The 232,585-nt window shown below is 41.6% G+C and overlaps 1 long non-coding RNA gene, 1 other non-coding gene and 2 pseudogenes across 3 annotated transcripts; 2 read left to right on the top strand and 2 right to left on the bottom strand.

Annotated features, from left to right (window-relative positions):
- Positions 1-53,870: 53,870 nt before the first annotated feature.
- LOC112135215 (uncharacterized) lies at positions 53,871-148,830 on the bottom strand. 2 transcript variants are annotated; one of them, XR_010141543.1, is made up of 8 exons: positions 148,446-148,824; positions 141,178-142,815; positions 130,353-130,578; positions 77,539-77,617; positions 74,254-74,433; positions 73,306-73,354; positions 70,681-70,828; positions 53,871-54,111 (listed from the first exon to the last, which is right to left on the bottom strand). It is a non-coding gene; the product is annotated as an uncharacterized LOC112135215 (transcript). The 2 variants fall into 2 exon arrangements; XR_010141542.1 differs by having other exon boundaries at positions 73,306-74,433; positions 148,446-148,830.
- LOC100434436 (phenylalanine--tRNA ligase beta subunit-like) lies at positions 100,810-108,864 on the top strand (annotated as a pseudogene).
- A 1,725-nt stretch (positions 148,831-150,555) lies between the features above and the next one.
- Positions 150,556-218,958, bottom strand: LOC134762048 (uncharacterized). Its single transcript, XR_010141544.1, has 3 exons — positions 218,777-218,958; positions 167,282-167,351; positions 150,556-152,334 (listed from the first exon to the last, which is right to left on the bottom strand). It is a non-coding gene; the product is annotated as an uncharacterized LOC134762048 (long non-coding RNA).
- On the top strand, positions 164,865-165,448 carry LOC100434806 (small ribosomal subunit protein eS7-like; annotated as a pseudogene).
- Positions 218,959-232,585: the final 13,627 nt, after the last annotated feature.

The following is a 232,585-nucleotide window of genomic DNA, read 5'->3' on the forward strand; positions in this document are numbered from 1 at the left end:
TGATTTTGATAACTGGACTATAATTATAATCTCCATCTGCAGTGCTGGAGATGGAAATGGAGCCCAGTGCCTTGGAGAGTACCTGTTTGGATTGACTCTATCTGGGGTTCTTTGCAATTCCTGTATCTGCAGGTCCATCTCACCCATAAAACGGGAATTTTCCAGCTATTGTTTCATTAAATGTTTTTTTTTAGAACTTTCCTTTCTCCTCTTCCTCAGGAGTGCCCCCAATGTGAACATTTGTTTGTATAATTGTGTTCCATAAATCTCATAGGCTTTCTTAATTCTTTTTTATACATTTTTATTTATCTGTGTTACTTCAAAAGACTTGTCTTCAAGTTTAGAAATTCCATCTTTGCTTTGTCTACTCCATTGTTGAAGCTCTCAATTTTATATTTTATTTCCTTAATTTAATTATTCAACTCTAGGATTTCTGTTTAGTTTTTTGTGACTTGTGACCTTTATCTCTTTGTTAAATTTCTCATTCAAATTAGGAAATATTTTCCTGATTTCATTGAATTGCCTATCTATATTCTCTTACATACCATTGAGTCTCCTTAAGGTTATTATTTTGAATTCCTTTTCTAGCATTTGGTATATTTCCTTATGATAAATGTCTATTACTGGAGAATTATTATGTTTATTTGGAGGTGTAATGTTTCTTTGCTTTTTTATGTTTGATGTGTCCCTACATTGATTTCTACACATCTAATGGCACAGTTATTTTTTCCAATTTTATGAAGTAGGTTTCATGGGAAAGAATTATTTATACAGGTGAGTCTTGGGGTGTCCATTCAGTGGGGTGCATTGGCTTGCTTCTAGATAAACACAGTAGTATAGTCTCCTTGTAATTTCTTCAGCTGCGGTTCATGTTAGTGACGTTTGTGAGTGTCTTAGTGGCCTAGGCTGAGTTTGTGATGGTGGTGGCATGGCTTTGCCAGAAGTAGGCACACAAAGATGGTTTCTCAGGTTGTAAACATAGGTTTGCAGAATGTGGATCAGTCAACTTGGGGTCTGGCTCGCTGGGGTTGGGGCCATGGGGCTGTTACTCTGAATGGGTGGGGGAAGAAGGGTACGTGCCCACTCGGGGCAGCCCAGAGGGCTGTTTCTCAGGCTCAGAATATGGGCACAAGACTACTCAGTTGGCCTGAGGGTATGTCTGCTGGGGGCAACTCACAGCCATGTTTCCAGACCCTGATTACAGGTGTAGGGCCTTTGCACAGCAAGGGGTATGTCTGGGTGGGTGAAAGTACCATAGGGCTGTTTCTCAGGGACCTCTTCCACTTGGGAGAGCGTGCAGAGTGGTTTGTCTAGCTCAAGAGCAGGGTTGCCCTGGGCAGGACTGATAGACTGTTCCACTGGCTAGAAGTTTAGGCAGTGGGGTTTTTTCTTCTCTGCTGTGCAGGACCAGAGTCACAGTGAATCCTGGTCTCAGGTTCCATGCAGCTGGAATTGTGGCATTCAGCCACAGGGCTGAATGGAATGAAGATGGAGCCCAGCGCTAGAGAGGTACAGTAGCTACTGGTTCCCAGAGAAAGGTACATTCCAGAGATGGCTCTGGTCTCAGGATGGTGCCATGCTGCAGCAGCTTGGCTCACAGAAAGTATATGATGGGTGGGGAGTGCATATCTTGTGTTCCTGATCTAGGGCAATGCAGTTGTGTGAATTCCTGGCAGCTCCCCAAACTGGACTCAGGGCTTGCAAGACTGTGAGGTTTTTCTGTAGTAAGGACTGTAGGTGTTTATGGTGGCAGTGGGGGCTGGTGAGGATCTGCTAACATTTTCCCCACAAGGGGAAGTCCCTCCTGACTCTGGGCCAATCTGAGACAGGGCTGCAGAGACTGGATATCCCCATGCTGTCCTCCTCAGCTTGTAATAGCCACAGGTGTCTCTCTACTCCCCCACTACACTCAGTGCTCTCCCTTTTGCTCTGCAGGCAAATCTTAGCTATTTATTCATTGTGTTGGTCTTTTCTTGTGGAAGAAATGAACACTAGACATCTCTGGTCAGCTCCCCTTGACTCTTTATGCCTCCTTTTTTGAACAGGGATACCTTCAGAGGTTGCCCTGTGCCTGTGACATCTTGATTGTCAGGTATGTAGGGGATGAACAGCTGGTCTCTTTAATTTCACAGATCAAGAACTGCACTCAGGAGTTGTACTTAAAGGACTCTATCCAGGAAGCTTCACACTCACCTGGACCTGACTTAGATTATGAGAATCTGGACTTTAAGCTGATACTCAGATAATACCAAGCAGTAACAAAAATTTGGATAAATAAGAACGTTGATGCAGTTTTGTTAAAGATGACTTTTATTTTTTGTGCTTACTTGACATGTAATAATTGTATATATTTTGGGATACAGAGTAATATTCAATACATATATAATGTATAATAATCAAATCATGGCAATTAGCATATCGATCACCTCAAACATTTATCATTTCTGTGTGTTGGGAACATTCCCTTCTTCTACTATTTAAAAATATACAGTAAGTTATTGTTAATTATAGTTACCCTGTGTGCTATAACACACCAGAGCTTCTTCCTCCCATCTAGCTGTAATTTTGTATTCATTAACCAAACTCTCCATATCCTTCCCTCCACCCTAACCTACCAAGCCTCTAATAACCACAATTCTGTCTACTTCTATACTCTCAGCTTTTATAGCACCCAAGTATGAGTAAGAATATGCAGTATTTATTTGTCTGTGCCTGATTTATTTCATTTAACAAAATGTCCACTGGACTCACCCATTTTGCTATGAATGACAGGAATTCATATTTTATGGCTGAATAGTATGCCTTTGTGTGTATATCTGCTCCTCTGTTGATGGACACTTAGGCTGATTTCATATCTTAGCTGTTGTGAATAGTGCTGCAATACACATGGGGGTGCAGATATCACTTAAGACATTTTTGAGGAAAAACGCCAAAACTTGGCAAAATTAGAAGTATTCATACCTTACAACCTTAGCCATTTTACTCATTCATAGGGAAACTCACATAGGAACATAAGTAAACACGTATAATGATATTCATTACAATGTTGTTTATGTTACTAAAGTCAGCAACCTAGAGGCCATCACTAAAATAATGAATAACTAAAATGTAGCATAGACATTTAATAGATGATGAATATAGCAGTGAGAAGAAGCTAGAGGTTTACAAACAACAATATTATTAAATCTTTTTAAAAGTAGGGTTGAGTAACCAAAAAAAATCCAGGACCAGACAGATTCACAGCCAAATTCTACCAGAGGTACAAAGAGGAGCTGGTACCGTTCCTTCTGAAACTATTCCAATCAATAGAAAAAGAGGGAATCCTCCTTAACTCATTTTATGAGGACAGCATCATCCTGATACCAAAGCCTGACAGAGACACAACAAAAAAGAATTTTAGACCAATATCCCTGATGAACATCAATGCAAAAATCCTCAATAAAATACCGGCAAACCCAATCCAGCAGCACATCAAAAAGCTTATCTGCCACGATCAAGTCGGCTTCATCCCTGGGATGCAAAGCTGGTTCAACATATGCAAATCAATAAATGTAATCCGTCACATAAACAGACCCAACGACAAAAACCACATGATTATCTCAATAGATGCAGAAAAGGTCTTCGACAAAATTCAACAGCCCTTCATGCTAAAAACTCTCAATAAACTAGGTATTGATGGAAAGTATCTCAAAATAATAGCAGCTATTTATGACAAACCCACAGCCAATATCATACTGAATGGGCAAAAACTGGAAGCATTCCCTTTGAAAACTGGCACAAGACAAGGAGGCCCTCTCTCACCACTCCTATTCAACATAGTGTCAGAAGTTCTGGCCAGGGCAATCCAGCAAGAGAAATAAATAAAGGATATTCAATTAGGAAAAGAAGAAGTAAAATTGTCCCTGTTTGCAGATGACATGATTGTATATTTAGAAAACCCCATTGTCTCAGCCCCAAATCTCCTTAATCTGATAAGCAACTTCAGCAAAGTCTCAGGATACAAAATCAATATGCAAAAATCACAAGCATTCCTACACACCAATAACAGACAGAGAGCCAAATCATAAGTGAACTCCCATTCACCATTGCTACAAAGAGAATAAAATACCTAGGAATACAACTTACAAGGGATGTGAAGAACCACTTCAAGGAGAACTACAAACCACTGCTCAATGAAATAAAAGAGGATACAGACAAATGGAAGAACATTCCATGGTCATGGATAGGAAGAATCAATATCGTGAAAATGGCCATACTGCCCAAGGTAATTTATAGATTCAATGCCATCCCCATCAAGCTCCCATTGACTTTCTTCACAGAATTGGAAAAAACTACTTTAAAGTTCATATGAAACCAAAAAAGAGCCCACATTGCCAAGAAAATCCTAAGCAAAAAGGACAAAGCTGGAGGCATCATGCTACCTGACTTCAAACTATACTACAAGGTTATAGTAACCAAAACAGCATGGTACTGGTACCAAAACAGAGATATAGACCAATGGAACAGAACAGAGCCATCAGAAATAATGCTGCATATCTACAACCATCTGATCTTTGACAAATTTGACAAAAACAAGAAATGGGGAAGGGATTCCCTACTTAATAAATGGTGCTGGGAAAACTGGTGAGCCATATGTAGAAAGCTGAAACTGGATCCCTTCCTTACACCTTATACAAAAATTAATTCAAGATGGATTAAAGACTTAAATGTAAGACCTAAAAACCCTAGAAGAAAACTTAGGCAATACCATTCAGGACATAGGCATGGGCAAAGACTTCATGACTGAAACACCAAAAGCAATGGCAACAAAAGCCAAAATAGACAAATGGGATCTAATTAAACTAAAGAGCTTCTGCACAGCAAAAGAAACTACCATCAGAGTAAGCAGGCAACCTACAGAATGGGAGAAAATTTTTGCAATCTACCCATCTGACAAAGGGCTAATATCCAGAATCTACAAAAAACTAAACAAATTTACAAGAGAAAACCCCATCAAAAAAGGGGACAAAGGATATGATCAGACACTTCTCAAAAGAAGACATTTATGCAGCCAACAGACACATAAAAAATGCTCATCATCACTGGTCATCAGAGTAATGCAAATCAAAACCACAATGAGATACCATCTCACACCAGTTAGAATGGCAGTCATTAAAGTCAGGAAACAACAGATGCTGGAGAGGATGTGGAGGGGAGAAATAGGAAGGCTTTTACACTGTTGGTGGGAGTGTACATTAGTTCAACCATTGTGGAAGACAGTGTGGTGATTCCTCAAGGATCTAGAACTAGAAATACCACTTGACCCAGCAATCCTATGACCGGGTATATACCTAAAGGATTATAAATCATGCTACTATAAAGACACGTGCACATGTATGTGTATTGCAGCACTATTCACAATAGCAAAGACTTGGAACCAACCCAAATGTCCATGAATGATAGACTGGATTAAGAAAATGTGGCACATATACACCATGGAATACTATGCAGCCATAAAAAAAGGATGAGTTCATGTCCTTTGCAGGGACATGGATGAAGCTGGAAACCATTCCCAGCAAGCTATCACAAGGACAGAAAACCAAACACCACATGTTTTCACTCATAGATGGGAAATGAATAATGAGAACACTAGGACACAGGGCGGGGAACATCACACACCGGGCCTGCCATAGGGTGGGAGGCTGGGGGAGGAATAGAATTAGGAGAAGTATCTAATTGACGAGCTGATGAGTACAGCAAACCAACATGGCACATATATACCTATGTAACAAACCTGCACGTTGTGCACATGTACCCTAGAACTTAAAATATAATAAAAAAAGGGTTGAGTAAATAAATAAATTCTGTAACAAAATACAATTTATATAAATTTAAAAGATGCATTTGCCAAATAAAACTTTGTTTTTCACTGGTACCTATCTAAGTATAGGCATTAAATGATCTATAGTGGGTGCCTATAAAAGGTAGAAAAATGAATATTTTATAGGTAATAAAGGATAAAAAGATAAGACAATTTATGCTAATAAATTATGAACTGAGGGATGATTACCTCACCTCTCGATATCTGAGGCCCATGAGAAATAAAACAAGCATATGGAAAGGAAGAAATAGACTATCAAAATACATACGGAGAGCAGAGACAGGAGGGAGGAAGGCAAAATGGCTAAGTGATGTATACTATTTTTGGCTAAAGAGCTTGAGTGGTCACTGTGAGCCATTAGAAACTCCAGCCTCTAGCTAACCTCCGTCATAACTGACACCATTCGTGGCTCTCTTTCAGGCTTTTTCATATGTTGTACTATGAGAAAAGTATCAGATATTATGAGTCCCTTAAGTTGGAGAAAAACTTCAGGTGATGTGTATTGTTTTTCTAGCTAATGGATGGAAGGGAATGATGATAGAAGGGGTCTGAGGTACTGTTCTACTGGGGTAAAAAATACTTGAGAACTTTTATACTCAAATTTCCCAAATAGGGGTATCTGAAACATCTTGAGAAATTAAGTAATTCCAGGTCTCTGCCTCCTAATTCTCTTTTCAGTACATCAAATTCCCCTTAAAAACAGGTTTGAGGGCATTTTAAAAGTGACTAATTAGGTAAGATTCATATCATATTCAGAAATTGTGTTGCATTAACACAATATGAAAATGCTGCTATTAGCCACATTTATGTCTTATTAACAGTATAAAGCATTAAGATGACTTGCTTGGGCAGCCAGTGGTACTGCTAGCCTCTCTGGCACCCATATTAATTACAAAGCCATCCTTGAAAGGGCAGTGTGATAAGGTTGGCTGAAGATGAATAGAAATATGGGACTGTGTTCTTCTATTTCTCTCAGCTCCTTCTCCACTGAAACCTTAATGGTACTTGGGTAAATGATATTCAAGAGCTCCCAATTCCGAGACCCTTAAACCATTAAAACCAGGGAGTGAAAAAGTGTTGTGTGTTACAAAAAGCAGGCCAGGAGAGATGGCTCATGCCCAGTAAAAAATCAAAAACTCATTGCTTGCTCGGGAAACCAGGTGTGAGGAAGGAATTTGATAGCTATCTGGATGCTTAAATCTTAAAATAATATGGAGGAGGAAATTCATAGAATTGAAAATGAAGAGGGGAGCAACAGATCCTAAGCTGGAGAGGGAAACTGGGTAAGACTGACTTTCCTAGCCTACCGAATAATGAAAATATCACCAGGCTCAGCTATCCTGGAGAAAATAAAGGCAGAGATTCATCGAGTGTCATGTTTTCACATATGTGTTAATTGTGCTGATTTTTATTGTTCATGAAACTTTTCCATAAGTGCATGTCAGAAAATCTGATATTTTGTATATTGACCGTCTTTAGATTGTGCTTTTATGTACAGAGTGCTATTAACCAAATCTGCTGAAATGCTAAAATTCTCTAAAATGAGAAATGCACATGCAACTTAGCAATGATCATCTTGGTGGCTTTTCTAAAAAGAGGGAAAGCATGCATTTGCAGAGCAGATAATAAGGCATATTCATCTAAATTCAATTCTTCAAAGTAAAAGTCAACCATCATAAAAAGCCAACCCCTTATGTGAAGGTACAATTATATCTTTCTAAATTATCTATTCATACAAAAATGCTGAGCTTCCAGGGCAGTAAAGGGAATGACCAGAGAGAGATTTCTTACCTACACTTTTGAAGACTAGATTTCAGATGGCCCATGCCCTATTATAAGTAAATTCAAAGAAAATATTACAATAAGCACAAATAATATAACAGCCCTTTAGAAAAGCAAAGTAATATTATTGTAACATATATTATTTGCCTTGCCGAAAATCATAGCCTTAGTCCTTCCTGGAGGAATTAGTTTCTTAACCATCTGTGTAAGGAGAGGCCAGAAATCACCAGAGTAAATGGGATGGGTAAGGATGGGAACATTCAGTCCAGGAAATTAAATGCAAGAGGACAGTGAAGGATAGTCCATGACCACTGACAGAGGGCAACTTCCCTTGCAGCCAGAAAGGGTAGATGTTGCTAAAAACCCTCCAGTGAATTCTCTGCCTTGGAGTTTACCTACCTGGAGGAATGGGGTGAGCAGATGCTTTAACAATATGCATTCCCCATGGGGGCAGGGACAAAATACTTAAGGAGTCAGAATCACATTGCCAGAGGTGATTAAGAAATTTACTGTGAACAGATGGATGTATCAGTGACTGTAAAGGAAAAAGAAGCAGATTTTCACAGATATTAGGAAGAAGATTCCACCGTGTTCTGATGCCCTGATCCTGTATGCACGCAGTCTCCAAAAAAAAGGGCTGTTGGATCCTTAATGAATTATAACATCCTTAGGAGGCAGTCAGGAGCAGAGGATAAAGCGTGGACTTTTGAGTGCCTGAACCTAAATTCCTTCAATTGTTTTTCTGCAGTTTACTTAGTTTATGAGAACCTCAGTCTTCTCTACAGAGTAAGGACAGTAAAATCCTTTGAGGATGCCTGTGGTAATACAGAACCCAGTGCCTGGCATATAATGTAGCCTCAATGAATTGTCTGGAATCTTATAATTATTATTACCATTAACCTTTAGTACTTACTTGTTGACATTCTTATACAATTTTGGACAGAGCTTTCAGAGGTCACTCCTTGGGATCAATGGTAATGTTATTTGGACCTGTGATCTGTATAATGAACACTTCTCTAAAAGGCAAACATCACAGTATTTTTAGAGGATTGTCTATATTTGGGGATAATATCATTTGTATTTGAGATTATCATAACAAGGAAAAGGAAATTTCCAAAATCAAGTTAAAGGAAAAGAGAAGTCTGAGAAGTAGATCTAGAGAAGGAAAAATGAGCTGTGGAAATTATTGACATGCCCAAAACTACCAAAATTAACCTATGGATCTAGTAAACCACTATCAAATAAAGAGCATATAAAGTTCCTCTAAACAGCATTTCTTTTAAAGCGTACGTGTGTGCCTTATCTGGTCTGCACAGCAGAGGGTATCAATGTTCTGTGCACTTTGAGCTTCTGCCTGCTATACAGCAATTGAAAACTGAAAAAGATGCAAAAGAGCAGTAGAGATGATGGAGGTTACAAAATTTGTTTTGAAGCCAGAAAAGCAAAGGGTAAAGATGCCTGGGACTCAATAATAAAAATGTTTCTAAATTGAAGAAAAGACACTCTCTCCTCATAGAACTTTTTTAGTGAAATTGCCCTGACACCTTCCTCTACATACTCTCAACTTTTGTCTCACAAAAACTCTGGCAGCAAGTGAGCAACTCTCAGGTGCATTTCACAGGTGAGGAAATGGAGAGTTAGCAACTTGGGGTGATTGTGGGAGACTCAGGTTTGAAGCTGGGCTCCGTTTCCAATATCTCACTCTCTCTACACACAGAGACTCAATGGAATCTCTTTCTCTTGAGAACTCCAACAATTGATTTCATCTTTGAGAGATGCAATTCTCTCTTGGAGAGAGAATTAATGATATCTTTCCCCATCAAGATTCTTTCCAACTTTTAATGTCTCTGCATTTTTCTTCTCTGAGCCTGGGCTACTGGTTGACCTACTTTGGAAGCAGAAGAAAAAGAACCTATAATAGAAGAAGGAGTCAGCACTAAAATGTCATAAGTACCTCTGAGTTTTAATGAGGTGGCTATAAAATAAAAATATTGTATGTGATGACACATCACATTGCATTGCCTAGGGTGTTATGAAACATATAAGCTGATTGACAGTATTGTCAAAAACAAAAATAGAAAGTATATACCTATATGTCAATAACAGTTTTGAAATAGGCTGGATGTCAGTACACAGCAGCAGCCTGCGAAAGTTTGACCCATATGAATTCTTAATATTTTTGGGAACTGAGTAACTGTATACAAACTGGCATTTTCTAGGATGTCTTTTCCTGCCATCTATCCTTGCCTGTGTTCAAATAAAGGCCTTGCCATTTCTTAACCTCACTGATTTCCAGTTTCTTCATCTATAAAATAAGGATAATAGAATCTAACTCATGAGATATCCCCAGGGATAAATAAAATAATGCAAGTATAGTGTTTACATGATGTTGGTATATGTAACTACCATTAAGTAGTAACTGTTAGCTTTCCCCATGAGTGTCTTTTCTCAGGCTCTGCCAAGAGCAAACATGACCTTGAGCACCACTGCCCTTCAACCTAGAAGTCAGTGCCACTGCTGCTGGTTCTATTGTGCTCTTCAGCACTAGCTCTGACGACCAGAGGTATTCATTTTCTAGGGCTGTCCTAACAGAGTATTTTAAACTGGGTAGCTTTAAACAACAATCACTTACTCTCTCACAGCTCTAAAGGCTAGAGGGCTGAAATCAAGATGTGAGCAGGGCCATGCTCCCTTTAAGACTCACTAGAATCCTTCCTTTCCTCTTCCTAGCTTCTGGTGGAGGCTATCAATCCATGGTGTTCTTGGCTTATAGAAGCATCACCCCAGCCTCTGCTTCTGTCACCCTATGCAGTTTCTTGCATGTGTCTCTGTCTTCCTGTGGCATTTTCCTCCTATAAGGACACCAGTCATATTGGATTAAGGCCTACCATAATCGCCTCACTTTAACTTGATTATATCTGTAAAGACCCTATTTCCAAGTAAGGACACATCCACAGGTACTGGGGATTAATGACTTCAACATATGGTCTTTTTTGGTGAGGGGGCACACAAACCCAGAATAACAAGTTTCTGCCTTGTTCATTTATTCATCCAATTAACTTTTTTTCTTCTGTGCCATGCAACGTGCTTAAGCAAGACAGATAATGGTCCCTACTCATGGAAATACCAGTCTAAAGAGGGAGACCGACATTAAAGAAATAACAAAGTAGTAACGGACTACAATGCTAGTGACAGAGGGTGTTATGAGAGCATATAACAAGAATCCCTAACTTAGTCCTTGGAAAGGGAAGCCTTCCCTGCAGAACTGGAAACCCAGCAGGAGCAAGTGAGCTCAAGGAATTAGGTGCGTTGAGGCAGCAAGTTATGTGCAGAGTTCTGAGGAGCAGAAAGAAGATAGATACTTGAAAGAAATTAAAACAATGTGGCGGGAGAGGAAGAGGCCAGGGCAAAAAAAGGAACCAAACTTCCAAGGCCAAAAAATGCCTAAAGAACTTGATCATAAAAGCAGTGGCGTCGTGGGAGAATTTTGAGTAGAGAAGTATTCTTATCAGGCTGTTGCCTGCTACCATTTATGCTGAATAAACCACTAACAAATTTTCATAGCTTCACAAACTCCATGTAGAAGCCAATTCTGTGCCTCTTAGCTAAAGCTCTTCCAAATTCTGATCGTTTTCTTTTCTATTTCATGGTCATTAATATCATAGTTAATATCTGCATCATTTCCACTCTGCATTCATTTATTCTCTGTAGAATTATATTCTGTATTACATTCCTATCACCAGAACACTATCTGGACCTCCAGTAAGAGAAGACATGGAACACTTGATTCAAAAGCCTTTATTATATACACATATATGTATGTGTATATATATATATATATAAATAAAACATGTATACATACACACAAATCAACTTGGAGTTAGCCCTTTGACAGAGTGTAAATTAAAAATGCAAAGCACTAGAGAAAGTATGTTAAGCTTTGTGATTGAAAAAGATAAGCCCTTTTCACCTGATTGGAAATGTCATGGAAATCTCTTTATAAATTCTGCAAAACTGATTTTGTTAAGTTTTTATAGTTTGATAACATTAAGTATACATTCATGTCTTGATGCTCTTTTTCCTTAAATGTTCCTTTATATTGGCTTGGAAAACCAACAAAATCAAATCATACTTCATTTGCAATTGTCAAGCAAATGAAAGATAAACTGCAGTGGTTTATCCAACATTTGATTCATTCTAGATCTGTTAAATGTTTCAAGTGCAATGGGATCATATCAAACTCTAGGCTCTAAAGAAAAAAGCTACTTTATTCGACTCTGCTGTCTGATGCACAGTATTGTTTAACCAGGAATCATAAACTATAATCATACCAGGATTTTAGTTTGAGTTTGAGACCACCCAGTGACTCAGGGATTAATGCCCCCTGGCATTAGGCAGGAATATTAAATAAAGGGAAATGCTCATCTTGTACCTTTACTAAATGTAATTTATGGTTTAACTATCATATTAAATCCTTTAATTGAAATTTGTAAAACAAATGGCAGTGTTAGTAATTCCTTTATCAGCTTCCAATTCTCTTTCTACTTAACACACACCTCTAACCCAGGGGAAATATAGTTCCCAAATGCAATCCCTGAACTTGGGAAAACGTCATTGAATCTTCACATTGCCTAACCTTCGTGTTCACTATTCTGCAAGATAACACATTTTCGTTTGTCATACAAATGTGTTCATTACTTTTTGTGGTACAAATGCATATTAATAGGGGCTTTCTAGCTTAACGTTATCTGGACTTCTGGCTTACACTGTAATTATACATAAAAAAGAACAATAGTTCAAACAGAACAAGGAACAGAAAAACAGAAACAAAATGGCAACTAAAGAGGTGGAAAGTCAAAAAGCAAATGAAAAACAATAGCAAAGCTACAGAATAAGAAGTACAGTGACTAAAACAATTGGAAAAAGCTAGAATTAGCAGAATATCATTATCATTTTTCCCCACTAGGTTGCTCTCTGCAAAGGCAGTTTTTCGTTTTTTATAATTGGTGCTTTCCAAATATTAATTGGTGCTTTCCAAATATAAGTGTACAGTGGGCTTTTTCTCCTACTATGTGCCTAAATATTTGACAATTTCTCCCTATCCAGAACAGAGAAAAGTGTAAGGGAGGCAAAACCCATTTAAATATTTAAAGGTAAACATATACTCCTACAGCCTTAAACCACAAGCCAGAAATGTCTGTTAGTTCCACTAGATCACAGGTAGGATCAGATTGAGGGAAGGGTTGGCCAGCCCACCGTGTGGGAAGTGCATAAGAGATAAAGAAAAGATCCCAGGAGAACCCATTTGCTTGAAGGAGCCAAAGCTAATGGGACAGCAAGGTGGCAGAGGAGGCCAATGAGACAGCTCCAATCAAATAAAGGGAGCGTGCCCCCAGGCATGAGGCATTTAAGCTATCTGAGGAAGATGCCTGGGGCTTTCCACTCCTCTTAGCTGGCCCATGAGTATCCATGTTAAACTATTTCCTTCTTACTCTGAGGGCAGGTACCTTTCTTCACTGTACAAATACAGCTTTTCCCCCGGCAGACTTCCCAGGAGCTTTGGTACCAGTTTGCTATCAGTTACTATTTCTGCCATGTAAAAGCAGATTCTGGCCAAGTTTTCTCCTCTCTTTTATCATCATTAACATCACGGTCAATGTCTGTTCATTCTCTCCACTCTGCCTTCATGTCCCCTGTGGTATTCTCATCCACGTTTGCCAGATTCCAACCCCGGGACACAATCTAGACCTCAGGACAGAAGACATGGAACATTTGATACAAGTGTATGAAGAATCAACTCAAAAGCCCCACAGCTATTGCTAGAAAACTAGAGAACACTTTTGAACATTCTCCTGAAACCAGAGGGATGCTTCCCCAAAGGGATGGTCATGGGGTCATGGGTACCCCCAACCCCCACCCCACTGGTCATCACCCTCACCCCAGCAACTCCTGTGCCTCTCTTGAGTATGCACTGATGCTTATAGGAAGGTGCCAGAGCCAGTAGGGCCAGACTCTTCCCAGTGCAACTGTACCTGCCTGTGGCCTCTTTCCACCTCATGATGTGGTGGGGCAGCACCCCAGATCTATGTACTTCATTGTGGGCTTTCTGTAAATCCCATTCATGGTTGTGCCTCTGTTCAATGCTGAGAGAGAAACCTGGAATCTGCAGCAGTCCCTCATTTCTGCCATCTGCTTTCATCTGCCAGGGAATCTGTGAGCCAACCCCTCCCTCCCCAGCCTCCTAGTCAAGACCCCTGGGAATTCTCAAGCTTCCTTTAAGGTTCTTCCACCCTCATTTGCAGAGAAACTCTTGAAATCAGTAAAAATGCCTCTGCTGCTGCTACCTTACCTGACATATTGCTTCCAGACTATAATCTGAGGGACACCTACTCCCCATAGTTCATGGCCTGAACCCTCTCTCCTTCCTGGAATGTCTTGAGGTTTTGCCACTTTCTTCAGAGAAGGGTTTGGAGTAAGTGCTGTGGGTCCTTTCTAGCATCGGGTCCCACAACAGTGCCACTAGTTCAGGCAGCTTCTCTAAATCAAAGTCCCCTTCTCTAAATGAAAGCATATTTACATTTCCTTCACATTTCTATCAGGGTCACAGGAATAGAGATGGAGGCATAAGTCTTTGTTTCTGTTACTTTGTTTCATATTGATTTTCTAGCTTGGTTTCTCACAGCCCTTCAGTCAAGGATTGAGACTATTTTCTCCAAATGTGAGAATGTAGCTTGTATATCCTTGACTCCCAAACAGCTAGTAGAGGGCAGGTTTAAACATGGTATTGAACCTCCAGAAGCTGGGATCAATCAGGGGGCATTTTGATGTCCCCAGCAAGTAGCACATGAAAAAACCCCACCTCTATACCCACAACAAATAATCACCCTTGGGGAAAACACAATAACTTTTTTTCTGCATTTTCAAAATGAGTTTCCTGTGCACTGAGGGCAGTTCCTAAGAAATCAGAGATGACCTTTACCTTCTCTCCCACTGAATCCCTGAATCTAAGTGATTCAGGGCCCAAAAACAAGTTCTAGAGCTTTCTTCACCATTTCTTGGGTCATTGTATAAAATTAGACCCCTTGCAGCCTTCCCTGGCAAGCCAAAGTTCCCAAGGTCACTTTGCAGATGAGGCACAACTGGAGTTATTGGTGGTGACTTCAATTAGTAGATTAGGAAAGGAAGAAAAAAAGGAGAAAAATATAGATATCCCAAGATCAGAGATATTTCCAATAAGAATTGAAGTCATATGTCACTTAATGATAGGAATATGTTCTGAGAAACATGATTAGGTGATTTTTCATTACATGAACTTCATAGGGTGAACTTAACACAGACATAAATGGTATAGCCTGCTGCATCCTTAGGCTATATGGTATGACCTGTTGCTCCTAGGCTATAAACTTGTACAGCATGTTACTATACTGAATACTGTAGGCAATTATAACACAATAGTTAAGTATTTGTGTATCTAAACATAGAAAAGGTCCAATTAAAAATGGTATTATAATCTTATGGGACCACTGTCCTATATGCAGTCCTGTCACTGAACAAATTGTCACTATGCTGCACATGACTATATTTCTAGGTTTCATTTTTTTTCTGTTCCTTTATTTCTTCCCTTTTGACATCTTTTTAAACAGAGAAGATGGAAACTAGTTTTTCAAGAGCCTTCAATGTGCTGGGCTCTGTGTTGGCACTTTCCTGGAGTTTTATTTAGTTCTCCCAAGACCCCTGCAAGATAAGATTTCAGGTAGTCAAACTAAGGTTGGCCAGTAAAGGAATTTACCTACAGTCACAGGTGACAGATTCACAATTCAAATTCAAGCGTCTAATCCCATAACTAATGTCCCTTCCTCTACCCCATACCATCTCTCAAAAGCTTCATTCTATGGAAATTCTTCAATCAATACATGGATCGATACATGGCCAAATTAAGGAGGCAACACACTGCAGAGAGCGCCCATTGCACCCATCTCAGTTCAGGAAGCCTGGATTTTTCTTGTTCTTTCCACGAACCAGCTGTGTGACCTTGGACTGTTCATGTAGTCTGTCTGCCTCTCTCATTATCTCCATAAAATTTGTTTCAATAGCAGGATTATTTCTAATGTCTTTTTGAATCTAATATTCTGCGATTCCTATATATAAGTAGATGAAGCTCTTTGAATAAATTAATATATTGGAAATCAAGACACAATTCTTTCTAACTCTTCCCATGATATCCCTCCCTTGAAGAACTCAATTTCCAGGCACTAGTGTTCCCATCATCATAGACATTACCACTTTGACAATGCCATTTCATTCACCTTTAGAATTTAAAAATCGTCCACTATGAGTGCATTACAAAAATCACTCACAGGCAAAGGTTAAAAAGTGGCTGCTGAATATAATGAATTTCTGAAGAGTATTCAGTCCCTGATCCTTCTAATACAGACACTGCTTCTCAACAATAAAGAAATAAGAATAATTGGAAGCAGAGTCCTTAAAAGACACACCTCATATTCATCCCTCATCTTTGCAGCAGTCCTATCGCAATGGAACAAGAGCCTTTTCATGCTTAAAGGAAACTCATTTAGCCTCTTCATTCAGATTTTATCTTAAGGAGAGGAAACAATAGCCATTTTGATGCCAACCAGAGCCCTCGCTTGCACTCCTTGTTGCTAAGATGTGTGGGTGTCCTGTGGGAATTGGGCAAGGATGGATGAAATTCAGGGCAGCTGTTTTTCTTTTCTCTGCCACGCAGTTCCCACTATAAATTAAGCCTTTTTCAATTTTCTTAGTCTTGAGTTTCAATGGCATTAGCATCTTCCACCTCCATGTTCATTATCATCCCTGACAAACGTTTCCAGAGAAAAGTGTTTCACTGTGGTTCTTGCAACATTTTCCCTAAAAATACCTTTTGAGGAAACTGACACTCCAAAAGGTAAACAGGGAAAATGTAACTTTAATGTGATAGTATTAAACACACACACACAATAACACTGTATATTTTCTGTAGTCATATGAGTACAAATCCACTGAAACATCTGGAAGGAGATACAACAAACTAATGATTGTGGTTTTGTGGTTTCCTCTGAGGAGGAGAGTGAGAGGAGAAAGGATCAGGGAGGATGTGTCAGGGATTTTAGCCTTGTCTAAAATGTCTTAACATCTTACAAGAAAATAAAAACAAAAACATATTCTAAAACTCTAAAACAAAATAGGTCTAAAGAAAATGAAAGGCATGTACTAGTCTCCTTTACACCCAATGGTTAGAATGGTTCTTGGATCTCTGAAACCCTTTTGCCCATGGAGAAGTGTGCTCAGCTGTTTACAATTTGGGGTGTGCGGTCATCTACCTCCTACTATCTGCCAGGAAAGCCAGCCTGGCAACCCCAAAGAAAGTTCAATGATTATTTCGCGTTTGGTATAATTGAAGATAAACAGGACAGATTCAGAATCTGATGCGGGCAGAAATGAGGAATGGCCCCTTGTGCTAATCATCCTATCTCTGTATCCTCTGCAGAGGTGTAGGAACTCCTGTCCAGACATTGAGGTTTCCTGCAAAGACCAATTCTGGGATTGGTGAGAGTGACCCGACAGTCCCTGTCCCTGCCTCTCACTGCCCGCTTCCCTTCTATCATCTTTCAACATCTTATCAACACCCCCACTGACCCATTTACTCTAATGTCAGGCTTTTTCGTTCTTCCTGACCCCATGGAAGCGCCCATCACCACTCAATCCTGGGTAGCAGCCATACTGCTAGCCTCCTCTTCTAGTTCTGGGACCCTGCAGACCCTTCCATCTCAGAATGTCAATAGGTTGAACAATTATAAGGTAAACATTTTACGGCACACATCATACTTTGTGGGGAAATATTGAACATGTTTCCCCCAAGGTCAGGAAGAAGACCAAGTTGTCTATTACCACCAATTCAACATTGTTCTGAAGTCATAGCCAGCAAGACAAGAATAAAAATTAAACCATGCAGGTAGAAAAAGAAAACAAATCTGTGATTCTCATAGGTGACATGATATATAGAGATAATTTATACTAATCTACAGACAAATTAATTGAACTGGAATTTAGCAGATATAATACCAGGCAAAAAATCTATTGCGTTTCAGCACAGCAATGAAAAAGAGGCTACAAAAAAAAAAGTACCATTTATGTTAGCATCCAAAACTATGAAGCACCTAGGGAAAATAATTTAACAAAATCTTAATGTAAAGGAGAAAAATGACAAACAGAAAATATAGAACATTTATTATTTTTAAGTGGTCTAAAGTGTAGTGCAGGTATTAAAATGTTTAAATAAATTATGTTTAAATGAAAGTTTTCAGAGGTTATTATGTAAACAGTATTTTTATAATAACAATATTCTTCAAATAATAGAAATCTCACTGAAATCATCTACCTGCTGGATTTGATACATTTTTTGCATGAGCACCTGCAAAATGCCAAATGAACAGGCATAATTTATCTAAAACAGTTTATAGGCTGGGCATGGCACCTCACACCTGTAATCACAGCACTTTGGGAGGCCCAGGTGGATGGATTACTTGAGGTCAGCAGCTTGAGACCGGCCTGGCCAACATGGTGAAACCCTGTCTCTACTAAAAATACAAAAATTAGCCAGGCATGGTGGCACACACCTGTAGTCCCAGCTACTTAGGAGGCCGAGGCAGGAGAATCACTTTAACCCGGCAGGCAGAGGTTACAGTGAGCTGAGATTGCATCACTGCACTCCAGCCTGGGCAACAGAGCAAGACTCTGTCTCAAAAATAAATAAAACCATTTATGAACACTTAGTAAAAATAATATAAATGTATATAAAATAAAGTTGTATTTCCATAACTTTATATTATAAATAAACCAGACAGCAAATACTATTACATTGTTGTAGATTTGTCACCATATAGGACAAACACTAATAAGTGGGGAATTAAACTCTATTTAAGGATAAAGAACATAGCAAAAAAACTCAGCATGCTTTATAACTTTTATGTCAACTGAAAATTTTCTTTTAGTTTATTTAATAACCTGAAACAAGTTTTATAGATGTATAACCTGCTGTTGAATAATAACCACAGACAAATACATGGGAACACTGGGTGCAGGGCTGAAGCACCTTAATACGTCTACCAGCAACATTCCCTTAGTCTTATCTGATAAAAAGCTGCCTCCCATAGTTCCTAAAATCACTGACTGCTTTGGTATTTTGAAACGGTTACACTTTTTCTTTTTAAGTTGTCCTTTAGGTGGAGTATTTTAACTATAAGTGCTAATGTGGAGTTTTTTATTTTTCATTTAGTTATTTTTATGTATTTTTATTGATATATCATAGTTGTACATATTTTGAGGGTACATGTAATTTTCTGATACATGTATACAACATGTAATGATCAAATCAGGGTAAATAGTATATCCATCACTTTAAACGTTTCTCTTTTCTTTGTGTTGGAAACCTAATTCTTCCATCTCTTTTGAAATATACAAAAAAATTAGTGTTAACTACAGTTTCTCTACTATCAAATATTATACCTTACTCCTTCTGTCTAACAATATTTTTGTATTCATCAACCAACTTCTCTTGATCCCCCCACTCCCTTCCCAGCTTCTAGTAACCACCAGTCCACTCTCCACCTCCATAAAATCCACTTTTTTAGCTCCACATATGAGTGAGAAAAAGTACTATTTGTCTTTCTGTGCCTGACGTATTTCACTTAACATAATTTCCTCCAGTTCCCACAATGTTGCCACAAATGATGGGATTTCATTATTTCTATGGCTAATATTCCACTGTGTATATGTACCACATTTTTAATACATCCATCTGTTGATGGACACAGGCAGATTTCACATCTTAGCTGTTGTGAATAGTGCTGCAATAAGCATGGGAGTGCAGATATCTCTTCAGTATATTCATTTCCTTTCTTTTGGACATATACCCAGCAGTGGGAATGCTGGATCATAAGGTAGTTCTATTTTTAATTTTTTGAGTAACCTCCCTACTGTTTTTCATAATGACTGTACTACTTTACATTCTCACCTGACCGTTCCTTTCTCCTCATCCTCATCAGCATTTAATATTTTTTGTCTTTTGGATAATCATTCTAAATAGGATGAGGTGATATCTTGTTGTGGTTTTGATTTACATTTCCCTAATGATTAGTGATGATGAACATTTTTGTATATACCTGTCAGCAATTTCTATGTCTTCTTTTAAGAAACATCTATTCAGGTCTTTTGCCCATTTTTTAAATTGAATCATTTGGTTTTTTTTGCTATTGACTTGAGTCCCTTATATATTTTGATGATTAATCCCTTGTCAGATGGATGCTTTGCAAATATTTTCTCCCAGTCTTTAGGTCCCTTCACTTTTTGTTTCCTTCACTGTGCAGAAACTTTTTAGCTTGATTTAATCATATTTGTCTATTTCTGCTTTTTGTTGTCTGTGCCTTTGAGGTCTTAAAAAAAAAAATTGGCCAGACCAATGTCTTATAGCATTTCCCCAATGTTTCCTTCTAGTAGTTTCATAGTTTCAGGTCTTACCAAGTATTTAATCGATTTTGAGTTGATTTTTGTATATGGGGAAAGATAGGGATCTAGTTTCACTCTTCTTTATGTCGCTATCCAGTTTTCCAGCAACATTTACTAAAACGACTGTCCTTTTCCCAATGTATGTTCTAGGCACCTTCATAAAAAATGAATTGGCTGTAAGTGCATGGATGTATTTCTAGGTTCTCTATTCTGTTCCATTGGTCTGTTTCTGTTTTTATGCCAGTGTCATGCTGTTTTGGTTATAACAGCTTTATAGTATAATTTGAAATCAGAGTGTGATTCCTCCAGCTTTATTCTTTTTACACAGGTTTACTTTAGCTACTCAAGATCTTTTGTAATTTCTTTTGAATTTTACGATTTTTTCCTATTTTCATGAAGATGTCATTGATATTTTGATAGGGATTGAATTGAATATGTTGATTGCTTTGGGTAGTGTAGACATTTTAACAATATTCTTTCAACCCATGGGCATGGGATATCTTTCCAGTTTTTGTGTTATCTTCAATTTCTTTCATAAGTGTTTTATAGTTTCCCTTCAAGGGATCTTTCATCTCTTTGGTTAAATTTATTCCTAGGTAAATTTTTTCTTTCATAGCTACTGTAAGTGAGATTGCTTTCTTGATTTATTTTTCAGATTGATCATTGTTAGCATATAGAAATGCTACTGATTTTTATGTTGATTTTGTATCCTGCAATGTTAATGAATTCATTTATCTGTTCTAAGAGTTTTTTTGGTGGAGCCTTTAGGTTTTTCTAAATACAAGATCACGTCACCTGGAATAATAATAATTTGACTTCTTTCTTTACAACTTGGATGCCCTTTATTTCTTTCTCTTGCCTAATTGCTCTACCTGTGACTTCTGGTACTATGTTGAATAAAAGTGGTGAATGTGGGAATTCTTGTTTTGTTCCAGATTTTAGCAGGAAAGTGTTTCATTGTGAGCAGGTATATGCAAGCCTACCCCCAAAGTCTGAGGTAGCTGAGAGGCTAAAGAAAGAGGCTGACAAATCCAGTTCCTCAGAAAGAAACATTGCTTAGGTACTTATAAAAAACAGCAATGTCTTTGGTGGCCGAGAGATGGTGGGTCCAGCACCTGTCCCTTAGAAACTATCCTTTTATAGCCAGCTTTTAGGGTAAAATCATGTGCAGCTATTCACGCCTCAGAATTTTTAAAAGAACCTATTCTGTTAGGGAGCCAACTGAAAATATCATGAAGAAAATTAAAGCTTTATGATTTTTTCTTCGTATAGCCAGGAAATAACTCAGGAGTCAGTCTAAATTGTAGGAAAACAATAAAAACTCAAAAATAATGGTTAGGGCTGAAATCTAATAACTGGTATGCTATAATTTTATTCTGAAAAATAATTTTTCCTTCTCCAGTCCCCCTTTTCTACCAAAGAGAAATTATAGACCAATTTTTTTCCAAAATAATTTGGCCTGATTACAGGTGGATCCATGAGGTCAGGAGATCGAGACCATCCTGGCCAATATGGTGAAACCCCAGCTCTACTAAAAATACAAAAATTAGCTGGGGGTGGTGGGTGTCTGTAATCCCAGCTACTCAGGAGGCTGAGGGAGGAGAATCACTTGAACCAGGGGGTCAGACGTTGCAGTGAGCTGAGATCGCCACTGCACTCCAGCCTGGCAACAGAGGGAGACTCCATCTCAAAAGAAAATGATAATAATAATAATAATTTGGCCTGATTATTTGCATAAAGTTCAGCAAGAATAGTGATTGACCATATCAAACTTTTTTGTGTTGGCTTTGCTGAAACTTTCTTTTTAATAATTATTATTATTATACTTTAAGTTTTAGGGTACATATGCACAATGTGCAGGTTTGTTACATATGTATACATGTGCCATGTTGGTGTGCTGCACCCATTAGCTAGTCATTTGGCATTAGGTATATCTCCTAATGCTATCCCTCCTCCTTCTCCCCACACCACAACAGTCCACAGTGTGTGATGTTCCCCTTCCTGTGTCCATGTGTTCTCATTGTTCAATTCCCACCTATGAGTGAGAACATGTGGTGTCTGTTTTGTGTCCTTGCGACAGTTTGCTGAGAGTGATGGTTTCCAGCTTCATCCATGTCCCTACAAAGGACATGAACTCATCATTTTTTATGGCTGCATAATATTCCATGGTGTATATGTGCCACATTTTCTTAATCCAGTCTATCATTGTTGGACATTTGGGTTGGTTCCAAGTCTTTGCTATTGTGAATAGTGCCGAAATGAACATATGTGTGCATGTGTCTTTATAGCAGCATGATTTATAATCCTTTGGGTATATACCCAGTAATGGGATGGCTGGGTCAAATGGTATTTCTAGTTCTAGATCCCTGAGGAATTGCCACACCGACTTCCACAACGGTTGAACTGGTTTACAGTCCCACCAACAGTGTAAAAGTGTTCCTATTTCTCCACATCCTCTCCAGCACCTGTTGTTTCTTGACTTTTTAATGATCACCATTCTAACTGGTGTGAGATGGTATCTCACTGTGGTTTTGATTTGCATTTCTATGATGGCCAGTGATTATGAGCATTTTTTCATGTGTTTTTTGGCGGCATAAATGTCTTCTTTTGAGAAGTGTTTGTTCATATCCTTCACCCACTTTTTGATGTGGTTGTTTGCTTTTTTCTTGTAAATTTGTTTGAGTTCATTGTAGATTCTGGATATTAGCCCTTTGTCAGATGAGTAGGTTGCAAAAATTTTCTCCCATTCTGTAGGTTGCCTGTTCACTCTGATGGTGGCTTCTTTTGCTGTGCAGAAGCTCTTTAGTTTAATTAGATCCCATTTGTCAATTTTGGCTTTTGTTGCCATTGCTTTTGGTGTTTTAGACATGAAGTCCTTGCCCATGCCTATGTCCTGAATGGTATTGCCTAGGTTTTCTTCTAGGGTTCTTATGGTTTTAGGTCTAATGTTTAAGTCTTTAATCCATCTTGAATTAATTTTTGTATAAGATGTAAGGAAGGGATCCAGTTTCAGCTTTCTACATATGGCTCACCAGTTTTCCCAGCACCATTTATTAAATAGAGAATCGTTTCCCCATTTCTTGTTTTTATCAGGTTTGTCAAATATCAGATGGTTGTAGATATGCAGCATTATTTCTGATGGCTCTGTTCTGTTCCATTGGTCTATATCTCTGTTTTGGTACCAGTACCATGCTGTTTTGGATACTATAGCCTTGTAGTATAGTTTGAAGTCAGGTAGCATGATGCCTCCAGCTTTGTTATTCTGGCTTAGGATTGACTTGGCAATGCGGGCTCTTCTTAGGTTCCACATGAACTTTAAAGTAGTTTTTTCCAATTCTGTGAAGAAAGTCATTGGTAGCTTGATGGGGATGGCATTGAATGTATAAATTACCTTGGGCAGTATGGCCATTTTCACGATATTGATTCTTCCTACCCATGAGCATGGAAAGTTCTTCCATTTGTTTGTATCCTCTTTTATTTCATTGAGCAGTGGTTTGTAGCTCTCCTTGAAGAGATCCTTCATAACCCTTGTAAGCTGGATTCCTAGGTATTTTATTCTTTTGAAGCAATTGTGAATGGGAGTTCACCCATGATTTGGCTCTCTGTCTGTTATTGGTGTATAAGAATGCTTGTGATTTTTGTACATTGATTTTGTATCCTGAGAGTTTGCTGATGTTGCTTATCAGCTTAAGGAGATTTTGGCCTGAGACGATGGGGTTTTCTAAATAAACAATCATGTCATCTGCAAACAGAGACAATTTGACTTCCTCTTTTCCTAATTGAATGCCCTTTATTTCCTTCTCCTGCCTGATTGCCCTGGCCAGAACTTCCAACACTATGTTGAATAGGAGTGGTGAGAGAGGGCATCCCTGTCTTGTGCCAGTTTTCAAAGGGAATGCTTCCAGTTTTTGTCCATTTAGTATGATATTGGCTGTGGGTCTGTCATAGATAGCTCTTATTATTTTGAGATATGCCCCATCAATACCTAATTTATTGAGAGTTTTTAGCATGAATGGTTGTTGAGTTTTGTCAAAGGCCTTTTCTGCATCTATTGAGATAATCATGTGGTTTTTGTCGTTGGTTCTCTTTATATGCTGGATTATGTTTATTGATTTTCATATGTTGAACCAGCCTTGCATCCCAGGGATGAAGCCCACTTGATCATGGTGGATAAGCTTTTTGATGTGTTGCTGGATTCAGTTTGCCAGTATCTTATTGAGGATTTTTGCATCAATGTTCATCAAGGATATTAGTCTAAAATTCTCTTTTTTCATTGTGTCTCTGACAGGCTTTGGTATCAGGATGATCCTGGCCTCATAAAATGAGTTAGGGAGGATTCCCTCTTTTTCTATTGATTGGAATAGTGTTAGAAGGAATGGTACCAGCTCCTCTTGTACCTCTACTAGAATTCAGCTGTGAATCCATCTGGTCCTGGACTTTTTTTGGTTGGTAAGCTATTGATTATTGCCTCAATTTCAGAGCCTGTTATTGGTCTATTCAGAGAGTCAACTTCTTCCTGGTTTAGTCTTGGGAGAGTGTATGTGACGAGGAATTTATCCATTTCTTCTAGATTTTCTAGTTTATTTGCGTAGAGGTGTTTATAGTATTCTCTGATGGTAGTCTGTATTTCTGTGGGATCAGTGGTGATATCCCCTTTGTCATTTTTTATTGCGTCTATTTGATCCTTCTCTCTTTTCTTCTTTATTAGTCTTGCTAGCAGTCTATCAATTTTGTTGATCTTTTCAAAAAACCAGCTCCTGGATTCATTAATTTTTTGAAGGGTTTTCTGTGTCTCTATTTCCTTCAGTTATGCTCTGAAAGATCAGAGTTGTTTCTTGCCTTCTGCTAGCTTTTGAATGTGTTTGCTCTTGCTTCTCTAGTTCTTTTAATTGTGATGTTAGGGTGTCAATTTTAGATCTTTCCTGCTTTCTCTTGTGGGCATTTAGTGCTACAAATTTCCCTCTACACACTGCTTGCAATGTGTCCCAGAGATTCTGGTATGTTGTGTCTTTGTTCTCATTGGTTTCAAAAAAACATCTTTATTTCTGCCTTCATTTCGTTATGTACCCAGTAGTCATTCAGGAGCGGGTTGTTCAGTTTCCTTGTAGTTTGACCGGTGTTGAGTGAGTTTCTTGATCCTGAGTTCTAGTTTGATTGTACTGTGGTCTGAGAGACGGTTTGTTATAATTTCTGTTCTTTTATATTTGCTGAGGAGTGCTTCACTTCCAACTATGTGGTCAATTTTGGAAAAGGTGTGGTGTGGTGCTGAAAAGAATGTATATTCTGTTGATTTGGGGTGGAGAATTCTGTAGATGTCTATTAGGTCCGCTTGGTGCAGAGCTGAGTTCAATTCCTGGATATCCTTGTTGACTTTCTGTCTCGTTGATCTGTCTAATGTTGACAGTGGGGTGTTAAAGTCTCCCATTATTATTGTGTGGGAGTCTAACTCTCTTTGTAGGTCACTAAGGACTTGCTTTATGAATCTGGGTGCTCCTGTATTGGATGCATATATATTTATGATAGTTCTTCTTGTTGAATTGATGCCTTTACCATTATGTAATGGCCTTCTTTGTCTCTTTTGATCTTTGTTGGTTTAAAGTCTGTTTTATCAGAGACTAGGATTGCAACCCCTGCCTTTTTTTGTTTTCCATTTGCTTGGTAGATCTTCCTCCATCCCTTTATTTTGAGCCTATGTGTGTCTCTGCACATGAGATGGGTTTCCTGAATACAGCACACTGATGGGTCTTGACTCTTTATCCAATTTGCCAGTCTGTGTCTTTTAATTGGAGCATTTAGTCCATTTACATTTAAGGTTAATATTGTTATGTGTGAATTTGATCCTGTCATTATGATGTTCACTGGTTATTTTGCTCGTTGATGCAGTTTCTTCCTAGCCTTGATGGTCTTTACAATTTGGCATGTCTTTGCAGTGGCTGGTATTGGTTGTTCCTTTCCATGTTTAGTGCTTCCTTCAGGAGCTCTTTGAGGGCAGGCCTGGTGGTGACAAAATCTCTCAGCATTTGCTTGTCTGTCAAGGATTTTCTTTCTCCTTCATTTATGAAGCTTAGTTTGGCTGGATATGCAATTCTGGTTTGAAAATTCTTTTCTTTAAGAATGTTGAATATTGGCCCCCACTGTCTTCTGGCTTGTTTCTGCTGAGAGATCAGCTGTTAGTCTGATGGGCTTCCCTTTATGGGTAACCCGACCTTTCTCTCTGGCTGCCCTTAACATTTTTTCCTTCATTTCAACTTTGGTGAATCTGACAATTATGTGTCTTGGAGTTGCTCTTCTGGAGGAGTATCTTTGTGGCATTCTCTGTATTTCCTGAATTTGAATGTTGGCCTGCCTTGCTAGATTGGGGAAGTTCTCCTGGATAATATCCTGCAGAGTGTTTTCCAACTTGGTTCCATTCTCCCCGTCACTTTCAGGTATACCAGTCAGGTGTAGATTTGGTCTTTCCACATAGTCCCATATTTCTTGGAGGATTTGTTCGTTTCTTTTTCTTCTTTTTTCTCTAAACTTCTCTTCTTGCTTCATTTCATCCATTTCGTCTTCCATCACTGATACCCTTTCTTCCAGTTGATCGCATTGGTTACTGAGGCTTGTGCATTTGTCACGTAGTTCTCGTGCGTTGGTTTTCAGCTCCATCAGGTCCTTTGAGGACTTCTCTGCATTGGTTATTCTAGTTATCCATTCATTTAATTTTTTTTCAAAGTTTTTAACTTCTTTGCCATTGGTTAGAAATTCCTCCTTTAGCTCAGAGTAGTTTGATCTTCTGAAGCCTTCCTCTCTCAACTCATCAAAGTCATTCTCTGTCCAGCTCTGTTCCATTGCTGGTGAGGAGCTGCGTTCCTTTGGAGGAGGAGAGGTGCTCTGATTTTTAGAGTTTCCGGTTTTTGTGCTCTGTTTTTTTCCCATCTTTGTGGTTTTATCTACCTTTGGTCTTTGATGATGGTGACGTACAGATGGGTTTTTGGTGTGGATGTCCTTTCTGTTTGTTAGTTTGCCTTCTAACAGTCAGGACCCTCAGCTGAAGGTTTGTTGGAGTTTGCTGGAGGTCCACTCCAGACCCTGTTTGCCTGGGTATCTGCAGCAGTGGCTGCAGAACAGTGGGATATTGGTGAACCACAAATGGTGCTGCCTGATCGTTCCTCTGGAAGTTTTTTCTCAGAGGAGTACCCGGCCATGTGAGGTGTCAGTCCACCCCTACTGGGGGATGCCTCCAAGTTAGTCTACTCGGGGGTCAGGGACCCACTTGAGGAGGCAGTCTGCCCATTCTCAGATCTCAAGCTGCATGCTGGGAGAACCACTACTCTCTTCAATGCTGTCAGACAGCGACATTAAAGTCTGCAGAAGTTATTGGTGTCTTTTGTCTGTGCCCTGCCCATAGAGGTGGAGCCTACAGAGGCAGGCAGGCCTCCTTGAGCTGTGGTGGGCTCCACCCAGTTCGAGCTTCCTGTCGGCTTTGTTTACCTATTCAAGCCTGGGCAATGGCGGGCGCCCCTCCCCCAGCCTTGCTGCTGCCTTGCAGTTTGATCTCAGACTGCTCTGCTAGCAATGAGCGAGGCTCCATGGGCATAGGACCCTCTGAGCCAGGTGAGGCATATAATCTCCTGGTGTGCCATTTGTTAAGCCCGTTGGAAAAGTGCAGTATTAGGGTGGGAGTGACCCAATTTTCCAGGTGCCATCTCTCACCCCTTTCTTTGACTAGGAAAGGGAATTCCCTGACCCCTTGCACTTCCCAGGTGAGGCAATGCCTTGCCCTGCTTCAGCTCACGCACGGTGCTCTGCACCCACTGTCCTGCACCCACTGTCTGGCACTCCCCAGTGAGATGAACCCAGTACCTCAGTTGGAAATGCAGAAATCACCCGTCTTCTGTGTCATTCACACTGGGAGCTGTAGACTGGAGCTGTTCCTATTCAGCCATCTTGGCTCCACTGCTGAAACTTTCATAAGGATTTTAGATTAGACTTTCAAAAGCCTTGAGACTAGGAAGCCAAGCCAAGGATGTATCATCAGACCATGCTTATAATTGTATGAACTGAGTGAATTCCTCTCCTCTTGAGGTCCAAAAATATCTTGAGTTTCCTGGGCCTGTCAGAAAGTGACATTCTTTGTTTATACAGATTTGGGGGATATGAATGCAGTTTATTGCATTGATATACAGTGTATTGGTGAAATCTAAGCTTTTAACATAATCATCATTTGAATAGTGTACAGTGTATCCATTAGGTAATTTCTCATTCCTCACTCCCCTCTCACCCTCCCAGTCTTCCAAGTCTCTGGTGTCTATTATCCCACTCTCTATGTCCATGTGTATGCATTATTTAGCTCTCATTTATAAGTGAGAACATGTGGTATTTGAGTATTTTTAAGTTATTTCACTGAGGATAATGGCCTCCAGTTTCATCCATGTTGTTGCAAAAGACGTTATTTCATTCTTTTTATGGCTAAGTAGTATAATGTGTGTGGTGTGTGTGTGTATATATATTTTATATATATATATAATATTTTCTTCAGTCCTCCACTGATGGACACATAGGTTGACTCCATATCTTTGCTATTGTGTATAGTGCTGTGATAAATATATGAGTGCAGGCATCTTTTTGATATAATGATTTCTTTTTCTTTAGGTAGACATGCAGTAGTGAGATTGCTGGATTGAATGGTAGTTCTATTTTTAATTCTTTGAGAAATCTCCATACTGCTTTCCACAGAGGCTGGACTAATTTACATTCCCACCAGCAGGGTGTAAACATTCCCTTTTCTCCACATCTTCACCAACATTTGTTGTTTTTTGACTTTTTAATAATAGCCATTCTGACTGATATGACATGGCATCTTACTGTGGTTTTCATTTGTGTTTCTCTGATGATTAGTGATGTTGAACATTTTTTTGTATACTTCTTGGCCATTTGTATGTCCTCTTTTGAAAATATCTGTTCATGTCCTTTGCCCCCTTTTTAATGGGGTTAACTTGTTTGTTGTTTTTTTCCTGTTGAGTTGTTTGAGTTCCTTGTAGATCCTGGACACTAGTCTTTTGTTGAAAGTTGTCTTTATATTCTGTTAATTATTTTATTTGCTACACAGAAGCTTTTTAGTTTAATGACGTTCCATTTGTTTATTTTTGTTTTTGTTGCATTTGCTTTTCAGGTTTTAGTCATGAATTATTTGCCTAGGCCAATATCCAAAAGACTTTTTCCTATGTTTTCTTCTAAAATTTTTAGTTTGAGGACTCACATTTAAGTCTGTAATGCATGTTGAGTTAACTATTGTATATAGTAAGAGATGGATATATACTATATTGTATATAGTAAGAGATGGATCCAGTTTCATTCTTCCACATATGGCAAGCTAATTTTCCCAGCACCATTTATTGAATAGGATGTCCTTTCCCCGGTGTATGTTTCTGTCAACTTTGCAAAAGATCAACTGGTTATAAGTATGTGGCTTTATTTCTGGGTTCTCTATTCTGTTTCATTGATCTATATGTCTATTTTTATACCACTACCATGTCGTTTTGGTTACTATAGACATGTTGTATAATTTCAAGTCAGGTAATGTGATGCTTCCAGTTTATTATTTTTGTTTAGAATTGCTTTGGTTATTCAGGCTCCTTTTTGGTTCAGAAAGTGAAATTCTTTACTTAACTGCAAGGTCAAAAACCTTGTAAGAGACTCATATAAACAAGCTGCCAGGCCTTTATTTAAAAAATTTACATAAAGGAGACATAGCTACCATATATAGAGCCTATTGAAACATTCCAACTTTTATAATCCTGTCAACCCTTACATTTTTATGTTCTAGTCTCAAAAACTTCTCTCCACCCCCAGATCATTTTACTCTCTCTTGTGCAAAAGGCTTTGGGCCCACAGCAGAGGGTTAAGCCAAGTAACTGCGGCCCTTTTGTCAATCTTTATCTTGACTAACCTGGCTCAGCACTGACGTAAGAAATTCTGGGTCAGCTTTCTCATTATAATCTTGGTCTTACAGCTTTTAAAATTTCTCCAGCCTAGGAGAAATGCAGCAAACTGGTTTGGGGCCTTTTAACATTGGGGAACCAGGATGGGCTTCCTTTGGTTCACCCAAACTTCAACAGTGTTGTATTAAGACTATTGTTTTAACTCCTTCAATTTCTATTTTATTCATTCCATTTTTTAACAACCATCTAAATATTCTCACCCTGTTGGGATGAGTCCCATAGCTTTTCCATTTCTTTTTACCTATTCTCTTTTTATCCATTTACTTTTATGTATAAGATTTTCTTTATCATTATGAAGCAACCTTTAATTAACCTCTACACTATACAAAATTACTTTTCCTTTAGCAAAAACCACATCCTCATGTCTTTTTGATAAACTTCTTCACCAAAAACACATCTTGCTTTCTCACACTCTGTATATAGAATTGTCACTCTTATATCTGATAGTTTTAATTACAAATATTAACTAGGAGGAAGTAATTTTGAACTGTTTTATACCAATATTTATATTTAGCTTTTCCATACCATATTTAGCTTTTCCATACCATACAAATGACTCTGACATTTAATGATTTTCTATTACTTAATTTAACATAAAATGACTTTAATATTTTTAATTAATAAAAAGAATTTTGAAACTGTGACACAGGTACCCTCCCTAATCTCTTCCCTAGTCACCATGGGTCCCAAGTACACATGTCGCACGCAAGGATGACTGTAAAGGTCAGGACTTATCTGAGTCCTAAATTTATACACCAAGTGCAGAGCTCAGAACAGAGAAAACAGTTGTGAAGATAACGTCTAATCTTTCCCAGCATAGCCAGGAGGCACAGGTGGGCCAGAGAGAACTCCATATACGTCCCCATGCCTTACCATGGCCATTTGTTTAAAGCCTTGAAACTAATGACTCTAAGACATTAAGTCACAGACAAGGCCGGGTGCGGTGGCTCATGCCTGTAATCCCAGCTCTTAGGGAGGCCGAAGTGGGCAGATCACGAGGTGAGGAGATGGAGACCATCCTGGCTAACATGGTGAAACCCCGTCTCTACTAAAAATACAAAAAAATTAGCCGGTCAAGGTGGTGGGCACCTGTAGTCCCAGCTACTCGGGAGGCTGAGGCAGGAGAATGGCGTGAACCCGAGAGGCGGAGCTTGCAGTGAGCCGAGATCGCGCCACTGCATTCCAGCCTGGGCAACAGATTGAGACTCCATCTCAAAAAAAAATAAAATAAAAAAGTCACAGACAAGTCTGACAAGTATCAAAAATCACAGAAGCAACAGTTTTATGACCTTGAGAAAATCCAGCAGAGATAGCCTAAACCTGTCCAACAAGTAGATCCAAGTGAAAATATCTGAGTTATATTTAATTCTGACAATTCTGAAGACATTTCTATTTTATTTTACTAACAACTTAAAAATTAGTTATATTTACCAAAGATTACTAAAGTCACATGAACTAAAAGGCATTTCAGTGAGTTTCTATTTTTCCTGATAAAACATTTTATTTAATTGCTTACCTTTAAGCCAATTATTAGAGCTTCTTTCCATATTTTGGTAGTGAAATATCATATACACATGACACATATAAACATATAGACACACAGACACATGGAAGCAGATCATAATAACTTTATAAGATTCTTCATTTACCTGTGTTCAAATAGTATCTCCCCACCCCTTAGAGTATCCATCTTTTAATTACCTGTTCAGTTGCTCTAAACAATTGTTAACTAGGCAGTCCTAAGTTTATACTTCCCAAGACATGACTCTTGGGTAAAAATTTACATCATAAAGGCACAGAACTTAGCTCTAAACACCACAATCTGCTGAGACAAAGAAGGGCACAGACAAAAGTCCAGTCAAGACATGATTGCCAGGAAACATATCTTAAACAAAAACAAGATTTGTTACGTAAACTTTAAGCCAATGTCTTCTGTCTTCCCCACTGTAATAGTTTCTAGTGCTTTAGGTGTGGGGAGGGAGATGCCCGTACAAATGAAGATTTCCTTTATAGGTGTGAATTCCTTTTACAAAGAGTTTCAAAATAGCCAGCTAAATGCCAGAAAGTTGTATTTTAGAGACTGATTTAGTTTTATACATGGTTTTTCTTTCAATTTAGCTTGCTTCTTAATTAGATTACTGACTTAAGCCCTGTCTTAGTCAATTTGTGTTGCCATAAAGGAATACCTGAGGCTGGGTAATTTATAAAGAAAAGAGGATTATCTGACACATGATTTTGCAGACTGTACAAAAAGCATGGTGCCAGCATTTGCCTCTGGTAAGGGCTTCAGCCTGCTTCTACTCATGATGGACGGTGAAGGGCAGCTGGTGTGCAGAGATCACATGGAAAGAGAAGAAGCAGGAAAGAAGAAAGGGAGGTGCCAGGCTCTTTTTTTTTTTTTTTTTTTGAGACAGAGTCTTGCTCTGTCGCCCAGGCTGCAGTGAAGTAGCACAGTCTCTGCTCACTGCAAGCTCTGCCTCCCAGGTTCATGCCATTCTCCTGCCTCAGTCTCCCAAGTAGCTGGGACTACAGGCGCCCACCACCATGCCTGGCTAATTTTTTTGTATTTTTAGTAGAGATGGGGTTTCACTGTGTGAGCCAGGATGGTCTCTACCTCCTGACCTGACCTCGTGATCCACCCGTCTCAGCCTCCCAAAGTGCTGGGATTACAGGCATGAGCCACGCGCCTGTGCCAGGCTCTTTTTAACAACTAGATTTTGTGGGAACTAATAGAGTGAGGACTCTCTCATTACCACAAAACACACTAAGCCATTCATGAGGGATCCACCCCCATGACCCAAAAGTGTCCCATTAGGCCCCACCTCCAAAAGGGGGATCAATTTTTAAAATATTTTTCACCTTTATTTTTATTTTTTGTAAATACAGGATCTCACTTTTTATCCTAGGCTGGTCTTGCACTCCTGACCTCAAGAGATCCTCCCCACCTTGGCTTCCCAAAGTGCTGGGATTACAGATATGAGCCACCATACCCGTTCTGGGAATAAAGTTTCAACACGAAGTTTGAAAGGTCATATATTCAAACTGTAGCAAGGCCTTTAATAAATAGAGCAAAGAAAGCATTCAGCTTTCAATTATTTAATTATATGAATAGCAGGCATAGCTGGAAGGTAGAACACTTAAAAGGATAATCTATGCTACAGGAATGCTTTGGTAAGCAGGAGTCAAACACCAGTCATGGTTGTGCTGGCAAGGTGGCCGAATAGGAACAGCTCTGGTCTGCAGCTCCCAGTGAGACCAACACAGAAGGGGGGTTATTTCTGCATTTCCAACTGAGGTACCTGGGTTATCTCACTGGGACTGGTTAGACAGTGAGTGCAGCCCTCAGAGGGCAAGCAGAAGCGGTGTGGGTCATTGCCTCACCTGGGAAGTGCAAGGGGTCAGAGAACTCTCTCCCCTAGCCAAGGGAAGCTGTGAGAGACTGTGCTGTGAGGGACGGAGCTATCTGGCCCAGATACTATGCTTTTCCCACTGTCTTTGCAACCCACAGACCAGGAGAATCCCTCGGGCACCTACACAACCTGGGCCCTGGGTTTCAAGCACAAAGCTGGGAGGCCGTTTGGGCAGACACTGAGCTAGCTGCAGGAGTTTTTTTTTTCATACCCCAGTGGTGCCTGGAACACCAGCAAGACAGAACCATTCACTCCCCTGGAAAGGGGGCTGAAGCCAGGGAGCCAAGTGGTCTTGCTCAGTGGATCCCACCCCCACAGAGCCCAACAAGCTAAGATCCACTGGCTTGAAATTCAAGCTGCCAGCACAGCAGTCTGAAGTTGACCTGGGACACTTGAGCTTGGTGGGGGAGGGTCGTCTGCCATTACTGAGGCTTGAGTAGCCAGTTATCTTCTCATAGGATAAACAAAGCTGTCGAGAAGTTCAGACTGGGCAGAGCCCACTGCAGCACCACAAAGCCACTGTAGCCAGACTGCCTCTCTAGATTCCTCCTCTCTGGGCAGGGCATCTCTGAAAGAAAGGCAGTAACCCCAGTCAGGGACTTACACATAAAACTCTCATTTCCCTGGGACAGAGCACCTGGGGAAAGGAGCATCTGTGGGCACAGCTTCAGGAGACTTAAACATTCCTGCCTGCCAGCTCTGAAGAGAGCAGAAGATCTCCTAGCACAGCACTTGAGCTCTGCTAATGGACAGACTGCCTCCTCAAGTGTGTCCCTGAGCCCCATGCCTCTGATGGAGAGACACCTCCCAGCAGGGGACTACAGGCATTTCATACAGGAAAGTTCTGGGTGGCATGTGACAGGTGCCCCTCTGGGACGAAGCTTCCAGAGGAAGGAGCAGACAGCAATCTTTGCTGTTCTGCAGCCTCCCCTGGTGATACCCAGGCAAACAGAGTCTGGAGTGGACCACCAGCAAACTCCAGCATACCTGCAGAAGAGGTGCCTGACTGTTAGAAGAAAAACTAACAAACAAAAGCAATAGCATCAACATCAACAAAAAGGACAACCACTCAAAAAACCCATCTGAATTCACCAACATCAAAGACCAAAGGTAGACAAATCGATGAAGATGAGGAAAAACCAGCACAAAAAGGCTGAAAATTTGAAAAACCAGAATTCCTCTTCTCTTCCAAAGGATCAAAACTCCTTGCCAACAAGGGAAAAAAACTGGACAGAGAATGAGTTTGAGGAATTGACAGAAGTAGGCTTCAGAAAGTGGGTAAGAACAAACTCCTCCAAGCTAAAGGAGCATGTTCTAACCCAACACAAGGAAGCTAAGAAATGTTAAAAGGTTACAAGAACTGCTAACTAGAATAACCAGTTTAGAGAAGAACACAAATGTCCTGATGGAGCTGAAAAACACAGCACAAGAACTTCATGAGGCATACACAAGTGTCAATAGCTGAATCAATCAAGCAGAAGAAAAGATAGAGATTGAAGATCAAGTTAGTGAAATAGGCATGAAGACAAGATGAGAGAAAAATGAATGGAAAGGAACGATCAAAGCCTCCAGGAAATATGGGACAATGCGAAACGACCAAACCTACGAATGATTGGGGTCCCTGAAAGTGACAGGAAGAATGGAACCAAGTAGGAAAACACACTTCAGGATATTATCCAGGAGAACTGCCACAACCTGGCAAGACAGGCCAACATTCAAATTCAGGAAATAGAGAGAACACCACTAAAATACTCCTCGAGAGGAGAAACCCCAAGACACATAATCATCAGATTCACCAAGATTGAAATGAAGGAAAAAATATTAAGGGTAACCAGAGAGAGAGAAAAGTTGGGTTACCCACAAAGGGAAGCCCATCAGACTAACAGCAGATCTATCTGCAGAAACCCTACAAACCAGAAGAGAGAGAGAGCCAATATTCAACATTCTCAAAGAAAAGAATTTTCAACCCAGAATTTCATATCCAGCCAAAATCAGCTTCATATGTGAAGGAGAAATAAAATCCTTTACAAACAAGCAAATGCTGAGGGACTTGGTCACCACCAGGCATGCCTTACAAGAGCTCCTGAAGGAAGCACTAAACATGGAAAGGAAAAACCAGTACCAGCCACTGCAAAAACATACCAAAATGTAAAGACCATCAAAACAATCAAGAAACTGCATCAACTAATGAGCAAAATAAACAGCTAGCATCAAAATGACAGGATCAACTTCACACATAACAATATTAACCTTAAATGTAAATGGGATGAATGCCCCAATTAAAAGACACAGACTGGCAAATTGCAAAAAGAGTCAAGACCCATCAGTGTGCTATATTCAGGAGACCCAGCTCATGGGCAGAGACACAAATAGTCTCAAAATAAAGGGATGGAGGAAGATTTACCAAACAAATGGAAAGCAAAAAGAAGCAGGGACTGCAATCCTTGTCTATGATAAAACAGACGTTAAACCAACAAAGATCAAAACGACAAAGAAGGGCATTACATAATAGTAAAGGGATCAGTGCAACTTGAAGAGCTAAACATCCTACATATATATGCACCCAATACAGGGGCACTCAGATTCATAAAACAAATTCTTAAGAGACCTACAAAGAGACTTAGACTCCCACACAATAATAGTGGGAGACTTTAACACCCCACTGTCAATATTAGACAGATCAGGAAGACAGAAAATTAACAAGGATATTCAGGACTTGAACTTAGCTCAGGAACAAGCAGACTTAATAGATAGCTACAGAACTCTCCACCCCAAATAAACAAAATATACATTCTTTTCAGCACCACATAGCACTTATTCTAAAATTGACCACATAATTGGAAGTAAAACACTCTTCAGCAAATGCAAAAAGATGGAAATCATAACAGTCTCTCAGACCACATTGCAATCAAATTAGAACTCAGGATTAAGAAACTCACTCAAAACCACACAGCTACATGGAAACTGAACAACCAGCTCCAGAATGACTACTGGGTAAATAACGAAATTAAGGCAGAAATAAATAAGTTCTTGGAAACCAAGGAGAACAAGGATACAATGCACCAGAATCTCTAGGACACAGCTAAAGCAGTGTTAAAAGGAAAATTTATATCACTAAATGCCCACAGAAGAAAGGAGGAAAGATCTCAAATCCACACCCTAACATCACAATTAAAACAACTAGAGTAGCAAGCGCAAACAAATTCAAAAACTAGCAGAAGACAAGAAATAACTAAGATCAGAGAAGAACTGAAGGAGATAGAGACACAAAAAAACCTTTTAAAAAACAATCCAGGAGCTGGTTTTTTGAAAAGATTAACAAAATAGATAGAACACTAGCCAGACTAATAAAGAAGAAAAGAGAGAAGAATCAAATAGACACAATAAAAAATGATAAAAGGGATATCACTACTGATCCCACAGAAATGAAAACTAACATCAGAGAATGCTATAAACACCTCTATGCAAATAAACTAGAAAATCTAGAAGAAATGGATAAATTCCTGGACATATACACCCTCCCAAGAGTAACGAGGAAGAAGTCGAATCCCGGAAGAGACCAATAACAAGTTCTGAAATTAAGGCAGTAGTTAATAGCCTGCCAACCAAAAAAAGCCCAGGGCCAGACAGATTCACAGCCAAATTCTACCAGAGGTACAAAGAGGAGCTGGTACCATTCCTTCTAAAACTTTTCCAAACAATAGAAAAAGAAGGACTCCTCCCTAACTCTTTTTATGAGGCCAGCATCATCCTGATACCAAAATCTGGCAGAGATACAACAAAAAAAAAATTTCAGGCCAATACACCTCATGAACATCTATGCAAGAATCCTCAATACAATACTGGCAAACCAAATCCAGCAGCACACTAAAAAGCTTATCCACCATGATCAATTTGGCTTCATCCCTGGGATGCAAGGCTGGTTCAACATCAAATCAATAAACATAATCTATCAAAGAACCAGTAACAAAAACCACATGATTATCTCAATAGATGCAGAAAAGGCCATCAATAAAATTCAACACCACTTCATGCTAAAAACAGTCAATAAACTAGCTATTAATGAACATATTTCAAAATAATAGCTATTCATGACAAACCCATAGCCAATATCACACTGAATGGGCAAAAGCTTTCCCTTTGAAAACCAGCACAAGGAAAGGATGCCCTCTCTTGCCACTCCTATTCAACATAGTATTGGAAATTCTGGCTGGCGCAATCAGGCAAGAGAAAGAAATAAAGGGTATTTAAATAAAAAGAGAGGGGAAGTCTAATTATCTCTGTTTGCAGGTGACATGATTGTATATTTAGAAAACCCCACCATCTCAGCCCAAAAACTCCTTAAGCTGATAAGCAACTTCAGCAAAGTCTCAGGATACAAAATGAAAGTGCAAAAATCACAAGCATTCCTATACACCAATAACAGACAAACAGAGAGCCAAATCATGAGTAAACTCCCACTCACAATTGCTACAAAGAGAATAAAATATCTAGGAATCCAACTTACAAGGAACATGAAGGACCTCTTCAAGGAGAACGACAAACCACTGCTCAAGGAAATAAGAGAGGACAAAACAAATGGAAACAAAAATCCATGCTTATGGATAGGAAGAATCAATATTATGAAAATGGCCATACTGTCCAAAGTAATTTATAGATTCAATGCTATTCCCATCAAGCTACCATTGACTTTTTTCACAGAACTGGAAAAAACTACTTTAAATTTCATATGGAACCAAAAAAGAGCCCATATAGCCAAGACAATCCTGAGCAAAAAGAACAAATGTGGAGGCATTGTGCTACCTGACTTCAAACTATACTACAAAGCTACAGTAAGCAAAACAGCTTGTTACTGCTACATAGATACATAGACCAATGGAACAGAACAGAGGCCTCAGAATTAATGCCGCATATCTACAACCATCTGATCTTTGACAAACCTGATGAAAACAAGCAATGGGGAAAGGATTCCCTATTTAATAAATGGTGTTGGGAAAACTGGCTAGCCATATGCAGAAAACTGAATCTAGACCCCTTCCTTATGCCTTATACAAAAATTAACTCAGGATGGATTAAAGACTTAAATGTAAAACCTAAAACCATAAAAACCCTAGAAGAAAACCTAGGCAATACCATTCAGGACATAGACATGGGCAAAGACTTCATGACTAAAACACCAAAAACAATTGCAACAAAAGCCAAAGTTGACAAATGGGATCTAATTAAACTAAAGAGCTTCTGTTCAGCAAAGGAAACTATCAGAGTGAATAGGCAGCCTACAGAATGGGAGAACATTTTTGCAATCTATCCATCTGACAAAGGGCTAATATCCAGAATCTACAAGAAACTTAAACAAATTAACAAGAAGAAAACAAACCCATCAAAAAGTGGGCAAATGATATGAACAGACACTTTTCAAAAGAAGACATTTATGTGGCCAAGAAACATGAAAAAAAGCTCATCATCACTGGTCACTAGAGAAACACAAATCAAAACTGCAATGAGATACCATCTCACACCAGTTAGAATGATGATCGTTAAAAAGTCAGGAAACAACAGATGCTGGAGAGGTTGTGGAGAAATAGGAAGGCTTTTACACTGTTGGTGGGAGTATAAATTAGTTCAACCATTGTGGAAGACAGTGTGGTGATTCCTCAAGGATATAGAACTAGAAATACCATTTGACCCAGCAATCCCATTACTGAGTATATTCCCAAAGGACTATAAATCATTCTGCTATAAAGACACATGCACACGTATGTTTATTGCAGCACTATTCACAATAGCAAAGACTTGGAACCAACCCAAATGCCCATTAATGATAGATTGGATAAAGAAAATGTGGCATATATACACCATGGAATGCTGTGCAGTCATAAAAAAGAATGAGTTAATGTCTTTTTCAGGGACATGGACAAAGCTGGAAACTAACACCGGAACAGAAAACCAAACACTGCATGTTCTCACTCATAAGTGGGAGTTGAACAATGAGAACATATGGGCACAGAAACGGGAACATCACACACTGGGGCCTGTTGGGGGGTAGGGGGTAAGGGGAGGGATAGCATTAGGAGAAATACCTAATGTAGATGATGGGTCGATGGGTACAGCAAACTACCATGGCACATGTATACCTATGTAACAAACCTGCACGTGCTGCATATATATCCCAGAGCTTAAGTATAATTAAGAAGAAAAATCAGTCCTGATGGCATCACTCTTTGCCATATAACAGGCTGTTTTCCTACAAAAGGCTTTCAATTTTTCCCCATTTAGTATGATATTAGCTGTGGGCTTATCATATATGTCCTTTGTCATGTTGTTGAAGTATGCTTTTTCCATACCAAATTTATTGAGGGTTCTTATAAAAGGAAGTTGAATTTTATTGAATGCTTTTTCAATATGATTGAAATGACCATATGATTTCTGTTTTTGATTATGTTGATAATGTATCATGTTTATTTGTTTGCTTATGTTGAACCGTCTTTGCATCTATGGGATAATTTCCTCTTGATCATGGTGAATGATCTTTTTAATGTGTTGTTGAATTCAGTTTGCTGGTGTTTTCTTGAGGAACATGTATGTTCATCAGAGATATTAGTCTGAAAATTGTTGTTGTTGTGTTCTTTTCTGGCTTTGGCATCAGGGAAATGCTGATACATGTAACAAGTTTGGAAGTAGTTCACCTCTTCAATTTTCTGAAGAATTCAGTAGAATTGGTATTCATCCTTCTTTAAATGTCTCATAGAATTCAGCAGTGAAGCCATAGGGTTCTGGGCTTTCCTTTGATGGAAGATTTTTATTACTACTTTTATCTTGTTACTCATATCTGTTAAGGTTTTTAATTATTTCATGATTCAATCTTGGTAGGTGGTATGTATCCAGGAATTTATCCATTTCTTCTAGGTTTTCCAATGTGTTGGCATGTAATTGTTCATAGTAGTCTCTAATGATCTTTGTATTTCTGTAACATCAGTTACAATGTTTCTGTTTGTCTCTGATTTTATTTATTTTGTGCCTACTCTCTTTCATATTAATCAGTCTAGGTAAAAGTATGTCAATGTCGTTTATATTTTCAAAAAACACACTTTACATTTTGTTAATCTTCTGTATTTTTTGTCTCAAATTTACTTATTTCTGTTCTGATATTTATTATTACTTTTTGTCTACTAATTTGGGATTTGGTTTGTTCTTTTCCAGTTCCTTGAGGTGCATCATTAGGTTGTTTATTTGGAGTCTTCCTTTTTTTTGATGTGGGCATTTATTGCTATACACTTCATCTTAGTACCAATTTTACTTTATCTCATAGATTCTGGTATGTTGTGCTTCCATTTCCATTTAATTCAATAAATTTTTTAAATTTTCTTCTTAATTTCTTCATTGACCTATTGGTTGTTTAGAAGCATGTTGTTTAATTTCCATGTATTTGTAAGTTTCCAACATTCTTCTTGTTACTGATTTCTAGGTTTATTCTGTTGTGACAAGAAAAGATACTTGGTATGATTTCTACTTTTGTGAATTTGCTGAGACTTGTTTTGTGTCCTAGCATATGGCTAATCCTAGAAAATGTTGCATGTGCTGACAAGAAGAAATTGTATTCTGCATCAGTTGAATGAATGTTCTGTAAATGTCTTCTTAGATCAATGCAGTCTATTAATAGAATGTAGTTTAACTCCCATGCTTCTTTGTTGGTCCTCTGCCTGGATAATCTGTTCACTGTCAAAAGTGGGGTATTGAAGTTCCCTACAATTAGTGTGTTGCAGTCTATATCTTCATTTAGACCCATTAATATTTGGTTTATATATTTGACTGCTCCAGTGTTGGGTGCATATATATTGATTATGGTTATATCCTGTTGCTAAATTGACCTTGTTATCATTCTACAATAACCTTGTTTTTCTCTTCTTACAGTTCTTTACTTAAAGTCTATTTTACATAAGGATAGCTACTCCTGTTCTTTTTTGGTTTCCACTTACATGGAATAGTCTTATCCATCCCTTCACTTTCAATTCCTGTGTGTCTTCATAGAAGTGAGTTTGTTCTTGGCAGCGTATCATTGGGTCTTGTTTTTTTTTCAATCCATGCAGCCACTCTATGTCTTTTAATTGAAGAATTCCATTTACTTTCAGTGTTATTGACAGGTAAGGACTTACTGCTGACATTTTGTTACTTGTTTTCTGGTTGTCTAATTCCTTCTTTCCTTTATTTCATCTTCCTTTGTGGTTGAATGATTTTCTTTGGTAGTATGTTTTATTTCATTGCTTTTCATTTGGTGAATTCATTATAGTTTTTTGCTTTGTAGTTACCACGGGGCTTACAAAAAACACATCCCATAGTTGTAACATGTGTTTTTTTTTTTTTAGTGTACTTTAAGTTTTAGGGTACAGGTGCACAATGTGCAGGTTAGTTACATATGTATACATTTGCCATGTTTATTTGCTGCACCCATTTACCCATCATTTAACAATAGGTATATCTCCTAATGCTATCCTTCCCCTCTTCCCCCACCCCTCAACAGGCCCCAGTGTGTGATGTTCCCCTTCCTGTGTCCATGTGTTCTCATTGTTCAATTCCCACCTATGAGTGAGAACATGTGGTGTTTGGTTTTTTGTCCTTGCGATACTTTGCTGAGCATGATGGTTTCCAGCTTCATCCATGTCCCTACGAAGGACACGAACTCATCATTTTTTATGGCTGCATAGTATTCTATGGTGCATATATGCCACATTTTCTTAATCCTGTCTGTCATTGTTGGACATTAGGGTTGGTTCCAAGTCTTTGCTATTGTGAATAGTGCTGCAATAAACATACATGTGCATGTGTCTTTATACTAGCATGATTTATAATCCTTTGGGTATATACACAGTAATGGGATGCCTGGGTCAAATGGTATTTCTAGTTCTAGATCCCTGAGGAATTGCCACACTGACTTCCACAATGGTTGAACTAGTTTACAGTCCCACCAACCGTGTAAAAGTGTTCCTGTTTCTCCACATCCTCTCCAGCACCTGTTGTTTCCTGACTTTTAAATGATTGCCATCCTAGCTGGTGTGAGATGGTATCTCATTGTGGTTTGGATTTGCATTTCTCTGATGGCCAGTGACAATGAGCATTTTTTCATGTGTCTGTTGGCTGTATAAGTGTCTTCTTTTGAGAAGTGTCTGTTCATATCCTTCACCCACTTGTTGATGGGGTTGTTTTATTCTTGTAAATTTGTTTGAGTTCATTGCAGATTCTGGACATTAGCCCTTTGTCAGATGAGTAGGTTGCAAAAATTTTCTCCCATTCTGTATGTTGCCTGTTCACTCTGATAGTAGTTTTTTTTGCTGTGCAGAAGCTTTCTAGTTTAATTGGATCTGATTTGTCAATTTTGGCTTTTGTTTCCATTGCTTTTGGTGTTTTAGACATGAAGTCCTTGCCCATGCCTATGTCCTGTATTGCCTAGGTTTTCTTCTAGGGTTCTTATGGTTTTAGGTCTAACATTTAAATCTTTAATCCATCTTGAATTAATTTTTGTATAAGGTGTAAGGAAGGGATCCAGTTTCAGCTTTCTACATATGGCTAGCCAGTTTTCCCAGCACCATTTATTAAATAGGGAATCATTTCCCCATTTCTTGTTTTTGTCAGGTTTGTCAAAGATCAGATGGTTGTAGATATGCGGCATTATTTCTGAGGGCTCTGTTCTGTTCCATTGGTCTATATCTCTGTTTTGGTACCAGTACCATGCTGTTTTGGTTACTGTAGCCTTGTAGTATAGTTTGAAGTCAGGTAGTGTGATGCCTCCAGCTTTGTTCTTTTGCCTTAGGATTGACTTGGTGATGCGGGCTCTTTTTTGGTTCCATATGAACTTTAAAGTAGTTTTTTCCAATTCTGTGAAGAAAGTCATTGGTAGCTTGATGGGGATGGCACTGAATCTATAAATTACCTTGGGCAGTATGGCCATTTTCACAATATTGATTCTTCCTACCCATGAGCATGGAATGTTCTTCCATTTGTTTGTATCCTCTTTTATTTCATTGAGCAGTGGTTTGTAGTTCTCCTTGAAGAGGTCCTTCACATCCCTTGTAAGTTGGATTCCTAGGTATTTTATTCTCTTTGAAGCAGTTGTGAATGGGAGTTCACTCAAGATTTGGCTCTCTGTTTGTCTGTTATTAGTGTATAAGAATGCTTGTGATTTTTGCACATTGATTTTGTATCCTGAGACTTTGCTGAAGTTGCCTATCAGCTTAAGGAGATTTTGGGCTGAGACCATGAGGTTTTCTAGATATACAATCATGTCATCTGCAAACAGGGACAATTCGACTTCCTCTTTTCCTAATTGAATACTCTTTATTTCCTTCTCCTGCCTGATTGCCCTGGCCAGAACTTCCAACACTATGTTGAATAGGAGTGGTGAGAGAGGGCATCCCTGTCTTGTGCCAGTTTTCAAAGGGAATGCTTCCAGTTTTTGTCCATTCAGTATGATATTAGCAGTGGGTTTGTCATAAATAGCTCTTATTATTTTGAGATATGTCCCATCAATACCTAATTTCTTGAGAGTTTTTAGCATGAAGGTTGTTGAATTTTGTCAAAGGCCTTTTCTGCATCTATTGAGATAATCATATGGTTTTTGTCATTGGTTCTGTTTATGTGCTGGATTATGTTTATTGATTTGCGTATGTTGAACCAGCCTTGCATCCCAGGGATGAAGCCCACTTGATCATAGTGAATAAGCTTTTTGATGTGCTGCTGGATTCAGTTTGCCAGTATTGAGGATTTTTGCATCGATGTTCATCAGGGATATTGGTCTAAAATTCTCTTTTTTTGTTGTGTCTCTGACAGGCTTTGGTATCAGGATGATGCTGGCCTCATAAAATGAGTTAGAGAGGATTCCCTCTTTTTCTATTGATTGGAATAGTTTTAGAAGGAATGGTACCAGCTCCTCTTGTACCTCTACTAGAATTCAGCTGTGAATCCATTTGGTCCTGGACTTTTTTTGGTTGGTAAGCTATTAATTATTGCCTCAATTTCAGAGACTGTTATTGGTCTATTCAGAGATTCAACTTCTTCCTGGTTTAGTCTTGGGAGGGTGTATGTGTCGAGGAATTTATGCATTTCTTCTAGATTTTCTAGTTTATTTGCGTAGAGGTGTTTATAGTATTCTCTGATGGTAGTCTGTATTTCTGTGGGATTGGTTGTGATATCCCCTTTATCATTTTATATTGGATCTATTTGATTCTTCTCTCTTTTCTTCTTTATTAGTCTTGCTAGCGGTCTGTCAATTTTGTTGATATTTTCAAAAAACCAGCTCCTGGATATATTGATTTTTTGAAGGGTTTTTTGTGTCTCTATTTCCTTCAGTTCTGCTCTGATCTTAGTTATTTCTTGCCTTCTGCTAGCTTTTGAATGTGTTTGCTCTTGCTTCTCTAGTTCTTTTAATTGTGATGTTAGGGTGTCAATTTTAGATCTTTCCTGCTTTCTCTTGTGGGTATTTAGTGCTATAAATTTCCCTCTACACACTGCTTTGAATGTGTCCCAGAGATTCTGGTATGTTGTATCTTTGTTCTCATTGGTTTCAAAGAACATCTTCATTTCTGCCTTCATTTCATTATGTACCCAGTAGTCATTCAGGAGCAGGTTGTTCAGTGTCCATGTAGTTGAGCAATTTTGAGTGAGTTTCTTAATCCTGAGTTCTAGTTTGATTGCACTGTGGTCTGAGAGACAGTTTGTTATAATTTCTGTTCTTTTACATTTGCTGAGGAATGCTTTACTTCCAACTGTGTGGGCAATTTTGGAATAAGTGCAGTGTGGTGCTGAGAAGAATGTATATTCTGTTGATTTGGGGTGGAGAGTTCTGTAGATGTCTATTAGGTCCACTTGGTGCAGAGCTGCATTCAATTCCTGGATATCCTTATTAACTTTCTGTCTTATTGATCTGTCTAATGTTGAGAGTGGGGTGTTAAATTCTCCCATTATTATTGTGTGGGAGTCTAAGTCTCTTTGTAGTTCTCTAAGGACTTACTTTATGAATCTGGGTGCTCCTGTATTGGATGCATATATATTTATGATAGTTCTTCTTGTTGAATTGATCCCTTTACCATTATGTAATGGCCTTCTTTGTCTCTTTTGATCTTTGTTGGTTTAAAGTCTGTTTTATCAGAGACTAGGATTGCAACCCCTGCCTTTTTTTGTTTTCCATTTGCTTGGTAGATCTTCCTCCATCTCTTTATTTTGAGCCTATGTGTGTCTCTGCATGTGAGATGGGTTTCCTGAATACAGCACACTGATGGGTCTTGACTCTTTATCCAATTTGCCAGTCTGCGTCTTTTAATTGGAGCATTTAGTCCATATACCTTTAAGGTTAATATTGTTATGTGTGAATTTGATCCTGTCATTATGATATTAGCTGGTTATTTTGCTCGTTAGTTGATGCAGTTTCTTCCTAGCCTTGATGGTCTTTACAATTTGGCATGTTTTTGCAGTGGCTGGTACTGGTGGTTCCTTTCCATGTTTAGTGCTTCCTTCAGGAGCTCTTTTAGGGCAGGCCTGGTGGTGACAAAATCTCTCAGCATTTGCTTGTCTGTCAAGGATTTTATTTCTCCTTCACTTATGAAGCTTAGTTTGGCTGGATATGCAATTCTGGTTTGAAAATTCTTTTCTTTAAGAATGTTGAATATTGGCCCCCCACTGTCTTCCGGCTTGTAGAGTTTCTGCTGAGAGATCAGCTGTTAGTCTGATGGGCTTCCCTTTGTGGGTAACCCGACCTTTCTCTCTGGCTTCCCTTAACATTTTTTCCTTCATTTCAACTTTGGTGAATCTGACAATTATGTGTCTTGGAGTTGCTCTTCTTGAGGAATATCTTTGTGGCGTTCTCTGTATTTCCTGAATTTGAATGTTGGCCTGCCTTGTTAGCTTGGGGAAGTTCTCCTGGATAATATCCTGCAGAGTGTTTTCCAACTTGGTTCCATTCTCCCCATCACTTTCAGGTACACTAATCAGAGGTAGATTTGGTCGTTTCACATTGTCCCATATTTCTTGGAGGCTTTGTTCATTTCTTTTGATTCTTTTTTCTCTAAAGTTCTCTTCTCTCTTCATTTCATTCATTTAATCTTCCATTGCTGATACCCTTTCTTCCAGTTGATCGAATTGGCTACTGAGGCTTGTGCATTTGTCATGTAGTTCTCGAGCCTTGGTTTTCAGCTCCATCAGGTCCTTTAAGGACTTCTCTGCATTGGTTATTCTAGTTATCCATTCATCTAATTTTTTTCAAGGTTTTTAACTTATTTGCCATGGGATCGAACTTCCTCCTTTAGCTCAGAGTAGTTTGATCATCTGAAGCCTTCTCTCAACTCGTCAAAGTCATTCTCCATCCAGTTTTGTTTCATTGCTGGTGAGGAGCTGTGTTCCTTTGGAGGAGGAGAGGCTGTCTGATTTTTAGAGTTTCCAGTTTTTCTGCTCTGTTTTTCCTCCATCTTTGTGGTTTTATCTACCTTTGGTCTTTGATGATGGTGATGTACAGATGGGGTTTTGGTGTGGATGTCCTTTCTGTTTGTTAGTTTTCCTTCTAACAGTCAGGACGTTCAGCTGCAGTTTTGTTGGAGTTTGCTGGAGGTCCACTCCAGACCCTGTTTGCCTGGGTATCAGCATCGGAGGCTGCAGAACAGTAGATATTGGTGAGCAGCAAATATTGCTGCCTGATCTTTCCTCTGGAAGTTTTTTCTCAGAGGAGTACCCAGCCTTGTGAGGTGTCAGTCTGCCCCTACTGGGGGGTGCCTCCCAATTAGGCTTCTCGGGGGTCCAGGACCCACTAGAGGAGGCAGTCTGTCCGTTCTCAGATCTCCAGCTGCATGCTGGGAGAACCACTACTCTCTTCAAAGCTGTCAGACAGGGACTTTTAAGTCTGAAGAGGATTCTGCTGCCTTTTGTTTGGCTATGCCCTGCCCCCAGAGGTGGAGTCTACAGAGGCAGGCAGGCCTCCTTGAGCTGTGGTGGGCTCCACCCAGTTCGAGCTTCTCTGCCACTTTGTTTACCTAATCAAGCCTCCACAATGGCTGGCACCCCTCCCCCAGCCTCACTGCCGTCTTGCAGTTTGATCTCAGACTGCTGTGCTAGCAATGAGCAAGGCTCCATGGGTGTAGGACCCTCCGAGCCAGGCATGCGATATAATCTCCTGGTGTGCCATTTGCTAAGACCACTGGAAAAGCACAGCATTAGGGTGGGAATGACCCGATTTTCCAGGTGCCGTCTGTCACCCCTTTCTTTTACTAGGAAAGGGAATTCCCTGACCCCTTGCACTTCCCAGGTGAGACGATGCCTCACCCTGCTTCGGCTCATGCTCAGTGTGCTGCACCCACTGTCCTGTACCCACTTTCTGACACTCCCCAGTGAGAGGAACCCGGTACCTCAGTTGGAAATGCAGAAATCACCTGTCTTCTGTGTCACTCACACTGGGAGCTGTAGACTGGAGCTGTTCCTATTTGGCAATCTTGGCTCCACCCCCTGTATTTAAACCTGATACCAACTTAACTTTGATCACAAAAAGAAAAGAAAGGAACCAAAAAAAGTACATATTAATTCCCTTCTCCCCACACATCATGAATTTTTGAGGTCACAATTTAAATTTTTTTATATTGCCTATCTCTTAAATTTTTTAAATAGTTTTGTCTTTTAGTATTCTTACTTAAGATATAAGTGGTTTATACACCATCTTTATAATATTAGTATAACAATCACATTATTGTCCTTTCCTTTCAGTTTGAAGAGCTCCCTTTAGCATTTCTTGTTCAACAAGTCAGGTAGCAATAAATTACCTCAGCTTTTGTTTGTCTGGGAAAGTCTTTATCTCTTCATTGCTGAACAATACCTTGCTAGGTACAGTACTGTTGGTTGATTTATTTCCCACTTCAACACTCAGAATATATCATGCCCTCTCCTGGCCTGTAGGGTTTCTGCTGACAAGTATACTGCCAGGTGTATCTGATCTCTATTATATGTAATTTTTTTTTTCCTCTTGCCACTTTCAAGATCTTCTCTTTGTCTTTGACCTTTGAGAGTTTGATTATATCTTGGGGGTATTCTTATTAGAGTTGAATCTGATAGTGACCTTTGACTTCCCTATACCTAGATATTTATACTGTTGGCTTTGGAAAGTTTTCTCTTATTTTTTTGAATAATCTTTCTACCCCTTTGTCTTTCTCAGTTCCTTCTTCAATTCCAATAACCCAAATATTTACTCTTTTGATATTGTTTTATTTTGTAACCTTTCTTCATTCCTTTTCATTCTTTTTCCTCCTCTGACTGTATTTTCAAATAGTCTATCTTTGAGCTCACTTATTCTTTCTTCTGCCTGATCAATTCTGCTACTGATGCCCTCTATCACATTTTACATTTTATTCATTGTATTTTTTACCTCCAGGATTTCTCTTTGAGTTTTTAAATTTCAACCTCTCTTAAATTTCTCTGATAAATTTCTGAATTGATTCTCTGCATTTTCTTGAAGTTCATTGACCTTCCTTAAAACAGCTATTTTGAATTCCTTGTCTGTGGGATCACACACACCCATTACTTCAGGGCTGGTCTCTGGCACCTTATTTTGTCCATTCGGTGAGGTCATATTTCCCTAAATAATCTTGATGCTTGTGGAAGTGTGAGAATGTCTATGCATTGAGGGATTCAGTGGTTATTTCAGTCTTTGAACTCTGGCATTGTTTGTGCTTGTCCTCCTGCAGAGGCTCTTCCAGGGATTCTAAGCCAACTGACTGTTGTATTCCCTGGGCTTGTGACTCCTGCAGCCATCTCAGCTCTAGAAAACACTCTATACCTGCACTTGCTGCAAGAGTCACAAGGGCTCTAAAGTTAATGCAGCTTTCCAGCCCAGATAGACCTGAGAAAGATGCAAGGAGGGTACTGGGGCTATGTGGGAATGCTGATCAGGGACCTAAGTCCAGAAGATTGTTCCAGTGGCCCAGATGTATGTGCCTCCCAGCAAATCTCTGCACGGGTAAGATAGGTCCCCAACAGCAGCAAGAGGGGCTACAATTGCAACAGGGCCCCTATGGGATCTGCTGTGGGGAGGAGGCTGGTGGGTTCATCTTGTTGGCTCAGACAGGTATGTGTCACCCATTAGATCCCTGTACTTGTGTGTAGTTGAGGAACTACAACAAAAAGGACTCAAGCTAACACTTGGCCCCCTTGAGATCTGGTATGGGATGGAGGCTGGCCTGCCCTATCATATTACCTCATATGGACATCTATCTTCCAGTAGATTCCTACACAGATGTGATAGTTTCCTGACTGTAGCAAGTGGGGCTGGCACTGAGGCTGAGCTCCCTTATGATCTACTGTGGGACAGAGGCTGGAAAGCCTATCTTATTCATCCAGCAGGGCATGTATCTCCCAGCAGGTCTCAGCACAGACAGGATAGTTCCCCAGCTGAATTGGGATGGGGTGGGGCTGAGACTGGGCCTCCTAGGGATCTGCTGTGGGGCCAAACTGAGACTAGAAAGCCCAGTCTCATTGGCTTAGAGGGGCACATGTCTCCTATCAAGTCCCCATACAGATGATGGGATAGTGCCCTGATTGTAGTAGTGGGGAGCCAGAGCTGAGACTAGGCCCCCTTAAAATCTGCTGTGGGATGAAGGCTGGAGAGCCCATCTCCTTGGCACAGACAGATACGCATATTCCAGCAGGTGTCAGCACAGATGGGATAGTTATATAACTGTAATGAAAGGGGCTGCAGCCGAGACTCTCTCAGGCCCCTTCAGGATCTGCTGTGGGACAGAGGTTGGCAAGACCATCAGGGAGGTCCAGAGTCCCAGTGGTGAAATATGGGCAAGTGTTCCTCTGGATTCTTGTGCAAGCAGCTCTGAGGTGGGACTCCAGCTTGGAAAAGCTAGAGCAGCACCTCAGGACAACTTGCAGGTTCACTTCCTAAGATTGATGTCAGCAGGCATAATAGCCTTTCCATCAAGGTCCCACTGTGTGTAATTCTTTCTGAATCCCTTAACAGATGGTTTTGGTTGCAGACTCAAGACCAGACAGGGCTGTAGCCCAAACCCTTGAGGGACTAGGCTGTTTTCAGGCTTGAACCCAGAAGCAAGCTCAGCAGGGTACATCAGCCACATGGGTGTCAGTCTACACTCTCAAAATGACCCTCCTATGTCTTGGGTTCCACTGGGGTTTCACAAGCTCCCACCTGAGTCTTGGGGCTTCTGCAGGATGACTAACTGTGGATAGGTGCAGAATTCTTGTTGTTGGGGGATATCAATGGGTTACCTTCTATTTTACCATCTTGGTGATGTCACTCCAATATAGAGTTTTCTTTAAATAATCTAAGAAATGAGACCCCTTGCCCATATAAAACGTTCAATCTTGGATCAGAAATAGAGCAACATTTTAAGGATTCAAACACACATTTTCAAAGACTCAGAAGATAAAACACAAATGAGGTACAAAAAAGTTTATTTAAAAAGTTTAAATGTGCCATTTTAACTGAAATTTGGAAAAATATTTTGGAATGTTTCAGTAAAACAAGTGATAAATTACAGTCCTGAATTAGATCCATGTAATGGGTAGCTCTTGTCATCTTTAAATTTATTTCAAAAGAACTGGAAGGGAATTTTGATAAAACATTAATGAAATATACAACAAAGGCGATAAAGATGAGTGACGAAATCAATAAAAATTATTCTGACATCAAGAAAAATAGCAAAAAATTCCAGCAAAAATTGTAGCTAAAAAATGTTTAGACTATACCAAGAGCAGTTAATAATAGAGAGAAAGACATAAATTTCAGATAAAATTAAGAAATGAATTCTTGGGCAGCTTGAAATGCAATTAATGAAGGACTGAAATATCTAAACACATTTAAAAAGACTTAAATTTCTTGCCAATTTGAAACAAAATACTGGCACCAACTAAAATAACATAAAACTGATAATACGTCACTACAAACCAGATGTCATCAACAAACTGGTTAATGGGGGAGGGGTCATTAAGAGTATTTAAGATGAGTCACTATCCTCAAAAACTTGAGGTGACCTGAAATTTTATAGCTCATATATGAAAGAAACTTAGAAAAGAACTTCCCAAATTTGGCAATAATCCTAAAAATGTGCATGACATTACCAGTAATGAGTTATGAATCTTAAAGAAATTTTTCTAAGCCATCAATAACAAAATAAATTTCTATCACCCACGCTAGACACCAAATCATCTTTATGTTCTCTGTATAGAAAGCTATATTACAAAATCATTGTCATATAAAGCGGCTATCAAAGTAGCCAAAAAAGGAAGAAAAAGGGGTTCTATTGCTGTCAAGCCACTAATAAAATATGTTACTTTTCTGGAGTTCGTGATGTTTGTGATATTTTTGAGCTTTTAAAATTTGGAATGTGTTGTGGCTTCTCTTCCAAATGAATGTTCATATTTGTACTTAATTATTTTATTTTAATTGTATATTATTCCTTTAATGAGGTCCCCACCCCCAAATCATATAAGCATCAATTCCTACAAAATCTAAATCCATCTGGCACCCAGGTTAGGTGAAAGTTGTAACTGGAATCCCAGTAAAGGTAGACATATGATTACAATTTCTTGTTTTCCTTTTTTTTTTTTTTTTTTTTTTTTGAGACAGAGTCTCACTCTGTTGCTCTAGGCACTAGACTAGAGTGCAGGGGCATGATCATGGCTCACTGCAACTTCTGCCTCCTGGGTTCAAGCGATTCTCCCACCTCAGCTGCCTGAGTAGCTGGGACTACAGGCACACACCACCACATCCAGATAATATTTTTCTTTTTTTTTGTGACAAGAGTCTGGCTCTGTCGCCCAGGTTGGAGTGCAGTGGTATGATCTTGGCTCACTGCAGGCTCTGCCTCCCAGGTTCACACCATTCTCCTGCTTCAGCCTCTCAAGTAGCTGGGACTACAGGCGCCCACCACCATGCCCGGCTAATTTTTTTTTTGTATTTTTAGTAGAGACAGGGTTTCACCGTGTTAGCCAGGATGGTCTCGATCTCCTGACCTCGTGATCCGCCCGCCTCAGCCTCCCAAAATGCTGGGATTACAGGCGTGAGCCACCACTCCTGGCCAATTTTTGTATTTTTAATAGAGATGAGGTTTTGCTATATTGGCCAGGCTGGTCTCGAACTCCTGACCTCAGGTGATCCGCCCACCTCGGCCTCCCAAAGTGCTGGGATACAGGCATGAGCCACCGAGCCTAGCCCTGTGGTTATAATTTTTTAGGGATATTTTTAATCCCTTCCCAGCTGAAAACAAAGATAAGTCTTTGCAGTCCCCTAGCGAGTATGGGATTCTATGGTCCTGGTTTTCTACGAAATGTTCTCCTCTTAGCCTCTCCAACCTGGATAGATATTGGGTTTCTCTCTCCCTTACCTAGCAAATCTCAAAAACTGCCAGTCAGTTTGGCAAGTTCAGCAAAGCTGTCAGGGCAAGAGCCAGAGGCTTTGGTGTTCACTGACCTCCCAAAGTGCCACCTTCACTGAAATTTGACCTGTCAATTCCTTACTATCTTGGCAACTTTACATGCTTTTAAGATGTTTTTAACTTTTTTATCCAGTATTTCTAGTTATTTTCAGTGGCATGGTCAGTCTGAATTATTAGCCAGCCATAGCCCTAGGCATATACCCTTATTCATTTCATACCAGATTTAGAGAAGCCCTATATATCCTGTCACACATATTCTTGCCTTAAAAAAAAAGGTTTATTTAAATCACACAGAAGAATTTTTAAAATTAAAAAATCCTCAATCCTACTAAGCAAATAAAATTAGTGTTTTCACGCACCATTCTGTTCTATGCTTTTTCACGTTCTTGAAATCATAGGCTAGCTAAGATTTTGAATGATGCTTGCTTTGTTGCTTTCATTCTCAATGTTTTAACATAAGCATTTTCTCACATCATTAAAAACGCTTAATGAACATTTTAGTTGGCTGTGCAATAAAAATATATATGCTCCTCTAAATTACACAGTAATAATGTGTGCAGTTCAGTTAATTAAAGAATAAGGGCCAGGCACGGTGGCTCACGCCTGTAATCCCAGCACTTTGGGAGGCCAAGGCGGGCGGATTATGAGGTCAGGAGATCGAGACCATCCTCACTAACACGGTGAAACCCCGTCTCTACTAAAAATACAAAATATTAGCTGGGCGAGGTGGCGGGCTCCTGTAGTCCCAGCTACTCGGGAGGCTGAGGCAGGAGAATGGCGTGAAACCTGGGGGGCGGAGCCTTCAGTGAGCCGAGATTGCGCCACTGCACTCCAGCCGGGGCGACAGTGAGACTCCGTCTCAAAAAAAAACAACAAAGAATAAGATCTGAGAATAAATATACATATGCTTCACCTAGACTTTCCATTCCATGAAGTTCAACTCTGTGGGGGCAGATTCACTGCCTGGACTGAAAGCCTTGTTAAGGAACTTGGTTTGGTGACAGCTTCTTCTCTCCATCTCCTTCTCCCTCTCCACTCTCTCTCCCCTTTCCCCAACCAGAAGAGGCAGCTTTCGACTGAGTTTGCATTTTCAAAGCCTGGTTAGCTGGACCCAGCTTGTTCCAAGGGTGCATCTGAACAGGAGGCAAAGGAGGGGATTCTAGAATGACCAAAACTCAATGTTTCCTCACACATAACTTCCTTTTTCTTTTTTTTTACTTTTTTTTAAGTTCTGGGATACATGTGCTGAAAGTGCAGGTTTGTTACATAAGTAGACATGTGCCAAGCGGTTTCCTGCACCTATCAACCCATCATATGGGTTTTAAGAACTGCATGCATTAGGTATCTGGCCTAATGCTCTCCCTCCGCTTGCCCCCCAGCCCCTGACATTCCCCAGTGTGTGATGTTCCCCTGTCTGTGTCCATGTGTTCCCATTGTTCAACTCCCACTTATGAGTGAGAACATACGGTGTTTGGTTTTCTGTTCCTGTGTTAGCTTGCTGAGGATGATGGTTCCAAGCTTCATCCATGTCCCTGTAAAGGGACAAACTCATTCTTTTTTATGGCTGAATAGTATTCCACAGTGTATATGTGCCACATTTTCTTTATCCAGTATATGGTATCAGGATGATGCTGGCCTCATAAAAAGAGTTAGGAGTCCCTCTTTTTCTATTGTTTGCAACAGTTTCAGAAGGAATGGTACCAGCTCTCTTTGTATCTCTGGTAGAATTTGGCTGTGAATCTGTCTAGTCCTGGGCTTTTTTTGGTTGGTAGGCTATTAATTGATGGGCATTTGAGTTGGTTCCAAGTCACTGGTACTGTAAATAGTGCTGCAATAAGCATATGTGTGCATGTGTCTTTATAGTAGAATGATTTATAATCCTTTGGGTATATATACCAGTAATGGGATTGCTGGGTCAAATGGTATTTCTAGTTTTAGATCCTTGAGGAATTGCTGCATTGTCTTCCACAATGGTTGAACTAATTCACACTCCCACCAACAGTGTAAAAGCCTTCCTATTTCTCCACATCCTCTCCAGCATCTGTTGTTTCCTGACTTTTTAATGATCACCATTCTAACTGGTGTGAGATGGAATCTCATTGCGGTTTTGATTTGCATTTCTCTAATGACCAGTGATGATGAGCTTTTTTTCATATGTTTATTGATCACATAAATGTCTTCTTTTGCAAAGTGTCTGTTCATATCCTTCACCCACTTTTTGATGGGGTTGTTTTTTTCTTGTAAATTTCTTTACGTTCCTTATAGATTCTGGATATTAGCCCTTTGTCAGATGGATAGATTGCAAAAATATTCTCCCATTCTGTAGGCTGCCTATTCACTCTGATGATAGTTTCCTTTGCTGAGCAGAAGCTCTTTAGTTTAATTAGAACCCATTTGTCAATTTTGGCTTTTGTTGCAATTGTTTTTGGTGTTTTTGTCAGAATCCTTTGCACAGGCCTATGTCCTAATGGTATTGCCTAGGTTTTCTTCTAGGGTTTTTATGGTTTTAGGTTTTATGTTTAAGTCTTTAATCCATCTTAATTTTGTAAAAGGTGTAAGTAAGGGGTCCAGTTTCAGTTTTCTGCATATGGCTAGCCAGTTTTACCAGCACCATTTATTAAATAGGGAATCCTTTCCCCATTGCTTGTTTTTGTCAGGTTTGTCAGGTTTGTCAAAGATGGTTGTAGATGTGTGGTATTTCTGAGGCCTCTGTTCTGTCCCATTGGTCTATATATCTGTTTTGGTACCAGTGCCATGCTGTTTTGCTTACTGTAGCCTTGTAGTATAGTTTTAAGTCAGGTAGCATGATGCCTCCAGCTTTGTTCTTTTTGCTTAGGATTGTCTTGGCTATATGGACTCTTTTTTGGTTCCATATGAAATTTAAAGTAGTTTTTTCTAGTTCTGTGAAGAAAGTCAATGGTAGCTTGATGGGAATAGCATTGAATCTATAAGTTACTTTGGGTAGTATGGCCATTTTCACAATATTGATTCTTCCTATCCATAAGCATGGATTTTTTTTTCCATTTGTTTGTGTCATCTCTTATTTCCTTGAGCAATGGTTTATACTTCTCCTTAAAGAGGTCCCTCACATCCCCTGTAAGTTGTGTTCCCAGGTATTTTATTCTCTTTGTAGTAATTGTGAATGGGAGTTCACTCATGATTTGGCTGGCTGTTTATCTATTATTGGTGTATAGGAATGCTTGTGATTTTTGCACATTGATTTTGTATCCTTAGACCTTGCTGAAGTTATCAGCTTAAGGAGTTTTGGGGCTGAGACGATGGGGTTTTCTAAATATACAATCATGTCATCTGCAAACAGAGACAATTTGACTTCCTCTCCTCCTGTTTGAATACGCTTTATTTCTTTCTCTTGCCTGATTGCGCCAGCCAGAACTTCCAATTCTATGTTGAATAGGAGTGGTGAGAAAGGACATGATTGTCTTGTGCCAGTTTTCAAATAAAATGCTTCCAGCTTTTGCCCATTCAGTATGATATTGGCTGTGGGTTTGTCAAAAAATAGCTCTTATTATTTTGAGATATGTTCCATCCATACCTAGTTTGAGAGTTTTTAGCATGAAGCCTTGTTGAATTTTATTGAAGCCCTTTTCTGCATCTACTGAGATAATTTTTTATCTCAATAGATTTTTGTCATTGGTTTTGTCATTGGTTCTGTTTATGTAATGGATTACATCTATTGATTTGCGTATGTTGAACCAGCCTTGCATCCCAGGGATGAAGCCAACTTTATCATGGTGGATAAGCTTGTTAATGTGCTGCTGGAATTGGTTTGCCAGTATTTTATTGAGGATTCTTGCATCGATGTTCATCAGGGATGGGCCTGAATTTTTTTTGTGGTTGTGTCTCTGCCAGGTTTTGGTATCAGGATGATGCTGGCCTCATAAAAAGAGTTAGGAGTCCCTCTTTTTCTATTGTTTGCAACAGTTTCAGCAGGAATGGTACCAGCTCTCTTTGTATCTCTGGTAGAATTTGGCTGTGAATCTGTCTAGTCCTGGGCTGTTTTTGGTTGGTAGGGTATTAATTGCCACCTCAATTGCAGAACTTGTTATTGGTCTATTCAGGGATTCGACTTCTTCCTGGTTACTCTTGAGAGGGTGTATGTGTCCAGGAAGTTATCCATTTCTTCTAGAGTTTCTAGTTTATTTGCATAGAAGTGTTTATAGTATTCTCTGATGGCAGTTTGTATTTCTGTGGGATCAGTGGTGATATCCCCTTTATCATTTTTTATTGTGTCTATTTGATTCTTCTCTCTTTTCTTCTTTGTTAGTCTGGCTAGTGGTCTAATTTGTTAATCTTTTCACAAAACCAGCTCCTGGATTCATTAATTTCTTTAAGGGTTTTTTGTGTTTCTATCTCCTTCAGTTCTTCTCTGATCTTAGTTATTTCTTGTATTCTGCTAGCTTTTGAATTTGCTTGCTCTTGCTTCTCTAGTTCTTTTAATTGTGATGTTAGGGTATGGATTTTAGATCTTTCCTGCTTTCTAATGTAGGCATTTAAGTGCTATTAATTTGCCTCTTAACACTGCTTTAGCTGTGTCCAAGATTCCGGTACATTGTCTCTTTGTTCTCATTGGTTTCAAAGAACTTTGTTATTTCTGCCCTAATTTCATTATTTACCCAGTAGTCATTCTGGAGCAGGTTGTTCAGTTTCCATGTAGTTGTACAGTTTTGAGTGAGTTTCTTAATCCTGAGTTCTAATTTGATTGCACTGTGGTCTCAGAAATTGTTTGTTATGATTTCCATTCTTTTTCATTTGCTAAGGAGTGTTTTACTTCCAATTATGTGGTCAATTTTAGAGTAAGTGCTTTGAGGTGCTGAGAAGAATGTATATTTGTTGATTTGGGGTGGAGAGTTCTGTAGATGTCTATTAGGTCCACTTGTCCAGAACTGAGTTCAAGTCCTAAACACCCTTGTTAATTTTCTGTCTCGTTGATCTAATATTGACAGTGGGTATTAAAGTCTCCCACTATTACTGTATGGGAGTTTGTCTCTTTGTAGGTCTCTAAGAACTTGCTTTATAAATCTGGGTGCTCCTGTATTGGGTGCATATATATTTAGGATAGTTAGCTCTTCTTGTTGAATTGATCCCTTTACCATTATGTAATGCCCTTCTTTGTCTTTTTTTATCTCTGTTGGTTTAAAGTCTGTTTTATCAGAGACTAGGATTGGAACCCCTGCTTCTTTTTTGTTTGTTTGTTTGGCTTGGTAATCTTCCTCCATCCCTTTATTTTGAGCCTATTTGTGTCTTTGCATGTGAGATGGGTCTCCTGAATACCGAACACCAATGGGTCTTGACTCCTTTATGCAATTTGCCAGTCTGTGTCTTTTAATTGGGGCATCTAGCCATTTACATCTAAGGTTAATATTGTTATGTGTTAATTTGATCCTGTCATCATGATATTAGCTGGTTATTTTGCACATTAGTTATACAGTTTCTTCATTTTATCCTTGGTCTTTATATTTTGGTGTGTTTTTGCAGTGGCTGGATTGGTTTTTCTTTTCCATATTTAGTGCTTCCTTTGGGAGCTCTTGTAACGCAGGCCTGGTGGTGTCAAAATCCCTCAGCATTTGCTTTTCTGTAAAGGATTTTATTTCTCTTTCATTTGTGAAGCTTAGTTTGGCTGGATATGAAATTCTGGGTTGAAAATTCTTTTCTTTGTGAATGTTGAATATTGGTCCCCACTCTCTTCTGGCTTGCTTATAGGGTTTCTGCAGAGAGATGTGCTGTTAGTCTGATGGGCTTCCCTTTGTAGGTATCCTGACCTTTCTCTCTGGTTGCCCTTAACATTTTTTCCTCCGTTTCAAACTTGGAGATCTGACAATTATGTGTCTTTGGGTTGCTCTTCTCGAGGAGTATCTTTGTGGTGGTCTCTGGATATCCTGAATTTGAATGTTGGCCTGTCTTGCTAGGCTGTGGCAGTTCTCCTGGATAATATCCTGAAGTGTGTTTTCCAATTTGGTTCCAATCTCCCTGTCACTTTCAGGGATGCCAATCAATCATAGTTTTGGCTTTTTCACATAAGTTTGGCCTACTTCAGTTAAGTTAATCCTCAATATCTGATATGCTTTCTTCTGCTTGTTTGATTCGGCTGTTGACACTTGTGTACGCTTCATGAAGTTCTCGTGCTGTGTTATTCAGCTCCAACTGGTCATTTATGTTTTTCTGTAAACTGGTTATTCTAGTTAGCAGTTCCTATAACCTTTTGTCAAGGTTCTAACTTCCTTGCACTGGGTTAGACCATGCTCCTTTAGCTCAGAGGAGTTTGTTATTACCCACCTTCTGAAGCCTACTTCTGTCAATTCCTCAAACTCATTCTCTGACCAGTTTTGTACCCTTGCTGGAGACGAGTTGTGATCATTTGGAGGAGAAGAGACATCCTGGTTTTTGGAATTTTTCAGCATTTTTGCACTGGCTTTTCCTCATCTTCATGGATTTATCTACCTTTGATCTTTGAGGCTGATGACCTCTGGGTGGGGTTTCTGTGTGGGGGTCCTTTTTGTTGATGTTGGTATTATTGCTTTCCGTTTGTTAGTTTTTCTTCTAATAGTCAGGCCCCTCTTCTGCATGGCTGCTGCAGTTTGCTGGAGGTTCACTCCAGACCCTGTTTGCCTGGTATCACCAGCGGATGCTGCAGAACAGCAAAGATTGCTGCCTGCTCATTCCTCTGGAAGCTTGTCCCAGAGGGGCACCAGCCTGATGCCAGTTGGAGCTCTCCTGTATGAGGTGTCTGTCAACCCCCTTTGGAAGGTCTCTCCCTGTTAGGAGGCACGGGGGTCAGGGACTCGCTTGAGGAGGAAGTCTGTCCCTTAGCAGAGCTCAAGTGCTGTGCTGGGAGAACTCTCCTTGTCAGGATCCTCTATTATCTTCAGAGCTGGCAGGCAGGAATGTTTAAGTCTGCTGAAGCTGCACACACAACTGCCCCTTCCCCCAGGTGCTCTGTCCCAGGGAAATGGGAGTTTTATATATAGGCCTTGACTGGATCTGCTGCCTTTCTTTCAGAGATGCCCTGCCCAGTGAAGAGGAATCTAGAGAGGCAGTCTGGCCGCAGCCGCTTTGGCGCACTGTGTTGAGTTCTGCCCAGTCTGAACTTCCCAGCCTCTTTAACACTGTCAGGGGAAAGCTACCTACTCAAGCCTCAGTAATGTTGAAGCCCCTCTCCCCACCAAGCTCAATCATCCCAGGTCAACTTCAGACTGCTGTGCTGGAAGCAAGAATTTCAAGCCAGTGGTTCTTAGCTTGCTGAGCTCCATGGTAGTGGAACCCTCAGAGTGAGACCACTTGGCTCCCTGCCTTCAGCCTGCTTTCCAGGGAAGTGAACAGTTCTGTCTCACTGGGGTTCCAGGCACCAATGGGGTATGAAAAAAAAAAAAAAAAAACTACTGCAGCTAGCTTGGTGTCTGCCCAAACACCAGCCCAGTTTTGTGCTTCAAACCTGGTGGTGTAGGCACACGAGGGGATCTCCTGGTCTGCGGATTGCAAAAACCATGGGAAAAGCATAGCATCTGGACTGGGTAGGACAGTCCCTCATAGCCTGCCTTGGCTGTGAAAGGGAGACCCCCACTCCTTGCACTTCCCAGGTAAGGTGACACCCCACCCTGCTTCTGCTCGCCCTCTGTGGGCTGTACCCACTGCCTAACCAGTCCCAATGAGATGAACAGTGTACCTCAGTTGGAAATGCAGGACTCACCTGCCTTCTGTGCTGGTCTCGCTGGGAGCTGCAGACTGGAGCTGTTCCTGTTTGGCCATATTGCCCGATCCCCACATGCTTCTTTATTTTGAGACGGAGTTTCATTCTTGTTGCCCAGGCTGGAGTGCAATGGCGAGACCTCAGCTCACTGCAACCTCCACCTCCTGGGTTCAAGTGATTCTCCTGCCTTGGCCTCCCGAGTAGCTGGAATTACAGGTGCCCGCCACCAAGCCCAGCTAATTTTTGTATTTTTAAAGTAGAGATGGGGTTTCGCCATGTTGTTCAGATTGGTCTTGAACTCCTGACCTCAGGTGATCCACCCACCTCAGCCTCCCAAAGTGCTGGGAATACAGGCATGAGCCACCACACTTGGACACACATGCTTCTTTGAAGGCCCTTTCATTCAAAGAATTCCGTCCATATATTTTTTAATGTAGAAATATATATTTGGGTGTAAGAGGGACAATGAAACTCATGTCTTTCCCTCCTCTCACTCCCAAATCCCACTGAAATGACAGCAAAGATGCACAGAAAGGAATAAACCTGCTACTGCTCTGATAATAAAGCCAGAACCATGAGTAGACAGACTTAGGCACTTTGATGAAATTTCTGTAAGAAAGAAAGGGGAGAAGAGTGTATCAAACAACAAACCAGAATACAGGGAGCTGCAGCCCAGAGCACACAGAGAATGACAATGGGACTTTTCTATTCTGCTGACAACCCCTCCGAGTCTCCAACTGGTGATCAAGAAAAATGGAAGAGTGCATATGGGACACCTGGGATATATCATCGGCACCACACACATACAGAGTGACTGGCAGCAGTTAAAACCTGTCCCCTGCTGAAGTCTAAAATCTCTTCTTCAGTGAAAACGCATGATCTGCCTGAAGGGAGCCAGTGTTCTGGGTGTTGGTGCACATGGTAAAGCCCTTTGGGTTTTTTTGTTTGTTTTTTGAGATGGAGTCTCACTCTGTCGCCCAGGCTGGAGTGCAGTGGCACAGTCTTGGCTCACTGCAACCTCCACCTCCTGGGTTCAAGCGAGTCTCCAGCCTCAGCCTCCAGAGAAGCTGGGATTACAAGCAGGCACCACCATGCCCGGCTAATTTTTGTATTTTTAGTAGAGATTGGGTTTTGCCGTGTTGGCCAGGCTGCTCTTAAACTCCTAGACCCACCCGCCTCAGCCTCCCGCAGTGCTGGGATTACAGGCAAGCCACCACACCTGGCCAACCTTTGGGTTTTCACATTGATGGGGTGGAGGGAGCCTGCCTACCTGCTCCTTGTTGGAGGATATCCTGCAATAAAGCCTGCTAATCAGTACCCCTACTCTCACCACACACACCCCCAACGACTTCTGTTTTGTTAACTATTGCTGCTTAACAATTTACTCAACATGCTGTGGTTTAAAAAATCAGCCATTTTATTATATCTCATGATTACTGGCTCAGGAATTCAGGCAGTGCTCAGATGGACATTTTTTCTGCTGCATGTGGCCTTGGCTAAGGTCACCTGGTGGAATTCAGATGGGGGATGGCTGGTCTAGAGGATTCAAGGGGCTTCATTCACATGTTTGGCACATTGACAAGCATGGCTGGAAGACTGGGCTCAGCTGGATGGACCACTGGAGCACCTATACATGACCTTTCCTACATGCGGGTCTCAGGGTCATTAGACTTCTTATATGGTCACTAAAGGATACCAAAGAGGATGTACTGAAAGACAGGAAGGGCCGAGTGTGGTGGCTTATGCCTGTAATCCCAGCACTTTGGGAGGCCAAGGCAGGCGGATCATGAGGTCAGGAGATCGAGACCATCCTGGCTAACATGGTAAAACCTCATCTCTACTAAAAAGTACAAAAAAAATTAGCTAGGCGTGGTGGCAGGTGCCTGCAGTCCCAGCTACTCAGGAGGCTGAGGCAGGAGAAAGTTGTGAACCCAGGAGGCAGAGCTTGCAGTGAGCTGAGATCACGCCACTGCACTCCAGCCTGGGTGACAGAGCAAGACTCCATCTCAAAAAAAAAAAAAAAAGGAAGAAGAAACCTCCGATTTTTTAAGGCCTGGTCCCAGCAACCTGGACCATGGTCCCAGCAATATGGTCACATTTACTATTTTCTATTAGTCAAGCAGTCAGAAGGTCCATCTATATCCAAGGGAAAAGAACACAGACCTTGCCATATATTCTAGTAGGGAAGGGAGGAGAAAAAGCCACTAAATACATAAGATGATTTGAGTTATGAAGAAAACTAAAGCAGTCAAAGTGGTTAGGAAGTGTCAGGAAAGTAGGAGGGATACTATTTATCCAGGGCTTTCATGGGGGTCCTCACTGCTTAGGTGGCTTTCGAGTAGGGACTGGTGTGTCCGGAATTGGTGGGTTCTTGGTCTCACTGACTTCAAGAATGAGGCCACGGACCCTCACGGTGAGTGTTACAATTCTTAAAGGCAGCGTGTCCAGAGTTTGTTCCTTCTGATGTTCGGATGTGTTCGGAGTTTCTTCCTTCTGGTGGGTTAAGTGGTCTCGCTGGCTCAGGAGTGAAGCTGCAGACCTTCGCAGTGAGTGTTACAGCTCTTAAGGTGGTGCGTCTGGAGTTGTTCCTTCCTCCCAGTGGGTTAGCGGTCTCGATGGCTTCAGGAGTGAAGCTGCAGACCTTCATGATGAGTGTTACAGCTCATAAAGGTAGTGTGTACTCAAAGAGTGAGCAGCAGCAAAATTTGTTGCAAAGAGTGAAAGAACAAAGCTTCCACAGTACGGAAGGGGACTGGAGCCGGTTGCCACTGCTGGATCAGGCGGCCTGCTTTTATTCTCTTATCTGGCCCCACCCACATCCTGCTGATTGGTCCATTTTACAGACAGCCGATTGGTCTGTTTTACAGACAGCTCATTGGTCCGTTTTGACAGGGTGCTGATTGGTGCATTTACAATCCCTGAGCTAGACACAAAAGTTCTCCACATCCCCAGTAGATTAGCTAGATACAGAGTGTCCACACAAAGGTTCTCCTCCCCACCAGATTAACTAGATACAGAGTGTCGATTGGTGCATTCACAAACCCTGAGCTAGACACAGGGTGCTGATTGGTGTGTTTACAAACCTTGAGCTAGATACAGAGTGCTGATTGGTGTATTTACAATCCCTTAGCTAGACATGAAGATTCTCCAAGTCCCCACCAGACTCAGGAGCCCAGCTGGCTTCACCCAGTGGATACCACACCAGGGCTGCAGGTGGAGCTGCCTGCCAGGCCAGCGCGGTGAGCCCACGCTCCTCAGCCTTTAGGTGGTCGATGGGACTGCGCGCCATGGAGCAGGGGGCGGCACTTGTCAGGGAGGCTCCCGCAGCACAGGAGCCCATGGTGGGGCAGAGGTGAGGGGGAAGGGAGGCTCAGGCATGGTGGGCTGCAGGTCCCAAGCCCTGCCTGGCAGGGAGGCAGCTAAGGCCCGGTGAGAAATCCAGCACAGCAGCTGCTGGCCCAGGTGCTAAGCCCCTCACTGCCTGGGGCTTGTGGGCTGGCAGGAGGCTCTGAGTGTGGGCCCACCAAGACCACGCCCACCCGGAACTCGCGCTAGCCCCGGTTCCCACCGGCGCCTCTCCCTCCACACCTCCTGGCAAGCTGAGGGAGCTGGCTCCGGCCTTGGCCAGCCCAGAGAGGGAGGGAGCCAGCTCCGGCCTTGGCCAGCCCAGAGAGGGAGGGAGCCGGCTCCAACCTTGGCCAGCCCAGAGAGGGGCTCCCACAGTGCAGCGGTGGTCTGAAGGGCTCCTCAAGTGCCGCCAAAGTGGGAGCCCAGGCAGAGGAGGTGCCCAGAGCAGGTGAGGACTGCCAGCATGCTGTCACCTCTCACTGGAAGGAAATGAAATACAGCCATGTAGATTTTTGCCTTTTATTCTAAGTAAAATGGGTAATCCTTGGAGAGTTTTCAGCAGAGGATTAATAATATAGTCTGACTTCAGCCGGGCACGGTGGCTCACACTGGTAATCCCAACACTTTGGAAGGTTGAGGCAGGTGGATCACCTGAGGTCAGGAGTTTGAGACCATCCTGGCCAACATGGTGAAACCCTGTCTCTACTAAAAATCCAAAAATTAGCCAGGTGTGGTGGCACACGCCTGTAATCTCAGCTACTCAGGAGGCTAAGACAGGAGAATCGCTTAAACCCAGGAAGAAGACAGAGGTTGCAGTGAGCTGAGATTGCACCACTGCTCTCTAGCCTAGGCAACAGAGCAAGACTCCATCTCAAAAAAAAAAAAAAATATATATATATAGAGAGAGAGAGAGAGACAGACAGACAGACAGACAGAGAGGGAGAAAGAGTGTGTCTGATTTTAATTTTAAAGCCATACTCTTACTGCTAAATAGACTGCAGGGGAGATAAAGGGGAAAGTAGGGATGCTAACTAAAAGGTTATTTTGATAATCTGGTCAAGAAATCATATGTCTTAGACCAGTAGTGGATATATTAAAAAGTGGCCAGTTCTGTAAAGACACTCTAGATACAGATGTACCTACAAATATAACTTAATGAATTAAATTTTTCATCCATATATCATAGCGAATATATAGTTTATAAGTTCTTGGTAAGAAACCAATAATCCAATAATATTTCTTTTTATTGAAGTATAGCTTATGTTAATCTGTGCAAATCTTAAGTGAACCTTCATTTGTTCATTTTCACTTATGTGTATACTTATATAATCACATATTAATAGAAGAGTCCCTCATGGCCCTTTCTGTCAATATTCTCTTTAGAGATAACCACTATTCTGACATCCATGAGTAAGGATTGAGCTTGTCTGTTTATATTCTTTATATTAACAGAATAATATAATATGTATGCCTTTATACCTGGCATATGTCATTTAATATTAGTCTATGAGATTCATCTATGTTCCCATAAGCAGTGGGTTCATTCCTTCTCATTAATGTGTACTGTTCCATTGTATGAATATAGCATTATTTATTTATATATTAAAGATAGCTAATAGTATTTGCTTGATGGTTTGAAAAAGCTGAGAAAGCAAACTAACACAGGAACAGAAAACCAAATGCTGCATGTTCTCACTCGTAAGTGGGAGTTGAACAACGAGAACACGTGGACACAGGGGCATATCACACAATGGAGCCTGTCAGGGGTAGGAGAAAAGGGGAGGGAGAGCATTAGGACTAATACCTAATGCATGAGGGGCTTAAAACCTAGATGATGGGTTGATAGGTGCAGCAAACCACCATGGCTCATGTATATCTATGTATCAAACCTGCACTTGTATCCCAGAACTTAAACTGCTGAGAAAGATAGAAATAATTTTTAGCCTGAGTTGTTAGAAGGCTTGGAATTACAATGGAGAAGGCTGTAGGAGAAACAGTTTCAGGTGAATGAGGTGGAAAATAGATCTGTTTGGAGCATGCTACATATGAGATGCTTACTAGATACCAAGTGGAGAGGTTGAGAAGACAGCTGGCTATGCAAATCTGAAGTGATGAGATAGCTATGAGCTGAAGATACCCATCTGGGAGTCATCAGTGTGTATAGATGTATCCAGGCCTCAGGTCTGGACAAGATCTATCAGAGGGTGAAGGTAGCTGGAGAATAGAAGAGACTGAGGACTGAGCTCCTAGCAACATTGAAAGCTCAGGGAGGTGGATGAAAATACAAAGGAGATAGAGAAGGCGTGGCTAATGAGGTAGGAAAAGAACCAAATGGTGTGTGAAAAGTAAAATAGGAAAGTGTTTCGAGGAATAAACTGCAGCAAAGGTTGCCGACAGGCCAATGACTGGGATTGATGTGACAAGAGCTGTCTCATTGGAGGGCTGGAGAAAATGCCTGACTGAACTCATGTGGAAGTAACTGGACTCCACCCAAAAACCATGTGCTGTTCTTTTTTGGTAACAAGAATTCTAGTTTTATTTAAAATGTACCCAATTACATTTTTCAATCTCTCTCTCTTCAACGTATGACTGCATGACAAGTAATAAGCAGAGGTGTGTGGGGCATTCCTAAGAAGTCAACTAATCTAGCCATGAGGCACCCCATGCCCTTCTGCATTAGTCATATTTTTACTCTGATAGTACTATGAAACAACCCAAAAATACATCAATAGCCTTCAACCAACATTTTATCTCATGCTTCTGGATTAGCAGTTTGGCTTAACTAATCTGAGCTGAGGTTAATGGGCTTGAATGGGTGAGCCTGCACTCCAGGCTTTGGATCAGATCTGGGCTGCTTCTAAACCAGACTGGAAGAAAAGCATGCTGTTCCCATTGGTAGGGCTGGAAGCTCCAAGAAGGCTTATGGAAACGTGCCAAGACTCCTAATACTTCCGCTCAGAACCTGTATGGCCACTTCTACCCACTGGCCAAAGATTTTGCACGTCTGAGCCCAAAGTCAGTGAAGAGGGTTATTACTCTCCACCCATTGTGAAGCCATTTTGAGGCAGAGGAGTGGGAGCAGGCATTACGAATACACCTTCTTTTGGTCATGCCCTCTATGCACTAAAACCCAATGTGATGGCTGGAGTACACCAGCAGCCTTTGTGGACCATGTGACCTTAGCAGCACTAAGCTAAGACGGTAGAATAGAAAGGTGTATCCCACATGTCTGTGGAGTCACCATACCAACCCTAACCAAACTACCTCTGACCTTGTTTTATGAGAAAGAGAAATTATGACTGTATTTTCATTTATTTTTATGTTGTATTTTCTACTATATGCAGTCAAACCTAATATTAATGGACACAAGTGGGTTTAAGTAAGAATGGGAGGAATGTGTACAATACTTGTTCGAGGATTTTTTAAATACAGAAGTACAGAGAAATGGGATAGTAATAGGAAAGGGTAAAGTAGTAAGGGAATGTTGTTTTTCACTTTAAGTTGGAAATATTACACCATATTATATGATAATGAGAAAATCCAGTAAAGAAAAAAGTGCTTAATACAACAGAGTACTTACTGAAGTTTTATCCTTCAATAAGCAAGTAAGAGTAAGCAAGAAGAGAAGGGATCCCGTACGTACCTTGACCTGTAGTACTAAAAGGTGCATTTGTTTTGACTTAGAGCAGTGCAATCTGTACTGATTATATAACCTAAACTATGTGAATTCCATGAATATTTTCCAAGAGTTTTTCAGGTAACTTCCACACAGTAAAAAATTTTGTTGTTGTTGTTTTGTTTTCTTTGAGATGGAGCCTCACTTTGTCATCCAGGCTGGAGTGCCGTGGTGCAATCTGGGCTCACTGCTGCCTCAGTGTCCTGAGTAGCTGGGACTACAGGCGTGCATCAACTGATTTTTTTTTTTTTTTTTTTTTTTTGTATTTTTGGTAGAGACAAGGTTTCGCCATGCTGGCCAGGCTGGAAAAATGTTTTTATTTGTGGATTTTTGTATAAATAATAATTGAATCTTTCACAGACATTAACTCCATCCCTCCTCACATTGTTTTTCATTTTCATGTGAGAAAGAAGGAGGGAGGTTTTTATTGTTTGGGATTATATGAATAATCAAAAGATGGCCCAATAGCCTAAATTAAAAGAAATAGCTCATTAAATGGCGTAAATCATCTTGCAAATAAAAAATGCAAGACACAGAAAGCTGATAAAGTAAGTAAAGAAAAATCCTATTTTTTCTGAGTCCCCTGTTAAAATGGAATTTTTAAACCCACAGATGTTCAAAGGAGGTAAAAATATATTTTCTTCTTTGATGGAATTGCTACAATTCCAAATATATAAATCCACCCACAGCATTAATTAAAGTTTTAAAAAATGTTCTCCCTCTGGTGTGAGAAGCATAGTATTTTTACCTGAATAAGCCACTTTTTTTCTTCCATATTCTGTCATGTAAGATTCAGTATCCTTTTAAATACATATTTTCCCATAAGGAACAAGTATTGGGAGAAATATAAGAAATTACATTTGAGATCTGAGATCTGTTACTTTTGAGATACCCATTATCATCCCAATGGAGATGTCAGTAGGAAGTTGGATATATGGATCTAGAGTTCCGGTAAAGTTCTGGGCTGGAGATAAAATTTCTGGAGTCTTCAGCCTTTAGTATATTTAAAGCCATGGAGCATATAAGATCATCTAGCGATTTCATATATGTAAACTACAACAAGGACAGATTCCTAGACTAAGCCCTGGAGCGCATTTTGAGGTTAGGAAAGAGAAAAAAAAAAAAGAGAGAGAGACTGAAAAGGAGCAGCTGGCAGTAAAGGGGGAGAAAACAAAGAGTGGGATCCTAGAGGCCAAGAGAAGTGTTTCTGAGAGGAGGTTTGTGTATTTTGATAACTCAAGTAAAAATGGAGAGACAGCATTAGATTGTGCAAAGTGGAGGTCATCTGTGAGCTTCACAAGAGCATTCAGAGTGGAGGCTTGGAGGGAATGCTTGTTTGGAGTGAGGTCAAGAGAGACCTGAAGAGAAATAGAGGCAACTGGAATAGATGATTCTCCCTAGAGCTTTTCGGCAAATAGCAAGAGAAAGAAATTGAGTGATGAGGTCAAGGAAGTTTTGTTTGCTTTTTAAACTGGGAGAAATAACAGCATGTTGCTGCATTTATAGGAATGACCCAGAAGAAAGAGGGAAGATGATGCAGGAGAGAGATGGGAAAATTCCTAGAGGGATGTGAGTAAGAGAGGATGGGATCTACTGCACAGGAAGAGAGCCTTGTTTCAGCTGGAAGATGAACAATTCATCCAGAATGACAAATATATGAAATATGTAGACACCTATGCAAGTAAGGAGTTAGATGCAGTGGTAGGAGTTTGTGGGAGCTCTTTGACTTATTCACTTTTTAAAAGTATTCTTATTCACTTTTCTCAGTATCATCAACTAAGGGAAGATAGGGAGAAAATATAGGAGGTTTAAGGGTAGTAGAGAAAGTAAGAAACATCTATCTAAGATAGTAGGAAGGAAAATTAACCTGGGAAATAAGAAGTGATCGCCTGGCAGCTGTAAAGATACACTTGAGGTTACTGATCATGGATGCAAAGATCGCCTGGCAGCTGTAAAGGTACACTTGAGGTTATTGATCATGGATGCAAAGTGAGAGCAGTGAGCATGTTTGCATGTTTTACTACAGCCATTTCAGCTGTGGATCCAGGCCTGGGAGGCATTTCATCAGTGGTTTTACTGAGCAGTATAACAAACTGAAAAGAGTCAAAAGAGTTGAGGCGGTATGCAAGAGAACCATTAAAGGATTGACCACAGAATTTAAGCTTAGCTCATGAGGGAGAGATATGAAGATGATAATGAATTGAAGGTCTAGATGGACACTGAAATTACTGAAGCCAAGTACTAAAAGGGATGAGCAGGAAAGCTGGTGGGAGAGTTGTAAAGTGCTTGAAGTCACAGTTTTAGAGGAGATGAAGTTTTGGGGCAAGATCGTGGCTTACCACGAAAGTGAATACCAATGTAGGGAAAAGGACAAGATCACTAAAGAAAAGGTTAGGTAAGGCACCACAAGTCCAGGGAATTGGAAGGATTATCCAAGTGTGTGTTTAAATCACCAAAAATTACAATAGGAGTAACAGACAGAATGACAGTGACTGGAAGTCAACACCTTCATGGACATGACCTGGCAGCCATAGATGGCCACAATGAAGATGAATCCTAGCCGGGCAAAGTGGCTCACACCTGTAATCCCAGTACTTTGGGAGGCTGAGGCAGGTGGATCACCTGAGGTTAGCAGTTCAAGACCAGCCTGGCCAACATGGTGAAACCCCATCTCTACTAAAAATACAAAAATTAGTCAGGCATGGTGGTAGGCACCTGTAATTCCAGCTACTTGGGAGACTGAGGCAGGAGAATCACTTGAACCCAGGAGGCGAATGTTGCAGTGAGCTGAGATCATGCCATTGCATTCTGGCCTGGGCAATAGAGCAAGACTCTATCTCAAAAAGAAAAAGATGAATTCTGATTGGCCAATCCCATAGTCTAATGTTGACATGCAAAGCTCAGGGTTTTTATGGAGGAAACAGGAAGAATGGTAAGAATTTGCCATGAGAAGCAGGAAGGACACTTGCCCACCTCTGAGGTCCAGCGGTGTGAAGACTGTGTGAGGGAAGGGAGCCACTTTTGGAAGAGCTGCCAGGAAGCAGGGTCCTGAGGCGAAGGCCAGGCTTCAGTTTTAACAGGAACACTCTGTTCATTGTGTTTAGAATGAACTGAAGTCAGGCTACGGGTAGAAACAAAATGACAAGTTAGGAGGCTATTGCAATAATATAAGCAAAAGATGATGGAGGTTTATCCCAGGAAGATGGCAGTAATGCTGTTAAGAAATGGTCAGATTCTGAATATTTTTCATATATCATATTATACTGCATCATTGATTTTAAGATGTCCCACTGTTTTATGTGCCACTAAGGAAGAAAACAATGCTACCAGTTAAACAATATTATTTTTTATCAATTTTAAGATGCATTGAAATCTCAGATAGTAAAATATGAAAATGTACATCTTAGAATTGATGAAATATGGTATATTGGTTAAATATACTACTGTACTGAGGAAGAAACTCTTTTTCCAAGAAACTGAGAATTCCACAAACTGAATTTCAGCATCTTTGAAAGCTTGCTAGAAAAATTCACCAACAGCGGTTTGAGGAAAAGCAAGACTGTTTCTGTTAGCTGACCTCACTTGATACATTTTGCATGTATTTACTAATTGGCTCCTGGCAAGAAATAACTCCTTGTTGTTTGGTATGTCTAACAGCCACAAATCAATTTGCTTATCAGTCATTTGCATCTGCATATACTGCTTGTTATTTGCAGTTCATGGTCGTATCTGTCATGGGAAGATGGCTCAGAATTATCCAGGTTGTGAATTGAACCCTGTCCCTAATGAACAAGGCCACGGAAGGCAAAACTGCAGTCTGTGTCAAGTTAGAAGTCTTATATTTGTGCACCCACTTTTTCCCATATTGTTGGGAATAAGTGAAGGGGTGGCCTGCCCCTCCACACCCATGGGTATTTCTAGTCAGGTGGGACAAGAGACTGAGAAAAGAAATAAGACACAGAGACAAAGTATAGAGAAACAACAGTGGGCCCAGGGGACCGGCGCTCAGCATACCAAGGACCTGCACCGACACCAGCCTCTGAGTTCCCTCAGTTTTTATTGATTATTATTTTCATTATTTCAGCAAAAAGGAATGTAGTAGGAGAGCAGGCTGATAATAAGGAGAAGGTCAGCAAAAAACATGTGAGCAAAAGAATCTATATCATAATTAAGTTCAAGGGAAGGTACTATGCCTGGATGTGCATGTAGGCCAGATTTATGTTTCTCTCCACCCAAACATCTCAGTGGAGTAAAGAACAACAAGGCAGCATTACTGCAAACATGTCTCGCCTCCCGCCACAGGGCAGCTTTTCTCCTATCTCAGAATTGAACAAATGTACAATCGGGTTTTATACCAAGACATTCAGTTCCCAGGGGCAAGCAGGAGACAGCGGCCTTCCTCTATCTCAACTGCAAGAGGCTTTCCTCTTTTACTAATCCACCTCAGCACAGACCGTATACGGGTGTCGGGATGGGGGATGGTCAGGTCTTTCTCATCCCACGAGGCCATATTTCAGACTATCACATGGGGAGAAACTTTGGACAATACCCCGCTTTCCAAGGGCAGAGGTCCCTGCAGCTTTCCACAGTGCATTGTGCCCCTGGTTTATTGAGACTAGAGAATGGCGATGTCTTTTACCAACTATACTGCTTGTAAACATTTTGTTAACAAGGCATGTCCTGCACAGCCCTAGATCCCTTAAACCTTGATTTTCTACAACACATGTTTTTGTGAGCTCCAGGTTGGGTCAAACTAGTTGGGTCAAAGTGGCTGGGACAAAGCTACAAATTAACAACATCTCAGCAAAGCAATTATTTAAAGTACAGGTCTTTTTCAAAACGGAGTCTCCTATCTTCCCTTTCTACATAGACACAGTAACAGTCTGATCTCTCTTTTCCCTACAAATAAGAGCTCTGAGTCACAAAGAAAACAAGCACTTAGACTGAGAACGTCTCAGCAAGGCAAATTTACTTCTGCAGAAGGGTGCATCTCACATATGGAGCAATGGTGAGAGCACACAGAACACAGGAAAGCAGGGGTTTTTAGTATCTCTAATGCAGCTTCTGTTTCTGTATCTTTCCCCTATTGGCTAGGGTTAGACCACACAATCTAAACTAGTCCCAACTGGCTAAACATTTAAACTTTCTTAGATAAGGTAAGCATGTAAGGGAGGTGAGAAAAGAGAGAAGGGGGGGTCATTTACCCCGGGGGGGGGGGGGGAGTAGGAAGGTAACCTATTCCCTAATAAGGAAAGGAATGTGGAGTGGGGTTGTAGCAAGTTCAGGCATGCCTAGGCATATTCAGACAAGTTGGGGCACAGCAAAAGCAAGGGGTATTTGGAATTATAGGATAGAGAATGGGGAAACTGGATAAGCTGAAGAGGGAACCGAGCTGGATCTAACACATACTATGTCAAACTGGCATATCTTCCTCACTGATTCATAATCCTGGCTGCACATTTAAAACACATTGGGGTGCTTCTAAAAAACTTATTCTTGGACTCCATCTCTGATCAGGGTCCCTGGAGGTGAGCTCCAGGCTTCAGTGTTTTTGAAAACTTCCCAGGTAATTTAAATATACAAAAATATACAACAAACCTTGAGAACCATTGGTGCTAAAGTAGTTTCCTCATTAATAAATGATGAGCTTCGACGTGTTCAGATCAAGTCGCACAATGTCATATAGCAGGCATCAGAAATGAATATAGAATACAGGAAGTTACAATGTGTTAAAAAAAACTGTAGAGTATTAAGTTATATCTACTGTATTTTTGAGTGTACACATGTCAGTAGCCACAGATCAATACACCTATAATTTCCCTCTACATATATTGCTTATTTTATTTTGCTTATTTTCCAGTTAATGGTTTTTTTGTTTTTGTTTTTGTTTCTTTTTGAGACAGAATCTCGCTCTGTCGCCCAGGCTGGAGTGCGTGCAGTGGTGCGATCTCGGCTCACTGCAAGCTCCACCTCCTGAGTTCACGCCATTCTCCTGCCTCAGCCTCCTGCATAGCTTGGACTACAGGCGCCCCCCACCACACCCGGCTTTTTTGTATTTTTAGTAGAGACGGGGTCTCACCATGTCAGCCAGGATGGTCTTGATCTCCTGACCTCATGATCTGCCCACCTCGGCCTCCCAAAGTGCTGGGATTACAGGCGTGAGCCACCGCGCCCGGCCCAGTTAATGGTTTATATCTGACCATTTTATGGAAAGATGGTTCTGAATCATCATGGTGCAAATTTAACCCTATCACTGTTGAATACAGCTTGTGTGTGTGTGTGTATATATATATCTCCATACATACATATGGCATATATACCCATACATATGATGAAGAGCCATAAAAAATGTTATCAACTTTAAATGCTAAAGATTACAGGAGATTTTTTTTTTTTTTTAATTTTGAGATGTTGTCTTACTCTGTTACTCAGGCTGGAGTTCAGTGGAGTCATCATAGCTCACTGCAACCTCAAACTCCCAGGCTCAAGTGATCCTTCTACCTCAGCTTCCCAAGTCAATAGGACTACAGGCATATGCCACCACACCTGGCTAAGTTGTTGTTGTTGTAGAGATGAGATCCTGCTATGTTGTCCAGGCCAGTCTTGAACTTCTGGTCTTGAGCAATCAATCCTGCCTTGGACTCCCATGGTGCTGAGATTACAGGTGTGAGCCACCTCACCCAGCCTGCAGGACATTTTAATTTTCTTCTCTTTTGTCTTCATTTTCTAGAATGTAAATGCATTTTCTTTGTAATAAAAATTTATTCTGAAACAGCAAAACCTATTCATTAGAGAAAATTTGGAAAAAAGAAATTATGAATAAGAAAATGGTTCATAGTTCTATCACTCAGAGATGACTACTTTGTGCATTTTGGTTCATTCTTTCCAATTATTTTCTGTGTCTGAGAATGTGTATACAGAATTATACTTACATGGATTTTTAAAAATTTTTGCCAATTTTTCTCTTAAATTTTTTACCATATCATTAAAAATTTTTACAAAATATACTTTCTAAATGAACTACATAGGATTATATTGTGTGAATGTATCATTATTTATTCAAACTATTAAACTAAATATAAGTGATATAAATATGTAGAAATATAGCATCCAATGTTGTTAAGAGTGCAGTGAAACAGTCATTTTATTCTTTTCTGTTGGTGCAAAAGTTCTAAAACCTCTAAAAAAAAAAAAAAAAAAAAAAAGCAGGCAAACAGTGCCTATCAAAAGCCTTAAAAATGTGTACATGTTTGGCCCAAGAAGTCCAATTCTAGGAATTCATACAAATGCACACCATTTGCATGGGAAGAATATTTACATTTAGGAAAAGTGATATGTTCATATTTAGGCAAAATATTGGAAACAACTTAAAAGCTAAATAACAAACCCTCCACCTCCCTGCCCCACCTTCACTCCTGGTATTTAGAAATGATTCTCTTGAAGTCCCCCTGCCTCCTGTTTCTTTACCATTATTAGTATATGTGCTAGAGTTGTTGGCAGGGCTTATTTTAAGACCCAAACCTTTCAAAAGACTGTCAACTGGTAGATTTCTGAATTTAGAATATGGGTAAATGACAACCTTTTTCCTGGGTTTAGGCACTAGCTATGATTCTTGGACAATGGAGCAACCTCTATGGACATTTTATTTATTTATTTATGAGACGGAGTTTCACTCTTGTTGCCCAGGCTGGAGTGCAATGGCACGATCTTGGCTCACCACAACCTCTGCCTCCCAGGTTCAAGCAATTCTCCTGCCTCAGCCTCCTGAGTAGCTGAGATTACAGGCATGCACCACCACACCCAGCTAATTTTGTATGTTTTAGTAGAGATGGAGTTTCTCCATGTTGGTCAGGCTGGTCTCGAACTCCCAACCTCAGGTGATCTGCCCACCTCGGCCTCCCAAAGTGCTAGGATTACAGGCGTGAGCCACCGTACCTGGCCTGCTTTTTCATCTTTGGTGGTTTCCAATGCCTTTAAAATGAAAGACTAAAATCCTTAACACGACATCTCACACCCTCCAGACACTTCTTAGGGAAGCCTCATATGTTTCATGCCCTCCTCCCTTGGGGACTTTATTCCCCATGTGACTGTGAAGTCCCCAACCCTTCTTCAATTGCTTAACCTCAGCAATCCTTCAGACTCTTTCTGGCCTACACAGCGAGGTCATTACATACGTTCTTGTAGCGTCCAGGCAGAGACAAACCGTAGTGTGATGATCAGAGCTGGCAGGGAATGTGGTTCCTTCCGGAAACTGAAAATCACCCAGTATCACTAAAACAAAGTAATTGAAAAGTGGTCCTGGGTGATCTTACAGAGTGGGTTTTAAGTACTGCTGCAACATGGTCAGGTATATATTAAAAAAAGAAAAAAGAAAAAAACTGTAACTTCTAGGAGGCAGAGAATGGAAAGAAGAAAAAGTAGTGCAAGAAGATTGATGCAGAAGTGAAAATGTCTTGGCCTAGGCCAGTGGTGGTAAAGGTGAAAAATGAACAAATTCAGTAGATATTTAGTGGCTTCTAGTTAAAGATGACAGGTCCAATGCATCCTGCCCAGCTAACATGTCTCCCATTGCCAAATAAGGATGAAAGAAATTTGCCATGAAATTGATGGTGTTTAAAGTGCATTAAAGATGGGAAGTGAGAGGCTCAACGAAGTAAAGAAGTCATTGAAATTCTGGAAGACAAAGTAAGCATGGTATGTTGTATCCTTTTACCTTATTGCCATGTCTTCCCAAGTGAAGGCAACAAAAGGGGGCCCTGCAGTTGCCCTGCCCTGCAACTGCCCTGCAGTTGCCCTGCAGTTGCCCTGCAGTACATGCTTTTAAGAAATATTGAAGTAACTCGGTGTGACCCAAATGAATTACAAATTGCTAAATTATCAGATGATGTCTTTATACCACTCACACACCAGCTCTCTTCTGAGAAGGTAGTGGTCCCAAGACCTTTGTACATACAACCTATGTTCTTCCTCTTTGCCTGGAATGTGTCCACGCCACCAACTCTTTAACAATCTAACTCAAATTCATCACTCATGCCTCAGCTGAAACATCACTTCTTCAGTAAATCCTTCTCTCTCTCTCCCCTTCCTGAATTGTTACCCTATTAAAACCCCTAATCACAAGCTTCACTTTTCCTTCAGAGACCCAGCACAGTTTGTAATTACATATTTTCTTGTGTATTTGTTCATGTCTGTCTTAGAATACAAATTGCATGAAAATACAGAATACGTCTATTTTTTACTGCTGTATCCCTTATGTCTTGGAACACTCAATAAATATTGAATGAATGAATGAAATGTATAAAGCAAGAACTACCAGGCCATGGTGCCATTTGTAGGAGTTAGGCTAAGCAAAACAAAGGACTTTAAATGTCTTCTGTGTAGAATTTTCTTTTGGGAGAAAGAAGGGTTGTTTCTCATTTTCCAACAGAGCTGCATCAACTGCTGCAGTCAGCTGGACCTATGTTGTTGTTCTTCTGAGTAGGAAAAGGTCACCCTCTTCCCCATTAAAAGGCCAAATGGGTTTTTTAAAAAAAATGCCACGAGCAATAAATACAGTCCAGCTAGGCCTTAAGCCAGAGAAGATCAAGGGGGCAATAGTTTGGGAGATTAGAGAGCTACCTGCCTTAGCAAGCAGAAATGTGTGTTTTTATCTTGAGTGTCCTCTGCTTGTATCTCTTGAAAACTTCAACAAGGGGAGCTGTGAAGCAGGTGGCTCTGAGATTTCTGGATGGAAATCCTGGCTGTTTCACCATGTAAATACAGTTAATAGCTCAGATAATTTGGCAAAGTGAGGTGAGTTAATGATAAGAGGTTAAAAGATGAGACACTAACCTAGGTTACCACAGTGCATTCATTTCCAAGGCTAGCATGCTTACACAGCAAGAACAGCATCCTATCTGGTTATCAGCACCTGTGAAAAGTGAGATTCATCAATAAGGTCAGCAAAGGTACTTGGGAGAAAAAACAAGACATTTTGTTGGCCCCATGCACTGGTGGAGGAAAACATTTTTGCTACCCCAGATTTTCCGTCAACTTATTCTCAACCATGGATGGATGACCAGCATAAGGGGGGCTACAAATCTGCTGTAGGTTATCTGTAATTTTTTTTGAGATGATAGGTCTCTATCATATAGGCTGGAGTACAGTGGTGCAATCATAGCTTACTGCAGCCTCAAAACTCCTGGGCTCAAGTGATCTCCCAGGTAGCTCAGACACAGGTGCACACCACCATGCCTGGCTAATTAAAAAAAGAATTGTAGAGATGGGGTCTCACTATGCTGCTCCGGTTGGTCTTGAATTCCTGGCCTCAAGTGATCTCCCTGCCCTGGTCTCCCAAAATGTTGGGATTACCATTACACACCATTACAGATACCTATAAAACAGTGTCTATCTTAAGGGGAAAATTGTCTATATTCAATTATCTATTATTCACTTTTAACAATTTCTTAATTACAGAAAATGTGTATAGACTATGGGTAGCATGCAATTTGAGCTCTCCCAAAGAGAGAGTTGATGAGTTTGCTGTGTGCAGATGATTTGAAATGAAGTTTTTTGAAAATTAGAAAATTACAAAGTGATAATGGAAAGATAGCAATAAGGATTCCTAGAATTGTGCCTACAGTCAGAATTTAGAAGTGGAATTGAACTGAGATATGAACTTGCTTAGCCAAGACCCACCCAAGAAAACAAAAATGTGCATTACAAAAGGGTCTGTGCTTGACAGGGGAGCCATTGTGTCTGACTAGTTATCTATTAATATGGAATTTTTCTACTCTCATGACAGCTGAGGCTGTGTCTTGGAAAAATCCAAAACAAGATAGAACTGGGATTCCAGAAGCAAAGAGATACTGTATTATTCAGGGTTCTCCAAAGAAACAGAACCAATAGGGGGTGTGTGTGCGCATGTGCATGTGTGTGTGTGGAGAGATTAGGAAGGCTAAGAAGTCCCCCAATCTGCCATCTGCAAACTGGGGACCCAGAAAAGCCAGTGGAGTGATCCCAGTTTGAGGGCAGAAGAAGATGAGATAAGATGTCCCAGCTCAAGTAGTGAAGCAGAAAATAAAGGGGACACATCCTCCTTCCTCTACCTTATGCTCTATGGGGACCCTCTATGGATTGGACAGTGCCCACCCACACTGGGAATCATCCAATGCCCAGGGCCATCTGCTTTACTGAGTCTACCAATCAGTGTGAATCTCATCTGGAAACACCCTCACAGACACACCCGGAAACCATGCTTAGTCTAGACACAAAAAATTAGTCATCATGGTATGAATAGGAGGGGAAAGGTATGCAAAGGAAGGGATGGAGAAGAAATAAATGGTCAGAAAGGTGAAAGAGAAGCTGTAGTTGGAGCCATGAGCCCAGCCACTATCCCAGACCAATGCCAGGGGCCAGCCAGTCAGTGCCGTGTGCAAGTGCACCCTATCTGAGGAACATGAGCTGCCACTTCAGTTCCCCTTCCAAATCTCATACGAGCAGCTATTGTGGCCAACCTTCACCTGGAACCATAGAGGGAAGAGAATTCTGAGAGATGTATTAATAGCTCCACCTTTGCTAACTTGGACAGCTCAAAACCTCCACAATTTTCCCAAGATGATCGAGAATTACATCCCTTCAATCCTCCATCTCATCACTTTCTGCTTTGTCCAAAAGATAAATTGACTTATTAACTACTTGTTTTCTATCAGAATGAAATATATTCCAATTATCTTTTCAAAATTTATTTAATGAGTACCTTCTATCAGTACACTGTTTTTGCAGTTTTGTTTGAATCGGGTCATGGAGTAGCACAGTGTCGCAATGGCTTTCCCCTGTCAAGCACAGACCCTTCTGTAATGCACATTTTTGTTTTCTTGTGTGGGTCTTGGCTAAGCAAGTTCATATCTCAGTTCAATTCCACTTCTAAATTCTGACTGTAGGCACAATTCTAGGAATCCTTATTGCTATCTTTCCATTATCACTTTGTAATTTTCTAATTTTCAAAAAACTTCATTTCAAATCATCTGCACACAGCAAACTCATCAACTCTCTCTTTGGGAGAGCTCAAATTGCATGCTACCCATAGTCTATACACATTTTCTGTAATTAAGAAATCGTTAAAAGTGAATAATAGATAATTGAATAGAGGCAATTTTCCCCTTAAGATAGACACTGTTTTACAGTGTGATATAATTGGGGGAGAGGGTAGAATTGGGACACTTCATATTTAATTATTTTTCCTAATATTTAAAACTTAAAAAATAAAATAAGATTTTCCTGGTCTATTTATTTCATTTCAGGAGAGTATCTTTCAATAAGTAAAAAGCAGCTTAGTAACAAGTCAATTGTTTACATTCTGCCAGATCAACACATTGTGAAGATTCTTTTGTGTTTATCCATTATTATGGTACGTGTCAGATATTCCAAATTATACTTCTAAAATTACACAGTACCTGTGCCACATTAGTTTTCTTCCAATATTTGTTAGCATGACTTAAAATCATATGCTCCGGTTAACACTTTTCTACTTAATGTCATTGAGGATTTCACTGGAAATAGTTTCCTAGAGCCCACAGATGTTTTATTCCTGGCCTTTGACTTCCAGGATTAAATTTCAGACACTAAGCTTTCTTTGTAGAATCAGTAATGTGTTATCAAACAAAACACTCATGATAACAAGTAGATTAAATATTTCTGAAATAGGAAACAATCGTTTGAAGGAAGGAGAGCTTAGTGCAATTAAATTGCAAACCTTATGTATACTTCTAGACCATGTACCAGGCCCTTTTTCCATCTTCCTGAACTACTCACAGTCTACAGGCTCTCGGAAGTTAATAAATATTCATCAATAATTTATGCCATCGGGCCCACTCTACTCAGCATCTAATACCCTCGGATGTTTACTGAGCAGCCAACATCAGCGAAATTTTCATCCCATGGCTCAAATGGGTTCCCTGCCTCCAGGATCTCCTCGCTGCAACCTGCCCTGTGTCTCAATATTAAATTAATCTTTCTGAAGCCCTACTTTTATATCACTCCCTTGTTTAAAAGTATGTAAGGTATGCTCTTTGCCAACTGGGCCAAGTCCAAATCCCTTAATGTCACTGAGAAGACCTTTCATATCCTGGCCCCGTCTCCTGCCAACCACCTCCCCACCAGCTTCTCCCACCCTCTCTACTGCCAGCCAAACCCTAAGGCAGCTAGGTCTTCAAATGGGTCAGGCATGCTGTGTCTTCCAGGCCTTTGCTCCAGCTATTTGTTGCTTTTAACAGCCCCTCACTCAATTCCATGCCCTGATTTCCTTTGCCTAGGTATTTTCTGTTAATCCTTCAAATGCAGCATTTGTATTCCTTACTCCTTGGGAAGACATCCCTGGATCTAGTTGACTGGTTGGGCCCTCTCTGCTCTGTGCCTCCCTAGCACCTTGCACTTCCCTCTCTGTGGTGGCTGGATATGACTGCTCAAAGATACTGGGTCTTAATCTCTGGAACCTGTTGATTTTATACAGAAAAAGAGTCTTTGCAGATGTGATTAAGGACCTTGAAGTAGGAAGATTATTCTGGATCATCTATGTGGACCCTAAATGCAATCACGTGTCTGAATAAGAGGGAGGCAGAAGGAAATTTTACACTGAAGAGGGAAAGACACGCCTAGAAGAAGAGGTGGTGTGAAAACGGAGGCAGGGATTTGTCACAAGCCAAGGGATGCCAGCAGCCACCCAGGGGCTGAAAGAGGCCAGAGACAGACTCCCCTGAAGCCTCCAGAGGAAATACAGAGCCATAGGACATCCTAATTTCCACCCCGTTATACTGATTACAGACTTCTGCCCTCCGGGACTTTCACAGAACAAATTTCTTTTATGACACCAAATTTGTGGTAATTTGTTGCAACAGCCTCAGGAAACAAATATACTATCACATCTGTATCAGTCAGGAGCCCATCAGGCAGCAGATGGCACAGGTGAGGGGAGGTAGAAGTGCTCCATGGCTTATGACACCAAGTTGCCATCACTGCTTCTGAGGGAGCAAGAAAAGAGAGCAGTTACCAGAACTCAAAGATGGGCTGTGTGGAGAGGGCTCCCCAGTAGAAGCCATGGCCTTCAATGGAAGGACATGGCCAACTCAAAGTGACCAGGAGAAGGACAGCTGGGGAACAATTGTCCCAGCCTCATCCTCCTTCCACTCTTGAACCTCCCAAGAAGCCACGGGCAAGGGAGTTTTTTCCTGTGTTTCACAAAAGTCAGAGCACACAGCAAGGTGGAAGGCGCTGTTGAAGAGTGGATAATTAGGGGAAAACAGATGACATCTTGCACAACATGGATTGTTCTATTCTATTGCAATTGCTCATTTCATCATCTGATTCTTCCACTCTGCTTTAAACAGCATGAGTGTGACTACCCCATCTGCCCTCTGTATTATGAATGCCAGTGCCTGGCACGGTGGCACGGTGTCAGGCACAGATTGGGAACTTTATAAATACTTATTTAACAAAACTAATTAATAACATACAGACAAGAGACTCTCCACATAGGATCTAGTCTTCCATTTCTGGTCTCATTTTCCATGATTTCCCTTCATGAAACTTTTGCTGGAACCCAGAATGGACCACAAAATAAAACCCAACAAGCTCACTTTTTCCCCATCTCCGTACCTCTCCTTGGGCCATTTCCTCTTCCTAAGCCACCATCACCACATCTACGGAATTTCTATTACACTTTGAAGATCATCTTATATGCTACTTCCTCCATTATGTCTGTCTGGACCACCTTGTCAAAAATGATCTCGTCCTTCTTGGCACTCTTTCAGGTCTTATTTGTATTTCCCTTGAACAAGTAACATTTTATTGCTGTGTCTTGTTGATATGCCTGCAGTGTCATAAGTCAACTTGAAGACCACAGTTCCCTGGAGAGCACCCTCTCAGTCTCATATTATGAATCCTAAACAGGATTTAGCCAATGACTTTCAGAAGTCAGTTCACAATCAACATTGTTGAATAAATAAATTAACTGGAACCTTTCTGGTAATTAGCATTTCATGGTCACTTATTTATCCCAGTCTCTCCTTGGCTTTACTATTGAAAGCAAAAAGAATCTTTGAATGTTAATTCTATTTCTTTCAATAACAGTGGTTTTATTATTTAATAAAAGTGATGCAAGAAAAGGCTTGCAAACAAAGTTTAGGTTCTTGCTCTTGACTTAGTAGTTAATAATCCATAACAGTACTGTGTGTTTTATTGTGAAGCATCATTACAGCAGATTTGCTCCAGGGGTGGTGGGTGGTAGAAGTAGGGGCAGTAACAGATCTTTAGGACCACTCTGGCATCTCTGAGGTTTGCCTGAGGTATGAATTTACCAGTTTTTGGCATTCCTCAGAGCAATTTAAAACTGCATTTTAGTGTAACTGTATAAAAAAAGAAAACAGCTATGGGGATTCAAAGGAGTGGCATGTACACTAACTGAGTTCTATGACATTTTAATAAAAGTTATATTAAAGTAACAAATACCAGACTCAAGAAGGCTAAAATGACATATTCTGCCACAGAGTGAATATACCGCTTAACATCAGAGTAAACATTTAAAACAATCCTTACCCATGATTACCAGGAATATTTAGCAATACTTATGATAGTTTATAAAATTTGCTGTCTCATTTTACCATAGTATCACCTTAAAAGAGAATATAGAGCTGACTATATCTCCTGAAGGACTATAAAGGATGGTATGAATACTTAACATATTGATTTTATTGCTGTCAAAAAATAAAGGCATACTTTCACACATAAAAGCTATGTAGTTCAGTAACTCTATTTTGCAAATGACTGCAGCACCATAATGACATCCCAGAAAAACTCATATTTGAATGTCTTTCGAAATGTTTAAGCTCTTTAATATTTGAATTGCTTCTAAATGTTTATCTGTGTTGTATTTTCCTTCTGAAACCTACCAAGCTTACTTTGTTGCAATGCATAAGTCAATATTTGCATATGGACGTGGGTAAACACAGCTTTGCAGTAGATTCATTTAGACGCAATGGGCAGAATAAAATATATATTTTCTAAAGAAACCGATTCTCTTGGCTATTCACTTAGGGCTCAAAAGCAAATAAATGTTCAATGTTTCACAGCTATTTAAGCCAGTGGGGACTTAACAGCTCAGTTTCTAAAGAAGAAATAAAGTGATTTTAAAAGGAAGGACCTTGTAAACTTACTCAGAACTGAAGTGGCCCATTCTTTGAGCATGGAGGCACTATTCACTCTACTTTGCAAGGCCTTGTATTGGCCCTATTACTGAATTGGGACTTTTATACCCAGCAGCCAAAGCATCTTCTGGGTCCTAAGATAACCTAGATAAGACCAAGTTGATGCTGGCTACTACTAAGTTAACTCATCAAATTAATTGCAAGGAGAGTAAAATGGAACACCCCAAACTTATGTAGATGTATATAGATTATAGAAGCCTCTCCCCCTAATCTTCATTTGTTGGGGTAAAAATGGGCCCTCCATACATTGCAAACTAGCTTGGATTTCTGAAATTAAGGCTTCCATCTTCCTTTTGAAAATTATAAATCACTTAACATTTAAATACCAGTGCATAATCTCAGCTGCTATGCCCAAGAATAATACAAGGGACTAGCAGAGATGTCCTAAAACAATTAATCTGTTAAAGGGAATAAGCCAAAGGAACACCTATGTCTGAGTCTCAAGCTCTGGCATCTTAAGATAATGGCAAACCCCTAGCAGCAAAGGAGAGAAGGAGATTTCCAAGGTTTCCTGTTTGACCCATAATTTCTTCCATTTTGTGTTACTATTAGACTTCAGGACATGTAAACAGGCACCAGGAATAAATGAATATGTACAGCAAGAGAGATACATATAGATAAACAGTACATCTAAGTATACTTTCTTTAAAAAGGCAAAAAAGTGAATTCCACACTTAGGAACTCCCCAGCCTACTAGTGGAAGCAACACATGAGCATTAGGAGTTACCAGTTTTTGTTCAGTGGGGAGAAGCAATTCCAGGTGAGTGATCAGGCAATGCTTCACACAGAAGATAATGGAGGTAGGCCTGGGAACATGAATAGTATTTGGGCTTATAGACATAAGGAGAGACTGCGTTGCTGAGAGTGTAAATCACATCATAATAAGGCGATGAAGATGATGATAGTGTAGTTATTATGTATCGGTTAACAAACTCAGGTGTGCAATAAATATTTTCTTTATTTTTCCTAAACCAGCTTATGACCACAAACTCCTTTGCTAGGCTAATGGGAAATAGGTCTTTAATCACTCTTAAGCCCTCAATCCTTTCACCCTAGGGTTATGCCAAAGTTCTAAGGCCTGAAAACTTCCAAGGTATCAAGGGTACATCTTTAGTAGTAGGTCCCCTGCCCCTACTGATACTTGCTTGCACACTGACTGTCTTTCCCCACATGGTCTCTTGAGGCTCTCATTTTGCTATTTCCTTCTAGGCTTTTGATACAATCTCTGGAGTGGCTAGAATTAGCCTGAATCCATTCCTTCAGGTCCCACCATTCCTCCAGGCATTACATGATGGGAAACGGTAGGTTTCTACTGCCTGTAAGAACCAGACTCTCTGCTACCTGAGACTCTCTCTTTATCTGCAGGCATTCCCTCCTGTTCTCCTCATTTCCCTCAGAGGCCTTCCTGAGCTCTTCAAACACTCTTCCCCTCAAAAGTCACAGTCTGTGAAACAAAATCCAGAAAGACTTGACTAAAATCTACCTCCATCTCCTCCCCCGGATCCTGATAGGAGGAAGAAGAATATAAAGGAAAACATGATGAAACTTAATATCTCAATAAAGTGTCTGCTATCTTACCTGGTATTTACTAAGCATTTGCCCACTTTCTGCCCTGCATGTTCTCTCAATCAATCTTTTTGGCACATATCAGGAAGATACTCTTATCTCCACTTTACAAACGAATGGTGTTAAGTAACTTGCCCAAGGCCTCACAGCAGGTAAATGACAGAACTAGGAGGAACCTGGCTTCAGAGCTTGCACCTGATGCCGCTGCACCCACTGCCTCCCCTAGATATGGACAAAGACGAAAAAGGGAGTAATCTCAAGAGGTAAAAAACACACCAGAAAAGTAAAAAATATTGGATAATTGAAGGTAAACTGCAAACAATAATGCTAAGGACAAGGTTGAGGGCAAATTGTGAAAATCTTAAACAGCCTTTGTTTGCAGGTGACAAGATTTTCTATGAAGAAGATCTGAAAGAATTGACCAAAAATACTTATGAAACTAATAAATAATTTTAGCAAGTTTGTAGGATATAAAGTTAATATTCAAAAGTCAACAATTTTTGTATGTACCACCAATGAACAAGTGGAACTTGAAATAAAAAACACTACCATTTACATTGGTACCCCCCAAAATAAAGTACTTAGGTACAAATTTAAGAAAACATGTACAAGATCTATATAAGGAAAACTATGCACTCTGATGAAGAAATCCAAGAACTAAATACATCAGAAGATATTTCATGTTTAAGAATAGAAAGACTTGGCCAGTGTAGTGGCTCAAACCTATAATCCCAGCACTTTGGGAGGCTGAGGTGGGTGGATCACTTGAGATCAGGCGTTCGAGACCAGCCTGGCCAACATAGTGAAACCCCATCTCTACTAAAAACACAAAAAATTACCCAGGTGCAGTGGCTCGTGCCTGTAATCCTAGCTGCTTGGAAGGCTGAGGCAGAAGAATCACTTGAACCCAGGAGACAGAGATTGCAGTGAGCTGAGATTGTGCCACTGCACTCTAGCCTGGGCAACAGAGCAAGACCCTGTCTCAAAAAAAAAAAGAATAGAAAGACTCAATATTTACCAAGATGATCTATAAACTTAATGCAATCCCAATCAAAATTTTAGCAGCTATTTTGTGGATATCAACAAACTGATTCTAAAGTTTATACAAAGAGACAAAAGACCCAGATGATCAACACAATATTGAAGAAGAAGAACAAAGTTGAATAATTGGCACTACTGGACGTCAAAGCTTATTATAAAGCTACATAAATCAACACAGGGTGATGTTGGCAAAAGGATAGACAAGTTGATCAATGAAACAGAATAGCCCAGAAATGGACCTACATAAATATAGTCAACTGATCTTTGACAAAAGATCAAAGGGAATGCAATAGAGCAAAGACAGTCTTTTCAACAAACGGTGCTGTAACAAATGGACTTCCACATACCAAAAATGAACCTAGACACTGACCTTACATTCTTAACAAAAATTAACTCAAGATGTATTATAGACTTAAATGTGAGATGCAAAATTTTAAACTCCTAGGAGATAATCTAGATGACTATGAGTATAGCAATGACTTTTCAGATACAACAGCAAAGGCACGATCTGTGAAAGAAATAATTGATAAGCTGGACTTCATTAAAATTTAAAATTTCTGCTCTATGAAAGATATCATCAAGAGAATGAGAAGACAAGCCAGACTGAGAGAAAATCTTTGCATGAGACCCACCTAATAATGGACTGTTGTCCAAAATATACAAAGAACTATTAAAACTCAACAATAAGAAAATGAACCCAATTTTCAAAATGAGCAAAAGACCTGGATACCTCACAAAAAAATATACAGATCATGAATAAGCATATGAAAAGATACCTCACATCATTTGTCATTAAAGAAATTGCAAATTAAAGCAACAATGAGATACCACTACACACGTATTAGAATGGTCAAAATCCAGAGCACTGACGGTACCAGAAATGCTGGAGAGGATGTGGAGCAACAGTACCTCCCATTTATTGCTAGTGGGAATGTAAAATGGCACAGTCACTTTGGAAGATAGCTTTGGTACTTTCTTACAAAATTAAACATACAGTAGTTGCCCCTTACCCATGAAGGATACATTCCAAGACCCCTAGTAGATGCCTGAAACCTCAGATAGTAGCAAACCCTATATATACTATGTTTTTCCCATATATACATACCTATGATAAAGTTTATAAATTAGACACATAAGAGATTAAAATTAACAACTAATAAAAGTGAGCAATTATAGCATTAAACTATAATAAAAGTTGTATGAATGTGGTCTCTCTGTCAATATCATATTGTACTGTACTCACCTATTTTCAGAGTATGGCTGAACTTGGGTAACTGAAATGAGAAGCAAAACTGCAGATAAGGGGAGACTACTGTAGTTTTACCAGTGTGATTCTGCACTTACACTGTCTTGTATTCACCCAAGTGAGCTGAAAACACGTCCACACGAAAACTTGCACAAAAATATCTCTATCAGCTTTATTTATAATTGCCAAAACTTGGAAGCAACAAAGACGTCCTTCAGTAAATGAATAGAAAAAGGGATATTCTATCATCTGGTACACACTGACAATAGATTATTATTCAGCACCTGAATAACAGATTATTATTCAGCACTAAAAAGCAATAAGCTAACAAGCCATGAAAAGACATGGTGGAAACTAAAATGCCTATTACTGAAAGAAGACAATCTGAAAGGCTGCATATTACATCATTCAAACTATATCACATTCTGGAAAAGCCAAAACTATGGAGACAGTAAAAAGATCGGTGGTTTCCAGAGGCTAGTGGGAAGGAAGGGATGACTAGATAGCACAGAGCATTTTTAGGACAGTGAAACTATTCTGTGTGATAATATTATGGTTACTATACATTTTTCAAAACCCATAAAATGAACTGCAACGTCAACTAAGAACTTGAGTGATAATGATGTGTCAATGCATGTTCATCAGGTATAACAGATGCAGCAATCTGATGTGAGGTGTTGATAGTGTGGGAGACTGCATGGGAGGGGGCACAGGGTACACAGGAACTCTGTACTTTCTGCTCAATTTTGCTGTGAATCTAAAACTGTTCTAAAAGATAAAAAATCCTACGAGGCCTAGTTATAGTTACTACTTTATTTGTAATCAGTAGTGATCCACTGAAGAATTCTACACACAGAAGTTATATAGTTCTGCTTCCAAAGGTTAATCTGGGGGCAATGCACAGTAAGGATGGGAAGAGAGAGGGAGAAGGAAACAGACTCCCCATGTGACTGTACACTAGCTGGCCTATGTAGAAGATTGCAAGGGGCTCAATCGGGCCATAGCTCTGGAATGAAGCGATGGGAAGAGAGATTAATGACATCACGGTGATGGGACCCACATGGCTTGGCATCTGGGTAGATGCCACCACTCAAACATGAGAATGACAGGAAAAGTAAAAGGGAACAAAAAGTCCTACGGAATGTGAAGAATGATGTCGCCAATAAAAGAAGTACAGGACACAGAAGGAAATTAAAGAAGGATCTAGCATAGTTCTGTAATTTAGTTAACGTTCTACAATGGACCTCTAGAGTATAATTCTAGACCGATATGTCTAAAACACATTCCCACGGTACACAAATGAGGGGTTTTGCAGATGTTTTGTATGACTGCCTAACAGGCAACCAATCTTTCCACTTGCTCTGTAGCTGGGACCCCTGGAAACAGCGAGTGATGCTTTACAGAAACCAGTTCTTCTGCCCTGGAGGGAGAAAATTGGTTAAATCAATCATACATAGCTAACCTAAGAAGCTGCGCTCAGGGAGAAAGTTGTGCTGTCAGGGAGAGGGAGTTGGATTTTAAATCAAAGGACCTGAGTTTCAAGCGCCATTTCTGCCACTTAATGAACTTGAACCTGGAATAAGTTATTCTCCTCTCTTATCTTCAGTTTCTTCTTATTTAAAATGTGAATACTAACGCGTATCTCATATGATTGTAATGAGAATAAATGGAGTACTCTCTGTGAAGGGGTTTTGTAAAGAGCCATGCAAAAGTGAAGGATTTAAAGTTATTTCTACTCAGCAGGGTGAAAATCCCATAATTGATTGTAGTTTCTGGATGGAAAAGAATTCACTAAAAGGAGGGAAATAAGTTTTATGTTCACCAAAGCAATTTCAAGTTACTGAATTCATTATGCATACACAGCCATCCCTCGGGATTGCCAGGGATTGGTTGCAGGACCCCAGTGTATACCAAAATCCACACTTACTCGAGTTCTGCAGTCAGTCCTGAGGAACCTGGGTATAGGAAAAGTCAGCCCCTCTGTATACAGGGGTTTTGGATTCTGCAAATACAGTATTTTTGATCTGGGTTTGTCTGAAAAAAAAATCCACGTGTTAGGTAGACGGGCCCAGTTCAAAACCACATTGCTCAAGGGTCAACCGTATACACAGCATTGTAAGATGCCCTCTTCTGGCACAAAATAATAAAGGGTACTATTCCTGATCAAACAGTCAAAATACTTGGGTCAGAGGATATGCAGAGCATATCATATGCTATGCATATCCATCTTAGGAACTCAGAAGTATCTGCAACAAGCCCAGGGACATTCATTTACAGGAGAGTCCCTCCTTCTTCTAGAAGAAACTATTAAAACATTTTGGGATTTGTGGCCCAAATTCCAAATTAGCATCTAGAAACAAATACTGAAGATGGCTGCAATCACAATTCCTTGGAAGCTCCCATGGCTCTAACTTTCTAAGCCAAGAGTGTTACAAACAAACATGAGATACCTCCTGAAAAACATGTTCTTGGCTAACAAGGCCATTTCCTGGCCTTTGAAAGAGTAATAACAGGGTGGCATGTAGCCATGGAGACCAGATAAAAAATGTCCCCCTGAATTAGGGCCTCCCCCACCATAGATGTGAAGTCCTACCCTCTGCCCTGAGCTGGTTTCCCTGGTACCTCCATGATCTGTCACCTTGGTCCTCCTGCCCCCACTTAGTCCTGTTGGATTACCTGCAGATTTAGACATCAGTACCATTACTCAAAACCAACTGATTCAGCTAACACTGATGCATAATAAACCACCTCCAAACTTAACGGTTGACAAAAACCACTATTTATTACTTCTCACAAGTCTGTGGATTGGGGAGCAGTTCTGCTCATGGAGGCTGGGCTTAGATGATCTTTTCAGGGGCCATGCATGCATTGGGATTCAGTTGGTATGTTCCTGGCCACTGGCTGCTCTATGATAGCCTTGAGTGGGACAACTTGGCTCTACATACATGCCTTACATCCTTCTAGCAGGCTAGCCTAGGTAGGGCAGGGTCCAAGAAAGAAAGAGGAGACATGAGAGCATTATTTCAAGCCTCAGCTTACACCAAAACCACACTGTCAGATACCAACTATTATGTACTACTCTCTGGAGGTGAGTCCTAACTTACTCCCCTCTCCAGTATTTATTATTTTATTATTTATCAATATATGATCAATTTATTTGCTATTACAAAATATTCCTCTAGAGCAGGGATCAAATCTTGCCTACTGCATGCATTTTTATAGCTTGTGAGCTAAGAATTGTTTTTACATTTTAAATGGTCCGGGGGAAAAATATGATTTTGTGATGAAAGAAAATTGTATGAAATTCTAACTTCAAGGTCCATAAATCAGTCTTACTGGAATACAGCCACATTCATTCATTTATATGTTGTGTATGGCTGCCTTCTCACTACAACAGCAAAGTTAAATCATTGCAGTTAGAGAACACATGGACCCCAAAGCCTAATATATTTACTACCTGGCCCGTTACAGAAAATGTTTGCCAACCGCAGTTCTACAGTGTGACTTCCAAAGGCTGAACAGTGATGGGATTTTTCTTTTGTGTCAGTACTGTCAGGATCTAAGCTACAAATGTTGAATATGAAGGTCGTGCTCAATTTTTACTATTATAGATAACAACTTTCAAAAGGAAATATCATGTGCACTTCTGAATTATTCATTAGTTCAATTCTTAGAAATGGAATTGTTGAGGCGAAAGATAAGCACATTTTAAGGCCTTGATGCATATTACCACTTTGACATACCTTTAAGATAGATAAAAAATCATTTAAAACATAATTTTATATCCACCATTTAAGAGTTATTTTCATTAGGAATGGATATGGGATTTGCTCAAAGAACATTTTGATCTTTAATTGAGATAATCATTTGCTTTTTCCTTTTGCTTAATGATACAATCAGTTTTCTGAAAAAAATAGTTTTTACTTTCTTATTTAATCACCTTTGAATGCAAAGAAAGGATTTATTGAAATATTTTATTTAACATAAAATTATGTGAATAACTTCCCCATAGGTTATCACTACCCACCAGGGCTCCACTTCTACATTTCTGAGATGGAGAGCTGATTCTTAGACACTTTGCCTCCAGTTTCTCCTTGCTTCCCATGAAATGTACAGTGAGGCCACATCAGGCCTCACTCACTGATATGGTTTGACGGTGTCCCCACCCAAATCTCACCTTGAATTGTAATAATCCCCACATTTCAAGGGCAGGACCAGGTGGAGATAATTGAATCATGGGGTCAGTTTACCCCATGCTGTTCTCATGGTAGTGAGTACATCTCATGAGATCTGATGGTTTCATAAATGGGAGTTCCCCAGCCCAAGCCCTCTTGCCTGCAGCCATGTAAGACATGACTTTGCTCCTTGTTCACCTTTCACCATGACTGTGAGGCTTGACCATTCATGTGGAATTGTGAGTCCATTAAGTCTCTTTTTCTTTAAAAATTACTGACTCTTAGGTATGTCTTTATTAGCAGCATGAGAACAGACTAATACATTCACTACTTTGTTACTTTCTGTCATCCAGGGGAATCCCCTTACCATTCTGGGGATTTACCACTTAAGTGGCTCATAAGAGTTTTTGCCAAATGCCATTGATTCAAAGTGGCAGAATTCTGGTTCCAGGCAGATTATTCCCAATCTGGCCATGGCCTGCACTCTTCTCCAGCCCCACACTCTGAATGAGAGGGGACCAGGGTCACCAGCATCTCCTCTAATAATTTCCTGTGATAACTCTTTCGCTTTCTCAGGAAGGCAAGCAGCCTGGCAGCTCTTGGCACCATCGCTTAGTTTAGTGGCAGTTATAGATAAATAGCAGAATTTTATTAGACTTTTTGGCATATTGGTAGCTCCTCTACAGTATTTTTGGGTCAATGCAGGTTTTTCTAAGAGTTTGTTTTTCAGATGGATTCTGGGAGGGAGGAGTTTGACACCTGTGCACAAGTCAACATCCTTTCAAAAAGTCTTCCTAAAAGGCAAATTTATGTTAGGATGTGATTATACGAGCATGAAGAGTTTTGAAAGGTAGTTCAGTGAAGTAAAGACGGAAGGAGCAAGAGCTGAGAAAAAAAAAGAACATTGAGACCCATCTTTTAACCAAGTATAAAATTAAACACTTAATATCTTAGCAGAAAAGGCCTGAAAGGAAGGTACCATCTCAGCACAAACTTATTAAATAAGGTCTAAAAATTACCCAGACAGTAACAGAATGTTTCCTTGGCAATACTGGTGGTCAAGAGATTGTTACCAGCCTCTTAGGCAGAAAGAATTAAAGAAGGAGTGATATCCCACTGTATTCCTTTACGTATATAGACTAAATTATAGGGCATTCTAATTTTTTTAAAAAACATAATTTGCTTAAAAACTATATATCTGTGATAGTTAGCCACACCTATGAGAAAGCCTCTTTTTGGTTTTTTTTATTTTTTTTGAGATGGAGTTTTACTCTTGTTGCCCAGGCTGGAGTGCAATGGCGTTATCTTGGCTCACCACAACCATCACCTCCCGGGTTCAAGCAATTCTCCTGCCTCAGCCTCCCGAGTAGCTGAGATTACAGGCATATACCACCATGCCCAGCTAATTTTGTATTTTTAGTAGAGACGGGGTTTCTCCATGTTCGTCAGGCTGGTCTCAAACTCCCAACCTCAGGTGATCCGCCCGCCTTGGCCTCCCAAAGTGCTGGGATTACAGGTATGAGCCACCAGCCGAAAGCCTCCTCTTAATGTGCTAGACCAGGTAACCTTGTCCACCTGATGATGGCTTGCCCAATAGCAAGAGTCTTCTCTATCTTTTACCAATAATCTAAGTATTTTATTTCTCTGTTCCCTCTACCCCCACTTATTTTTCCCCCCAAAAGTTTCCATCCCAATACCCTTTATTTTTTCTATGGTATTCTGTAGGATATCTACAGGTATCCTCTGTATAGCCTGGGCTAAATTCAGTCTTCTTTTTACCCTCAAATAAAGTTAGACCCAACCAGGATATTTACTGGAGAGATGAACATACATCATAATGCAAAAAAAGAAAGGAACATATGTGTGAGCTAAAGATCATGAAAGATAGCCCAGAATCAAAATCTGGTGAGACTATGTTCAAATGCCAAATCCTAAGGACAACCCCCAAATCACAAATGTGACTTTGAGGCCAGATTCAGAAGCCAGAAGGCAAGTGATAAGAACAAGAGGCAGTCAGAAACAGACATTCCAAGTCAACTCCTATTACCATCTTCAGAGTGAACATGGCTTACATTTATTGGATGCTGGGAGGATCAGACTATCTTAAGGTAAAGACAGAGTCAGAGTGGATACAAGTTTCAACTAAAACATTTAGCAAATTCCAGAAGATAATTCTGTAAATCTGAGTCATCAATAAAGTAACTGTCTTAGTCTGTTCAGGCTGTTATCTAAAAATGCCATAAACTAGGTAGCTTATAAACAACAGAGATTTATTTCTTACAGTTCTGGAGGCTATGATGTCCAAGACCAAAGCACCCACATATTAGGTGTCTGGTGAGGGTGTCTGCCATTTTAAGATGGCACCTTCTTGCTGTGTTCCCACATGGTAGAAGGGGGCAAGGCAGCTCTCTGGGATCTCTCTCAGAAGAGCACCAATCACCTCCTAATACCATCACCTTGGGGGTTAGGGTTTCAATATACGAATTTTGGGGAAACACAAACATTCAGACTATTCCAACTATAAACTTTAAATTTCCTTCAAAATGTTACAAGCAAAGATGATTTTCTACCTTGGCCCACATGAAAATTATATGTTTGTTTATCCTTGTATATTTTGAAAGGCTGAAAATACCATCTTTGAATTCACTCAGCTACAAGTTAAGTACTATGTATATTAGAATCAATTATTGAAGTGATTATCATGTAATTGTTCTGCATAATAATTTGAAGCATACAGTGCCTCAAAGACTCAGTTTCCTTCAGGGTCAAGCATAACTAGCTCACAGGCTTGCTGAGAGCCCAAGATTAAATACTGTCATCTTTAACAGAGTACCTATTTCTTAAAATGCTGCAAATGAGGTGATGATGAGGAACTGAGAGGACATAAACAATCCAAACCAAATAAAACAATGATGTCTGCCAAAAGTCAGATATTTCTCTCTCTCTCTCTCTCTCACACACACACACACACACACACACACACACACGATAATTACAGAATATAATCTGGGAGTGATAAAGGTTGTTAAAAAAATTAATTGGAAGGTCATTAGCCTGAAATGGCTCCAGCAAAAATACACAAATACACAAATAAGTATCAGTAAAACTGGATAAAAAAGGGCAAACAATATCAATGCCAATACCCTGGTTGTAATATTATACAATAGTTTTGCAAAATTGATCAATGGGGGAAACTGAGCAACGAGTACAAGGGATCCCTCTGTATTATTTCCTACAACTGCATGTGAATCCACTCCAAAATTATCTCAATAAAAGTTTTAAAAATAAGTAAATATTCATCATAAATAAGACTAAAGACTAACCATGTTAGTTTTTATAAATATAAGTTAAATTCCCACATTGAAATATAGGAGTATTCAAATCAATTTCTTTTAAAACTATATGTTATTTGAAAGAGATATTTAAAAGATTATTGAAAATAACAAATGAAAAGACATGAAAACGCTTAACAAAGATTAAGGAAGTGTTACAATATTGATATCAGAAAAATATAACCTGAGGAAAAAGAATCAAATAGAAAAGTAATAATTCATGTAGACATAAATATAAAAGGAAAAGAAAACATACATGAACTAAACACAGCTCCCAAAATAAATGAAAAACTGACAGAAATACAGAAGGAAATAGAAAAACAAAAATAGTGGTATGCAATTATAACTCTCTCAAACAGTGAGATCAAGTAAACAAAAGGATAACATAATTTGAATAACCAAAAAAAATCATCAGTATGGATAAGGCAAAGGTATATGAAACTCTCTACCCAATTGAGCAACCACATTCCTTGAAAACGTATAGGAAAACATGGATAAAATCTTATCCTCCATTAAGCCTTAGAGAAAAAATTCATTACTTTCCAAACAACTGAAATCATGGAGACCATATTCTCTGTAAGCAGTATAATAAAATTAAAAACAAAAGCCAGAAAAATTACACTCACTAGAAAAGCCTAAAATACCAAATCTTCCATGAAAGAGACAAGAATAGAAAGTGCATGTACTTAGAAATCATCGATTTTGAGATAACAAGTATCAAGACCTAAAAGTGCTGCATTACTAAATTGCGAGATAAGCCCAAGATGATGCTCAAAGAAACATTTACAAATGCATAGATTAGAAAAGAAAAGGCTGAAAATAAAAGAAGTATATAGTTTAGGATGCTATTGAATTAGGAGTAAAAGATTGTTTTAAGATAGAAAAGGGGGAAATTAGAAACAAGTTAAAATAAAGAACAAAAGATGTAGACATCATCAATAAAACTTTGAAAAAACTAAAACCAAACCTTTGACAGGCCTGAACAACAACAAAGTGAAAACTCACACACATATTTGAAACAAGAAAAGTCAAAGAAATGGCAGGTTATTTTTAATTATAAGAGATTAATAGGTATAATTTATAATAAATTTGAGGTTTTATACAAAACATGATTTTCTAGGAAAGATCAGTGAAAAACATTAAAAGGTATCAAAGATGTAATCTTTTAAAATGATACAAGTTCTTATCAGGAGTTTTTAAGGACAAGTTTTAATAAACTTTCAAATATCTGAAAATTCCAGTGTTACTAAGCTCTCCCAAAACACACAGGGGTGAAATGAAACACTTTTTAGCTCACTTTAGAAAAACAGATTAACCCAGTGCCCCTGAATCAAAATCAGAACAGGATAGCAAAGAGGGAGGGGAAGTAGGAAAAAAAGATGGGATATTATAAGATTGAAAATGCAAACATCTTAAATGAAATTTTTGCAAATGGAACCCACGAGTATGCCAAAAGGGCTTATCTTAGCAATGCAACTATGATACCATATGAAATCTCTTAATGTAGCAAAATATATTTAAAGACAAAAAAGCTGTGTGATCCCTATAATAGTTAAAAGTTTTTAATCAAATTCAGTACATAGTCTTACTACAAAAAACTAGTAAACTAGGTAGAAAAGAAAACTTTAATTGGATCAAGTGAATCTGCCAGAACCTACAGTAAACAACAAAATTCATAGAGAAACATGATTAGTATTTTCATTAAATGTATGAATAAGATAAAGGGGCTTGCTAATACCATTATTGTGTGATACCATAATGTAGGTTCCAGAAAATGTTTTTAAAAAATTAATTAAATAGATAAATGGAAAGATAGAAAGATGTTAGATCATATTGATATAGATACGTTTGCTAAATTAAATTTCACCCAAAACAGTAATATGGAGAACAGATAATAAAATACTTCCTATTCACAATGCAAGATGTTTAACCTGAACTTATATTTTATAAACTACAGCAAAATAGTGCTGATGCCAGAAGACACAAATCAGTGAACCAGTGTTAAACCAATAAATAGCCTCTGTTACATCTAGGCATTTTTTGATATGCTAAATATATTATTTCAAATTAGTGAAGAAGACCAAGCAAACATAGTTACAGATATATGCTCAAACATATATAGGCAAAAGTAATAACCTCAGTATTCTTTACCTGAATGTTCTATAATCTAGAATACCACTCACCATTAAAATTATATGACAAACTATTCAAGAAAATTTCCACAATAAAGTTTTGTGTAATTTTTTGTCTTTTTTTTTTTTATATGGAGTTTCACTCTTGTCACCCAGGCTGGAGTGCAATGGCATGATCTGGGCTCACTGCAACCTCTGCCTCCTGGGTTCAAGCAATTCTCCTGCCTCAGCCTCCCGAGTAACTGGGATTACAGGCATGAGCCACCACGCCCAGCCATGTTGTGTAATTTTTAAAAAGAAAATGCAACAGTATTTTGTTATTATAATTTCATAAATATAGAGAGATGTAGAAGGTCATGCACAGAAAAAAAGATGGGAAAAATGTGAAAAAAATTACAATGGTTATTTTGAGGGAATGCAATTACGTGTGATTTTATTATTTCTGCTGTGCTTTTCTGTGTTTTCTTTTCCTTTTTGAGATTGGTTGTTCTCTGTTACCCAGGCTGGAGTGAGTGCAGTGGCACAATCTCAGCTTATGCCTCCACCTCTCAAGCTCAAGTGATCCTCCCACCTCAGCCTCCCAATGTAGCTGGGACCCCAGGCACACACCACCACACATAATTAATTTTTTTATTATTTGTAAAGATGGGATCTCGCTATGTTGCTCATGCTGGTCTTCAACTTCTGGGCTCAAGCAATCCTCCTGCCTTGGCCTCCCAGAGTGCTGGGATTACAGGCATGAGCCACCGCACCTGGTCCTTTTCTATCTTTTCTGACAATTAAATTTGTAATTAGAAAATAAACTTTGAGTTGACTCATTTTAGCTGAAATGACAACTCTGTTTTGTGAACAGGAGAGAAAAAAAAACACACTTATGATAGCATGAGTGAAAGAATATGTAAGATTCTCATGAAAAAAATATGTGAGAATATCTCATGAAAGAATATATACGGTTATATCATTTTATTCATTCAAAACTTTGCCTCATAAAATGAACTGGCCAAGGAGTGAGTCTACAGTAAAATTGTAGAATAGATATAAGGGTCTCTACATCATCCACGTACTTAGCTTCAGTAGGATGCATTATGTATTAGCTGATAATATGTGTTGCAGGAGTCAACAAAGCAGTTAGATTTGTGGAAGCATAATGAGCTTCACGAGAAAAACAAAGTAAAAAAGCAATCAGAGGTGTTCTTGATCTTTAATACAAATGTGGATGTGCTATTGTTTTCCCTGGAAGATCTGCTGAAAGGCTATTATATCTGCAAGGCTACTGTGTCTCAACTCACTTGGGTGCAACTGGGCTGACAATGATTTCTGGAAGGACATCCTGCATCTGTTTCTTCCAGCTAATTTCTCTGCAGAAATACCCATGAGCTGCCAGGCACGGGACTTTGCTGGTGCCAGCAATCTGACAATCAAAAGCCAAATCTATTATGACCCAAGGTAGGCAATAGTTAAGTAGTGACAGCATGAATTTCTCTAAATCCTGAGTTTTCTGTACCCTCTAGCTGATCACTACTCAAGGAAAACTATGAACAGAAACAGCATTGGAGAGGGAAGCAAAAGCTAGTGTTGACAGCTGAATTGTGTCTCCCCAAAATTCATCTATTGAAGTCCACATCCTTAGTACCTCAAAATGCAACTATATTTTGAGACAAAGACCTTTAAAGAAGTGATTAAGATAAAATGAGGTCAGATGGGTGGGCCCCAATCCAGTGTGACTGGTGTCCTTATAAAAGGAGGAGGTTAAGTCACACACAACATACAGACCAAGGGGCAACCCTGTGAGAACACAGTGAGAAGACGGCCAGCTGCAAGCCAAGGAGAGAGGCCTCAAAAGAAACCACAGCTATGGATATCTTGATTTTTGACATTTAGACTCCAGAACTGTGAGAAATAAATTTCTGTTCTCTAAGCCACCCAGGCTGTAGTATTTTGTTATGGCAGCACTAGTATACTAATACAACTAGGAACACTCAAATTTCAAAAAGCTCCTATAGTACTTCTCTCAAAAGAAAAACATATTTTAAAAATACGTATCAAGGAAAAAAAACAATCTTACTGTATCAACTCTAATTGTTTTTGGAAGATACCTTGGCTTCTTTACTTGAAAATAAAATAGCAAAAAATAAATTGTACACACAGATGTATATATCTGGGGATGTGTTTTATACTTATTAGAAAGAGATTTGCTCTTTCTCATAAAACATGGTGTGCTGTGATCCTTGCTAAATGCAAACCCTTGTCCCCAAAGCCATCTGTGAGACCCTGTCATGCAATGATCTCTGAAACTTTTGCTTGCAAGGAAATGAGGTCACATCATCCATCATACCACCAGTGAGGAAATCTTTTTCCACAGTGTCCTTGACAATGTGGATGATCTCTGAGAGCATACAGGTGCCCAAACATGGGACAGTTTCATGCACTGACAGAATTCCAGTTTTTGAAAAGTTCATCCTGATATTTAGATTAAACCTACATCCATTATTCCAAATTCCACCTTCAGATTTGCACTGAAAATGTTTACCCCTCCTTCATGTCCAGTGTCCTGGGTCTTCACATCTACTGCCTACCTTCCTTCATGTACACTCTCCTTTGACTCTGTCCTACCTCTGGTAGTGTCCACAAAGTCAACACTCTATCTCTCCTAAAGTCCTCTAACAAAAAGGGAGCATGAGATCAACTTCTGGCATGACCACACGAGGAGCTCAGCTGACCTGTTCCTTAGTGAAACTATTGAAATTATATACACACACAGAATTTGAAGCCTCTGGAAGCAGGCCTGATAGCAAGCAGCAAATGAAAACACATCTATTCAAGAAAACCTAAGTAAATTCTGTAACAAAGGCAAGTCTGTGCCTAAATTAAGAAAAAAAAAAAAAAAAGAAGATCCCAAATCAATAACCTAACTTTCCAATGTAAGATACTGGAAAAAGAAGAGCAAAGTAAGCTTTAAGCAGGCAGATTGAAGGAAACAAAGATTAGAGCAGAAGTTAATAAAACAGAGAATTGGAAAACAACAGAGAAAATCAATGAAAACAAAAGCCAGTTCCTTGAATAGATCAACAAAAATGGCAAACTTAAGCTAGATTGGCCAAGGGAAAAAGAAAAGACTCAATAACAACAAAAACAAAAGAGGGACATTACTAATGACCTGACAGAAATAAAAAAGACCATAAAGGAATACTATGAACAATGTATGCCAACAAATCAGACAAATTAGATGAGATGGACAGATATTTTAAAAGATACAAACTACTGAAACTGACTCAAAAAGAAATAGATTATATAAATAGACTTGTAATAAGTAAAGAGATTGAATCAGTAATCAAAGAACTACCCACAAAGAAGCACCTTCTGTTCTTCCAAGCCCTGAGCCAGGCCTACAATGACGAAGAATTTGATGAACTATGTTTTCAATTTGGTCTGGAAGTTGATGACATTACTTTTGAGAAGGAAATAAGTAATGAACAAGATAATGTAAAGGCAGAAGGGACCTCTAATTTTCTTTGCAAAATTGACATCTCTGTCAATAGATATGACCTCATGTATCTGGAAGGATAGATTTGAGGACTTCAGGTATTCAAAGAAAGGATAAAGGGTCTGGCATACAAACAAGTAATGCCTAATGGAAAAATCCAGAAATTGATTATCACAGAAAAGATAGTTAAGGTATGCCCTTTACAGTAGCAGCAGTTCTCCAAAATCTAAAGCTTACTAAAGATCAATATGACAGCTTCATTAACATCAGGATAAATTACATCAGGATATTTGCTGGAAAAGAGCATTGGTTGCTACTGGAACCCATTGGACACTACCCATTCACTTGTACTGCGCAAAGTGTCCTTTAGATATCAAGTACAAGCCCTAAATAAAGCCAAGGAGTATACAGTCTGTGAGCCAACGAACATGTACAAGACTGACAATCACCTTAAACACTATTAACATGTCATTGGGAATTTCTAAAGATAAGCATTAGGGCCTGGCAGCCAAGATGGCCGAATAGGAACAGCTCCGGTCTGCAGCTCCCAGCGTGAGCAACACAGAAGACGGGTGATTTCTGCATTTCCATCTGAGGTACCAGGTTCATCTCACTAGGGAGTGCCAGACAGTGGGCGCAGGACAGCAGGTGCAGCGCAACGTGCACGAGCCAAAGCAGGGCGAGGCATTGCCTCACTCAGGAAGCACAAGGGGTCAGGGAGTTCCCTTTCCTCGTCAAAGAAAGGGGTGACAGACAGCACCTGGAAAATCAGGTCACTCCCACCCTAATACTGCGCTTTTCTGACAGGCTTAAAAAACGGCACACCAGGAGATTATATCCCGCACCTGGCTCGGAGGGTCCTACACCCACGGAGTCTCGCTGATTGCTAGCACAGCAGTCTGAGATCAAACCGCAAGGTGGCAGCGAGGCTGGGGGAGGGGCGCCCACCATTGCCCAGGCTCGCTTAGGTAAACAAAGCAGCCGGGAAGCTCAAACTGGGTGGAGCCCACCACAGCTCAAAGGAGGCCTGCCTGCCTCTGTAGGCTCCACCTCTGGGGGCAGGGCACAGACAAACAAAAAGACAGCAGTAACCTCTGCAGATTTAAATGTCCGTGTCTGACAGCTTTGAAGAGAGCAGTGGTTCTCCCAGCACGCAGCTGGAGATCTGAGAACGGGCAGACTGCCTCCTCAAGTGGGTCCCTGACCCCTGACCCCCAAGCAGTCTAACTGGGAGGCATCCCCCAGTAGGGGCAGACTGATACCTCACATGGCCGGGTACTCCTCTGAGACAAAACTTCCAGAGGAACGATCAGACAGCAGCATTCGTGGTTCACGAAAATCCACTGTTCTGCAGCCACTGCTGCTGATACCCAGGCAAAAAGGGTCTGGAGTGCACCTCTAGCAAACTCCAACAGACCTGCAGCTGAGGGTCCTGTCTGTTAGAAGGAAAACTAACAAACAGAAAGGACATCCACACCAAAAACCCATCTGTACATCACCATCATCAAAGACCAAAAGTAGATAAAACCACAAAGATGGGGAAAAAACAGAGCAGAAAAACTGGAAACTCTAAAAAGCAGAGTGCCTCTCCTCCTCCAAAGGAACGCAATTCCTCACCAGCAACAGAACAAAGCTGGATGGAGATTGACTTGATGAGTTGAGAGAAGGCTTCAGACGATCAAACTCCGAGCTACAGGAGGAAATCCAAACCAAAGGCAAAGAAGTTGAAAACTTTGAAAAAAATTTAGACGAATGTATAACTAGAATAACCAATACAGAGAAGTGCTTAAAGGAGCTGATGGAGCTGAAAGCCAAGGCTCGAGAACTTTGTGAAAAATGCAGAAGCCTCAGGAGCCGATGCAACCAACTGGAAGAAAGGGTATCAGTGATGGAAGATGAAATGAATGAAATGAAGCGAGAAGGGAAGTTTAGAGAAAAAAGAATAAAAAGAAATGAACAAAGCCTCCAAGAAATATGGGACGATGTGAAAAGACCAAATCTACGTCTGATTGGTGTACCTGAAAGTGATGGGGAGAATGGAACCAAGTTGGAAAACACTCTGCAGGATATTATCCAGGAGAACTTCCCCAATCTAGCAAGGCAAGCCAACATTCAAATTCAGGAAATACAGAGAACACCACAAAGATACTCCTCGTGAAGAGCAACTCCAAGACACAAAATTGTCAGATTCACCAAAGTTGAAATGAAGGAAAAACTGTTAAGGGCAGCCAGAGAGAAAGGTCCAGTTACCCACAAAGGGAAGCCCATCAGACTAACAGCGGATCTCTTGGCAGAAACTCTACAAGCCAGAAGAAAGTGGGGGCCAATATTCAACATTCTTAAAGAAAAGAATTTTCAACCCAGAATTTCATGTCCAGCCAAACTAAGCTTCATAAGTGAAGGAGAAATAAAATCCTTTACAGACAAGCAAATGCTGAGAGATTTTGTCACCACCAGGCCTGCCCTAAAAGAGCTCCTAAAGGAAGCACTAAACATGGAAAGGAACAACCAGTACCAGCCACTGCAAAATCATGCCAAACTGTAAAGTCCATCGAGGCTAGGAAGAAACTGCATCAACTAACAAGCAAAATAACCAGCTAACATCATAATGACAGGATCAAATTCACACATAACAATATTAACTTTAAATGTAAATGGACTAAATACTCCAATTTAAAGACACAGACTGGCAAAATTGTATAAAGAGTCAAGACCCATCAGTGTGCTGTATTCAGGAAACCCATCTCACATGCAGAGACACACATAGGCTCAAAATAAAAGGATGGAGGAAGATCTACCAAGCAAATGAAAAACAAAAAAAGGCAGGGGTTGCAATCCTAGTCTGTGATAAAACAGACTTTAAACCAACAAACATCAAAAGAGACAAAGAAGGCCATTACATAATGGTAAAGGGATCAATTCAACAAGAAGAGCTAACTATCCTAAATATATATGCACCCAATACAGGAGCACCCACATTCATAAAGCAAGTCCTCAGTGACCTACAAGCAGACTTAGACTCCCACACAATAATAATGGGAGACTTTAACACCCCATTGTCAACATTAGACAGATCAACGAGACAGAAAGTTAACCAGGATATCCAGGAATTGAACTCAGCTCTGCACCAAGCAGACCTAATAGACATCTACAGAACTCTCCACCCCAAATCAACAGAAGATACATTTTTTTCAGCACCACACCACACTTATTCCAAAATTGACCACATAGTTGGAAGTAAAGCTCTCCTCAGCAAATGTAAAAGAACAGAAATTATAACAAACTGTCTCTCAGACCACAGTGCAAGCAAACTAGAACTCAGGATTAAGAATCTCACTCAAAACCGTTCAACTACATGGACACTGAACAACCTGCTCCTGAATGACTACTAGGTACATAACGAAATGAAGGCAGAAATAAAGATGTTCTTTGAAACCAAGGAGAAAAAAGACACAACATACCAGAATCTCTGGGACACATTCAAAGCAGTGTGTAGAGGGAAATTTATAGCACTAAATGCCCACAAGAGAAAGCAGGAAAGATCCAAAATTGACACCCTAACATCACAATTAAAAGAACTAGAAAAGCAAGAGCAAACACATTCAAAAGCTAGCAGAATGCAAGAAACAACTAAAATCAGAGCAGAACTGAAGGAAATAGAGACACAAAAAACCCTTCAAAAAATGAATGAATCCAGGAGCTGGTTTTTTGAAAGGATAGACCACTAGCAAGACTAATAAAGAAGAAAAGAGAGAAGAATAAAATAGATCCAATAAAAACTGATAAAGGGGATATCACTACCGATCCCACAGAAATATAAAGTACCATCAGAGAATACTACAAACACCTCTATGCAAATAAACTAGAAAATCTAGAAGAAATGGATAAATTCCTCGACACATACACCCTCCCAAGACTAAACCAGGAAGAAATTGAATCTCTGAATAGACCAATAACAGGATCTGAAACTGTGGCAATAATCAATAGCTTACCAACCAAAAAGAGTCCAGGACCAGATGGATTCACAGCCAAATTCTACCAGAGGTACAAGGAGGAACTGGTACCATTCATTCTGAAAATATTCCTATCAATAGAAAAAGAGAGAATCCTCCCTAACTCATTTTATGAGGCCAGCATCATCCTGATACCAAAGCCTGTCAGAGACACAACAAAAAAAGAGAATTTTAGACCAATATCCCTGATGAACATCGATGCAAAAATCCTCAAGAAAATACTGGCAAACCGAATCCAGCAGCACATCAAAAAGCTTATCCACCATGATCAAGTGGGCTTCATCCCTGGGATGGTTCAACATACACAAATCAATAAACATAATCCAGCATATAAACGGAATCAAAGACAAAAACCATATGATTATCTCAATAGATGCAGAAAAGGCCTTTGACAAAATTCAACAACCCTTCCTGCTAAAAACTCTCAATAAATTAGGTATTGATGGGACGTACCTCAAAATAATAAGAGCTATCTATGACAAATCCACAGCCAATATCATACTGAATGGGCAAAAACCGGAAGCATTCCCTTTGAAAACTGACACAAGACAGGGATGCCCTCTCTCACCACTCCTATTCAACATGGTGTTGGAAGTTCTGGCCAGGGCAATTAGGCAGGAGAAGGAAATAAAGGGTATTCAATTAGGAAAAGAGGAAGTCAAATTGTCCCTGTTTGCAGATGACATGATTGTATATCTAGAAAACCCCATTGTCTCAGCCCAAAATCTCCTTAAGCTGATAAGCAACTTCAGCAAAGTCTCAGGATACAAAATCAATGTGCAAAAATCAAAAGCATTCTTATACACCAATAACAGACAAACAGAGAGCCAAATCATCAGTGAACTCATGATTCACAATTGCTTCAAAGAGAATAAAATACCTAGGAATCCAACTTACAAGGGATGTGAAGGACCTCTTCAAGGAGAACTACAAACCACTGCTCAATGAAATAAAAGAGGATACAAACAAATGGAAGAACATTCCATGCTCATGGGTAGGAAGAATCAATATCGTAAAAATGGCCATACTGCCCAAGGTAATTTATAGATTCAATGCCATCCCCATCAAGCTACCAATGACTTTCTTCACAGAATTGGAAAAAACTACTTTAAAGTTCATATGGAACCAAAAAAGAGCCCACATCACCAAGTCAATCCTAAGCCAAAAGAACAAAGCTGGAGGCATCACGCTACCTGACTTCAAACTATACTACAAGGCTACAGCAACCAAAACAGCATGGTACTGGTACCAAAACAGAGGTATAGATCAATGGAACAGAACAGAGCCCTCAGAAATAACGCCGCATATCTACAACAATCTGGTCTTTGACAAACCTGAGAAAAACAAGAAATGGGGAAAGGATTCCCTATTTAATAAATGGTGCTGGGAAAACTGGCTAGCCATATGTAGAAAGCTGAAACTGGATCCCTTCCTTACACCTTATACAAAAATTAATTCAAGATGGATTAAAGACTTAAACGTTAGACCTAAAACCATAAAAACCCTAGAAGAAAACCTAGGCATTACCATTCAGGACATAGGCATGGGCAAGGACTTCATGTCTAAAACACCAAAAGCAATGGCAACAAAAGCCAAAATTGACAAATGGGATCTAATTAAACTAAAGAGCTTCTGCACAGCAAAAGAAACTACCATCAGGGTGAACAGGCAACCTACAAAATGGGAGAAAATTTTTGCAACCTACTCATCTGACAAAGGGCTAATATCCAGAATCTACAATGAACTCAAACAAATTTACAAGAAAAAAACAAACAACCCCATCAAAAAGTGGGTGAAGGACATGAACAGACACTTCTCAAAAGAAGACATTTATGCAGCCAAAAAACACATGAAAAAATGCTCACCATCACTGGCCATCAGAGAAATGCAAATCAAAACCACAATGAGATACCATCTCACACCAGCTAGAATGGCAATCATTAAAAAGTTAGGAAACAACAGGTGCTGGAGAGCATGTGGAGAAATAGGAACACTTTTACACTGTTGGTGGGACTGTAAACTAGTTCAACCATTGTGGAAGTCAGTGTGGCAATTCCTCAGGGATCTAGAACTAGAAATACCATTTGACCCAGCCATCCCATTACTGGGTATATACCCAAAGGACTATAAATCATGCTGCTATAAAGACACATGCACACATATGTTTATTGCAGCACTATTCAGAATAGCAAAGACTTGGAACCAACCCAAATGTCCAACAATGATAGACTGGATTAAGAAAATGTGGCACATATACACCATGGAATATTATGCAGCCATAAAAAATGATGAGTTCATGTCATTTGTAGGGACATGGGTGAAATTGGAAATCATCATTCTCAGTAAACTGTCGCAAGGACAAAATACCAAACACCGCATATTCTCACTCATAGGTGGGAATTGAACAATGAGAACACATGGACATAGGAAGGGGAACATCACACACTGGGGCCTGTTGTGGGATGACGGGAGGGGGTAGGGATAGCATTAGGAGATATACCTAATGCTAAATGACGAGTTAATGGGTGCAGCACACCAGCATGGCACATGTATACATATGTAACTAATCTGCACATTGTGCACATGTACCCTAAAACTTAAAGTATAATAATAATTTTTAAAAACATGTCATTGGAAATAAACCCCTGTACCCAGTTATCTATGATAGCAAGGGTGTCATCTTTTCAATGCCTTCCATCACCAATGAGGATGACTCCAAAATTAAATACTAGAAAGGTATTTATCAAATGCACAGGAAGTGACTTTACTAAGGCAAAAAATTCTTGATTTTTTCTTGACACCATTTTCAGTGACTATATTGAGAACCAATTTACAATTGAAGCAACTGAGGTAGTTTTCCTAATGCAAAAGCATATACTTTTCCAGAACTAACTTACCAAAAGGAGATAGTGAGGCTGGGCGTGGTAGCTCACACCTGTAATCCCAGCACTTTGGAAGTTGAGGTGAGAGGATCGCTTGAGTCCAGGGGTTCAAGACCAGCCTGGGCAACATAGTGAGATCCCATTTTTATAAAAATATTTTTAATTAAAAATTGTTCAAAAAGATATAGTGAAAGCTGATCTCGTTAACAAAAAAAAAAAAAAATGAAATCAGAGAAACTCCAGAAAATCTTGCCTCGTTCTGACCAGGATGTATTTGAAGTCCAAAGTCATCGGCAATGAGAATCACACTGAGAATAAAATCCCTCTGACCACAGCTGACACTATCCATGCATGTGATATTGTAGAAGATGCAGCTATTGCTTATGGATATAACAATATTCAGATGACTCTCCCATAAACACCACAGTTAATCAATTTCCTCTTAATAAGCTCAAAAAACTTATCAGACATGACATGGTAGCTGAATCCATGGTAGACATGGATTCACTGAAGCACTCACCTTTTCTGTCTGCTCCAAGAGGATATTTCTGATAAACTTGTTTTGGATTATCTCTGCAACAAAAGCAGTCCACATAAGTAAAACTAAAACAGCTCAATTACAGATGGCATTCATTACCCTTCTTCTTGATGCTCTGAAGACCATAGAAACAAATCAGAAGATGCTCCTTCCTCTGAAACTATTTGAAATCTCTAACATTGTAATAAAAGATTCTAGCAGAGATGTAGGTACAAAAACTATGGGCATCTCTTTGCTGTTTATTACAACAAGAATCCTGGGTTTAAGGTCATCCATATGTATCTGGACAGAATTACACAGCTGTGCAATGTACCTCCTGTTGAAAATAAAGGGGGATATGTGATCAAATCATCAAAAGGGACCACTTTCTTCCCTGGGCAATGCACAGAGATCTTTGCCAGGAGTCAAAACGTCAGGAAGCTTGGAGTCCTTCATCCTGATGTTATCACCAAATGTGAGCTGACCATTCCCTGTTCCTCCCTGGAAATCAACATTGAGCCCTTTTTGTGAAGACAGGTCCTTGTTGTGTGATTCTCTTCCCAAGTATCCCTTTCTCCTCCCCTGATGTCCTTTAGTCCTACTCCACAGAAGACATTCATGTGTGCTTTAATGTTTAGTAAAGTCAAAAACAAAACAACAACAAAAAACCTATCCACAAAGAAAAGCCCAAACCCATATGGCTTCACTAGCGAATTCTGCCAAATATTTAAAGAAGAATTTATACTAATTTTTCACAAACTCTTCCAAAAAGTAGCAGAGAGCTCTTTCCAAATTATTTTGAGGCCAGTATTAACCTGATACCAAAACCAGGTGGAAAAAATGACAAGAAAACTATAGACTAATATCTCTTATAAATATAGATGTAAAATGTCCCAACAAAATACTAATAAATCAGATCTAGAAGCATATTAAAAGGATTATATTCCATTACCATGTGGAATTTATCCCAGGAATGCAAGGTTGATTCAACATCTGAAAATTAATTTATTATATCAATACAATAAAAAATAAAATTAATCATTCCAATAAATGAAAAAAAAGATTTGACAATATCTGATGACCATTCATAATAAAAACTAATAAACTAGGAATAGAAGAGAATTTTCTCAACATAATGAAGGGCTTCTGAAAAACCAATAGTTAACATCATGTTCACTGAAGAAAAACTGGATGTTTTCCCCTCTAAGAGCAGGAACAAGACAAGGATGTCTGCTCTTACTACTTCCGTTCAAAATTGTACTAGAGGTTCTAGACAGGCCAATTAGGAAAGAAAAAGACACCCAGGTAGGAAAGGAAGAAGTAAAACTATCTCTGCTCACAGATGACATTATCTGCTGTTATAAATAGAAAATCCTAAGGAATCCATTAAAAAAATACTATAATAAACAAGTTTAGCAAGGCTGCAAGATATAAGATCAATATACAAAAATCAATTGTACAATTGTATTCTGTACATTTGCAAATGAGCAATCTAAAAATGAAATTAAGAAAACAATTCCATTCAAAATAACATCAATAAGAATAAAATACTTAGAAATAAATTTAACAAAAGAAGTTCAAAAATTTGAAGACTACAAAACATTATTGACATTAAATAAGTGGAAAAACATCACATCTTCATGCATCAAAAGACAACATGATGCCAATACTCCCTAAACTGATTCAGAGATTCAACGTAATCACTACCAGAATCCCAACTGAATTCTTTGTGGAGATTAGCTGATTATCAAATTCATATAGAACTTAAGGAACCAAGAATAGCTAAATAGTCCTGAAAATAAAAAAAAAAAAAAAGGATTCATACTTTCTGATTTCAAACTTTTTTCTTTTTTTTTCTTTTTGAGACAGAATCTTGCTCTGTCACCAGGCTGGAGTGCAGTGGCGTGATCTCGGCTCACTGCAACCTCTGCCTCCCGGATTCAAGCGATTCTCCTGCCTCGGCCCCCCAAGTAGCTGTGACTACAGGTGTGCACCACCATGCCCAGTTAATTTTTGTGGGTTTTGTTTTGTTTTGTTTTTTAGACGGAGTTTTGCTCTTGTTGCCCAGGCTGGAGTGCAATGGTGCAATCTTGGCTCACCGCAATCTCCGCCTCCCCGGTTCAAGTGTTTCTCCTGCCTCAGCCTCCCAAGTAGCTTGGATTACAGGCATGCACCACCACACCTAACTAATTTTGTGTTTTTAGTAGAGATGAGGTTTCTCCATGTTGGTCAGGCTGGTCTCAAACTCCCAACCTCAGGTGATCCGCCCACCTCGGCCTCCCAAAGTGCTGGGATTACAGGCGTGAGCCACTGCGCCTGGCCAATTTTTGTGTTTTTAGTAGAGATGGGGTTTACCATCTTGGCCAGGATGGTCTCGATCTCTTGACCTTGTGATCCACCCACCTTAGCCTCCCAAAGTGCTGGGATTACAGGCAAAACTTTCTACAAAAGAATGGTAATCAAGATATTGTGGTACTGGCATAAAGATAGACATGAATCAAAGGAATAGAACTGAGAGTCCAGAAATAAAACCATACATCTATAGTCAACCGATTTCAACAAGATTGCCAAGACCATTCAAAGAGGAAAGAATAGACTTTTCAACACATAGTGCTGGGACAAATGGATATTCACATACACAAAAATTAACTTGGGCTCTTCCTTCACACCATATACACTATTAACTCAAAATGGATCAAACACTTAAATGTAAGAGTTCAAACTATAAAACTCTTAGGGGAAAACACAGGAGTAAATTGTACATCTTCATGACCTCGGGTTTGGCAATGGATTTTTACATACAGCATCCAAAGCATGAGCAACAAAAGGAAGTAAAGTAGCTTTCCACAAAATTTTAAACCATGTGCTTCAAAGGACACCACACAAAAACCCACAGAATGGGAGAAAATATTTGCAAATCACATGTCTGAGAGACTTATCTCTAGAATACATTCTTTAAGCTCTCACATCTCAAAAGCAAACAGTCTAGCTAAATAATGGGCAAAGGATCTGACTAGACATTTTTTTCAGAGAAGATATACAAATAACCAATAAGCACACCAAAAGATGCTCACATCAGTCCTCAAGGAAATAAAAGTCAAAACCACCATGAGATACCGCTTCATGTCTCCTAGGACGGCTCAATCAAAATGTCATATGATAACAAGTGCTTGCAAAGATGTTGAGAAATGGGAACTCTTACACACTGCTAGTGGGGATGTAAAATGGTGAAAACACTTTGGAAAACAATCTAGCAGCTCCTCAAACATAAAGTTGTTATATGACCCAGTAATTTCACTCCAAAGTATTTAGCCAAGAGAAATGAGAACATATGTGCACACAAAACTGTGTACAGAAATATGAAGAGCAGTATTATTCACAATAGCCAAAAGGTAGAACCAACCCAAATGTCCACCAACTAATAAAGATATACCATACACTAGAATATTATTCAGCCATAGAAAGGAAGGAAACACTGACACGTTACATCTTAGATGAACCTTGTAAACATTATGCTAAGTGAAAGAATCCCCTCACTAAAGTCCACATATTATACAATTTCATTCCTATGAAAATCTAGTACAGGGAAATCTACAAACACATAAAGTAGATTCGTTCTAGCTTAGGGTTGCGGTAGATGGGGTGATAACTAAAGGGTGCAGAGTTTCTTTTTGACATGATGAAAATATTCTAAAGTGTTCTGTAAGGCTGGGCACAGTGGTTCATGCCTGTAATCCCAGCGCCTTGGGAGGCCAAGGAAGGAGGATTGCTTGATGACAATAGTTTGAGACCAGCCTGGCAACATGGCAAGACCCCACCTCTACAAAAATGTAGCTGGGACCAAGTAGCTGTGGTCCCAGCTACTTGGTTGGGGTTGGGGTGATGGGCTGAGGTGGGAGGATTGCTTGAGCCTGGGAGGTTGAGGCTGCAGAGAGCCGTGATCGCATCACTGCACTCCAGCCTGGGTGACAAAGCAGAACACTGTCTCTAAAAATATATATATATTAAAAAAATAGAGGGCACTGTGGTGATAGTTGTACATATATGTGAATATAGTAAAAAAAATTAAATTGTACACTTCTGGTGTGTAAATCATATTGTGTTCAGAATTGGTGGGTTCTTGGTCTCACTGACTTAAAGAATGAAGCCACGGACCCTCACGGCGAGTGTTACAGCTCTTAAGGTGGCGCGTCTGGAGTTTGTTCCTTCTGATGTTCAGATGTGTTTGGAGTTTCTTCCTTCTGGTGGGTTCGCGGTCTCGCTGGCTCAGGAGTGAAGCTGCAGACCTTGGCAGTGAGTGTTACAGCTCTTAAGGCAGCACACCTGGAGTTGTTCCTTCCTCCCGGGTGGGCTCATGGTCTCGCTGGCTTCAGGAGTGAAGCTGCAGATCTTCGCAGTGTGTTACAGCTCATAAAAGCAGTGTGGACCCAAAGAGTGAGCAGTAGCAAGATTTATTGCAAAGAGCAAAAGAACAAAAATTCCACACTGTGGAAGGGGACCCCAGCGGGTTGCCACTGCTGGCTCCGGCAGCCTGCTTTTATTCTCTTATCTGGCCCCACCCACATCCTGCTGATTGGTAGAGCCCAGTGGTCTGTTTTGACAGGGCCCTACTTGGTGCGTTTACAATCCCTGAGCTAGATACAAAGGTTCTTCACGTCCCCATCAGATTAGTTAGATACAGAGTATTGACACAAAGGTTCTCCAAGGCCCCACCAGAGCAGCTAGATATAGAGTGTCGATGGGTGCATTCACAAACCCTGAGCTAGACACAGGGTGCTGATTGGTGTGTTTACAAACCTTGAGCTAGATACAGAGTGCCCATTGGTGTATTTAGAATCCCTGAGCTAGACATAAAGGTTTTCCAAGGCCCCACCAGCCTCAGGAGCCCAGCTGGCTTCACCCAGTGGATCCCGCACTGGGGCTGCAGGTGGAGCTGCCTGCCAGTCCGGTGCCATGTGCTCGCACTCCTCAGCCCTTGGGTGGTCAATGGGACTGGGCGCCCTGGAGCAGGGGGCGGCGCTCGTAGGGGAGGCTCGGGCTGCACAGGAGCCCACGGAGGCGGGGGAAGGCTTAGGCATGGCGGGCTGCAGTCCCAAGGCCTGCCCCAAGGGAAGGCAGCTAAGGCCTGGCGAGAAATCGAGCACAGCCCCGGTGGGCTGGCACTGCTGGGGGACCCAGTACACCCTCCACAGCCGCTGGCCTGGGTGCTAAGTCCCTCATTGCCCGGGCCGGGAGGGCCGGCCGGCTGCTCCCAGTGCGAGGCCGCCAAGCACACGCCCACCGGGAACTCCAGCTGGCCCGCCAGCGCAGCATGCAGCCCCAGTTCCCGCTCACGCCTCTCCCTCCACACCTCCCTGCAAGCTGAGGGAGTGGGCTCCCGCCTTGGCAAGCCCAGAAAGGGGCTCCCACAGTGCAGCTGTGGGCTGAAGGGCTCCTCAAGTGCCGCCAAAGTGGGAGCCCAGGCAGAGGAGGTGCAGAGAGCGAGCGAGGGCTGTGAGGGCTGCCAGCACGCTGTCACCTCTCAATACGGTATTTAAATTATATTTTAATAGACTATTTTTTTTGAAAAAAGGAAACATCCTGATATCAAAAGAAACTTTTCTTAGTTTTAAACCTTCCAAAATTTTTCTATATGGGATATTCAACAACACATTGAACAGTAATCTCAATTTAACCCCAAAACAAGGTTTCCCCAAGCATTTGACTGGACATGTAGAGCTTAATTATGAATTTCTACTAGATTTACGATGCTCCATCCCTGCCATGGTCTATTCAAAAACTGCTAGCTGTGGACCAGGTCTGCGGTACTTTGTGGCACCTCCAATTAACAGGCAAGAGATCCAGCCCCTGTCTTTATCTCCACCACTCAGTCACACATTCCTGGGCTTCGGTTTCCTCATCCGTGCATCTGGCACGCTAGCCCTCGCCCTAACAAGTTCCACAGTTGGTTGTGAGCATCAAATGAGATAATGAAAAGCACTTTGAAAAGATGAAAGCATTATAATAACAAGACATTATTCCTTAGCACTCCCTGAAAGACGCTTTAGCAACTACCCACCTGGGGAGAGAAGATTAAGTACACATAAAGTAAAAACGAAACTTTACCTAGTGTTTTCAACCAAATTCAAAAAGTGTTTTACATTAATTAAGGTTTCAAGTTGATAAACTAGTACGTCATTTGAATATTTCCATCAGTCCTATAAAGTAAGAAATGATGTCACAGCCTTTTTCAGAGGACTGAATATTTTCCAAGTAACATACCTCATGGATATAGGGCAGAAAACTAGTAAGAATTATCAAATTCCATCTTTCCTTTTTAATATAATAATACCCAAAAAGCCTTTAAAATTAAAAAATAATCTTTGTCACACTTTGAACATACTTAGCATTCCTTTTAAAGCATTTTCCCTGCTGGCAATGGATTTTGGGTTGCAGTGCCTTAAGCAGAAAAAGCAAGTCCGAAGAGAAAAGAAAAAAACAAAAAAACAAGGAAACAAGCATGATGCATCAGTTGTAAGCAAGCACTTTACAAAGGGAATGAAAAAGGAGGTCTGGCAGTCTCGCCTTCAGGGTTCCTCCCTTGAAGGATCTGGCCATTTATGCTGCTACATTAATTCATGACAGGAGAGGGAGCCAAGTTCTCCAACTATGGTTCTCAGTATTAAAAATATTTCTACTGTCCAAGTTATTTTACATATATTATCCCTTTTGATCATCACAATAAAAGAGAAGCAATGTTTTTCCTATTCATGAATTGTAGAACAAGGAATAGCATCCAGAACTCCCAATTCTTTACCTCTCTGTAATGTCCTATGCCCTGCACAGAGAGCTGAGGGCTCCCACCCCTGCACTAAGAGACTTGGCCAACAATGCTGGCTTGGCTTCTGCTTGCCTAAGCCAATCCCTAGGTCGACCCAGCACTGCTTTGAGTTCCTATCTGAAGACTTGCTCAAGGCTGTCAAAAGAATTTACCTTTTGATCTAGCGAACACCTGACGATAGGCCACTGATACTCCCACTTTACTGGAGCATTTACTAAAAAAAAATAGCTTACAATTGTAAATCCTCCCTCTGTCCCTTTGAGATACAGATGGTCCGTGACCTACAATGGTTCAATCTGTGATTTTTTGGCTTGGCAGTGGTGTGAAGGTGATACACATTCAGAGAAACTGTACTTCAGAATGGTGCAACCATTCTGTTCTTCACTTTCAGTACAGCGTTCAATAAATTATATGAGATATTGAACACTTTATTATAAAATAGGCTTTGTGTTAGATTATTTCACCCAATGGTAGGCTAATGTAAGTCTTCTGAGCACACTTAAGGTTGATTGGGCTAAGCTGTGATTTTTTTGTAAGGTGTATTAAATGTATTTTTGACTTATAATATTTTCAATTTACAATGGGTTTACTGAGACAAAACACCAAAGTAAGTTGAAAAGCAGCTGTATCTCCTATAACTTAGGTGTGTCCTTCTCAAGGACCTGAAAGCTATTTCTTTGAAATGTAATTATCAAGAAAAATAGAGCTTCTGTCCCCCAGTCTCTGGAGGAGGATAGAATCCTAACTTCAGTAATTTCCAGCAAGCAAACACAGCTGGCCTCATCATATTTACACTGACTAACCCTCTTAGCCCTTTTTGTTTCACTTCCCTGACACTACTGAGCCCCTGCTCACTCCCACTCCCTGTTCCCTCATTCTCCCTTTAAATCGCCCAGTCGCCTCTGTACAAATTTGAACAGAGCTCAGCTCTTCCCGCTACTGTCAGTTTTACTGAATAAAGTATGTTTTTATCACTTTTAACTAATGTCCAGCTTTGTTTCTCTTTGACAACACTGAGGTAAAAGTGGTCAAATCCTGTCAGCTCTCCTCTTCATTGTGTCTTGAATCTGACCCAAGTCACCAACTCTGCCCTTCCTTTCTTTGCACCCCCCTCAACAAATACCCACTCCCAATATTGAGGGCTTCCCATCTCTCCCAGTGGACAAACCTCCTTTAAATCTCTCTCTGCCTCAAATCTCCACCCTCCCAGGCAATCCCCTCTGCATTTCCTCCCAAAGTGTAGGTTGCATCATATCTCCCTCTCTTCAAAAACATCTGTGGTGTTGACAAGCTAATTAGCATTTAATACTCTGCACTGGCTGTTCTAAGCCTCAATTTCATTTATATCTCTGAGCTCATCTGCCTAGGGAAGGCAGGGACAGGAAGAAGCAAGTCTTTCACAAACTTCCACAGGGCTCAGAGTGTGACAGCATGGGGGGTTGCGAAAAACATGTGGCCCAGCCATTCGCAGAAAGCCTCAGCCCTGTCCCAGCCATTGCCTGAAACTGTCCCATGAAAAAGAGCCATTATCTCCTTAAACAACGCAGCAAATCAGCAAATCCTGCCTCATAGAGGCTAGAATTTGTCATTCTGCATCCTTTATTCTTTGGGCTCGCACAAAACAAAATAAACACCAAAATTAATGACACTGACAACCAGTATTTATTGAGTGTCTTCTCTGAACCAAGTGTCTTGCTAAATGCTTACCTGTGTTTTCCCATTTAATCTTCATATAATAACCATGAGGTAGGTATTATTATTCTCATTTAACAGATGAAGAAATTGAAGCTTAACATGGGTCTGCATCTTATCCTATGTATTTTTTTGTTTGTAAATCTGCTGCTGTTACCCGTTTCTCTTAATGTTTTTAAGGAGCAGCAGATTTACAAAAGAGAAAACACATACCCGTAAGTGGTGACGCTGGGACATGAATCCAGGTCCCTGTGCCCCCAGAGCTTCTTAACTACTGCACATGCTGACAAACATCCCAAGGGTTTTAAACAGCCATCGTTCAACTTATGGTCTTCAGGCCATTTCTCATAACACATGGACTGCATTCTTTTTGTCATCCTAGGCATTTTCCACCAAGCATCGGCTAGTAAATCTAGAATGGAATAAAAATAGCACTCTAAGGAAGGTCTGGGTAGGTCAGAGTGGGACTGCCCATCACCTCTCTCAATTCATCAAGGTAAATTTCAAATAGATTAAAGAGTTAAATATTTTCTCAAAAAAATCAATGAAAAACAAGAAAACAGAATGACAAATTTTTTAAAGCCCTGAAAGACAGATTATTTTCTCAACCTAGCAGTAATACAGTTCTTGTGTTTTCTGTGTTACAAAGGACAATACTGAAGGATTTGACTATAAAAAAATTAAAACCTCTGAACATAAAAAGTAACTAAAATATAAACACAAAGAGCAAACTGAAATAATGTTTGCAGGATATATGACAAGGGTAAATAACCTTATTAAACAAAGAGTGTGCACCAATAGATATGAAAAACATTAAGGTAAATGGGTATCAGCAGGAGATTTACAAAAGAGAAAATACAACCTGTAACTAACATGTTGGGGAAAAGTTCAGCCTTACGAGAAACAAAGAAATGTAAATAGCAAGCTCCTGGTTTTCTTCTAATAATTAGCAAAAGATTAAGAAAACATGTTCAATTCTCTTAGTGGATGTCACAAAACCAGTAGTCTTCTACTTTTTCTACAGGGAGTATACACTGGTAGAGACTTCCGGGAAAGAAAAAAAATTGGCAATAAATTTCACAGCTATGTTTTTAAGTCTTACAGTTAGGCTACTTCCCATTTTTGTAGTAATATAAAATACAAAAAGAGCTAAAAGGTGTAAGATAATTATAGTAGCTCAAGTTGGAAGTATTCAAAGATTACAGTAATAGAAGCATATCCATGTGATTTGTGCTATGTAGGTTACATCCACTTTATAAATTAGTATTTTATAATGTCAAATAGCATGTGTATGCTTTCTCACATTAAAATATGTATTGTATGCTATGAAAAGGCAGCATGAATATGCACACTCTCTATAAGTATGCACAAACACTCATCCAAAAAAATAGGTGGGGCTAGGGAAGCGTGATAAAGATTGCTGAGTCAGCCATTGGTGTTCATGTGTAACTAGGATTTTGTCTCATTTTGCCAACTTACATGCATATATATATACATATATACACAATTTTATGCTATGTATCAATATTTCTCTCAAATTTTGGTTTATTATGCACGTTTTATTTGAAAATCTTTTATTAATATTGTTTGAAAAACTTAAAAAACATAAGCACAAAAAGAAACACCTTGAAATCATAACTCTAAATCATTCTAACTATTGTAAATAGCTTGATATGCAACTTTCAGTACTTTTCAATAATCATGGTAATTGCAATAATAATTGACCTTTGTATGTCACTTAACTCTGTGCCAGGAACTGTTCAAAGTTCTTGATGTGTATTAACTCACTAATTTCTCACAAAAATCTTATGAAGTAGTTCTATCAGCATCCCCACCTTACAGATAAGAAAACTGAAGTATAAATAAGTTATTGGCTGAAAATTACACCACCAGATATTAGTAGGGCTAAAATTCCAAATATTTTGATCATTTGTATGTCATTATTTATTATTATTATTCTACCTCCCAGTTAATGATTTATACAATCGTTAGAAAGTAAAAGTTAATTAATGAGCAATGACTCATTATCCAATCCACTGTTTTGGACCATTACAATTTTCCAGTTTCCTGACAGTATAATGGTAAGTATTTACATCTATAAACAAACTTTTACACATTAGCAATCAATTTCTCAGAATGAAATTCTGAAAGAAATATTGCTGAATTAAAGAGTAGAAAATGTTTATTGTCTTTTGGCTAAAAACTTCCCATATTTGGCAAAAGACATAAACATACAGATTTAAAGAAGTTAAATGTATCCCAAAGAGAATAAATCTAGAAAATCTCCATCAAGATACAGATAGTCAAACTTCAGAAGACAGAGGAAAAAAAAGAAGTGAGAGAAACAACACTTTACCTAAAGGGGAAAACAATTTCAAAGGGAGCAGATTTCTCCTGAGAAACCACAGATGCCAAAGGGAAGGGGCACAGTATTTAACATGTGCTGAGAATAAAGAATCATCAGCCCAGAATTCTGTCTCCAGTGAAAATTGATTTCAGGAATGAAGGAGAATCAAGCCATTCTCAGAAGAAGGAATACTAAGAAAATTTCTCACTAGCAGACCTGCCCCAAAAGAATGGCTAAATTAAGTTATCTAAACAGAAAAGAAACATTAAAAGAAGGCAACTTGGCACTTCAGGAAGAAAGAAGTTAATAGGAAAATAAATGGGTAAACACAACAGACATTTCTTCTCTTTTGAATTTTCTAAATTATGTTTGATAATAGAAGCAAAAATTATACTACGAGATCATGTGGTTCTAAACATATATAGAGGAAATAGTTAAGATAATTATAGACAGGGAATAAAATGATGATAAAGGAGGTAAGATTTCAACAATCATTTGAACTGGTAAAATAATGGCATCAGTACACTGTAATAATTTATGCATATATATAACAAAATACCTAGAGTAACCACTAAATAAGCTACGTAAGTATATTTAAATACTACACATAAATAAAAAGGGAATTCTAAAAATGTTCAAGTAACCCACAGAAGGTCGGGAAAAGGAAAACAGAAAAATAAAAACAACAAAGTAAACAAATAAAAACAAAAAATAAAATGGGATACTTAAACCCTAGCAGACCAATAATTCCATGAAATGTAAATGGTCTAAGTACACAAATTAAAATAGATGGATAGGCAGAAGAGGTTTAAAAATATGACCCATCTATATGCTGCATATAAGAAACTCACTTCATATATAATAATATTGGAACGTTGAAAGAAAAGGGATTGGGAGGGATAATATATTATGCAGATCGTAATCAAAAGAAAGCAGATGTGACTATATTAATATCAGATAAAGTAAACTTCAGACCAAAGAAAATGACCAGAGAAAATAAGCAACATTATATGATGATAAATGGGTCAATCCATGAAGAATACATTGCAATCCTTAATATGTATGCACCAAAAAGCAGAGCAATAATAGATGAAGTAAATAAAAACTGACAGAACTGAAAGAAGAATAGACAAATTCAGAATTAAGGTTGGAGACTTCAACACACCTTTTCCAACAATTGAGAGGACAGCTAGACAAAAAAAACCGCAAGGTTATAGAAGAACTCAACAACCACCATCAACCAACAAGGCTCTACTCAACAATTATAGCACACACTACCACAGAATAGCAGAATGCATAATGTTTTCAAGTGCCTACGAAACATAAACCAAGATATATCATATGAGCCACGAAACAACAAATGTAAAAGAATGGAAATCATACAAACGGCATTCTCCAACAGTAGTGGAATCAAACTAGAAGTCAATAACTGAAAGATAACAGAAAAATCTCCAAACACCTAGAAACTAAACAATACTTCTAAGAGTCACAGGGACATTTTAAAAGTGCATTGTACTAACTAGGCATGGTGGCTTACGCCTGTGATCCCAGCACTTTGGGAGGCTGAGGTGGGCAGATTGCCTGAGGTCAGGAGTTCAAGAACAGCCTGGCCAACATGGTGAAACCCTGTCTCTACTAAAAATACAAAAATTAGCCAGCCATGGTGGTGGGCGCCTGTAATCCCAGCTACCCAGGAGGCTGAGGCAGGAGAATCGCTTGAACCCAGGAGGCGGCAGTGGACCGACATTGTGCCACTGCACTCCAGCCTGGGTGACAGCACGACTCCATCTAAAAATAAATAAATAAATAAAATATATTGTACTGAAATAAATTTAAAATACAGCATATGCAAATTTGTGGGACATAGCTACAGCAGTGCCAAGGGGAAAATTTGTAGCACTAAATGCATACAAATTTTAAAAAGAAAATATCAGATTAATAATCTAAGTTCCCATCCCAAGAACCTATTAAAAAAAGAGCAAAACAAATGCAATCAAGCAGAGGGAATAAAATAATAATGAACAGAAATCAATGACACAGAAAACAAAGAAAATAGAGACAAGGAATAAAACAAAAGTGGGTTTTGTAGTTTTCAGCATACAAGTCTCATACATGTTTCGATGGATTGCTATTGAAGGGTCATATATGCACAAGATTGGGTCTCTGCCAACAGGATCACAAGTAAGCAAATAATCACAATACCATGAGATGGATGAGACCAAAATAGGCTGATGTGACTTAAAGGAATGGTGACAATCCAACTCCCTCTGCAACTCAAGATGAATGCTAGGACCAAACACACCAAGAAGTTAGAAGAATCCGTACCAGTACTCAAAATTAGGAAAGGGCTCTGCCCACGTGGCATACACCTTGAAGATTTTCTGCTAAATATGTTGACAACTGGGGCAGTGTAAATGAACTCACAAGGGACAAAGTCCGATCACATTTGTGGAGGTGCAAAGACTCAGGTGCACCATGGGCCAAGAGATCAACTTCTCTAGTGCAGTAGATGGGAGTGCATGGGGAGACACAGGAGGGGGAGGGCTGTGTGTGTGTCTGTGTGTGTGTGTGTGTGTGTGGATGGGGACCTCACATGTGAAGAGACCATGAGCAATGACAGACACATGCTTCTGAGGTCATTTCGTCAACCAGGGGCTCAACACTGTGACTGGAAGTTATCACAGGTGTGATTTGTTCCTTTTCTGAGTGTTTGTTCTATCCACATTTTAATGGTAAGTTTGATGAATGTGTAGTAAATCTTTTGGAAGACTTTATTTTAGTTAATAAATGAAAATAACACAAAAGCAGTACACATCATTCAAATCCAAACAAAAACTTATTGCAACCAATGCTTTAAGAAAATAAGTTGAGAAATTCTGAAACTAAGCATCTATTTTTGAACTGCGAGGTGGGGGAGAGAGTGAGGAATGCAGGCCCTCCTCCCTGCTTCATTTCCCCAGGCCCCTCCAGACCTCCTGCTACCTACAAGAAGTATAGAGGAGGCCTCTCCTCCTTACTGGGCAGTGTAGGTCGCCACCAAGGGCAGAGGCTACAGGTTCCATGACTGGTGCCCAGTGTCACACTTGTTCACCATCTCATACCACCCTAGACCCTCACCGTGGGAGATTTAGGCACAGAGTCCTTGTTGAGCCACCCAGAGCCACCACTTTGCCCTGGCACAGCTGACATTACCAGGTTTGCCAAACACATGAAAGCTTTCTATGCCGGTCATGAGTATATGACCCTAATGACTGCCCTGAATGCAATTCATATCCATTTTACAGCTTTACTATGTGGCCTATCCTTTGAAGAAGTGACATAGTGTTATCTCCATCCTACAAATACATAAACTGAGACTGGGACAAAAAACAGTTGATCCCATATTTTGGCCTCTCTTAGACCACTACTTACATTTCCAGTCAAAGCATAATTAATTGGTTGATTATAAAACAATATAGGCATTACTACATTAGGGTCTATTTAAGGAAAAATCTAGACAATGGCATATGTGTATGTACATTATTTCATTTCTTCTGAAGTTTAGGATATTTGCAAAATGAAAAAAATGTCAACTTGATGTTCTTATGCCAGTCATAATGCATTATCTCTTCTGAATAAGTAGTTCTATTTCAAGAGAAACTGGACATATTGTATTGTGATTCCTTCAAGGGATGGTGCAGCAAAGCATGACAAGTTACTATAACACTGTGACATTCAGACTTCAGAGATAAATTTTACAAAACCAGAAGAGAGAATGCCAACAGTCTTCCTTTAGTCTTTTTCCTCCTACTCCTGTCAAAATATCACAAAACTCAATAGGACAAGAAAGAGAAAACTGGCCCATATCAACCTTTACCTGTCTTTTTAAAATCTTTACTTTTTCTGTCTGAAAAAGGAATGTAATTTAAAACTTTCCTTCATATGAATTGACCTGTAACTTGGTAGTTGCAGAAATTATAACCGTGCCTAAACCATACAGCCAAGAGACCCCTTCTCAATCCCTACACTCTGTTGCCTCCAAAAATCTTAGGAAAAAACCTAGGAAGTTAACTGAGAGTGAAGAATTCATCAACTTCCTTTCTTTCATTTGTTTTGGTTTTTTTTGTTTTTGTTTTTGTTTTTTGAGACAGAGTCTCGTTCTGTTGGCCAGGCTGGAGTGCAGTGGCACGATCTCGGCGCACTGCAACCTCTGCCTCCCAGGTTCACGCCATTCTCCTGCCTCAGCCTCCTGAGTAGCTGGGACTACAGGCACCTGCCACCATGCCAGGCTATTTTTTTTTTTTTTTAGTAGAGACAGGGTTTCACTGTGTTAGCCAGGATGGTCTCAATCTCCTGGCCTCGTGATCTACCCACCTCAGCCTCCCAAAGTGCTGGGATTACAGGTGTGAGGCACCGCGCCTGGCCAACTTCCTTTCTTTCTAATTCTTATACCTGTAAATCCCTAGGACAATGAACTTAGAGTGTTTAATTTTTTAAATAAGACTTAAAGAATCAGTGTGATAAATGAAGATTTGAAGCTGGGATACTTGGATTTGATTTCCCGGTCAGTTATTGAAAAGCTAACCTTAGGAACCATCTTTAACCCTGAGAAGCTGCCCTGCCTGCCCACAAAAGGTGTAACAACTAAACATGGAAAAAGGAGCAGATATTTTGTGTTCATTTTGTGAAGGAAATAAATATGGGCTTTATTTTAGATATTTCTGATTTTATAGCAATACCTCTTCCATGTGCTTTAAGATATGCAAGGAGTAGTTGGATAAGCCAATGAAGGAAAAATTAAGTGGGGGCAAAGTAGCAAGAAAACATAACACAGCAGAAACTAGATGTGTGACCTGTGGTAATCAGCATGGAAAGAAAGACTTTCAGATGAGTAAACACACACACACACACTCACAATTACACACCTGTTAAAAGATAAACTCCTTCCAAAAAATAAAGCATAAAAATTTTATTTTAATGATGACCCTTTTTTCTAACCCTGCACCCAAGCAGTTAATTGCTATCAGAGATTCCAGACAACAGGACAAATAGGAAATGCCATAAATCTGGGACTGCTTCCCTTCGATGAGCTTATGGCACTCAGGGCTTTCTGACTATACTGCCCTGGTCCAACATCTGACCCTCTTCTTTGAACACTTCAGAACTTGTCCACCCTCATCCAACCTGAACCATTGTGATGGTTACTTTTATGTGCCAATTTGGCTAGACTATGGTATCTACATATCTGGTCAAACACATCTGGATGTTGCTGTGAAGATATTCTTTATATGAGATTAACATTTGCAATCAGACTTTCAGTAAAGCAGATTGCATGGCATAATGTGGGTGGGTCTCATCCAACCAGATGAAGGTCTTAGAGAAAAGACTGAGTCCCTAGAGGAAGAGAGAATTTTGCCAGAAGATTGCCTTCAGACTTGAGCTGCAACACTAGCTTTTCCCTGGGTCTCCAGCCTTCCAGTTGTGCCTATCCTGCAGATTTTGGACTTGCCACTCTCCAAAATCATGTCAGCCAATTCCACACTCATGTCTGAGCATCCAAAACACCCTCATGATCCTGGTTTTCCTTCTTTCTCTCTAATTTTCCAGAGAGAAAGAAGGTGCTTTCTCAGGGTGCTTTGAGGTTTTAGCCTTCCCAGTCCAACTTCAGAGAAATCCTTTTCAATCCTGGAATCCCTTTCTCTTCAGAGCCTATTGTCTCCCCAGAAGACTTCACGCAGAAGCACAGTTTCGTTCACCACCTACACGCTGCTGGCCCCAGCCCAGGTTTCTCTGAGGTCCAACAGCTCCACCTAAACACTCTGTCACCTTCTCACAGCTCCACCTAGAAACTCAAAAGTTGTGATTTTATTTTGCCAGATGAGAAGTCTAGTTTTCTGTGGGAAAAAGGGAGCTAGCCTTCCTAAGGGGCAACTGGGTGATATTTTGCTGTGTTTGTGCACAAAGTTTACTTCCTATTTATAGTTGCAATCTGAAGACCAGTAATGTCCTTCTCCAACTTGGATAATGCCACTTTAGCCACTTCTGTGGCTTCCAGCTCACAAAGAATCCCAGCTGAGCCAAGTATAACCCGGGAGTGACCACCAAGTCCAGCCATGGCATGGACTTCCACCAGCACATGTTAACCTTGGATATTATTAGCATGGAAAACTGCCACCAACAGACAGCACCACATCCTATACTTCCCTCTAGCCCCTCTGCTTGATATTAGAAAGTTTCAACTAGAAGTCCTATCCATTAATTATCAGGTGGGCTTTATTTTTGTATGCAGCATCTCACAAGTTAGTCCACTCATTGTAGTCTTGGCTATACTTTATCATCCAAAAATTCATCAACATTCTGGTGAATGGACAGCATCTTTTGAGGGCTGATTGTATTCTGTGTCATTTAAAAGGATTCAGGAAAAATGCTTTCATGGGATTCATATACCATCCTGAATTAGAAGTTTAAGTTTTATTCCTAAAGATTCTCCTCACTCTGACATTCTCTTAGCCAATAATTCTTTAAAATTTTCCAATCCTGGTCAGGCACAATGGCTCACGCCTGTAATCCCAGCACTTTGGGAGGCCAAGGCGGGCAGATCATGAGGTCAGGAGATTCAGACCATCCTGGCTAACACGGTGAAACCCCGTCTCTACGAAAAATACAAAAAATTAGCCAGGCGTGGTGGCGGGTGCCTGTAGTCCCAGCTACTCGGGAGGCTGAGGCAGGAGAATGGCATGAACCCAGAAGGCAGAGCTGGCAGTGAGCTGAGACCACGCCACTACACTCCAGCCTGGGTGACAGAGTGAGACTCTGTCTCCAAAAAAAAAAAAAATTCCAATCCTAGTTTTCTTTAAGAGTTCCCACTATCTTTTGGCTGGGCATGGTGGTGTACCCCTGTAATCCCAGCATTTTGGGAGACCAAGGTAGGTAGATCACTTGAGCTGAGGAGTTTGAGACCAGCCTGGGCCACATGGCAAAACCCTGACTCTACAAAAGCGAAACTGCACACCTGTAGTCCCAGCTACCTGGGAGGCTGAGGCAGGAGGATTGCTTGAGCCGGGAGGTCAAGGCTGCGGTGAGCCCAGATTGTGCCACTGCACTCCAGCCTGGGTAACAGAGTGAGACCCTGTCTTAAAAAAAAAAAAAAAAGAAAAAAAAGAAAAGAAAATTAAGAATACCCATTTTGCTTAACTGAGGTACATACCTATAATCTGGAGCACTGATGCCTAGGAAAACACTAGCCACGAAGCATGCCTAACAACTGTTATGAGGAGAAAAAAAGGAAACCAATGGCCTTTAGCTTTAAAATCTTTCTCTAATAGACAAAGTCCAACGGCCCTCACTTAGTGTTCTTTCTTCTGCTACAATCCACCAGCCTAGGGCTGGGATATCTGCTGCCTGCATCTCCTTGCTGCCTTCTGCTCTTAACTTTCCAAAGCATCTCCACATTTTAAGGGAAAAAGGCTGTGTCAGATGGGAGCTCTTTAGTACATGAAGAGATATGAGATTATCTGGTCTGGGTAGATGAGGAATCCTGATTGTGAAAAATAGCAGCAGTGATGAATGTCTGTTGAGTTCCACATAAAAAGCCCCAGTAACTGATCAAGTGCACAGTCATAAATAGCAAGCCTTTATCTTCATGCTTTGGGACAATCTTGTTTTCATAGGTAGCCCATGAAGATGATCAAGATTTCCCAAGAGTGATGTTAGTTTTCGGTTTCCACATGTAATATGAAAATAATTTTTACCCTTAACTACAGCTTTCAAGTTCCTTTTTTCTCTAAGGAAATATCTAGGCATATTACGAAAATTAATCACTTCATTATATTCACCAAAAATAACCTTTTCTGGAGACAGTCACAAGGGCCTTCTTATGCTTTCTATATATAGTCCTGCTTTTAGATTTTAAAAAGTAGCTCTGTGGTAAGTTTTGAAATAAGAAGTGTGAATCTTTCAACTTTGTTAGTCTATAGTATGCTGTATGCTTTGTATATTGCAGACCCAAAGAAAGTCTAACTTATCAAACTTCATCATCAGAATTTCTTTCAGGTGAATCATGTTTGATTGTTTGATTTTAGGCTCCTTAGATTCTTCAGAGCTGGTGGGGGTGAGGCGGGCTGTTTATCCTATTTTTTTTTTTAACCTCTCTCCTTCACAAAGGCAAAGAAAAGATTCTATTTAAAGCCTTGCTGCTCGAAGTATAATTTGCAGAACAGCAGCATCAGCATCACCTGGGAGTTTGTTACAAATGCTACTCTCAGGCCCACCCCAGACCTGCTGAATCAGAATTTCTTTTTGAATCAGAACCTCAGGTGGTTGATGCTCACATTAAAATTGGAGAAACACTGATTTAAAACACTGAACATCATCTGGGTTTCTATATCCTGTATCTGTAAAATGGGGGTAAAATCAATTATGTCTGTCATAGCACATTATGAAATTCAAATAATACAGGGAATGTGGAAGTGATATCCAGATGAAGAGAATTAAAGTCAGTTAGTAGATTAAGCACTTACAGGGTTGTAGTGCAGATGAAGTGAAATGTGCACAGCACAGTGCTTGGTAAAATGTAAGATGCAATCACAGAATTAATCATTCACTTATCTAATAAATGTTTATTAAGCTTTTATTAGATGCCAGGCAGTGATCCCACCCCTGCTCTCACAGATGTAAGAGGTGACAATAGACAGGAAGTCCACAGCCAGAGGAATTCTTCAGGTTGGATAGAGGCCAGATTCTGTGGTGCAAACCTTTTCCCACATTCTAATCTTACCAAGAGATTGAAAAGGTGTTTTTAGAGCCTAGTGAAAGTGACTTTGAGCATATCTTGAGTCAGAGATTTCTCTTCTCCTCTCTGAGTTGGTAAATCCCTTTTAGATTTAACTCTGCTACAGTGATTCAGAAACAACCAAGTATCAAAAATGCACTCTAGCACACAATGCTGGGGAAATAACGTATCTATTATCCCTTGACACTTGCTCTACTCTTGCAATGCATGATCCAACTAAAATCCATGGTGCACAGACATAGCTTCGGCTAATGAATATTTTCATAGAAGCAAGCATATCAGGCTTGCAAGCAATGCAACAGTAAGAAATTGAGTAGATCCCATGGTTGGAAATAACTTTCAGAAGAAAAAAAAGAAAGCTCAATTATTGTGAAAGGGGACTTTCTTGAATAGAGACCTCTTCATTGAATCATTGTCTTCAAAGAGCTGAAGAAACCTGAGACAAGGCCTAGTTCAAGGGACACCAGCACAAAGGCAGGGAGAAGAACAGTGAAAAAAGCAGGGGAAAGAGCATTGCCAATAATCACCGATGAAGGCAGTAAAGAGGAACACGTGGTCAGTTCAGACCAGTCAGTCCACACACTGGCACTTGGACTTGCTGATCTCTTCCAACCCCTTCATTTATAGACAAGAAAGCAAGTTCCAAGAGATTACACTTCTAAGTTTTCCATATCACTATGGAATTTAAAGATATCCTAACTACACTGGAAAAACTTACCATCTACTTTGGAAATAATTCATGCTGATAAAAACATGTCAGGTAGTACCTGTGGCCAGGGAAAACAAAAGCACTGTGATCAGGGTGGCCAGGAGAAGATATCAAGAGCTGGTTTCTGCAGAAATTGACAAACTGATCCTAAACTTCATATGGACCCAGAAGAACCAAAACAATCTTGAAAAAGAACAAAGTTGGAGGAGTCACTCTTCCTGATTTAAAAACTTACTACACAAAGCTATACTAATCAAGGCTATGTGTTGCTGGCACAAGGATAGACCTATAGATCAATAGAATAAAACTGAAAGTCAAGAATAAACCCTCACATTTCAGGGTAATCAATTTTTCACAAGGATACCAAGACACTTCAATGGGGAAAGAAAGTTCTTGAAAAATTATTCTGGGACAATTGAATATCCACATGCAAAATAATTGGTACGGAGACCTAACTCATACCAATTAACTCAAAATGGATCATAAACATAAGAGCTAAAACCATAAAACTCTTAGAAGAAAAATGAAAATAAATCTTTGTAATTTGGGGTTAGGGAAAGCTTTCTTAGATACTGTACTAAAAGCATAACAAAAGAAAAAATAGATAAATTAGATTACATCAAAATTAAAATGTGTCTAATAGTTATTTCCAAACTCCACATTAACTGCATTCAAATATTCTAGGAAAAAAGAAAAAGAGGCTATATAAAAATATAGAATCCCAAACCACACCCTCAGAAGGTATGAAAAGCCATACTTTTACAAATCTCAAATTATACTGATGCTAACATACAACTGCAGGTGGAAATTCTCGTTCTAGAAATTTAAACAAAACATAGAATGAGAAGAAAACATAGATGAATATCTTATGTCAGCATAAGGGAACATTTTCAATATGTAAAAGCAAAGAAATAAGCTATTTATTTATTTATTCATTCATTCATATATTTTTGAGACACTGTCTTTCTCTGTCATCCAGGCTGGAGTGCAGTGGCACGATCACGGCTCACTGCAGCCTTGACACCCAGGCTCAAGTGATCCTTCCACTACAGTCCCCCAACAACCGTAGCTGGGACCACAGGAAAGCACCACCACACCCGGCTAATTTTTTAATTTTTTTAGTTTTTTTGTAGAGACAGGGTCTCGCAATGTTGCCCAGACTGGTTTTGAACTCCCGGGCTCAAGCAATCCTCCTGCCTCAGCCTCCCAAAGTTCTGGGATTACAGGTGTGAGTCACTGCACCCAGCCCATTGATTTATTAAGCACACACTTACTGGGACTATCAAGTACATGCACTTTTTGGCTACATGAAATGTTTAAACTTCTGTGTATCAAAAATTATCATTATAAACAAATTAGGAAGAACTATTTTCAATGTCTATGGGAAATAAAGATAATGTCCTTAGTAAGTTTTTTTTTTTTGAAATACACTTGTAATCTACTAAGAAAGGCAAGTAATGAAATAAAAGTAGGAAATTGACATAGTTCACAAAAGAAAATAAATTCCCAAAATTAAAATTAAAATATGTGAAAAAGTGTTTGGCTTCTCTAATAGTTGTGGAAATGGAGACTATTTGGATAAAATACAAAATACATGTGTGCCTATCAAGATGTTAAATATAAAAACAATATAATGAATACCAGGGTTGGCATGGGTGTAATTAAAGGAGAGCTTTCTTACACTCTTAGCAGCTGAAATTGCCACATATATGACTCTCACTCTTCTTATCTGTCAACTTTCATCCAGTTATGTTGTGGTAGCAAACAACCCCAAAGTCTCAGTGGCTTACAACAGTAAAGTTTTATTTCTCACTCATGGTGTGTGTTGGCTGTAGGCTGGCTGGGACATGGCTCCATGTGTCTTCTTCCCTCTAGGTTCCAGATTGCTAACAGGAATATGTCACTATCTGGAATAGAGGAAAACACAGCGTTGGAAACAGTGATGGTTCTCAAAGTTTCAGCTGGGAAGAACCTGATGTCACTTCTACTCATGTTCCATTGACCAATGCAAGTCACAGGTTCAAAGAATAGAAGAGCACAAGAAAGGGTCTCTGAAAGAAGGCAGCAAGCAGAGGGTAGCAAATCCTTTGAACAAATTATACAATCTTCCATAATCTGCCTTCCTGATCACAGATATTCACTTTCCTCCTTTTGCATTAAAAATACACTCTCTCACACCCCAAGGAAAAATATTTCCCAAAGGCCTAGCTAATTATGGTTTCAGACCCAAAGCCCAAGATCTTTAATAGTTCTGAATCTGATCCACATGGCTCCTCTTGATATACAGATCTTGATATAGAGATCTATGCACCTGAAGAAAAGTTATCTGCACACACACACAGGCACATCTCTCCCACATACACATGCATACTCACCAAGCATTCAATGGTGCAAGAAGGACAGTGTGATCAAAACAGGCATTTCTATGTGGAAAGGGAAAGACTAGGAGGTCACACTTAACACTGGTACATAAATTCCTGAAATCCTACTGGACAGATTTTTTTAAAAAGCCCTTTAACCTGAAGTTGAGAATCCATTATTCTTAACAGCTGTCACCTCTTGAAAATCCTTCCTTCTTGTCTATCTGAAAATGGCATTGGAGAATATGCCCATGTTACAGCCTGGGTAGCTATTTCTTGTAGAAGACTGGAGGGGCCTAGGGCCATTTTAAATACTCAAAAGTCTCAGTTTCTTTAACACATGCTAGTGTCTCCTTTGGCTATAGGACTCTCTCAAAAATGTAGCTTTTTATCATTTGATCCAATCAACGATACATGTAAAGTGGCACCCACAGTTCTTCAGTCATACCAATGCACTTAACTTTATAATGTATAAGTGAAAATCAGTTGCATCTTCCAACCATGTAAACCCTGAAATTTCTAGACCCTCTACATTCCCTTTCAATTCTGCTTGAATAGCGGCCAATTCTTTTCTGAGCTAACCTCAGTCTTTTAGAACAGTTCCAATGACAACCAAGTCACGCTACAACATTCTAATTTCTCACTTTTCTCATAAAGCCACGAGTTCATTAGTTTCGGCACTGCCCCATATTTTAGATTTTGTTGATGTTTTTGTTGTTGTTAGGCAACATCACTTTTATGGTACCAATTTCCACACTGGCCAACTTTTTGCTAAGTTTTGCTACCATAACAAACCCCAAAATCTCAGTGATTTACAACAAGGGTTTACTTCTCACTCATATACATGCTGGCTGCAGATCAGCTCTGCCTGTGCTCCTGGTATGTTCTTCATTCTGGGACCCAGCCTAAACAATCAGCTGCCCCTATCTGAGCCTTCCTGTTCTCATAGCAGATGGAGAAGAGTGATACCAGAAGCAGCATGACTTTTAAAGCTTTTGCTAAGAAAGGGCACACATTATTTACACTCATGTTGCATTGGCCAAAGCAAATCACACAGCTGAGGCTAACTCCAATGACAGAACCTGTAAGATCTCATGGGAAAAGCACTAAGGGCCACTGTAGGAATGGGGCATGGGTGGGAGGAGGCCATCAATATTTAAAATAGGTAGTACAGGCCGGGCACATGCCTGTAATCCCAGCACTTTCGAAGGCCGAGGCAGGTGGATCACTTGAGGTCAGGAGTTCAAGACCAGCTTGGCCAACATGGTTAAACCCCGTCTCTACTAAAAAAAACACAAAAATTAGCCAGGCATGGTGGCAGGCACCTGTAATGCTAGCTACTCGGGAGGCTGAGGCAGGAAAATTGCTTGAACCTGGGAGGCGGAGGATGCAGTGAGCCAAGATCATGCCACTGTACTCCAACCTGGGCAAAAGAGTGAGACTCCATCTCAAACAATAAAATAAAATAGGAAGTACAGTGTTCCACACCTTGGTCACAAAATAGGGTGAATATAATTAGTAAAAGTTTCCTGGAACATAGGAGTTGCTCAATAAATAATAGCTTATTTTCCTTTTCATTTCTATCTCTCTTTTCCTTCCTAATTCTGACATTTTAGCATTCTATGATTTTGCTGATAGCATCTGCAACCAGTGAATGAGAATAACAGAATGAAAAAATAATAAAAATAATCATCAGAGTGTTTCTTAATGGAACTTAAGAAACTTAAGAACTTAATGGAACTTCATGTGGAGGAGGACCTCATCCTGATCATGACCTAGGAAATCATCCTGATCATGACCTAATTTTCCTATCATTATCTTGCAGAATTATAGACTAACCTCCTCTTCTGTACCCTTTCAACAAATTCAATAAATATATGCTGTGTGTGTTTTAAAATCAGCACAAAAATTTAGGAAAACAGGTGTCATGAGGGTTTTCTTTGGTTATTATTGCTAACAATCAAATATACTGTCCTCACTTAAAGACCTAATTCTAAAATGATCTGTGCCAGCAAAGAATGAATTTCAAGACAAGTGTCCCAGTCATCATTTGCTTTATTTCCTGAATTGCTTTCTTTGAGTCACTGACTATATATAAGCCACCATCATGCCACGACCAAAATAACTGGATTTCTGGGACTGTTTTTCTCTGTAAACACACTGGTAGAGCTACCAATAAAAATAGAAAAGAAACTCCTGAAGCTAAACATTGTCCCAAGGCAATGTTATTCACCTACTTACTCAAAATTTTTCTCTATTACTGAGTGTGGACAGCATCTTTATGGAGTGACAAGACACTAGTCCATTTTCTCCCTCTTTGTTCTACCATGTTATGCAGCCAAAGGATATAATCATGGGTAATCCAAATTGGTAGGATCTTATTTACTCTCACCCTTTCCCAAAAAGTTATTTTTAAAAAATAAGGCTTCTGTATTAGTCCATTCCCACGCTGCTATGAAGAAATATCTGAGACTGGGTAATTTGTAAAGAAAAGAGATTTAATTGGCTGACAGTTCTGCATGGCTGGAGGCCTCAGGAAATTCACAATCATGGCAGAAAGAAAAGCAAACATGTCCTTTACATGGCAGCAGGAGAGAAAAGTGCTGAGCAAAGTGGGAAAGGCCCCTTATAAAACCATCAGATCTCATGAGAACTCACTATCATGAGAATAGCATGGGGGTAATCGCCCCCACAATTCAATTACCTCCCACTAGGTCCCTCCCACAACACATGGGGATTATAGGAACCACAATTCAAGATGAGATGTGGGTGGGGACACAGCCAAACCATATCAGCTTCTCTTCATAAAAAGTAACTTCCCTCATTCCTAGTTGCAAACAAAAACTAAAACAGAATTCAATTGTGATGACTGTTTATCTAAACACCTGCCATCAAGGACCTTCCAACAAGAAGCAGCAGGGGACAAAGGGTGAGGATGTTGAGGACAACTAGGAATTCTAGAAAGTAATCTGATAAAAGAGCTAGAGGTTTACACATTGACCTGGAACTCCACACAAAACAAGAGCACTGAGAACGTGGCCAGGATGCCCTTCACCCACATGCCTCTGAGCCAAAGGTGTGCCAGGGCCAGCTTGTATCAGCTTGAGAAAACCAGTTGTCAAATTTTTGATAGCTTGAAATTGCCCATGCTGGGAGTGTTTATACCATGGAAATTGTAAATGCTACAAACAAAAGCTTTAGTTTCCAGAGGGCCGGTTGTTAATGTTTATCAGCCCATCACGACACCAGGCTGTGGTTGCTGCTCTCCAACTGAAATCCCATTGAAATGAGAGCATCACATTCCCCTCTCCCTGGATACTTGCTGCCAGATTCTGTTCAGAAAGCAACAGAAAACATTAAGAAAATATGACCGTCATTACCCTGTCACTGAGCATTAACCACAAAGTCTATCCACGTGTGCTCTGCATAGGAAGGAGGGCTCAAATTCATCCTCTGCTGATGTTCAGAGCCACGCATCACCTGAGGTCAGGAACTGTTGGTTTTTATTCACTGTTGTTCCCACTGTTCACACTGAGCAAGAGAGTCTTGAAGGAGAGTGAGAAAAGTAGGGGCATGAAAAACATAGGATTGAAGCTTTGCCTGTGGCATTGCAAATCATGTAAGACCAGGAGAGGTGGTCAAACCTCACTCTGCAGGCTGTTTCCTTTCTCATTGGAATGACACCACAGTAAGAGAAAAGGCTCCCATGTGGGAGGAAGACCAGGTCTGACTCCACCTCTGACACTGACTCACAGTGTGACCTGCAAAAGTGTTCAATTGTCCTCCCAGGATACTGTGATTCTAGTGATTTTCATAGAACCTACCACTTGTGGAAGTGCTTAGGGGATAATGCAAAAACAAACAAATAGAACTACATCTAAAAAACAAAAAGGAAGAAAGTGAGAGAGATGGGGGAGAAGTAAAGAAAGAGAAGTAAGTTTTAAAAAGGAAACAGAGAAAAGGAAATTGGAAGCTGAGGCTAAAATGGTTTTTTTCATCCATAGGAATTGAAAAAAAAGTTCATTTTTCCCAAGTTTCCTTAAACTCAATAATTGGCTTTAAAATAAGTAAATGTCAAAACTGTGAACTTAATACCTACATATGAATAAAATATCATTTTGTATTTTTTTAATATATCGAAGACATTTACATACAATTTTGTTCAGAGAAAAAAGCTCCAGTGCTGAAAGATAAGTTTGAAAGCTACCCAGAGAAAGAGGAAAATGAAGGGTTACTAATCAATGGGCATAAAGTTTCAGTTCAGCAAAATAAATAAGCTCTAGAGATCTGCTGTACAACATGGTGCTTATAGTCAGCAATAATGTATTATGCACTTAAAATTTTTTCAAGTAGCCAGACATGGTGGCATGTATTTGTAGTCCCAGCTATTTGGGGCGCTTAGGCAGGAAGACTGCTTGAGCCTAGGAGATCAAGGCCAGCCAGGACAACACAGCAAGACACCATCTCAAAAGAAAAAGTTAAGAGAGTAGATCTCATTTTAATCGTTATTACCGCAATTAAATAAAGGAAATAAAGAAAGCTATTCAACCAAATATTTATTGAGCAAGTATTTTATTGTAAGCTCATTACAAGGCTAGCTGCTAACCCTATGTGTTTATAGATTAAAGAGAGAATGCAAATATTTTCCTCAAGAAACTCAAAGCTAGACTTCTAATCCAAGGTTTATGCTTTAAACTACCCCTAACACTCTCAACAGAGCAATTCCATTTAAATATTTTAATTGTAGTTTTTAAAGTTAATACAATACCACTTTTCAAGAAAGGAAATTCCTCGGTGGAAGACCAAAAACAGAAAACCAACCTAATCAGATGCTAAGAAGGCACTGAGCCCATAACCTTGTTAATTCCAGGTCAAAACTAGAAGTGGCTGAGAGTTCCACCACAGAGATAATGGAGATCCCATCCACCCACCTCCAGCAGTGACTAAGGGGAAGAGCCATCTGCCACACAAAACAGGATGTGGACTGGATCCCTCAGATGAAAGAAGGCTGCAAACAAATTGTAACCATGCCTGGGTCTGCAACTTGAAGCATCAACAACAGCACTTCTGGGAGGGAGAAGAGAATGCTGTTTATGAAGGACCAACTCCTGTGTGTACAATAACTCTGATATCAACATGGCATAGGAGTCCTGCACACAGAGTTCCATTTGGCCATAAAACTGCTGGGCAGGGAGAAGTGAGTGTAGAGAGTGGGAAAACAAAAACCCTACTCAGTATGAGCCCAGAGGAAACGCAAACTCCAAAGGGTGGCCAAGAAAATTAATAATAAGGGGATGAGTTCACTATCAACACAATGCAAAACAATCTCACAAACGCTGTAAAATAAGCATATTTTAAGATCTTGGAAGAGTTCATGCAGGAATGACATTCGTCTTTTATTGACTGATTGATTGATTGATTGATTGAGATGGAGTCTTGCTTTGTCACCCAGGCTGGAGTGCAGTGGCGCCATCTTGGCTCACTGCAACCTCCACTTCCTGGATTCATGCAATTCTCCTGCCTCAGCCTCCTGAGTATTACAGGCATGCACCACCTCGCCCAGCTAATTTTTGTATTTTTAGTAGAGAAGGGGTTTCACCATGTTGGCCAGGCTGGTCTCAAACTCCTGACCTCAAGTGATCCACCCACCTCAGCCTCCCAAAGTGCTGGGATTACAGGCATGAGCCACCGCACCTGACGACATTCGTCTTTTAAAAGAACAAAAAAAAAAAATATATGAAACAGAACAGGTCACTACCAACAAGGGACCAGTGAGAGTACCCAAGCAAAGGACCCGTCACTTCTGACTCAAAGTCCCCATAGAAAACTCACCATCTCTCCAGCCCAGCAAATGGATGAATCTGAGTTTCTTCTAGGAATGCTGGGTTTTCCAGCTCTCATTCTGTGCAGTGCTTAGCCCTGTGCAGGATCACTCCACAGCATTCAAAAGAGAACCTCCCAAAATCATGGTCAAGTTTCACCTATTTTTTTCATGGATGATAAAATTTGAAAATCTCACCCTTCTCCTTATAACACAGATATTCCAAATATGAAGAGAAATGAATATCACCAGTTTGCAATCAGGATGGTCCCTGTCATAGGTCTGGTTCCCCTGAAGCCAACTCTGAGCTAGAGATCATAAGCAAGTGATGTGTTAAGGAAGTACTCCTAGACCAGTAAGGAGTGGGGAGCAGCACAGAAATAAAAGAAACCACAGGGCAAGCGTGCAATTTCAGGCAAAGTTAGTCAGTAGGATCTCATATAAATTACACCTCAGACATTTTCCTGTGCTGACGCAAGGGAGCTGGGCTTTCATACTCCTCAACCAGTCATTGGCATAAACTCCCAGGCACTTTCCTCTCTCTGTGCCTACCACGAAGGCAGCTATATCATAGCCCACAGATAAGTCTTAAGATGGCCATAAGTAGTAAAAGCACCCAGAAGCCTGAGGAAGTGATGCAGGGAAGGCTCTTGGCTTCATTGGGAAAAAATTCAAGAGCGAACTGGCGGTAGAAGAATGCACCTTTACTGAGTTTGCGGCAGTAAACTCTGTGACTGCTCCCACAGAGCAAGGTCAGCTCATAGGCAGCATGCAGAGAGTAGCAGTGTATGGGTGGATGGCAGTTGCATTTATACTCATTTTAATAATATGTAAATAAAGGGGCAGGTTATTCAGAAATTGCTAGAAAATGGGTGGTAACTTCCTGGCATTGCCATGATGTTTGGAAACTGTCATGGTGCTGGTGAGAGTGTCTTACGCTGATGGGCAGTAAGGGCAACTAGAGGTGGCCTTCAGCATCACTTACTGGTTTGGGGCCGTGATATGGTTTGGCTCTGTGTCCGCACCCTAATCTCATCTCGAGTTGTACTCCCCATATGTCGAGGGAGGGGCCTGGTGGCAGGTGATTGGATCATGGAGGCAGTCTCCCCATGCTGTTCTTGTGATAGTGAGGGACTTCGCAGGAGATCTGATGATTTAAAAGTGGCAGTTTCCTCTGCGAGCTTTCTTTCTCTCTCTCTCCTGCCACCTTGTGAAGAAGGTACCTGCTTCCCCTTCACCTTCTACCATGATTGTAAGTTTCCTGAGGCCACCCCAGCCATGCAGAACTGTGAGTCAATTAAATCTCCTTTCTTTATAAATTTCCCAGTCTCAGGTAGTATCTTCATAGTAGTGTGAAAATGGACTAATACAGGCTGTCTTCATTCTGGTCTGGAGAACAAGTCCTGCCAACCTCCTACCTCAGTGGGATCATGGAAAAGGTAATGGGCATCTCAGAGCTCAAACATTGCCTTCTACAGATACCTTTTCTTGCTGCCAGTAACTAGGGAGGTTTGTGATGATTGTAAGTTTCCAGAAGGTAAACAGGGCCAAGAAAAAAAGGAAAATACAATTCAGGATATATGTTTCGTTCACGTGTGCAGTGAGTGAAGATTATGCTGTGGCCAGAAAGGCCTGAATATATATTCAGATTGGAACTTCAGATAGGAACACATTGCTTAAGTCTAGCTGAACTATAGAACTTAAATTTGGTTCAGATTACTTCTGAAACTATGGCCTTCACAAGCAATCTCATATATTTCTGAGTTATTTGAAAATAATGCAATATTAGTTTTGTAGGCAATTGATAGTTTTAAAAATCATGAAGATACATAATTCTTTATTAATTTTGTAGACATGTTTCCAATAACATTCTTATAATTAAGAAAATCTGACAAAAGAACTTCAGCAGATGTGTTTCATTTGCTTGGCAAATTATTATAATTTTTAGTTAAGTAACAGATAAACCAGGGATTTACATAAAATAATTTAACTTCTAGTGAGATTGTTACCTATAGATAAAATTAGTGCCACAGCAGTTGAAAATGGAATAACTTACAATAAGTAGATTTATGAATTGATGTTTTGATAGTTCTGACCTGGGTGGTCCAAGCACACTTTTTAAAACTAGAGAGAATCCAAAATAAGCCCATGTTATTAAAATGTGGAGTTGCCTTGGTAGCTGTGTACAACAACTTGTATTATCTCTTCCAAAGTGTTGGCATAATTAATATAATCTTATACTCTAGTGCCCATACCCTACCTACAGCTGATGGAAGGGCAGTGACAACATGGAGTGGATGTTCCCAAGTCAGGCTGTAAACAGCAGCCTATGATGAAGGTGACTGGTCAGGGTTTTCATTTGAGGCTTCTTGTAGTCCAATTAAAAAAAAAAAAAAAAAAAAAGGTCTTCCATTAAAAAAAAGAAGAAGAAGAAATGAACATTTTAAAAGTCCATTGCAATTCTGGATAACAAAAATTTGGTCATTGAAATTTTTTTGAAAATGGATGGAGACAGATATAATAAACTCCAGATTGCAGACAGTTCAATTGAACTAGTGAATTAAACTTGGCATTGGTGGATTAGAAGCTCTCTGAAGACTTTACCCGGAGAAAATAAGATTAAAAAGTCTGAAGAAGAGATATGGAGACTAGATCAAAAGATTCCAACATATGTCAAACAAGCACCCCCAAAGTTAAAAGTAGAGGGAATTAAGGAGAAGCAATACACAAATAAATAATGGCCGAGAATTTTCTAGCATTAAAAAAGACAGGAGGTTTGTTTTGGTTTGGTTTTTTGTTTTGTTTTTTTCTGAGTGGAAAGCCAAACAAGAGGGACCGAAATACATCCTCAACTAGATAAGCTGTGGCGGTGATGATGCAAAAATCAAGAAAACAAAGTGTAAAAGATATAAGGAAAGGTAACGAAATTGCTCGGAGATTCTAATAAGCTCTAACAGATGCCAGGAGACAATGGGTTGAAATCTCCCAGTGTTAAGGGGACATAATTGTCACCTGGAATTCATATTTACAAAATCCTCTCACCAGTTATGCCAAAATAAGTATATTTTCAGACTTACAAAATTTACCACTCACTTACCCTCACTGAAAATTACTAAATAATATATTTCAACAACAAAAAGATGTGAACACAGGAGGCAACACTGACTAGAGAAAGAGCTCAAATATTGACTGTAAACATACTAAGATTTTCATACTAAAAATATAGACCTATTGGGAATAATGTTCAAAATCCTAAGGAAATTGAACACTCAAACAAAGGATTCTTAGCAAAGCAATTTTACTTCTGTGCAGAGGGGTGCTTCTCCTTGGCCAGTCACCATGAGAGCACACCTGAACAAAGGGGCATGAGAGCCTTTATTGCTGATGCAAGTCCGGCCCCTGTACCCTTTCCCCATTGGCCAGGGTCGGGCCATACAATCTAAACTAATCCTGGTTGGCTAAACATTTTAACTTTTTTTAGAAAAGGTGGGCACAAAAGGGAGAGAGGGGAAAGGGGAAGGGGTGTGTGCAATGAGCTAGGGAGCTAGTCTTCTTTCCAAATAAGGAAAGGAATGTGAGCTGGTACTGATAACGCCTGGTACTGTGGCATGTCTCGGCATGTAACAAAGGCAGAAAGGAATTAAAAAAGAGAAAAAGCAAAAAGGGATGGGGGGAGTACTATGAATTAAAGAATAAAGGATTGATCAGGCTACTTGAAGAGAAACCTCATCATATCCCACAGCTTTCCTCTTCTTCTTTTTATAACTCTTTCTCTTCAAATCTTTTTAGCATAATTTGGCTCCACTGTTCTACTTGGGACTTATTCAAAGCTCATTTGAATAAGGGGGAGGAGGATCCTAAGAGGTTTTAGTGAGAGCTGTTTTAGTAAGTCTTTGTATTAGTTCTCAGGCACAGGGTATAATACAGCATCCTACAAGAATAAGCAACCCTATTCTGATGGCCAGAGAGATGAGGATTGAGGACACAAGTCCCTTCCATCTACCGAACCAATTTCTCATTAAATTTGTGAAGGGATCGTTTAGTCCAGAATTTTTGGCTAGCTCATTTGATAAGGCAGTAAGAGCTTGTAATGCTTTAGTTATGGTCCCGCCGGGAGCAGTATTATTAGGGATATAAGTATAGCATTGGGTCCCGATCATGACACAAACTCCACCCTCCTTTGCTAGTATCATGTCTAATGCTATCCTATTTCCCAAGGCCATTTGACTAGTGGGTCCTAATTGTTCAGCTATCCCTTTAATAGCATCTCTAGTATAATTAATAAATCATTGTTGATTGTAATAAATGTAATTTATCCAACTCACATTTTTATTTACAGTTAACCACCAGAAGAACATAGATTCAAATCCAGCAGTTATTTGATTGCAGGCCTTAAATTCAATTGCCACTCCTCTTGGGACCCCAATGGCATCTGTATAAACATGAGAATTGAAGGACTCATCAGGAGCCTCTCTTGTTTGACAATGTTTGGTTCCTATGCTTTCTGGTTGATTAAATGCCAGGGTGAAAGGGATGGCCAATTGAATTAGAGCACAAATTCCACTCCAGTTACTTGGCAGAGTGTCCAGTATTGGTCCACCAAAATACCACCACACATCTGCTCGAGGACGGCTAAGGGCAGACATGCATAAGCTCTTGGAAGGGCTTAAGCTCACCACATCCTGTTAAGGCTCCCAGTTACCCCAAGTTTTCTCCCCGTCATGAGAGACACAAAGTAAAACTGGCATTGGGAGATGGACGCTGAATGCCCCTTGGGGGCTGACCCGCAGGGTGTCGAACTTCAGGGAACAGCAGAGAAAGAGCTTGGCATGATTTGTTGCCCCAGGCTGAGGAGTTTTGGAAGAGAGCTACCATACAGCTCATGTGTGGTTGGCTGGAAGACCATCCAAGTGGAAAGGGGACAATCTGGGCCTCTGGTCTACCTGCGCACAAGCGTTAACATTCACTTTTGTTTAAAGTGTGGACGGAATATTTAATCCATTCCATCCAAGCATTTGCATCTTGATATCCTGTCTCTAGAGCTATAGTTTACCTTAAGTTTTCTACCTCCACAACCGGTTGGGTCATTTTGGAGATGGGAGGAGGACGTTGGACTCGCTATACTTGGGGACAGCATTGGGTTCCACGTGTCTCCCAGACTCTGGGTATGAATTCCTTTATTACTGTTAACCAGTGGTTTAACTAACCTTACGGAGAAAATTCCTACAGGGTCCTGTCCTGCAACATCTGCTCCTAACCCAGACTGTTCGAATATAGAGGGTTCTTGGGCCATTGTCTGGGAATTATTTATAATCAGCAACAAGGGGTTACAGTGCAATGGCTTACAATTTGGTGGGGTGGGACCACAGACTCGTTGGAGTTTTTGTTTTAGTTCCCATAACCTATTTGAAGCAGGCAGCCTAGCTGTCCACCCTTTGTACTTAGTAGTCTACCAAACATCTGCCCAGTCACTACCGGGACCTTTTAAAGCTCCATACTTATACTTGGTTGACTCTTTGCGGTATGGACATAGATACTTATCAACATGGGATAGCTTCCTTTGAGCTTGCTTGTCTCCGCATGGGATGACTGAACAGGCATCGAACTGAAGGGTTAAAGGGTGGCTAGCCTGAGTTACATTGATGACAAGATGACCTTCTGTTGAAAAGAAAATAAACAAGCGATTACTAAGCTCTTTTTAGAGTTAGTTTGGTGGGGGTGAGCCTTGGAGTGACAGTCCATGATTCTAGAGGTGGTGGCACCTTTTTGACTCGGGTGTGATGAGTCCATCCTCTTTCCACTGTCCAGACTGCAGTCTCAGTAGGTAGAAGCATTAGGTAGGGTCCTTCCCAAGCCAGTTCGAGTTTCCCTTCCTTCCACCCTTTGATGAGGATGTGGTCTCCAGGCTGATGCTGATGTGCTGGAAACTCCAGGGGCAGCGCCTGTGCTAGGAGACCTTCAGTCTTAAGGGAAGAGAAAGTAGAGGATAGACCAAGTATATAATTTTTGAGGAGCTGTTCTTTTGTTTCAAATGTAGGGATGTCAGCAGTGGAGTGTAAGTAGGGCAATCTATAAAGCACTTCATAAAGGGAAAGGTCAATATCTCTCCAAGGGGCAGTCCGGATTCTTAACAAAGCAATAGGAAGACATTCAGTCCATGGCAATCGAGTTTCTAAAACTAACTTAGTTAAGTGTTTTTTTAGAGTCTGATTCATCCACTCTACTCTTCCTGAAGAGGATGGATGCCAAGGGGTATGATATTCCCAATTTATATCTAGTACCTGTGCTAACTTCTTAATGACATGTGCAGTGAAATGGGTTCCATTATCTGAATCAATATTTTCTACTAGTCCAAATCTGGGTACGATGTTTTCAATTAATGCTTTAACTGCATTATTGGCGGTTGCACTTGAGAATGGGATAGCCTCTACCCAGTGGGTAAAGTGATCTATTATTACCAATAAGTATTTTAAATGACCAATTGGGGGCATTTCAGTATAATCAATCTGAACACTCTGAAATGGTCTCAACCCTGGATTCCTTCCTCCAAGGGGTGATTTCCTTAGAATCTGCTTCTTAGTCTTTTTACATACTAAGCAACTATCTATAACTTGTTTGGCCTGGGTGTAAATTCCTATACACCCATAAACCCAGAGAACTGCATCGCACATTTCTTAGGGTCCCCAATGGGTCCTCTGGTGTAATTGAGACAAGACCTCCCTCATGAGAGGTTTTGACAACATCTCCCTTTGATCTGGTAATATCCATTTCCCTTCTATGTTCTCTTTAGTTCCCATTCTTATTTACTTCTCTTTTTCAATGGAAGAGAAAATAGGGGTTGCAGTAGGAGAAGGCAGGCATGGAGTTAAATGAAAAACAGGCATTTTGGAAGAAACAGCAACTTGCTTTGCTATCTGATCTGTGAGATTATTTTCCCAACTTGTGAAAGACAAGTCCCTTTGATGCCCTGGAACATGTACAATAGCTATCTCTTCCGGCAATTGGAGATTGTTGAGGACACAAGCAATTAGTTCTCTATGAACTACATCTTGGCCTCTACTATTGATAAGACCTCTCTCCATCCAAATTTTTCCAGCTGTGTGTGCCACCCAAAGGCATACTTAGAGTCAGTATAGATAGTACCTTCTTGGTTTTGTAAATGTTCTAAAGCTTGGCTGAGTGCAAACAGTTCACACGTCTGGGCAGATCAATTATTAGGCAGTGTTCCCAATTCTACTTCTTCAAGCACTTCTCCATCAATCACTGAATACCCATTATGTCTTTTCTCTTCAATTACCGGGGAAGACTCATCTATGAGTAAGTGCCGCCTTGTCTTGAAGGGAGTTTCTCCTAAGTCTGGTCAAACTTTTATATGGTAATCAATCAGATCTAAATATGTGTGCTCTCTTTTTAAGTTTGGATCCCCCATTAAAAAGCCTGCTGAATTAAGTGAATTATCAGTAGTTAATATTAAATCATCTTTTTCCAGTAGGACAGCCTCATCTGTTAAAATCCTTGAGTCAGTGATCCACCTTCCTACTTTCTGATTTAAAATAGTTCTAACTTGGTGGGGCATGCTTACTGTTAATTTTCCTCCAAAGGCTAACTTCCTACTTTCTTCAACTAATACTGCTGTAGCCATGATGGACTGGATACATTGGGGCCACCCACGAGTGACTGGGTCTAAGACTTTTGACAAGAAGGCCATGGGCTGTCAATGGCCTCCATGCTCTTGGGTAAGCACTCCTAGAGCTATCCCATTATTTACATTAACAAAAAGGTGAGATGGCTTTTCTAGGGAGGGTAGAGCTAGAAGAGGGGTGGTTATGAGCATCTCTTTTAATTCCTCAATTTGCTGGATTTCCTCAGAAATCCACAAGAGACGATCAGGCTTCCATGGGGCAACTTTCTCATACAGAAGTTTACTTTTTAATGCATATGAGTCAATCCATAAATGGCAATATCCAATTAGTCCTAAAAATTTCCTGAGTTCTTGTTTAGTTTGAGGCAGGGGTAGGGAAACAATTCCCTCCACTCTTTCAGGTCCTATTCTTCTACCTGCGCTGATTAGGTGACCTAAGTATATAACTTCAGGTTCTACATACTGAAGTTTCCCTTTTGAGACCTGCAATCCCTCACATTGCAAGTGATTGAGAATATGTGTACAGAAGTCACCTACTTCCTTTATATCTTTACCAGATATAAGATCATCCACATACTGAAGCAGGCATATTTGCTTAGGGACTGTGAGTTTCTCTAGTACTTGTTCTAGGATCTGACCAAAGAGGTTGCGGGAGTCTGTGAACCCTTGGGGCAAGACTGTCCATTGATACTGTTGTCTCTGCCCCAAATGGGAGTCTTCCCACTCCCATATATATCTCGGCTATCCTCAGCCAAGGGGCATGCCCAGAAGGTATCCTTTAAATCTATCACTGTAAATCACTGATGATTTTACAGAATTTTTCTAAGAATGGTGTAAGGCTTAGGAACAACGGGGTGAGTGGTCTGCACTATTTGATTAATAGCTCTAAGGTCTTGCAGTAATCAATATGACCCGTCTGATTTCTTGACAGGCAGGATTGGGGTATTGTAAGGAGACATACAGGGTTCAAGAAGCCCATCTTTAATGAGATCTTCAATTACAGGCTTTAGCCCTACTCTGCCCTCTAAAGGAATGGGGTATTGCTTTCTCCTTATGATTTATCCAGGAGTTTTTAGTTTGATATATATTGGAGGGATTTGGAGTTTCCCTCTATTTCCTTCCTTTGACCAGATATCAGGATGAATGTATTTCTCATCCACAGCAGTGAGTAAATGTAGTGAAGTGAGGAATCCTTTAGGGCCCACTTGAAGGCCTATACCTAGCCTTAATATTAAGTCCCTTCCTAATAGATTAGTTCCCGCTTCAGGAATAAAAATTGAATATGAGTAAATCGATCTTGATATCTGACTTCTGTGCTTTCTAAAATTTTTGCCTTAAATCCTTCTCCTTTTACCGCAGAGACTAAAAGTTCTTCTGAAGAGCAGGTAAGACTAGGTGGAGGGAAACAAACAGAGGAGGGTGAAGCCCCTGAATCGACTAAAAAGGTGATAAATTCATGTTTAGGTCCCACCTCCAAATTTATCAATGGCTCCTGGTGGGACTCCTAATAAAAGACGCAGAGCCCCTGACTCCCCTATTGTTCTTCAAAAGTCATGAGTGTGAAAGTTTCTCTCTCTTTAGTTCAGGACATTCACTCTTGAAGTGGCCTGTTCTTCCACATCTGTAGCATCTATCTTGTCCTTCTTCCTTCTTAGTCTTAGCATTCTCGGCCCTTGCTCCCCTATACCCCTTAGGGGGCTTATTAAATGAGGACCTCAACCCTCCAGATGGAGGCTTGGGTCCTCTAAAGCAGGGTTTAGGCCCCTTATAATCTCTGGCCCCTTGAAAGCCCTGCTTAGAGATATATGGATTTGGGGCCATCTGTTGGAAGGTAGATAACACAAGTTTTGTCTTTTGTTTTTGTTCTTCCTTGTCTCTTCTTACATATACTTTTTGAGCCTCCCTGAGCAGTTCACTCAGGGGATGGTCCTCCCAATTTTCTATCTTTGGAAAATTCTTGAAATATCTGGCCAACTTTTGGTAACGAAGTTAAGTTTTAACATTCCCTGTCCAAGGGGATTTTCCAAGTCAAGGACTGCATATTGTCTCATCTGCTCCCTCAATCTATTTAAGAATCTAGCAGGTCCCTCATCTTTTTCCTGTTGAATATCAAATGCTTTAGAAAGATTTTGAGTTTGGGGTACTGATTCTCGAATTCCTATTATCATTTCCCTTAGGTGCTGCATGTTTTCCTGGTGATTTGCATTGTTATTGTCCCACTGAGGGTCTTGGGTGGGAAATTTATAGTGGGCAGGAGGAACATTTTGACCAGGAGGGTGTTCGTGTTCCCAAACCGCCATAGCAGCCCTCTGAATCATACTTCGTTCTTCCCCTGAAAAGAGGGTGCCCAAGATGGACATCAACTCAGCCCAGTGTATATCTGAGGCCCTAGAAATTGATCAATTTGATCTGCTACTCCATAAGGTCATCCAGTAATGGCTTAAGCTCCTTTTTTAAATTCTGGACTTCTGAACTAGTCAAGGGAGCATTTACAAAGCCAATAGCCCAATAGCCCCCACCCCCCTTGTGGTACCTCTCTTAGAGGAAGGAAAGTTGGATCTGGCTCTCTACGTGTGGAGGGAAATGGAAAGTTTTGAATATCTTTTTTACATTGCTCTATCTCACATTGAAGCCCTTTTAAAGAGGGATACTTAATAGGTTGGTGGGAGGCAGGCTCACAAGATGGCAACTCTGCAAAGCTGGGATTATAGGGAGGAGGAACAATATGAGTAGAGGCACCACAAGTGGAGTAGGGATCTGCAGCAGCAGCTGGGGGAATGGAACACAGGCAAGTGACACAGGTGAGGGAGTGGCCTGAAACAGCTGGGGAGTAACCCAAAACCGCAGCCAGAGGGATGGAACCCGGAGAAGCAGAATCGGGGACAACTGGAAGAGTGATGCAAGCAGGGGAGGGACCTGAAATGGAAATGGGAGCCAGAGGGGCGGGACTGGGGGCAACCAGAAGAGTGGGCGCAAAGAGGGGAGGGACCTGAAATGGAAATAGGAACTGGAGGGGTGGGATCGGGGGCCGCCAGAAGAGTGATGCAAGCAGGGCAGGGACCTGAAATGGGACCCGGAGGGGCGGGACTGGGGGCACTGAATGGAGGAAGATGATCTAGAGGGTCCCACATGTTAGTGGGTGTGGGTTGTCTAGACATGGGAACTCTTTCCCTTCCAGAGGGGTTGGCTTCTGGCTTTCTCCCTCTGGAGTCTAAAGGGTAAAGGAGGACAGGTCCCTGCCACCGGCAGAGGGTGTAATCAATTCTTCCTGAGAGACAGGGCTCTTATCATAACATGCTCGATTAAGAGCTGACAAATTCGGTCCTAATTAGACCCAAATTTTGGCCAGAAAAGTGAGGGTTTAAGGATGGGTTCTTGAACCCAAATAAAACAAAAATATTTTATCATCTGCTGTTTTCGTTTATACTTGGTTTTCTCATTATCTTTCCAACACTTTAGCATAAGCCTCAAGGGGCTATCTATCAGAAGGAATTTCATCACTCTCTTGACTCTTTAGTTTTCCTGTCTTACTTGAAACATTCCCCATCTTAGGAGTTATGGGGGGCTTCCACCTCTCCAGTTAAAGGTGTCTACCCCTCTTTCCAGAGGCTCACTGAGGCTTTAAGAGGGGGTTCAACCTCTTGTGTTAGAGGTGTCTTACCTCCCCCTTTCTAGAGGCTTAGCCCCTCCTGTTAGGGGTTTCCTGCATATCCTATAGCTCAACTGCTCTGGAGGTTCCTTACACCCTTCTTTCTCTTTGTCTACTCTGACTGTTCCTGCCCCTAGTCGACAGACGGCAGCACAAAACCACAGAGAAGACTCATTCACTCCACACAACCATAATGCTTAGCCCCATTCACACACTTTCAACCTCCAAATTATCCCGACCACCAAGGAAATACTTTGTCGCCTTTGTGAAGTCTCCTATCTTATTCTGTGCACAAGAATTACCTGGTCCTCTTATTGCCGTGGTCTTGCAAGCCTCTCCTCTCCACTTTGCTGAGAACCCAGATTTATTCGTCACAACACGTGGGACCTGATCTCCCTCACCCTCGGGCCACTGTAACCAGACAGTAGGATGCATCCCCCCTGGGTGGGGTGACCGAAGACCCCCTTCCCGAAGGAGAATATTTGAGTCCCACATTTGGGCACCAGAATTGTTGGGAATAATATTCAAAATCCTAAGGAAATTGAACACTCAAACAAAGGATTCTTAGCAAAGCAATTTTACTTCTGCGCAGAGGAGTGCTTCTCTTTGGCCAGTCGCCATGAGAGCACACCTGAACAAAGGGGCATGAGAGCCTTTATTGCTGATGCAAGTCCGGCCCCTGTACCCTTTCCCCATTGGCCAGGGTCAGGCCATACAATCTAAACTAATCCTGGTTGGCTAAACATTTTAACTTTTTTTAGATAAGGTGGGCACATAAGGGAGACAGGGGAAAGGGGAAGGGGTGTCTGCAATGAGCTAGAGAGCTAGTCTTCTTTCCAAATAAGGAAAGGAATGTGAGCTGGTACTGATAACGCCTGGTACTGTGGTGTGTCTCGGCATGTAACAAAGGCAGAAAGGAAGAAAAAAAGAGAAAAAGGAAAAAGGGGCGGGGGTACTATGAATTAAAGAATAAAGGATTGATCAGGCTATTTGAAGAGAAACCTCACCATATCCCACAGACCCAAAGTATTAGATAATAGCAACAAAAGAGGCAGAATTGAAGAACAGTGTGTAATAAAGTATGCTGAAGGCTTTTTCTGTTTTTTTGTGTTAGGCAGAGAAGAGAGATAGTAAATTACATAAATATATAAGAAACATACGGTATATGTTAAAATTTTAAGAATAACTATTACAAGAAATATAGCCAATATTAACTAACCAAACAGAAGAGAGACTACAAGGGATTTTCAAATTTTTTTCAGTTCAGATAAAAGAGAAAAGCAGATAAAAATAAATACAAGAAAGTATGGTAAGCAAAAAAACAAAATTAGATATAAAAATAAAAGTAAACAGTAATCATACAAAGTATAAATGTATTAAATTTGCCAAGAGAGAAAACATAATTTGTTATTCAAATAAGTGTGCATACACGCACATATATACTGCTTATTAGAAGTATGCATCCAATAATATAACACAAAAGCCCCAACCTAGTAGAAAAGATTATCCATCAACATAAACACCAGGAGAAACATGCCAATACCATTTGAGAAACACAGATGAGGCTTTGTAAAATTTTAAAACAGAGTGAGAAAATAGACACAGAAGGTGAGAGAGAACCCATGAAATATGGAAGGAGATCAAGGAAGCCTTCGTGGAAGAGGGGACGTTTGAGTTGAGTCTGGAGGAATGGGTAGGACTGGGCCACTAGCAATGGACAAAAGCACCCAATGTTGAGGAACCTGGGGAACATGGGATTTATAAAATGAGAGAGGGTTTGACTGTCTTACGTGACTTGCCACAGTATTTTTCGGCAAAGGGAGACACTGAAATCTTGTGCATCAGGAAATAACATTATATTCTCAAATCCCAAAGATTCCAGGTATCAATGGGTAGATGGGAGGAGGAATGTGGAAGAATGAACAAATGTAGACTTCATGATGCTCCTGATGTCACAGTCTCCGAGGACAAGCTTTGGTGATCGTGTTGCTTGCAGGTCCTCAGAAAAGTGATCTATTTTTCTAGAACTTTATTTTTCCAGGACAGTTGAGAGCTTGATTCTAGTCTGGCTCTACTAATATAATGGTGAGTGTGAGCCAGCTGCCTCTCCCTACGAAATCATTGTCATGTGGTATTTCTCATACAGTTCCTCCTTGCTCTAGCTGTGGCTGTGAGTAGGGTAAAGTGGAAATGTTGACCTGAAGAGGAAAGAAAACCTTATCTTAAGCTCCTACCAAGATCAAGAAACCATGCAAACCCATTTGCCTCTGTATTGTTGAGGAACTTGCCAAAACTGTTCTCTGCATCACTGATCACTGTTTTTCAGTGTCATTTCTGTTCTTTATGGTCTACAACCGAACTTTAATTTGGCTTTGTGTTTTTATTTTTGTTGACGGAAACAGTCAACTCTGTAAAATATTTAAAGAGATTTATTCTGAGCCAAATATAAGTGACCATGGCCCATGACACAGCCCTCAAGTGGTCCTGAGAACATGTGCCCAAGGTGGTCAGGGTACAGCTTGGTTTTACACATTTTAGGAAGGCATGAGACATCAATCAAATACATTTAAGAAAAACAATGGTTTGGTCCAGAAAGGCAGAACAACTCAAAGCAGGAAGCAGGGGACAGGGCTTCCAGACTATAGGTAAATTTAAACATTTTCTGGTTGCCAACTGGTTGAGTTTGTCTAAAGACCTGGGATGACAGGAAACGTTCGGGTTAAGATAAAATATTGTGGAGACCAAAGTTCTTTTGAAGTCTTATGGTGGCTGCCCTAGAGAAAATAGATGACAAATGTTTCCTATTCAGATCTTTAAAAGGTGCTAGACTCTTAGTTAATCTCTTTAGGATTGAGAGGGCCTGAAAGAAAAAGAGCTAGCTATGTTAATAGAGCTATGTTAATACATAGAGCTATGTTAATACATATGTTAATAGAGCTATGTTAATAGAGCTATGTTAATACAGCTGTAAATTTTCCCCCACAAAGGAAAGCTTTGCATGGCCATTTTAAGATATGGTAAAGAAACATGTTTTGGGGTAAAATATTTTGATTTTCTTCCTTGTTTCGTAAGGTTATGCCAGAGTCAGGTTGGAAAGTAAGTCACAATATATAAGGTTAAATAAAACCCATCTGATGAGAAGTTATGGTTTGTACGGCATGATTCCCCAGACCCCTTAGATAGGAATTTGGGCAAGATTAAAAAATCAGAGCTCAGTTCTCATTTTCCTGGAAGTCTTTTTTTTCCCCATTATCTTTTTACTATGAACTGTTTTAAATGTTTACAAAAGTAGACCTATCATTTCATCTGTAAGTATTGTTTCAGCATGTATCTGTAAAAGATGATTACTCTTTTGAAGACAAATCTGGAATTTCACAATCATACCCAAAACAATTCACAAAACTTCCTTAGCATAAACACATACAATCTGTGTTCAGATTTTTCCAAATGTCTTACTAGGTTTTTTTAAACAGTTTGTTTGAAACAAAAATCAACTTTGTGGATGTCTCTTAAATCTCTCTTAATTTGTAGATTTCCTCCATTTCTCTTTTTTCCTTGGATTTTCTGTGTGTTTTGTTTTTGTTGTTGTTGTTTGGTTTTCTTTCTTTCCTTTAAAAAGCAGCCATCTGTCATGTAGAGTTTAGTATACTCTAGATTTTGCTGATTGCATCCCTGTTGTATCATTAACATCTTCTTTTGTCCCCTGCATTTCCTGAAAATTGGTGTTTGTTTTGATCAGAACATACATAAATGTCTGGTTATCTCTCTTTTTTGTGATATTATCACCATTTATAAGCATTGTCTGACTCTACCTGGATTATATCTTTACAGCCTGGAAATAGTCTAATTGGCTTATCAGCTGAAATTCTTCTACATAGAGAAAGAAAGAAATTGTATAAGAAAGGCAGAATAGACTAGGCACAGTGGGTCACGCCTATAATCCCAACACTTTTGGAGGCCGAGGCAGGCAGATCATTTCAAGTCAGGAGTTTGAGACCAGCCTGGCCAACATGGCAAAACTCTGTCTCTACTAAAAATACAAAAATTAGCCAGGTGCGTGATGCACACCTGTAATCCCAGCTACTCGGGAGGCTGAAGCAGGAGAATCGCTTGAACCTGGGAGACAGAGGTTGCAGTGAGCTGAGTTCACACCACTGCACTCCAGCCTGGGTGACAAGAGCAAGACTCCATCTAAAAAAAAAAAAACAGGCTAAATATTTAATATGTTCAATTTATTTCCTAGATTTTAAAATATGATTCTCTAGCATCCTCCAAAAATAATTGATGAGGTTTATTATGTGTTATCATTATGAACACTTGCATTGATACCTATTCAAAGTGTTTTAATTCATTGCAATTATTATCATTCTGGAAGACAAATATGTCCCATCTTTGGCCTCTGGAAGGTTCTTTAGGTGGTCTCCTAAGTCCCCTAACCCATCTCTAGTGGTATTTAATAGCTTCTTTGCTATCTAGTATGACAAGTCATTTTAAGCTCTTCTTGAACATTTCCTTCCTCATACTTAGAATCAGCCAATTCTCCAAAACTTGGTTCTTCTTAGTGGCAAATGGCATTAGAGATCACAGTTTGCACGCTGGGGATGCTCAAAGCCACTAAGCTGGCCACCACCTCTCAGTCTCTTAGTCGACTGACAGGAAAATTTTTAAGGTGAAATACAGTTCACAGTGACAATTCAAATTCAAAGTTACAGTTTTCATTTAACCTCATCCATCTCACATCTTTTCCTCCTTTCAACCATGCCAAAACCCTCAATTCTCAATGTCAACAACATAATCACTCATTTGATTCATTTCCATGATACACACACAACAGTCTCAGAATATCAATGTCAACACTACTACCACCAACAGGCATTCTGAGTAAAATTGAAGATATTTGGCAGTTCTTCTTGTCCTTTGGGAATAACCCACTGGAGATGTCAAAACACTGTGTTTTAGTGTCACTTGGAATATTTCCTTTCTGCATGGTTATGCCAACAACTGGATGCACAGCTTGATTTCTTTCATTTTTCTGAAAGTCTTTGAGTTTAATTCACTTTCTTACCATCTCATCTGTTGACTTTACATCTAATTCCTTTATCTCCTTTTCTTTGCCTACTTTTTTTTTTTTTTTTGAGACGGAGTCTTGCTCTGTCACCCAGGCTGGGGTACGGTGGTGTGATCTCGGCTCACTGCAACCTCCACCTCCCAGGTTCATGCAATTCTCCTGCCTCAGTCTCCCAAGTAGCTGGGATTACAGGTGCCTGCCACCATGCCTGGCTAATTTTTTTTTTTTTTTTTTTTTGGATTTTTTAGTAGAGATGGGGCTTCACCATGTTGGCCAGGCTGGTTTCGAACTCCTGACCTCAAGTGATTCACTCGCCTTGGCTTCCCAAAGTGCTAGGATTATAGACATGAGCCACCACGTCCAGCCTCTTTGCCTACTCCTGACTCATAAAAGCCATGCTTTCTGAAGTGCACATGCTAGGTAAATGTTCTTATGTGTTTCAATTAGAAATAACTTTTTGCTTCAGAATTCTTTGGAAGGCCTCATTCTGTTTCTTGATTATATTTTCTGCTATTTCATCCTTAAACATATCTCTTTCTAGCTAAGCCTGGTATTTGTTAATAGGGTGGATGGCTTACCTTACCAATGCAGTTATGGGATTAATCATTATAATTGATAATAATATATTCATTGAGGCCTTACTAGGTACTAAGAACCAAATACTCTGAATTGAGAACTATTTTAATCTCCCTAACAGGCCTATGACATAGATGTTGCAATCTCTATTTTAGAAATGAGAACTCCAAGATGCAGAATATCTTATCCAAGAGGGCACAGCCAGAAAGTGTCACAGCCAGGAAGAATACCTTCTCAGAGTTAAAGCTAGAAGAAAGACTGACGTTCACCTCCAACTCCAAATTCCAGTATCTAATACAAGTTTACTTCCTACTGCTCTGATGAACCAAAATGGCCTGACATCATTAAAGGTGGCGGGTATCCAAGTTATCGGCAACGAATCTGTACGGGTCTGCAGAAACCTCAATTTTTGCCTCCTCAGAAGGAAGAATTCAACTGAGGGGCAGAAGAAGAGACTGAAGCAAGTTTTAGAGCAAGAGTGAAAGCTTATTAAAAAGATTTAGAGCAGGAATGAAAAGTATACTTGGAAGAGAGCCAAGTGGACGTCTTGGAGGACTAGTGCACTGTTTGACCTTGGACTTTGGGTTTTATATGCTGGCATACTCCCAGCTTCTTGCATCCCTTTTCCCTTGATTCTTCCCTTGGGGTGAGCTGCCCACATGTGTGGTGGCCTACTAGTGCCTGGGAGCTGAGCATGTGCAGTGTGTTTACAGGAGTTGTATGTATGCTCACCAGAGGCATTATTCCCTTTTCCAGTGGAATGTCCCTGGAAGGTCATACTCCACCATTTTGCTTTTTTTCTTTTTTTTTTTTTTGAGATAGTGTCTCACTCTGTCACCCAGGCTGGAGTGCAGTTGCATGATCTCGGCTCACTGCAGCCTCTGCCTCCCAGGTTCAAGCAATTCTCTGCCTCAGCCTCCGAAGTAGCTGGGATTACAGGTGTCCACCACCACACCTGGCTAATTTTTGTATTTTTAGTAGAGACGGGGTTTCACCATCTTGGCCAGGCTGGTCTTGAACTCCTGACCTTGTGATCCACCTGCCTTGGCCTCCCAAAGTGCTGGGATTACAGGCGTGGGCCACAACATGGGCGTGGGCAACTATGCCTTGCCCACGTTGCCTCTTAATGTACATGATTGAGCCCATTCGCCCAACTCCTGAGATCTTATGAGGAAGTGCTGATCATGTTTCAGGTGTTTCCTATCTATTGGGAGACTGACTTTCCCTGGCACTGGCTGCAACCTATTATTTTAGAGAGGCAGTGTGACAACTACCTGACCATAACCTGACGGTTGCTTGACTTTCCTGGTGGGGTGTGGGGGTCCCTCTCCTGCCCTGTTAGTGTCTGACTAGCTACCCACTGTAACAACATTAAGGCAAAGGACGTAATTTCTAGTGAAGATGAGAGTAAGTTAAAGATTCTCCCTTGACCAAATGCAATTTATAAAAACCTTTAAACCACTATCCACCCCCAGCATTCCCTGTTCCCAGGGTTCGGCTTTTCTCCATCATTTTTAATAACAGTCCCTAAGATCCAGTCCACAACAGCCAGTCCCTCCATGTGGTTGTATATAAGAGTTGTGGACTCTAAATGAAACAGAAGAGATCCTATGGAAGTGCCTGTTTCCTGGTTGGGACAGACTCTGTCTCTGACCCACGGGAAGACAGTGGGGGGAGGGGTAGTTGTTCTTCCTACCTATTCCCAAGCAACTGGCACCACTCCTTTCAGAAAGGACAGTGGACAGAACCATGCCAACAAAGCAGCTAAAAATTCTGGGGTAGTTTTGGTGTAGATTGATTCTAGATTACCAAACAATGTTACAAGTCACCTGCATTGATAAGTAAAAGAGAGGTCACGGCCAGGCGCAGTGGCTCATGCCTGTAATCCCAGCACTTTGGGAGGCCAAGGTGGGCGGATCACCTGAAGTCAGGAGTTTGAGACTAGCCTGGCCAACATGGTGAAACCCTGTCTCCACTAAATATACAAAAATTAGCCAGGCATGGTGGCAGGCGCCTGTAATCCCAGCTACTCAGGAGGCTGAGACAGGAGAATTGCTTGAACCTGGGAGATGGAAGTTGCAGTGAGCCGAGATCATGCTATTGCATTCCAGCCTGGGCCACAAGAGCAAAACTCTGTCTCAAAAAAAAGAAAAAAGAAAATAGAAAAAGAAAAGAAAAAAAAGAAAAAGAGAGGTCATGAGACAAGGGATCAATCTTTCATCAGAACTATAGTTAGAAAAGTTCTCCCAAATGTTCTTGTTTTCAGAAACAGAAACATAGTCAATTACATTATTTGGGGGGAAATTTCCTAACTACTGTTTTTGTATAATTTCTTTAGTATTCACACAGTAATTGGGAGAAAACTCTTTCAAGTGCTGATTGCCTGAGGCCATCTTAAAGTGGACGTCCTCTATATGTTAAATAATTTAATCTTCACATCAAACCAATGAAGCAAAGGTTAATTTCCCCAACTGTCAAGGAAACTGTGACTTAGAAAATTGGCCAAGGTCACATGGTAGAAGCTGAATTCCAAGACTCTTTCTACTACTCCGCCCACCAAGAAGCAACCTTTTGTCTAGGAGGAAAGCTCTCCATTAGGAATATATATTTTCACCCTCCAGGGAATTTATTGATTCCTGATATTCAGAAGATGTCCCTGATATTAGGAGGCACATTAGATGCCTGTGGGAAGAGCCCTAAGCACTCAAAAAAATGCAAATCCTAGACCAGGCGCGGTCGCTCATCCCTGTAATCCCAGCACTTTGGGAGGCCGAGGTGGGCAAATCACAAGGTCAGGAGTTCGAGTCCAGCCTGGCCAACACAGTGCAAACCCATCTCTACTAAAAATACAAAAAATTAGCTGGGCGTAGTGGTGGGCACCTGTAATCCCAACTACTCGGGAGGCTGAGGAAGGAGAATCGTTTGAACCCAGCAGGCAAAGGTTGCAGTAAGCCGAGATGTGCCACTGCACTCCAGCCCAGGCAACAGAGTGACACTCCATCTCAAAAAAAAGGAATGCAAATCTTCATTGCCTTGTGTGGACAACAGCCCAAGGGGCCAAGGTCCCCATGGGCTGGTGGCCATGCTAGGGCTCCATCCAAGGACTCCTGACTCTTCTACCTCTCTTTCCCCCTGGAGTTCACGTTACTGCTCACCTGACTCATATCCCTAATTCCTCAGCAGAAACTTCTCATAGCTTTAACTTCTTTTTAATCAGGTCAAATAAAAATGTTTTTAATTAACCGCCTTGGTTTTTATGCCTTACATCCAGCTGCTTTTTGCAATCTGGCAGGTCCCATCTGTTGGTTTTTCAGCAGGCTGCTTCTGCATTCATTGCTTCTTTCCCATCATTTTACTGAGCAACCCCTGGACACCCAGAACATTATCCTGGGTGCTGTGGTAACACAACATGTAAGGAGCTATGGTCCAGAAGTGGAGGCAACACCTCGTGAGAGCACTCTGTAGAGTCTGATAAGGATGACAGCTGTGGTGTGTGCAAATACAGGAGGGGATGAGGACCATGCTGCAAGGAATCAAGAAATGCTCCACAGAGGAGGTGGCTTTGAGCCTTAAAGGGTAAATTGACCAAATGAAGAAGAGATTATTTTGTAAAAGGTGAAGAAAAACAAAAACTTTCTCAATGTTAACAAAAGAGAGGAAGAAATAAAATTCAATACCTGTGTAATGAATTTTAAAAATTGGAGTTAAACTTTCTCTTGGAGATTGCAAATACCCTCTACCAGGCCTGAATAACTGCATGTGTACATTAGTGTTTAGTGCTAATTCCCAAAATCTGACCAGCACCGAGTTAAGACAGTCATCAGGGAAGGGAGCTTTAAGGATGTTTTGAGAGACAGAACCCACTTCATCATCAAGACATTTTGTGGGAAGGAAATTTGGCAGAGTTGACCAGGAGGCGGAGGAGAGATGAAAAGGGAGCCCAGGACAAGCCAATATCTGCTCAGGCCCCCTGAGGAGGCAAGGGTGGAAAGAAGGCAGCCCAGGTGTCCTTCTGTGGAAGCCATTTCTCAAGTGTCTTCCACAGACTAGTCCAGCAGCCTGGAGCCCAGCATCGAGCCCAACTCCCCAAATCCCAAATGAATTGCCACCCATTGGCCACCTCTTCCAGACCAAGACAATAATGACATGCCTGTGGTACTGGCCTCCCCATGGAATACTAAGGAGAACCTCGAGCTGAAGCTGATGAGGAGAAGAAAGTGTGTCATCTCTGTTAGTTTCCCAATGCCACCCAAACAATGCATACACTGTGTCTTTTAAAAAACACATATTTTTATCACCTCAAGGTTTCTGTAGTTCAAAGTCCAGCATGCTGTGGCTGGATTCTTTGCTCAGGGTCTCACAAGGCCAAAATCAAGGTGTTGGCCAACTTAGGACCTTATCTGGAGGCTCTGAGGGAGAATCCACTTCCAGCCTTATTCAAGTTGTTGGCAGAATCCAGTTCCTTGTGGTTGTAGAACTAAGGTTGCCATTTCCTTGACACCTGGTCCCTTCAATCAAGCCAACATGTCATGTTGAATGCTTCCTGAACGTTGAATCTCTGACTTCCTCTTCTTCCTCTGCTTTTAAGGGCTTGCATGATTACACAGGGTCTACCTAGATGATCCACGATAATCCTCCCATTTTAAAATCTCTGATTAGTCATCTTAATTCCATTTGGAAAGTCCCTTTTATCCTGTAAGGTAACATATCTGTGGGTGTTGTATCTCATTGAATTCAGTGTCTCAGGAATTTGGTGGAATCCTCTTAGGGACAATGAGTCTACCTACCTTGCCATCCCTCTCCCCTTGAGTGTCCATCACCTCACTACCTAATCTTATAAAAAGTCAGTGCTAAGAAACTTCAGAATAAGACATGCCTTAACATTCAAGGAATGTTCACTTTAGTTGGAGAACTCAAAACAAGACATAGTGAATAATCACACTAGTCATCCCAACCTGCATATCTATGACCCTTTAGAGTTCATACTAATCTACCAGTATTCCCTAAATGCCATGCACTTTTCCCCTGCCCTGCTTTATGTTTTTCCAGAACCCTGGAAAAGCCAGTCTCTTCAATCTTGTCCAGCTACCTCCTCCATAAAGACCTCCTGGCTCTGACCACTTGAAATGAATGTGGCTCTCCTGAAAGTTCTGGCAATGTGTTTGCCCAGTGTAAGCATTTCTCACACTCACTCTGAGCCATGGCATATTGTTGGCATGCCTGTCTCCCCCACAGTCAATGTACAGAAAGCCTTCGTGGCTCACCCACTCTCTGAACGTGGCAATTAATTATGCTATTGAAGCTAGCGCTGCATGGAGACATGAGCATTCTGCAAGTCACCCTCAAATATCTGAACCTTCTCAAGGCATAGCAGGAAGAATAGAATTCAGATCGGATCAAGACCTTCCTCAGTGTCTGCACTTTTCTCAATGGTATTAACGTGGGTGGAAAAAATGTATATGCAGAAGCAGGATCTACATGGTCCTTGGAAAAGGAAATGCCAAAGCCAAGTTGGAGACCCTGAATTGGACTAGTTCTGTCATGGTTTTCCACACTGAATAAGATATTACTCAAGAATCCCTATGCCCTTGCCTGAGTCCATGACTGAAGTTCTCCGATGAAGAATTCAGCCTCCCGGATGTTTTGTTGAAGAAAAAGTAACTGTGCCATTGTAAATAAATACATCAATAATCTAAGTTACACATCACTCCCCTGTGAGATTTGTTCATGTAAATAAGTCCTTGAGAACCTTAGGGAAAAAAAAACCCTAGCTGCCCTGACCTGGCAAAGTCACACTTGAAGGCCTACACATCAAAGAACTGGATCTGAGAAGGACTACACATCAAAGAACTGGCTGACCCACCCACCTACCTGACAGCAACGGGTCTTCTTCCCTCTATTCAAAATGCATGTGGATGATCATAACAGAAAACGGGACCTGCATGTCTCCCAAACACCAAGAGGCTGTTGGGTAAGGGCTCTCCAGCTGGGGTTTCAAAGGGCCTAAGACTATCCCCAATCATCTCTGCCTTCCTTTCAGGAGGTAGAATCTGAGCTTTATTTCTCGCTAGGCCTGTGACTGCTTTGACCAGTAAAATATGGAGAAGCACTATCCTGAGACTTGCAAGCCCAGGCACTGAGAAAGCCTGACCACTTCTAATTCTTTCTCTTGGAGCCCCAGGCTGACCATGTGAAAAGTCTAGCATAGAGAAAGAGGCCAATGTGGAGAAGCCCCAGAGGTCCAAATGCCACATGGAGCAGCACAAGTATCCAGCACCATCTTCAAAGTACAAAGGCACTGGCCTGCTGAGCCCCAGTCAACCCAAGAATCACGGTTGTTGTTTAAACCACTAAGTTTTGGGGGTGGTTCTTGAGGCAGACATAGTTCATCAAAAGCCCATTCAAGGCTGGGCACGGTGGCTCACACCTGTAATCCCAGCACTTTGGGAGCCCGAGGTGGGCAGATCACGAGGTCAGGAGATCAAGACCATCCTGGCTAACATGGTGAAACCCCGTCTTTACTAAAAATACAAAAAATTAGCCTGGCATGGTGATGGGCACCTGTAGTCCCAGCTACTCAGGAGGCTGAGGCAGGAGAATGGCATGAACCCAGGAGGTGGAGCTTGCAGTGAGCGGAGATCACACCACTGCACTCCAGCCTGGGCGACAGAGCGAGACTCTGTCTCCAAAAAAAAAAAAAAGAACCCAGCCAAGGCCTTCCATACACAAGACTAACAAGTATTTACTGAGTTGGGTGAGTTCGAAGGCTTACTCTCTAGATCTCATTGGATTCTATCAACAGTGTCCCGTATGAGGCCTGTTACAAAGGTGATATGGTTTAGCTTTGTGTCCCCACCCAAATCTCACCTTGAATTGTAATAATCCCCACGTGTTGTGGAAGGTACCCAGTGGGAGGTAATTTAATCACGGTGGCGGGTTTTTCCCATGCTGTTCTCATGATAGTGAATAAGTCTCATGACATCTGATGGTTTTATAAAGGGGAGTTCCACCGCACCTACTCTCTTGCCTGCCACCATGTAAGACATGACTTTCTCCTCCTTTGCCTTCTGACATGACTGTGAGGCTTCCCCAGGCATCGTGGACCTGTGAGTTCATTAAGCCTTTTTCTCTATAAATTACCCAGTCTCACGTATGTCTTTTTTAACAGCATGAGAACTGACTAGTACAAAAGATAAGAATCAAATTGGTATTGGTTAAACAACTTGCCCATATTGCACAGCCATTTAGAAGGAAATAGAACTAAATATACCGCAAACACGGATGCCTGTGTTGTTTCTCCGGTGGCCTGGCCCAGCCCTGATGCTTCTCTCAGGCTCACTGTCTGGTCTGGCACAAAATCCTTTTATGAATATTCAGTATTGTACACTCAAAGATTTTCTCAGAACAGACACCAAAAAAAGTTATAAATGCAAGGACAGCTTCTCCTACTCTGTAGTCCACATAGCTTCTAACGCAGCACTGAGTACACAGTGGGAACCTAATAAATGCCTGCTGTTTAAAACACAGATCCATTGATTACAATAAAAATAGAGTGGATTGAAAATTTTCAGAAATGTGACTTGCACCAAGATTTGTCTCTTGCGAGTTTGCTCTGGTCAACCTTTTTGCAGAGGCTTGGTGTGGAAAGAACTATTTCCATGTATTTCATAGATTAATTTAATTGAGTCTCTGATGGATGAAGTGAGTAGTCATGAAAATTTATTCAACTTCCAAAATCTGGAAGAGGAGCCACCAGATCACAGGCCCAGATCACCCTTCCCACGCTAGTTTTGCCCTGAAGCAAACAGCCTGAGACTGGGACTGCATATCCCTAGCTATTTAATTAAATTGACAGTCAGTTATTTTTTCTTAATCAATGCTGTGGTTATATCAGTTTCAAAAGCCTGCCATCTCTCTTCCAGCTTGGCAGGGTAAGAAAAAGCACAGCACAGCCAATTCATATAAAAGGACTTCTGTGACATACGTCCCCAAGTGGGACAGGAGATAAAAGTTCCAATCTCCTTCTACCGTGAACTTCATCTGGGGTCTGGAGTAAATCAAGACTAAAGTGTACATATTTATTAAGCGCTTGCTGTGAGTGAAACACTCTGCTTGCTAAGTATTAGTGGAAATGGCAATAATAAAAACATCTAGTATATATTATGCTTATCAGACTGGAAAACACTTTCTCATACAAACTCAGTCTTCATAACTTTTCTGAGAAACAGATACACTGATCACTGTTTTGTGGAAAACGGAGGCTGTAGAAGGCTATGTGATATGCCCACGGTTATGGACCCAGTATTTCATGGCGCCAAGACTTTAGGAGGACATTGTGATTCCAAGTTTATTATTCTTTCCAGGATGTGATGAACTGGCAGATGAACAATGTGTAATAGAATCAATATAGTGTGGATGGAACAGCATGTCAACTCGGGGACCTGGTTAGGCTTCTGGGATATGAGCAGGATTTGGAATACTGGCCCCGAGTGTGTCTGAGAACAGTGGGCACAGGGCTTCCTCGTAGACACAGAGACCTCCCTCCTGTCTGCAGAGTAGTCTGGAACATCCTTGAGACTTTCACCTCCCCTGGGCACTGCATCCTTACAGTAAGCAAGGGGATGCTGTGGTTATCCCCTTGGTGCAGAGGAAGACCTAGACCTGCGTCCAGGTCATCCAAAGCTGCCCAGGCTGCTGCCACTCCAGCAGCTGCCTCCCAAGCCATGCAGCTATATGCTGAGTTGTTTTTTTTTTTTTTTAAAGAGTCTCAGGGACTAAGTGATACAGCCATGTTAAAGACATATTCTCCATTTCCCTGCGGACCTCTCCCTCAGAGCATACTGCCTCTTACATCTAGGCAATAGTGTCTAATGGGAAGAGCAATACCTGTAGGGTCAGGGAACCTGGATTCGATTCCTGAGTGGCCGTTTTAAAACACTGCCATAAATTCTTTGACACTCATCCTACTGAAAGATGGGGTCTGTGTGTCCCCTATGTTTGAAATGGGACCAACGTGTGACTGTCTTAACCAATAGAGTTAGGAGGAACGTGGTACTCCTAACTTCGTGGCTTGCTAGGTCAGGTGGTACTCCTAAAGGTGGTTTGCTAGGTCAGGTGGTACTCCTAAAGGTGGTTTGCTAGGTCAGGAGAGGGCTTGCAACTCCTGCCTTGGTCCTCAGGATGCTTGGTCTCTGATGGTCCCACCATGTGGGGATAAGCCCACGTTTGCATATAGAGGCCACATGTAGGTGCTCTGGGCAACAGTCCAAGCTGAACCCAGCCTTCCAAACATCCCACTTCAGGGATCAGCCCCCACTCAAGTCACCTACAGTCATGGGAGTTCTTGTCAGCACAGAGACAAGCCATCCTCACTGTGCCCTCCCCAGACTCCTAACCCACAGAACCTGTGAGCATAATAAAATGACGGTGGTTTTTATGTCGCTAAGTTTTGAGATGGTTTGTTATACAGCAAAGAAAACTTTGCTGTAAAACATCTTGCTTCCAGGTACCGACTGTGTTTTAAAATTCAAGAGCCCTTTCTTTTTTAGAAAAAAAAAGTCCTTCCTTATATGATGCTGTCAAGACTAAATGACACAGAGAATGTGGATCACTAGGCACAGTGCACAGCACAGGGCCAGCCCCTACAAGTGTGAGTTTCCAAGCAAGCTGAGAAAGGGACTTCAATTTGTCCTGAAAAGTATGGCACATTTCCCATCTTGTCAGGTAAGCTCCCTCACACTCTCCCGGGGTTCAGACTGCATGGGTTAGGCCTTCCCCGCCCACCTCCTCTCAGCAGATTGCCTGGTGGGACGAGAGGCAGCCCCAGCAGAGAGGAGTGTTTTCATGTCTGACATCCGCTGCCCTCTGGACAGTCTGATCTTGCTAACTGTGGGAGGCAATGGTGGGAGGCAGCTCCATACAGCAGCCTTGGCCAAAGCCCACCGGACTCCCACAGTGACTCAGCACAGAGTGGCTACCCACATTCATTATCATCACCAAGTAGGGGGGCTTTGGCACCTCCTCAGCCAGCACTTCTCTCTACATTGAATTCTGCATGAGTCTCATGATCAAAGTTTAAGTGTGACAGGCACATGGATACACAGAGAGGCTCGGAGCTAAGGAAATAATTCTCTGTGTGGGTCTCTTTCTTTCTGAGGACCAGCACAAGGATAGTCCTTCCAAGACGAGAGGAGATTCCAAGCATCCTAGGAGGTGATAATTAACTTCCTGCCCCTACAGGTCTGGGCCTGCAAGAGGACAAGAAGGGAAGGACAGCTCCCTCTCTATACGTGACCAGATGGAACCCTGCCACACACGCTTTAAGGCCTAGCTTGCAACTCATGAATGCATTGTGCATGCTCCCCACATAGAAGTCTCTTACTCTTACAAAACTGTGAATGTTTGCTTCCAGACTAAAAACTAACTCAGAAGTAAAACTAAATCAGAGAAACCATTTTACTGAGAAAAAAAAAATTTAAAGATTAGTTAATACAATACAGCCATCTCATAAATACACATCTATAGGAATGTCATAAATATCTGTGTGCCATTATTCCCATTTTAGAATCTGAGAAGATAGGGATCCCCAAAAGACAGTGGATCATATGTCAAAATCATCAAAATTCAGAGCAGAAAAGATCATAAGAGCATGTTCGGTTCATTTCCTACTGTTCTGACTACAGATGAGGAAACAGACTCTGGCCTGCAAGAGATAACCAAACCTCAAAATATATGGAAACAATGTTTTAGACAAGCTTCTTTCCATTGTCATATTCCTGGCCACGTGTGGCTTTGAAATGACTCTAGAAGTTTTGGCCAAATATTCGCACACCTAGAGCTTTGTAGGGAGCTCTATTCAATAGTATATTTTTCTGATGGTCTAATCAACAACAACAACAAAGATAATTTCAGAAAATCAGTGCTCTGATGAGCATATAAAGGGTGATGTTACAGAGGGTACCAGGGCAAGGTAAGGTTAGGGATGCTATAGATAACGGTCAAGAAAGGTTTATTTGATTTATGAGCTCTTGTGAGACTTGGGCCTCTTCCTAGGCTGGCATTTAGGAAGGAGAAGGCCATGTTCAGTTCAAGCACCAAGATCATGAAGCCCAATGGCGAGAAGCCAGACAAGTTCAAGTCCAGCATCTCCAGGGTCTTCTGGAGCTGAAGATGAACTTGGATCTCAAGGCTCAGCTCAGGGAGCTGAAAATAACAGCAGCCAAGAAACCTGAAGTTGATGGTGGTCAGGAAGCTTATTATAATCATTGTTCCCATTCCTCAGCGAAATCTTTCCAGAAAATTCAAGTCCAGGTAGTACGTGAACTGGAGAAAAAGTTCGGTGGGAAGCATGCTGTATTTATTGCTCAGAGGAGAACTCTGCCTATGCCGACTCGAAAAAGTGATACAAAAAATAAGCAAAAGCATCCCAGGAGCTGCACCCTAACAGCCACACATGATGCAATCCTTGAAGACTTGGTCTTCCCAAGTGAAATTGGGAGCAAAAGAATCTGTGTGAAACCGGCTAGCATTCAGCTCAGGAAAGTTCATTTGGACAAAGCACAGCAGAACCACGTGGAGCACAAGGTTGAAACTTTTTCTGGTGTCTATAAAGAGCTCCCGGGCAAAGGTGTTAATTTTGAATTTCCAGAGTTTCCATTATAAACAAAAATGACTACAGTATATTCACATTTAGAAGAAGACAGGTTTATCTGAAGAAAGGGCATTTGAGCAAATCTGCGGAATGAGACAGACCTAAACACATGAAGAACTCTCCATGCAGAGGGAGCTGCCAGTGCTGAAGGCCTGAGACAGGGAAGGGCCAGTGCTCATGAACAGGGGGAGGGTGGTTTGAGACCAGGATGCGGGTAAGCTGGGCCAGATCTTGTAAATCCCCGTAGGCCACAGTAAGATGTTTGGGCCTCATTCCCAGTGCAGTGGGAAGCTGCTGAAGTCTAAGTGATGTGGCCTTATTCACAGAATGCCAGCTACAGAGTGGAAAATGTACAGAAAGATGCAAGGCCAGGTAGGCACAGAGAAATCAGTGAAGAGAGCCACGCAGTAGTCCCAGAAACAGAGGCGGTTTGGACCAGAGTGGTATCCATGGAAATGAAGAGGCAGTCGTGCTCTGCCGGATACTGACCACCATCAGCACCCACTGAGGACAAACAAAAGCTGTCTACCCGTTCTCCACCAGGAAGGGAGCAAAGGCTGCCCCTCCAGCATCTCCAACAGATGCAATTCAGGTCAGCATGGAGGAGGCCCACTCCCCACTGAGGCAGCCCATCTAGGGGCAACCATGGGGCTTTTCCATTTAGCCAAAAACCAAATGCCAGCAATTATTCATATTCTAATCATCTATCTTATTGATGTGCAACCCACTCAAGGGTGGTCAAGTAGTAGTAACCAATATAATACTGACTTCTTCCGCCAAGGAGCAGATGCAGTCATTCACTGATATTTCATGGGGTGGTGGCACGTGGACTGTCATGGAAGCCTGGGTTCTGCTCAGACAGGTCTGTTTTCAGTCCCATCTTAATCAGACAGTTGCCCTTGCTGAGAGAGAATCTCCCCCATCACCCTGTGGAGTAAAGAAGGCACTATCCCCAGAATCTAGCAGCAGAATTGGCTGGTGGGTGGACAAAGAAAGCAGGCATGTTCAGAGCCACACCAAGGAGCAAGGCAGTGGTCATGAGGCCGGCTCATGAGTGCGTGTGTGAGCAGAAAGGGCCTCCCTCCAAAGCCGGAACGTGGGCAAGAACATGAACTCTGGGTGAAATGACACAGATTCAGAGCATCTTCCGTAAATCATAAAGACCCACAGGCAGCAAAGGTCCAGACCAGTGTGGTCACCACAGGCCAAGAGCCACAGGGATGACACACTGCAACTTGGATAACCTGAAAACAGAAGTCCTACTGGACCTGAAGGAACACTGCTCAGTCAGCCACGCCTGTCTGATGGTTTTCCCCCTGCCTGGGTGAGCAAGAATTAGAGGCTGGCTTCAGATCTCCTCCAGCCTTCCCTATCAATTGCCATGAAAATGTAAAGGAAATAGCAGCTGCTATTCCTCTCAAGGTATGCAGACTTCTAACACCAGAAGATATAAAAATAAGGTTGCCCTTTCGGGTTAAGCCACCACACACACTATAACAGGCCACGTGGGAACAAACCAGGCAAATTTGATCAGAGAACATGCAAACCACCAAACTCTTCCCAAGGTGCCCCGCACACAGCCTCAAGGAGAAGCAGCAGTGATTGTAGTTTCCTGAGCAGAAACCAAGTGGTTTGCGTTGTTCCCACTTTGGAGAAGTCCTATGAGCAGGAGGGGATGAAAACTCAGTGCATTCACGATAAAAGGTGGAAGCGGTGAGCACCCAGGCCAGCCCAGCGGAAGGCTGTCCTGACCCCCTACACTCACACCCTCCCCGGCGGAGTCGCATCCCCCTGGAGGTGGTGATGAGGGCCTGTGGCTCACTTAGTCAAATGCCATGTCTCACCTGGGGGTAATTCAGGACTTCCCAAGAAATGATGAAGGCAGTGTCTTCGCATAGTGTTCAAGTGTACCACCTAGAAAAAGAGAAACAGGCATCATAAACAGTGGTGAAAAGAAACCTGTAAGCCTGCAGCGATTTAGAGACCCACTGTCAGCAGTGCTGAGGAGGAGAATTAGTCTTCTATGAGGAGCTCTGCTGGTACCTGCTGCCTGTCAAGGGTCTGGGAATCACATCGGGAGAATCCTCTGTACCCAGGGCTCTGTTGTCCATCTCAGGTGTAATTTTGAGCAATGACATTGCAGGGAGGAAATATGACAACGGCCCCACAGTGGCTAATTTATCACGCAGCATGACCTACTGACAGTTTCAGCTGTGTGAAATCTACGGCAAAACATAGCTAAAGTGGAGGTTTTTTAATGTAACATTAATCACGTGGAACATTTCTGAAAAGAGCTAAAAGAAATGACTAGCATAGACAAGTCTTTTGAAGCTGGTGGGTTCAAGGAATGAGTAGACTGTCACTGCACTGGGATCTGTGGAAATTCAGACATTCAGAGGAAAGAAACTTTTCATCTCCAATGTGGAATGAGACGCCTGTCATTCCAAAGCCACCTCCCAGTGCCAAGGACTTACAATACCCTCTCCTGTTTATTCCCTCTGGCCGCTCTCTCTCCAGGACTATAAGCTCTTTGAAGAAAGCTTCTTGTTTTATTCATTCTTTCCAGCTTCTAGAGCAAGTGCTTGATAAACACTTGCTAACTTGAAGCAGATTCTGGTAATAAAACTGCCCTAACTTCATCCACAGGAACTTCCAGGCCTCTTCCTGATAGCCCTTAATGGTTCCAGGAGGAGCTGCAACCTCTTCAATGGTGTGAAGAGGGAGCAGCTAGAAAACCCTGAACTTATTGCAGAGGATGGTGTCGCTGGAGGAATCCAGCTCTGAGCCAGGTGCCACACAGGGGGCAGCAGAACATACCAAGTCAACTAAGCACGTAGCAAGTCGACTCTAATCCTGGTCAGGGACCCACCACCCACCACCCATATGGCTAAGCTATGTTGTTTCACGATGCAACACCTCAGTGTATCTCTCAAATGGATAGATAAAAAGCTCATTCTTTCCAGAAAAAGGTCTGCCAAAGACAGCAACATATAGGATTCCAAGCACTACACAGAAGATGAAACACAGGTTTTGATCTTGGCCCTACGTTTTTTGGCAAGACAACTGGTCTCTGGCACATTGTTTTCTCCTGAGAAAAGAGAGGGTCTTTTCCTCTTCTACTCCTCTATAAATCCGTAGATATGGAAAACATACCTATTTTTAGGTGATATCTTGTGTATTTTTTAAGTTGTTTTACGCACATTATAGAAACCCTTCCCATTTAACACCTTAAAAAATAACTGGGCTTGCAAAATTTCCTGATAAAATGTGTATAATTAAATGCACTTGTGAACACTGTGATTACGGTACTGAGGCAAGATGATTTCCCCACTATTTCAATAACAGTTGGAAATAATTAAGTACTTCCTACAACATGGAAATGTACAGTTTTATATCTCAAAAGATTCAAACAGTTGTTGCCCCTTAGAGCTTACTACATGTGTTAAATTATTATTCTTCTGATTATCATGCCATGATTATAATGTATTCCATTTAGCACTGTAGATTGTATTTGCTGAGCAGTTCTAGATAATTTTTTACTTATCCACTCAGTGGTTCTTATACAGCACCTGAGCAAAAAGTTAAAGACAAAATGTAAGCTTTTCATCTAAATAGACTTTATTTTCAATACTCAAAGCTAAGCCTTATTCTGCCTGAACAGAGCTGGCATGACTTAATTCCTTTTGTCACAATCTCCCTGGGTAATAATTCCTTAATTGCTTCTTAGATGGAAATATTAATCATGGGGCAGCCTTTAATAAGACCAAAATTATGGTGTTTCCTATCCCCAAAGGTTAATGGGAAAAAAAATGATTCTTCTCTTCCTTTCTTCTCTGTCCTGATACACAGATTGTGTGGCACTAATCAGTTTTCCCCTTTAAATTATATTTAAGCTAATGTGTCATTTATCCTCAGAGATTCTCAGTTCCTTGAGGAATGAAATTGTGTCTGATTTATGTGTGAATTTGCCACAGAATCTAGATCCAATAACTGACACAACCCGATTGCATACAAACACAACTGATTTATGTCAACCTGGGAGATTGCCTTGACAATTTTGTCACTGCACCTGCTTGATGGTGTGATGGTTGTTCATTTGCCTGGCTGTTCAATAGACTGGTTTGAAGGAGAGGGTGGCTTAAGAGTTAATTATTCTCTAATAGTAATTAAACCTCAACCTTGTGATTGATTCTGTGCTCAGCACTGTTTCCTGCCCTCCCTCAACTTACAGTATGTTGGGAGAAGCTACATTATAAAAAAGATAAATTAACAAAACAAACTACAAAGCACTGTAACAGTAGAAACAGTATGTCTGTCCTACGGATCCTGCCCAAAGTGGCCCTCTTAGTTTGACAAGTGTGTGGAGAGTTTACATTCATTGTGCCAGTGTAACGGTGTAAGAAACCCCTTTGTAGCACCATTCAATCTGTAGATGCTTAAGACCTCTGGTGTAAAAAATTGTTCTCAGAGGAGAAGAGAGAATCAATTTGCATAAATGAGGGGTCAGCTGGTCTCCCAACCTTGGAAAGTGAGGCAAGTGCTATACACACAGAGCTTTCTGACAGAACCACTTCCAGGGTTCTGGGGGTAAACATGGCAAGTAGAAGTTTGGTTTGCTCTTAAGTTTGTTGAAGAGATAAGCAGGATTTTTGCAGTATATGTTGCAGGGACTTCACTGAAACACAAGAAACAGCTTGGGATAAGCTGATTTAGAGAACTATCTAGATGAGACGATCAATGTGGGCTGCAGGGCAGGGAATAGGCCCTATATTACAAAAGTGTAAGATCAAGATAGAAGAATAAGCGGCTAAAAAGAAAACAAAAACCAGCCAAGAGACAGACAGTGTACATGTGTGGGTGGGTGGGTGTTAAAATTTAAGATTCAACAAATATAGAAAGGAAAGAAATTGCCAAAATTTTGTGTTGGTTATAAATTTGGAAAAAGTAATAACTTTGAGTTTCTCCTTAAATCATATTTTAAATAAACTCTAAATGTATTACAGAGCTACAAATTAAGATATTAAATTCCAATTATAGAAAAATAAGACTGTAAAATTGAATATCAAGTATGTAAATTTAGAATAGAAAAAAATCACAAAGAATAGATCAGATTTAATTACATACGATTAAAGTTTTTGCATAGCTAAAGAAACCAAAATAAAAAGGCAGATGAGAAAAGAAATGCTTCTGTAAATATACCTTCAGAGAAAAAGAGGAGGTAATGATTTTATTCTGTGAGGAACAAAGGAACATCAATTTAAAAAGAAAAACAAAGAGCAGATGAATAAGTAAACCATTCTCAAAAAATGAAAGATTATTATCATTATTATATTATTCTAATTATTATTAAATAACATTTAACAATGATTACTGCCTGGAATTATGCTAAATGTTGCATATATATTACTCTGAGTCTTTCTTGCAAAAACTACCTGATAATGGATTCAATTCCCAACAAATGATCAAAATTAAAAACCAGATATGAAAAGTTGTGATAAAAGATTAGTGGTGATTAATCTATTTAAACATGGAACTAAAATTAAACAATTGTGGAATTTAAACTAGAATGTGCAGGTCAGCACTATGACTCACACCTGTAATCCCAGCACTTTGGGAGGCCGAGGCAGGCAGATCGCTTGAGGTCAGGAGTTCAAGACCAGCCTAACCAACATGGTGAAACCTCATCTCTACTAAAAATACAAAAATTAGCTGGGCGTATTGACACAAGTCTGTAATCCCAGCAATTTGGAAGGCCTTCAAGGCGGGCAGATCACTTGAGGCCAGGAGTTGAGACCAACCTGGCCAATATGGTGAAACCCCGTCTCTACTCAAAATACAAAATTTAGCTGGGCATGTTGCCAAAAGCCTGTAATCCCAGCACTTTGGGAGGCCAAGGCGGGCGGATCACTTTAGCCAGGAGTTTGAGACCAGCCTAGCTAATATGGTGAAACCCCATCTCCACTAAAAATACAAAAATTAGCTGGGTGTGGTGGCACACGCCTGTAACCCCAGCTACTCAAGAGGCTGAGGCAGGAGAATCGTTTGAACTTAGGGGGTGGAGGTTGTAGTGACTCAATAGCACACCACTGCACTCCAGCCTGGGTGGCAGAGCGAGACTCCGTCTCAAAAAAAAAAAAAAAAAAAAAAAGTTGCAGTGATCAGACCCAACACCAGGTCGTCAGGGTGACGAAGTCCAGCAGAGCAGAGTCAAAGGAATGAGAAAGAAGACAGTTTGAGAGAGAAAGTGGGACCAGGGAGCCATCGAGAGCGTGGAGGCTGCGAAGGCCCCAAAGTCTGGGAGCCCACACTATTTATTGGTGTTCAAACAAAGAAACAGGTGGTGAGGATGTGGGGGTTGAAAGGAAAAAGTGTATCAAGTGAATGAGAAACATATGGCTACTTGAGATAATGGGAGTGCCAGAAGCAAGGAGCCAGCAAGTCTAGCAGACATGCAAGCCCTGCCTCAGATTCTCTCCCAATACTCAGCTTTTCTCCCAACAACAGAAAAAAGATAGCAATTGAGGAATAGACCTCCATTTCTCTCTATTTCTATGAGTCACAGAATAGGATGCTCTCACAGGCAGCAAGTTGTCAGCAAGCTTTCTGAGGAAAGGTCTTAAAACAAAGGATACATAGGGTATGGGGAAGTGTTACGTAAAAGTGGAATTTTATATTACTAAAGTGACTAAAATAAATCCAGTTGTTGGAGACAAGAAGTAGGAGGTGAAGGGGAGGAGTAGGAAAGTAAAACATTAGAGGGAAAGAAAATTAATATTTCTTTTCGAATATATGACAGAAAAAGTAGTAGAGAACATAAAGCCATATCAGAACTTCCCAATTAAAACAGGGGAATAGGCCAGACATGGTGGCTCATGCCTATAATCCCAACACTTTGGGAGGCTGAGACAGGAAGATCACCTGAGGTTGGGAGTTCGAGACCAGCCTGACCAACATGGAGAAACACCCTCTCTACTAAAAATACAAAATTAGCCAGGCGTGGTGGCGCATGCCTATAATCCCAGCTACTCGGGAGGCTGAGGCAGAAGAATGGCTTGAACCTAGGAGGTGGAGTTTGCGGTGAGCCGAGATCGCACCATTGCACTCCAGCCTGGGCAACAAAAGCAAAACTCCCTCTCAAAAAAAAAAAAAAAAAAAAGAGGGGAATAGGAGAATAAAAATAAATTATATCCAGCCAGCAGATTTAAAGACTGAGAAAAACAGGAAACAGTAAAACAAAATAAATGGCAAACTTTAAATAAAATGAAATGAAATGGATAAAATCAAGGCTATCCCAAGTCATCCAGAATTTCTAGATCAAAAAGTGGACCCTTAGACTGCATTAAATAACAGCACCGTATTCTTTGCTATTCACAAGAAATACCTCTAGTGCAGCGTGACAAACATTGAAAATGGGGGAGACAGAATACCAGCAAATGAAAATAAGCAAGCAAATGACAAACAATAGCAATAATCTCAATGTCAGCAAATCCCAATTTAAAGTCCAAAGCATTTAGCAGGATAGATGGTGTGATACAAGATTCAATCCATGATGAGATTATAACAGCCACATGTACTTTATACCAAATAACATAGCAACCAAATCAAAACCTCCTGTAAATACAATTTGAATAAGATGCAACTTGAATTTAAAATATAAATATACTTCTTTAAAATTTTATAGCTCAAGTTGACCAAAGGAATGAGGATTTGAGTAAGGATATGAACATTTATTGCTTAAATTATTAATGGACTATTTTCATATAGATGAGAACCTTTACAACACTGATCATGTCTTCAGCCAAAAAAAGTCTGTCAAATTCAAAAATTCAGATTTACAAGCTACACTCTAATCATGAGTCAATTGTATTAGAAATTAACAATTAAAATATTATAAAAATAGAATTCTTAAAAATTAAGAAAATTCTTGGGCTAAATTTAAAAAGAAATCAAAATCAAAATTACAAATTTGCAAATGATGCATGAAAGGACAGAACTCAATCTAACTGATGTGGGAATGCAGTATCTGGTAAATAGTATTGTCTGGTGGTGAATCAGGCTGCCTAGAGCTGTGTGATTCTGAGAAAGTAACTTAACCTCTCTATGTCTCAGTGTTCTCAGCTGCAAAATTAATAGCATTTCTCCATAGGGATGTGGCGATTAAATGAGAATCCACATAAAACAGGAAGGAGTCAAGCATATAAGTGTTCTTCAGTGATTTGTATCTGTTGTTTTATTCCTCCCTTCCCCATTCCGCTTATCCCATTCCTCTTTCTCATTTTAAAAATTCTCTACAATGTGTTTCTATCACTTTTGTAATAAAAAATACATTAAAATGTCCAATGGAGCTATTTCATTGCTAATCCCATTATTAATAAAATTCAAAGGGAAAAGACTTCAACTGAATAAGAAATATAATCATTCCTTAGGTCAGCATAATCTGATATTCATCATCGTTTCTGCTGGTGGCAGGATGTCAGGGGTGGGGGGGTGCAAATCAATGCATAGCTGTTGAATCTGTTGCCATTTCAAGTAAGAGAAAAAGCGTCCTCACCAAGGACACAGGAAACAGATCTTAAAGATTTAAGTTCAGCTTTGTTGTTCAGTGCTGTGCTCGCCTGGGCTCTGCTGTACTGTGAAGACCACCACTGACATCCTTCCATGCTTCTCCCACTTTATAGATGAGGAAATTGAGGATTGAGAGAATACATGACGACCTTAAGACCACACATTAGTTAGAATAGAACTGTAGCTTCCCAGCGGGGATAATGAACGGAGAGGCTTGTCTCTTGTCAGGCATGGCCACGCTGTTCCTCCTCACACCCCAGGGACTCAGCCTCCCTCACCCTCCCCAGAGCTACCACTGCCTGGGCTGCTGCATGGGACACTGCCCCAAAGACATGACCACAGGCCCTTAACATTTCCAGGGGTTTATTGCTGGTCGCTTAAGAGTAACCTGCTAGTTGAATAGGTACAGCTTAACAGATACAATCAGATAAACTTTGTCTCCAAACCCCTGTATTTTTTTTTCATGTAATTGTAACACCGTATAAGCAGGGGGGATGAATCTTGGACTCTCTCCCTCCCTGTTATAGACTGTCCTCCACATCCTCCAAGCTCCTCCCTGGGCCTGCATGTGTGCATGCAGCATATGTGAATAAGCATTTGTTCACACTGTTCCCATTGCTATGTAACTGTTACAATAACATAACCACATTAATAGCATCTACAACTTGTTATGCAAAGCATTTTGTGTCATCTCTAACGCAATGACCTTCTGCAGGCATCATCACAGACATTGTACAGACCAGAAAATGGAAGCCCGAAGAGGTAGAAGTAACATGGGGCACAACTACTCAAGGTTGTAGCTAGCAGGGGTTTGGCACAGTGGTGCAAGCCTATAATCCCAGCACTTTGGGAGGCCGAGGTGGGCGGATCACAGGTCAGGAGATTAAGACCATCCTGGCCAACATGGTGAAACCCCGTCTCTACTAAAAATACAAAAATTAGCTGGGCGTGGTGGCACGTGCCTGTAATCCCAGCTACTTGGGAGGCTGAGGCAGGAGCGTCGCTTGAACCTGGGAGGCAGAGGCTGCAGTGAGCCGAGATCATGCCACTGCACTCCAGCATGGTGACAGAGCAAGCACTCCAGCATGGTGACAGAGCAAGCACTCCAGCATGGTGACAGAACAAGACTCTGTCTCAAAAATAAAAAGGTTGTAGCTTGCAGAGAATGGTAGCAAGTTTTGAACCCACACTAAATCTAAATCTAGACCACACTATATAAAATAGTTGTTGCTTTCCCTAGCTAAAATTGTCTAATACCCTTTAAATTTGCCCAGTGAGATTAATTTTTCATCTGCCCCCAAGATAAATTCTCAGGATGTTCCTGGTCATTTCTGGTTATTATAAAGTCATTTGAAATCACAAAGCTCAGTCTTGATTAAGAAACTAGAAGGTCTGGCTCTATATAATAATCAACACTACAATCTTAATTTGAAAATAAGACTTATCTTCTTCCTCTTCCAGGGTTTCTTGCTGGTACAAAGCTTCTCCTCACTCTCCTATTTTCTAACTTGTTAGCTGCTAATTCTTTTCATTTAATTTTTGAATACAGAAATTTCCCAGCCTATACAAATGTAAAGAGAATAGTATAATAAACCCATCACTCACAATTATCACCTCACCAACTTACGGCGTATCTTGCTTCAACTATCCCCCACCCAACATTATGTGGCTATTTCTTTATACATATCTGTAAATCTATGTGTGTGTATATCATGTACACATTATTTAGCTCCCACTTATAAGGGAGGACATTGGTATTTGACTTTCTGAGTTGTTTCACTTAAGATAATGGCCTCCAGTTCCATCCATGTTGCTGCAAAAGACATGATTTCATTCTTTTTCATGGCTGTATAGTATTCCATGGTGTATATACACCACATTTTGTATACATATATATATCACATTTTCCTTATCCAGTCATCCAGATGGACACTTAGGTTGATTCCATATCTTTGCTACTGTGAATATAGCTATGAGAAACATACAAGTGCAGGTGTCTTTGTGATATAATTATTTCTTTTCCTTTGGGTAAATACCCAGCAGTGAGATTTAAGGATCAAATGGTAGTTCTATTTTCAGTTCTTTGAGAAATCTCCACACTGTTTTCCATAGAGATTGTACTAATTTACATTCCCACCAACCATGTATAAGTGTTCCCTTTCCTCCTCATCCTCGCCACCATCTTTTTTTTTTTTTTTTTACTTTTTAATAATGGTTACCATTTCTGATCTGATCCCTCCAGTATTGCACCAGGGAGAGTTAAGAGAGCAGGGAAACTTCTCTTATAACAGTGTTGTGAGCACCGTGCCCAAAGACGGTGAGACAGAGGCTGTGTTCAGAAGCCCTGGTGCTCTCTCTAGTGGGGAGACTGCGAGAAGACAATGACAGGCAAATGTGGCCTCAGGCTTCGCATCTGACTGTTATCTCTGCCACACAAGATCCCCAAAAATGAACTGGAAAAAGGTTAAGTCGCCTAGGGGAAACTGTCATCTTTCTGAGCTTCAGTTGTCTCATGTTGAAAGTTCAAACGACTATGTAACCTTTTTCTGGGTGGAGGTGGGGGGCTTGAGGACTCAGTGAGCTGATATACAAAACATTTTGTAAAATGCAGAGTGTGAGGCCAGGCACGGTGGCTCACGCCTATAATCCCAGCACTTTGGGAGGCTGAGGCAGGCGGATCACCTGAGCTCAGGAGTTAGAGACCAGCCTGGCCAACATGACAAAACCCCGTCTCTACTAAAAATACAAAAGTTAGCTGGGCATGGTGGCAGATGCCTGTAATCCCAGCTACTTGGGAGGCTGAGGCAGGAGAATCGCTTGAACCCAGAAGGTGGAGGTTGCAGTGAGCTGAGATTGTGCCATTTCACTCCAGCCTGGGCGAAAGAGCAAGATTCAGTCTAAAAAAAAAATGCAGTGCGGTAAAATGAGAGGGATTCAATATTTTAATAAATTATAGGTTCATACTATATAGTTATTATTTATATCTTAATGGTCATGCTAGTTACATGACATCATTCTTCTAATATTATATATAAATCTCATCACAAACTATATCTAATCTCCCAGTAAATCCTGCCAGCAATGACTTCAGAATATTTCAAAACTTCCTCCACCTCTCTCCACTCCAGCTGCCACCAGGGTCCAAGCCTCCATCCATGGCCTCCTCATGCCTTGCTATCTCCTCTGCACAAGGTAGCCTTTTCTCAAAAGGTGATTTTTCTTTTAATTGTGGTAAAATAGATGACTCCTTTTCATGTTTTTTAGAGTTTTTATTGAGGTATAATTGGCAAATAAAAATTGTGTCTAGATATACAACTTGATATTTTGATATACATCTCCATTGTGAAATGATTACCACAATCAAACTAATTAACTTGTCCTCACCTCACATAGTTACCGTGTGTGTGTGTGTGTGATGAGAACACTTAAGGTCTATACTCTTTGTAAATTTCAGGTATACAATACAGTATTGTGAACTACAGTCTCCGGGCAGTACATGAAATCTCCAGAATTTATTCATCTTGCAAAACTGAAAGTTCATACTCTTTGACCAACATCTCTCCATTTTCCCCACCTCCCAACCACCATTCTACTCCCTGACTCTATGAGTTTGACTATTTCAGATTCTACATATAAGTGAGATTATGCAGTATTTGTCTTTCTGTGTCTGGCTTATTTCACTTAACATAATGCCCTCCAGGTTCATCCATGTTGTCGCAAGCAGCAGGACTTTCTTCTTTTTAAAGGTGAACTCAGGATTTTAGTGCAGTAGCACTGGGATGAACCAGGAGATCTCACACAGTGTGTCAGAAATAACTCCATCAAAGCTGGAGCATTTTTTCTCTGCCTAGATGCAGAGACTTTGGTCTTCCACTTTTTTTTCCAAGCATCCTAAATTAGCTGGCTCCAGTGTACAGAATACTATTCTCCTTACATCTGTATATGCTGGGGAATTTGCATATTCAAAAATTAAAAGAAATGAAAGAAACAGCAGCTAACAAATGCTAAAAGGCTACCCCGAAGGAGCCACCTTCTGGCCCACAAGAACTCCACCACAGCAGAATTTCTGCACCTCACCTCTAACTCGATATTTCCTCGATGCCTCTTTATGGAAGTTAAAGTGGTCAGAAGCTGAGTGTGTGTGGATAGCGCTATTGATTTTTCGTTCCTTGGAGGACCAGGCTGCCAAATTACAAGGCTACAAAACAGGCTAACTAGCTTGGCAGGGGTGCCCCCACCCACTCCACATGGCTCTTTCCCATCCTGTCTCTCACCACACCAGCTTGAAAGACCCCCGTTTCTCCGTCCTCTGCCGTGGACCTGCCAGACTCAGGAAGCCACTGGAGTTGCACCAACCAGCCCAGCGGTGGGTTTCTGCTGTTCTTATTTTTAGCCCTGATGCCACTCCCAAAGAGAAAATAAAAGCAAATAAAATGTAGACTGTTGCAACTGATCTCCAGTCATTACAGAATGTTGCTACAGCAACCAACAGGGGTTTGACAGTATCTTTCCTCCCCACACCTCCTCCACCTCATTTCTGTGACCGAGGAGCAGGACCATTCCAATGGCATCAGCACCATCTTCTGCGCAGGGCTTCTGTCCAAAGTCTTTGAGAATGGAACTACCCGGGGCCCAGCGCTAGGCAGGCAGCTCTGTGCATGTAGCCCCCCAGCCAACCTGGGTCCTAAGATGACAGGTAAAGGAAGGTTGAGCAAGGAACTGACCACTGTTATGCACTTGAAAACAAACAGAGAAGGAAAGTAACCTACAAAATGTTTTGAAAGAAAGTTTTACAGCCTGGATTTTTCCTACTTCCCTGTAAAGTGTTGGGAGACTCCTCAGTTGCCTCTGCAGTGTAATCCAAGAAATCTGATTTTGGTGGCCCTGCCCCCTTCCCCTCCAGGCTCCTCAGGGACCTGGTATACCCTCACCCCTCACCCTCACTCCATCCCACCAGGGACCTGTCTTCCTGTTCAGTCCAGTGCTGTCATGTTCTTTCCCTTTTAAGGATTCCAAAATGGACTGGTTAAAATATGCATGCTGAGTTATGGGTGACAAATAGTAATGTATGAGCTTGTGGGAGGAAAGACTGAAGTTCTGTTCAGGTCAGCTCTGGGTCCCCTTGGGGGAGGAAAAATTGAAGTTCTGTTCAGGTCAGGTCTGGGTCCTGAGGTGACTGCACTGGGACCCCAGCCCCTCACGCAGCCTCAAGTGTAATGACAATACCAATAATGAGAACAGGCCACATGAGATCCAACACACATGGGTACTAGCTAGAGGTCTCACAGAGGCACAGGTGAAACCCAGGTGCGTGTGAACACGAGATGGTTAAATATCCAAACCCTCGACAGCTACTGGTGTGCATGCTTGATGGTGCCCACAAAGGGAATAACTTCACAGAAAATGACTTCTAGGTAATAGGTAGCAAGTTCAGAGCTATTCTATTTCCATCTGAAGCAAGGCCGCCTATAAAACCCTTCACACGCCAGCAGCTTGGAAAGAGGAAGGTGTTTGTAACAGGCAGCTGCTGTGGCCATTCATTGCTGAGGGGATACAGACAAAAAGCCTCCTCCGTGGCCTGAATCTCTGCAGCAAAAGATAGCCAGAGAGAGAGCTGGGCCTGCAGAAATGCAGTTCATGACAAAACACAGGCATGGGGACCAAGCGGCAGCCGGTGCTGGCCCACAACCAAGTTCTACACAGTCCTCCCGCTTTCCCCTCAGATCCCTCTAGTCTCAGGGGAAATCCTTCCTGCAGGTTTGTCCCAGTTGCTCATCTTGTCTGCCTCAAATTCCTTCTCTTCTTTGAGGCTAAGATCTTGGAAAGTAAATCCATAAAGACTTGCTATTTCCACTGTCAGTTCTTCCTCATCCCTGGAGATCAGAGTCCAAGCATCAGCTTAGATGGAGGAAGGGAAGAAAAGAAAGCGGGTGGCCCATATCACAGCATTACACCCATGAAGACTCTGACATGCCTCAGGAGGCCTGGATCCTCCCTTGTTCGGCCACTGATCATTCTTGTGGCCTGGGTCAACCCCTTCCCTCTCTGATCCCTGGGTTCATCTGCTCGTACTCCACAGAGGCAGAGTTCACAGTTCCCTCCCAAATACATATGTGTCCTTAAGGCCAGGAACTATGTACTTTGGAAGATGAGGCAAAATTAACGTGTGCTTAATGAAAAAAAAGTTACTGCTTTTTGAATAGTTCTAAGTACTATAGGTATAAATAACTGTTCCAAATGTATTGCACACATTGCTCAGTTAATTCTCATAGCATCTTGTGAGAAAGGTACTAATTTTATTTTCGGTTTAGAAAACAGGAAGCAGGAATTTGAGACACAGAGAAGGCAAGTCACTTGCCCAAGGTCACGCAGCTTGGAGTGGTGGAATCATGACTCAAATTCAGGCAGTCTAGTGCAGGGCTCCTCACTCTTCACTGCCAGGGCTCTGCCGTTTCTGGAGACACATTCCACCACAGTGGGAATGCAGTAATATGCGGATGTCATTCAGTGCCAGCCTCCCCAGCTGCCCACCTCTCAGCTCCCTCAGGCCAATGCAAATCAGGTGACTACTGGGTGGAGAAAAGACTAGGGCTGGGGCCCAGCCAGGCACATGGACACAGATATGCTGGTTGTGAAATTGATGAAATACTTACAAGCTGGCTGACAAAAAGTCACTGCCCCAATCCACCTACCTGCTGGCCTGGCTGCCAAGCCCCTCCCTACTCCTTGCTCAGGATCCAGCCATTAAAGGGGTGACCCTTGGCCTTAGATGGGGCCTCCAGGAGGCACCTACCTATGTGGCAGCTGCAGCCCAGAGAGGTTGCTGCAGTGTGTCAGTCAGCCCCACCCTGGCCCATGGCTCTTCCCAAGTCCGTCAGGTGTTCAGGGGTGAATACGGGGACTGAAGCCTTCAGTGTCCAGCTAAGCCTCTTTCCCTGCCCTGTCTCTGTGTGGGAACTGACTGCTGGCCAGCTCTGGCCTTTGGTCCCTGGTTTTCCGCCCAGGCTGGTGGTTGGCTGTGCTCCTGCGTGGCATGGTTCCTGCCTGTCCTTCCCTTGGAGCTAGACTCTATTCCTATTTCCCATGCATGGATCCCGATGCGTACCCCAGTCTGCCACTGGCACCCCCAGCTGAAGCCACAGCACTCACATCTCTCCCTTTCTTCTCCCCCACACATTGGCCCTTCCAAATTGCCTGGAGTTTCAGGCCTGGTGGCTTAAAGAGCAGCTCTCTCTCTCTCTGGGAAGGGGATGGGTATCCCTGTGGCCCTTGGTTGGTGCCCTCCATCCACCAATATAGGCTGCCCCACTCCTCACTCCCTGCTAGAAGCTCTTTCCCCCATTTAAATCCCATTCGGCATTACTGGAAACCTACTGCATGCCCAGCATTAGTGTGACGTGACCTAGTTGAGAAAATTGCTGTATGCTCAGCTGATGGTAATAACAACCACTTAGATCTAATAACTGCCTGTCAGACGCTGTCCCTAAGTGCTTTATATTTATTAAGTCAATCCTCATGGTAAACCCTTGAGATAAGAATTGTTACCATCTCCATTTTACTGAAGAGGGCTCTGAGGCACAGACAGGTTAAGAAACTCACCGTATCACACAGCAAGTCATAGAAGTGTCTAGATTCAGATCCAGCCCCTGTACCTGCAACTGCCACACTATGGCTGACATGCTACCGTACAAAGGGATGACTATCAGGACAGGAAAGACCTTACACATACCAATTCAAGTCCAAACAGGAATATTTAAGAAAATGTTTACAATTAATTGGTTTATCCCAAGACTTCCACATCTCAGGGGCAGCTTTGGAGCAAATGAAACTGACCAGCTGCTGGGGAACAGGCCCAGGTTTCCAGGGAGAATCTTCCTTTTTTGGCTACTAGGGGGCCTTTCGCCCTGTTCCAGGGAGAGTTCCAGGCTGCTTGGGAGCAGAGCATTCTAGCTGGCCCCAGCCTTGCCCACCAGCCACCCCTGCCTGCCAGCAAGCCCAGGGCCACGCAGCAGCTTTATTCTCTCCAGCAGATGTGTGCATAGAGGCCGCTTTCTAGGTGAGGACAAACATCCTGTTTCTCAGTCCCCTGGAGAGAAGATGCTGTGCTGGACAGGAGCCCTACTGAGGACATGCAATTTGGGAAGAAGCCTCGGGCAGACGGTTTTTCCAGCCTCAGCCTACTCTCCTCGGATACTCAGCTGCGCGGCGCCACCTGCTGGACAGACCGAAAGTCTCCTCTTTGGCGGTGGCACCAGCAACCCTGGGCTTCCCTGAGGCCACCTCCCCTGGTCCCCCTCAAGTTCCTCCAACCCTAACCCTAACCCTGGCCCGCAGGAAGGTGAGATCTTCGCCTTCCAAAGAAAGCTTGTGCCGTGGGCACTGGTCTCCGCATCTGGACATTTCACAGGATCAGTCAGTAGCAGGATTGTACATTTATTTATCTGCATTACTTGTCTTTGTTCTGATTCTCAGGGCTCTGACTTCTCCCAGGTCACCCTCATGTCACTCCTTGGTTAGGGATGCTAATTCTTTAAACTCTTTGAGCCTCAGTTTCCCCATCTATCAGGATGGTGCAGGGCTGTTATGAACAAGAGAAAGCACAGACCTAGGTTATTGCACACCTGCCTAGATAGAGCCAGGTGCTGGGCTCACAGCATGGTGGCCCCGGGTGTCTGTAGATGTTCTCAAGCGCTCAGATGTTGCTAGAACATACCATTTCCTCTGGACAGGGTGAATATAAGCACTAAGCCCTTTTGAGATGAGGGTCCTAGACAGTTCCTCCTACCCATGGGATTTGAAGAGTGCGAGACTCAAATCAAAGCCCCAGCAAAATAACAAATTCCTACATGACATTAACTCTCAGAGGAGTAAAATCAATAATATTCACATATTTAACACATATTTATTCATAGATATTATACCTGAAATGCCCAGGTCTATTGTATTTCACTTAATAAATGTTATTTTTTCCTCTTTTTTTGTTCCTTGTTCCCTCTAAGCCTATTCGTTCTTATCTGTTATGGGCTGAATTCATGTTTCATATGTTTTAATATGTGGATATGTGGAGATGAGGCATTTAAAGAGGTGATTAAGTTAAAATGAGGCCATTAGGATGTGCCTTAATCCAATCTGACTGGTGTCTTAAAAGAGGAGGAAATGTGAGCACACAGAGACACCAGGGGTGTGTGTGCACAGACAGAACCATGTGAGGACACAGGGAGAAGGGCTTCTGCAGGCCAGCAGAGGCCTCAGGAGAAACCAACCCTGCTGACATCTTGATCACAGACTTCCAGTCTCCAGAACCATGAGAAAATAAATTTGTTGTTTAAACCACCTAGTCTGTGGAGTTTTGTTATGGCAGCCCTGGCAAACTAATCTATCATCTTAGTATAATAAAGTCAGTTGCTGCTCAATGAAACAGGACTTTAGCCTACATGGAGGTCAGACAGGAAGCATGATTTTATAATAAAATCATGGGCCTGGATGTGGACTCACACTCACAGAGGGAGAGCCTGGCATGAACCCACACATCTGGCTTCTCACCACAGTTCCAGGCACAGTGCTGGTCATTAGACCAAGTGGAATTGAATCGTCTACATTGCACAGTATGGCAGGACCTGCCTGAGGCCCCTGCAAGGTCCCTGCTTGGATTTCTGCTTCTCTTCATCCTTGATAGTCACCAATTCCCCCTTGCACAGAAAACTACTCATAAACCACAGTGCAGGGGTCAGGGAAGGGCAGGGTCATGTCTCTGTGGGACTCTAAAGAGAGGCTGCAGTTTATGACTGTGTGAGATGTTTACAACAGAAACATTTGTTTCTCAAACTGCTCTGGGGTTGCTGAAGTGAATTCCCTCTAAAGCTGGAAAGCGCCCATCCATCTGCTTGATGCAGCTTCTCTGGAGGCAAAAAGCAGAGACTCCACAGCTGCAGTGGATTCCTAGCTGGAGAGGGAGGGCTGATCAATCAAGCCACAACTGGGATGGGTGCTGCAGGTGTCCCTCTACAGGTAAAGTGGCCATATCTCTGAACCAAAATGCTATTAATTTTTTTAAAAAAGGATAAAAAGAGGAAGGAAGGAAGAAGGAAAGAAGGGAGGGAGGGAGGGGAGTCAGTTCTGAAATGTGAACTTATTTATATAGTTTACCAAAGATTTATAAAATCAATCATATTTTCAGTTTTAATACATTTTGTATTGAAAATAGTATAATTTCATTAAAACATACCAAAATCATTCAAAATCACATCTCATTTATATCAAGAGTGCCAGGTCTGAGTGTATTAGTCTGTTCAACATCACACTGCTATGAAGAAATACCCAAGACTGGGTAATTTATAAAGAAAAGAGGTTTGTTTAACTGACTGACAGTTCCGCATTACTGGAGAGGCCTCAGAAAACTTACCATCACGGCAGAAGGCAAAGAAGAGGCAGACACCTTCTTCACAGGGCAGCAGGACAGAATGAGGGCAAGCAGGGGAAATGCCAGATGCTTATAAAACCATCAGACTCTCGTGAGATGAGAAGAGCATGGAGGAGACCACACCTATGATTCAATTACCTCCACCTGGTCCCGCTCTTGACATGTGATGAGATTTTGGGTGGGGACACAGCCAAACCCTATCACTCAGCTTGAGCCTAAGCTACATCCAGACCTATTTTGAAAAGACAGTGAACAGAGGAACAGGGGCTCCCGCTGGGCAGAGAGGGAATCAGGCAGAATAAGCTTGACCCAGGAACAGAGACGGTGCCCAGGGACCCAAGAGGAGTGATCACAAAGACACTGAGGAATCTGTCCTCAGGCCAGCCAGTTCCTAAACGGAACAAAAATTAAATCAGGTAGCAGCAGCGTTTCCCTAAAAAATGCAAAGACCCAGGTGTGGGCAGCACATAGTTTGTCCTGAGGAGGCAGGTCAGACTCCACATATGAATGGATTTGTTTTCTGTGTACTTCCTCTCCCTTCTCACAGGTGCCCTGGGCCACCCCAAGCTGAAACAAGACTCCAAGACACAGATACTGACCTAGGTAAAACATGAGCTGCAATATGTTTTTACCAGGGCAGGTGCTTTTATTTGGTGACAGGGACAGAAGAGGAAAGTGAGGAAGGAGAAAAGTCTTTGCAGTGGGGAGAGGAAGAAAGACCAGGATGCAAAAGGATCGGGGTGCCCAGTGAAAGGGACCAAGCACAAACTGTGCTAGAGGGCAATGCCCTCATCAACCCCATCCTGCGGCCAACAGCCTCAGACCAGTGTAAACCCCTGTGAACAAATGGTGGGGACTTGGACAACATTGATGGGGATGGGAACACAAAGAGAAAGCCTTGTCCTGGACCAACCGACATGGAATGTCCCTACAATCCAGGGCAATGGTGGGCCCAGTCCCAGTGTCAGTATCATATAGCCCAGGGAGCCAGCGGCAGAGGCAGCATCCATGCCATCGTGCTACAGCGCACTGCAGTGCTGGCCAGCATCAGGAGGCCCTCAGAGCACTAAGCAGGGTACCTGGCAGAAATCTACAGCCCCTGGTAGGAGAGGCTATTATGGTGAGAGCTGGAAGGAGCAGAGAAACAGGAGCCTCTGGCAGAGGCAGCCACACAGCAGAAAATGGCCAGAAGCAGAGTCGCTTGTGAGCACGTGGGAGAGACACCCTGGAACTCCCAGGAGTGCCTGGACTAAGGAGGGAGGTCCAGGCCTGTGTAAGCCATGCAGACAGCTCCTGGCAGTGTAACCCTGTTTGTGCCTCCAACCAGACTGGTGAGGACGGAACACCCTGGGATTAGAACTGGTCTAAGAAACGGCTGAAAATGCAGCTCCCTGTTTGGGAAAACCCATCTGCCAAGGTTACGACAAATCTGATGGCAGGGAAACACAATAGCAGGCACATCAGAAACTATGCAAATGAAAAAGCAATGTGCAATTTTTAATTCTAGGAAAATGAAAAGATGTACAAGAAAGAAAATGCAATTATAGCACCAACTTGACCCGCAGTGAACAATGTTTTTAATTAAGTTGAGAGGACCTGGGTGGATGAGGAGACTGAAATGAGATGGGGGCAGGAAATAGGCGAGCTGAGTCCACGTCAATCTGATGAGGAGTCAGTAGATAATTGCCAAAAACTGATAAGAAGCAGCAGTCAAAACTTGTAATTCAGGGAAACAAAAAATGAACAGTAGAAGAAATAGCTAGAGAAATGAGAGAGGTTGTGTCCAGGGAGCAGGACTGACTATGATGGGAGAGGGGGCAGCAGGGGCCTGTGAGGCCCTGCCTTCAGCTCTCGGAGTGATCTTGGACTTGTGAACTCCATGCTCTGGGTCTCAGCTTCCCCATTTATATTATGATGGTGCTGTCGAAGTGACCACTGGTTGCTCACCAGCTCTGCAGTTGCAGGGCTCTGGGCAGGTGGTTATGTGGATGTATGTACAGTGGGTACTGCACATGAGAATAAATACATTTTTCATGATCATAGTAACTGGGTTGTCACACATCTGGGCCAGACCAGCCTCAGCACACATCTCAGAATGGCCTTCACACTCAGACACGCATGTGGTTTACCCAATGCAGCCTGGGCCCTTCCTCAACTCAGCTGAAGAAAACTGTCCTGTCTCCAAGGCCAGCCTCAACCCACCTGCTCCGAGGCTGAGGGCCTGGCCACAGGAAGGCACCTCTGAAAGGGCATCCTGTTCCTATTGGAGTCAGGGAGCCACACTTGGCATGGGCTGCTCTTTACTGCAGGTGTAGACAATCATCCCAGCAGAGGGCACCCCCAGCACCCGAGGCCTCCCCCACCCCATCCTCCATATCCCATCCCTGCAAACGTGCCATGTTAGCCTCTGTCTGGTGAGCAAGACATAGATATAGAAAAATGAAGAATGAATGAATTGAATGAATACATACATACTCTAATAAACTGTGCATTGAATATCTTTGTTGTACACCAGAATTGAAGAACTTAAGGCAAGGAAGAGATACAAAGCAAGCAGAAACCAACATGCACATTCCACTCAGAGAGAACAAAAAGATCATAGTGACAGAGGCCTTGAGTTCCTTGTAAAGGCTTCTTCTCAAAGTAAATCTGTTGTGGGGAAATGAGGAAAGTGTTGCCAAAGAAAGCAACTTGAGCTACTGTCAGGAAATCTTCCAGGGCCAGGTATCCAGCAAGGCCATAAGTCACCATGTGGCCAAATGGCCCTCTCTATTGTGCACTTGTATTGCAAGTCAGATGGGAAATGCTCCTGGAGATGCCAGTCATCTTAAGTCTGAAGCTCTAAGGAGGAAAGAGAAATAGCAGTGTCTAGCACCTTCTCTGCATCGCCAACTTTTTATATATTATCTTCTTTAATCCTGGCAATGGCCTCATGAAGTAGGAATCATTGCCCTGATTGCAAATGAGGAAACAGAACCTCTAAAAATCTTGTCTATCTTCCCCTGGTTTCCATTTCTTGTGAAGGTCAAAGCTGAGATTCAACTCCAAGGCCAGATCATGGCAAGACACACTCTACTTCCTTACCTACTGACTTGAAAAAGACTTCTTTCACACACTTCCAGGGTGCTGGCCCTCATGACCTGCTGGGGAGAGACACTCGGTGTCAGAGCCCAAGACGGAAGGAATGTGCCTTGCCTGTTTTCTCTGTGCCTAACTCCAGGAAAGGTTCGATACATTTTCCGAGCTGGGGAGTATAGACGGTCACAATAATTTGTTGGTCAAGGAGGGTTGAGAGCAGAGCATGAGAGGGGAACCCAGGCAAATGTATTCCTTTTAGAAACGGGGTGTTCATCACATTTTGTTAGTTCTGTCTTCCCTACCAAATGGTTCTGTCTCTTTTTTCCATTTCCATTTATTTTAAATGCATTTAAACCACGTGATCATTTAACAATTTCTGTGGGTTTTCTGGTGTCTGTTTGGGGTTATTTTTTTTTATTTTGTTTTTGTTTGACAGTGTTGAATCATCAAAATATTGCAAAGCATTTTTCTGGCTCACTAATTGATAGACTCCTGCCTAATTGCCTGCTGTTTCAATTCTTCTTTGTTAAAATGACACAAGGTTTTCAGTTCTGCTGCTTCCAAAAAATAAACGGTGCTGCTTGACTAGCCCTCCATCTGTGCCTCCACCAGGGTGGCAGCACGTGCCACAAATCCCACAGATCACTGGCCCTGGGCAGAGGGTTGGGGTGGAGGCTTGGAAGGATGGTGGGTGGAGAACAGTATCCTTCTAAGAGAGCTCCCTGCATTCCTGAAGCTCCTTCCCCAGGTCCTCTCCCTAACATTACCCCATGGATCCACTGCCAGCCTCAGCAAGTCACGGGTACCTATTTTCTGAATTGCCAAATGATGTCTGAAGCTGGCGGAAACTAGGAGCCCCTATGTTTAACCATAAGACTTTACATGTGCCCAATTTATCCATCCATAAACTACAGCCTTATACCCACTGGCCTCACCCATGCCAAAGAACTATGCTCCTGCGGTATTGGGGGCAGGTGAGGGCCCTGCCCAGTGCTCAGCATGTGGTCCTTTCCGGCATCCTACATCTCTACCTCCAGCTTCAACCCCGTCTCTGGTCCCATGGGCTCACCTTGGATTTAGGACTGGCACTGTCCTTCCAGCCTCACAGGACATGCTGTGCATGCTGGCCTTTGCCCCAGGCCAAGCTCATCTGGCCCTAACCCTGGGCTTGTCCAGGAGGTCCAGGTTCACCCAGGTCCCAGGATAGGAAATCAAATCCCCTTTGGCAACATTAGAACTTCAAAAAGGAGGAACCCAGACTAGGTCAAAACATGATCTGTCTGGCTCTCTGCCCTCCAGCTTTCTTCCCCAGCTGCTGGGACCAAGGGCTCTACCTCCAATTTCAGGAAACTTCTCCTCTGACATTATGTTCCTTTGGGAGCTAGGGGATGGAGGATTTCTTCAACTGCCTGGCCAGGATAACCAGTCCCAAGCATCTGCCTAATGGTGAGGAAAGGGGATACATGTTTGGTGTCTGGGGTCCAGGCCTTCCCACTCCGCCTCATCCCTCTGCCTTGCAGGTTCCTGGTATATGTCAGGGTAGAGCTGTAGGAAACAGGGGCTTCACTAGAAACTGTTTCTGTTCCTAAGCATCCCTTTCCCCACCTCTCCCCATTAGCAACGGGAATTAGGGGCATGGATACATTTTTCTGAGCACACCTCTGCCTTCCACGTAGACCAAACCAGAGGTTGGCTGGGAGCCAATATTACAGTCCTGGCGTCCTGTGTTATAGAGGAGGAAGCACTGAGGCTCAGTGAGAGGAAAGTGGAGACAAGGCCACAGTGTGAGCCAATGGCAGAGCCAAGACCAGAACCCAGGAGCCAGACTTCTAACCTGAGATTGTCCTAATTCCAGACTTAACTCTCCCAGAAGAAAACTCAGCACCCTGATGTCCCTCTAAAGAGCTAGCTGTGTCTGTAGACATGGAGCACATTTGCTGGCAGACCTGGCTTGTCGGCAGCACCTGCGAAAAGGGTCAAAGGTTCTGACTGACTGGAAGGGCACTGTGATATGCCTGCTACAAAGTTATCATTCACCAAGTGTGAAATCAAAGGATTCACTAACTGCTGTCCATAGATCTATCACATGCACATACACACACACTTAGTTTAACAAACTTTCAATGCCAAAGTAAGATAGATGCTTCTCTTTCTTGATCAGACTTCATGTGGAGGACTACGTTTCCTTTAAGAGGAAAACTGACAAATTAGAGCATTCCCAAAGAAGAGCAACCCGAAGTCGAGCTAACTCAAAATGATGTGAGGCATTGTGCTTAAACATCCAGAAGTTACCAAAGAGAAGACTAAACATACATTATATCTGAACTCAGATTGCTGAAAAACAATGTGGAAAAGACAATGGAATTATGGTGGGTCATTTTAGAGGGCAGAGCTGGGTTCATTGGAAAAGGATAAGAGAATAACATTTTAACTGCTGGAACGCTTTAAAATTGGAAGTAGTGAGTTCCCCTTCATTTCTAGGGGGAACTTCTATTCCAAACAGAGATGGGAGACACCCAAGGACTTGAGATTCAGGCAACAAACATGAGTTTGAACTAGATCAAGTTGATTCCACAATCAGATAAACTCTAAATTCCTTACGCTTAAGTTCAGAGTGAAGACAGAAAAGGGAAGGAGAGGGTATTGGGTGTCAGAGCCAAATTACCCTCTAGGAGACAGGGTCATAGGAGGTGACAGTGCACTCACCAGTCTGTGTGCCCATCACACTAGAATGATGACTTCTTGCAATCCTTCCTCTATTTGTCATGAGTTCTTGGTTGCACATTGTAGAAGATCATGTATTTTCAGGCAAAATAAAGAATGTTTATTGTAAGAACACAGGGTGTCTAGTGAAAAGTGGAAAATTGGTGAGACTTTCCCCTCTCTTGCATTTTTGCTTCTCCCTAAATATCAATTTATTCTTCTTTATCTGCAGACCACTTTACTGGATTCTCCAGTCTTAAATTCAAGATTTTAGAATTTATTCTGCAGGATAATTGGTTTCTCTAATATGCTTGAGGCTAGTTATCACCTGGTGTGCTTGTTAAGGAAATCAATCACTATGCCTCCAACTAGATGCACTGGTTTGGAATTTCTGGGGAGGAGTCCTGGTATTTTAGAAATTCTTGTCATCAGGGATGTTTTTAAAACTTTGCAGAGTCAACTGGGAATCACTGAAGGTTTTGGAGCAGGGTCATAACATAAATGGAGTCATGCTTCTGGGAGATTAATTAGGTGGCTCTGTGGAAGCCAGATCACCAGCTTCTAGGTGTAAAGAGCCTGTTAGAATAGCCCCGAGGATGGGATGTATACCTGAGATGTCTTTCTAAAGAATTGAGTAGAGGGACAAGAAGTGGCATCACCTTCAGCCATCTCTTCCCTTCAGGACCTCACCTCCCTCATAGCCGCAGTTGAGAGGAATAGCATGGAGAAACGACACAGAGGGTGGGGACAATTGGGTTGTCCCTCAAGGGATCCAGAACTGGTGTCCAAATGACCTTCTGCCTCATCTCCCTCATCCAATTCTGCCCAGCCCTCCATGCCCAGATCAAAGCCCACCCCTTCACTGATATCTTGAGCCAGATGCCATCTCATCCTCCTTTGAATACTCATGTCACTTGTTCTGGGCTTCTCTTCTGAACCTAGTTGTTTCCTCCCATCCTACATTAGGAATGTACATGTCTCCTCCATGAGACTATAACTGTGTTAGGAATTGAGACGATTCATCCTTTACCTTTGTTTCTTTCCAACATGCATTGGACACACGTTACAACACATCAGCCTGGGCATCCAGAAAGTACTTCTCTAACTACAGCTTCATTCGTTCTATGGAAACTTTGATCTCTCTAAAGGTCCTTCCAGTAAATCCTTTTCCAACATGAGCTTTGAGAACAAGCCCTCTCAGCTAAGATGTCTGTGATTTGCTTCCTGTCCTCCAAGAGTTGTCATGGTGATATCTACCAACTTTACCCACTCATAGAGTGGGAGCCATGACCCAATGCCCAGCAAGGTCCAGTTGCTGCTCACTAGACACCGAAGCCCAGTGCCAAGGGCATTGCAGATCAATTGCTGCCATCTCCAATCTCAAATCTGTATCGGTGCCTGGTCTTTTCTGTGTCCCACAGAGACACACTCAACACATTCATGCATTCAGAATAATTACTGAGGGTCTGGTTACTGAGAGTGTCAGATTTGCTGCTAGGTTGCAGGAGACCATAAATATATAGCCCAGTTAGACCCACTTACTTTAGGGCTCAGGCATCTGTCAAAAGGGTCTGGAGTGCAGGACAGGCCCCTGGGAATCCCACCTCACCTCTCCCACAGTGGTGCTTTGGCTTGAAGCCAGGCATATGCGCCATGATGTCGTCTCCCTTCTTGATGAGTTCATGTTCAGAGGGATCCCAATATTCTCCACTGAATCAACTCCAGGGTCAAATTCCACCTCCACACAGTCCTAACTCCTACAGTAGACACAGCTTAAGCCTACACTAACAAACATCTGTTGAATATTGAATGAATGTCTTCCCCACACAAACCCTCTATATACAAACACATACCTTCCCTTCTCCTTCTTTCCCATTCATAAACATCCTTCTATCCTGATAACTAAGAGGGCTTTGTGGCTCTTAGAGGACTTTCAACAATATTGTGAGTTGGGGGCCTCATAGCATCTGCAAGAGGTAATTAGAGAGTACAGTTATATTAGCCCTCTTTCGTAGATAGGGCAAGTGAGACTCAGAGGAGATCAGAGCTTCTCAGAGCTGGGAGGATTGGACATGGCACTTGAGTCTAGGTCCTCTGCTCCCAGTCACTGTGCTTTTTGTAATACAGCCTCTCTTGGAGGGTGACATCACCTTGATTAAACACCTACTATGTGTTTTACATGCTTTATCTCATCTAATCCTTGCAGCAGTCCCACGAGGCAGATGTTACCCCTCCATTTTGTAAGCAAAGTGACCAAGATACAGGAAGGTCAAGTAACTTGCCAAAGTCACTCAGCAAATAAGTGACCAAGGCAGGATTCCAGTTCAGGTCTACGTGACCCATGCTTCTGCCCCTCACCACATCTCCCCTCCATGTAAAAAACATCACAATCTGTGACTGTCTCATTAGAAAACTGGCCCTCAAGTTACGGGAGCTAAAGCGGTCCTCATAAATAAATTACCTTCCTAATTAAATAGTGAGCAGCAAAGGGTGCCTTAATTCTCAGACTTCTGGCCAGTTGAACAGAGCACTGTGTGTAGCTGTTCTGTGCTGTCCCTATGTAGTGTCAGATAAATTCCCAGCAGAATTATTTTAATTTTTAGAAAAAAATGTTTGAGGGGAACATCACACACCGGGGCCTGTTGTGGGATGGGGGGATGGGGGAGGGATAGCATTAGGAGATATACCTAATGTTAAATGACGAGTTAATGGGTGCAGCACACCAACATGGCACATGTATACATATGTAAATAACCTGCACGTTGTGCACATGTACCCTAAAACTTAAAGTATAATTTAAAAAAGTAAAACAAAATAAGGAAAAAAAAAAAGAAAAAAATGTTTTGGCCGGGCACAGTGACTCACGCCTGTTACCCCAGCACTTTGGGGAGCCAAGGCAGGCAGATTGCTTGAGCCCGGGAGTTTGAGATAAGCCTGGGCAATATGGCAAAACCCCATCTCTACCAAAAAAAAAAAATATATGTACATAAAAGTTAGCAGGGCATGGTGGCACACATCTGTGGTCCCAGCTACTCAGCAAGGCTGAGGTGGGAGGATCACCTGAGCCCAAGAAATCAAGGCTGCAGTGAGCCAAGATGGTGCCACTGCACTCCAGCCTGGGCGACAGAGCAAGACTCTGTCTCAAAAAAAACTAAAAAAATACAAAATAAAACAAAGATGTTTTTAAATGGACAAATGTATTAGCCGAAACACAGACATCTTGACTCTGCATGCCTGCCCCTCCACATCATAAATGCACCTAACATTGCCAAAATTCCAGGAGTTTGGCTGGAAATTGAAAGGGCTACTGATTAATCACATATGTAAAAATCTTAATTAAAACACAAATGGCACCCATTACAAATTAGGACCTTAGCTAATTTTTCCAATAGGAAGTGAAATAAACTTTCTTGATTTTCCTTCCTGAAGTCTTACTTTCCTGCCAAAGTAGTGCTTTCTCATGGGAAGTGGCAATTGAAAAATCACGCAATTTATACATTTAGAAAGGATAACTTTATTTCTTTTTTTTTTTTTTTTGAAACAGAGTCTTGCTCTGTCGCCCAGGCTGGAGTGCAGTGGTGCAATCTCAGCTCATTGCAAGCTCCGCCTCCTGGGTTCACGCCATTCTCCTGCCTCAACCTCCTGAGTAGTCCCAGGCACCTGGGACTACAGGCGCCTGCCACCACACCCAGCTAATTTTTTTTTTTTTTTTTTTTTGTATTTTTAGTAGAGACAGGGTTTCACCGTGTTAGCCAGGATGGTCTCAATCTCCTGACCTCGTGATCCGCCCGCCTCGGCCTCCCAAAGTGCTGGGATTACAGGCGTGAGCCACCGTGCCCGGCCAACCTTATTTCTTATAAAGAGTTACAGCTTGCAGGGTGGCCATCCCAACCAGCTGGGAAGTGTATCCTCCAGCAGGGCCCAGAAGCAGGTACTTCAAGGGAGGGGAGAGTGCAATAGGAATTTATGCCAGACGGGTTGGCCAAGCATACATATTTAACAGGTTATAAAAGGAGCTATGAATATTCACAAAGAAGGTCCTGATACATGAGTGCTGAACAAGCATGCAGGTTACATGCATCACATGATCACTCTGCGGTGGAGGCTTAACATTTAAATGTATTACAATTAGGCCCTACACATCAAAAGGTGAAGAAGGGACACGAAGGCACTCAAGTGTGCAGCTTCTGTAAACTGGCCAGGACCAGTCCTTGATCAGTGGTCTCATATCAGGAGAAAGTTACTAAAATCAGTCTCTTGTCCAGTCAAAGCTGTAGTTACAGCTTATGGAATGGGGGTCAGTTAGTATCTGTCAGTGGCTGAGCTACAATTGTTTTAACATTGCTTATCTCAAGGCTAGTGCTTGTTTAGTTGCCAGAGACAAAGAAAACCCTTGTGGCAGTCAGAATGTAGTTATTCTTTAAATGCAGGGGTGTGTGACTTAATCCTTGCCTGGCATGGCTGTAGGTCCTGTTTATAATTTGGTTTCTTATTACCACAAAGAGGCCATTGTGTCAGCCTTATGATTTCTATTTTAACATTCATGCTGTTGTTTTGGGAGGGGGCATCATGAGGCACCTCTGACCTCCTGTTCCATCACGGCTGGGAATTCAGTTTTTACAATTTTTCTGGGATCCCTTTGGCCAAGAGAGGGTTCTGTTCAGTTGGCATGAGAGTGGCCGGTGAGGCCAACCTTAGGTCAGCGTGTGGTGCAGTGAGGCTGGCTGTGGGGACAGCGAGCCAGAGCCTCATTAGGGAGCACAGGAATGCCCCCTGGCACCAGGCACTGCCTTGCCTTTCTCTTCATGTTCCCACCTCTCATTCTTCCCACCCAGTAGTCAATCCCCCTCTCACTGTTCCTGGGCTAAGGATGGTGCACACTGGCTGCTCCCAAGCAGAAATCACTCCTGCTGCTCCCAGGGTTGGCCTGGTCTGGGACTGGGCACAGGCCGTGCTCCCAGCATCTCTCAGTTCTCTCCTGTGTGAGCTGTAGCCATGGCCTCCTCCTTCTATCTGTCCCTATATGCTTTCCCTAACACAGGGATTCCTCAGTTTCTGTCTGCTGAGACTCACTTGCTCTTGCTGTACGAATTTCCTAGGATCTGAGCAGCCAGGATTGCAATGCACCATATCTGCCTTCTTAAAATCCTCTGCCATTTCCCCCACACTGCTCTGCTCTGGGCTTTCTTCTAAGACTTCTAAGACTTTAGGAGAAATACTTCTCCTAAATCACCTAATGTTTGAAACCGAGCTGCTACAATGCCCCCACAACAGCGGCAGGTAAGTGATAGTTGGTTTCATGAAGCACCCTATAAAAAATCAGGACAAGATCTGAGTAGTGAGGAAAAGGGTTCTGAAAAGGCAGCATCCTCTTAACATGTCCAAAACGGAGCTTGTTGTCTTCCCTCACTGTCTCCTTCCTCCCGGATGCTGTGTCCTGGTTGATGGCCTCATCTTTCATTAAGTCACCCACTCCAGAGAGTGGGAGGTAGCCCTGAAATCCCATATCCAATCAGTAGCCAAGTGCTGTCAATTTTGTCTCCTTAAGGTCTCAAACATGCACTCTTCTCTGTATCCCTGGATGGCATCACCTGACTCCACCCCTTGTCATCTGTCACACGAATGATTGTAGCAGCTTCAAGCTGGTCTGCCTGTCTGTGGTTTCCCCCTGCACAATCCAATTCTCATTCAACTCTGCTGCCTTGGTAGTTAGATAATTTGGTCTCTCATCCCTGAAAACCCCCTACCCTCTACCTCTGTCCATCGCTTTCAATCAATCCTCCCTAGAACTGCAAGCACACTATGGGCACTGTGCTGACTGTACCAGGCAACACAGAGCCACTCCTGGGTACCCAAGCAGGCCCTGCAGTTTCACACCTGTATTCCTCGGTGTCTGCTGTCCTCCCATCTCAATGTCCCTTCCCAGGCCTACCTAGTTCATTTCCAGTCACCTACCTAGAAAATCTCACTCCACTTAAAACTCCTCTTCAGGTACAGTCTGATGTTCACACACTTACTAACACCTCCATTCTCCCTGTAGCACTCAGCCTTCCTCTGGATGTTTTACAGCCTTTAGAAAACTTATTTACTTAACATATGACATCCCACGGAACTACTCGAGAGCAAAGGTCTTGCTCTCTTGAACACATAGCTGGAGGGTGGGTCGCACCAAATGAACTGAACTGAATTCAACCACACTATTGAAACCAACCATTGAAAGTAATGGCAAAAACACAATTACTTTTGCACCAACCTAATAATTCACTGCAGAACACTTTTGAAATTCATTCTTCCCCCTTATTAAAGACTTCAAGCATGTATTTTTTTATCTTCCTTGAAAATGATATTTAATGGCAATAGATCATGAGCTATAACAACTCTTACTTACCCTTGGCATTAGCAAGTGAGACATGGTACCCTGAGGCTCACAGGAAAACAAAAAGAAAAAGATCAAGAAAAGCTATCGAATGGGTCAGAAATCATGGTATGTCACTCAGTGCCAAAACAGAATCATTTTTTATGTGAAATATTTTGGAATATTATTCTGCAGGGTTAGGAAATGATTCCTTAACATGTAGAGTACATAAAGAGAGGAATAGCAAAAAAAAATGCATCAAGTTGCTATTATATGACAGGCATCTTGCTACAAAGATTTAATCTCAAAACAATCATGCTATTAACCATTTATAAATAAAAAAATTAAGGCAAAAAGATAGAAAATATTCCTAGTTTTGTGCTCGTAACTGACAAAACTAAAATTCAAGCTCATATCGGATGAGTCCAAACACTAGCTTCCCAGACCAAATGTTAAATCAAAATAAAAACATAAAGTCATAGTATAAAATGTTGAGCAATAAGAAATGAACAACACCCCAAAATCCTAACTACATTAGTTAGGATTAAGTTCAGCTGCAACTAACATGACACAAAATGACAGTGGCTTAAACCAGATAGATGTTTATGTTTCTCTTGTTTCAATGTAAGCAGAACAGGGCTGGAATAGCATCTGCAGAATCATCTATCACCATTTGTAGGGGACAGCCCTCCTGCTCATGATACAACATGAATCTCCAGCTGTCACATTCATATTATAAGCAGCAAGGAAGGGAGAGGAGGAGGAAGGAGCAAAGCATCTGAAATGTATTATATAACAATGCCTCTTAATCCTATTGGCTGGATCTAATCATGTGACCTCACCCAACTGCAAGGGAAGATGGGAAGTGTAGTCTTTATTTCATGCAGCCATGTGTACCCTGGTGAAAATCAAGGTTTTTATAAAAAGGAAACGAATATTAGGGTAAACAACTCTCTCTGCCACAAATGTTTAATATTAATAAAATGTCAATTTTATTTAATGTTATTGCAAATGTTATTATGTGATAAACCACTGTTTCTGCAAAAGAAAATGCGTGCTCTTTCAGAAGGCCTGGCAAGTAAGAAAGTATGAAAGTAAATGACTATTAAACTCCTTATGCATTGCAGCCATGTGGGGAGAGGGGTAAATGAGTTTTATCCTTAACTCTGATAGTATAAAGAGTACATTCTCCATAGTATACATCATATTTAACAGGGAAAGTCTGGAGGCATTCGCACTGCAGTCAGATACAATACAAGGATGCCCACTGTCACTAACACACACCCTGGAGATGAGAGCCAATTCAATCAGACAAGAGAAAGAAACCACAACAAGAGCAAAATTGAATATATGGCTTTATATCAGCACAATAAAACTCAACCTACGCAATGAACAACAGTAAAAAGAAAAAATGCACACACCAAATGGAAAATATGACATAACATGGCAGAAATAAATAAGTTCTAATCTAATGGTAATAATTTTAAAAATCCAAATGGGTTGTCAATCGAAAATAATCAAAAGGCTCAGGATCTAGTTAAAAGAGTTTATTCAAGCACAAAATGTGAGGGCGGCTTTCTGGGGACACACCTACATCAAAGAATGCTGATCAGTGCTCCCAGCATGGGGGCAAATGAAGATCATTTATATAGGCAAAAACAAAGGCATGGAACAGAATTACAACATTTTCCATACAAAAGCTAACATACAGATATAAGATTTCATTGGCTACTACTGATTACTCTCTGAGGGGGTTGCTTACATTCTGTTCTAAAGAGGTAATAATCACAACATTCTCTATCCCCAACGTCATGTACTCTAGGTTTGGATAAAGAAGAGGGAATCTCATTAATGGATAACATCTCGACAAAAGGCCAGGAAGCAATAGTCATGCACCAGAGAAGAAAAACAGCCATGTCACACGACTTAGTTTTCAGGGCCTAACTTTTCCCTTTTGCATAATACATTTGGAAGGTCTTGAATTTTTTTTTTTTTCTACAGGGTTAGACTTACCAATTTAAAATGAGACTCCCACACTGGATTAAAGAAAACAATATTCACCAATACAGTCGTTGTCTTAGATAGACAAATTTGCAACCAAAGAATAGAGAAAACCTTAAAAAATAAAAGACTGTGAAAAGATACCCCAGGCAAATATGGAGCAAAAGAAAGTTGAGGGAACAATCTTAATATCTGACAAACTTAAATTCAAAACACAGAGAAGTGTTATCTATTGATCAAAAGGAATAGCAGAGTAAAGAAATATAGCCATGAATATTACATACCTTCCAATATAATTTCAAAATATGTAAAGAAACAATTGACAGACTATGGAAAGAAACATATAAATCAACAATTATATGGAGAATGTAATACCCCCTCTCAGAAAAGGATAAAGCAGGAAAAAAGTAAAAATAAAGAATATCTGAATAATGGAATTACTGAATATAGAGAATTCTATACCCAGTAAATATAGAATATTCATTTTTAATTAAATGTTATACATACATGAAAAATGACCATATATTAGCCCACAAAGGAAGTCTCAATAATTTTAACGACTTCTTATCACAGAGAGTATGTTCTCTGCTCATAATACAATGACATTAGAAATTACCAACAAAGGGCCGGGCGCAGTAGCTCATGCCAGTAATCCCAGCACTTTGGGAGGCCGAGGCAAGTGGATCACTTGAGGTCAGGAGTTTGAGATCAGCCTGGCCAACATGGCAAAACTCCGTCTCTATTAAAAATAAAAAAAAATCAGCCGGGCATGGTGGCACGGCCCTGTAGTCCCAGCTACTTGGGAGGCTGAGGCACAAGAATCACTTGAACCTGGGCAACAGAGATTGCAGTGAGCCAAGATTGCACCACTGCACTCCAGCCTGGGCAACAGAGTGAGACTCTGTCTCAATTAAAAAAAAAAAAAGAAGAAAGAAATTACCAACAAAAAGTCAGGTCCAAAAATCCTATGATCAGCAAACAGGATTACATATTACAAATAACTTTTGGGCTAAGAAAATCAAAAATTAAATTAATAAGTACTTAAAACTCAGTAACAAACACTCCATTTCTAAATCCATGAGAACAATTAAAGCAGAACTTTTCAGATATTCAGAAATTTATCAAGCAAAATAAAGACACTGAAAACATTCAATTTAAGAAGTTGCAAAAGGTATAACAGAAAAAATAAAAGACTAAAGAAGAAATGATATACATAAGAGCAAAAACAAATGAAACCAATAACTAAAAAAAAGCAGACATTACATAAAACCAACAGCTAGTTCTTTGAGGAAATTAACAACATAGAACTCTGACAAGACTAATCAAGAAAAAAAGAGAAGATTAAAATGAATAAACTAAAGAGTGAAGTAGGAAATATCTACAGACACAAAATGGATTAAATGACCACAAATAAAACAACTACATATGTTACAGCCCAACAGGCCTTCTGCCTGCTGTCCAGGAAAGCCAACGCACTAAGGAACAGCAGGTTTTCCACCAAAGAAAGAGTATACTTATCACAGAGCCAGCCAAGTGGAAGGATGGGAGATAAATCTCAAATCCACTTCCCTAAGAATTCTGAGACTAGGGTTTTCCAAGTATAGTCTGGCAGGCAGAAGGCTACAGAATGGGGAATGCTGATTGGTTGGGTCAGGGATGAAATCATAGGGGGTCAAAGCTATCTTTTTGATGATTGAAGCTGTCTCCTTGCACTGAATCAGTTCCTGGATGGGAGTCACAAGACCCCCTAGTTTCTTGGTATGGGTTACTAGTCCAGGTGGCGCCAGCTGGTCCATCAAAATGCAAAGTCTGAAAGATACCTCAAAAATCAGTTTTAGGTTTTATAATACTGATGTTATCTATAGGAACAACTGGGGAGGTTACAAATCCTGAATCATAATTCTAATCTTTTGGCCAATTTGTTAGTTTTACAAAGGTGGTTTCAGTCCCTGAGCAAAGAGGGGATTAGTTTCAGGAAGGGGCTATTATCATCTTTGTTTAAAGTTAAACTATAAATAAAGTTCCTCCCATAGTTAGCTTGGCCTACATCAAGAAATCAGCAAGGACAGTGTATGAGGTCAGATGCAAGATGGAATCTGCTGTGTTGAATTTCTCACACTGTCAAAGTTTTTGCAAAGGTCATTTCATACATTAATAAAATCTAGATAAAAGGAATACATTTGTTAACACTGCTTCTGGAAAAGGTAGAGTGTGGCCCTGCCCCAGTGGGCAACACAGCCCACCTCCCTTGACTCCTGCCCCACAGACTAACAGACCCAGAAGCAAGCAAGTCTATCTTTATACCCTGAGGCCCATGTGTGAGAGGGCACCCATCTGTCATCACTCTAGTCCCAGAGTTTTCCAAAACTCAAATCTGACAACATAGTGCCCTGTTTAAAACCTAAGGAACTGTCATACCCAGGAGGAGCCTAAGGAGACATGATAAGTAAATGTAGTATGTGTCCCTGATGGGATCTTGGAACAGAAAAGGGACATTACATAAAAACTAAGGAAGTCTGAATAAAGTGTAGACTTCAGCTAATAATAATAACTGAAGTTAATAAATCAATACTGCTTTATTATGATCAATATACCAAACATACAGTATAACATATTAAATGTTAATAATAGGGGAAACTGGGTCTGGGGCTACTACTACTATGATCAATTTCTACCCACAGAACACTTCTGAAACCAACTCTGTGGACTTTTTCTCACACCAATCAATTCTCTAACTCCTTGTATACCAACTGGTTATCCTATAATTTAATTCATTTCAGATACTATCTACCCAAAGTTAATGCAGACTCTACAGATTAGGGGAGCAGTCCCATGAGACTGCCCTCATTTCAGATGCCAATTACAAGTCATGGGTGGTGCACATCCATGTTGACCAACCAGCTGTAAAGTTGGGGGAGGGTTTGTTCCTACAGCCCCCTCCTCATTTTGGACATTTGCTAGAATAGCTCAGAGAACTCAGGAAGACAGTTTACTTACTATTACTGGTTTATACCACTCAAGAACAGCTAAATGGAAGGGATGCATAGGGCAAGGTCTGGGGGAAGGAGCATGGAGCTTCCAGTCCCTTCCCAGGTGTACTACCCTCCCAGCACCTCAGTGAGCTCATCAACCCAGAAACTCTCCAAACAGCATGTTTTAGGAGTTTTATGGAGATTTCATTGTGTAGGCATAATTGATTAAATCATTGGTAATTAAACCCAACTTCCAGCCCCTCACCCCTCCCTAGAGGTTGGGGAGTGGGGCTGAAAAGTCCAACCTTCTAATTATATGGTTGCTTCCTCTGGCAATCAGTCCCATCCTGAGGCTCTCTTTGGGCTCACCAAGAGTCACCTCATTAGCATAGACTCTGGTATGTCTGAATGGGGCTTATTGTGTATAACAAAAAAATCTTCCTCACAGTTCAATCAGGAAATTCCAAGGGTTTTAGAAGCTCTACCAGCAACCCAGAAGGAAGACCAACTATAGGCATGCTTCAAAGATGTCGTGGGTTCCATTCTAGACTATCTCAGTAAAGTGAATATCATAATTAAGTGAGTCACAAACATTTTTTGGTTTCCCAGTGCATATCAAAGTTATTTTTATTTATTTATTTATTTTTATTTGTTTTGAGATGGAGTCTCGCTCTGTCAAACCCAGGCTGGAGTGCAGTGGCATGATCTCGGCTCACTGCAACCTCTGCCTCTCGGGTTCAAGCAATTCCCCCGCCTCAGTCTCCCAAGTACCTGGGATTATAGGCACCCGCCACCACGCCCAGCTATTTTTTTGTATTTTTAGTAGAGAAGGGGTTTCACCATATTGGCCGTGCTGGTCTCAAACTTCCGATCTCAGGTGATCCACCCACCTTGGCCTCCCAAAGCGCTGGGATTACAGGTGAGCCACCGCGCCTGGGCTATTTTTATACTATACTGTAGTCTATAAAGTAGTGAATGGCATTATGTCTAAAAAAGTCAATGTGCAGACTGTGAAAGAAAAATAAAATCTTGGGACCCCAAACTCAGCATGCCAAAGGGAAAAGTTAAGCTTGGGAACTGAGTCATGCAGAAACCACCTTCTTTTTGTTCCTAAACAGATAGCTGCAATAAAAGAAGGCCACCCATCTCCCCAGGTGGCCTCCCTCACAAATTGCTCACAAGGAGATTCTTTGTGGGCCCCCAAATCTTGATCCAAAAACAGAATTCTGTTGAATCTCGCCCCGACAATGTAAATTAACAGCTTATCTTCACAAATATGGAAAAAGACTAGAAATCACTCCTCCTCCCATCCTGAGACAAATGCATATCTGACTTCCTCTACTCCGTTTACTTTATCCTATGCAAAATATAGATTTACTGAGTTTGAGACAAATGCAAAATTGACTGGTCTTCCACCCCCTCCTTTCACATGTAACATGTGGATTCAGTGAGGGCTAATCAAAGCCTCACAAAAATGTGGCCACTTACCTCACTACCTAACCTCTCCTTTTTTTTCTTCCCCCCTTTCCCTCCTGCCACTCTTTCCCCTTTAAATATTGAAGTCTTCAGCTCAGGCCTGTAATCCCAGCACTTTGGGAGGCTGAGGTGGGTGGATCACGAGGTCAAAAGATCAAGACCATCCTGGACAACATGGTGAAACCCCGTCTCTAGGAAAAATACAAAAATTAGCTGGATGTGGTGGTGCGTGCCTGTAGTCCCAGCTACTCAGGAGGCTGAGGCAGGAGAATCGCTTGAACCCGGGAAGCAGAGGTTGCAGTGAGCTGAGATCACACCACTGCTCTCCAGCCTGGCAACAGAATGAGACTCTGTCTCAAAAAAAATTAAAAAAAAAATATTGAAGTCCTCAAAACCTTCTTTAGAAAAAGCACAGGCCACAGATCCTACTGTAACTTGTGTCTCTTTTTCCCAGGCACGCCTTCAAACTTTGCTAAATAAACCTCTAATTTGATTGATATCTGTCTCAGACACTTTTTCGGTTTATAATACCTTAATTTAAAAATATTTTGTGGCTGGGTACGGTGGCTCACGCCTGTAATCCCAGCACTTTGGGAGGCCAAGGCAGGCAGATCACAAGGTCAGGAGATCAAGACCACCCTGGCTAACATGGTGAAACCCCGTCTCTACTAAAAACTACAAAAAATTAGCTGGGCATGGTGGCAGGCGCCTGTAGTCCCAGCTACTCGGGAGGCTGAGGCAGGAGAATGGCATGAACCCAGGAGGCGGAGCTTGCAGTGAGCCAAGATCCCGCCACTGCACTCCAGCCTGGGCAACAGAGTGAGACTCCATCTCAAAAAAAAATAAATAAATAAATAAAAATTTAAAAAATATATATTTTATTGGCTGGATGCGGTGGCTCACACCTGTAATCCCAGCACTTTTGGAGGCCAAGGCAGGTGGATCATGAGGTCAGGAGTTCAAGACCAGCCTGATCAACATGGTGAAACCCCATCTCTACTAAAAATACAAAAATTAGCTAGGCATGGTGGCACGAGCCTATAATCCCAGCTACTTGGGAGGCTGAGACAGGAGAATCTCTTGAACCTGGGAGGCAGAGTTGCAGTGAGTGAGATCACACCATTGTACTCCAGCCTGGGCAACAAGAGCGAGACTGTCTCCTAAAAAAAAAAATGCATATATATATATATGTATTTTTAATTGATAAAAAATACTAAGGAGGCTTCAGCGAGTCATAATCTTTTTGCTGGTAGGGGGTGGGTCTTACCTCCATTTTGATGGCTGCTAACTCATTAGTGAGGTAGTTGTTGAGGGCTGGGGTGGCTGCAGCAATTTCTTAAAATAAAACAACAATGAAGTTTGCAACATCAGGTGATCCTTCCCTTCATTATAAGCTTCTCTGTAGCATGTGATGCTGTTCAACACCATTTTTTTAACTTTTATTTTAAGTTAAGGGGTACACGTGCAGGTTTGTTAGATAAGTAAACGTGTGTCATGGGAGTTTGTTGTACAGATTATTTTGTCACCCAGGTATTAAGACTAGTATCTATTAGTTATTTTTCCTGATCCTCTCTCTCCCCCAACTCTTCACCATCTGATAATCCCCAGCTTGTGTCGTTTCATTCTATGTGCCCATGTGTTTAACAGCATTTTACCCAGAGTAGAACTGCTTTCAAAATTGGAGTCAATTCTCTCAAACCCTGCTGCTGCTTTATCAACTACATTTATGTTATATTGTAAATCCTTTGTTATCATTTCAACAATATTCACAGCATCTTCACCAGGAGGAGATCCCATCTCAGGAAACCACTTTCTTTGTCCATCAAAAACAAGCAACTCCTCAACCGTTCAAGTTTTGCAGCAATTCAGTCACATCTCCAGACTCCACTTTAATTCTAGTTGTCTTGCTGTTTCCACCACATCTGCAGTGACTTCCTCCACATCTGCAGTGACTTCCTCCACTGAAGTCTTGAACCCCTCCAAGTCACCTATAAGAGTTGGAAGCAACTTGTTCCAAATGCCTGTTGATGTTGATATTTTAACCTCCTCCCACGAATCACAAATGTTCTAAATGGCATCTAGAATGGTGAATTCTTTCTAGATGTTTTTCAATTTAATTTGCCCAGATCTATCAGAAGAATCACCATCTATGGAAATGATAATAGCCTTATGAAATGCATTTCTTAAATAATAAGACTTGAAAGTCAAAATTACATCTTGACCCATGCATGGGCTGTAGAATCCATGTTGTGTTAGCATTCATCTGATGTATACCTCCATCAGAGCTCTTGGGTGACTACTTGCATTGTCAGTGAGCAGTAATATTTTGAAAGGAATCTTTTCTTTTAGAGCAGTAGGTCTCAATAGTGGGCTTAAAATACTCGGTAAACCGCATTATATAAACAGATGTGCTGTCATCCAGGCTTTGTTGTTCCCTTGATACAGCAAATGCAGAGTAGCTCTAGCATAATTTTTAAGGCCCCTAGGACTTTCAGAATGGTAAATGAGCACTGGCTTCAACTTAAGGTCACAAGCTGCACTAGCCTCTAACAAGAGTCAGCCTGTCCTTTAAAGCGTTGAAGCCAGGTACTGACTTCTTTCTAGTTATAAAAGTCCTATATGGCATCTTCTTCCAATACAATGCTGTTTTATGGACATTGAAAATCTGTTTAGGGTAGCCACCTTCATCAATGATCTCAGCTAGGTCTTCTGGATAACTTGCTGCAGCTTGTACATCAGCACTTGCTGCTTCATCTTGTGTTTTATGTTATGGAGATGGCTTCTTTCCTTAAACCTCACGAACCAACTTCTGCTAGCTTTGAATCTTTTTTCTGCAGCTTCTTCACCTCTCTCAGCCTTGATAGAATTGAAGAGGGTCAGAGCCTTGCTCTGGATTAGGCTTTGCCTTAAGAGAATGTTGTGGCTGGTGTGATCTTCTATTCAGATCACTAAAACTTTCTCCGTATCACCAATAAGCCTGTTCCACTTTCTTATCATTTGTGTGTTTACAGGAGTAGCACTTCTAATTCCCGTCAAGACCTTTTCCTTTGCATTCACAACTTGGCTGTCTGGAGCAAGAGGCCTAGCTTTCAGGCTGTCTTGGCTTTCGACAAGCCCTCCTTACTAAGCTTAATCATTTTTAGCTTTGGATTTAAAGTGAGAGATGTCCAACTCATCATTTCACTTGAACACTTAGAGGCCACTGTAGGATTGTAATTGGCCTCTCAGAGAAAAGGGAGGCCTAAGGAGAGGGAAAGAGCTGGGGGAATGGCTGATAGGTAGAAGTCAGAACACAAACATTTATGGATTAAGTTCATCGTCTTATATGGGCATGGCTCATGGCATCCCAAAACAAGTAAAATGGTTACATTAAAGATCACTAGGCACAGATCACCAGAACAGGTATAATAACAATAAAAAAGTTTGAAATATTGCAAGAATTACCAAATTTGACACAGAGACACAAAGCGAACACATGCTGTTGAAAAATGGCACCGATATACTTGTTTGACACAGGGTTGCCACAAACTTCAATTTGTAAAAAACCCAATATTTGCAGAGCATAATAAAGTGAAATGCAATAAACTGAGGTATGCCTATACATATTTCCAATCAGATCACAATATCACAGGGGAAATGGAGATTTTCTGTTCTATCTTGGCAATTTTTCTGTAAATCTAAAAACTTCTTCTAAATAAAATGTTATTGGCATGTAGAATGAACACGTGTAGAGATCTAACATGCAATGTGACAACTTTATAGTTAATAATGTGTTCAGGATTTTGGCTTAAAGAATAGATTTTAGGTGCTCTTGCCATACACCAAAAAAAGGGTAATTATGTGAGATGATGAATACACTGATTTGTTTGACTATAGTAACCATTTTACTATGTGGAAACAACATGTTGTACACCTTAAAAATATATAATAAAAAAGTAAAATAAAAAGTTATTACATTTTTAAAATCTAATAAGGAAAAAGAAAATCTTCAGTGGTTCTTGTACTTCTAAATCCAAGTCCCTTGTCAAGAAGCACCGCCTTTGTGAGCTGTCCCTGCCAACTACTATAGACTCAGCAACTTGATAACCCCCTTTGTGTTCTGCACACCAGTCACTTCTCCAAATATGTCCTGCTCCTACCTGCCTCTGCCTTTCTCTGTGCCTGGAATACCCCTTCTCTCCACCCAGTACCTGCACCCATGGATTCACACCAATGGGTAAAAACCTTTGGCCTCCCTCAGGGTTGTCCTGGGTAGCCAGAAGCTTCATGAACAGGGAGGCCTGTAGTTCAGAATGTTCTCCCTGAGGTGACATGCTTTCTCCTGACCTCTGAGGCCCTGGGAGGGAAGAGGCAAGGCTAGTGCCCCTTCACATTTCTCTAGATGGCTGAACCCCAGCCTCAGCCAAGTTGGTAACCTTTCTGCTGTGCTGCAGATGTGCACAGTGTTCCTGCCAAAGTTCTCTCCTGCATGGTACTGGCTGCTCACACAGGGACACTCAAGTGCTCCAGGGACCTGTGGCTCTGGCAATTGTGAAATGTGGAGGTGGGAGGGAGGGATTAGAAGAAATGCTTAGAGATCATTCCTAAGGGGGGCCAAAACCAGAGACCAGGGCAGCAAGAATGGAGAGACTTGGGAAGCCTACTTCTTATCTGTCTTAGTCCACTTGCACTACTATAAAGGCATACCCGAGGCTGGGTAATTTACAAAGAGAAGAGATTTATTTGGTTCACGGTTCTGCAAGCTGTACAAGAAGGACGGTGCTGGCATCTGCTTCAGGAAACTTCCACATGGTGGAAGGGAAAGGGGAGAGCATCATCTGGTGAGAGGTGGAAACAGAGAGAAAGAAGTGCCAGGCTCTTTTTAATCAGATCTCACGAGAACAGAGAACTCATTCATTATCCCTAGGGTGGCATCAAGCCATTTATGAGGGATCCACCCCCATGACCCAAACACCTCTCGCCAGGCCCACCCCCAACATTGGGGATCAAATTTCAACATGAGATTTGGAGGTGACAAATATCCAAACTATATCAGTACCACTCACCCAGGCTACGGAACAGAGTGCCTGGTGGGAACACTAAAAAAGACAGGGCCCAGCAAAAGAAGAAAAGAGAATCCTGTAAAATGGCTTAGGCCTGGGGATGGCCCCTGGTTTTGATCTGCAATGCATTCTCTATGATTCCCCAAAAGGGACTTTGGCATGCCTTGGGGACATGTAGTCACAGCTGGAGGAACCCTTGCTGCTCCACTCCCTAAGCCTGAAGACTAAGAAGGTGCAGCAGCCCAGGCTGGATCCCCAATATCAGCCCAATGTGGGTCCCTCCACCAGCCAGAGTATCTAGATATAGTTAATCACGGTTCAGTTCAGATCTAAATGACCTGCCTGGATCAGATGCTGTTTTCTATCCTTACAGCCACAGATCATTTTCAGATGTCGCCCCCAATCCTTAGGCCTTATCAAGCACTGGACAATAATCGCTCCATGGGCCCTTGTCTAAGCTCACCTCTTACAGGTCAATTTCCTGGGTCACAGTCCAAACTGACTCAGAGATTGCCACACTTTACAAGGAAGGGATAGAATCGATAGGATCGAATAGATGACTTCTGAGAACATTTCCAGCTCCAAAAAAATGCTCTGAATTTCTCCATCAAATCTGCACAGCCAGCCTCTTAAATCCCCTTCTTCCTTCTCAGAATTCCTTATTTTCAATTCCTCTGCAGTTCTGCTGGAATTGAATGAAACCCTCTTTCTTTCTGCCCAGGCCCCCATGAGAAGAGAATGTCTATGCTGGAAAATGGAGGGTGGGCTATGGAGTAAATGCCAGGCCACCACACATAGAAGCTACTTTGCAAGTAACAGATTACATTTCCATCCACATGCCCCTCACTCACGTTCTGGCATAAAGCAGAGAGAGGATTAAAAATGGGAAGCTTCCATAAAGTCAGGCAAAATTAATTAGCTGCAATTTCCCTGCTGAGCTGCCAGGTAAATTTCACAGTGCAATCACTGCGAGCTCCTTCATTAATGCAGCAATAATGTCTTATATGTCTTCAGTATCCCATTTTCCTCCATGCATGGGCAAGCCTAAGAATTATGTACTAGCCCAGCTGCCAGGCTTGGCTTGGAATCTGGAGATAATCAAATTTTGTACAGCACTTCCCATAGAAAAACACAATAGCTGTTGTCTTTTTTCTTTTTCTCCCCCAATACTTACCTCTCCAACTCTGGAAGGCGGTTAGACTCCTCTCCCTGGGCCCACAGTCAAGGTGCTGGTAGGCAGATGTAGGTCATTGGAAAGGCAGCAGAAAGCAGATGGGAGTCCCTGTTCTGCCTTAATTGACTGTAATTTGGGGCATTTTGCTCAGCCTCCCTGGATCTTAGTTTCCTCATCTATGAATCAGGAACAACAGCACCTACCTTGTGTGCCTCCAGGTATAAGATCACATAAGATTATTGAGGATGCACTTTGCAAACTCTACAGTGATTTAGTGACAAAGTATCATTAGCCAAAAAAACAGCATGAAGCTGAAGATTCAAATTATGTAGAAATTAGTGCTTGCTCCCCTACCACAGGCACCCACGTCCCAGGCTGAGCCCTGCCTAAGTGTTGGGTCAGCATAAATACTGGCAGCTATGGACGTGGGTGGGTGTCCAGCCCCTATTGCCCACAGCTGATATTCAAGGAAGAACCACGCTATTGCTGAGCTAAGCTTTCTGATGTTGAGCCTTCACCAAAACTTCAATACTTATTTACTGCTAATGGCTTACGGTGAGAAACACAGCAATCCTCTAATTAACCAGTAAGGTTTACAAGACAGCTTGCACATGAGCTTGGACAACCTCAAGAAGTGTAACACCATGGTCAAATCAGAGTTATTACATATGGGGGTTGGAGCCAGGCCGGCTAAAGTTTGAATCCTGGCTCTGCAACTTCACCTTTCTGAAGTTTCCCCACCTTTAAATGGGAATCGTAATCCCTACCTCACTGGGTTGTTGGAATGTGCCTAGCACAGTACCTGACACACATTTAGTGCCCAGTTGAGTCCTGTATAGCACCAGCCACATGACATGCACTAAATTGCAGCTTATTGACTGGCTGATTTTCATTTAAGAAAATTGGCCAGGTGCGGTGTCTCACACCTGTAATCCCAGCACTTTGGGAGGCCGAGGCGGGTGGATCACAAGGTCAGGAGATAGAGACCATCCTGTCTAACACGGTGAAACCCCGTCTCTACTAAAAATACAAAAAAAATTAGCCGGGCGCTGTGGCGGGTGCCTGTAGTCCCAGCTACTCAGGAGGCTGAGGCAGGAGAATGGCGTGAACCTGGGAGGCAGAGGTTGCAGAGAGCCGAGATAGCGCCATTGCACCCCAGCCTGGGCGACAGAGTGAGACTCCGCCTCAAAAAAAAAAAAAAAGAAAAAAAAAGAAAATTGAAGGTATGGGAAATAAACCTTGGAGACAAGGTGTGAAAAAAGTAAGTGGATTGTGATATTTGAATTACACTTAATGGCCCAGAAAGCACAGGAAAAAAAAAAAAAAGGAAAGCTCAGAAAAAGAGCTTGGCCCCCAGTAGCAGCCTGTTACACACAAGGAACAGCAGCGTGAACTGGAAAGAAGACACTGTCCACACCTCCCTGAATACACTGCTGTAAGGAATGCCACTACCTACGTGTGGCTCACAGAGCCATAGGTATCAGAAAGGCTTCCTGGTGCCAAATGAAATCATCTCAGTAGCTCCAGCATGGCCCTGGGGCTGCCTTCTGCTGCTGCATAGAGCAATTCTACGTCTGCTTCCAATAGCCCTACAGAAAGCGCCTTCTGTCTCCTCCAAGGGCCTCTCATTCCCTCCTCAGTCCCCAGTGCCCCAGAGAGGCAGTGTTGGCTAGTCCTTAACCAAAGGGCTTTAGAGTCAGATGGACATGCAGTAAATCTCATTTGGCCTTGGGCCAGTTACTTTACCCTCTTAAGACTTAACGCCTTTTCTGTAATATGGAGAATTTAGTTGAAAAGATACCTCATAAAGTCTTGTGCATAATGCGAACATCAATCCTAACTCATATGAAGCACTCACTAAATGCTAGTAATTTTTATAAAATGCAGAATTCAAAGGAGTAGATAGCTGCTGAAGTTTTGTACACAATGCAAGCATAAGTCTTAATGCATATTAAGTGCTCCATTAAACACTAGTAATATTTCTTCCTTTCAAACTCTCTGGTACTTATGATTCTGACACCTTTAACCATTCTGGTATTGTACCATAATGATCTATCTCTATATACATCAAAGACATGAAAGGGTTAAGTTTCCTCCTAAGTCACTGGCTGCTACCACTCAGTGTGCTTTGCTGACTCGGGTTCTCTATGCCTCTTCTAAATGGTACAGTGTCCACGCTTTGTCTTCAAGCCTCCTCTACCTGCCCCTGGATTTCAATAATATCCTCATGTCTAAGGCTCCCAACCATTTTAGTTCTAGCTCAGACACTTCCATGGAACTCCAGACTCATATACCCAACAGTCTACTTGACATCTCAATTTGGATGTTGTGTAGTGAACAATTTAACCTTGCCCAACAAGAGGTCTGGTCTTTGCCCTTGGTTTCTGGGAGGTCATCTGTAAGTACTTGGAATGTCATGCCTGACAGGAGCAGGACTCCCCCAGGAAGGATCACATCCTCAAAATAAGCTGCCCCTTGCTGGTTCACCAGATCCTTTCTGGTTCTAGCATGCAGCACTGTCTGTGTTGAGTTAGGAGCCACGTCAGCTGAACGGCTCCTCTTAGGCAGGCTGGATACTAAGCACACTTCAGCCATCATGTCGTGCACCTGCTGCATGGAACGGGGGCAGAGCACTGACTCCCCTCCAGGAGATGGGCTTACTGTTCACGGCAAAGTCTAAAAATGGTTTGGTGGGCTCAGTTCCTGCCTAGGCAAGGGTCACAGGTGAGAGCTGATCAGGGTAGTGGAACACACTGCTGACTGAGGAGTTCTTACTAAACAAAGAGAGAGCAAAATTAAGGCCATGGCCTGCCTTCCTCTTCACCCCTCTGTCCTCAAGGCCTGATGTCAAGATCCAAAAGCTTCCATAAGGTGAGCAAAGAACCTGCAGCCACTCAAGACTTGTTCCTGCAGACAGGCCTGGATCCAATGTCCCTGGAAGATGGGAGGCTGCATACTTCAGGGGCATGGCCTACCTTCTACTCACTCACTAGGAAGAGACAGACGGGAGAAGCCAGCAGGCCCTGCATGCCAATTAGGAACAGCTGGAATGAAACCAGGTCAGGACAGGAATTGACAACAGCCACCTTGAATCCTCCCATCACCCCCCCACCTATTCAGAAATATCTCGGCCCTGAGGGATTCCCTTCCACACAGGTAGCAGAGAGAAGGCCTATACAATGATGGAATAAAAGGCAACTCAAAAGATATTCCCTTTAGGAATAAAGGTAGCTGGAAAAGAATGAAAGAAAGAGATCTTTTTATTGCAGCGTTTTTTTCTTCTCTTATAAATCATTGTATCTGAAAGGTCACTCTGTGAGGCTGATGGCTTTCCTAAGAATGTGCTTTCTTTGTCTTCCCAATCATGGGGAGTGTGTGTCACAAGACAGAGAGGCCGATGTGGTCGCTACTCACAAAATCTTAAATGGTGACCATGTGAATAGCTCAAAGGAAACTTTCCTAGGCTCTGAAGTTCTCACCTTTTTAAAAATTGAATTGACGTGTTGCTCTGCTTTCAGGCATCCCTTGCCAATGCTATCTTTTGAAAAGAACTCCGATATGGTTTGGCTGTGTCCCCACCCCAATCTCATGTGGAACTGTAATCCCCAGTGCTGGGGGAGAGACCTGGTAGGAGGTGATTGGATCACGGGGGTGGTTTCTAAGGGTTTAGCACCATCACCCTAGTGCTGTCTTATGATAGAGTTCTCACAAGATCTGGCTGTTTAAAGGTGTTTAGCATCTTCTCTCTCCCTCTTGCTCTCTCTCTCTCTCTCTCCCCTGCTCCACCATGGTAAGACACGCTTCTTCCCCTTTGTCTTCTGCCATGATTGTAAGTTTCCTGAGGCCTCCCCAACCATACAGAACTGTGAGTCAATTAAATCTCTTTTCTTTATAAATTACCCAGTCTCAGGTAGTTCTTTATAGCAGTGTGAGAACAAACTAATACAAATCCTGAGTGAGAGGCTGATTTTCTAGAGCATCTCAGGAGGCAGTGATTCTGGATCATCCACCCACATGCTCATCCTGTATCCACCCACCCATCTATCCATTCGTTCTTCCATCCAACTATCCACCCATCCATCCACCCACCCACCCATTTATCTACCCATCTACCCTTCCATCCATCCATCCATTCCGGTATTCATCCGTTCCCATGACAAAAATTGCCTTAGTGCCAGGCTCTGTCCTGTGAAGTAGGGATACGGCAGAAAACTCATAGACGTAATCCCTGGCATTATGGAACTGGCATTCAAAGTGGGCAAAAAGAAGTAAGCTAGCGTAGTAGAATGATTTGTTAGGAATGTACTATAACCTGCATGTGAAACAGCTGTGTTTTATTCCTCCTCAAATACAGCCAGAACTTTTGGTCCCAACGGCATGGGCTTCCCTTACTTGCTAGGTGAGTATGTGAGTAAGCTTTTGTTTTCAAAAACCCAGGTGAGTGGTGCCATGCTGGTCACTGAGGGCCACCCTTTAGACACTGTTTTCAGCCTGCACAGGTTTTTAAAGACACAGGATCTGTGCAGGTGGGAGACTTGGCATCCTGTGTTGATGTTAACCACTCGCTTTCTGCGGACGGCTGGGTCCGTGAAACTTCTCTATGCCTAATGAAGAGGAAATGGGCTGGCAGCAGCTCGCAACCTTGGCTGCAGATCAGAATCACCTGGAACTTTAAGTCTCTATGCCTAGCCTGCACCCAGACCAATTAAATCAGGAAACCTAGAAGTGAGAGTCAGTCAGCAGTTCTTAAAGTGCCCCAGGTGAATCCAATGGGAACAGCTGGTCAAAGGTGAAGAGTTTGCAGTTTTGAATGCTGCAGATTGAAGAAAAGTGTTGTTTCAGTCCCTCCAGGTCAGCTGCAGGAGGAAGGGTTTGGGTTTCTGCTCCTAGTTGTAACCAGAACCCCTCTCAGGCCCAACACTCCAAGGATGGCAAGGTCTCAGAACAAAGGAACAAAGCTTTTTTAGCCCGAGCTGCAGGCAGAGAAAAGGGCTGCCGCATGGGGCTTCGGGGCAGCCTTCTCGAGGAAGCCATGCCCTTAACAGGCAGAGCAAGGAAAGGAAAGAGGCAGTCAACGTGGATCCTGTGAGCCTCAGAGCTCTTGTTTAGGGAGAGGCCAGAAGCGACCAGACCTGGCTTCCTCACGAGCTGAATCTCAGAGCTAGATTGCGTATCATTTAGAAAGAATAAAAAATGTGTTACTTTTTGTGCCTTAAGCATCATGTAAGTACTTCATACCTTTTCCCCACTCAGCGGTCACACAGCAGGGCAGTGCTGTGAGGGAGAGAGGCCAAGCTGGCTAGCACTTCTCCCCTCCCACCGTGGCCCCTCTGCCACCTATACCTGCCTTGCTCAGCTCCCAGCCACGCCACACCCTCCCCCCGACAGGACACATCCTCTGGGCAAGGGCTGGCAATGATACAGAGGCCTCCATGAGGACCCCCAGGGACAGGGACACTGTCACCCTCCCTGGGAAGTGATAGGTTGGGACCTTGGGCTCCAGGCAGCCCCGTCCTCTCAGGGCCATAAGAGCTCTTCCTCGTACTATGACTCCCAGGAGTAGTGATGCTTCCTCAGGCTCCCTCCCTCCTACATTCTTGCCCCTTGCCCATCCCATCCCAGAGCAAGGAATGTGAATGCTTCTGAACTACTTGTCCAGCCCCTCTTTCTTCTGCAAACAGGCCTCTATCCCATCCCTCTGAATTTCTCCTCTTGGCAGCAAGTCCCACACCCCAGTTTTCTCCTGAAGCAGATGGCTTTAAGAACCTTCCCTTGCTTTCTATTGGGACTACTAACTGTATTATATAGAAATAAAATACTGTGAGCTTGTTCTCCCTGTTGGCACAGCCAACAAGGACCAGCCAACAGCTTTGTAAATGGCTCCATTAAATCCCAGCTCTGTAGTGGGGCAAAGACCCCCACAGCCCAGTGCTTCTCAGCCTCAGCTACAATCATTATCATCTCAACAGGTTTGAAAATGTGAGATGCCTGGGCCCCCACTCCCCAGAGACTTTTTAAATTAGTCTTTAATTAGTCTGGAGGAGGTACAGAGAGCTCACCATCAGGCTTGAGTTTTAAGCCCTCCCAGATGGTGCTAACGTGTGGCCAGGGTGACAGCCACTACAGTGGAGCCCACCAGGGTCTAATTTGCCAAAAGTCCTGCCTCGTTATTCCAGGCAGCTTCTCTGAAGGACCATGGTCAGGGATGGGACAGGATGAAATAAAGCCTTGTCACTTATTACCCTCCAGGGGGTCTGCAGGTTGCTGCCCGGTGCTCCCACTGCCTCCAAATTCCTCTCCAGGTGGCACAGGCACTGCTAGGGCCACCCTCTGTCGATGAAAAGGCATATTCCAAGATAACTTGTGTTTGCCTGGTGAACTTGGTGACCTCTCAATCAGTGAACTTTTTCTGAGCACACAGGACGTAGGGAGTGAAGTTGACATCAGACCCAGCTCTGGCCCTTCCTCAACGAGTCTCTTGTCCAACTGGAGAGATGAGCATATGACCCAGGGCGGACCTGTGAGCAATGGCCTGGGAATACAGGGGACGTTCAGGGAAGGGAATGGACAGAGTGTGCTGCAGTGGAGACAGCAAGATCAGAGTCCTGACTGGCTTAAGGGAATATGGAAGAGGAAGGAGTGAAGGAGGGCGTCCTGAAAAGGGCCCTTAGGAAGCCTAAGGGCAAGAAAATGTGTAACTGTATGAGGAAAAGAAGATGGGAAAGATGGAGAGAGAAAAATGGTTTCATGGTCCATCCCCTTCCCACTAACCCTACTGCCACCCCCTTAACTAAGGTCCCTGTCACCTAATCCCTGGGGTTGTGCATCTGCCGCCTCCTTCCTGTCTAACCCCTACAGCTAAGGAAGGGGAGTAGAGGGTGACACCCATTTTGCTGGAGCATAATCCAAACTATCACCTATCACATTATCACAGTCAACCGTCTTAACAATTCCTCAGTATCGACTAATTTTTAGACCATGCACAAATGCCCCGACATGTTTCACAGGTGGTCTTTTTATAGTCGGTTTGTTTAAATCAGGATCCAAACAATGTCCACACATTGCACTCAGTGATCTGTCTCTTAAGTTTTTTTCACCTAAAAGTTACTGCCCTACCTCACCCCCTTTTTTCCATGCCATTTCTTTAATGAAAAAGTGGAGTCATTTGTCCTATAAAGTTGTTCAAGTAAATTAAAATGGGGGCCAAGCCTGAAGAATCCCTGTGGAGACAAAACCAGTTAGGCCCTTATAAGTGACTTTAACTTTGCTTGATTTGCAAATATAAGCAAAATTTAACTTGGGCTATTTCTTGTAAATGCCTACATGAAAGAAAAACAAAACTGAAGGTCAACGAATCAGAAACAGCCAAAAACTTAACAATTGTTATGAGGGACTTTCCAGTGGGATAGACCAAACAAGGCAACTGTCCAACTAACCCATCAAACATTCTCTTGGCTTTACTTCTATGTGCCTGTGAAAGCCTCTCCCTTGGTGGAGCTGTCCAGAACCACTTCTGGTTTGAAGCTGCCTAATTCATGAATCATTATTTGCGCAAATAAACTCTAAAAATTTTACTGTGCCTCAGTTTACCTTTTTAACAGACTTCCTCATTCTGAGTTTGGCTCACTACATCCTTTTATGAGGTTTAATTAAAAAAATAAAATAAAATAAAAGCTTAGATAATTGGCCAGGCATGTTGGCTCACACCTGTAATCCCAGTACTTAGGAAGGCTGAGGGGGGCAGATTGCTTGAGCCCAAGAGTTTGAGACCAGCCTGGGCCATCTCTACCAAAAGAAATACAAAAGCTAGCAGGGCATGGTGGCACGTACTTGGTAGTCCCAGCTACTCAGAGGGACTGAGGTGGAAGGATCATCTGAGCCCAGGAAGTTGAGACTGCAATGAGCTGAGATCACACCACTGCACTCCAGCCTGGGCAACAGTGAGACTTCGTCTCAAAAAAAAAAAACTTGGAGACTCATAGGCAGGGAGACCTACCTGAGACATATCCTCGAAAGGAATCGAATAAACAAAACATTAGCTTCCTTTTCTTATGCTGATCCTCAACTTGTGGTTTGAAGTAAGAGGATGCAGCTATGTCTGTTCCAAGCGGACTTTGGGAATGTTCCAGACTTTCAGAATGTGGCAAGAAGAGTAGTGAATGGAAACAAAGGACACATCAGAGAGGAGGGAAATGACACTGAGGTTTGAACCAGCTCAAGAGAGGTGAAAAAAACTTACACGTGAAAGAGGATTTTCCAGTCACCCATCCCTCTGCTGCCTCTCCTGGGTAAAGTCAGCCTGGCACAGCCACAGCCAATGGCCTGCACTGCCCCCTGCAGGCGGAAATCCTTCAGCAGTGACGATGGACTTCCCCTGGTTCCCCGCACAGCTTCGCAGGGAGCAAGCTTGTCGTGGGAATGGTTTCCCGAACTCCTCCCCAGGCCACTCACCTGACACCCTCGCCTGCAGGTACAGGACCACCAGTTCTGTCGCCCTAGGAATGTGTCCCACTGTACCTGGCACCACAAGTAAATGGGAATGGAGGAGAAAAAAGGCTTAGAATATACAGAGCCAGAAGTTAAATCTGTGAAAAAGTCTTTAAATCATCAAATATATACAATTAATTCCACGATCTTGAATTCTCACTGGCATTTAGTCAAAATGGAAGTTCTCGACTTTCAAGAATATATTCAAGAACACAGAGTATTCAGTTGTAAATGCAATATTTTTTGCTTTGTTGATGGGAATTGGGTGAAATATGATTTTTCAGATTTCCTGTTTGAAAAGTACAGTCCCGTAGCAACACTACAAACAGAGAGTAGTCAGTATCTGAAGTTGTATGGCTTCAGGATCGCATACAACGATCAATAATAAAACAAAAGTTTATCAACTCAGAGAAAAGGTTAGCTTATCTTTTTAATTTTTTATATGAAAAATATTATAAAATTGCAATATATGAAGAGATGACTACAGCATATGAAGCCAAAAAAAGAAAAAGAAAAACTGTAGGAAGATGAAAGTTCTTATAGAGATGTGTTGGGAAGTTATTTTGTAAAAAATATTATGTCATCGTTCTGGGTTTGCGGATGTTTGTGGTATTTGGCGGTTGTTCAATTTGTGTTTTGTGTTTTCTTTTCATATTTTAAATAAATGTTCACTTTTACACCAAAAAAAGAAAACTTAAGTAGAAAAAATGGAAATTATAAAATAGACGAATTAAGGAGTGATAATTAGCTTTGCACAGTTTGATTTAACAACAAAAAAAATCTTTTAAGTAGAGAGCGTTCTCCTAGGACATTTTAATTATGACTTCATAGACTGTTACTGCTTGAAAAGACCTGCGAGGTGATCTTATGCACTTTATGTCTCAGACAGCCCAGGGAATTAGGGCTGAGAAAAAGAACCAAGTCCCAAAGTCCCGCTGTGAGTTACTAGCACAACCTCAGAAGCTAGGCCCCTGCCTCCCGACCACACGCGCCTGCCTCCCAGGGCTGGTTTGCAGCCGGTAGAGAGGAGCATGGGCTTTTCCCAGGGATTAGATCCATCACTTACTCTGAAACACACACATTGACAAAAGCTTTTCTCCACGTCTGCGCCACAGCTCTGCAAAGCCGGGTGCTCCACACGGAGCAAACTGAGAGCCAGGCTTTTCTTTCACAGCGTTGTTCTTAATCCGTCCACCGCACCCTCCTTACAGGCAGGAAGCTGAACTTCCCAGCTTTCCTCCTGCTGCTCAAGAGGCTGCCGTGGGAGATGCTGCGGGTGCCCCCTGCTGGCCAAACGGAATATCACAGTATCACAGGCCTGGCCGCCCCTCCTTTTTAGATAGATAGATAGATAGATGATAGATTAGATAGATAGATAGATGATAGATTAGATAGATAGATAGATAGATAGATAGATAGATAGATAGATAGATAGATAGATAGATAGATAGATAGATAGATAGATGATGGATGGATGGATGGATACATACATACATACATACATACATACATAATGATAGATTATAGATATAGATAGATAGATGATAGATAGATAGAGATAGACAGAATGATTGATTGATTGATTTTGGGCCAGTCCCCAGTGGTTAAAGATCCTCAGGTAAGATAGGGGACTAAAATGGGACAACTCTCCACACTAGAGGGCAAAGGAAAGGTTCCATGAGAGTCGTGTTCATGCTCAGTTGAGATTATGGCAATCAGGATTCCATCCACAAGATCTTTAAAGGACGAAGCTGAGGCTGTGCAGCCCAGAACAGTGCCTTGAAATTTCACGTGCATAGACATCACCTGGGAATCTGGTGAAAATCCAGATTCTGGTGAGCTAGGCCTAGGGGAGAGCCTAGTATCCTGCATTTCTAAGAAACCCCCAAGCGATGCTGCTGGTCCAAGCACAAGACTTGGAGTAGCAAGATTCTAGATGGAAGTGCATGGACTTTGGAGTCAGACCAAATTGTGTGAACCTCAATTTTTCCACTTGCTAGCTGTGTGGTTCCAGACAAGGTCCTTAAATATACTGAACCTTGAATTCCACATATGAAAATGGGCATGATCCCACCTACCTCACTGCACTTTTGTGTGGACGGTATAGATAGCATATAAAGGTGCCTCCTGTGGTATCTGGCATGTAGTGGACATTCAGTAAGTGGTGACTGTCACCATCCTGGGGATTTTTCCCAATAGATTCATGGCTTCAGCAACTCACTGCCAGTGGATACTAGATATGGATATTGATTTACACAAAAGTGTAAATCACAGCATCTCAAGCTTATGGATGTCATCGTTTCATTTATTAGTCCCTGGCTGCCAAGGTTAGACCCACCTTTAGCTGCAAACCCGGAGGCTTACAGTCAGTTTAGAGCTGAATCCTTAGCAGTGGTTTCAGTCATCCCTGATGAATGCACATCTTCTCTCACATCCAAACTAGAAAGACACAGAAGAAATAAGATTGATGCCTTGTCACCACACTGGAGGTCAGCTGTAATTCACATGTGTGCTGGGCAGACATTGAAACAAGACCTGCAGATAAATCGTCTAAGAGCACATAGGGAAAGACTGGATGCTGTGGAGCTGGAGGGTCTGGGTTCATGCACTAGCATCAGTATTCTGTAACCGAGCAACCTCAACAAGTTTGGTAAGCTATTTGATCCTCAGTTTCCTTATCTGTAAAGTGAGATGATGATGATAATACATCCAGATTAGACACAGAATGTGAAGTGCTTTGAAAGTGATCATCCCCCTTCCCTTGGCTCCTCTTGTGTGAGAGAGCTTGGAATTTAAGATAAATGGAGACCCTTTCTCTACTGTTAGCTCTGCATCCACGGATCCAGGAAGTTAGAGGCAGCAGATGTTACAGAAATGTCCATTTGTAAATAAAACAGAGTGCAATGTCAAAAGTTTAGGTCTGTAAGTGTTGAAGGCCTATGTCCACATCTGGATGACGTTTTGAAGCAAAGAGTGACTGAAACGACCTAGGTCCCATCTCCATAGTAGAGTGCATACGATCCTTCTGCACTGGCTGCCAGCCCTCTCCAGTTTATACCTGACTCCATCCCCAGTAATGCCAAACTCCTGCAGCTCCCCAGGAGGGTGCCCTTTCACAGCTCTGTGCCTGTTCATATGCCACTCACTTTCCCCCTCCCTCAATCCTCGCCAAACTTGTGACTCGAGGACTAGGCAGAGCTCTTTGTTGCAACAGAAAGAGGAAGGCAGAGAAAGAACTCACAGTATTACCGGAAAGGCTAGAGGAAGCAGCTAGATAGATGGACGGGATGAAGAAAAGCACAGTCAGAACCACAAACAAGACTATAGCACAGAACCCTCCAGGGATGAACCCTCTGCCACCACCTCCAAGCACCTGAAGCCAGCAGTGTATGCACTGCCAATGCCACGGCCCTGCAGGCTGAGCCTGCTCCTGCGCTGCCACCATCAGCAATGCTCCATAAGCATCACGGTAGAACCAAGCCTTCCCTGACACACCTTCCTCCGTGTGTCACACACACACGAGTCCTTGAACTGTTCTCCCAGCACCCCTTAAACTTAATCACATGGTTTCGTATTTTTCTAAGTTTCTATGACTGCCTCAGGACAAACCTCCCCAAAGCCGACCTTGAGAAGAGGAGTCATGTCACACACATGTGATTTATGAAGGACGTTCTCCCAAGGAAGATGGTGAGGGAGCCGGGGGTGGGGAAGTGGGTAGGACAAGAAGAGGAGGAAGCCAAGCCAGGGAATGATCTCAGGCAAAATTGAAGCAGAAGGTGTCTTCAGACTGACCCCCCAGGGGAACTCAAGAGGGTAAGCTATGCCTCAGCATTGTCCCAACCCAAGGCAAGTATCTGGGCTTCCCCGTACCTGAATGGCCTGTCTTCATGGCAGCCAGGGCTGGAGAAGGAGGGTGGAAACACAAACTCTGAGACACCTCCTTGCAAAGTGACTCCATTGCCCTAGAACAGTCCTCTGAGGAGGAGCAGCAGCCGCGGACTATTGAAAGTGCCGTGTCAGTAGCAGCAAGGGCAAAACAGGCTCCTGGGGATGGGGCAGAGCCACGAGGCTGTCTGCTCCCATGAGCCCACTAGACCCCACCAGCGCTGCCTGTGTGTCTAATTCACCTCTATGTTCCCGGCACCCGGCACTGGGCAGGAGCTTAGCAGGCCACCAGAAAGTGTCCCAAAAGTGAATAAAAGCTGTCTAGGTGGGGCATATGGTTTTCAGGGTGTAAAATGAAGCAAATGGAACAATGACAGACCCGAACAGTGGGAAACCAGGCAAGGGTAAGGGCATTCCTATCTGGGTTTACATTCTCTTCATTATTGACAGGTTCTGACCAGTGTGTCTGAGATCAGAGGCTCCCTGTGATTAGAAAGGATCTGGTGGAGTCTCCTGTCCCTGCTCAATGAACTCTCATCTCCAGAGCAGTGAACACGCTTTTGGATTTCTCAGACACAGCAGTGCTACAACGTCTCATCCCTCTGGGAAGAGGATTGAAGCTGGAGCTAATGTGAGTGACTTTCAGAAGTCACATAAAACACCCAAAGGACACGGGCGAGTGGCTGCAGTGGCTCACTTCTCCACACCTGCCAGCAAGTGGAAGGCAGGACTGGACAGACTCATAAGCCGCTGACAGATGCACCTTCAGGGAAAGCATCAGAGGAATTCATCCAGGCAGCCTCTAGAGGGACGGCTAATTTTAGTCCCGTGCCTTGGAATTGGCCAACCCCAGAGAAAGCGCAGAACCCAGAGGCAATTTCCCGCTCCCATTTTAGAGTGAAGAAGCAGAGTGGAGAGATTTGGCAAAGATCTGTTTAGGGATGCTAAAATGTTCTGAGTCCTTTCAGTCTGAGGCATAGAGGGTGGCCTAGGAGTGTGACAGACCATCAATAGAGGGGTCCACCAAGCAAGGCCCTCCTGTAGGTCTCCATGATCAGTCATGCCATCTGTAGTTCAGTGCTTACCACCAGCATTGGCCTCTGGAGTTGAGGACTGCTCTAGTGGTGAATTGTAGGTGGCAACTCAGCTGGGCCCCGGTACTGAGAAATGTGGTGAAAATTGATTCTGGATGTTTCTGTGCAGGTGTTTCTGGATGAGATTAACATTTAAATAGATGGACCTTGAGTTAAACAGATCACCTTGCATCATATGGGTAGGCCTCATTGGCTCAGGTGAAGACCTGGATAGAACAAAAGACTAACTTCCCTGGAGCAAGAGAGAATCTGCAGCAGAGGCCTGCGGACTGGACTGCAACATCAGCATCTCCCTGCATCTCCAGACACACACACACACACACACACACAGACACACACACACACAGACACAGACACACATACAGAAACACAGACACACACAGACACTCACACACGGAGACACTCAGACACACACAGACACACATGGAGACACTCAGACACACACACACACAGACACGCATACACAGAGACACACACGGAGACACACAGACACAGAGACACTCACACATGGAGACACTCACACAGACACACAGACACACAGACACAGACACACACATATGGAGACACACAGACACACAGACACAGAGACACTCACACACGGAGACACACAGACGCAGACACACAGACACACACAGACAGAGACACACACACGGAGACACTCATACAGACACAGACACACACAGACACAAAGACACACACACACAGACACAGACACACACACACAGACACTCACACAGACACACAGATACACAGACATGGAGACACTCAGACACACACACACACAGACACACACGGAGACACTCAAAGACACACAGACACAGAGACAGACAGACACACACAGAGACACACATAGACACGGACACACAGACACAGAGACACACAGACACAGAGACACACAGACACACACACAGACACATACACAGAGACACTCACACAGACACAAACACAGACACACACACACAGACACAGACACACACACAGAGACACTCACACAGACACAGACACACACACAGAGACACTCACACAGACACAGAGACACACACACACGGAGACACAAAGACACAGACACACAGACACAGACACAGGCACACACACACAGAGACACACAGACACACACACACACAGAGAGACACACAGACACAGTCACACTCACACAGACACACACAGAAACACACACACAGACACACACACACAGAAAGACATACACAGACAGAGGTACACACAGAGAACACACACAGAAAGACACACTCCAGCCTGACGGCCCACCCTGGGTTAGCTTCCATAGTCACGTGAGTCAATTGCATAAGTAAATCTCTTGTATAGGTGTATCTGTCTGTACATAAGTGTGCATATGTTTACACACCCCCCCATTGGTTCTGGTTCTCTGGAGAACCCTAATACACTACTGTCAACAAAATCCCCAGCCCCTGCTGCCTGGAGACCACAAGACCTGGGCCTGGCCACTTGAACAGCCAGCAATGTCGGACAGGCAGATGCAGGTTGGTGGGTCAGATCCCACGTGATAGAGCACCTGGCCGGAGGTGTTAGAGGTTTCCAATGTGGCTCACCAGGCAGAGGACTGCGCCAAGGACTCTTGGGGAGGCTCCAACAAGTGAAAAGCCTGACAGAGAGACCAGGTACAGCACATTTCCAGAGGCTGTGGCCAGGATGGCGCTGGTGTCAAAGAGCCAGAGGATACACACCTGGCAGGATGGCGTCAGAAGAGGCAGGCACAGAGGCCATCTAGGTGACGTCTAGCAGAAGTCTAGCCTAGAAGGAACCTGGTAGGAACCTGTCCAGTAGCAACCTGCTACTGATGCCACTAGCAGGTCCTCCTATCCTGGCACTGTGAGTGACCAGCAAGGTGTCCTACTCACTTTGGGCACAAGCTGCCTCTCAGAGGAAGGCTCAATATCAGCAGGGCCATGGCCATGGGCTGAGGTCTTCCATCCCTCAGCTTGCTCTCTTTCCAAGGGCTCTTATTACTTTCAATGCATTAACACATCATGGTTTCACAAAGTGCAGTGATGGCTGCAAAGGACACTCGGAGAAACTGAGAGAACTCAAAACCCCAGAGGCTCATGGAGAGCAGGCCTTGTGAGGAGGTGCCACCATGCTCTGAATGTTTTGGGTCCTTGACCAGCAATCAAGCCAAGGGGCCAAGATGCTTTCCAAAGGGCTCTGGTCCTCCAGAACAGAGACAGCCCACGGTCACAGTGGGAGAGGGGACGGTGCTACAAGGACACAGAAAGGGTGGGAGGCGAGAGCAGGCAGGGCTCCAGGAGGGACCTGGGAAGAGGGGATGAGAAACACCGGAGCCAGTGCAGTGCTAGTGACAGTCCTGCAGGCCAAGGACTAATTCAGGGACTTGAGGGACTCAGAACAATTCCCCAGGACCCTAGGCTGTCAGCAAGGGCAAGGCAGGGCCAGGGGACAGGCTGGGTGGCGACAGGAAGAGGAGGGGCCTTGTCTGGTGCTCCACTGGGCCTGTTCTGGTGCGCGTGTGCACGCACACACACACACACACACACACAGACACACATGGAGACACTCATACAGACACAGGCACACAGACACACACACACGGAGACACTCATACAGACACAGATACACAGACACTCACACAGACACAGACACACACAGACACAGACACACAGAAACACCCACACAGACACAGACACACACAGACACAGACACACACACAGAAACACCCAGACACAGACACACACAGAAACACACACACAGAGTTACAGATACACACAGAGAACACACACAGATGCACACAGATATACAGAGAAACACACAGAGGACACACAGATACATACAGAGACACACACATGCACAGAGACATACACACAGACACGGATACACAAACACATAGAGACACATAGACATACACACAGGCACAGACACAGAAACACATAAAGATACACAGACATACACACAGGCACAGATACACAGACATACATACAGATACACACACATCGACACATACAGATACAAACACATAGGCACAGATACACACACACACAGACACACCTACACAGATACACACACAGGCACACACAGATACACACAGAGAACACACACTGACACACAGACACACAGATATACACAAAGAACACACACATACAGAGACATACACACAGGCACAGATACACAAACACATAGAGACACACAGACATACACACAGGCACAGATAGACACACAGATACACACAGACACTCAGAGAGACACAAACAAATACACAAAAACACAGACACAGACACACAGATATACAAACACACAGATACACACACAAACACATACAGAGATACACAGACACACAGACACACAGATATACACAGACACAGATACATACACAGACACACACAGATAGACACACACAGGCACACTGATACACACAGACATATACACACATACACACAGACATAGATATGCACACAAGCACACATACAGACACACAGCACACACACAGATATATACACACAGGCAGACAGACACATACACACAGAGACAGACACACACAGAGACACACAGACACAGATACACACAGAGACAGACACACACAGATATGGAGACAGAGACACACACAAACACAAACACGGACACACACATACTTCCTAATTTTTCCCAAGACCTCCCCCATTCAGAAATCTAGACATGAAGCACGCATCAGGAATGTTTTTACAAGGAAACTAGAGAAACTGTGGATCAAATTCTTACCTTTTTGAAATTTTTCTCAAACCTTTTTTTAACCATAGAAAATTTCTAACGTATACACAAGTAGAAATAAGTGTCATGAACCCCCAAGTACCCATCGCCCAACTTCACAATTACCAATGCACAGTTGGGCTTTAAGTTCAAAGGCTGTAGTCCAAGTGTAAGTGACCCGTTTAGAAGACCACGAATTAGAAGAAACCAGTTCACCCTTGCCCACTGCAACTCTTGGGCTAGAAAGAGACCCTCCAAGTTGGCAAATGAAAAAGAACTGGAGAAGAGAACAAGATAGTTATATTCTGCTGTACAGTGCCAAAAGGAGCCTGCACCTGGAGCCCTGCAGGCTGAGCCTTGAGAAGGGCATGCACGCCCAGCTTGGCTGGGGTCTGAGGGTAGACAGCAAGAATTCCCAAATCCCCCACATCAAAGCAGAGGAGGGAAGCCCACGTGGAGGTACCCAAGGTACCTGTTCTCCCAAGGCAGTCCCCATACATCTGGATGGAGACAGTCCAGAAAGAAGACAAGCCCTTTCCCGGATGTCTTTGAAAGAAAGCACACCTGGAGGGTTTTGAAGCTGCGACGAGACTATGGGCTGGTACTGTGTGAATCCTATGGCTGAGAGCTATAGGTGGAACCCTCTGCCAGGGTTCATCAGGGAAGCAGGACAGAACCCAAGTATCAGTGGATGGTGAGTAGGATAGAACATCTCCTGAAAGGCAGACACCTAGCCAGCCCCATCACAGGCCAGGATAAGTTGTGAGTCTCCCCAGTGCAGTAAATCCACTTTAGGAAGAAGAGGGGATAACGAATTGGCTGACATTAACCTGAAATAACCAAATTTTATTTTCAGCAAAATGGGAAATTGGTATAAATTGGGTTCAAAAATCAATTGCATTTCTTCCACAGCTTCCATAGTTATGATGATTAAATGCCACAATCCTCACAAAGACATCACCCTATTCTCACTATCCAGTGCCCCACAGAAGAGGGCACTTAACCTTGGAAACATAGACACCCTATTTCCTTAAAACACACCAATGCAGAGGCCCACCCCATATCAATGGTATCACCATCTCTTGAGTCAGAACATTGTTGTTTGTTTGTTTGGATTATTCTAATGTGAGTATAACTGGAAACTGCTTTAGATCTTCCTGTTCACACCTGGCATGTAATCCAGCAATGTACCGGCTACACAGAAAAAGCAGACAACTGAAGATCTTTTACCTCTTTGCGAGATTGTTTTCTATCCTTCGGTTCTTGCAAAGTTTCAAATGCAGCCATATCAGACTCAGCCTGAAACCCCAACTATAGTTAAAGTTCACCTCTCCCTTCTAATTTGCCACAAATCACCTTAGTAGTTTCATCTCATGCTCCAATTAGCCAGTTAGGAAATGACAAGTCATTTTGAATGGCTATCCCCTACTTCTGCAGAAACCGTAAAACAACTACATGGAGAAACTGGACAGCTTTCTGGTAGGTGAAACCCAAAGCCTACATGTTCTCCTAGCAGCAGAGCCCCAATTTCCAGCCTGGATGGACTCGGGCAGGGACAGTGAACTACAGGTTCAGTTAAAGAACCACTAGGGAGGACAAGACAAGAGAGCTCAGAGTGTGCTGACTACAATTGTGTCCTTTTCTGAGGAATCTCACAAGTCTGTTGTTTACTTCATCTTTGGAGACACCAAAAAGGAAAGAATATACTCACTCCATAGGGAGAGTGGGGGAAGCTGGAAGAAATGGAATCAACCTTTAATTAGAGACTATTCAAATGATCACAGCTAGAACAGAAATGTACCAAGAATGAGTTCATTGCTAAAAATGAAACCAAATGGGATACAAAGAAATGGATCAAAAGCAACATATCAAATGGTGTCATAAAGGATGAGGTAGCATGTCATCCCAGGGTTCAGTGACCACTGCCATGTCTGTCTCCCCAGGTATGGAGGGAAAGGTGAAGGTCATCTCATGGTGGGGTCACGTAGACTCCACAGCAAAGTTTAAATGCTGGAGGTTTGGTGTTAGCTATGGCTTCTGCCTTCAAAGCAAGAGAAAGAGGCACATTAACTGATGTTCTGAGGAGACCTGGAAAGGTGATTGTGGTGGATGAAACAGGAGAATAGGCAGAGACACAACCTCTGAGTATCTGAGAGGACTCAAGTTTGGCAAGACAAGTTGGGACACTGTGATATTATGATATAATAAGAAATATGTATTTGGTCTCTGCCCCCAGTTCCTGAGACAGTGCTCCTAAACCTTTGTAGACAGTGATGCTAGGAGAATCTTTTCTCTAATATTTGGTCTCTGATGAGGGTTCCTGACACAGAGCTCCAAAGACCTTTGTAATTTCCTGGATGATAGGAGTACCTTTTGTTCTAACTCTTGGTGGGTTCCTGGATAGCCTCAGCATGGGGGCTGGTTGCCAGCGGAACCCACTATATGATTAGAGGGTTGGAAATTTCAGTCCAACCTCTCAACCTTGGGGAGGGAGAGGGGTTAAATATTGAGTTGATCACCAACGGCCAATGATGTAATCAATTCATGCCTATGTAATGAAGCCTCCATAAAAATCCAAAAGGACAAGGTTCAAAGAGCTCCTGGAGTGATGAACACATGGAGGTACCTGGAGGGTGGAGCACCCAGAGAGGTCAGGGAATCTCCATGCCCCTTCCCACATATCTTACTCTGTGCATCTCTTCCATCTGGCTGTTCATCAAGTACTTTATGATAAACTAGTAAGGAAGCGTTTCCCTGAGGTCTATGAGCTCAACCCAAGGACAGCGTCATAGAAACCCTGACTTATAGCTGGTTGGTCTGAAGTACAGGCAACAACCTGGGGGCTTGTGACTGGCATCTCTGCAGTGGAGGCAGTATTGTGGGGCTGAGCCCTTAACCTGCAGAGTCTGACTCTAATTCCAGGCAGTGTCAGAATTGAATCAAATTATAGAATATCCAGCTGGTGTCTGCTGGAGAATTGGTTGTTGGTGGGGAAAAATATCCCACACCTTTTGTTGATCAGAGGTCAAGTGTTCAGTGCTACGTGTTCTATGTGAGTAGGAACAACTGGGGTTTTTTGCATTTCTTACAGAATCACCATAGGACTAAGCTCGCCGCCCCCTGCCCCCCACCCACCAACAAGATGTACTGTTTTTCCTTCTCTGCTGCCCTGTATAGATTATGCCAAGAGTTCCTAACTCTATGGCCTTAGGCTGCTTCAGCCAATGAGAGCCCAGCACAGATCAGAAGGCGGGAAGAGGGTGAGGTTTGGGTACTTACTTATTTATTGCCTGGCTGCCTCACTGCAAGGTTGGCTCAGGCTGGCTTTGTCCCTGGACACAGTCCCACCCTGCCCTTCCAAAATGGCCAACTCTGTGTGCGTCTCTCTTCTCATCTAAACTGTTCCCTCCTTTGTTGTTATGGGCCAGGTGGGTAAAGGCTGGGGTGCTACTAAGCCCTGGGTCACCAGGTTTCCCACTGCGACTCTCCTATACCCCACCTTTCTAAATGAACCCTCCTTAAGCAACCCTTTTTTTAGGCCCCCCCCCTTTCCTATCAGGGCTGTAACTAGTACAGACACCAGCAGTTCCTGGATCTTCTTTTCCCAGCCATCTTCGGGGGTCTGTGGAAAAAGACAAATTACTATTCAGTGGAACCGAAGAATGATTCCACCCGAAGAAAAGAAACAGTGACAAGAGAAGAAGCTTGCAAAGGTCTATGAAATGTGTCTCTAACTTCTCCTCTTTGAGTCACCATTGTACTTTTGAGTACAATTAGTTAAAAATTAATGTTCACGGGCTTTTTAAATTGTTTGGAGTAATGGTATCTCCCTTAGACCAATAATTGAATTGCTTAATTGAGAACATAAATCTCCATTGTGAATACTGACATTTTCTCTTTAACAGCTATGTGCGTTCTATCCACTAGCCTAGGCCTCATTGTTTCTATATATGTGTCAGGTAAATGCTTTTAGCACACAGCATTCCTCCCTCGGTACGTACTAAGTAATAAAGGTTAAGTTGTTCTGAAAATGATTTTACATTTCTGTTTCAGCTAGAGTTAGTATCTGCTTATAAAATTAAGAATGATTCTAACCAGAACATCATTAATTAGTTTTCCAATGGCCCATTTGCTCAGGGATTCCATGCCTCTTGAACAAATTGCTCAGTTGTTCACAGAAAATGAGATTTTGTTAGGTAGACTCAGGGAGGTGTCTGATTAATTCCTAAAATAGTGTGCTAGAGTAAGACTCTGGGCTATTAGCTCACAGATTTTTTTAAATGAATTTAGTTATATATTAGAATACTAATTTTTTTAATTGTGGTATAATATTTTGGTTGTTCTGTTTATTTTCTTTGCCATAAGTTTTTCCAACTTTCCATAAATTAGAAACTAGAAATAAGGGAAGAGGCATAATTATCCCAAATAACTTTCTGTGGTTCTATTCAACAACCAGCTACCAGTTGAAATATGAAGCTGGGTCGGGCACAGTGGCTCACACCTGTAATCCTAGCACTTTGGGAGGCCAAGGCGAGCAGATTGCTTGAGCTCGCTCAAGAGTTCGACCCCAGCCTGGCAAACATGGTGAAACCCATCTCTACAAAAAACACAAAAATTAGCTGGTTGTGGTGGTGCACACCTATAGTCTAAACTACTCAGGAGGCTGAGGTGGAAAGATCACTTAAGCCCAGGAGGTCGAGGCTGCAGTGAGCTGAGATCATGCCACTGCACTCAGCCTGGGTAACAGAGCTAGACCCTGTCTGAAATAAAAATAAAGATACATATTTTTTAAAAATATTTAAATTTTTTTAAAAGAATAAAAGAAATATGAGGCTGAAAAGCACACATGTGCCCAACATAAGGGGTTGGGTTCCCCCGCCTTATCAAATTGCCCAGCAGCTGCCCAAGAAAAAAAGAATTGTTAATGACAGAATGAAAAGCAATAATTGCAACCAATCTGAATAAGCCAAATATAAAAACCCATGAAGATGTAAGAATAAGCGGGAAATTAACCAGAGGCTTGTCAGCATGAGGACATAAAAGGTAGTTAACAACATACAATACTGATTAAAAGAGTCAGGAAAAGGCAGATGAGGAATAAACCAAGTTATGGAGGGTCTAGGCTAAATTTTTGGCCTATAACCAAGTTATTAGCACAAATTGCTCTTGCCCCATAGGTTGCAGAAGTGTCCAAAACCCTTGGCTCATGGCTGAGAATCTGGACAGAATGCCTCCCATAGGAAGAATTTGGTTGTGCAAATGTTTAGTTTCTGCAATCAGGCATGGATATAGTGTATAGAAAGCCATTTCAGGCCAGGCGTGGTGGCTCACACCTGTAATCCCAGCACTTTGGGAGGCCAAGGTGGGTGGATCACTTCAGGCCAGGAGTTCGAGACTAGCCTGTCCACCATGGTGAAACCCCATCGCTACTAAAAAATACAAAAAATTAGCCAGGTGTGGTGGCAGGCGCCTGTAATCCCAGCTACTCAGAAGGCTGAGGCAGGAGAATCGCTTGAACCTAGGAGACAGAGGTTGCAGTGACCCAAGGTTGCAACCACTGCACTCCAGCCTGGACAACAGAGCAACACTCCATCTCCAAAAAAAAAAAAAAAAAGAAAAAAAAAACCCATTTCAGGCCTACATTCATACACACACACATAGACACACAGTTTCATGACTCCAGATCTTTGCTGATGCCAGTTGTTTCTTCTTCCTAGAAGTGTCTTCCCTTCTTCCTTTGCCATTTAAATTCAGATTCATATTGATGACCCCCAAGAATTACTCTTCCTTCTATACTCTATTGTCTCCTCCTACCTGGGGGTGGGGAAGCAAGAGGAGATGTCCACAAATAACAGAGGCCTCTTGGCAAATGGGTCATAGGTCCACTATGAACAAGCTCTGCTAGCCTCCTCATTCTACAGGGGATGAGTGCTCCCCCAGCCTCCTCCTCCTCAGCTTCTCTCTAGGGGGTACCTATGACTGAGCGACCTCTGACACTCGGTGCCTCCAGGGTAAGAAAGTTCCCTTCAGAAGAGCAGCTGACACAGCCATTATTGAGTCTGTCTCTGCCTCTATCACCTCACGCCACTTCACACAGTCTCCTGGGATAAGCTCATAAGCCCAGCAAGACCGTGAGCTCATCTTGAGATGAGGATATAAATGGACAGAAGACTCCACTCACG

This window comes from Pongo abelii, chromosome 8 (genome assembly GCF_028885655.2).
Source record: "Pongo abelii isolate AG06213 chromosome 8, NHGRI_mPonAbe1-v2.0_pri, whole genome shotgun sequence".
In the NCBI taxonomy this organism is placed as follows: domain Eukaryota; kingdom Metazoa; phylum Chordata; class Mammalia; order Primates; family Hominidae; genus Pongo; species Pongo abelii.